The sequence below is a fragment of the Coccinella septempunctata genome, chromosome 3 (genome assembly GCF_907165205.1).
Source record: "Coccinella septempunctata chromosome 3, icCocSept1.1, whole genome shotgun sequence".
Lineage (NCBI taxonomy): Eukaryota > Metazoa > Arthropoda > Insecta > Coleoptera > Coccinellidae > Coccinella > Coccinella septempunctata.
Window position 1 is genome coordinate 28,845,745 of NC_058191.1, and position 288,358 is coordinate 29,134,102.

The window sequence follows — 288,358 nt, forward strand, 5'->3', positions numbered from 1 at the left end:
TAAATGACAGTTATTATTATTATTATTATGGAAAAAAGATGTAAGCTCTCTTTTGCGTTCTTCAATTTTCTCCTTTCTTCACTTCTGAGCTCTTGACTCCTGACAAATGCCTGTATTGGCTCATGATAAAAAACAAAACTTAAACGGTCACACAGGTGTATTACCAAGAGCTTAGAAGGTTTTTTTTCTTGGGGGGGATAATCTAAAAAAAATCGTTTGCTCATAAAGTCATATTTGTAAAGTGGGAAATCTTAATTCTCTCAATGTGAAGTTTGATAGACCAATGATTAATGGCTCATACGGCCCACAAAGTGGTGCAAATAAATAGAAGAAGATGTAGGTACCCATGGGTGACAAAAAAATATGTGAATATTTATTATATATTTATTGATTTCCATCAGCATGAATCATCCCTTGGACCTTCCCAAACACCCTCCTTCGTACATTTGAGCTCGTATTTTGCACCATTGCTGCAGACAATGGTAACAATATCTTCGTATAGATAAGATTCTCCTATTATTTTGGTTCGTTTTGATACTTCGGGCTGTCTGCAGGATATTCCTGAAAAAAAAATTGTTATTATTTTCTGATAACAAAAATGTTTTTCGAAAACCATTCACAATCTTTATGGAAATTTGTGTACTCATACATAAAGATCATCCAGAAATGTTTCGAAAAATTATAGAAGGCCAGATTTACATAAATATCCAGAAATAAAACTTTACAGTAAAGATACGGTTATATTTGAAATTTTGATAGTGGTAAGGGGTGTTAACTGTTAACATGAAGAATATAGATGTTAAGTCCTTTTATTCATAAACCAATGTTTCGGCTGCTCATAGAACCCTTCTTCAGGGTTCTATAATGTAAAGTAAATTAAAAATAAATATATTAGTTGATAATGTAATGTTGGTAAGTCATTGTAATATCACCGAATATTGGACTTGTGACTTTTGTGAGATTCTTGATACATCCAGCTTATGGGTCATTATAGTCAACAGGCAGTAAAATGTAAAAAGACTTATTTTCAGACATATAAATTAATAAATGTCGTGCTATCGTGCACTGGACAACACAATTTCTACATGAAACAATATGCTACAAATTATAATATCTTCTTGAAATCAACCGTCTAATAAATCGCAAAATGTAGGTCTAATGACCATGCCATAAATTTTAACCAGGTTGATATCGTTCGTGTTTAGTGTTTAGCTCATATCACTATGAATCGCACACGAACATCTGTTTTTTTCGGCTTATACCAACTTGGTTCTTACCGCAGTACATATTTCTATTCATGAAATGAATGGTGGGCTTATGCAGAATTCCTATAAGAACTAACTATCACCAGAGCGCCATCCACCAATGAGAAGGTTTCTCTGCCCAAATCCACCAGAACTGTCGCATCTTAGGTCTTAAAAATCTTAGTAAACTTGTGGCTCTCTAATTCTTATGGGTTTATGAAGATTTCCTAAGAACTTATTGGAAGATGGAGATCACGTACCAGTTGTGTGAATCTACATATTAAGGTGCCTACATGCAGATTACTCTGACGTGACATGGGACCACGTCATAAAGCGCATGATTCAAAATCTAACATACGATTCTGCGCGGAAGCGTTCAAATTGTTCTGACGTGACGTGGGACATGCATTTCTACGTCTTGTCAGAACAATGTAAACGCTTCCGCGAAAAACCTTATGCTAGATTTTTCCATCATGCGCAATATGACGTGGTCCCATGTCACGTTAGAGTAATCTGTAGGAACCTTTAATTTTAGTTCTTAGGAAGCCTGCATAAACCCACCATTAGTTTTTAGTCTTCAGAAGGCTGCAAGAACGCACACATTCCAATTTTGTATGCTAATTATCACCAATTGGTGATCGAATCTCATCGAGTTCAATGAAAGCTTCCACCCGAATATCCAGCAATAAAGAAGAAAAGGTACTCACTTCTACATTTTCCTTGCAATCGCGTCCATCTTCCAGATCTTGTGCACCGAATTATGTTATTCCCTAACATTTTATATCCTTCTACACAACCGAAACTAACAGACATTCCAGGGGAATAACTGGAGATGACGTGATTTCCTGTTTTCACCATGTTGACAGGAATTTTTGGGTCTCTACATGTTATTACTGATGATTTCGGTGTGGTTGTGGCTTTAGTTGTAGTCGATATAGCTGTTGAAAATTGAAAAGTTCACCTTATATAGTCAAACCTCAATGAATCCAGACTCGATCATGAGGAATAAATGTTATTCAGCAAACTGTGAATGGTAATATCACATGTGCTTAAAAGCACCGTTATGCAAAAATGTTTTGTGCATGCTGCACACCGTTTATTTTACGGAATAAAAAAGAACATTCATTGAGAGATTGAAGTGTAAGTTTTAATTCCTCCGGAATCAAATGTCAATACTCATGTTATATTTTTTTAAATTGGAACTGCCCTATACGGCCTCTTCCGACTAAATCGATAAAAACAATAAAATGGGAGTTTTTAACTCAGTTTGTCACTTCATATAACATTTTTTTTTCTTAAACGCCTGCAAGGCACACAACTTTTCTATATCCTCAACCCTTCAGTCATTCTACAACGGTTTGGTCTCGGGATTAAAATTGCCAGTTTAATCCCCGAGTTCGCCCTATACTATGGCAATCGCATAAAATATGGAAATTTCATTGTTAACTGCTTATCGTAACATTTAAATTAGAAAACCGTAGATCCTCAACTTTGTATATTCCCTGTTTGCGAAAAGTTATTTCTTATATGTCTCATTAGCTTGCTGCTTAGCCCCCATGAATTTTGAAACCTCCTTTAGCTCTAGTAGAAAAGAAAACTAAAAGAATAAGCTTAAAAATCAAAGAGACTTTTTCAGCTGATAATGAAACGTGCTTTATTAATTTATCTATTTATCCATACCAGCATACCTATTTATTTATGAATCCCACATCAAGTCGTTCGGAATTTGACAGGTATTCATAATTCTCCCAACAATGCATCTTGAAGTTTTTTCCAAGAAAAAACAAAATGGTGGCCACAAAATGGCGGTCGAGATTTGTGATTCTAGTCCGATTCGGTTTTCGGCATCAAATTACCTAAGTGGGTATTTTCGGGGTAGCAGAGAATGAATAGACAATACACCTCAAGGTCGTTTTACATTGCCAATTCTTTGAAACCAAATATTATAATCTTTGTTTACCCAAAAGTAAAAAAATCCTGGATGTTCGACATAATTATTCCGAATGGGCAATATGAGATAATGAAAGCAATACAAAAATATTAATATTTACCAATACAGCTTGGCTTGGAGGGTATCCAAGATGAATTACTTGCACAAGATGAGTAAGTTGAACCGACTAAATCGAAACCTTGGTTACATTCGTAGACGACTTTGTCTTCGAAATAATAGCTGTTGCCATAAACTAAACCATTCTGCAGGATTCCTGGTGATCCACAGGATATTCCTGCAATATGAAATTCATAAAAATATAAAGATAACATTTGGGTAAAAAAAAAATTCAAAAAGCTTCTACTGCAAAACACTTGAAAGCTGAATTGTTGATGTGCACATTATTGAAGAATATTCTACTCTTTCAAATGAAAATAGTTATACTGGCAGTACAATGTTTGAAATGATTGTGTGATTCTATAGAATTATATATGAATAATATTTCAAAAATCTATTTTTGGATTATAGATTTCATTCACAAGTATGAAATTGGTCGAAGTGGCAGAATAATTCTCAAATAATTCAGACACTGGGGCTAAAAATGCATCTTTCATTATTGAAAAAAAAAGATCCATAAGCATGGCTAATATGAGATACATTGTAAGACACGTGAAGATATACTAAATCGACAGTTTCATTACTCACTGACGCATTCTCCTTGTAAATTACTCCAAGTGCCATCTTCAAGGCACAGCATCATGTTTTCTCCCACCATTTTGTACCCCGAAGTGCAATCAAAATGCACTGAAGTGCCTGCTACAAATTTGTCATTGCTATCCTGCTCTTCAATTACCACCATATTGCTTGGTTTGATTGGATTTCCGCAAATTTTTACCTCTGTTGTCGTCGTAGTAGCAGCCGTTGTTGGAATAACTGCAAGGTAATTTTTTCGATTATTGGAAGCACCCAACATGAAAATGTAGTATGCAGGTCTGTTTGAATGTAATAGGAAAAGAGCTTATAATATATACTTCAGAACATTTTTCACATATCACCACTAAAAATATTCTCCATTATAGAAGAGAGAAATTGCAAATTAATACTATATTTTTTTGATATAATTTTTTCAGTTTTTTCAAGAAAAACTTTCACTAGATAAATATAACTTCTATGGTTTCTGTTCCAGTTGTATGAAAAGTATCGAAAAAAATTTAAAATTCGATTGAACATATGCTCGACTTGTGTACCTATATGTATATAGATGCGGAGGGTCGTTTGCTTGATATACCTACTATTATTTGAGAGTTCAGTTTTCTTTATATTTATTGCATGTAGGTAGTCTTTTGTAGGTAGTTGTTCACTTACCTGAGCATGTTGGAATTGACGTCCATTCCCCAAATTTATTGCAAATACTTTCATTGTGACCTTGCATAATATATCCATCTTCGCATTTGAAATATATAACATCGCCATATTTATAACTCTCCCTTTGATCAATCAGAATTCCATTATCTATTGTTATGACATTTTTACATGGTATACCTGAAAAATAAAACTATAAGACAGGTTTCAAGTAACCATTGATAATTCAATCTAATGTCAACATAATTTTTTTTTCGATTTACAATATTAGTTAGCATACCAGTGCATTTCGGTTTGGACGGTTCCCATATTCCATTTTTGTTACAAACTATTTGTTCGCTTCCATCCATACTATAGCCTTCCAAGCATTGAAACCTTATTCGATCTTCGTAATAGAAATTTTTTCCAATCGCAATACCGTTATCGATTTCTCCAGGATCTCCACAATATATCCCTAGAAGTAAAAAGAAAGAGATTTATGATAGAGCTAAAGAAGGAATTGGAACTATACCCTAGACAGGCTGTTCCTGAATTGATACGAAAATTTCTGAAAGGGGATTTTTAGCCTAAAATAAGGGATAGAGCTACAGCCCTTTGAAGAAAAAAATAATCGATTTTATTTAATATCTCCGCGAAAAGAATATGCAGGATAAAAAATAAATTAGATACTCTAGCAAACTTACAGTTTTATATGGATTTTTATCAAGAAATGTCATTACAAAAGAGCATAAGCAACCCTTATATTATTTTGCATCAGAACTTTTTAATGTGCCCGCATTTTTATATTTAAAAAATTTATTTGACAAGTTGTTTCTTCGATCATCAAAAAAATAAATGATATTTAGAGCCTGCCCTCATATCGTAGAATTTCAATTTGTTAGTTGAAATTCGTTGAAAAGTCAAGCAGGCTATTTTATACTGATTATATTTATCCAGTGTCATGAATATCGCAATAAGAAATTGAAAACTGATTATTATATATTACAATGAACAAACTACATGAATGATAGAAAATAAAGTCGATTATTTTTCCCTAGCTTCAAAGGGAATTTCAAACTTGGAGGGGAAGGGGTTTTGAACAAAAAGTGATATAAAAAACCCCCTTAATTTTGGCTTGAAAATCACTCTTCCTAAATTTTTCGCATCATTTCAGAAACACCCTTTATATAATAGAAATTCAAAATAGACACCCGCAGCGATGTTAAAATCATTTAAGAGACTATCCCCCCAGTTGTAGCAACGTCCATTAAAATTTAATGCTCCATAAAAATTTTAATCCTCCATCATTACCTTCAAAACTGACAGATTTAAATTTTAATGGGGCATTAAATCTTAATGCAATTCCTGCAACTGAGCCTATATCTATATCGAGTAATTTGAAGATTGGAAAAATCAATTTGTTTACTCATAACATCATCAATAATCAGCAAGCCTACGGATAATATGTATCGATCCATTTCAACAGGTCTTATATTTGAAATTTTAACCTAGTATTAAGCGATTTTTAAGGTGTCTTACTTTCACACTTTGGCTTGGATGGAGACCAGATTCCCTTGTCATCACATCTGATGGTACTGCTACCTTCTAGATTATAACCTGGGTTGCATTCAAAAGTAACGAAATCCTCATATTTGTAACTTCTGCCAAAACTCAAGCCATTTTCTATATTTCCTGGGGATCCACATGAAATTCCTAAAAAAAATTTCATTATATACTGGAATTTACATTTTGGTACATGTCCATACTTTCACATTTGGAGGAATTAGAACTCCAAAGACCTTCGTTCCCGCATTTCACAGTTTGAGAGCCAACGAGTACGAATCCTTTGTCACAGGTGATGTTCAATTCATCCCCGAAGAAATAGCTTTTCTCCTGGACGTAACCGTGTTCAATAAGGGAAGGTGGTTGGCAACTGATCCCTGAAAGAGAAAGTTTGTGGTTAATTATTTCTCAATAGTAGCATTGAGAATTAAGCCCCAGGGGGTAAATATACTCAATGAGAATAAAAAAAGTTTATTTTGAACTTACTGATACAGACAGGAAGTAGTCCATTCCATTTTCCGTCTTCTTCACATGATATGGACCCAGGTCCCTTCAAGGAGTACCCTGAGTTACATTCAAAACCTATATCATCACCGAATTTATAGCTCTCTCCCACTAGGTAGCCATTTACTAAATCACCGGGATATCCACAAGAAATTCCTGTGAATAATTATATTGATTTTATTTTTCACAAATAATACACTCTAACAATTTCAAGTCACTAAATGGCTACTTACTGGTACATGTTATGTTAACATCAGACCAGATACCATCAGTGCAGATAGAATTATTGAGGCCATCAGATTCATATCCAATATTACAGTTATATTCAACAAAATTGGACTGCTCCTCCTGATAGGCTTCTATAGACTCCTGAACTATATGCCCGTTTTCAGGTGCTGATTGCAACTGATCCACGGTGCATCTTTGTGGTTTAGGGGTTGTGGTAAAAGGACTTTCGCAGATTGGTGGATCATTATCCCAAACACCTAGAATTAGTAGTAAGTGATGCGGCAATATCGAATTGCAGGTTTGGTACGTATATATCAGCATATAAGATCTACCGTTACTTGCGGATATACCTTGGCGCACTGTTTAGAGATATGATTGATTTTGATTTAATGCATTTTCAAAAGAATATTTAATCACAATTCGTTATTGAGATAATAATCGGAAGCCTTTTAAATTTTCGAAACTTACCACTCTCTTGACATGTTATTACGGATTCTCCAATCAATGTTGTACCTTCTCTACAGATCACTTCGATTTGTGTACCAACGTCGAATAAAGTTTTCTCCTCTTCGTATACATCATGGAACATTTCGGCGAAAACTGTGATATTTCCATTGGCTGGAACTTTGAAAGCCCTACATTGAGGCCCTATAATGAAATCTTGGAAATTATACCTGTTAGACGGGCTTCAGGAGAATGAGTTCTCCTAGTACTTACTCCTAATTTAAGAATATCAAATGAGCCATGAAGACCAGAAATTTCCATTCAACTCTGAAATTTTTCGTTTTCCATTTCAAAAATAATATTTAGCATGAGTATTCTAAAGGATGTTCCCGTTGTCTGCCTCAATTATAGACTTTTTCAAAAATGAAAAATATCAAGTCAAATTCATATACATTTTCCATTTATATTATACTTCTGAACTTTTGTAATATATACAATTTTTAGTGGAAGTGCTAGGTTCACTCAAGAGAGTGGATGAGCAAGAGCTACACCTCTCTCACAAGATCGGCTAATACTGTTAACTAGTAGGACGAAATGCCTTCTTCACAGCATACTGAACTAATTATAATATGTAGATAATAGCTCATTCTTGCAAGCTACTGGTTTGATAGTTTTTCGTCAAAAAATCCGGAATAGGATAATAAATGAAGGCAAGAAGATAGAAGATCCGCTTTTCGACAGTGATTGATAAAGGGAGAAGTGGCGTTTGAAAGATCGGTGTGCTCTCGAACATGAGAACTTGAACATGCAGAGATGGAGATCCTGCCTACTCACGGATGAGTACAGATTTCTTCTGTTTGAGTTTGATGACTCTGATGGGTGGGTGAATGTTAGTATGGTCATTGTATAAAGACCACTGTGGTCTTCTTAGACCACGATATCTTTATCGTGATCTCATATACAAAATCGTTTTTTAATTTCACTTATTTTATGTTGTTTCTATAGTAGCAGAATTTCTTTATATTTATGCCAATAATCTTTTCGTGATTTCTACCTTACAACTTTGGTGTTTGGAATAATTTTTTTTTATTGGAATTGTTGAAAAATTCACGAAAGACTGAATTGAGATGTATGGTCCTTCGATGGAATATATTCTTGAAGGTTTTGAAGGTTTTTCCTTCGAATGCAGAAAGTTTTCGAGAATTGTTAAACGTTGTCAAATTTAACGGAAAAACAATGATTGTGTAAAAAAAATGCTTCACTAACCGACACAGTTGGGCTTCGAGGGTTCCCACCTTCCGTTCTTACTGCAATTCAATTTTTTTGCACCAACTAGATTGTAGCCATCCACACAAACAGAAGTCACCTGATCTTCGAAATAATAACTTGTGCCGAGAATGTAACCATTTCTGAGAAAACCTGGAGGGCCACAATAAACCCCTGAAATGTGGAAAAATTGAGATTTAAGTTTTGCATAAATTTATGGTTTACTTCGGCAGTAAGGTTCTCGTTGCCCTTCCCATTTGGAAGATTTGAGGCACTTTCTTCCTCCTTTATAGTCGTTTCCTATCTTGTATCCTTCCTGACAATCGTAATAAGCCACTCTTTCTTTCACTTCTACAAGACCATTGATTACTTTCTTAGGTTTCGGACACTCGTTGCAGAATGAAGATGGTTCTTTCTGGAAAAAGAGAATGTGTTTTTCTAATCAAATATGTATGGCTGGTTATTTTAATTTGTATTTTAATTTTTTTTATCTTATTGAAAAATTTAGTGAATTTTTATTTTTTGTGTTTGATAGAATGGGTTTCCTTACATGTGTCGAATCATTCAAAATACATATATGAGGGGTTCATAGCCGCAGTGAACCAAGTCCATGCAGCCAAGTTTTGAGATAAATGACTTAGAAGTTGTTTATCACCAATTAATTCAAAAGTGAAATCTTTAGATTTGTGTAATGTAAATGCAAGCACATGCTTACAATCTAGTCTTTTAAAATCTAAAGAAGTCACTTTTGAATTAATTATTGATAAACAACTTCTAAGCCATTCATCTCAACACTAGGCTGCATGGACTTGGTTCACTTCAGCTATGAAACCCCCATATATCTCATTCACTAAGCTAACAGCACGTGTTAGGATTTGCAAAATGTTTCTAAGTTAGCAGGTTCTACACTGCACTCTGGATATTTCGTCCAAAAATACACAGTTTTCGAGAAGATATGACTAACAGAAAATTTAGTTAGTCGAGCAGAGTTGATATATCAAAACTACGACTAACGTCCAGTTTCATAATCAAATTTAAAGTCACTTTAAGGCTTTAAGCTTAAAGCTTCCTATACTGTCATTTTTAGTAGGGTTAAAGGAAGCTTTAAAGTTAAAGCGGCTTTAGGTAATTTAGGTTTGATTATGAAACCGGCCGTTAGATACCTATTCATTTATAATTTTGACCGATAATATTTTGTCATTTTTCATACCTTGAAACATGTATATCTATTGAATAAATACAAGATACAACTGTTTATGAAATCATACCAAAGTACCTTGAGCCTTCCCTGTATGTGAAACTGGAATTCTGGCCAACTATAAAGGTCACCATACATGGAAATTTTACAGTCATGAAAATGTTTCAAAATATCGTTCTTCTTCAATACTTTCGACCAAATATCGATAAGGGTCATTCTTCCGACAAACGTTTCTGACTGACTAAATTTTCCTCCAAGAGCATCCTGCTCTTGTCCAATTATCATTGAACCATAAGCTATAAAATAAAGACTATTCAGTTCTGCCTTTGCCGTAAATAACAATTGATGGAATCAGGCGGTAAACATAAAACAATTGTTTTCAGAAATTACCTTTTATATCTTTGTTTTTGGATAATCCACTACCAAATTGCCTCAATTTTCCGTCGATGAACACCTGGTATATTCCTTCTGAGCTGGCCCAGGTTGCACAAACGTGATGCCAAATCCCATCATTCAAAAAAACATCAGTGGCTATATACTGGCCATTGACGTACATAATTAACCTTTAATGTTAGATTGTAGGAGGACTGGTGAAAAAGTATGAATGACCTTACCCCGTATAGTCTGTTAAAGTGAAGGCATTATCATTCTCTTTGGTCGCATATGAAATCAGGGTGCCATAGTTGAAGGTATCTGTCACTTTTACCCACATACAAACGGTGATCTATATTGAAAATCTGTCAGTATTATGAAAACTGAAGAAGGGATAAATGTATATACAACATCCGAAAATGCTACAAACCTCTTTCAAGTCATTCTTGAATGTTGGAAGTCTTATGAAGTCGGTTGTTCTATATCTCTCAAACACTAAAACGTAATTATGGTCATACTGTTTTTCACAAGTGTTTCCATGGGTGAGTTTAGGGCATTCACATTTAAATCCAGAGGGTATCTTGATGCATTTTCCGTTATTTTGACATGGATTTGATGAGCAAGGGTTGATTTCTATATCACATGACCTACCAGTCCAGCCATCTAAGCATACACACCTGTAAAGTGACAAAAGCTCTTTTCCAGGTTCTTTCTTTATACATCTACATACTAGGATTTTATGTTTTATCCAATAAGATTTGGGATTTTTTTATCCAGAGAAAATATAAGGTACAATAAAAACACAATATTTTCAAAATATTCATAGAACTGAAGATACCTATAGTGATCGCTTTTCATAATGGAGGTTCAAATAAACTGTGAAACTCAGTTAGCGCTCCATCACCTGTTAAAAATTCAGTCCTTACTTGGAAGTTCCATTGGTACTTCGCAATATTAGGAGTTTTCTGAGCCAAAACAGCCCTTTTTGATGCTTAAGTGATGTCGTGAGAGATACGGCGTCTGCTTTTTATAGAATATCTGCAGAGCCAGGCAAAGAAGCGGTTTTTATGTCGTCCCAAAATCTAAGAAACGGGTCATGTGAGGAAACCATCGGAAGCTTTGCGGTCAAATGAGCGTAAAAAATAGAAGTTGTTGAAAATCGGAAAATGTTGAAAAAGTTCTTCATATTTGTTGTATGAAATTTCGCCAGTGCAAAGTGGAGTTTTATTTTAGCATATCTATATGTCGAAAGCCAATGAATGTCTTTATCTACTAAAGTTAAATTCAGAAAAATGGGCAGTATTCGAAATTTCACAAGTCAGATAGTGACCCAAAAGTTATAGGGTATGGTCCGTACATAGCCGAGAATTTCACAGCGGTTAAAACAGTTATTCATGTGATAGATATTGCACCCAAAGATTATAGATTTGGGTTGACTGACTAGCTAACTTTGGTTGCACCGAAGTTTCAGGAATTTTACATGTACGATCCGGCCACTTACTGGCCAAAGTAACCAAAGAGCATATACGGACTAAACGCTTAGTAGGTACCTTAACATTCTATTTCCTTGAAGAAGGTAATAATCTTGGAGAGTGAAAGCTCTTCTAGTAAGTCTAGATTGAATTGACCAACGCTCTCTCAAACCCTCACTGTTATCTCATGAAATTCTTCAATAGAACATGGATTTTAATTACCTGAAACTATTTTTATTTGCATTTATTTCTTCCACATTTTCACATATGGCATTCTTCGGGCAGGGATTATAATCACACGGTAGAATGTTACACCTTTTACCAATAAATCCTTTGGGACAACTACATTCATACGTAGTTGGTTTTTCCAAGCAAGTACCGTTATTTTCGCACAGGCCATCTTGGCAGTATAAAGTTCCTATTTCGCAAGTTTCGCCCTCAAAACCTATCAAAATTATAAAAAAATATAGAAGTATTACTCAGCCAATTTCAAAGTGGAACTTTATTATTTTTTTTTTTTTTGTAGCCTTGATAAAGGTCCGATTTGAGACCGAAACGTCGGTGTTTTTGATGTAAAAGAGGAATATCGAAATATACATATCCAAATACCTGAAAAGTTTTCACATTATTACATAACATGGATGATAATATGCAACATAATTTATTATTTTCTTTCTCACCTTCTGGACATAAGCAAACGTATTCATTTCCATCATACTCGATGCATTTTCCACCATTCAGGCATTTGAGTTTGCACGTGTTTATTTCCTGTTCACAAAACGATCCGAAATGATTCTCGAGACATGAGCATTTATATTGAGGTTGATTGAGACTATTGAAGGAAACGCTGCAGGATCCTCCATTTTTACAAGGATTATTTTGACAGACATCTATACGTTTCTCACAATGAGAACCTGAGGGTTGAAAAAATGAGATTCATTCAACACTGAATTATCGTTAGGATAATCCTCCATGCACATACAATTTGATTGACTTAATTGATTCTCCCCAAACATATTTTCTAATCGTTTGAACACTGCGTATATGATAATGATAATAATGAACAAAAACATTATTCTTTTTATAATTCAAATGTTCGGAGCTAGGGTTTCTGTTATGAATCTGAATTAATTCAGATCACACTGGAGAATTTTCGAAACACTGAAGTCGTACGATCAAAGTCACAATAAGTTAATTCGATGGTCAATAAAAAAATATGATAATATGTTGAGCTGGCCATTTCGAAAAATTTGAATTCTCTCTGTATAACGGGAAGTAAAAAAACAGAACAAAAAAAAAGATTTTGTCAGCATCATGGATATCACATGAAAATGAATTTCATGAAAATATCTTGAGTAGGTACCTATACCTAATGCTAGTCATAATTTTCGGGGACGTTAAGAAAGTATGACAGTATATACAATTTATTTTAAGCGATTCAAATAACTATTTTTCACTCACCTATGTATCCTTTGAAACAGTCGCATTCATAATGTATCCTATCTCTCGCAACACAAGTTCCATGGTTGCAAATGTTCCTCGACTTCATACAAATTTCTTCGGCAGTTTCTATACACTGCCCTACGTCTACTGACCCATACCCTAGTGTAGTGTATCCTTTAGGACAAGGTACACATTGCAGTTGGCCATAGCCGTCTTGGTAAGTTCCAATGGGACAAGATTTACAAAAAGGCTGTAGTGTTGGTCGTTCGATAAGTTTTTTGTAGAGTTTACGGGAATTTCTTATTGCTTTTTTCCTGGCATGAGTTCCTGGAGGGCACTGTTCTGCAAAAAATTGTAGTTGTGTCTACAGCGACTTACAGAGATTTATCGTTTGGTCGAATAACTTAGTGATAATTTCAGATCGAAGAGGTTTCGCTCTAGTATTATAGTTTAATTATACAGGGTGGACTTTTTAAAACGAAACAGACGAAACAACCACCTTAATTGTTGAGGCTAGAGGAAAGTAATTACCAATAATAATTATTTCGTTGTCTAATGTTGACAATTAACGGTTACCATCACCATCGTAACCACAGAATGAATTAGTCAAATAATTGATGATTTCACATAGCATGGTTAGCGGAATGACTGGTACTGTACGAAATTCAAAATTGGATATCTCGAAAACAAATGTATTAAATGAGAAAAAAATTAATATGCTGAATTCAGGATAAAAAGGCCTTTCAAATAAGGTATCACTCACCCTACCTTTCTATTAAAAATTCAGGGGTTGGTGTTCTAACACCTCGTCTGTTTCGTTTTAAAAAGCCCACCCTGTATAGAGAACTACTATTAATGAGTTATAGTCTTCGGTAGAAACAGTAACGTCGAAAAGCTGAAAATGTTTAGGATTGATAGAACAGCACCAAACTACTTTGCAATTTTTCACTTTGCACTTTTCTCTTTGCAAATGGAATTACTCGAATAATATCCAGAATTGAAGAAAGCAGAGTGAAAATTCAAGTGAACACTGAAAAGCATTACGCAAAAATAATGGAACGAATTGGACAAAATGCAAAGTATTTTGGTGCAATAGGCCGCAGGTCTAACTGTTTATGTAACAAAATTCTCAGAAGCATCGTTAGTTGAGTTTTTCCAAAACATCTAATTGGCCATCCAGCGTGGGATTTCCTGTTTATTTCGCACCCCCTGGATAGCTAAGCAGATGTGATATGCAGGCTCTGCTAAATGTAAAAAAGCATTTGTTCTCTATATGCGAGTGTCCAAAACTGGCCGACTCACACTGCTGTTCGAACAAATGAATATTTGTTTTCCTATAGTCCAGATCTACCGAATAAGAATAGGATAATTAAATAGCCTCTACTCACTTCTGCATTCTGTGATGCTCTTCGATCGCATTTTTCTTGTAGACAAATGCAAAGGGCACTGCAGACAAGAAGTGCGACCAAAGTCGGCATTATAAAATCCGAATCCACAATTCCTACATTTATTTTCAAGCTGATAAGTTCCCCTTGGACACTGCACTGAAATGTAAAAATTTCATCAGATTCCATCAGATTTGATGGTACCTACTCTATAGTCTATATCTCACCACATCTATTTTTTCTAGGAATGTAACCAAGTGGACATAGGAACTGTGGCTTCTTGAAATGAATTGTGTTATTCCTTATATTCAGGTCAGTAAATATCACTGTGTTATTGTTGTCATATTGACTTTTTATTTGTATATTTATCCTCAATTTCTTTTTTCTAGTTCTCTCCTTGTTGTTCGAGCGATTTCTATGATGACCCTTTGATTGAATTTCCCTTTTTATTATGTTAGTTTCTTCTTCTTCCGACTCACTAAAGACTGTTTCATTCAAACACTGTGAATTTGTTGTGATAGAACAGTTGTCCTTACATATTTCGTTCGTCAAAATTGCTTTCAAGTCATGCTCTATCTAAAAATTTAGGGAATGTTCAAAGTGAAGAATAAACCGTTTTTCCTGAAATTTAAAGAAATATACCTTGATATTTTCATCTGATTCCTTATTACAGTCAAAATCTGGCTCGATTTCTGTACTTCCATTTTGAACAATTTCTTTAGGATGGATGTCAACTGAAAATTTTTCGTTAAAATTTTAATTTTTTCCTTCTATTCCACACTCATCATTTACACTTTTCCTACACCTACCAGCGCATTCTGGAAGAGGTAAACCTTCTTCGTTATACCAAACGTTCTCGTTTATGTTGCATTTGAAAGTGATGGAGTCTATTGTTGAGTTGCCCAACTTCTCCGATGATAGGGGTAGCAAAAATCCTTCATTACACGATGCGATACAAATAATTGTATTATTCTTCTTCAAACACTCACTTCTGCCATTTTCAGGTGCTTCGAATTCATCACACTTCGCCTCTGGAGAAACAATACAAAAAACACTGTCGATATGATATTTTTATTACTACCACCCTATCTTAAAGTCACCTATATGATTTTCGTTGTTTTTGATAATAGAAAAGTGCCCCAACTATTTCATCATAATGATGACATCTTCAGATAGATGAAAGTCGGAATAATATACAGGATGTTTACTTAAGATGCGGCAAAAATTTATGAGATGATTCCTTGCTCGTAAATAATGATATTTCGTGACGAAGAGTGGTGTCAAATATGCACCCTTTCTGAGATTTGTGGTGTCAAAAAGCTAAGAGAATTGAAATGGCAAGAGATACTTCGTAAGCATATTCGATATCACAATAGGCATTATTCTGGGGAAAAATATGGGTCATCCTCTTATGGGAGGATGACAACAAACAGTATACTGTTTGTTTTAGTGGTCATTTTAGGGGTTATCAGACGTTAGATCCATCCAAAATCCTCTTAATTTGCAGCTTTGAATCGCATTCAATAAATAAATGCAATCTTCATCATACAAAAACACACCGAACTAATTTATATTCTACCAATAATTCCTTCGAAAAATCATTAAACACTCACCCCTAACAGTGATATTCATTTGACATATATTCCTATTTCCAAAATCATCTTCAGTTGCGTAGGTTATTGTTGTAGTACCCAATTCGAAGTATCCGAAATTATGCGATCTTGTCACCTGGAAGGTAGAGATTATCACAAATTCAAGTTAATATAATTTCTAGACCCTTACGATTGCATGGTGAGAGTTGTCGTGAATGTAAGGTTCATCCCATGTTACATTTGCACCTTTACCATTTTCGCTTATGAATGGGGGAGGGTTGATACAGTTTTCGATTGTGGGTCTCTCTTCATCTGAAAAGTTCGAGGAGGAAATTGTTCATATAAGTTTCACTCTTCGAATTCAAGAATAATTGCTGATTTGCTGATTACCATCTTCAGTAAGTACTTGAAACAATAATGAAAAAATCAATATCCTACCTTTAACCGTGACAATTGTAGTACATTCTGCTCTATTTTTCGATAAGTCTTCAGCGAAGTAGGTTATATTAGTCTGTCCTATCAAAAATTGAAAACTAGACAAGTTAGCAATTGGTGGTTTTGTCCAAATCACAAGTTCGTCGTTTGAGTTATCTAAAAAAACCGTGAATAATCTCTTTTTCTAATAACACCCAACAGATAATAAAATCTTACCTGTGATGATAGGAGCCTCCCAGAGAGCGTAGCCATAATTCAATCCAAAATTAGAAGTTGTGGTAATATTCTTTGGACAATTTATCACTGGTGGAGTTACATCTGAAGAAATTGTAAATAACACCCATGAAAAACGACAGTCAAATCGAATAAACTCCAAGCAAATAGAAAAAGAGTTTTCGCCCAAGGCTAACGCGAAATGATTCAAATATAAAGAAACAGAGTGACAGACTGACAAAAATATCCAATACAATGCATTTTTGGTTCAGCTATCATCCAAGCTAATGAACAACTTTTCGTTGTACCCACATAATCTGCGGACTTCCCTATATTAGATTTAAATTATTTGAGGACTACACTGCACTGCGACTTGCCACCCTAAGGTCAAACCCCATATGAGCTGATCTCGGCACTTTGCCACCCAAAGCTTGCCTTTATGTTTCAGAGTACTAATGACCTCCAGTATCTGGGATACCTTCAAGGAGTTCAAGGCTACCTCCTCAACCTAACAAGTTGCTCGTTCGAAGTGTTTTTTGAGTTGGTCAATCATTGGCGAGCGATTAGTTAAGCTGATCAGGAGTTTCTTCTTCTTCCAATAGAATCTGCTGAATTTCTGCTAGACCTATTCAAATGAGGAGCTTCCGGAGGCGGCATCATCTTAAAAGGAATGCCGTGATCCGGTGTATTATATTCTTACTAAAGTCCAGATACTTTTCTTCCAAGATCTGTAACATTTTGGAATGGTCCATTCCTAGATTCTGCCTGATCGTTTCTCTTTGGGTGTTTATTTCCTTTGAAACTCTTTCCTTTATCTCCGAAAGGTTTCAGAGCAGATAAAAGTAATTCATGTTCAATGTTTTGAAAGCAGAGTATGAATGGCAGAATGCGGAGTGTCACATCTCTAAAAGTTCATTTGTGGAATTCTGGCTTCGACTTTTGAGTCATGTATTATATGAATAGTAATTTATTTTTATGGTGATTTAAGGTTTATTATTAGGTGGACGGAGAGTCCAATGGCTGAGCTGAGGCTCATCAGAATTTGCTTTTATTTCTGATATTGCACAGACAACTAGTCAGTGGGTATGATTCTTAATGCAGATTCAACTAAAAACCTGTCGTAGGGTTTCTCATGCTATTTTCTTGGTACCTATACTATACCTAATGGTACAGGCTCTTTGTAAATTGTTGTAACATCGCAGTAGGTTTTGATATTATTTGCTACTCCCTACTAAAATACGTAATTGATAGTCATTAGAATTTTTACATTTTCGATTCTTAGTATAATTTCGGGAATTTTCTGTTTCCAAAACAGTATATTATTTTATTGAAACCTGCAACAATATTTTTATGCCCTTTGCGATGTTACAATTATTCATAGAGACCTTGTATATTGTAACACGAATAATCGAAAATATACTTTTTAATGCAAGATATACCCTGATAACAACTATACATTACCTTACCTTTGCATGAAGTTTCCTCCTTAGTGTCCCAAGAACCCAAATCTCCTGTACAAGAGCGCTCTTTTGGACCAATTGTCTCATACCCTTCGTTGCAAATGATGCTACATTTCTTACCATTAGCTTGTTTCCCGTACGTGCAGGATCGAGGCTCGATCCTAGCATTCGCAATGGCAGGAATTTTATGGCATTTAACCTCTGCGCAAAATACAATCTGCACTTAGGTACTTCTATCACGACAATATGTAACAAAACTTACGCCTGCACATAGCTCTCAATCCGTTCCATTTAGCAAGTGGCAAGCAGGTACGATGTCTTGAACCAACGAAAATCTTCCCCTTCTCACACTTGAAAGAACAAACTGTGTCAACAGGAAATATCGTTTGGTTGTCGTTGTATGTTATGCCCAAGTCACTGTGAACACAGGTCATTGATCCAAACTGAGGGACGCTCAACTTCTCACAAGTTCTAACTAAAAAAAGGTGTGGTAAGCCAGAGTGGTCTCAAAGCATGCTCTTGAAATTACAATTCTGAGTTCCTGAGCACAGTGCTAACAAGTGGCTTTTAGTACTTAGTTATGCCGAAAAATGGTCACGAGCACTGCCTGCTCTGCAATGCTTAGGAATTCACCAAATAAATGACTAAATAATGATACTGATATACAAGTGTTGGCGTCATGATTAGGGACCAGATAAAATACAGGGTACGGCAGAGCCGATTAACTAGTTTCCAAGGATCATTGCTCGGGCCTTGGTATTGAAAGGTAAGAACGAAAGGGCTCTTTGTGTTCCTTAGGGTCTGTAATTTTACTCGGTGTCCGATCGTGAATTGGGTTGCCTGACTCGGGCTCATCAGGTGTTTTTTGTCCCAGTTACTAGCGACACCTTGCGGACAGGAAACGAAACTCTTCGTCTGTCAATCACGACAATAACAATTTCATGGTGGGACGCGCCGAAAGTTTTGCTCGTAAAACTAAAGTAAGCCAATATCGACGCATTTATCGCAGCATTTGCGTCTTTAGTGAAATCATCTATTAATCAAACCAGAGTGATATTGAGCACTTTGAGTGGAGTGCCTTGTTTCTTCCATATCAGCGAGGTGATAACCACGAAGCTTGAATGGAAGGAAGGTTAGTTCCTTGTTTCCTTCCCTTTGAAACCCCTTTTCTGCCTCTAGACCAGCGAAGGTTCGCCAGGTTTCTTTTTGAGCCCGTTGGGGTAAGCAATTGCATTTTTACCTCTTCAGTTGCTCAATATCCGAAATAATAATCATCTTAAATCTTTGCGACCGGGGTTTTGTGTTACTAACATTTTATGCAAATAACTGTTGCTCTGCGGAACAGTGAATGATAAAAATTTCCGGTTGGGTTCCAGTTAATCCTCGTCAATTCCATGAAAGACTACTCCACTTAGTCACCTCCAGTCACAGTGCCTCATTTCGGTGTGATTGTCCCTTACTTTTTCGAGGAGGAAAATCATCTTCCTTTAGCCTGAATTGGAAAAACCGGAGAACAAAATCTGGATGATATCTGGTTCCAGCCGGATTGGGCTACAGACCACGCAGCTCGAATGCCATTTGATGTTTCGCCCACACACCCTGATGCCACAACTCAAGCAGCGAATAATCGAAGAAATCCCTGCCACACCACTGCCTAAATGCTGAACATCGGTCGAAAATTTTCAAAATCGACTGCATCAGTGTATCGCTGCTGACGGCCGCCATTCTAACGATATCGTTACAAAATCTGTATTTCCTACCGATTCGAATGATAAAAACGTTTTCCCCAACTTTTACTCGCCCTTTGACTTTTACAGCCCTTTGAAACCCGCCAATGGGCTCTGCCGCACCCTGTATATCTGTGAAACCTTGTTCTCTTCGAATACTTTACCTTGACAAGAGGGAGTTATTCCTGTCCATGAACCATCGTTTTGGCACAACCTTATGCTTGTTCCTGCCAGATTGTAACCTACCTCACATCTTACACCACAAGCAGAATTGATGACAATGTCACACGATTTTTTAACGAAGTAACCGTGTTTTGGTTCCGTTAATTTTTTGCATTTTATGGCTAGAAGAAGAAAAAATATATACAGAGATTTACTCATTCACTTTTGATGATCTCATACACAACACAACAAAACAAACAAACATTTAAAGGCTTGAAACTCTAGTTGTTGAGTCAAACTCGACCTGAGCAGAGTCTGAAAGTTGTTCAATTCATATACCTACTTACATCTCATTAATACATTTGCAAAAAAAACTTATTCAAATTGTCAAAAATTAAAACTACCCCAAATATTATTGTTCTTCATATGTAATGGAAGACGAGAGATCTTTACCTCGTTTTTATATGAACAAAATCTGTATTTGCTATCAATGATAACCTCTGAACATAAATATTGCTCAGAATCGTACCTTCACAGCTGTCGGTTTCGTTTGATGGCTTGTATCCCGTTTTGCATTGACAGCTGCTCTTCCCATACGCTGGAGGAATAGTTGTATGAAACATATCTGGACAAGGAGTACAAAGATTTGGTCCATCTGAGTAGAAGCCCACAGGACATACTGAAACAGGAGTAATTGCAGAAGGAAATTTTACCGATTAGGTTGGTGTTCCTTACAGGAACATCCTTCTTCCTTCAACCCTGATCCATAATAGCCTGAAGGACATACACAAGAGTAGTGACCAGTTGAGGTTCCACAAGTGCAGACAGCATCCTTGTGGCAGCAGTCGCCCTCTTTGCACAAATTATCGCAGGGGCTGTTTATACCCAGCGGTATGTAATCCCCAACTTTCAAATCTAAAAATGGATAGGTATTCCAGGAAGGAAATGTATAGAATAAAATGGAATCAACAGCATGGAGTATTATTTATTACTAGCGTCCGCGTTTATTTTTCTTGATTTTCCCAGTTTCCATCTAACTTTTTTAAATTTTTCTTCTGAACTGTCTACGAAGTATATGAGGAAATTTTCAAGAAAGAAAATGAATAAAATCGATGTAGCCATGAAAATGCAATAAGGCCTCCTTTTTATTAATACGTGTACAATGATTATTTCATAGCATCAATAACAGCCGGTTTTATAATCAATTTTAAATTCAATTCAAACCTTCAAAATCATAGGGAATTTGAAATTGATTATTATTATGATTCTAATTTTTTTGAAATATGATTTTTACCAACAGTTTTGAGTGAATTATCAGACTAATAATACTAACTCCGGGTTTCGTAAAGCTTGATCGGGGAATCAACGCTTGATTGACGAATAGACGTCAATTTGTTTTCAATCGATAATTCAGGCATGATCATTCTCGCATCAAATTATGATATTCATACGTCCATTCAATTATTGTCAATTGCTACTTCTTCAATATATTCAGAAATGAAAAGGTTTCAGTGATTTCGTTTGTCAAATCGTTGATCGGACAGTCAAAGTTTTATGAAACCCGCTGTAAAATAAGAAAATCCACCATTATAAGATCGCCACTTTGTTCTTTCAGTGAAAAATATTTGTTGGGACAAATGAAAACAGAAGAGTGTAATTAAGCTTCGGACAGAAGAAAATCAAAATATGGGGTATTTATATACTTAATTGATTGTAACATTGAAGAAGGGGCAGTGGCGTAGCGAGCTTAACTCGCGCCCGGGGCACAATACCTTTTTAGCGCCCCCCCCCCTTACTCATTCGAAAACAATATAGGCATATAATATTATATTTTAAATATACTGGCAAATTAATGAATGAATAAAGTAAGATAAATATGATAATAGGCTCAAGCAAATGTATATGATCATACGTAACAAAAGTTACGTATCATTCAATTTATATATTTATAAAGAAATATTAAAAGAAGCGCATTTTTAAAACAATGAAATATGTAGTTAATATTCATTATTTTCAAGGGGATACAAATTTAATTTTAATATGAATATAGTACAGTTACTTTCTAGAAAACGACTAAACATTGTATTTGTTGGGTATCTGAGAAGTATCTGTATAGAAAAATAGACGATTCCTTAGTTTTTATTATCCGGAAATTTTTTTGACTGTACATTTGAGCACATTAGAGTGTTATAATTATTACCGTTTTAAATAATAACATTATTATTATCGTTTTAAAATAACAAGCGTTAGCTACGTAGAGTCAACAAAATAATAAAAATATTTTAAAATAGTGTTGTGAAAGAAGGAATGTTTCTACACTGCAAATATTTATCATAACAATTATAAATTATAACATAGTAGTAAGCCCATAAAACTACATTGTAGGTAGATACTACCTACAGGCTGATTCGCCTTTCGTCCGATTCAGTGGTGATGCTTATATTCTTATATTGATTATTATCTTATTATAGTTGGGGAGCCGACGATGTTAAGTCGGGATTTACTCGAGCGTCCTGGAGGCCTAGTGGATTTTGAAGAATAAATGGTAGAAAGAAGAAAGGGTCTATGAGGCATGCACTTTTAGCGGTAGAAAAAGCGTCTGCAGGTTTTCAACTGTTTCAATGTTGACCCATTAATCTGACACTAATCAAGGGGGGTTTTCTTAATCTGTCAGTTTGAAGATGATAACAAGGCATTTTTTCATATCTCCCTTCCTGTACCTCTGATCGTTTCTGAATTCATTATGAAATTTGTAGATAATAAAATGCTATACAACTGTTTTTGAATCAATTTTACATACTCTTAAGTTTTTTCGAGTTAGAGGGCGCTAAGGGAGAGGAGCTGAGAGCTGAGCCACACATGAGAAAAGCCAAGGTCATTGTATAGCAACCCAGTCTAATGTACATTTATCGCCATATATCTCAAAAATTTTCAGATGTAGAAAAAATTGCTTCAGACAAATTTTATAAGGAATGCGAAAAAAATTTGCCAGGAGAGGAGATAATTAAAACAAATACTGATTTTTGTGAACATTATGGCCAATTTTTATTGCTTCGGCATGCTGAAACTGTCAGATTATATTTTTTCCAATATTGTTGAATCATTAGCTTCAAAATAAGTAAAAAAGGCTCCGCGCTCGAGAATGTAGATGTGAATTTTTTGTTGCAAATTTGGCGCCCTCCCATACATTTTCGTCACGCTTAAATGGTAAGACTAAGAGAATATATACTTTTCAACATGTAATTAACCATACTTATATCAATCTGACACGCTCAAGTATGTACAATCACCATTTTTTTTACTATTCTGGCTGGCTGTCCTAGACAATTTCCCTTATATATATAGGTCTAAGTTTTGGTAGAGATACTCTACAGGGTACAAGGTATCTTCCCTCTTCCCTTATACTGATCTGACACGCTCGAGTAAATCCCGAATTTCCCTCTTGGGCTCCTCAACTATTGTTCGTCGTCAGAACTGGTCAAATAAAAATGAGGTCCTCTGGTCGTCAGAATATATATTATTAACTTTTAAGAGATAAAAATGACATTAACAGAAAACAATTATTATTTTTCCGACTGTCGCTGTCATCCAGGGCTAGATTTATATTTTTTCCTCAACATTCTCCACCCCGATGACAGCAATTTTAACTGCTGGTCTTCTTAAAACTCCTCGATTGGTCTTGATTTCCGCTGATCGGATTTGCCCATCTTTTCCCGGAAATACCTGAATGATTCTACCCATTGGCCAAGAATTTCTAGGTAAGTCATCGTCACATATTATAACGAGGTCGTCGATTTTGAGAGGTCTCGCTTTCAAGAACCATTTTGAGCGCTTAGTCAAGGTAGGTAAATATTCTTTCAACCAACGTCGCCAAAAGTGATCTGCCATGAGTCCAACTTTTCTCCATTGTTTTCTGGAAAATATATCGTCTTCCTGAAATTTTGTAGATAGGAACAAATAAAAATTGCCTCCCAATAAAAAATGGTTGGGGGTTAATGGTGCTTCATCAGTTGCGTCCAAAGAAATGGGAGTAAGCGGTCTAGAATTGACGATATTTTCTACATAAGAAAGGAGTGTCTGTAGTGTTTCATCTTTAGGATATTGTGAAGTAAGTATACTGCGCTCAAGCCTTTCTTGACAGATCTAATCAACCTCTCCCAGCAACCTCCCATGTGTGGTGTTCGTGCTGGATTGAAATTCCACTTGATACCTTCTTCCATATGAATAAGGGTCTTCTGAATTTTTTGATGATCCAAATGTTTCACTTGTTGCTGTAACTCTCTATTAGTACCTATAAAGTTTGTACCACAATCAGAGAAGATTTCTCGTGGACAAGGTCTGCGGCTGGTGAATCTTTGTATGGCCATTATACAACTGTCTGTTGTTAGCGAATGAGCGACTTCAATGTGAATAGCTCTGACAGACATGCAAGTGAATAATAAACACCAACGTTTTTCATGTCTTCGTCCTACAGCAACTTCGATGGGTCCGAAGAAATCCATTCCTGTGTAAAAGAAAGGATGTGGAGGTTTCGTCACTCTACACTGGGGTAATGGTCCCATTTCTGGTACTTCAGGTTTGGAATCTCGTCTCTTACACCAAAGACAAGTATTTTTTACTTTCTTGACAATTGTTTTAATCTTAAAAATCCAAAATTTTTTTCTTAGTTCCATTATAACAGATTCTGTTCCTTGATGTAAAAATCGTTTATGCACATGTTGTACCAACAATCTTACTGCTTTACAATCATCTAGGATTACAGGAAATTTCGTCATTCGGTCAATTTCAGAAGATGCTTCCAAACGACTCCTCATCTTAATTATTCCATCTTCATCAAGGAAAGGTGACAATGGAAACAGTTTGCTTGATTTTTTCAAGGCTTTTTTACTCTGCAGGTGCTTCACTTCTTCTGGAAATAGGGAAAACTGTATTGCAATTAGAGTCATTTTTTCTGCCTCTTCAATTTCTTCTAAGGTGAGTTCAGGCACATCCAATGATCTATTCAGTGTATTTCGAATTTTTTTATGACTTTTCAAGTTCCTTGTGAAACGAATAATCCAAGCAGTGCATCTAAGATATTTCAACCAGGATGAGAATCTGTTAATATATGAATTCGGAATAATCCAGATGCAATTCTCCATATGAACATTCACATACTCCTTCTTCAGTTCTAAATCAGACTTATGATTCAAAAATATAGGAGGTTGGTCTGGCCATTCGGATTTACAGTTTTTCAAGAATGGTGGACCTTCTAACCATAATGAATTCAATGTTAGAAATTTTTTCTTGCAGAAACGAGTCGCTAGGTCGGCAGGATTCAAGTCAGTGGATATCCATTTCCACTCTTCGGGTCTTGTGAGATCATGGATTTCTGTGATTCTGTTCGCTACAAATTGTTTATATTTTTTGGAGTCGGATTTTATCCAATGAAGAACAGACTGGGAATCAGACCAAAACATTCTTCCTTTTATTTCTACTTCCAGGGAATTTTGAACTGCTTCAGCAAGCCGAGATCCAAGCACAGCTGCCTGAAGTTCCAGACGTGGTATTGAAATTCCTTTCAGGGGGGCAACGCGATTTTTCGATATAATTAGGGAAACAGAGATTATTGGACCATTTTCGTTTCTCAAATAGACTGCTGCTGAATAGGCTTCTTCACTGGCATCAACGAATATGTGGAGTTCCGTAGATCCATAACTGCTTGAGAGTGGTAAATAACACCTTGAAATTTTGAACGTCTTCACATTATTTAGTAAATTGAGCCAGATTTCCCATTTTGCTTGAAGATCTCTTGGAAGACGTTCATCCCAGGTAATATTTGAACGCCAAATATTCTGTAATAAAATTCTGCCAGCCACTAATATTGGTGATACAAGTCCTAGTCTGTCGAAGATACTCATCACAACTCTCAATATCTCTCTCTTCGTTGGACTTTTTAAATGGATATTTTCAAATTTTGATTCATTAATTCGAAAAATAAACGTATCTGCTTTCGCGTCCCACCACATTCCTAAAATCCTCTCTGTAGCGAGGCCATCATCTGAATTCAACTGTTTGTCACTGTGGGCTTTGAGATCTTCAGGGATATTGTCTAAAACTTCTTTCGAATTACTGATCCAATTACTTATAACAAATCCACCTGCTTTATGAATTTCAATTACTTGCTGAATTCTGTTAATAGCACTATCAATTGTTTCACAGCAGTCTAAATGATCGTCCATGTATTCCTTGGTACAAATTGCTTTACTAGCTTCAGGATACTGATCTTCAAATCTTCTGGAATTCAATTTCACCACATAAAGGGCAGTCGATGGTGAACAAGTTGCTCCAAAAGTCATTGCTTTCATGATGTAGGTGTCTGGTTTTCTATGCCTCTCCATTCCACGCCAAAGAAATCTTTGAGAATCGACATCTTCTGTTTTTATGTTAATTTGATGAAACATTTCTTTTATGTCTCCAACAAAGGCGATGGCATGCTGTCTAAATTTCATGAGGACCGCTGGTAGTGAATTCAAGAGATCGGGTCCAGTTAGTAAAGCATCGTTCAAGGATACTCCATGACTTTTTGCTGCAGCATCGAACACTAAACGCAATTTACCAGGTTTATTTGGATTGCGCACTCCAAAGTGTGGCAAATAATAAGTTCTATTGTGTGTTTGGGCTGCCTCTTCTACACTTAATTTCTTGACGTAATTTTTGTTTAAATATTCATCTATTTTTGGACAGTATTCTTCCGCTAATATTGGGTCTCGATCTAATTTACGTTCTATTCCATAAAGTCGACTTAGAGCGTTGTTATAACTGGGAGGAAATCTGAAGTTTTCTGTGGCCCATAACAGTCCAGATTCATAACGTTCTCCTGTATAGGCAGTTGTTTCTTCTAAAATTTTTAGTGCCTTTTCCTCCTTCGGTGATAATGAAGTTTCGTAATTCGGCTTTGTATGGAATTACAAAGTTATCAAGCTTAAATGAATCTTTGACCAACCGATGTAAATCATCTTCAGATTCTTGATAACAAAAGAAATTGAAATTTGAATTGTCGAGAATATCCTTTTTGCATCTAAATTTTCCGTGAACAATCCATCCAAGTTTAGTCCAGCTTAAAAGTGGTGAATTTGGTGGACCTTCATAAATCTTTCTAGGCATTATGAGATGGTAGTTATCTTGTCCCAATAAAATAGTTGGCCTAACGTCGTTCTTGAAAAATAAGTTTTGCGGACAAATAGACAGATGAGACCATTCATTTTTCATCTTCGAGTAATCGAAATTCTGGCTTGGCAGACTGAAACCAGTCATAGTTCGAACGTCATCGATTTCATATTCTTCGTTTTCGTAAAGTCCCCTTATTTTCAGTTTCACTCGACGAGAATTTTGATCTTTATGACTTGTTGAATTTGTCCAGCAAATGTTCAATGGATCTTCCTTTCCATTTAATCCCAGATATTCTGCAAGGTTGTCTTCGATTAGAGAAACAGTAGATCCGTCGTCAAGCAAGGCATATGTTTCGATTGAATTTTTCTCTCCGGATAAAACAACTGGACAAATCCGAAGCAAAACTTTTTCATTATAACTAGGAGTCGTTGAACAAAATGATGGTTGGCTATTCGGACCCTCGATTTGTGCTTCTGAATCTTGTTTATGTAGGACATGATGATGGAATTTTGTGCAATTGTTAATTCCACATTTTGTCCTCCTCTTACAAGATTTAATTTGGTGTCGTCCAAAACAAGAGAAACACAACTTCTTCTTTGTAATCAATTCCCATCGACTGTCGATACTGCTTTCTAAAATCTCTTTACATTTTGAAGTTTGATGATTTTGACTACAAATTTGGCATTTTGGTGTTACTTGCGTTAGAACATGTCTATTGTTGAAGTTTCTTAGTTCTTTGGGGCTGAAGTTTTCTTGTCGTCTCCTGTCATCTGCTTTGGGTTGTAAAAATATACTCAGAATTTTAGCTTGATGTTGGATCCACGAAGAAAATGTATCCAAAGTAGGTATTCCAATATTATTCATTCCAGACAGATGGACTGCCCAATTGTACTTCAAATGAGTGGGTAATTTATTGAGAAGCTCCCTCAATACTTGTGGATTACTCAGATAGATCTCCATGTTGAGATTTTTTGCTGTAGCGCTGAAATTTTGAATTTCAGTGGCGAATTTGATGAAACTGGCTTGGTCATCTTCTTTCAAATTTGGCAGGAAACGAATTTTTCTGAGAATTGTCTCTATTATGAATTCTGGTCGCCCAAATCTCATCGCTAAAGTTTCCATAATAGAATGTGTACTTTCGAACGATATCAACAGCGGTCGAACAGCCTCGAGAGCTTCCCCTTTGAGACATTTTTGAAGTCTGGATAGATTTTCTTCCTCACTATAATTATTCTTTGTTCTCTCGAATACGGTTTTGAAAATAGGCCATTCTTCTGCTATGGTCTGCGTTAGTAGTGCTATGTTTTCGGTAGAGTTATTAGTTTGATGAACAGGATTTTCTTCATACAACCATTCCTTTACTTTTTGTACTGGACATATTTTTTCTGATGTTACAACAGATTTTTTACTTGAACATGATGTGTCTGATGCTTCTGATAATTTAGCTTTTTCCAATTCAATGGTTTTTCTGACTATTTCTTCCATTGAATGTATTTCTTTCTCTTTCATTTGTAGAAGTAATTCTGCCTTTTGTTTTTCTAAAACCATTAAATCCTTCTGGGTCTGTAGCTCAACTTCTAAAATCCGTATTCTTGATTTGGAAGAATTACCTGTCTTGGTATTGTGTGATTTGTCATCGGATTTGTCTCTAGTATCACAATTTTCTTCCTGAGTTTCAGAGTGTCGGGGGTAATGTCTGTCGGACTGCATTCTACTTGAAGCTTTATCGTCGTCTTCTCTATACGTTATCTCCTCAGTAGAAATGCGGGTTACCTTTTTACTCTGACTTGGAAATCGTATCGGAGGTTGCCCTTTATTATTTCGTTCGCTCCTCCTCAGATTATTCATACACGAGTTTCGGCACCAAATGTTCGTCGTCAGAACTGGTCAAATAAAAATGAGGTCCTCTGGTCGTCAGAATATATATTATTAACTTTTAAGAGATAAAAATGACATTAACAGAAAACAATTATTATTTTTCCGACTGTCGCTGTCATCCAGGGCTAGGTTTATATTTTTTCCTCAACAACTATATCAAACAAATCAATGAAGGACAAAATTTATGTAACCGCAAAGAGAAGTTGCCATAAGGAAGTGCTGACAGATAAAGGTCTAGTCAGCCCTACCAGTTTTTATTGTGAATATATTATTATACTTTGATTTAGATTTAGACCATAATGTTCCTTGAATATATTTTCCAAAAATCAATTTAAAAATTATCCAGCAATTTTTTTGTTTTGTGAACCGTTTGGCGCCCCTTTCTGAGTAGCGCCCGGGGCATGATGCCCCCCCCCCCCCTCACTACGCCACTGAGAAGGGGTCGAAATATTCTCGTTTTGCGAACTTCAACATAATTTATAAAGTTTTGGAAACAGTAGGATTAAGAATAGGTACAATGTTCATTTGGAAACTATGATTGTATGGAGTATGGTAAAGCATAATTTAAAGCTAACTGCGATGTTAAAAGATCCTTTATGAAGACCCTATATTACAAAACACTATCAATTTTTTTCAAAACTTGTAATAACTATAAGTTACATTTTTGTGCAATTAGATTGTCGAGAACTTACCAACATGAAGAGCCCTCCTGGCTAAGCTTTCGAATTCTTCGAAGCTATCCAGAAGATAACTATGTATTTCGCCAGGTTCTGAAGATAGTTTATATAATTCTTCATAATTTCCATTCCGTATACCAATCGTAAAAATTGTTATTCCTTGTTTCTTGAGCTCTTCGGCAACAGGAACGGGATCGCCCCCATTCGAAAATCCATCAGTGATTAGGAAAATAACTTTTTTCGAAGAATTTCTGCTATTATCAAATATTTCCTGAAATATCGATTAATCATCTGTGATCAAAAAAATGATACATAAAAGATACATATAGATCTTTTATAGTCCTAAGCTGAAGCTGTGTCCCTTCATCAACACGATAGGCAATTTACTCGAATTCAATACATGGCATTTCAAATGCAAACTGAAAAGAAATTATACTTTTTGTTTAGACTATTTGATCACTGAAAGTTTCATTGTGAATCTTTTTGTGAATGACGTGTACCTAATACCTCCTAGAATCTGTCTGGTTAATTCAAAAACAATTTCTTTATTCATACATATAACCAATAAATTCTGTTATATGTTCACTTGAAAAGCGAATTCTTAAAAATTAATGTACCTAAGCTTGTGAGTACTTTCGCAGTACCTAAATCAATTTCATTTGGCTGAAGTTTGCAATTTGGAATTTTCGTTCCATGACTCTATTGTATAGCCTAGAAATATTTTAAGTAGAAAAAACCTCAGGATGATTAATCAGCTCTCGTTTCAAGTTTTCTAAAGTACGCTCAAGTAATTTAGTTCTTATTTGAGGAGTCCAATGGTGGGTTTATGCAGATGTACTAAGAACTAAGACCTTATATATGGTGAGTTTATGCAGAGTAACTAAGAACTTATTATACTTATACTACTTCAATGGCAGATGGCAACCTCATATTGTACCTCGTTTGAGAAATGGTAAATTTTCATGTAAAGAATAAGAACAGAGGCTATAAATGAGGAAATTTTGATCGTAATTGCTGATGAGAAGAATTTACTGATAGTTTTTTTCGATTTTTCGGTGCTCTTCCAATACATACCACGACACTTCGATTTTTAAGTGCGGCTTTAAATCAAAAACAGCCTTTATCAGAAATTGAATCAACACAAATTAGCATATGGTGGATGCGATCATTTTCATCAAATTATGATTTCTCGTCTTATTATAAATGCTACCATTGAGTGCTACTACTATTTCACTAGAATATCGATAAAGAAATTTGAATTTGCTTATTATCAAAGTTCTCAATCCCGTTATTACCTACATTCATCAATCATATTCTAGACTCTTGATTAGTCATAGTTCATAGTCACAAAGGAATGATTTTCTCATTTCTATCTAGTGATGAGTGAATACCTATTTTGAGAATAGTAATGCTTAACAATTAGCTACAAAATATCTCGATATATTCCACTACTCAATTTTATTAATTTTTTTAGTACTTTAGCGATAAATAATTAGCAGAATTAGATCCAAGGGGGCACAGGATGCACGTGGCCTCGGCTTACACTTTTCGTTCGGTTATTGACATCCATACATTTTTCTAGAAGTACCTGCTGAAATAATGTTTCCACTGCTTCCACCAATTGATTAATAATGGTCCCCTGGAGTGACCATGCCACTCGAATTCTGAATCTACCTCTATTAATTAGTATTATTTTGAAATAGGTTATTGTTTCAAAAATGATTAATGAAATCGAATTTATTCCAAGGCCATTTCGAAAGGGATGAAATCTCTCTGTTCGTGGTTCCCAACATAGCAAACTAACATAAGTTTCAATCCAAAGATAATACAAGTTGAAATATTTCAAAATCGTAATCATCCTGTGTCAATACACCAAATCATTTCACGAAATCTATGCTATTTTCGCCTACTTTGACAGTTCGACACTATATTTCTGCGATGAATAATAATTTTGGTATTGTTCAATTGGTCCTTAGCTGCTGTAACTAAGAATTGTTCTATTCGAGGGTGACAAATTTGTGTGAGATATTTATAATGTTGCTAGTTGGACGTGTTAAATCTAAATACACAAATTCCCAATCCCAAGCATACCTACACACAAGCTATAAGAACAAAAGGAAAGAATATTAAAAGCGTAGTTTTTTTTTCATTCTAGAAGGATTTATTAACAGCAAAACAGCTTGTGCGGGCGTATAATACCATTGACTAAAAAAGTGCTTATTTCAAACTGTTACCTTTGATCTCTGAAAAGCTCCCAAGGTAAAAGTTTCTCCTCCTATGAAATTAACTGCAGTTAATTGTTTGTTCAGTAGCAGACATTTATTGTTTTCGCCACGAGGAATACTAATTTCATCGACGTTCTTCAACTAGAACATATATTGATTTCAAATCAAACGTTCATTGCCATGTTTCTGCTTACTTACCACATATTCAGGAGAACTGAAGGAGATCACGCCAACCCTCGTATGATTCAAATCCACCGTAACGTCACTCAATAACTTCTTCACAAACTTCAACTCACTCCTGAAATTGTCCTTTCCCACGCTGGATGAACCATCTATCAAGAAAATTATATCGAGTTCGTTGGTTTTCTTCAGAGATTCCACGTTTTTCTTGAAAATTTCACCGAGGATGTCCACCTTCGTCAACACCACTTCATTTTCCAGAACTGAAGTCTTGAAATAAGACGATTTTTTGTCGCCATGGTTCAGGAATGCGCTGTAATTTCTTAAATTTTCGAATTTTGATTTCTGTGCATAAACCGACGACGTTATAAGAGTTATTAAAATTATCGAAAGTTGTCCATATCTCTTGAGCATGGTGGAATCAAAAGATCAAAGTGGCCAACGCGATAACTAGGTGCATTCTATTTTAACTATTCGAACATCACTAGTGATAAGTTCAGTTCATGCTCATATGTTAAACATATGGTTATGTGCTCTGGAACTATTTGATAATTACCAATTTTATTGTTGTTTATCTCAAACAAAGTTTCGTTCACATTGACCTAAGATCAACGTTTTTTGAGTTCCTTGAACGATGGGGATTTGTCATCGTTTTCTTCATACGAGGATGAGCAATAAAATTGAAACTATATATATCCCAATCGAAGTTGATTTAATGAGTCCGGATGTTTGTTTGTCCTCTATAATTAAGAACAAAGCAATTGATCTTTATGATATTCGAAACCGCAGCAAATATCACACAATGGTTACACTTATTTGAGAATATAGAAAAAAAGCTTCTACTAGTCAACTCAAAACCTGAAAAATTATTACCCGAGTATGCCTTAATTGAACACAAGATTCACGACACTATGCCTAAACGCCACTTTTTGGTTCAAAGCGCGAATACTCTGCGATATAGTTAATGTAATCCGAAAGTTGAAGAAATGCAACAAAAAATAGATAGGTATCATCAGTAGCGTACCGTAGGGGGGGGCGGTGGGGCGGTCCGCCCCAGGCCCCGCACCAGCATAGGCCCCCAAATGATGGGCAAAAAAAAACCAAACATATTTTTAAGAAAAATTTAAATAACTTATCAGGCCCCATGACGGCAAAGACCTCCACATTATACAAATGGTTAGTTAGTTATTGTTCCGTCAACATTCAAAATACATGTCAATTTTGACGAATTAATCCAACAATTTTCAGAAGTCAAGTCTCGCAAAAAAACATTTTAATATGTTCTTTGTTTTTACTATTCATTGAAATTTGTATGTCTTGTTTTCACTCGTTACTGTACAACATATAACTATGTAATTTCAGAGTAAAATATATTATGTAATTTTAAAATTAAAAATCATTATAAACATACCTATTTATGTCTGTTGTCTGCTACCTTCATTGTGCTTGATAGTAATTTATATTTGTTATCGAAACTGTTTGAGTGACAGTGAAAAGACTTATTAGTGTTACTATGTGGGGTGTTCATCACGATGCATTAAAACTAACCTTCAAAAAATTTTGAGGAAAAGTTTCATCTTTAAATATATTCTATAGGGCCCCCTCATCAAAAGCCGCCCCAGGCCCCGAACTATGTCGGTACGCCACTGGGTATCATATCAATTAATATTTTGAGAACTCATATATCGATTCCTATTAGGTAATTCAGCTTCAATACTTTCGAAATATGCGGAATACGACATGTCACTAAGCTGATGTCGCTGATTCCATAACTTTGAATCCAGGAGACGAAATTTTATAATTTTTTTCTGTTGAGCTTTTTGGACGTACTAAGATTAATTTTTATTATTCCTTTCTCTCCAGAATATTTTTCTCAACGCCAGCAAAATTTGTGAATAGCTACAAAAGAAGGTATGTAATTCTAAAATATTTTTGCCAAGAACATGGCACACAATGGCTTTCAGCCAATATGCCATTTCTTTCAAATTGTAGCACTCTCAATTTTTAATTCGTTGTGATGAAGAAACATCTCTATTCATTTACCTATTCATTAACGGTATATAATTCAATAAATACCTTTTTATAATCAACAAAATACCTACTTAATCTTCAAATACTCAAACTGCGCAGTTTTGAACCCCTGATTTCCACAAGCTTAAGCTTACACTCTGATGTCAGTGATATCCTCAAGTCAAATCTGAACTCTCTGTCTCTCTGATTTTCTCAAATGTCTACGAAAGGACAAACATGAAGAAAATCTATACTACCTATGTTGTCATCATGCAAGTGTCTCTGAACGGAGGATGATATGATACTAGGTAGGTACTTGTTAATCCAACATGTTTTTGGGAAATCATGGATCGTATTTTATTCTGATTAAACTTCATTCCATTCAATCCATTTATCTTTTTATAATGTGAGATAATACTCAAGAATGGATAATTACTATCGAATGATGTTTTTGGAGAACAAGTGTCCTTGTTTTGTAACAAAAAACAGTTATTTTCTCAATTATAATGAGACAACGATGATGTCGATGGACCTGCAATTTTTCTACCATATTTCCTAAAAGAAACCAGTTTTTTCTGAGAGAAATATTCAATTGATGTGATCGAATCTGGATGAAAATCCATAATCAGATTAGAAAAAAGATTTTCACTACTCACTTACACAAAAGAATCTTCATTTGAGGTGGTTTTAGGTTAGCATATGATCACGGTTGACAATAGTTCGATTTCCAGAATGTATCAATATATTTATAATCACTGGAAACTTTTCCAGTTGATTATAAAATATGGCAATTGAAATTAAAAAGTAAATTTTCAATTGAAAATGAATCAGTATAGTTCAATAAATCAAGTGCTTGATTCCTCGATCGCGTTTTGTGATAGCATAATAAAAAAAAAAAGAATAAAGTTAGTTAATTTCTGTTTCTCGAGATAGGTATATTCACCTTTCGTACTCGTCCTTTTAGAGACTCAGAATCGAAATTTATACCTGCGCCTCAGGCCTTTTGCACGAAACTACTCTGCAACTTTTCACTTATCTCTTTGAATTTTATCATTGAATATTAATACTCAATGATTTTATCACATTTTTCCTAACCGTAATTTGATTTGGTTCAAAAAAATTCTATGATTTATGCGAATTGCTTATCAGTCTTCTCTTGAATTTTCAATTTGCTATTTTTCAATTCTGAATCTTTTTTCAGCAATTCATTTGAAAAGTGCAAAGTGAAAAATTACAAAGTAGTTTGGTACTCCTGGCCTCTTATCACAAAATAAAAGGCTCAACAGAGTTTATTGTAGAAGTTTTCAAGAAATCACTCAAATTAATTTTTATGATACTGTATGACAATAATTAGATGATTCAGATACATTGTAACACCTAGTAGGTAGCACAGTGAGGAATAATCATTACCTCCATATACCTACAAGAAAAAGGCTAATCAGCTAATAGAACAAGCATTTTTTTCTTCGGGTTTTTCCATTTCGGCATAGGACATACTGGCACAGCGTTTCTGAATCCTACACAAGAGCTGGAAAAATAGTTCTTGAGTAGAAATATACAGAGTGGGCATTTGAAAATAAAACAGCGGCTCTGTAGTTCGGCAGAAATAAATTATATAAAAACGCTCGAATACGTCTATTTTCGATTCCAGGCAAACAATTTCTAAGATCAAATTCAAGACCGTATCGCTCAAACACTAGATGTTGCAACCCCAACTCTATATTTTGAATAGGGAAGAGGGGGAAAGTGATATCTCAATTGAAAGGCTTTTTTATTCTAAGATCAGTCTATCTAATAGTTTCGCATTCAATTCGTTCTAGAAATATTTACATTTAAATTTTAAAACAACGATGGTTTTCCCTTCAAGCATGCTGTGTAAATCAATCGAATTTACACTAATTAATTCTGCAATTTCGATGATAAATCTGCTTTACACGGTTCCGGCACCAGCTTTTTTTGAGGAATAGAGAAGTTATTTCAATTCTTTCTGAAAATGAATAAACTAATTTTACCTTTATTGTTGAAAAAAAAAACAACTGTTATATTTTGAGTTCCAGTGTGTGGCAGTCAACAATTATCGTCGAAACCATAGAATAAATTAGTGAAAATTTGTTTAATTCACACCTCATGTTTAACGAAATGACCAATTCTCAAACAAAATCTGTACAAAATCTCAAAAACGATCAGATTGAATGAAAAAAACTTCGACATATTTGCTGAAGTCACAATAGAAAAGCATTTCAAATGAGGTATCACTTACCCCATCTTCATTATTCAAAATATAGGGCTTGTGACACTAAGGGTTGAAGCGATACTTGTTTTGAATTTGATCTTAGCAGAAGTAGTCTCCTGGAATCAAAAATCGACATGTATGTTCGTTTCAATAATTCCGTTCTGCCAATCTACGGAGCCTCTATTTCGTTTTCCATGGCCCACTCTGTAGTGATATCGTTCACTGATATTCAAACACGAACCAATCAAACCGGACTTTATTCTCAAAGGTTTTGAATGGTCACGTTTATTCTATTTTCAATTATTGATTCAAAATTCTAGATAAGAATCTTTGCTGAAATTTCTGATTGTGTTTGTAGATAATGTCTTCACTAAATAGAGATAATGCACATCTGAAATATTCCATAATGCCATTCAAAGATTATCAAATACTATAAAAATTATTTCACATGGTTCATTCCATAGTTGATTATAAGATAGGTTAATGATGAATGAAGAGAATTATGAAATACTTAAGTATAATTCAGTTCCAGTTACTACAGGAGACTTCTGCTACAAATAAATTTTTGATGCTTACGCTGACATTGAAATCAAGCAGAATTCATTAGGGATAAAGAGGTAATGGGGAGCATTTAAATGAGAGAGCCCTAAAATAATAAAAGGAAGTATTAATATCATAAACTTTTATTGAAACATCAACGTCACTAATCTACCTAAAAAAAAGGCAGAGGCAGGTTTTTCAGAACAATATTAAAGAAATTAACGTTTTTCGAAAGCTCTTTCTTCAGATGATGAACCAAATCTGCCAAATTATAGTTTATAATATACATATAGGTAACTTCTCACGTAGAATCACTCTCAACCATTTTTATTTTTATAATTCAGATGTTGAATGAAAATGCTCATAATAATTTTCAGGGAAAATGCAATTACTTTGGTTGCCCAAATCACCGACGTAAGATATGGTTCTAACTAGTGATTGTTCAGATGTACAGGGTGTCCCAAATTCGATGTCCAGTAAAGAGGATCTCATCGGAAACTAGATTAATTATAGAGCAAAACAGATAGCACCTTTATGAGTTCTTTTTCAGAGAAACAAAGAATGGTGAAAATAGTAGCCTCCTACGATCCTGCGATTTTGACGATTTCGAGAAGTTCTCATAACTTCTTTATCTTTGAAATTATATAATAGATTTGAAATTTGAACCTTCCAAAGCCACACTTTTTGCGTAAAATCCACTGACAATCCCAAAAAATTTTCCTCTCTTATATTTTGAATTTTGAGACAAACTTCGTGTTTTTAAATGCAAAATTTGTCATCTATGAATAGGAAAAAATCTCAGATTTCAAAAATATATAAAATCATTACTGTCTTCTCTTCAACGTCGGCGTCTCAAAAAAAATGTTAATTATTGAGTTGACTGATCAAATTGGTATACTATTTATCATCAAAATCGCTTTGATTTAATCTTAGGCGAACATAGATATGATGCATTCAAATGATAGTACTTAGAATAGAATAGAACTCGAGGCAAAGATAGAGATATTCCCAATATTGGTCAAAGTGTAGAATTGGTTCAGCTCATTATTATTTTGTAACTGAAAAAATGCAGAATGCTTATGAAAACTTGATTTTGCTACTTCACTTCTTAAATAAGTTTCTAACCTTAAGGTGTGTGTCTGTATAGGAAAAGCAGTATTTTTTTTGGAAATGATGAAAAAAAAAATGAGGAGACGTCGATATTACCTATTATTAACTAAAACCTCAAATGCATTGCATCAGGAAGTTCACAGTTTACTAGAAATCACCAATAAAAGTATTCTCAATGACGAAATATCTTATTCTCAATAATTACAAAATGATCCAAATAGTTCCGAAACTTATTATTCCAATTCTCAAAAACTTCATATATTGGACTCGGTACATTCTTTCTTGTCTTGTTTCGGAATCAACAGCATGAATAAAGATGTAGGTTATTGTCATAATTATTCTCACACTATGGTAAAGGGTGTCCGAGTTAAAGTGTCCCTATAACTTATTGTGGAAACTAAAAGAGCTAGAAGAAAAAGTTGAATACAAGACTTGTCTGTAATCGATTGAACTTTTATTTTTTTCTACCCACCTTATAAGACACCCTGTACTTCAAAGAAATCTGTTGATCTTTCATTTTTAAGTCGACGCTTTTGAGATCATCTCATATACAGGGTTAGAACTATTTAGAGGGGGACTACAGGGATATCGAAAACCGTTAGAAATACAAGGTAGGTTAAATTACGAAAAAGTTGCGTTATTCAAGGATGAGTGGGTGGGTGTAAACAGTTCCCAAATATCTCTGATGGTTCCTGAGATATCTCGAAAAAACTGAAAATCAAGATTAACATTTTTTATCATAACTCATTTCTTTTTGGAGATAACTACACGAAATTCGGTGTGTACTCATAATCCTATTTAGCGATTGAACTGTTGTACAATTTTTTTGTAATTTAAGCCACCCTTTATTTTTAACGGTTTTCGATATTCCTATAGTCAGCCTCTAAATAGTTCTAACCCTGTAGAGCCTGTAGGTATATACGCTTCTATTTCTTTCTCTTGGCTTATGCTCAGGAAAAATGAAGCAAAAATATCGCACAAGTAGGTACTTAGTACTGATAAGACGGGAATTTCCATCAATGATATCTTGAATCAAAATACTTAATTCCGTTGTGCAATCATCTTCCTTCCGCCAAAAAAAACTAAGCATCTTGGTAAGATTTCGTATCCCTTTCTCCATTTCAATATTACCTAATCCTTCTGGTAACCTGTTATACGTCTCAGTATGTAATAACATCTTCGACTCTCACTTTCATCCGAATTGAAGTACGCAAAACTTTCTACGGATTAATTGTTGAGACCGATGATCAGTTCCAAACTCCGTGCTTCTTATGACTAAAACTACGTTTACGTAGTTTGAAAATAATAACAAATCGTTATCGCCTTTAACAGGCAAAAATCAACAATCAAACATCGTTTTGGGTCAATTGGGTCAACACGAATCCTGCTGCCTTCTACTTCTCTTCTGTAGATAAGTCAGTAGAGAAGAACTCAGCATTCGTGAATGTGTATGTGAGGTGAATACCGTGAAAATGTTTTTCTTCAATAATAACAACAGGTGAGTTTTTGTCGTTTCATTGAGAACCAAATTCTTCATAAAAATCAGCGAAAATTCAACTAGCACATGAATAATAAATGCCTTTGTTGGATATATAGTGCGGAGAAAACGAGTTATGGATTACGTATTCGAGATTGGAAATACATATTATATTCTTTCAGCCATTCGGATTGATACTTGCACAACAAATTCAAAACTTTGAACTCGTTGTTATGTTTCTTTGTGTTAATTTCTTCGAATTCTGTCCCCAATATCAAACTTTTATTGAATCTCTGTAAAGTATACGATTCACCAGAGTCTCTGGATTTACCAAAAAAAAAATAAAAGAAAAAAGTCATTATGTATTTACTTCACAAGACAAGGACAAAATATGAGAAAATACCAGATAAAAATACTCCAAATTTTCAACTCATACTACTTTCCTGAGGGTCGTAGGATACCTTCAGGAAATCAAAAGCATAAAGAAACTTCTCCAAGAAGTTTAAACAATTCGTTTAAGTTTTTTTATGTGCCTATACACTTCGGTACACACTTCATGCACATGAAATTATATGCATAAAAAAAATGCAATTTTTTCTTGACTTCAATTAGGGATTCACTACCTGCATTTCACCCCCTTAGCGCCCAAAGCAACCCTCACAAAGATTTTCATGATTTCCAGTATCACAGAGTTATTAGTTATTCAAAGTTATGTTGAAGCTGAAACATTAAAAAAAATTATATCAATGAACTTCAAGATTCGAAATTGATGGGTATGTTCTTTAGGGCTAAATGGAAATCACTATTAGCATCAGAGAGCAAACTGACTGGCTGAAAATCAATCGCCCACCCCTGTTATAGACCCCAAAACGAAAAATTTTAATCAATAGAAGATCATCGATAAATGATGTCAGCATTAAAGCTTGGTTTTTCCATAATAAATAGGAATTCTCAAAATTATCGGAAATTCTGAGTCGAAAGCTCCATTTTTCATCTTTGACAACCTGCACCTCGAAACTAGTCATACGATTTCTTTGTTATATTGTTCCATAGACCGGAGATGTCAAAATACAAAACATACCAGAATTTTATTAAATTAAACAAAAAGCCATTTTCTATTCAAGATGTGGATGGTCCTTTGGTAGTTTCAAAGGACCATGGAATTTGTCAGGGAAAAGAAAATTCACGAGTTTTGTGATTATGATCGGATTCGATTGAGATATGCTACCAGTTTTAGGATTCGGAGTAGGTATATGTCACAATTCATGAATTCAAGATGGTGGACGATTTTTGCGATTATGGTGAGATTCTGTTCAAACCACCTAGTTATATGGGGATTTTTGTTTCTTTGGGTTCTGTGATTATGTTAATTCATGCAATGCCCAGGATTTTTGTTGAAAAGTCAGATACATATTTCTCAATTTCATTGGAATTGCAAAATTATATGGCTGTTTCACCAGAATTGACCAAAGAGAACTAAGGATGAATAAATTAATCGTTTTTGAAAGATATTTTTAGGAAAAAATTTCATTGAAATGTTCTAAAAAAATGAGATGAACTGTCAAATGAATCAAACCAATCGGCATCCCTAATTATATAATGGCTATTATCATCAAAATACACATACACACATGTACCAAATATAAAATTTTAATTCCTTGTCGTTAAAAATAATTTCAACAAACATCAAATCAACTGATTCGAAAATTAAGGAAGCTGTTTAAACTTTAAACTCAATGAAATGATTCAGGCAGTTATAAAATGAAATGAATTTAATGAAAGATATTTGTTTATCATTTTTTGACAAAAAAAGTTAAATAAAAACAAGTAAGGAGAGTAGCATCGTATCATTCGTATCGAGCGAAAATGAGCAATGACATATTGATTAGTTTGTCGTTTTGTGAAGAACAAGGTTTGTTGGAAGATCTGACAAAATGCCTCTCAACATTCAATTTTTATGCCGCCTGAATTATTTCATTTTCCAATTAGGTGATGTGGGAATAAGAAAGGATATTTGGTACGCATGAATAACTTGATATAGATACGCTTTGAGAATACATAGAAGTAAAAAAATTAGGATTACCAAAACTTGTAATTGGCTTTTTTCCTGAGGGGGGGTTAATCACCTCAGATAAACTAAATATAGTTCACGTGAGCACAGATTATATTGATTTTGATACAATCGATAATCATGTGGGGGGGTTATAATACCTAACTGTACTAGTACATATTACCTTCATATACCTATACATACCTGTATCATGCACCTACATCTTCACCACCTGAAGAAGCTATATATTCAAATAGCGAAACATGTGGGTAAAATATTGAATTGATGTGACATGTGGCCGATACTTTGAAAATCGATAATTGAAAACAGAATATACGATTTTCACAAAATGAGTTTTCAAACCGTATTTCGCTATCACAATATAGCATCTTCAGGTGGTTGGAGGTTATATCTTACAATCTGTTTCACGTGGGTAAAAATTCATTTAAGAGAAGATCATGTAATTCAGTTTCTTCAGTTTAAGTATCAATTTTCATCCACATCAATTCAATATTAGAATGAGCTTGTGTTGAAAGTACTAACAAAATAGAATCGAAGTACCTATCCATCGTACTGTAGAATACCATGTTGCAATAGTCATCAAAATGAATTCGGCAATGACCTCAATTCCAATTATCTCAATCTATCCTCATAGATATGCGTAAACACAACCACATTTACGAAGGAAATTTTTTTCTGGGATAAAAAATAGTTTTGAATGTAAGATTAGGCATTCAGAATTCGTCCTCACTTCAGCCATGGTACTTATCAAGAAATTTTTCATTGAACAGAATGTGCTTGTAGTGTTTGGACTGTGTATAATTAATTTTAAGTATTAGACATGATTGCTTGGTGACATTAGATCTCAGTCGCTGGTGATAATTTAGTCTAGTAATTTGTCAAAATGAAAAACGGCAATTTTTTTCATGCTATATGCTACCTATATATGCATATGCTGAAATCAAAGGCCTTCCAAATGAGGTATTACATACCCTTTCTTTCCTATTCAAAATTTAGGGGTTTGAGTTGCAACAATAAGGGCTGAAGCGATACGGTTTTGAATTTGATCTTAGAAGTTGTCGACCTGGAATCAAAAATGGACGAGCCCGAACGTTTTTATATGTAATAATTGCTCACTCAGGTTGACTAGGAGATGCTCTTATCGTCAATTTTAATCAACGTATGATGCATGATCAAACTAAACTAATGAACAAACCTATCACGAACTTTGTCAAGGCCACAAACATGACTAATACCTAACGTTTTAAAAACTAACACAATTGTATTCCCGTGGCTTTTCCTCATTCAAGGAAGGATTTCAAGTTCGCATTCGCATATAATAAAGTACACGACAGAGAAAAGAATATTTTCAACAGATAAGATTCAGCAATCACGATGGGTATAAATAGGTGTTGTAGAAGTCAACAGTTGTTGATTGTTGTGGCTCACCTATTGTATTTTGACTTAGACTAAACAGTCTCTTGCATATTGAGTTAACGAGTTAGATTTCCGTAGTTAGGTTACCGCTTTATCTTAATTTGGTGGAAATAGATACATATTTGTTATGGTCTTTATTTTATCGAGTATTTTCAATCACATGTTATGTATCGGAATAATGTTTTGTGAAAGAATACCTGTATGAAGTTTCAAGAAAAAAGGTCCGAACAAGTTGGGATAATTCAAATACACATTTTGATTGTACGCTGATATAATTTATAGATATATTATATGGATATTTTATTTTTCGTTCTTTTCTCATACAAATCACTCCACTTGTGTCTGTGGTTCAGGATTTTTTAGTGGCCTTTAGCTATTTCTCCCCAGAGCCCCATTAAAAGCTGCTTGACTCGAATTCTCGTAGGATATTTGAGGGTAGTTGAAGCAAATCCAACACTCGTTGTAGCAGGCTCCAATACTCCCAAACTTATTTTCCATCACTAGAGGGAGAAATCTAAATTGCCATACTTGGTTTTCCGCTAGGACTGGACTCTGGATGACAGGAAAAACAGTATTCCCAAAGCTACAGCGGCTATGTGAGCCTGCAAAAGTCTTTGCCAAGACAGTGGTCACACACAGCTACCAGCTACACTTCGTTCCATTGTTATAATATATGCGTCCCCAAAGCACGTTGTACAAAAATCTAAGCAGCAACGGCTGCCCTGTATCTATAGAGCTAGTTCTCGACTTGAGGTCACACTAGATTAGCCTCTTAGTATCCCTCAGCCTCAGCTGAAAAACTGGAAGCTGGGTGCTAGGTTGGACTTATGAGGATATTGAATCAACTCAATTCAAACCCCTTGGCAAAACTTCAGGATGTATATTGTATACTGTCATTACTGCCAACGATATTTCGAAAATATTTTTAAACCGTCATCATCAATTTGGGCGACGGACTTCGTGAAACGATTGGAAAAATCTCATCCGTATGGTATACCGATATGTATCCAAAGATATTAAAATATGTAGATGTATCAAAATCAGAATGAGCTACAGAGGGTAAAGCTATGCGGACCGAAATCAAGGGTCCTATTTTGTTTTGATAGTAGGTATGTAATAAACGCTATTTGTAAATAAACCGACAATATCTTTAGGGGGTTGGTATTGAAATCTCGTATGATTGGTAGCCATTTGTAGAAATCCAATAAATCATAAAAAATAATACCGGTTAACTCTCTTCTATATCTGGCCGACTACAGGAAAAAACAATAAATGAATTCTCTGGTCGAAGATTACACGTTTTCTCCAACATGAATATAACTTAAACAAAAAAATTTCCCCCCTCAATTCCTTCATTAGTATTTTACAGCACATCGAAATATCCAATGGTGTATTTGGAATAAGGACTTTTCCAGCTTGACGATATATAGGGGACAATGAAAAAACCTGCATTTGTGAACAATAGAAACGATGCGCTATCCGAACGGAATCATTAGCATGTTCGTAAATATTCGGCACACGATCTTTGCCTGTCCGAGGTCCGAGAGCACTCAAGCTCAAGCAACAAGCAAGAGAGAAACGACACAATCGGAACGCACTCTCTGTACGTCGGCACAGCAGACAGCTGTAGTTGTTGTCAACCTCCTCGCAGTTGACGTTTGTTTAGAGGAGAATATTCCTAAAACTGTTGTTGTCGGATTGTGATAGTTGAAATACTCGATGAATTTTCGTTGATTCTTAGAAGAAAAGTGTTTTATTGAAATATTGAAATGGTGTCGAACAATACCGAGGAAATGGCTAATACGCTTTTGTTAAAAAACAGGAACTCTGATGTCAAAGTTCAGATTGTGCCTATGCAGGCCAAAACCCTCACACATCTACCAAAAAGGCCCAAAGTTGATTTGGCATTCTCTGACCTCTCCTACACCGTGATCCAGGGATCAAGTAAGTACACTTTTTATGGGTTTAGTCGTATTATTAAATTGCACCAAAAAGAAGTAAACAATATTAATTTCCAAAGGATTGAAGTGTACCTAGTTAATAATGGGCCTTTTATACCATTCTAATTATATTATTAGGTCTGTGCTATATACCCGATTGGAGAAATGACTTCGAGATACTATTATTTCATTAGATTTAGATTGATGAGGAATTCATCTGTATACTGCACAGCTTCCTTCTTCCTAGGAAACATTTTATAGGATGGACTCTGAATGTTGGAGATCCTAGTAATATTTTTCATTTCACCTCACTAAATTCTGATTCATTCAGACTTATTCGTCATTGACTATACCAGTTGTCTGAATATCAAGAATACATCCTTAGTTCATTTCCTGTTTTTCAAGTATATTCATGCCTACTCTTTTATCATCAAAGTGTCACCCCATGGTTCCAGTATCCATTGTTTCAGTGTTCATTTGTGGCCTATTTGAATTCCTTGTACTGATTATTATGTTATGAATAACTAAACAAAGAATCTAACTTAATGACTTCATTAGTCTTAGAACTTCATTGATGGTAATAGTTGAAAAAGATGAAACAAATACTGCTGATGAATTTTAATCAGAATAATTTGATTCATAATGACCTATTCCAAAGGTATTTATTTGCCAAGTATAATTTTGTTAGAAGAACCAGATGAGTACTAAAAATCTACATTACACCAGATACAAAATCTATTATGCTACTCTTATATGCTTGGTAATCTCATTGGTAATAGTATTACTTTGATTATGATCAAATGTTTTGCTCAGGAATCATTTGCTGGAAAACCACTATAGTACAAGTATTCACAATTAATGTTGCTCATTTAATTTATGTTAATGCGAAATGATAAATATAAAGTAGGAGAAACTTTTTAAGTGGATTTGTAGTTTGTTGAATCTTTCATTATTAAGCTTCATGTTTGTAATTTACAATCTCCATTTCTAGGAATTGGTTGACGTATACATAGGTGAACAATTTATTGTTGGAATTTTTTTTTGTCAGAGGATTTTCAGCAATGAAATGGTTTGATGTCTTCGTGAAGATCTATATTATTACGTTTGGTAACACAATATAATAAGTGATTGATTTTTCAAGTGCTATTTTCTCAGTAGTTCTGAGGATGAGTTCCAATAGTTTCAGACCAATCTATACCTATTTCTGACAAAAGTAGAGCTTGCACTGAAAAAGGAATTTGTGTTGTAACCGCTACTTTATTATTATTTTAGTCGAGATTATCTCGATCAGATTCTTGATTTTGAATCCTGTGCAAACTAGGATATCCAGTAATTTAGTCATTTTACAAAAATTTACATTTATATTTTTAAAACCTTGGTATGACATGATAATTATACTTAATTCATATTACTTGTATAGAAATAGAAAACCTTGATTGCATTTTCAATTTTCATATCAAAAAATTCTTGATATAACCATCTTTATCAGTTTGCAAAAAGGAATTTGAACTTTGTACTCTCAATCCGTCTCAATCATTGATGATCTTATCTATAAAACATACTCCAAACAGTTGCAATGCTATTGTTAGAAAGTTTTGACCTTTGCTTTATATGTGTCCTTTTGTAATGAATAATTTTTTAATTGATGGATTCAAATTCCCCTATTATATTGATTTTATTGAATGCAGAATTGATCATCCTTCTCAGATAACACCAACTATAATCTGTTTTGGGAAATTTTTGTTTCTTGGTTGAATATTTCATCGAATTAAGTTATAGTTATGTATATGTTTCCAAATTGTTTTCTGCGCATTATGAATTAGCTGCTATTCATCCCCAACAACAGATTTTTTGGATTTCCCTCAGAATTTGACTGAAAAATTTGTTTACATGGAAATCTTCGTCTTATTCTCTTCCGTTTTGATGATGTTATTTAAATTTTATGGAATTTCCTTGTAACAAACGTGTACATAAAGACCATTGTCAAATTCGCGCTTCTTGATATTCAGTGCACAATAATTAGAGATATGTACAAGAGATTATTCGAGTCTCAGGAAACAATTAACACCCTTTGAAAATTTTAAAAAATTAACCCAATGATTTAATGCTTTCATCACCATGACATTGAAGAAGTCATCAAAATATCGAAAAAACGATTACAGGATGGTCCACCAATAGTTGTTCAGTTTTATAGTGAATAGATAGTAGCTACTTAGCGCAGCCAAAAAACGACAATTAAATATAGAAAATAGGCTTCGTTTCTGAGATAAAGGCCGATTTTTTATTTGGTTAGTCCGGCAAATTCTCTAAATATTCGAAAGTTTGGTCATCTCTGGATACTCCGGTCATAAAACTGTTCATTTAAATTAGTGAGGACAGATCAGGATTCAGAAATTTTGATTTGTGTAGAATCAGATGATATGTTTCATTAGACCCGAAAGCGAAAATCTAAATTTTTGAACTCTGGTCTGTCTTTTTTTTGTCATATGAAGTATCTTATGGCCTGATAACAATAACTGCCAAATTGGAAGAGAATTGTTCGACAGGTTTGGGAGTTGTAGCTAACCAAAAGTTCTGCAAAATCAATAAACCTGATAAACGAAGACTACGAAGAGCTTTAGCCCTTTTATCATTGAGCTCAATCCACATAATGAATTGTTGTTTTCTGACTTTGCTAAGTACCATCTGTTCGTCATAAAACTATATAGTTATTCGTGGATCATTCTGTACATATGGATAATTAACAGCAGCTATTATATTCCTTACATACCAGTTGAGGTCGTCCTTTTTTATTTTTTCACATCATTCTGGCTCAGTTTGAAACGCATGGTTGCAAACTTACTTATTAATGGATTTGTTTCGACTTCCACATATTCTCATGGCACATCGAAGACAACATTGGTTTCTCAATTTTCTCATCTAGTTGCTTGAAATTATATTCCCGACGAGAACTGGTCTGCTGAATATTATTGGCCCAAGTATTTTTTTTTTCTCATATTCATGGAGGCCAACTTCTTCGCGAACATTTCGTTGAACCTCCTCATTATCCCGAATTGTGAATTTTAGGAATTTTAAACATTCATTAATCGCGGAGTTTCCTTAACCTTCGAGCGTTCGAATCGACAGACTATCTTCAAGAAAAAATGTTAACCGTCATTGAGGAGTCATTTCCTTGTAACATTGTATTGGTAACTGGTGTAGTTTTCATTGATGATAGTGTGGTACTCACGCATAGTTCATTAGCGTAAACAATATTAATTTGTCAAAATGTTCGTTATGTTTATCAAGGTTGAAACATTTTTCTAGGTTGAACAATACTGTACTGTATCAGCCGCGAACTATTTCGTAAAGCTAGCAGGACCTATGATTTCTCTATTGGAGAACAAAAATTTTTCATCAGAATTATGAATTAGAATAAAATTAGCCTGAATTTATATTAGCTCAACGTTTAGCTGGCCGAATTGATGATTTATGCAATAATTGGAGAGCAACAAATTTTGGAGTAGAGCAATAAATTGGCCTCAAATTAGTCTGACATTATGGTGTGATCACATACTTGATAAATATTCGATTAGCGGATTGGTTCTGATGGCTTAACGGTGAAGCTATCAGAGCCCTCTTTTATGAAACGTTTATAAAGTTAATCGTTTTGAGGTAGGCCATTTCTTCCGACAAATTTCATGGTTATGATGATTCTAACTAGAGATCGAGCTAGAGGTCATATCTTGAAAACAGTTAGATATTTTTTATTGAATTCCCGAAGAGGCAACTTTCCAGCTATAATACCCTCCATTCAATGATTCTGCCAATTCAAATTCAAAGGAAAGGACACCCATTAAAGAAATGTACACAAATATTTACGAGATATAGAAGTAGAAAATGAAAACAGTCAAACTTCAAATTCTATACCATAATAGGGATCCATTAGAAAAATTACCCTAGGATTCCGTGGCTAAAAAACTTGGGAACCCCTGCCCAAGTGGGTGTTCTTCATTTTTAGGGAAACATTTCAGGCGCAAAATAAATAGTTTTTGAAATTCATGTTTCCAAACCAAATGAAGACTACCCAATAGGGTATACAAAGGACAAAAAATGTTTAAGGTATGCCATTTGAAAAAATGGAGCTATTGGCAGTTTTTGAAGATTTTCGAAGAACTGCAGTGTATTTCGGACCGACTATAGACCCGAAAAACTGCCTCACTCCATGAATCATATGCCCAATTCCGAGGCCATTTCAGTCTGATATTTTCAATAATATTGATCAGTTATTGAGTGAAAAAAAGAGTATTGACTGTCGATGTTGATGATCGATGAACAATATTATGTTCATTATTATGCCAAGTTCAATATACATATCATACACAAAAGTTTCCTTTCGTGGTGCCATATACATAAAAATATGTCTAGTGATTGCATTCCCAAAATTGACTAAGACTTTTTTTCAAGAACACTTTATTTTCCCCTTGTAGTTAGTAATATACATTAAGTTACTATAGGTTGAATTCAGTTGAAATTTTTTTCATTCAGTTTTGAAATGGAATAGTAAAACTTTCGACGGTTTTTCGACATAATTCTGTCATGTAGAATTGGCGACGTTTTTTTGTTTCGAAGAATCAAGTATTTGTTGTTGCTGGTTGTAATCCAAACCAGTTCTGCAACTAAAGGAAAATTTAAATTGGCATATCGAGCTATTTTCCATTTCAGCAACTTCACTTTTTTATCGCCATAAGTAATAATCCATTTATCGTGGTATCAAAATAAATGTGAAAATTGTTATTCGAATAGAATTATGTGAGGAACTTAGTTGCGTTATTTTTCAACAAACTGGAATTATTTCTGACGGTATCTTCTTGTGGTAATTGTCTAAGAAATCGTTAGATTGGAATGATTATTTTAATCATTCCAGAAATTTTCCACGAATGTTCACATCTGCTCCGTTTCTATTCTTCTACTATTTTGCATAAGTTCGATAAAAGCCCATTATCGAGTTATCGGGAAAATTCAAATTCTTTAACGACGTTTATTTTGTCTGCATTGATGCATTCTTAACGATCATAATAATACGTGATGACGTGAACTCATTTGGAGAGTAATTTTCATTGTTTATTGGTCAATTTTCATTCGCTAACTGTTTGGATTGTTGATAGAAATCCCGATTGAGTGAATTTTTATGAAAATTTTCTATTATTCTTTCTGTAAAATTCGAAGTAAAATTTCACCTTTTTGATGGGAGATGAAATTGAGTTGAATTAGAGAAAGAAACAGGAAATGATTACGACATTCGTAATTACACATCTAGAGTTTCACTCTGGCACTCTAATTACCTAAAAAAGCCTTGAATTAGAACTTTCCTCGGCATAATACGAGAAATCAGTAAAACTAAGAGTTGGATATGACATGTCTTGGTTTGGCATGTTTTATTCGGGACCTCCTGTATATAACGCCCCAATATGAATTCTACTATGTACTTTCCTAGTAGAGAATATTGGAACTTGATATTGCGGTATTTATAGCTCATTTGGTCATGACTGTTTTGGTCGAAATAGAGAAGAGACGTTGGGCTCGAAAATTTTTGTTTGAAATTTGTAGGAATTTTTGTTGAGGCTTAGAAGAAGTGACGGGGGATGTTCTAAACTTCATGAAGCCATAAGTTTGACTCTAATCAACTCCCAGAACAAGTTGAATCATTCGAACAAAGCAGTTGATAGCAGTGGCAACCGGTAGATCCAAAATAAAACCAGTTTTTGCAATAAAAAGTTTTATATTATTAAACTAGAACAATTTTTGTTGAAGAAGAATATTAAATAACAAAAAAATACATTGATCATTTCTTTTACAATTGGAACAAAACACGACTATGTAAAATACTAAAATGAAAATTATGAATCGTAATATGAAGAATACATAGCATGAATAAGTTTACTGAAAACTCGATGACAAAATATTCAAATGGTACAATAATATGTATGTATATGTGAAACAAAGCCTACTATGCTAGAAAATTAAAGATACTGTTCAAAATAGCATACCTAGTTCAAAAATTGAAAAATCTTGAAATTGAATCATATTTTTCACGAATGCATTCAAAACATAAATTCACAAATCTCGAACAAATCTTTACTATCCAATTCATCGAGTAGCCTGTCTGGTCTTCAATTAGGGATTCACTACTGAAAAAATATCGATTAACTTTTTTTACCCCACAAGATAATTCTCAAATACGGACCTGGACAATTTCATTGTTTTGTTCACTCACATGAACCACCGGAAATTTTGACTGCTAAATCATGTAGGGAAATAGAAGTCCAGGTCTGCATCTGAAAAAGATTTATTCAGTACGAAAAGTCAGATTTCAAATTTAATAGTTTTCTTATAGGGCCGTCATAAATTTGTTGAAATGAGTTCAGAATAATATGATATTGTAGATCCTTCCGGATATCTTCTGAAATACAGATATTTATCAAGTTTCGAATAAGAATTTCGTTCCACGTCAAATTGTAAAATCCCATAATTTAACCCTACTGTATCTCCCAGCGTTTTCAAAATATGTGATAATCTGTGCTTCGAATTGCAGCCACGCTCATTCTCATAGCGGATAAATTTTTGGCAATCTGTATTAATCGCAGGTGGTTGTATAATCTAGAAATTGAACTTGAGCAACTGCGTTTCATTCCAGAAACTGCTCCGATCCTAATCGTAAAACGTTAATTTTTGATCTTGCATAATTCGCAAACGGAGTGTAACAGAAGCTATCTATAAAATTACTTCATCTGATTCTTACTTAATCTTTCCAAATAATGCCTCAAGTAACCATAAATGTAAAGGCAGAATGAATCGGAGATGGTTGAGGTTATTGTTAATCACTGAAAGACATTTTGATATAAAATTTCCTATGCTGCATCAACTACAAAGTGTATATTCTGGGTTTGAAAATAATGCCTTACAATTTTGCGGTTATCCTTCAGATTCACCAAAAACTTTCAAACTGAAAATTAGTATTGTTTCAGGGAAGTTCAGCGAAGTAATGAAATTATAATTTTTTTTTCCAAATATCGAGTTCTACTTCAGACATGAATGGAAAAATTGAGGCAATGAAGTTTGTAGGTTTATGAGCACCCTTTTGTTGTGCTGTAGTCTTTTTTGCGAATGGGGTAGACCGAGGGGTAGACAATAATGAGAATGGAAAAATAACATGATCCTCTGCCCTAGTATTATTCGAAATAGTGTTAGGCGATACTTTCAAAAGTATCCACACTCTGGATTGTAAAATATCGAATTTAGAAGTAAGGAAAATTCTAAATGATTCACATAAATATATGAAGGAGAAATTTTTGTCACAGTGACTGGCCATCAGTATGAATGGAACTATTATTCATGATTTTATTGAACCTCGAAGGTGAAAGTTGTTGGAAAATAGTGCTTTTATGATAACTCCAAACATGCGAAAGCAACAATTTGCTCTACACTACAATAAGTCATAACTTGCGTCGTCATCATGCCTTGTTACAGGTGTTCTTAGGAAATAAAGGGTGTTATTTTTATTGAATTATAAATTACCTAGGATAGGAAAGGATAGGATGTATTATCGGGCAAATAGCCTACTCGGCTTGGGTCGTATATGCGCACTTTTCTGTCAAAATTTTACATAGGTGTGGTTACGTACCAGTAGTTGTGGACTTGTTCATATAAACCTTTGACCCTATAAAAAGAAATCAAATGGTGTTAAATCACACTATCTAGGGGGCCAATTCTGATCACTGAAACGAAAAAGTACTTCAGTGGCATATGCTTCACTCAGTAATCGAAATATTTCTCGGGCTGATATGGTATTTATTGAATTTTATAAGCATGGAGACAGATTTCTACTGTCTTTAGAGATCTTCTTGAAATTTGTAAATTATTCAATTTGTGTTCCTGCATTTTCGCTGCTTCAATATTGCCTTCTAAACGCTTTGTTCTTGAAGAACCTTGCTTTAGATTTGGGACAGCTTTCAAGTTTATAATTTGGCGTGTCTATCAAAATTTCAATTCGCTCTAGAACCCTCGACGTCTCACCTGGTATGAAATGAAATAACCTTATGGAAATTATTCTCCCTGAGACCACACGTGACTTGTTGTTTCATTCGATCACAGTTTTTGTCGTTAGTGTGGGAACATGAAAATGAATCCCGAATAATTGATTGAAATAATTAACATTACCTCTATAAGGTTTGAATTAAGTTGTTTTGCAATCAAAACAACTTAAGATGTAGACATTTGTTTATATCGTTAGATATCGAGTAAAGGTCGGAATTTTGGTTTTTTGTTTTGTCGCCAACTATGTGTCCGCTATTATTCAGATTCCTGAATATGTCGGTGAAATTTTCACCGATAAGAAAATTATGAAAAATACCTTCCTCTGCCTTTTATAGTTGGGTAGCCCGAGAGGGAAATTCGGTATTTATTCGAGCGTGTCAGATTAATATAAAGGTAGATACCTTGGACCTATCCTATAGAGTATCTCTACAAAAATTAGACCTGTATATAGGGGGCATTGTCTAGCACAGCCTGTCAGAATAGTGAACAAAAAAAACGATCATTGTACATACTCGAGCGTGTCAGATTGAGATATATGTGGTTAATTGAATGTTGAAAAGTATATATTCTCTTTATCTGACAATTTAAGCGTGACGAAAATGTGTGGGGGGCAGCAACATTGCAAAAAAAACGTCACGAGTACATTCTCGAGCGCGGTGGCTTTTTTCTTAATTTGTATCTAATGATTCAAGAATAACGGAAAAAACATAATCTGACTTATTCAGCAAGCCGAAACCATAAAAATTTGCCATAAAGGTCACAAAAATCAGTTTTTTTGAATTATCTCCTCTCCTAGACTTCAAATTGTTTTCGCATTCATTTTAAAAGTTGTAGAGCATATCATTTTCTACCAATTTTGTACGAAGCAATTTTTTCTACGTTTTAACATTTTTGAGAATGTAAATTAGACTGGGTTTCTACATTGACCTTGGCCTTTCGCATGTGTGGCTAAGCTCCTCTGCTTTATCACCCTCTAGCACGAAAACGGTCAAGGGTATGAAAAATTGCCTCAGACAAGAGTTGTATAGAATTCTATCATCTACAACTTTTATAATATTCAAACTGTCAGATTGAGAAAATCCCCCCTGATTAGTGTCAGATTAATGGGTCAACATGACTGCAACACCTAGATTAACCATCTGTATGAAAATCTGACACACGTTCGAGTTTGTAGAAGTAACGATTTTTTTTCATTTCCAAAGGATCGCCGTGACCTTGCGTTACGTTCAAATTGTCAGTCCCTTGAAAAGTAGCTTCCTTTGGGTCCAATTAACATATCCTCTAAAAGTCTGACACGCAAAAAATGTTTTTTTATTTTATTATTGTTTTTTTTTGTACGAAAATAATTGTATGTCTGATTACTATCCTTTCAGTATAGGGTAAGTAAAAAAAGATCGAAAAATCGTAAGCTGAAATGCCGTGGCATTATAGCTTATAGGGAATGAATCCTCCCCACTCTCCTCTGATCATAGGGAAGAATCTTGAAGTGTCAAAAAAATATGTATTCCCCATTTCGGCAAAGACAAATATTTTATTCGAGTAATTCAGATTTAATCTTAATATTTTGTGCTTTTTTCCAGTTAATTAAGTGGACATAATGTAAGCTAAACACGTGTAGTACTGTGTAATGCTGGTATCTGTTTAATTTTCAATATAAATGTCAACTATTTGCGAGCCTATTTGTTCGATTACCACTTAGTCGAAGGCCGAACCTCTAACGCTATTTTTTTGCGATAGTTCATATACTTCTCTATTCATTTCGCGAATTCAGGAAGTGAGGTTTAATTTCAAATAATGCTGATGGCATATACCAAAGATCGAATTATACCTGTTCATTAAAACACCAAAGACCTTGACTCTTCATTCAATGAGCCTCGTAATGAGAATCTATAATTCAATTAAATTTTTTTTGAGATATCCTAGAATGACCTTATTCACTTCTGATCATGTCAAACTGTTTGAAAGAATAATTGTCATATATGTTGGAGCTATCGACTTCGAGGATTTTATGACCAGAGTAAAGCAATTCTAATGACAATATTTCCGGTGTTGATGCAACAATTTTTCCAATAATATGCATACAAAATTACGTGCAGTTTGAGTTCAACGATCTCGTCGTCAAGTTCGTCATGGTAGTAGCGACTACTCTAAAACGATTGTTTTGATTCCTTAGGTGTAAACGTAAATATTGTGATGCGATGTCAATGAGCTTATTCGAAAGTGTTACCTACACTCATACGCATTTAAGTACAGCAATTCGAATTTCAATGTCACATTAGTTTCGAAAGTATAAAAGTATAGAAAATATTCAGTCTTAACGTTTTAATTTTTGAAAAACTCAAGAGCTCCTCCAGATTCTTCACAAAACCAAATATGCAGCAATGCAGATGTATTGAAAATTTTTTATCCTATTACTAGGACTTTTCCACTTCGCAAGTAGGTGTACAAGTACGAATTGTAGGAAGTGTATGGGAAATATATCAGAAATCTTGAAAATATTTAAAAAAACGTTGGAGATATTTGAGAAATGTGGCGGCGTATATGTCAAAATATTGGAAATATTTCAGAAATATTCATGAAATATTGGAAATTTTCTGAAATCGGAGAAAATGGAAAAAAATTAAAAATGTTCTGTATAGTGACCACCAACCAACCTAAAAAATAGTGTTAATTTTCAAATCTTGAAATGATTCAAAGAAAAAGTCAGAATATTGAAAACTGAACACAGTCCCAACGTGGTTTTGAATACTCGTTTCTCTAGAATGAAAATATAAATGAAATGATTCTACAATATTTCCTCCCTTCCCGGTAAAAAAATTCTGATTCGAGAATCATTTTTGAAACATCAGAGAAGGCCTGAAGAATCCCACATCAAAGAAGCCGCAAGCCGTTTAATAAAACCATCATCTGGTTTGTTTAAAGGGAATGCCGACAAGCTTGGTGAACATAAAAAACTCTTGGGAGTGACATGCCAACTCGAATACCTTATATGTTTTGTTTATTATATTATCAAAAAATATCGCGGATCGGCAAGTACAAACGAATAAAATTATCGAAGGCCCATTTACGGTTTTGTAGTTTGGTTTGGGGGCTTCTTTATGGTTTGCGAGTGCCTTTGCTATGCCACTAGGTAGTGTTTTTGCGAAAATCAGATCCGCTTTGTCCATCATCGTTGAACTCAGAAATAATCTATTCCAAAAGAGGGGGGATTTTCGAATTCAAGTATCAACTGGATTAAACTGGATTATGTATATGTATTTTGCATAGATCAATAGAATGTAAGAACGACGAATTTGAATTTTTGTATTCTATTGAGCGCAGGCTAACCCAAATTCGACCGGGTCAACGAATCAAGTTGCTTGATTTGTTGTACAGGTTTCGGATGATGATAAAATTTAAAACAGTAACGCTGACGAATTCAGGGTTGGAATGAATAGTCATCTATTCCTTCAGGAGTATGTTATTTATCTAATATAAAAGGAAATTGAGCTTTATCGTGCTCTCTAGCTTTCTTGAAATAGTTTAATCGTTATATGGTATATACAGGGTGAGTCTTTGACTTGTACAAATATTTCAACAGTAGATTCTTGAGATCAAAGGAAACACTTTTTTCTTCTACCATTTTTTCCGAATCCGTTCGGGTTATAAGATATAGGCTGTTGGAAAACCATAAAAAATGTTATTTTTAGTTCTTCCTCACAAACGGTTTCATCGAATGAATTTCCGCATATAGTTTTACATTTATTTGATGTATTTTTTTAGAACACAAGATATCACCCACATGTTCCAGTTTTCAAAAAGTCTTTTCACTCTTTTCAGAAGATCCACAGATGTGTACTGTCACAGATTTAGCTTGGTTATTCTGAAGGTAATTTTGTTCTCCAGGGGTGGTACCACTTATTATGAAAATTTAAACTAGCTATATCTTTTTATCAGGGCCTAATCGGAAAAATTGGTTTAGGAAAAAAATGTTTCTTTTGAGCTAAAGAATCTACTGTTAAAGTATTTGCACAAGTGAAAGACGCACCCTGTATATACACCCACCGGCAAAAAACTCGGTCAACTAAAAGTTCGTGATTTTTCATCAATATCAATTGTTTCTACGACAAATTGTAGATAAATTCCTCGATAAATTCTTTGGTTGAACCTCAATACGGGAGTAGCGTAGATCAATTTCGTAAAATTCAAATGAAATGATCTCCTCAAGTCATCATACTCACTCAATTATTACAGTGAATTATTAAAAGGTGAAGGTTAGTAGAACTGACCTGATATTATCAGGACTGAATGTAAAATTTTTCTAGTAATTTACGTTCTTAATATTTGTTTTTTACCTCATTCGAAAAGTTGAATATTTGTATGAGAAACAAAAAACAAGAATTCCATTGCAGGAATTTATGAAAAAAACAATCTACCTCTAATATATACCTGAATGTTTTCAAGATGTGGAAAGTGTTTTGACCGAGGTTTTGACACAATCAAACTTGATCTCCATAAATATTCATTAATGGAGTTGATTAGAAATACATTTCAATTTATTCATGAAATTGCTCAAATATGTATTTCGAATAGAGCATTTTACTATTTCAGACATCACATATAGGACCCCATTATCATAAAAAAATCGAATATTAAACTGCTAGGTGGAGCTTATCCTCAATTTACTTGGGAGTTTCTCGAAACAAATATTGTTTTTTAATTCAACGGATTATACTTGAGATGAAATACATACAAACAATAGGATTGAATTGCTTTACTATTCTTACGCTAAGGACTATAAACTATTGAATTAATTTTTTCTCACTATCAAGTAGAATTGAAGTTGTTAACAAGGAGAGGCAGTCGTATTAACGAAAATTTGTTATTTGAATATTTGTCATATTCTCAATAATTCTCTGGGGGTTTAATGAGAATGACATTGATTTTCGATGAATAATTAATAATTTGATTCATATCTAAGGAGTTGCTCAACTTCCCGTGCCTTGAATATCAATAAGCTAATTAACATTATCGATTGGTGATCTTCGGAAGTGAATTTATTGGAATTATTCATTATACTCTTCGTAGGATTTTCTTGCACGTAGCCACCAATAATTGTGTGCTTGTACAACTCACGTCATTGAATTGTGAGAAACACCGACTTAAACTTCGGGGAAATTCCTTGGAAACTTCAAACGAGTCACATTTTACGAAAGGCGAATAGAAGAGTCGATAAATTGCACTGGTGTCGAAGGACGAAGAAAATATTAGATTACCAGACAAATTCAACCAGCTCAACTTAAAAGAATTCTTGATTATTGGTTTTTCCAACTGATGCGCTCGGTTCCGTGAATTGAGTAGAAAGTGGCTTTCTATAAAATTCTGTTCTTGCTCCTGGGAACTAGAGCGTTATCGTTTTGCCCAAATTTCTGAAATTTTTGAAATTCGTGCCGAAGATGACCTTAGCCAAGACTATCAAGTTGGACTCATCGACATTTGTGATAAAAATCAATTCCGTTTTGAACTTCATAGCTTCGCAACATTGAAACTTTTGCATTCACAATTTTTTTTGGAAAAATTCGAATAACTCGAGAACCGTTTTTCCGATCACCACCAAAATCAATAGGCTTCCTGCAAAATTTAGCTCGATACCTTCAAAGTTGCAACTTGTAGTGTGTTCATATTAGATTACACACAAACATAGAAAATTGTCCTCTAAACCGTTTTTCGTGAAATTTTTCCGAAAAATATTTTTTCCAAAATGTGACAATCCGCCAAGGGAGCCACATAACAAGCTGCTGACTTCAAGTCAGTGCTGTCCTCTCCGTATTTTTACTCTCATTTAGAACTAACTAATCTACTGACTCGAGGTTCCTTGAAAATGCCCTAAATAAAAACCCTTTTTTTCAGAACCAAAAACAATTCTGAAAGATGTGGGCGGCCACTTCCGATCCGGAGAACTGACAGCAATCATGGGACCATCAGGGGCGGGAAAATCGACGCTACTGAATATTTTGACAGGTTACAAGTGAGTACAAATTTGGAAATAATGGGATACTCAATTCATAAAAATTTCTGTTCATGCACCAGTATTTGAAGAGGTATGATATTTTAGAAATGGTCCTTGTAGGCATTTTCTTTATTTTTTTTGTCTGCTTGATGAATTGAATTAGCAGGTGAAGTATTTAGCAACTATCATTAAATTGGTAGTGGAGTTCTTTGAAATGACAACCCCTACTTTATGAGTGAGAAATGAATGGACCTTTTATTACTTAGGTATCTTAGGATGATTTGATAACTGTTAATGCTTTATATAAACCCTTTATTATAAAGATGAAATGGTTAAGCTCATTGAAAATTATAAAATACACTGCGCAAAAAATTAACGCACATTATGGAAATCTCAAATTTATTCTACAACTGTGTTCTCAATGATAATTATTTTTATCAGAATTATGCATGCATATGTTATCCACTTTCAACGGTTTTCTTCAATACAGATTTTGCCCAGCAGGAATAAAAAAGAAGATATTATCAGATTTTGAATGTATTGGCTCCATTCTAAAATCAGTTGTTCTCGATCAATTCTAGTGATCAATAGTTTTTCTTTCGTTTGATTTTCTACACTCGATCGCTATGCAACGCGAAACACACAATTTGACCCAAGATGAATGTGCCCAAGCGGTAGTTTTGCGAGAAGAAGGGTGGACATACACAAGAATTGCAGAAAGGTTTGGAGTTTCCCATACAAGTGTGTCCAGAATGTTGCAGCGATTCAGGGAGACAGGTATGAATGTCTGAAGTCCAGGACAGGGTAGACCACGGGTAACAACTGACATTCAAGAACGTTACTTGAGAGTTTCTTCGTTGAGACAACGGTTTGCAACCGCTCGCCTCCTTCAAATTCAGCTTGAGCAAACTCATGAGGTGCAAATTAGCACTCAGACAATAAGAAATCGCCTCAGAGAATATGATTCAAGGCCTCGTGTCGCGGCAAGGGGCCCAGCTCTTACCCCAGCCCATCGAAGGGCGCGTTTGGATTTCGCGAGAAAGCATATCCATTGGGAAGAGGCCGATTGGGAAAGAGTTCTCTTCACAGATGAGTCTAGATTCTGCCTCTACCATTGTGATCGACGTTCCCTTGTATACAGACGTCCACATGAAAGATATGCTCAGTGCAATTTCCTGAATACTACTGGTTTCGGGGGAGGATCGATTATGGTATGGGGTGGAATATCTTTGACTGCTCGCACAGACCTAGTGGTCGTTGATAATGGAGCTATGAATGCTGATAAGTATATAAGGAACATTATTGAAGAGCGTGTAGTGCCATTTGCCCCATACATTAATGAAAATTTCATTTTTATGGATGATAATGCCAGACCCCATCGTGCGCGCATCGTTCAAGAGTACCTTTAAGAGGTTGAAGTCCAGATCTCAATGCGATTGAGCAGGTTTGGGACAACCTCAATAGAAGGCTGAGAAGTTCAGAAAATCATCCAGCTACTCTTAATGACTTAGGAATCCAACTCGGAGAAATCTGGGAACGATTAGATCAGAACATTTTTAGATCACTCATTTTGAGTATGAACCGTCGTTGCCGAGCTGTAATTAACGCAGAGGGTGGAAATACCAAGTATTAAATCACTTATCAGCATTTCAGTATTTTGAAAATTGTTCATTTCTCTTCTGTAACATAAGATTCGGTGAAATTTAATGTGTCTTGTTTCGTTCAAAACCTTCCCGAGAGAACATAAAAAATAAGTTATAAAGTCAATGTAGAGTTAACTTTCATTAAAATTGAGATTTTCAGAATGTGCGTTAATTTTTTTGCGCAGTGTATTTTGAAGTCGACGACTAAAACTTCAGGAGTGATTGATGTTATCGAAAACATGCCTTTTTCGTAGGGTGAAAAATTTATTCATTTTAATAAGGGATTGTGATTTTTATTCCAGATGATTTATAAACTATAACCCTACTAAAAATGATCGATAACATTTTAAGAACATCAAACCTTAAATGTATGTCATTGACCACATAAAAAAACGAAAACTCCCAATTTGATTCAACAATTTCATTCCTATAATAAAAAAAAGTTTGGATTTAAAACCATCAATGACAATATCTATAGTATCTACAGTATCAATAAACGCTTCATTTCTGGCACAAAAAGATAGAGCTGTCATTACATAAAACTTTACTACCCTCCACTCTTTTTACAAAGAAAGCATATCAAACTCCATCTTATCATTTTTTCACAACATGATTTACCGCTGCTGCAGCAAAATCTAGAAATAGATAGATGGAAAAATATGTGATAGATCTTTTAAATAGTGATGCAGGATAAAAAGAGCAAACCAAAACTAAAGAAGGACATATGAAATGGACTAGTGGAAATCTAAATTGAGAAGAGAACTGAAGGGAACGTGCCGTCATCAATCGAAAGAGTAGCAGGCTGACCCGTTTCTGGCTTATTTGCCGTCATCAAGCATAAATAATTTCAAAGAAAAAAGGTTCTTCGGACTTTTCGAAATCGTCAAAATCCCAATTTTTGCTAATATCTTAAAAACGAAGTCGTAAGAGGTTTTCACTATTCTTCCCCGCAAAAGAGCTACAAAACGTGTCATCTGTTTCGCTCTAGCTCTCTTAGTTTCCGAGATCTCTTCACTTGACATCTAATTTGATACACCCTGTACTTGTCATGAATCGCGATCCAGTATTCGCGATAGATAAAAAGTCTGCCTGACGACAGGAACATGCACGAGAGTCGGAACTAGTTCATAAAAAATTGGATCCGTCATTAGTTTCAAGGAGATTTAAAAGATCGACTATAATATCGCGGAACAAAAAAAAAACGACACGTTGATAGAATAATTATTTGGATGACCTCCGTTCGGGAACCGATGGTAGAGGATGTTATGGCGGCCTACTTTTCTCTAGATTAATGTAAAGGTTCCTCTTTCCGAATGTTCCAATTTGGACTCGGATTTGAAGCGATAACTAATGTTTTAACGAGTGTGGGCTTCTGTTGTACATCAAAATAGTCCTTCTAATATCTGGTTGATTGATGCATGTAGCTGACTGTTTTTTTCTCATTATGTGACACCCGAGGAAATACTGAATTCGAACACAAAACGGTATACAGGTGTGATCCGAAATTGATCCAACAAAATTCGGTAACAGATTTTCGGGACAAAAGTAGGAGACATTTATTTTTGATTCTGCCAGGATGAGATACAGTCCCCCTAAAAATAATCTTCTTTTCTTTTCATCTCAGAATCACTCAGTGATACGAAAATCCCGGAATTTGGTACATAGGAGTTTTATGATATTTGAAATCTCATAATGCTACCTATTTTGGCTATGGATCCCCTTAAGGGCCTTTTTACTGAGCCACAATATATCTGGAACCACTCTAAACGTGAACTCCTTGAAGATTATTAAGCCCTCATAAAGCCCATTCCATGGAAATTTTTTCTCACTTTTGCTATTTTTTGTTTGTCTTGTTTTGAATGAAAAAAATTGTGAAACGTTAGAAAACATAACTTTACAACGGAAAAAAAAATGGAATAGATTCAATATCCTATACCACAAGTTTGTTCTGGTTCGATTGAGGAGTTTATGCTGAACAAAATGAACATTTTCATTGGAAATGGGAAATATTTTTATAAAGTTTGTATCTTTTTCTCTCATTCTCTCGGTGCTTTTGCTGGAAAACTCTGTATTCACCTTATTTGTCGCATGCATATTGTTTTTTTGCTGTTTATAAGCTTATCATGAAATAACCTCTATCTTTATCACATAATGCTTCCAGGAGAAGGATTGTAAGTCGCTTCAGAATTTCATCGGAATTTCTGCGCATAATTTATAATCAAGGAGATAAGAAATTACCTTCTCACTCAATGCTATCACCTTCGAGAAATTATCTACTGTTCCGTCCTGTACCGTTTTCGGCACTTAATTTTCAATTCACCAACGTTATCCTATCGTAATTATCCTAAATAACAATCAAGGTTATTGATAGCGAAGTGTCGAGTTGGAGCAGACCTCCTCATTGGAAATACTATGATATTTTTACCCAAATAGCAATATGCATCATGCTGCCAATGCATGTTCTAGTTCATAATATGCACGAGAAAAGTTATTGGAGCATATAACTGTCCGAAAATGTTGAAATTTTTTAATTTTTACAGTATTCAAGAAAAGATCCAGTCTATTTAGCTCGCATTTCTCCAGAAGTAAAATAGCCATAGCACATAGATTTTTTCAAGAACTCGTCTGAAAGCCATTTATATTAACACTGGGAATCTAGGAAGCTGACTGTGGCAGTTTGGATCTAAAATATCGGGCGCCTTTTCTGTAACTGCCTGTAGATGATGAAGAAAAATGAGATTTTTAAATGATTTTTTCAAATGCTGAATCGTTCAAAATAAAACTGAGGAAAGTATTTCATTCTAAACTTCTAAAGAGTGACTCATTTATATCGTGATAAACTTGGAGTCCAAATGAAACAACAATTTAGATTGCAGCATGCATGATGAACATATCGAAAAAAACCGAACGGACAGAAACCCCATTATTTTTAATTGCCATAGCGGCGTTGCAGTCACTTTAACATGAATAACATTAGTTGATTTTTCGCCTAGTAAACGGGCATATGACTAGATAGTTATATAACAACCATGGCAAATGCCACGAACAATTCGTTTCAGAATAGCGCAATATTCACATTTAGTAAGCGTTAGACCAATCTTTGTATTTGTAAACATTGGGGAATGAATACGTTCATAGTTTAAGTGATTTTACCATACCATTTTACCATTGTTTCCGAATCGGCTCGGTTTAAAATATACAGGCTGTTGAAAAACCATAAAAAAATATTTTTAGTTCTATCTCACAAACGGTTTTATCGAATGAAAGAAATTTCGGAATATAGAAGATATCACCCACGTCTTGCAGTGTTCTCATTATGACCATTACGTACTATAAAAATACCAAAAATTCAAAGAACCCAACTCTTGAAACTAAGTTGGAAGCTATCTAATGAATATTTGAAAGTTTTGTAAAATTAGAGTATTCTTCATATTTTCTCGTATAATGCGCCGTTTTTGAGTAATTTGATGTTGAAAAATTAAAAAGTATCTGTGAAATTAGAAAAATAGTCTACTTTGGCTAATTACAACTCTGTTCAAAAGATCCACAGATGTGCGGTGTCGCAGATTTGGATGGTTTTTCTGAAGGTAATTTTGTTTTTCCAATGGTGGCAAAGCTCATTAAAAATGGTATAGGAAAAAAGTGTTTCTTTTGACGTCAAGAATCTACTATTGAAATATTTGTTCGACTCAAAGACTCAACCTGTATATGCAAACTCCCTGAATTATTTCATCGAGTTGAATCATTCCCCTATTTTCGAATCAGTTGATGTACAGGGTGGGCAAAATTGGTGATACCCGAATTACAACTTTTTCAACCCAACGAGATAGAGGAAAATGAAATGTACATTACGGTCGTCTTTTTTCGAGAAACTAATAATGCCATCAACTGCATTACTCTATCTTTTTTTGTTTTCGAGTTATAGGCCAAAATTAAAATTTCAACCTTGGTCATTATCATTATCTCCGTTTCTGTTTGAGATAGGATGTTGAAATGAAAACATTATACAGACACTTTTTTACAGCAATCCAATGGCTTACTATGATTTTGTCCAATAGGTTTATTTGCTGAGCTATAAGATAAAGATGTATTTTTTATAAGGAAAACAGTAGTTTGAAATGAAATCTGAAATTTTGGCTTATAACTCGAAAACAAAAGAAGAAAGAGGAATGCAGTTGATGGCATTATTAGTTTCTCAAAAAAACACGACATGAATGGTACATTCATTTTCCTCTATCTCGTTGGGTTAAAAAGTTGTAGTTCAGGTATCACCAATTTTGCCCACCCTGTACAGTGTCACTGGATTTTGTGACTTATTGATTGATCCATCAATATGTTTTATGCATATGAGTGTTTTTCTGGGTTTTTCCGAATGTACTCCCAGAAAATCTGTCGAGCATCGAAAACGAAAGTTATTGAGGAAAAACCGCTTTTCGAAAATTTTGAATATATAATAAGATGGGGGTTCAGAGCATTCATAATAATTAATCATCCTGTACAGATACCATTCCGTGTTTTTGATTCCCGAAAATGTGTCTCATAATTATGAAGAGAATGGACCGACATATTCTATTCTCATTCAGGAATATCAATAAATATTCCGGAACGAATCTCGAGAAAATGAGAAAAATGAATCGAAATCATTCAAAACAATGACGTTCTCACATTAGATGTTCTCTTATCAATTCGCACGCGGATTACCGACAGCACAAGGCAATGTTCCATCCGATAAACGTCCTTGTCACAAGTTTAAAATTCAATTATCCATCCAATTTGATCTTTGACCGAAGTTCCATCACCACAACACATTGGGAGTAGTTTCGCTCGACCAACGCCACCGCGTTTGTTGTAAAATATTTGTCGCCATATTGAAATTTCGATAACGAGGAACAATGAGCTCGTGAGTCACTCGTAATGAGAATACCGATAACGGATTAAAGTTTTCTGATAACGTTTATGCGATCAAGTAGCTCGTCATTTGAATGAACACAAAGGTTTTTCGTTAATAAGCTTCGTTTCGATAGTCGGAGATTGGCAGAAAGACGCCAATTGGGAGACTAATCACTTCGTCATAACAATAATTGATATAATTGTTGCTGCAGCCTACTACAAACAGGCTAGGAGATCCACTTTTTAGGGCCGATTTGCCTTAAAAAAAACTTATTATTTCATGAACACTAAGGCCAAAAACACCACTCTTCGCTTTCGATGAGTTAAATCGGTGTTACCCTATTACCGACCTCTGTGATCGTTGCTAACCTCACTTTTGTGAAACTGACAACTGACGTAGATTTGTTTACATTCGCGTTTGATAAACGTCAAAAATCTAGAATTTCTGAAGCTTTTTTTCTCAGCTCAACTCTGACTTATCAGTTTAATTTTGACAGCTTGAACTAGCTTCAATGTTGAGCTCGGCCCAAATTTGAACTGTACAACCGAGGCTTAATGGCAACAAAAGCCATACTTGAATCGGTAAAAGCTAATTTATCCTAAGACTGATTTCATCAACAAATTGTGATAAGGTTAACACAATTTTCTAGGAAAAGAAGGCTATCCGATAGAAAGATTTCACCTTCAATACTATCAGAAGTATTTCTTTTCAACTTCAATCAAAAAATACTCTAGGTAACAACTCACGCCTTCCAACCAGTAATCGGCAATTGTTGTTTTTTGGATTTTCAATTCCAAGTTCAACATTTTCCATGAAATAAAGGGTATTAAAAACAATAATTCTTACTTCTTCTTAAATGATACTTTTCAAAATTATAGAGTCCTATGTCACGAAGAAGTTGATTTGAAATCTGCTTGAATCTTTCTATTGAGCAATATGATTACTGTCGATAGAGTAGATGAATGATTACTGTCGTTCAAAAACTGTGGGATTTTGAGTATCATTATGTTGTTGAAATCTAGTATTTAGTGAATTAGTGACATCAGTTAATCGAATTAAAATAACCCATATTGTGTGTAATTCATGGTCCTTCATACGAAGATCTCATTATTCAAATGTATAATTATTTCTCCTGAGTTAATTAACCCAGCTACTTCCTGTGAGAATCTAATTGATTATTTTAAGGTTCGCAAAGTGCAGAACATGATTAAAGAATACATCATGAAATGTTTTCACTTGAAAAAAATGAAACACGATAACACAAAAGTTTATTATCTTTTGTTTTTAATTAGAATGATCCACACAGGTTTGAATGTAATACAGGAACACCGTGTATCAATCGATGAAGTATTAAAACGCATAGAATAGACACTCCGCGAACTGAGTGATCCTAGAATGAGATATGTAGATTTCTTATTACGTCACTTGAACATGCAGTTCTCCGAGAAAGCTTTCGCGGACAGAGTCTGCTTGCTCTAACTATAAATGTGTGGTCGTATCGAGCCGTTCTAGATGCCCGAAAGCATTTTGGTGGGTTTGAGCTGTTCGGTGAGTTCTTTCGACAGGTTTCTCAAGCCGTGGCATGATAGAGCCAACCCAAAGAACTTTAGCCATGAAAGTATCTACGGAACACCGAAAGATCGGCCAATATTGGGGATTACCTTTCAGCAGTGCGCAGGAAGTTGGTGCTGCAGTGTTCTAATCCCGGTCGTATGAAGAGGGTTTCATAGAACTAGATGCCTAAAATCGTTGATTAAAGGGGAGTTTCATTGCACTGCGACCTTAAGGTCTATTCTAGATACCTAGTGAAGGCATAGTGAAAATCCAAGAATAGACTTTGGTTGTATTATGATACATATGATACTTCCCATAATTGACCTCAGCAGTGTAGTAAAAAATAAAAATGAATGTTATTGACTCTCTGAAATATGCTTTCTGTATGATTATCGTTGCTGCGAGGTCACTGATGTGGACAAATAGTTCTTTACAGCTTTTGTCACATAGAAACAAATCGAATTGTGACCTGCTATGACCATCACTATATCATTTAATCCATTTAGCATGTAGACGAGAATTATTAGTCCGATGGAAGTCTTTGTTTCGAAATCACAAATGTATACAGCCACCCAGGTAGAAAATTTTGGAGTTACCGAATGTGCCCATACAGTTGACTGCTCTTGATAGCCTTGAATTAACTTTTCAAGACATGGCACAGATTTTCGCATGGATTCCCGATGTCCATCGGCTAATGACAACAATTTCTATAAGTACACTAGCATTCACTCGAGAGTTTTCACACTTGAAGCGTTACTGTGACGTCATTGTCTTCAAACATGTCGAGTAAAGGTCGTCAGCTATTCGTTTTTTGCCCATCCGTACGTTAATATGAGTTTCGAAATCACAGAGTAGGGACATTTAATTGATAGGTGAAACGGGTTTGCAAGAAGTTCATTCGGTTTTTTTGTGATTCTAAGTATACGGTTCGAATCTTTGAGTTGCACATAAATTCTAATAGCAATTCCTGTTAATTAAACGGAATGGTCCTCTTGTCCTTTGCCATATTTTCAGATCGGGCTACGTTGAGAAGATACAAGCAGTAGTTATTATATGATACAACTGTATAATGCAGTTATTATGGTATTTTTTTCAGTAAAGTCAGTTAAAGGTGTTGGAAGTATTAATTTTGAATATTTGGTTGGGCAAAAGTGACATTTTCTTTGAATGTGGAGCAGCTGGCTAAAAATTTGAAGACAGAGTATGAAGAAGCATTATTCAGAATCTAATATCAAAACAAAACAAAAATAGAAAAAAGTACCAAGAGAAGTGAAAAGACCATCACAAGGTGCAGATTTTCTCGGTTTATTCAAATGTCCGGTTTGATGAAGACATCTGGGACACCCTGAAGGTATACAGAAATATGAGTACCATGGATTTTCACTAAAATAAAAACTAAAGATTTATAAAAAGACCGATTAATTATAGAAATATTCGTGTTCAACTGACAATTCCTTCCGGTTCGTCGTTTCGTGATAAAAATGATCATATTCATTTTAATGAAACACAAATATTTGTTAGAAAATGAACAACACAGTATTCTTTACTATAGAATTCAGTTTGTTAACTGAAAATATTGAATTATAATTAAATAGTTTTATCAACAAAATATTAAATTTAAATTGGATAAACAACTATTCAAAAGATTAACAGGGATACAAGATACATTACGCTTAGGAACACATCAAGGTGTTTAACAGACTCATAAATAGTAGGTATTAAACATATAATAAAGAACATTGTACAATAATAAAATGAACATATAAACTATAATTCTTCTAAGCACATGTCGTACTTAGTAGGCGAACAATAAATCACAAAAAGGTCAACGAAAACAAGCTATTGTTCAAACGATAACTGCGCGAATAACAATGAAAACAAGCAAAATAGGTAGACTGTTGCTCCAGTCATCTAAGGATACGTCTAATTTGACAGTAATTTTATTGCACCGAATATGCGCGGCAAAAAATTTTTCATTATTGTTGAGATTTTCATACACAATGCCACTCGTTCAGATTTTATCTTTAATATTTCTCTCACTTTGCTGTATCTTTCAACGGACTGTATGTATTCTTCGACTCGTACTGAATAATTATCCACTCAATCAAGGTGGTGAATATTTCGTGAGCAAAAGGAAAACGCTGCCGAATTTACAGCATATTTGTATTTTATTATTTTGGACCCTTAAGTCGCAGCACATCATCCTCAATTCTTGTTTTTCGTTTTCAGAACCGAAGGAATGAAGGGACAAATTCTCATGAATGATTCTCCGAGGGACATCAGCCGTTTCAGGAAACTGTCGGCCTACATTATGCAGGATAACCAACTGCACGGAAATTTGACAGTTGATGAAGCGATGAGAGTGGCCGCCAAGTTGAAGATCGGCAGCAAAACCAACACAGAGAAAGAGAAAATCGTGAGTTGAAGGTTTCGAAACGTATTATGAAATTCTACCAATGGTTTCACCTCAATTATGATTATATTACATCGCTTCTACATCAGTGTCTTGTTTTCGTTAGGTCTTTAAACGTTCGGTATTTGATGAAAATCAATTAAGAATTTGTTGAGAATGATGAAATTACGATATGCTCGAGCAATTCTTCTTGATTAAACCCAATATGAAATGTTCACACTAAACATGCTTTTTTTGCTGAATTCTGAAAATGTTCATAGTCCTATTAAGAGAAAGTTGACCAAAAGATATGTCTTGAAAACGGTACCTATATTATTGTACTAGGGTCACTACTGCCGTTTTCAGTTATTTCTATGATAAATTCAGAAATCAGCCTTAAATAAGTTAGTTCAAACAGGCATACTATACCTATTGTTGTATTGTATTGTTTTTCAATCATTGATAATTCGAAGACTAGCCTATGAATTTATTGACATACAATCCTTGACTAGCAGGCCAAAAGATCCACCTTTTCGGCCGATACTTCATTTTATTATGTTAATGAGGCCAAAAATACAATTCTTCGATATCGCTGAGTTGAATCGGTACTACCAACCACCGTCTGTGATCGGTGCTAACGTCACTTTTGTCAAACTAACGACTGACTAGCTATTTTCCAACCCTCTGAATCTAATTTTTCCTCATACCTCTCCCACTCGGCGCTTACGAAATCAGTATACTGGGTGAGTCTTTAACTCGTACAAATATTTAACATTAGTTTCTTGAGGTCAAAAGAAAAACTTTCTTCCCTTACCATTTTTCCCGAATCGGCTTGGTTTAAAAGATACAGGCTGTTGATAAACCATAAAAAAATGTTATCTTTAGTTCTATCTCACAAACGGTTTTATCGAATGAAATTAATTTCGGAATATAGTTTTTCATTCATTTGATGAATCTTTTTCGAACACAAGATATCACCCACGTCTTCCAGTTTTCTCATTCTGACAATTACGTACCATAAAAATACCAAAAATTCAAAGAACCCAACTCTTGAAACTAAGTTGGATGCTATCTAATGAATATTTGAACGTTTCATGAAATAAAATTATTCCTTTTATTTTTTCGTATAATGCGCCGTTTTCGTGAAATTTGATGTTCAAAAATCAAAAAGTATCTTGGAAATTTGAAAAATTGTGTATTTGGGCTGAATACAACTATGTTTAAAAGATCCACAGATGTGTATTGTCACAGATTTATCTTGTTATTCTGAAGGCAATTTTGTTTTTCCAGGGGTGGCAACGCTCATTATGAAAACTAAAAATGGCAATATCTTTTTATCAGGGCCGAATCGGAAAAAATGGTATAGGAAAAAAGTGTTTCTTTTGGCCTCAAGAATCTACTGTTGGAATATTTGTACGAGTCATATCGGCGAACATGAAAAATTCATTTTTTGCAGATTAACGAAATCTTGGACACGCTCGGGCTCATCGATCACAGGAGGACAATGACCAGCGGTCTTTCTGGGGGTCAGAAGAAGAGGATGTCGATCGCGCTTGAGTTGGTCAGCAACCCCCCTGTCATGTTTTTCGACGAACCAACTAGCGGGCTGGACAGTTCTTCTTGCTTCCAATGTATTTCCCTACTGAAAACCCTGGCCGCCGGCGGCAGGACCATAATATGTACCATCCATCAGCCTTCCGCTCGATTGTTCGAAATGTTCGATCAACTTTATACCTTGGCCGACGGTTACTGTGTGTACCAAGGTTCCACCAGGCAGTTGGTTCCGTTCTTGGGAACCCTAGGACTTCAGTGTCCGTCTTATCACAATCCCGCCTCGTATATCATCGAAGTTGCGTGCGGGGAATACGGAAATCACATCAGAAAGCTCGAAAACGCTATTGGTAATGGAAAACATGATATTAGAGATGGCATGCCTCTTCCCGATATGAAGGCAATCGAAGGACTCAATAACATGAACGAATGGACCAATGGAAACGGAAACATCAATAAGAACTCAAGTCAACCTGCCTATGGTTTTAACGAAAATGTCCTTCTTGAAAAGAAAGTCGATAAGAGCGGTAAGTTTTTCAATTCCTCATATAGCTATAAAAAAATACGAAAAAAGAATTATTTGGATTGAGATAAATTCGTCTTCATCAATTTCTGAAAATTTTTATCTTCAATTTTCAGTCGCACCTATTGCCAACGAAAAAGAAAACGCAACTGTTGAAACGACTCTGCTGGACGAAGTCGTTCCTAAAAACCAACCCAGATATGGAAACTCCGAATTACAACAGTTCTTCATCATCCTAAACCGCGCTCTACTTTTTAGCAGAAGAGATTGGGTAAATTTCAATTTCATTATTTTCGGCGCAAATCCGAATGTTTATGTATTTATTTTTTTCAGACTCTCATGTACCTCAGGTTGTTTGCCCACATCCTTGTTGGTATCCTGATTGGAGCTCTTTACTTTAAAATAGGAAATGACGGTGGCAAAGTATTAAGTAACCTTGGTTTCTTATTCTTCAATATGTTGTTTCTTATGTACACATCCATGACCATCACAATCCTCTCCTTTCCTCTTGAGATGCCTGTGTTGTTGAAAGAGCATTTTAATCGATGGTATTCTCTGAAGTCCTACTACCTCGCAATAACAATATCGGATATACCTTTCCAGGTGAGAAAACTCGTTTCCAGAATGTAATTCATATTCCTTTGATTTTAATAACAACATATTATTATAAACATACCATTCCTTTTCCAGACTGTATGCTGTATTCTATATGTCTCCATTGTCTACTTTATGACATCACAACCTATGGATTCGGCAAGATATGGCATGTTTTTGTTAGCTTGCCTTTTAGTTTCCTTTGTAGCTCAGAGTGTGGGTCTGGTCGTTGGCGCTGCTATGAATGTACAGGTAGGCAGATTTCGATTAAAATCATAGTTTTGGGTTGACTGTAGAAATTCACCTTGTGGTCAGTGAAAAAATATTATTGTTGAAGGCCAGTCAATGCTGTGTTATTATGTATAAACGTCAACGACAGCTGGCCTAATTCCTGGCCCCTGATTAGTCAGTCGTGATTTGCGATGAGGGACATTATTGGCTTGAGTGAACGGAACAGAGTGATATCATAACTTCGAAATCTGAAAACTTAACTCGATATCTGAAGCCCAAAGGTGGGTTGCAGATTTTATTACAGGATATGGAGAATGATTTTCTTGACATTGGGGGCGTTTCCAGATTCACTTCATGTAGAAAACGACGCAATTTCCCTAGAAACTCCTAAATTTATGATCACAGATCTGTGATTGTGAATTTGTTTACATTCACATTTGGTTAACGTCAAATAACTTTTTTTCCGGTATTAACTGGTTCTAAGACTTTCATTAGCCTGGTCTCAACAATTTGACGGCGACACTGGTGAAAGCGATTCCCATAGAATGCTCTTATGGAAGTTATCGATAATCTTTTCAAAGTTGTAGAAATCTTATCGTGATATTTGACGAATGATATCAAAGATTCGAGAAAATTTTACACCATTTACCTAATTATCAGCTCAAATAGGCCAATAATTAATTACTTAAATTATGAAAATTTCTAATGGCATGCAGACATAATATTATAATTCAGACATTAAACTATCGTCACAATTATTTAAATTGTCAGTTAAAACTGAAAGTTTAAACTGGATGTTCGCTCAGTGGTTTCGTTCGTTTTTCACCGTTTTTCCCATTTTTTTTCAAATTCACTCCATTTCTGCCCGTTAATATATTAGGTGATTCTCACGAATCTTCAGTATATATATCTACAATGACTATTTCAATTGAAATTCAGGCCACCTGACCAGTTTTTCAAAAATCAGAAGTGGCCATCAACACATAACTTCACATTGCCATCAACTCAAATATACGAGAAAATAATATAATAAATAAAAAATAACAGACTTAAACAAGGGAACATCTGCGGAGGAAACAATAAAGTCAGTTATTTGTTCAAGTTCAAAATTTGTGGAATTTTCTGAAGGCCTTCATAATATGCATTAGAGTGGTCCGATTTATGAGGACAAGTTTTCCATTATTAAAGAAAAACTTGAGAATTTGGTATAAATCTGACGTGTAGATCGGACTACTCTTCAACAAATCTACTGTAATTAAAAAAATGGTTATGATTCGGATATATCATATTATTACTTTTTACATTTTTTTTTTGTTCCTATGCCAATATTTCTTCTTTTCAGAACGGCGTTTTCTTAGCCCCCGTTATGTCTGTACCATTCCTGCTGTTCTCTGGATTCTTTGTGTCATTTGATGCAATTCCAATTTATTTGAGATGGATAACCTACCTTTCATATATCAGATATGGTTTTGAGGGTACAGCCCTTGCTACTTACGGTTTCAACAGGACGAAACTTGAATGTCACCAACCTTACTGTCACTTCAAAGATCCTTCAACAACTCTTGAAGAACTGGACATGCAATACTCTGAATATTCTCTTGACATAATAGCTCTCCTTGTTATATTCCTCATTTTGAGGATAGCCGCTTTCTTGTTTTTAAGATGGAAATTGCGATCAAACCATTAATTTTATGACTGAGAATTACTATTATTATATAGGTTTTCTTGAAGGTGACAAAAGGTTTATGTATATTTGGTAAAATTAGTGAAATTAATTTATAGGCCCTTTTGATGATAACCTAAGTTAACATATACTTCAGAAATATTGTTAATAACTTGTTTTATTATTGAGATGTTGCAAATTATCTATTCATTTATTATGACATAGAAACAGAATTGCTAAGTGATAAGGAATTGGATATTCATTATATTTTCTACATAGGTTTAGTTCTTAAGATTTGTTTGTGTGATAGAATGTGTTAGGTAGGGCTGTGATTGAAAAGAAAATGTTATTTATACACAATTCTGAACTTGCCTGATTAATATTTTGCCAATTTTCCTTGAGATTCTTGTGAATCAAATCACATATTTGTATTTTTATATAAGAAAGCAACACATTTGTATAATTTGCGTGAATTTAATATATGATCATGTTGAAACTTAGAACCAGTACAAGTAAAACATTTTAAATATGTGCTTCTATTTTTTCACCCTATATTGGCCTATATCAACCAACGGCAATATACCATGGGTTTTAACTTGTGCAGAATCAATTCTGTTATCAAAGTATCGTTTTTCATGAATATAATGGTATCAGCACATTTTCAATTAATGCAAATATTAAAACTGTGGCAGCAATGGGAGATGCTGTGTAGCAAAACAAGTTCTATATACAGCATAGAAAATAGACAATTTTTTCAAGTATGCTTCCGAAAATCCAAATGATAATGAATTTTTTTTATGAAATTTGCAAATTATAGATCAGGAAATAAAACAATAGTTTCAATCGAAAACTATATTTATAACAGAAGAGGATTAAGGCAAATATTTACATAGAAGTTCACTGAGTAACTTTTTATCAGATGGTTGATTATTTTCTAAAACACATCCAAGAAGTTTATGAATGTTCAATATATTTCCGCTTATAATTTTTGGATATACCTGTTCTTTTTTATTCAGACAACAAAACAATAATCTTTCACATATGTAACTTCCAAAATATGATACATAACCTACTTCAATGTATTTTTGAGAATGAGTGGAATACATCTGAATCGACAACCTCAAACTTTCACTTTTGTTCAACTTATCAGGCTGCAAATAAACCAAACGATAATGCCAACCTAATGCATCATACAGCTTGATAATTTGCTGAGTGAGAGTTTGAAAGTTCTGCCAAGCATCGTCAAAAGTGGCAATGAAAACATTCAAAACAGATTCTTGATTGAGATTGAAAAGGTTGTCATTAGTTCTCACATCTCCATTATATGATCGGCCATAACAAAAATATCTGAGTGGAAATTGTCCACTAGGGACCAAGTGTTTAGTGAAATATGCCATAAAAGCATAGATAGATGCTGAACCAGTTAGATGAAGCCGGCTTAATTCTTCTAAAACTTCATTCTTTTTACTGGATTCATGTAATGTTAATACCTCTTCATTACCGACAACTTTTGTTCCACAACCTTCTACAACAACACTACGTGTAAAATCAGCATTCTGGAACGGTATGAACTTCGACTCAACAAGTTTTTCTATAAAATAGTTAGAAACCGCTATTTCGAAAAGGGAAGCATCAGACATCAAAAAACAACCCCAACTATCGACTAATTTCAACAAATTCAATTCAACACCAATGTCCATATGATGTTGAGACTGATGCTTTGGTCTCTCCAAGTACTGATGATAAACTTCATCTATTTCTGGTGTTGATTGATGTAAGTTATTAGGTAAATTTAAAATTGTTATCATGACGTTTTCCTGTAAATCAGTGAGAAATTCTTTCAAACTCTTGAGTTCTTCATTGACCACATGCTTATGAAGCTTTAACTGATTGATTTTATCTAAATTTTCTTCAGGATTTTTCACATCACTGTATAAAGCATTCAATTCATCTCTAGTATGTTCAAGTATTATTTTCTTCTCTTCAACAGTTTTAAAAAAGTAGAAACGTTTTTGAAGTTTTTCAAGATCAATATTGATACCCCTTTTTTTTACATTATGAAGCAATTCATCCTCCTTAAATATTATATCTGTGTCAATATTGGGATGAACAGCAACAAACATGCGCTGTGCTTTTTCCCCAGTTATATATAGAGCTGATTTAATATTTCTACTAAAGTTATTAAGAGTTCGACTTGGAAATAAAAGTTTGGAAATTGAATACATTTTCATTGAATTAATCAATATCTATTCTTGCTCTTTTCTCTGTAGGCTCAACAGTATCTTCAGGTTTCAAAGGTTTCTGAGTTTCGATTTTTCTTTTAACTGGTTGCACCCAACTACCGATACCTGCAGCTCTTTCAGATTCTTCAATTGTGTACGGTTCTGTTTCTAAAGCCTTCAACCTTCTTTTATGAGTCTTTGTTCTGAAATGGTCTTGTAGAGCATTCTGACTAATGAAATATCTGGCACAATGAACACAGTAATGTTGGGCAGATCCTGGCTTATCATAATCTACCTCTTGATTCAGTAATTTCTCACAATTCTCAGGTTTGATGTCTTCATTGATCTAAAAGAAACATAACTGATTAATGAGTGATTAATTTCCTGTCGTTCGTTGTGACCTCCTAAGACCTCCGAAATGTTAAATGGACGACAGTTTAATAGGTTATGTGAGAAAAAGCACGTGAAAGAGAATGACATACCTCATCCAAATCTTTTGTTCTCCTTTTGGTTCGCCATTTCTTCTTGAGATGAGTATCTCCAAAATGCATCTTCTTCCTCCTTTGTCTCGTCATTTTAACTTATTATATCGAATAATCGAATGAACAAAAAATCTTATAAAATTAAAAAATAAACTGTTTATCGGTTTGAATCAGTCATAGACCTAATAATACATATTTTATTAGGTCTATGGAATCAGTAGAAAAGAGGTTAGAATTAGAAATTGACATTGTTGTTGACCCATAAATATTATGTGTTTTTCTTCCACTGAATTTTTAGAGAAGCAAAACTCAATAAATACTTTTAAATTATGGAAATTTACAAACCTTATGATCAAATAGAACCTTGATTTAATTTATTAATCATTGAATACATGTTATAATTAGGTCCATTTGTCTGTAAATACTCTGTTTTTCACTTTTTCAATAGAAACCAGAGACTCTATTATAAAACTAACTTTCTATGGTTCACTGTAGAAGAGTGACAGATGACAGATTTGTCAAAATATTTGAAAATAAAATCAATTTTAAATCCTTCGTGTTTGTTGTTGTTTGACGAAGCTTAAGCGGATTGCTAGTTACAATATTTGTTGATTATATTTAGCATGAATGTGATATATCTCAAAGTCGTTTTTATTACCAAATGACTTATTCTTTTCAGCTCATATTTTTATAGTTATAAATGGGGAAGTAGGTATCCTTTTTGAAAAAGTTAATTTTTTAAAACCTCTTGTATGTACTTTTCATTCAGTGGATTTCTCGGTGTTATATTTTCTTAATGATGTTGTTTAGACATGCGGAATGGAGAAGGATAGCAAAAAAGTTGAGAAGAAAACGAATACGTCAAAAGAATGCTCAGGAGAGAGATCAGCTTGAGGAAAAGGGTAAGGGTAGTTATTCTGATGGAGATTGATGAAATGTATAAATAAGATAAAAGGGATCCAATGAGTAGATTTCCTTTTTACTCATTGGGACTCGCTTTGTGAATATTTGCATTGATGATTATTTCAGAATGATATGAAAATCTTTTTGCAATTTCAGTTTTCTGCGAATATTTTCAGATAAAACATATGCTCTACGGAGTAATAAATAGTTGATAAGGGCATAATTCATCTTCTCTGTAAAGTATTCATTAACTTTCATTTGTTCAATTTAATGACCCACTGTGACTATTCTTGGTATACCCAACCATTCATCATAATAATTGCTGAAGAGATACCATAGCCTTAACTGTAGGTGAGTAAACCAGCTCTAAGATTTAAATTCATTCTTTTAGTTCGCTTAGAAGTCGAAAGTTCACCAAGTTATCGTGTGAGGTTAGAAAATGAAGAAAAAGCTGAATTACTGCAATTGCAAGAAGAGAAGAGAATTCATGATGAACAGGAAGCAAATTGGTTGGAAAGAGAAAAGATTGCTCAAAAAGAGTGGAGAGAGCTGCAAAACAAATTAGAATTACTAAAAAAAGAGAGGGCTATACAAAATGCTAGGATAAGGGAGGAATGGGAACAAGAAAAGAAAAAGCTGAAGGAAGCTGAGGATGCTAAAAAGAGAGAAATTGAAGAAGAACTGAAGCGGCAAGAAAAATTACAGGAAGAAATTAATCATTTCATTGAGTTTGGGGGCAGCATTCCAGAGCACTTGAAAATTGATCTCCAAACAAATCCCGGGAAGATAGTTTGCCCATTTTTCAATAAAACATCGACATGCAGATTTGGAGATGTTTGCTCAAGAAATCATATTCGTCCTGGTATCAGTAAAATATTATTGATTCCTAATTTTTATTCACACTACAGCTTAGTACAAACTGAAAACGAACATGGAAACAGTGCATTGGAGTATGAAAATAGTGAGCTCTTTGCCCATTTCAAGGAATTCTTTTTGGATATTGTACCAGAGATGGAAAAATTTGGAGAAATCAAACAAATTGTGGTTTGTTGCAATGCAGAAGTCCACCTGAGGGGAAACGTTTATGTAGAGTATTGCTCTGAGAGAGAAGCACTTCTAGGTTATAGGTCACTGAATGGAAGATGGTATGCAGGAAAGCAGCTAAATGTTGAGTTTTCATGTATATCCTCATGGAAGGCAGCTATTTGTGGTGAGTTTATTTTTATATAAAAAAAATTAATCAAAATAAATATAATAAATGGGGATCAGAAATCTTTTGAAAATGCAAAAATATCGATCATCAAATTCAATGTGGAATTTATTTGTCGCTAATAAGTTCCTCACATGCAGTAGAGTAATTAATATCGCAGAGAGACAAATAATGAGTATAACTGGCTCCAGCATGTCCACTTTCGTACTATAATGGCAAAAACAATACATATACAAAATGAATAAACAGAACTAGAGGTCTGTATTCTAAAGTTAGGCGCAAATTCAGACGTATTTTTATAAGATCCAGATCCACGACTTTCAGACATTCTCAAAGTATTGAATTATTCTTTGGAATCTTCTATTGTTGATTGTTTCAGTAGATAATTGGTAGTTCTTAGTTGATTCCTTCTATTTCTCCATTTTCTTACACATAGCCGATAATAATTGATCACGCAAATTTCCAAGTAAGCTTCTTCTAAAACAGTCTTCATAATGAGATTAATTTTCTCATTAACTTTATTGCACGGCAGGCTGTTCATTTCGCAGAGTACTTCTCACTTCACACTTGTGAAGCTACTAAATTACTTGCTACTCGACTAAACTAGCAGCCTAGTCTGAACAAGGCTTTAGCGTAATGCCGTCGTGTGATGTTGAGGGAAAAGCTTCTATCTTGTTACTCATTTTTGTATTCAGTAATATTCAACCTTGTCTAGAAATGACTGCTGTGAAACCTTCACATAAAACTTTCAACTTGTATTTAGCGTTTTTTAACTAATTGTTCAAAAATAATTCTGAAAAATTGAAAATTCTTTGTTGACTTTTTCAAAAGTACCACTGATTGCAATTCAATTCAAAACCGATAGCAAGGGTGATGACCTAGTTAGTGAGCTAACTAGGTCCGTTAGTAGCGGCGTAGCTTACAGTGGGAAAACATGATTTGAAATACCTTCAACCTTTGTGCGAAATCGTTGTTTATCTAATGAATAAGTCATAAAAAGTGCTGCAGTTATTTTCATGAGTTAGTGGATAGGAATGAAGTATTATTTATTGCACCGCACCGTCTAATTTTTATGTGAGTTACGCCAATTCGCGTTAATGTGACGTGGCATGGGGCGATTCTTAAGTGACCAGAGTATTTCCGAACTCCTATTTCACCTCCTTTGCTATATTTTCTTGGCCAACTGTAGATTCTAAACTTTCCTCTTTCAGGATTGTTCCATAGAAGAAAATGTCCTAAAGGAGCAAGCTGTAATTTTATCCATAGATTCTTGAATCCAAGACAATTATACTCTGGCTTAGATGAAAGGTATCATAAATCTCCCTCCAAGAGCGAATCTCGCACCAAGAAAAGGTATGTGGGCTCATAATTTTTTCAAACATATCTTAATATTATTTTTTTTTAGCCCAAGAAGAGATTGGAGGTGGTCAGAATCTCCAGAACATGTAAATTGTCAATCAGACTGGGAAGATGGGTCATCCTGTTGTGATGAATCAGTTTCCAAAGTAAATAGTACAAAATTAGATGGAAGAAAGGATTCTGGGTCAGATAGAAATTCTCACAAATCCAGAAGAAATTCTTCAAGCACGAGGAAACGTCGTAAAAGATCGAGGTCTCGATCAGAAAGGCACAAAAAAAGTAAAAGAACATACAGAGAGAACAATAACGAAACAAAACATGGTGATTCGGCAGAAAGAAGAGATTCACATGATTCAAGAAGACATTCTTCGAGATGACTAGCCCCATAGTGCTCAAGAGTAATGTTTCACTAGAAAAAAATCAATGTTGTATCTGGATAATACAACTCATATCGTTTGTGATCAACACATCTCAGGCATTGGAGATAATTTACTTGAGCAAAACAAACAGCTTATAGACAACAAAGATGTTTGAGTTATTAGTGAAAAACTAATTGTACATATGTGTAAGATGAAAAAAAGTATGAATAAACCGGAAAACGAGCGTGCTTGTGTATTTATTGCCCCTGTGTTTTTGTTGTTTGGACCAGGTGTTCATCGTCTTTAGTGCCGTCACAGGCTTTCTGCATCATCTGCTTTATGAGAGTTTCAGTTTCATCCCAATCCTCTTTGTTTTCAATAAATTCATAAATTATCACGAAATCTGTTTCAGAGGATGTATGCTCAGAATCTGTAAAAAATCTTCTTCTCGAAAATAAATCAATATGCAGCCCAGGAGATCCACCTTTTCTGGCCGATTCTTCCTTAAAAAGCCGTAATAAAATGAATTTTATGAATACTTAGGCAGTTTAAACTGAATAATTATGAGTTACATTCATGATTTTTTCAAATGCACCGCGGAAACTATTCAAAATCATTCTTCAAATATGGGGTTTTAAAATTTAAATCGCTTGGTTTCAAGTTTACGGTTTGGCAACAGCGCCTACTAGAAAATAAAAAGAACAATGTCCGATCAGCTGGTTTATAAAATAACAGCTGTTGATTTACAGGCGCGTACTTACTGGCGAGCCTCAACTGCAACCGGCCATAAAAATCCCATAAAATTTTACGACCTTCCTCGTTTGTCGCAGACTTCATAGACAGCCATCTTTGTCTGTCTCATCAAGATAATGTATTTGTTGTTCTTTATTATCAAGGCATGTTTCAGTCGATGTTGCCAACTTGTACAATTGAAACACTTTAAATTTTAAATACCCATTTTTATTTTTCATTTTTAAGTGCTTAAAATAATTTTTTTGGGAAACGGTTGAAACGGTTATTTCAAAATGTGACGTTTCAAAGATATTTCATAAAAAATACATCATTTTCGTCAGAAGGAATATTCCCTATTGAGATCTCACACATAGGAATAGCTCTCCACATGTTGATTTGGAGAGCAGCTGAAAAGGCAAGGTATAGCATCGTAAAAACCTGAATAACAAAAGACAACATCTATTCAATATTTATAATATTTTATACAACAGATCTTTCAACAGAAAAGTGACTATACTCTTAGCAATAATGCATTATTTGTGTTTTGAAATCATACATAGACTGGAGAAACACTTTTTCAATAGAAATCATCAACATAAAAATCTTCAACAAAGAATTAGGAAATGCATTATGAAAATAGTTCCAGTATAAATAATAATGTAACACAATTTACACCACTATATAAAAGGACCTATACAGTATACAATAAATATATCACAATTGAAATGAACAGAGTAAAGATTTTTCAAGTGAAGGAAGTCCAATGATTCTTTATACAAATTTTACATGGATAGGATTTCTATTTACAAATCCTCTTACAAGGATGCAGTGAAAGAAAGTGAAAAAATGATTTTTAGTAGAAAGTTTAACATATTTTGTACAATATCATCCCCAAAAAAGTGAACCATTTCCCTAGTAGTGTTTCTTTTCATTCGCATTTAAAGAAGGATTCAATTCACTCCCCTATTCTTGTTTCGTATAAGAGATAGCTAGGAATTTGAACTTCATCATCATCTGATGATTAATAACAATGTTTGTTATTTGTTTTCAGTTTTCAAATAAGTTCAAATGATACCTTGGTTCTTCAATAATATACTGAATGTAGATACAATATTTTATCCGATTCTGTAAAAAAAATGGATAAAATATTCGAAAGAACAGGGTATCTTCTCAAAGAAGTTCGGTTATGGAGCTTGTAGATACACAAATATATTTTTCTGATGGTGTAGCATTTCTTCAACAACCACATTTATATCACTGACAAATTTGGATCAAAAACACAATTGGATAGAAAATATACCTACAATATAGGTAAAGTAACGTATCGAATTCTTAATTCTTCAATTCGTTGTTCAAAAGATACAATAACAATAGAGTGACACGAAAAATGTTATGAACTTATGAATTTTGTTGCGATTGATATAATGAATCCTTGTATTGAATTTCACAATATTTCAATAGATTTTTAAATATTCTCTCTTGTTCTGTTTAACTAAATTATTTTCTCTAAAACTTCCAGTTTCAACAGGAACGTAGTGTGTAGCTCAAGATTTCAAGTCCAAATGGAATATTATAGTCGCTCGAAATTCGAGCTAGTCAAGAAAAATATATTTAGGATTTAGCAGAAGGTATTTCTTGGTATTTTGTTTTTACTTCAAAGTGAAGTTTCTTGCCAAAAGTTGTGGAATACCTACTAGGAAATGCCTTGAATAATAACTCACATTGAATTTTATTGTAGATCCCGATTTGCGTATATAACCAGAAGCCGCAGGCCGCGGACCATCAAATATAATATAGCTGAAAAATATTTTTCCAAAAACTACTTCCAGTAGTTTTCAATAACTGTACAAATCAAGGTTTTGCTGAGATTCAATTTTTATTACATGAAAATCTGTTTTCGAATGATCATATAACGATATAATTTAAGAAAATTTTACTGACAAACTATAAATTAGTCCCGACACTGTACTATGTGAACATTATTAAAAGAATTTCCAGCTTTCTAGCTGTGTGGTTTAGTTTTATGTCACCTGAAGTTTTCCTAAATTTCGAATTTGCGGTACCTGGCTCATATAACAGATATAAAAAAATTCACTGCTTTTTGCTGGAAATAGGAACATAATTAATTGATAAAACGAAAGAGTTGGTTCAGAAACTGCATGAATAATGTGACGGAGAATATTCACAAGTGCTAAAAAGTCAAAAAATTTCTAATATTCACATGGTACACAGTCGTGAGTCTTCATTAACATGATTCTTCACTAGTTTGAAGAGATCAGATCAGATCATGAGTTATGGAACCTTTTGATTTCGGATATATCACTGATGAAACTGTAATATAAATCGTCATAACCATAACATTCCTTTTATATTTACATCGGGTTGAGATCACATAAAAATTGAAACAAGATCTTCATAACAGTGATAATTACAAATTGTTATCAAGTAACGGTCAAACTCTCTCAATCAGGGAGTCGAAATATAATAATGAGCAGCTTCAATTCAATTTAGAAAGAATCGTTTTCCTCACTTCTTTGATGCGATGGAAGTCTTGCAAACTAGGAAATTGATGAATAGTTCTGATTGGCCGAATGAACGGCTTAGCTTTTCTATATCCATCGACTAGTGCTGAGATATGTGATGAAGAACTGGGAGACATCCTGGTCAATTTTCATAAATAAATAAGAAACTCAATGATGTTCCGAATGTTAACAGTTCGAATTAATGGAGTTCATTTGGCAACGTATAAGACTAGCACGTATGAGATCTTGCGGCACTACACTGTCTAACGATAAGAAAGCACTTTTAGTCTGTCTTCTTCTTCGTCTAGTGTTAGTCCTTTGTCATGGCGGCTGGGATGCCGTGACATCAAAAGTACCAGAATCGGGGCTTCCATATCCGCTGCTCACGTCGTCACGGTGGATGGGGGTCACCACCGGGGGGATGTTAATGGGCTGCTGCGGTTGGCCTACTAGATCCAAGTTCTTCTCGCTGTAACAGGACGGGCTGGTCAGATGTCTAGCTTGAGCTATATTCTTTAGGTTGTCTCCGGTCGACTGAAAGAGATCAACCATTTTGAGCAATTCTCAGAGCTTAGAACGGATTTGTTTTGTTTGAGATGTATAAGACGTAACTTGGGGTACTTATATTATATTACAGAGGTACGGAGTATGTAACATAAAGAGGATGTTTACTAAAGATGCCGCAAAAATGCAGAAGGCGATTCCTTGTCCGAAAACTTCATCATATCGTGCAGAATCATTGATGCAAATATGAACCCTTGCTGAGATATGGGGTATCAAATATGGAGAGTTGTTCTAACTTTCTTTTGTTGTTGATGAAATCAAAATGGTAATAGGTGAATCAACTTTTATGTGATCAACATCAGGCGCTCAGAGAGTCACTGATCGATAATACATATAAATTTATATAAAAGTAATGAGTTTTACTTGTATTCCGTTATGTTCCTATTGATCCTATTATCTAACATTTTATCACAAAATATTTTATTTTATTTATTATCTCCCCGTTTTTTAATGGTTGTCCGAAAGACCAAAAGTTGGCTTTCAATAGTAGGACAGATTGTCCCTGATCAACGGTGCAGCATAAAACTTTGTATCATATAACATGCAACTTTGTATGCATCAAACAGTTTATGAATCTCTTGTGTTTTAATTTTGTCTCTTCAATTATCTACGCCGTGTAGGTCCACCGGACAATCATGAATTAGTAGAACGCTTTTATAAGTACTGGTCCTGAGAAAAAAAAGGAATGTTGACTGATGAGGAAAACAGTGTCCAGGAATTGTGCGTATTTGATCTTATATACCTACTCTCAGTGAAAATATGTACCAAACAATAAGTAGGTACATACACAAATGCGGTAGTGCGAGACTTTTGTATTGAGTTGAACCTATTTTCAGACCAAACTGAAAGAATGCTAGGTACATCAGATTCAGAAGTTCTCACCTGTACCTTCCACTTGACCAGATACAAAATTAAAATCGAACGTATTAATTTAAACTTCGTATTCAATTCCGCAACCAGTACAACTTTAGGAGAACTTCCAATTTCTGAATAACGCGTAGGAAAATGCATATTTCTGAATTCTCAACTCATTTCAATCACGCTAAGTGTTACACAAGCTTGTAGGAGAAATAAAATCCACGAATGAATGGGGGAAATATTTTGCTCACTGCGAAAGCATTTTCATATTAAAGCAAGAACATTCGTTGCGCTGCAAAAACGTTCATTCACTGTATTTTAGCGAGAATTCCGCAAACAGGGACACTTATCCACCTGGTTCATTTTGCTTAGGTAGCCATCAAACCGCAAGTTGATTCGTTTCAAGAATATTGAGCTTTCCAACTAATCTTTCATGAAGTTTTCACCTATTTTTTTATATATATTTGGAAACTTTCTGGGAGTTTAATTGCTAAATTACTGTCGTAACAAGCCATGTATATATTTCGGAGTTGAAATTAAAATCACTAAATATTGATCTCACATAAAAATTATTGATTTCGAATAAAAATGAAAGGAACAATTTCATGATTGGTGAAAAATATTATCAATAAACATAATTGTATTTTTTTTTTGTTATTTATGACTTGGTGAAATTTTCACCAAGGGGTTTATTTGTGTATTTTATGATTATCGTTTTTTTTAAATTCATGGTGATGATAAAAACATGACGTAATCAATACCTATTAAAACTTGTGAGATAGAAGTGATTTGATAGTTTTTATGGGAAAGTGTGCGATGTGGGAGAATAATCATACCTGTAGGTTACTGACTTGCCTTCTGATATGCGCCAAACTACTGGGGTTGTAGGCCATATTTGCGAACACTAGTCTTTCTTCGTAGTCGTATTCACATAGAATTTTATTGTCACATAAGTAGAATCTGTCACCTACGCAAAACCTGCAAAAGTTAAATGATTGTGAATGATCGCCTTCTTATATTTGAAGCAATCCAGTCAAAGGTTATTAAGGGTGAAAATAAATTTTTATTAGGTTGACATGAAATTGTTTCTTATTTAAAAAAGCGAGTAGAAAATTCAACGAACTAGTGAAAAAACAAAACAGATTGAATAAACAAAGGTTAAAACAGAGTAAATGAAAATGGAATCAAATAAATAATAATTTTTGTAGACTAGAAGTAAGAAACCATTTAGGCCAAATCGATCAGAATATTTCGCATTCTTGTGTAAATATATGAAGCATTGTTTGTTGACAATTCGAAATTTTTACTGTGAACTATTTGAGCTAGCAAATAAAAAGGGTAATAAAAAAATGGAATGATATATATCGTTTATATCGTTTTATGACGCTTTTGAACTAATAAACTTTTGAACTCTTCTGTATTTATACAACTTTATTAAATTCTGAATCGAAAGACTCAAGTCGTTAGAAATACATTGTTCACATTCAGTCATATTCCAGAGATTCTAATTCAATCTAAACGTTAAATGTGAATGCCTATTACATCCAATACAGGATCGAATACAGGATTTTCATCTAGATTGACAAGAATCCTGTTACCATCAATATTAATTTCAATGTTGCCAAATCGTGAACATGATAAAATAATCTTGTGAAGTTGAGAGGGGTCTACACCGTTTAATCGATCAGTTCAAAAAAAAAAATGAATATCTTACGTCAGAAACCAGTGAAACCACTAATGTATATGGGGTTTTCATTATTATTCAATTCATCATCAGTTCGTCATCTCGGAAAGTCAGAAATTTTTGTATTCTTCAAACGTTCAAACGGAAAAAAAATAAAAAAATTTTTCATTGAAGAACAAATATTCATTCATGTTATTGACTTTCCGAGGTGAAATAATTTCTTCTATGGATTTCCACATACAAAAATTTCTCGAAAAGTCTCGACATTGGCTACAATTCGTATCCTGATGAAATTGAAAAAGGTCGTTCGTTAAGTGCTGCCATCTTTTTTACGATATTGGAAACTATTGTAATATTCGTAACTTCTACTTATCGTTCAAGTGTTCTGGCAACACCCCACATTCTGGTAGTCTTTTCCTCTTTACCCTTTAAGGTAAGCGCACATACATCGGCATCGGACGGACGGCATGGAAGGAACGGCACGGCAGCGGCGGAATTTTTATGAAGGTATCGCACATATAACATCGGAATCGCCGGACTCCGGAGGAATAGATTAGTTGCGAATATGTCTTCAAGCGGTGAGGAACTAGCGTTTGTTCTGGAGGAAGAAGAGTTTCAAAAGCGAAGGAATCGTAGACGAATGTGGATACATGACATATGTAAAAAAGGAAGGATTTTGGAGAATATGTTCATTTATTTCCGCACTTGATGAAGGACGAAAAAAAAAATGGTTGCTATAATTTCTGTCACTTAAATTGTACAGGGTGGGCAAATTTCGATGTTTTAGCACTACAGCTTTTAAACCAGTGGAGATAGACAAAATCTGATTCCTCATTCTCGGTCTCTTTTTTTGAGAAACTAATAAGTGTTATAGTCCTTTTTGGCCACCTTCTTTTGTTTTCGAGTTATAAGCGAAAATTGAAAAAATGGCGATTTCGAAATAAATTTATATCTCCGCTAATACTGATGATAGAGCTCTGAAATTGAAACATTATACAGGCACTTCTCTAAGTAGAATCCAGTGGCGTGCTTGCTCTTTCAGCAGGATGTTTAATTACGGAGCTATGACCCAAAGTTATGTTTTTTTAAATGGAAACACTAGATTTCTGTGCAATTTTTTGAATGCTCAATTTTTACTGATTTCAAAAATATATAACGTCATATGGTTTGTATCAATAAAAATAATAAAAAATGGTCAAAAACCTTCTTTCTCAATATTTCTATGGTTTCAAGTTTCGATGAGAATAGAAAAATGTAGCATCTTATCATTACCACAGTCTCCTTCTATTAGTCCTTTCATTTCTATGCTTCTTACTCAATTTCTCCAAAATTAAAATTTTGTGAAAATTGGTAAAAGCATAGAAAGAATGACATTGCCGGAAGGAGACTGATCTTGTTTTAGGAAGCTCTATTTTTCTGTTCTCGTCAAAAGTTGAAACCATAGAAATATTGGGAAAACAAAGGTTTTTGACCATTTTCTATTTTTTATATTGATACAAATTATATGATGTTATATATTTTTGAAATCAGTAAGAATTAAGCTTTCAGAAAATTGCACAGAAATCTGATGTTCCCATTTAAAAAAACAAAACTTTGGGTAATAGCTTCATAATTAAAAATCCTGCTAAAAAGGCAAGCACGCCACTGGATTCTACTTGAAAAAGTGCCTGTATAATGTTTCAATTCCAGAGCTTTATCATCAGTTTTAGCGGAGATATAAATTAATTTCGAAATCGCCATTTTTCCAATTTTCGCTTATAACTCGAAAACAAAAGAAGGTGGAAAAAAATGACTACTACTCTTGTTAGTTTCTCAGAAAAAGAGACCGAGAATGGGGTATCAGATTTTGTCTATCTCCACTGGTTTAAAAGCTGTAGTGCTAAAACATCGAAATTTGCCCACCCTGTACAATTCATTATAATTTTGTACGCGCAGTATTATTTTCTCCTGAAAACTCATGCTTCTTCCGTGAATTCGTATTTCTTATGACTACCCGTACAAGCCGCTGCATGTAGTGACTTGTAAAATGACGCAGATGCCGCGGCAATCTCCGATTGGTATCGCACATATGTCGGGATCGGCCGGCACATCACGCATCGGTCGGAATTTAATTCTCGTTCCTCAATTCCGTCGGATGCGATGCGATGCGATGCCTGCCGTCCGCACATATGTGCGTTGCTCCATTCAGTTCCATTGAAAGTAATTTATTCCGATCCATACCGTCCGTCCGATGCCGTTGTATGTGCGCTTACCTTTATACGGATGGCGAGAAAGTTCCGTGATATAAACTCCAGGAAAATATCTAGGAAATCGAAATTTCGAAGCGGACTAAAGGCAAAAACCTATGATAAAAATCCAGAATTAAAAGATAAAATGGACTTCAATGTGATAAATTCAGAAACTCGATCCTGAAAAAATGGACACGCAAAAAACCAGCTTCATACATAAATAACTCATATTTTCATCCATAATTCTGAAGTTTGTTTTATAAAAGCTTACCGAGCAAGTTGAAATAATCCGGGCAAAAGTATATTTTCAAATCCGGAAAGCTCGCACACCTTTCAGTATTAAAAACTTCAAGGTACTCACAAATGACGACAAAATAATATTATTATCATCATCTCATAACTTATGTTTGTACAAGTGCTCAAATAATTCTGATCCATCGTGCCAAAAGGGTTTTACTGGCTGGATGATGATTCAAGAAATGTTTTCTCGATATAATTCAATAATAATTAATTATCTTCTCACCTATGATTGCATTGCTGACAGGCAAAACATTCCAAGTGATAAACGAAACTCTTAGCTCTCATAACCATCTCGAAAGCTGGAATTATCTTATTGCAAGCACCGCAATATCCTGTTGTACCGAATAATCTGTAAGAAAGAAGAAACTACTTTTATAAGATATCATTGGATAGATAAAAAACATTCATTTCATAAGTGATGTGATATATGTGATAGCTCTAAAATGCTGCGCATAGCAAATAAGAATGTATCGTATTATTAATATTATTATTATTATTATTAATATTTTTGAGTATTTTGAATATTTGGTTGTCCCCATGTGGGGTTTCTGGTATTCTATATAATAATTGGCTCAACCCTTGCGGTCTTTTTACTATGATGGTGGAAAAGTTTCAGCGTTTAAACCAATTGTTTTAGTCAAAGTTGGCGTGGTGCAGCGAGTAATAGAAATGACTAACACTACTTTAATTCCAAAAACTCCGTCCGTACCCTTTCTCAGTGTTGCGATAGATACATAACGTAAAAACTGCATTTGGTACTTTGATACAATTTGTTTTGTTTGAAAGCCTATAATGGCATATATGACAATTGGTGAGGTACTCAGATTACCTTGGATGAATTTTTTGAAGACAGAATTTCAAGTCATATTTTATGAGTTGCAAATTGGCGAATGCGAAGGTTACAAAGATTCTAACAAAATAGAAACTTTGAGAGGCGTGATTACATTCACAATTATACCATATGATCAGGCACTCATAGACTAGTTCCAAAAAAACAAAATCAGAGTTATAACTGTGGAATAACCGTGGAACAACATGAAAAGTAGATCTAATGCACCGACTCTTTTCAGGAGTCTAAACATTTTAGAAATACTCGGATTTCCCATTATTACTTACTTTGACAACGACATTAGTGAATACTTAAATACTCTGGAAGCGCAGAGGGCCTGTACTTAAAACTTTGCGAATTAATACAGGAATATTAAGTCAACCAATATCAGGGTAATTTTATTTGCTTAGAATGGAAAACTTTTAGCTATGAAAATTCCCTCTCATCTGAAGTTCAATATCTCTCAAACCCTTGACAACAAATTTCTCTGTATTAAGCTTGAGGAGATCACAGGTAGTAAAGCAAAATAGATGACAATATGAACAGAAAATAAGCATCTCAAAACTATCACTACGATGCTGACTAAGAAGGTATCTTTGAGGTAAAAGAAACACTTTTTTCCTAAAGCATTTTTTCGGATTCGACCCTTATAAAAAGATATAGCCATTTTGAGTTTTCATAATGAACTGTGCCACCCCTGGAAAAACAAAATTACCTTCAGAATAACTAGCTGAATCTGTGACACTACACATCTGTGGATCTTTGTATTCAGCCAATTTGAGCGCAGTGGGTAAGTGTGCGCAGTGCGTATAGCTCGACTATGCAATGTATGAAAGAGGGTTGCATTTGGGTGAAACAGGGGCGCAGAATCGCCAAATAGTTTTTCATAGGAGTGCGCCTTGCGACCTTTCGTTAACATTTTATTTGCAATCAATCAAATAAATAATCTGAATATATAATGAAAAATTTTAGGTTCTCTTAGCTGCTCAACTCTATAAGAACGTCAATTCAAATTTTGGCTTACTTGGGAAAGTGTGCGCGCCGCGCGGGTAAGTGTGCGCATAGATTCATTATTTATATGGGCATTTGTTCAGTGAGGAATAAATTATGACATTGTTGCTTTTCTTGGTTAAGACTCGATCAATATTGCCCTATTTGTTCAGAAAAATATGAAGAGCCGCCAACAATGGAATGTATCAAGTGTTGTGTTCACCAGGAATGGTGGCACGAACAATAATGCAGTGCTTGTAAAAGGCTCTTCTGTATTGACAATAAACAGCATTTCTCTAATATTGTAACATTTTGATGACATTATTTTGTAATTTGTTTTGAATGCGTGGTTCACAAAGCACTGTTTTCACTTACCCCTTGAGGGTGCGCACACTTACCCGCAATACGGGGCATGTAAACGCACTCCGACTTTCACTATAAATTTTTTTTTGCGGAAAGAAAACGTTTTTGTTTGTTTTCTTTTTGATGTTTTTTTTATAGATTAGAAAATTCTCTTTCTTATGAATATGTTTTAATTTTCCTAGCTTCAACATTTGAAACAGGGTATGGCTTGAAAGGCAAAAGTGCTCACAGTTGCCCCGAATGACTCTATGGTTTTTCAACAGGCTGTATCTTTTGAATCGAAATGATTCGGAAAAAATGATAAAGGAAAAAAGTGTTTCTTTTGATCTCGAGAATCTACTGTTGAAATATTTGTACGAATCAAAGATTCACCCTGTATTTGCAAGTCAAAGACTCACCCGTTATAGGGGCTCGTGATCTGATGCATACTACTTCTAGTTAAAAATCCGTACTCCTATCTTTAGAGTTTGTCGGGATTTGGGGCCACTTTTCGTCGATCCTCCCTCACCTGTCCGACGAATCGGGCGAAAACAAACGTCCCGAACGGAAGATTCCAATTAAGATAATACCGTAATTGACTAATGAAATAAAAAACTCGTCTCGCGCGGCGCGTTCCGGATCGCCGATTGTTAATTAAAGGGGGACAGGGGGTGTCGAAAAGTGAACGGGCCGGGGTGATAAAATGCGAAAAATGTAATATACGAAATTAATAAACAAACGATTTTGCGAGGGACGTGATCGCCCGGCCCGGAATCTTATTCGAAGTCAATTTGCCGTAATGTAATTTTTATGGCATGGCGTAGCCATAAATTTTACGGCAATCTACGCGATGAAATTGGTGTACCGCAGTGGCGTATTCTGGAAGGACATCGTAGGTAGGCGAAGTCTGGACGTTGGATTTTAGGGATATGTTCATCGGTTCATCCACGAAGATCAGGCCACATGTAAGACCGTATAATCCATTCACATTTATGAAAGCACTCGGTTGGCCATGAAATGACTTTTGTTAAGTTTTTGTAACAAGAACTAGAAAGGTTGGCAAAAAGTGAATGAAAAAGAGAGAAGATAGAGAATATCAGTGCTATTTAGCATTGGGGGCTGCTTGTTCAAATAGTAACCCTGATATTCTAAATACTCAAATATATCAGACAATATCGTACATTGAATATAAATTCAATGTAAGTAAATTTATATTATGTTTCATCTCAATCCAACCGAATTATGTTTCAGCTGAATGTTTCCACAATAAGATCGTGAATGCAGAGGATGACGAAGAATTTCCTCCTATTGAGATACCCAAAAATCGGAAAAATGAACACCTCAGTATTGACACAGTACATACTTAATTATGCTAATGAATGTGGAATAATACCTATGCACAGGAAACCATTCCTTACCACTATATGAGATGTACTTCTTCTTTGAGACTTTTAACCAACATGTTCTCAACAAACTGCGTATTATGTGTCAATAATTTTATTTTTTCCATAGCGACAATGAATATATTTAAAAACTGACATCTTGTCCTTTCTATGCAGATAACTAGATTAGGAACCCTTTCAATCAGTTTGTATAAACATTGATTATCCCCATCACAGATTTTCGATTTCATTTACTATCTGACGTAAATTCATATTGTGAGAAACACGAAATTACTGTGACTTTTACTTATAACACACAACCGAGCACACAACATAGTGCTGATATTTAACATGCATTGAACTCTAAAAGAACTGGAACTGGAATGGCATCTCGATGCAGGCAAACTGGGGAAGACTGAAAGGGAAGATGTAGAGCAATCTATCTCTCTCTGAGCTTTGTTAATTGGTTTATAACGATGTAAACAAATACAACCCGGCGCGTTCAAGTGAGACGACTGCAGCGTCCGACGTCTGATGCGGTTATTCGATTGGTTGCCGAACCATTAGAAAGAGATGGGTTGCTCTACATCTTCCGTCTCAGTTGGACACACTTTTCGTCGTATTTCGGTACTTACGAGGCCCTTCCAGTTCTTTTAGAGTTCAATGTTAATATTATAAATATTTTGACAAGCAGCATAACCTCAAACTTTCGTACTATACAGAGTGTATTATATCGAATTTCCATATCCAACCGAGTGCTTTAATAAAAGTGAATGGAGTGTACAGATATCTCAAACTGCCCGTCTCTCTGTCAGTAACAGTAGCCAATGAAAGTGCATTATAGACTTCATGACATATGCGATAATTTTTCACTTTTTAAAGATCAAGGTTTTCAGTCACAAATGAACTACTTGTAACTATTAAAATTGATTTACACAGCATCGTGACCATTATTTAGTTAAGAAATTTGTTAGGGATAGCTAGTGGATGAAACGTACTAAAAACCTCCACCCCTAGGAGACAGGAGAAGTTGGGTGTGAAATGTGAAATACATTTTCAGTTTTTCGCTTAAACCTCTGAAATTACCTCTGATAGTTTTCAAGATGAGTGTGAGTTATTTTTTTCCAGTGCCTCACGAAATCATCCATAGATATTATTTATAATACAATTTTATGAATTCAAAATTTTTTTTATATGTAGGTATATCAAAATTATGCTTTACATATTAAAATAATTGAAAAAGGCAAGAATCGCTTCGATATAATGATTCCAAGTATAAACTACTTACTCAGTACTGCCATACTTAGTTGGTTTCTTATTCAAAGAAGGAATGAGTATATAGAATCTATCATTTCCTCATTCTAGTTTCATAAAAATTTCTCCAAAATATTTTTAATTATCATGAATAAAACCTGATATTATTTAAAAAAATATAAAGATCATTGATTTTAATTATCTTTGTTCACCAGAATAAAATATTTTTAGACGCTTCTTTTGCACCATATAAAAAAGCGTCGGCAATTTTAACCGTGGCTCGTCGGTGTATAATTTTTTTATGGATTTCCCAATTTTATCAATTTCAATTCATTCCATTTGAATATCTTCAAGAAGATTTGATTGAATTTTTTCTAGGGAAGGAAACAGCTTGATAATGGAAGATGGTTATGCTGGTATATTTTCATACAGATTTCGATGAAATTTCGTCCTTTCTTGTGTGATTTGGCTATACTCATTGTAGATATAAATAAAATTGGCTATACTTAATTCAAGTGTTTAATTTCCATTCGATAAAGTGCATGCGCCGAAAAGGGGTATCTACATATATTGATAAGGTTTGTCTATTCCTACAAAGTAAAGAGGAAATATTCTATGATTGGTATAAGGGCTACCTAGAATGTTTTTCAAGGTGTTTTTCGTGAAAGAACTCCGAGGCCAATGAAAAACGTTGAAAATTCTAGAGCCGCACTAACCTATTTGATCTCAAAGTTAAGGAGCCTCAGTTTTAACAAGCACCTATCTAATAAGATTATGGGGGAAGACTTTAATGTGATTGCTATCAAATCGAACCGTTACCAAAAATTTTGAGAGATTGCATGATGAAGATAAAGCATGGTTTCAACCTTTCCCTAAATGCATGCATAGTTTCACTTGAAAATTTTCTCGGGACACTCCTTCCTTCAAAAGTTGGAGTTTGTTAAGCTAATTGTTGGACCAATTATTTTTTTTTTATGGCAACGTCGATGATACAGAAGAAATTCTCGAAATTTTGAGACCTGAACTGAATATGAATTGTCCAATCGTTAACTATATTCATTACAAGATGTGACACACACCTTAGTTTTTCTGAAGAATGAAAAAGAATTGGACTGGCAGAAAACTACACTCAGAGTAAACCTTAGCAAACGTGCCGCTATAGAAGAAGATTAGCGATAGACCGGTTTCACCCATATCTGAGGTCATCAGTACCGCATAACTGCCAGTTCAATTCGTTTTCATTATCGTTCATAGCCATATCGGCATTAAACCCAGCACCTCATCCTAAGGAATGGTTTTGAGTTTCATCTTATCAGTATGGCTGCCGAACATAATTATTGTTGATGTGAAATAATCAATGATGATAATTTTATTGTAGGATCTCCTCAATAAATGGATTGAATATTTGAATCTTTCAGTAGATTTTCTTGAGGGGTTGCAGTTATTGAACATCACGTTAGAGCAGGGGTTCCCAACATTTTCTTGGCCAAGGTCTTTTTTATACTATTCTTGTTAGCAGGGACCACCTGTAATAAATCTGAAAATTTTATGGAGCTCGATGCAGCCGCTCGGTCTTAACGATTATTCAATTGATTCCATCTTTTTGGAAATTTTTCGATAGTCAGATAGTTTGTATTGACTGTACTACTGATTCTATTCACTAACGCCATCTATTAAACAGTTTGACCAGCGGTTAAATCTTAAATAAAACACTGTCAATCATTCGCGGACTTCGAATTAAGTTCCATGTTCTAAGTTCGCGGACCATATTTTGGCTTCTGCGGAACACTGGTGGTCCACGGACTACTAGTTGGGAACCACTGCGTTAGAGGTTGATATCATTAACTTTTGGTAGAATTTTTTTCTCAATAATTCTATGAAATGAAACGCACGAATGCTTGAGGTGCATATGGATTACTCCGAAGTGACGTGGGCCCACGTCATAATGAGCATGATTCAAAAATCTATCATAGGATTTTGCGCGGAAGTGTTCAAATTGATCTAACGTAACGTGGGAGGTGCATTCCCTACTAATTTGCGGACCAATTTAAACGCTTCCGCGCAAAATTCTATTAGATCCTGCTAGATTTTTGAATCATTATGACGTAGGCCCACGTCACGTCGGAGTAATCTGTATGCACGTTGAGCTTGTCTTTGTGGGACTTCTTTTTTTGTGTGGTAGTGTGAATGTAGATGTGTAGATGTCAATATATTAACATCTACTACTATCATCAATTATTATTGTATGTAATGAAAAATGATATCAATACTCGATTCAAACGTGAAAATGCTATAAAACTCTGAAAAGGTAAAAAAAAATTAATTTTTTTACCACAACACGACACCACACAACACTTCAACAAATGGTAAAGCCTAAATAAACTGAAGAAGCTATTGTGATATTCAACCACGTGTTTAATAATTGTTAAAGAGCCCCATTTTCAATGAAAATTATCCAATTCAGTTGATCACTTTGATAATGTATTTATCGACTACATCATTTGAACTGACCTTAAATAATCTCGTTTACATAATATCAGGTTGGCCTTCGTATACAAAGTTGATCCAACTTCTCCTAACCTACAGTCGCAGCAACCGCATTTCAGACAGTCCTCGTGCCAGAAGAGATCAAGGGCCTTGAGCAGAAACCTATCGGCTATTCTTTTTCCACACCCAGCGCATTCCTTGCTGGAAATGCCGGTGGTAGAAGTGTTATTGGGTGTCGTGGAAACTGGAACAGGTGTCGGACCCGACAACGCCATCGAAGCTCTTCCGTTAGTCGGTTGCTCGCTGCCAGAATCTGGAAAGAATCAATTGAAATTTAATAGTTGAAGACAACAATGATCCTCAATCACATAGTGTACTTATAGTGTTGAAATATGATGTTATTCGGAATGCGCTAAAATTCGAACTACTAATGAATGGCGCATGCACGTAGTGCTCGAAGCTTCATCTTGCAATTTACGTTCCGTGCATGCGTACTGTGGTTAGTTCTCGTGCATATCGTTACCCAATGTTACGTTTTTGTCTGTGATGAAGTTTTCGAGTTTTTTTAAATCATTCCAGGTTGGTTTCTCCCAAACAATTTAGTATTTCCAGACGTAGTAATGGTAAAAAATACACCTATAAGTTTTTTCATCAGATATGTATACGGGTTACTTACTCAACTTATTCAATTCAATTAACTGGTAACCAAAATGCTGAACTTTTAGAACGTTAAATTAATATGGAGATATTGTTGTTCATTATAGTCCGAGAGCTGGCAACGAAAATCGAGTTTTGTAATGGCTCATAATTAAATATGATTTAGTATTGAGGATGTACATTAGTCAGCACCCACTCTCAAGGTCAGGTATTGGAACACCTAGCGGCAACGCGCTTTGATGTTGGTATATAAAATTATAACATACTCTACAAGTACTGTGTAATGATTGAACATAGTTACTCAACTAGTTTATAGAACAGAAAACTTAGGAAAGTGGTCGGACCTCATTTAAGTGAAACGCGGTGGGTGAGTACACTAAAGAAATTGCTGCCTTAACGATGTCGTTTCAAGAGATTTGTAGTGGCTTAAAATGCAATTATTGCTCCAATTTCATATACTATTTGAGAATAAAATGGTCAGACCACATATCAATAGAACAGAGGCAGTCAGCAGTCACCCAAAGTACGGATGTTGTAATTTCACATAAATCAAAGAGCGTTGCCGCCAGATGTTCCACTACCTGACCTTGAGAGTGAATGCTGACTCATGTGCACCACCAAAACTAACTGATTTTTGAATATGAGCTATTACAAAACTCTTGCCGATTTTTGTCGCCAGCTCTCGGACTATTAAGTTCATTTGTTAATTAATTGTCCGTGGAGAGAAGATTACCCAACGTACACTTGCTCGCGGAATTTGAATTTCATTTAGTTTTCTTGAGTTTTTAAGGTTCCCCAGGCAATTTGCCAAATTATTCTTTCCATTTAAACCTTCTGCAAAGTATGAGGAAGATTTCAAATAAAAAATGAATCGAATCGGTTTAGCCGTTTTTGCGATGACAACGCAAAACAGAGCTACATTTTTATTTATAAAGATTTTTGTATTTATTCTTGTTATCACCTTCAATATCCTGGTAAGTCCGCCAAAAAGCTTTCAAACAGATATCAGCCTAGAGAATGAAACTCTAGAACAGGTCGAGCAGTTATACTTGGGAAGCTGCATAAATACTAGGGCTAACCTAGACACGGAAATACACAACCGTATCAAGTCGGCACCAGGGGTATTCTGGAAGCTAAAGGACAGAGTGTTTCAAGATCACGACCTCAATCTAAAGACCAAGACAGCTGTTTACAAAGCAGTGGTCCTCTCAAAGCTTCTCTACGGAAGCTAAAGCTGGACGCCATACGGGCGACATATTGAACAGCTTGGTTGAATAATGCACATCAGATGGTTTCACAAAATTTCGAATACAGTCTTGCAGCGCGCGAGTTGTATAACAATTGAGACTCAAGTACCTAACGAAGGTCCGACTCAGATGGAGCGGCCACATTCTGAGGATGCAAGACACAAGAGTACAAGACTCCCAAAATAGCTCCTGTATGGCGAATTTACAGAGGGAGCTCGGAAACTCTACAAGGCCCCATGTGAGTCTTCCATAGCTGGGAACACTGTTCGAAGTCATTTTCTTCCCTCAGGACGTTCGCTGTTTCGTCATGGACAGCTTCGTTTGACTCAAAGCTCTTTTTGATGTAGATTTCACTTTGGGACACAGGTAAAATAAAATCCGTTGATTGAGGAGCATGATGTAACACTGGGATGCTGAATTTAGCCAGAAATCTCTTGACAGACCAATTTGGAATGATGGAACACATGAGTGTTCTTTCCACAATTCTGGTGGTTTTTTCCTTATTTTTTCACGGATTCCGTCAGGAACTTCAGGGTAGTAATATTGTTCAATCGTTTCACCTTCATGAACCCTGTAGTAATAGGTGCAAAGTTCCATGAAAATCGGAGAAGGCAATCATTTATTTGAATTTTTACTTCTTTATTCGATCTTTTTTGGCCCTCGCAAAATTGGGGCTCTTCCAGTTCATGGATTGGCGCTTCGTAGAGGGATCGAAAAACTATGATTCGTCACATGTTTGAGTTTGGGGCATTTTCAACGGCATTCAAAGTGTCAGTACGAATGGCGACCAGGGCGTGAATTAGTTAGAATGTCTTTTCGTCTACGCATGAACTACTAAAACACACGCTAACGGGATAAACATTCATCGCCATATAAAATAAATTATGAGTTTCATTTCAGGCTTTCTCAAGTTTCATGTGACATTTCACAACGATGAATTGCTCGACAAGAACACTCAACACTTTTCAGTCAAAACGAAAAAACAACTCTTATGCCAATAGCTATATTGTGTTTTTTCCTGCATTTGAAAGAGAAGACTTAACAGCGACCGTTTTCGGTTGCTAAGGATTGGTTCATGAATTTCACAGGGAACCATGCCTTTTTGATAATTGAGAGGCAATTTTTTGACATTTGAGCCAGGCTGTGATCCAAAAGTTCAATAAATTCTCACTTCATAAGAATTGATTGAAATGCTCGATATTAATACAGGAAGATGCAAGCAGGCCGCACTGCCTTTTCTCTTAATCGAGAATCTGTCATATCGGAATAGAGGGGCCTGTCCCGGAGGGATTATGCATATGGCCGGTACAACGGCCTACACTCACCGTCATACCATCCATCTCGATTTCTTTCATGCTAACCAGACGGAAAAGTCGCGATGTTTGATTTAACGCACTGGAATATGTATTATTGTTTATGGCTCCATTGATACAACGGCAGAATTTGCTTCGCTTTGAAGCCGCCAGCAAAGAGACTTTTACGTTTCTCTTGTTAGGTACGGTACTCCCAGAGGAGAACGGTGCAATGATTTTGCGTACGAAATATGCATTAGGAAAATGAGAACGTTGAAGTTATGACATCTCATAAAGCTGGAACGCTGTGCATCGACACACTTTTTCCGGATTTGAAGCCCTCGGCATCTGTGCACTTCGAGACAATACTAGAGTTGCTATTTATGTATTGAGAATACAGAGAACAGATTACCATCGAATTTTACCAAAAATACACTGCCCAACAATTGATCTCTTGATTCGTGGCTTTTGTTAAGTCAGCTGGAACATTTGCTATACATGTGCTCTTTTAGGAAAAGATATTTTGAGTTTCTTTAAGTTCTTCATATTTTTTTTCCTCTATCAAGCTCTTGCACACTGAAATCGATTACTTGTTTGTTTCTCGTTTGAACGATTCAAATTTATGATAATTAAAGAAATGAAAGCTATATGGGTGCATCAATTATGCCGAAAAGTTTAGCTTCCGTGCAATTTGAACAAATCATACGGTGAATATAGGAATGGTTTTTCCTGCGAAAAGTGTCGCAGCTTTGAATGTTTTGTATGTAAGTCGGTCTTGGAATAGATTCATCTGAAACAACTCAGTAGTTAATGTTCATGGGGGACGTCGGCAGAGCAGTTCAACATCTGATCAAGATCGCCGTTTGATCATCAATGCTAAGAGGAATCCCACAACAGCAGAATTAATTAGAATTTCAGAAATTTCTGATCAGATTGTAAGACGCCGACTGCATGGTTTAAGGGCATATGTAGGTGAGTATAGCATCCTAATTTGAGTAAGCCGACAACTGTCAATAGAACATCACTGCAATTGGACAATTAACACTTTTTGATTGTCAAATTAGGGTCAAATCTGATGTTTGGGAAAAAAGAGGCCGAACAGTTCATTGTTGGCTCGAATATCGAACTTCAAAACGGTTTAATATCGAGCGTGGGCTGTCAGGAACCATCCTCGCTTATGAAACTATAAAGCAAACTTATAACCTATCGTTCACACGGAAATAATTCCTCGAACGTTCGAGCACTCAAGCGTGCCACTACTCCTGAGAATGCGGCTTTAGATAGACAACATGGATATACTATATGGATGCAAGGATAGACATTATACATTTCCTCAGAAATAAAGAAAAACAATATTAAAAATTGAGCGATGCGATCTTCGACCTTGCTCTTGTCTACGCTACTGATTATTTCCCAAATGTCAATAGTACCAAAATTCTATTATTATTAATTGACAGTCGTAGAAGCCCCACTCTAGAGCTGTCGGAACTTTCCGTTCTCGCCGAAGCGAATCACTTGCTTTGTTAATGTTGTTGAATTAACTTCTCATTCATTGTGTTAACCTGAATTATTGTAATTCTTCTCTATCAGTTCACCTCATTTAAAGTCTGTTCTGGTGCTTACTAGTTTACGCAAAACGTAATGTACCCTCAGTCTTCTTAATTTATGATTATTGTTAATAACTACATTTTCATGTTCTTTTTATGCTTTCATTCTGTATGAAATTAGTCCAAGTCAAGATTATTAAGAATCTTCAAACAGATTTATAATCCTTACTAGTACTGCTCAATTGATATGTTCACTCGAGTCAACTCATTTATGTTCCTCCTCAGGAATATATATTTCATTATTTTTCACAACTCAAATAGACTTCTTTCGGTTTCTCACATGGAAATGGGTATGTTGCACCAGAATTGAACTTTCTCATGTCTTTCTCTTTGATAATGAATGCTGATTTATTGTCGTTTCATGTTTATCTCACTGATTTCAATCAGTTAATTCAATTCTCAGCTCAACTCTGTTATTAACCTCTCACTTACATATGTCTAATTACTGTTATCGAGTTCCAGATGAATGAATCCTCATGTTCTCCAGGATGGACTCTGGATATAGTTGATTTACTTCAGTACACAATGTGAACTTCTCTTCCATGGTTCAACGGTCAGTGGTAAGCCATGATATTGGTTGACAGTCTCTCGTCCTGGTTCGCTGGTTCCACTCTGGACAGTCTGCTCTGGTAATCGTGTACTGTCTCAATTGGTATGATCTTCTCATTATAATTCGTATTCTCATAGATATATTTCCATATTCATTCATCTTGCTCGATATACAGATCACAAGATTAGATCTCTAACCTTCTGCTCTTCTCGGAACCAACGATTAGTGGTTTCCTTCATAAGTGTTCTCTGTTTGTAACTTATAATTTATCATTTGTATCTCCTATTTTTCTGATGGACTGATGTGCTTACTTGTAAGCAGTCCGTCACTGTAAATGTTGTATTCATTCATGAATCTTGCACTCTTCAAGACCAACGTTGTTTATATCAATTATAATATTATTGCCTTACTTATATTCGTTCTGATTTCATTGATGACCAAACTTCATGTGACTACTCATATGAACTACTCTAGATTACCTCTGTTTTTAGTTGAATAATGTCACTCTAAGTTTATAGATGTTAGTATTTGTATTTATTACTGTATTAGTTTCATGCTTATTCATTTTATGATTGTGGACGATATACAAAAATGTTTTTACACTACTATCTTCAACTCAATTATCTGGTTACAGTCCACTGCATTAATTCCACAAAATCTGAACACTTCCGATCTTGAACATACAATTATTATACACTAGAATTGAGAATTGAATGTGCATCCAGAAATTGAAACATTTCGAAGTATACAATGCAAACATAATTTTGTCGTTTAAGGGAGAATGGGATGTTGAAGTGAAATCAAAAATGTCCAGAAGTTATGCCTGAACTATTCAATTTTGAAACCTATTGGTATTGTCAGGTCAGAAGGCCTTATTTCTTTGAAACACGGTTTTTCACAACTTTCCATAGCAATGTATGATAGTTTTCTCGATATTTGGACAACCTGTGAAAAAGGCAGCCATATTTATAGTTCACTTCCCAATTTTAACCAATGAATGAGTCACAAAATCAAGTGAAACGCTAACGTAAATCACATATTTGTACGAGTAGCTGACGCTGATAAGTAACTGGCTCATCTAAGTATGTATAGAAGGCTCATGTAGTTACCTAGAGCATGTAAGCTCCCCTTGCAGGGATTCGAAAGTGTTTCCATATAACCTAAGAAAAAATTACTCTCTCAGAAGCGCCAATAACATCGCCGATACAGTAAGTTTTAAGAGCCTCCTGCTGCCAAAAGAAGTAACCTTCTCAATAGTTTCATACCTCTGATCGTAAATTGAGTAGTCTCATACTAAATTTTCACGGGCGCTAATCACGAAAGAAACAATAGCAGCGATCCCGCTAGATGGTCTGGTTTAAAAACAAAAGGGAGACGAAGCCCGGAGCATTATAATGCGAACGGGACTGCTCATAAGAATACCCCTTTTCATTCCTCCGAAACGGCTGGCGAGAAGATTTGTCTAGTTAAATTAGACGTCGCTTTAATTGAAATAGTTCGGGCGGAGCCGTCAGGCGGTTCTGCCGTGAGAAGAAAACTGTTGAAGTGATATTATTGCGAGCGATGAAAACAAACACGGCCGAACAAAATGGCTTTATGCTACTCAAAATGAAGCACTATCTACTTAATTTCCGCCCGCCGAAATTATTTTCTCGAATTACCATATTAAGCTGAAGGCGCAACTACGTCGCGTGTACGGCATCGTGAAAGACGGCGGCAGTGGTGTAGGAAGAGAAATGTTGGTATGCAGGATGAAAAAGAAGCCACTTTCAGTTGGAACATATTGGGTTCTCAAACAAACGTGAGAAAACCTTCGAATTCCGCCTACAAATTTTCACACTACCTTCAAATTCAGATAGTTACTTTTCTAAAAACTGTAGAAAGTGATACTTTTCTGCATCTAACTGCCATTGACCAGAACGGCGCAAAGTGGAGTTCGGGCAAGGCGTCCAAAACATAAATGTACTTCCTGCTCCTTGGATTCCAGACTCCTGGTGAGCTTCAATTAATCGAAAACGAAGATCTGCGTTTAAGATGCCAACATTAATGAATAATGAAAGAGCAGACACTGCAGCATAAAGACCCCTTGCTATTTTTTGGAGACGGTATTTCGTGAGACCTTTCCTGGCACAACCACGTGGTGGACTTGGCAATTGCTGCTGGAAAGAAGCTGAGAATTAAGTGCTTTGCAAGGCTCAAATACGAGGGGGATTAGAATACTGGTCAAATATTTTGTTGCTGCAGCACCTACTTCGCTCTCACTGTTTGACTAGTCCCAGGGGTATTCGCTCGACAGGTGACCCCAATACCACCAAACGTTTGGTCCTTCTGTCGCATGTTTCACTGTTTTATAGCTCATCGCCAATGTTTTTCAGAGCTGACTTCCAGTGTGCCACGGTTGGAGAAACCTCTCAGAAGAATAGTCGAGATTCGGACATCTAGATCAGCTCAATAAGACCTCACTTCCATCCAGACTTTGGAACTCTCTGCTACCGGACCATTTCTTGAAGAGCTTTGACCGGCCGACATTTAAGTGTCGTATTAATAAATTTTTTCTACACTCCATTGATACATGGTAGCCCAGAGGTAACCTGCGCTATCAGGAATTTATTCTAAAATGACCCCTAAATGATTATCTTGTCATCTTAATCCCATCATTACTCCAAGGGCCAATTTTGCAGAATGAATAATTAATTTATAGTGGTGCCTCCACCCCATACAAGTCTATACCTCAGAAGCGACACCTTTGTTTGTTGTTTTTTTCGTGACCAATAAGAGGTGTTCAAAGATTGTTAGAGGTTCAGGCCTCTGTCCAGCAGTGGACACCATGATGATCATGATGACCTCTGAAGTGAAAAAAAAAATGTTTTTAAGCGTTCAATGCCCACCCTCCCAGATAATATCCTAATCATGCATAAACTTTTATTATGTTTTTTGTTGATGTGGTTCACATGATCATCGTCCCATTCATATAGAGACGATATAACGAACTCCTAGAAACTTTTCAGATGATGAAAATCTGATCTGGGTATTATCCTGATATTGTGGATATAGAGGGTTTGAATGAATAGTATCGAAAACATCAAAGGGTTGATTTCTTCCCAAAAAATATTAAGGGTTTTCAAATAATTTTTTTTTGTTCAGCTACGTAAAGTAGGTACCCAAAAGCAATTTTTAATATCTTTCTTAGAAACCCGAAAATTGGCAAAAATAGAATTGGGCAAATTTTCGACGAGATCGAGAATGAAATCGAAAAAATGTTGGTGGTGCTTCCCTAAAATGTCTGCTGATATCCGACTACTACGCAAATTCAAATTGGAAGATAATTCCAGATCATACATCATTATTATCAATATCATTATCATAAATACCAATGTCAATATCAATTATGAGTTGATACAAATAATTAATAGGAATATCAATCTATACCATATTTTAAATCAATACCTCTGTTTAAATATCAATATTGACATCTATATCGTAATCGACACCGTTATAATTATAACGATAGAGTCATCGAAATTCCACTGAAATTGTATGAGATACAAGCTTAAACCCGCGGCTTCACTCGCGGAATAGTGAAACGCTAGATATCAATGGGCAAAAAAATAAAAAATCTTCATTAAGAAAAATTAAATCGAAAAGAGATGATAATTAATAACCATCGTCAAAAATGAATAAGCAAGTAACGATAACTGAAAACACATTCCAATAACCTAACCTTCCTAAAAAAACCACTACAATATACTACTGCGTACAAAGATGTCACTTATTACAATACTAGTCCCAAACGATCGTGTCCTTCTATAACCTGCAGCCGTCACGTTTCTTGCCTAAATTCGTTGTGTAACTTACGCATATCCGTTAGTATCTCGCAAAATATCCGTTAGAAAACTATGCTGGAAAGAGTATTTTTCATCAAGAATAAATACCGCAGATAAAGGCCGGATTCATCTTCATATTGATTCATTCCGTGCCAGTCAAAAACTCTCTTTAAATAGAACATTATTTATGATTTATCATAAAATGTTAAAATTGATTATTGGTGGGTTATCCCCGAGGATACATTTAACTACCGAAAGTGTGACGTATGCCGTATGAGTTTTATCGAATGAAATTAACTTAGGAATATAGTTTTTCATTTATTTGAAGAAATCTTTTTCGAATACAAGATATCACCCACGTCTTCCAGTTTTCTTATCATGACCATTAAGTACCATAAAAAAATACCAAAAACCAGGTTAGGGGATGAAACAAGACAGCAAAGATTCACGACAGCTCACCCCTAGGTGCGTTCTTGACCCCCTGAGTATCCACGCCAGCGGGGTTCTTCGATAACAGCAGCGGTGAGCGTCGGACAAACGAGGGAGGAAAGAGGGTTAGCCACTCCAAAGTGCGTTCTGCACCCCCTGAGTATCCACGGCAGCGGGGTGCTCGAGCAGTAGGAGTGGAACTTAAACCGGGGTAGTAAGGGATAGAGAAAGTTTTTCGTCACTCCAAAGTGCGTTCTGCACCCCCTGAGTATCCACGCCAGCGGCGTGCTTTGGCAGTAGGAGTGGAACTTAAACTGGGGAGTAGGGGATGAAGGAAGGCTGAAGTTCCAATAATATAAAAAAAAGGCGGAGTGCCGTCTTACCTATGGTTTCGGTTTGGCCACTTGCAATCGTAAATTTACAGTCACCAAATAAACGTGGAGTGAAAAAAAAGTTCTATTCTGAATTGTGCAAAAAAAAACTCAACGAAAAAAATCTTCTAAGGACACTAATTCGACACGGTTCACACGGGTTCGTAAGTAAGTCAACAGATAGTGAATTAATCGTAAGTAAGTGACCTGCGGGGGAACATCTGATTTTATACCCACAGGGAGAGTGCGAAAATCAGATGTGCTCCGACTGTCGAAATTCGGTAAAATCTGCGTCGATGAAGACGTCTTAATTTCGACTTATCTTTGCTAGCGAACCAAAAACACGGTTATCTTTCAATTCAGGATGTTTTATACGGTGCGACATCGTTTTTCAGAACTGAAAACGGAATAAAAACGGTGCGGAATGTTCACAATACCGAACGATGCCGGAATCCTGAATTGGAAACTGAAAATATTTCTCTCCAAAACTAATTCAAAATGAGATTACTTTAAATGAAACTAAAAGATTTTTCTAAAATGAGGGTGCATTTTTGTCAGAAAAATATTATACACGTTCATTACAATTTAAAATGGCTATATATTTTTAACAGGGCGGGATGGAAAAAATGGCGAAGAAAAAATATTTGTACGAGTCGAAGACTCACCCTGTATAGGGATGAATTTCACACGAAAACCTGTTTGAATAAATTCTCTACACTATAGTGAAATTCCTTTCAAAATCGGACATCTGTTTCCGGAGTTATGGAAAGACAAACAAACTAAGAAACACACATACTTTCACATTTATCATACAAGTAAAGATAGGTAAGGTCGGAGCCAGTTATTCAGTCTCCTAAAATTTCAACTTCTTCACAGTTACAAATGGACATTAATAAATCATTGAATAATCCTCGCACTCTTTTTCAGCTCCATTGAAGTTCCACCGCTGATCGCAATGAGCCGGGCAATTAGGCAGAAAGCGGCGCGAATTTAATGTGCGTGGTTCGCGCGGTAATTAAATTTATCCACGCTCCGTTCGAATTAAAAGCGCCACAAAGTGGGACCGTTTTCGTTGATTTGATATTGTCACCATCTTCTGTGTCGTACGTTCTCAGAATAGAATAATTATGTATGCAAACGTATAAGCGCGACAAAGTGCGTGGAGAATATTTGAATAAATCGGATTTTGGGCCCCTTTCGCGGAGAACGGGTTGAGCTTTGTGATTTCGTTCATCCCTTATGCTGTACGTATAATGATTCAATGAGCCTTGATGGAAAATGAATTAATTTAATGAGGGGATGGAAATTTTGTATCTTGAGGCGGTGAGTAGATTCTGCCATAGTTCGAACCGTGATCGCTGTCAATCTGTCATCATATCGTGATGTCAAAAGCTTTTGAAACTAGTCACATCGGCAAAGATTGAATTAGTGACCTCACACAGAAAATATTTTTCAACACAGTTCAACGCCAAAATACAGCTTATAATTCAAAATTAATTACTTCAAAATGGTGAATTTTAGTATAAGTTTGAGTCTGAAAAAAAAAACTGATTTCGAATACTGATGCTGATTTTTTTTTATACAGGGTGAGTCTTTGACTCTTATTCAAACAGTGGATTCTTGAGGTCAAAAGAAACACTGAGACTGAATAGTCTCTTCCTTACTAATATGATGAATGTGAAAGTCCCTGTGTTTGTTAGTTAGTTTGTTTGTATGTTTGTCTTTCTATAACTCTGGAACCAGATGTCCGATTTGAGAGGAATTTCACAATAGTGTAGATAATTTATTCAAACAGGTTCTTGTGTGGAATTCATCCCTATACAGGTTGAGTCTTTGACTCGTACAAATATTTTAACAGTAGATTTTTGAGATCAAAAGAAACACTTTTTTCTTTCACCATTTTTCTCGATTCAGCCCTGATAAAAAGATATAGCCATTTTAAGTTTTCATAATGAGCTGTGCCACCTCCTGGAAAAACAAAATTACCTTCAGAATATCTAAATCTGTGACACTACACATCTGTGGATCTTTTAAACAGAGTTGAATTCAGTCAAGTACCCACATTTTCAAATTTCTCAGATACTTTTTAATTTTTGAACATCAAATAACTCGAAAACTGCGCATTAATACGAGAAAATGTGAAGAATACTTTCATTTTACAAAACGTTCAAATATTCATTAGATAGCGTCTAATGTAGTTTTAAGATTTGGGTTCTTTGAATTTTTGGTATTTCAATGGCAATAATGAGAAAACGGGAAAACGTGCGTGATATCTTGAGCTCGAAAAAGATTCATACAATTAATGGAAAACTATATCTCGAAATTCTCATTCAATAAAATCGTTTATGAGATTTTTTTATGGTTTTGAAGAGTCTGTATCTTTTAAACCGAGCCGATTCTGAAAAAAAAAATGGTAAAAAAGTGTTTCTTTTGACCTTAAGAATTTTCTGTTGAAATATTTGTACGAGTAAAAGACTCATCCTGTATATGTATATTATTATATATTTATCTGAACGAATATTGCCTTCCATTCCTAGTTCAATTTTTTCGATTGATGATTCAAAATTGTTTTTGGTTCTAAGGTTTCAGGACAAATCAGTTTATGATAAGTGCGTCAGGCTGAATAAGTATGGCCTAAAATCGAATTTGACTGGTAATATGTACGAGGATATATTGAAAAATTCTTACCCTACTATAGAACGAAACAAAATTTCAATGTCAATCTATTTTATAATATTACTCAACATATTCTCCTCTTGGATACATTTATTACAGCGAGCCTGCAACGTCTCTAGACCTTTAAAAAAAATGTTTCTTCTTGTTCTTCAAACCAGACTTCCACAGCTTTCATTACCTCCTAGTTGGAAGAAAAGTTACGACCTTTTAAACTTTTTTTCAGTTGAGGAAAGAGATTATAGTCGGATGGAGCCAAATCTGGTGAATAAGGGGGGTGTTCTAGTAATTCAAACCCTAAATCACGAATTTTTTGCATGGCAACATGAGATCTGTGTGAAGGGGCGTTGTCCTGCAAAAACAAAACCCCTTTGGATAGCTTTCCGCGTCTTTTTTCTTTAATTTTTTCCCGTAGAGTGGTCAGTAATGTCGAATAGTAATCTCCAGTTATTGTTCTACCCTTATCCAAAAAATCAATCATGATTACTCCATGGCAATCCCAAAAAACTGAAGCAAGAACTTTTCCAGAAGATTTTTGGACACGAAACAGGACCAGAGTGTCGCCATTCCATCGATTGTTGCTTTGTTTCTGGATCTTAAAAATGTACCCAAATCTCGTCCATAGTAACAATTCGGTTTAAGAAGTCTACATCGTTTTCAAATCGGGTTACTTTTTTGATCTCAAACTGATACTTCTAATGAGTTATTGTTCGTTGCTACGGTAAGGCAATATTTTTTTATGCATGGAACTGGTCTAGGCTAACTATAGATATCAATACATCCTCGTATAAAACAGTCTTACTCTCATTGGTGAGTACAACAATTTCTTTATAACAACCATTTCCTTAGCTCATTTTTATGTCAATTTTTTCTTTATGTGCAGATTTTAATTCTATTTTGAATATATACAGGGTGTCCCAGCACTACGTGACTCTTCCTCATGGCTGTATTTTCCGAATATCGATTTTGAATCTCCTCAGGCTAATTTTGAATGAAATTGCTGAATTAATATAAAACTACCATAACATTTATATAGGTATGTTAAGTGAGAATTGATTGAGTATTTCCTTCACCATTTTTTCAGAATCGGCTCGGTTAAAATAATACAGGCTGTTGAAAAACCATGAAAAAATGTTATTTTCAGTTCTATATATGACTAACGGTTTTCTCAATTAAATGAATAACGTAATATTGTTTTTCATTTATTTGATAAATTTTTTTCGAACACAAGATATCCACTTTACTAATTATGACCATGATATACCATAAAAATACCAAAAAAATCAAATTATCCGTCTCTTGAAACTAAGTTGGACGCTATCTAAAATGAATATTTGAACGTTTTCGAGTAATGTTATGTTCAAAAATCAAAAACTATCATTGAAAAATTGAGTACTTTGGCTGAATACAACTTTGTTTGAAAGTTCCACAGATGTGTAGTGTCAGTTAGCTAGTCATTCTGAAGATAATTTTGTTTTTCCAGGAGTGGTACAGCTCATTATAAAAACTTGAAATGGCTATATCTTTTCATCAAGGCTGAATCGGAAAAATTGGTATGGGAAAAAAGTCTTTTGACCTCAAGTATCCACTGTTAAAATATTTGTACGAGTCGCCCTGTATGCTGGAGATCCCAGGATAAAGCAAGGAAGAATCAGACGTCAAGCAAAATAAAGCAGAAGACATTTATGTTTTTAACCTTTATTTGTCTAATTCATTATAATTTATCATTGCGTATACTCATAAGCTTTGAAGTTTCGTCCGCTTCTAAAAGTGTTATCCTACCGAAAACCGAACTACTGACCTCTTCAGTGAAACTCTTTTCTAAACAGAAAACAGAGTTTCACGTGATGTAAGGTTTATCATCTTTCCATTCAAATTCCAATTGACATAGGCCGGTTTGTTTTAACGTAACCAATTATAATTGAGAACTCAGCATTGCAGCAACTTGAGACTTGAGTGCAATCATTTAACGATCATCGCTACTCTATTCGTATGTAAGAGTCTTAAAAATGTAGAATATTTTTCAATAGCTATTGACTGGAAGCAGAGACTCACTGAGAAAAGAAGCGTATTATTGATGTTATTCATTAATCCAAACTTATGTTAATGAACAGAAATTTATACTTGAACTGAGGATATAATGAACCCAGTCTCGCCGGGATATCTCCAAAATTCGTTCAGTTCATTCAAAATTACACTGTTCTATTTACCTTGCTACACACCCAAACAAAATGCATTAAATTCTGATTCAGAAAATGGAGCTTCAGTATTCTGAATCAGTTTAAATTCAGATTGATGTAATGAGATGGAAATTGGATCAGCAAAGGCGATACATCACGATATAAAGCCTACTTTAATTAAAGTGATAATTAAAAAAGATCGGTATCTCCTTGGAACAACGCGGAGGCTAAGCGACGCGTAGTCACGGCCCTTTATACATTCGGATTAATTTAAACGCGTAATGAGGTTCGTGATGAAATTTTTTTAATTATTTTAGCGAATTGCGTTCATATTATTTCATATATTGCAGACGCTCCATCGGGGCCGGCTCCAGTATTATACCAGATGGGACTTCCATTCTAGAAGAGAAGCGCTGACTTCTTTCTGGATATTTTACAGAAATACACATCAGATTCTACGTAAAGGTTTTTCATTTCTGATGACACTGAAGTACGGAAGTTTTTCTTGAAATTGAAAGAAAATAGTTATTTGTGCAACCAGCAGGTAAAAAATCATTTCCGCGATGCGCAAAAGAATTCGAGTTGAGAAAAATAGTGTGTCCCAACGTATTTCATACAATTTCTTTTCTAATTTCGAATATTATATGAATATTTAATATTCGAATTCAAATTAAATGCACCAAAAAAATCCATACAAGCGTACCTCCGTAGATTCCTTTCAAATTTATGATTGTTAATTGATTGCTGTTCATTATTTGTCTTGGTTCCCCTTTACATCAATCATATTGTTCTTTTGTTTTATTATTGGTTCTTATAGTTTATTGATACGGGATGGGCTGTTATTTGAATAGGAAACTTCATTTGATTTACACATCTGTTGATGTGTTTATTCATACTATGATGGAGCACATACAGGTAATTCAATAACCAAAAAAATGTGTTCGTTGAGAAATAAAAAAAATTGGATGTGTAAATTTGAGTTTTTTATTATTCAGTGAACACATTTTTCTGGGTATTGAATAACCTGTATGTGCTCCATGGAGTGAATAAATAAATAAAATTTTCTAATTCATTTGGAGATACATATTTATTTTTTACTTTGTTGCTATGGAATCATCATCATTTGCGAAATATTTTACTTTTCTTAAGAAATTACGAAAAACGTGAAACATCAAATCATTCCTCCATCTAGTAGTTGCAGGCACATAGCAAATTTTAGTCAGTGAGAGAAGTTTCCAGGTTTAAAGCCATGATAATTCACCTAATCTATCGTCCATATATTAAGTATCTTCAGAGGAGTCTAGGTTTAAGATTATAACATAATATACATATATTTTTCCCTTACTATTTTTTCGATTTGGCCTAGATGAAGAGATATAGGCATATTTAGTTTTCATAATGAGCTATGCCACCCCTGGAAAAACAAAATTCCCTTCAGAATATCGAGGTAAATCTATGAAACTACACATCTGTGGATCTTTTAAACAGAGTTGCATTCAGCCAAAGTCCTCAGTTCTTCGAATTCCACAGATAATTTTTTTTTGAATAACAAATAACTCGAAAACGGCGCACTATAGGAGAAAATGTGAAAAAAATACTTTCATTTTCCAAAGTGATTACATATTCATTAGTGAGCATTCAACTCACTTTTAGGAGTTGGGTTCTTTGAATTTCCCGTATTTTTATGGTATGTAATGGTCATAATGTGGAAACTGGAAGAAGTGGGTGAAATTTTGTGTTCGGATATGACTTTTACTTTTCACATTAATGAAAAACTTCACCTAGAGAATCTTTCCATTCGATGAAATCGTTTGTGATATACTTGAATGAAAATGACTTTTTAAGGATTGAACATCCTGTATCTTTTCGACCGAGCCGAATTGGAAATACTTGTAGAGAGAAAAAGTGTTTCTTTTGTCAGGAATCCTGTGCATGATAAAAAAATAGGTACAACTCAAAGACCCAACCTGTATATTACCGGTTATGTTGGATTTTCAGATTTCACGCCAAAAATTTCTGTTGACATGGGCAGATCCAAGAAGATATAGCAGAGGAAGCCCAATAGTTGATCATAAATTCTCAGGCACTCGGGTTTTGCCTCCATCTACGTCACAGTAGCGCGCACAATGACATCGCGCATTGGAGCACCTCACATAAAATTCTTCTCCACTACCTCTACTAACTTGAAAGTAGTATCTGCAGCACTTCCTGTGACTTATTCATCAGATAACCATCTTCTTTCAAACTTTAACAATTGTCTATTCTACGCCACTACTTACGATACCAGTTTTTCAATTTAGCTTGACATAAGCCACCATCTATGACATAACCTTTCCGACGAATTGCTGAATTGCACCTCCTCCGCCGTATGTTCTTTGGTAGTATTTTGAAGTCTGGTATATGACATCGTAACCACAGAATAAATAATTAAAACTTTGATTGATTTATACGGCCGTATATAGCGATTCGAACAAAAACCAAAATTTAAAACAATTTTTTTAATCGAATTTCTATGAAATAAACGTATTTTAAGAACTTAAAACAGTGCATACGGTCATTAAATAGGCAGCATGACTGAGGGAAAGACCATGCAGTATTATTCCAAATTCAAATTTGATTTGAAACGAATGTATTAAATGAAAAAGAATTGAAAATTACTATGCTGCATTCACAAAAACTGAGAGATTGAGGTTGCAACATAAAATATTGGTTCAAATCCTGCCCGGAGGTGTACTTTTTCAGAATTCAATAATTGTCTGCATGCCGTTAACTTATTTATTGATATAAAATATTGCGTTTCTTGTCTTTTGCCTTCAAATGCCCTTTCTGTCTATGAAGTATGTATTTTTGTTTATATGTAGATATAGAGGTACTTTCAGAAAGAGTTTTTTATGTATACAGTAGGAACTGCTAACTGCTTAATTGCATCATAGAATCTGTATGTTGTTTTAATTACAATATTAAATGGAATGTAGATGGCTCAATACTCCATGCGATGATATTCGAAATTCTCCTTTGTATATTTTCAAACGACAATTGAGATGTTTCCTATCTGAGATATCGTATTATATATTCACGATTATTTATGGTTTCATTTTTCTAGCTATTATTTTCATGTTACTATTATTGATTTTATCAACAATGGCAAAACGATTGCTTGTTTTGATCATCATTCAATAAGAATATTTATTTCTAATGGAATTGTGTTGGGGTTTTGAGTTTTCTTCATTTTATTTGTTTAATCGAAAGTAATGAATATTTTTCTGAAGTTACCCATGTAAAGTATTAATAAACTCAGTTGGTATATTTGTGATGTATGTTTCGTGAACCTGAGAACCATTTTTTCATAAAAAAGTTCCTTGTCTCTTTTATTTCTCCATTGGAAGACATATCAGTATCTTCCCTGATATTAGTTTCAGATTTGATTTTTAATTGAGGGGTTGAACAATGTGGAATATCTCTGCGTCATAATCCCAGGTTTTCGTACGCTCTTGGTCAGACCCCTTCATCTGCCTTCGGTCCCCCAAATGTTGCATGCACAAAGTTTTCCCCGGCTTCTGAATATCACTAAGATCGACGTCGAAATAATGAATCGTAAACGTGAAATTTGCATGTAGAAACATACACGCCTGGATTGAATTATATGCGCGTTTAGCTCACGAGTTAGGCATTATTCCAGTACCGACTCGTACATTGGATAACATAAAATTGGGTTTCATTACATCCCTGTCGAGTTCGAAACATCGCAAAGTTTTCCTCATAAGTATATGAATGATTCTTGAATTCCCCTTGCTGAGGTTGTAGCATGAAATGCAATTTGTTAAGTTCGCAATCTATCCTTCACATACGCGCGCCTACAGCCTGCCCTGTGGGTAGCGAAGGATCGTTATTGCAAATGGAAACTAATTTGAATAATTAAAATATGCCCGTGCTGTTTTTTCCTCCTTTTAGGCGATGTGTATATGTGCACGTTCCATTTATCTGAATATTTAATATTATTAATCAAGCGACTCTTGCCATTATGGCTTCTAAATGCGAGTTTATATGGACGACGAAATTGATTAAACATAAATGGGTCTACGAATTCAACGCTTGTTTGTTTTACGTGTTTGAAATGCGTCATTATTTCGCAATGTGATGTTTTCGTTGGCCCTTAATTCTGTATAAAAGTTGAACGCCCTGAGCGTATGTTAATAGTAGGAAAGCTTTTTCACCACAAAACTTTTTTTATTTCATCTCACTTTCCGATAAAATTTGTTGCGACATTCTCTGCAGATTTTTCAGGAGAAACGATGTTGGTGGGGATTGATAAGGCTGACCGTTGTGTATGTTTTCGAATTTGGAAAACTATTTTATGAGTTTTATGAGTGCATAAATTCAAAAGAAGCAAAAAATCTAACCTAATCGAGAATAATTTCATGAAAATATTTCATATCTTTAGAACTGACCTCGAATAGAAGGGACAAACAAATAATTTCTGTAACTTTTCTAAATCTATAATGCAGGGTGAGTCTTTGACTTGTTCATATATTTTAATAGTAGTTTCTTGAGGTGAGGGAAAAAACTTTTTTCCTCTACCATTTTTTTCGATTCAGCCTAAATAAAAAGATACAGTCATTTTTAGTTTTCATGATGAGCTATACATCCCTGTACACCCGACACTGAAGTTTCTCCTTGCATGACATTTAAACATTCAAAGTAAGTTACTTTTATAGAAACAAAGCATTAATTCACTTTTTCCATTTCATTTGGTTAACTAAGAAGTATTTATAATACAACGAATGAATTACTGCAATTTCGTTGGTGATAAATACCGAATAATCTTTTTTTGATATGTTTTTCATTTTAAAATTCAGCTTGGAACCTATATTCTCTGATATATAATACTTTTCTCCAAAATGTCGTTCTTGATTATTATTCTTTATTTTATTTCGTAGAAGAAATGCCAGATTCAAACATAACCCATCTAACCACAGGAGATAAAATATATACAAGAAGTGATACGTACCAACCCGCTGGAACCTCCGACACATTCAACTATAATTACGAATGGTGCTTTGAATTGGGGACTAAAATTTTATATACGAAATTTTGTTAATTGTTTGTTGATATAAAATAGGTATACTCCATTCACATTTATTTTGGCAGTCGGTTGGCCATGAAATAATTTTCTCAAGTTTTTGTAACTAGAACGGACTAAGGTTGGCACTCATGAAATGCCGTTAATGTCATAACGCCGTTGCCACAACTAATATCAATTTTTATTATGAAAATGCCGAAAGTGATTGAAAAAAGAGACAGAGTTTCAGGAAGTGCTATTTAGAATTCAGGTCCGCTCATTCAAATAGTTATACACGGATATTCTAAAATCCACAATACGTCAGACGGTAGCGAACATATTCAATGTAAGAGAATTTATATAATGTTTCATTTGAATCTGAACGACTTATATTTCAGCTGAATACTTCCACAATCAGAAAGATTGTGAATGAAGAGGATTACAAAGAATTTCCTTCTATTGGGAGACCCAAAAAAGTGGTGGGGCATTTGAGAATTTTATGTTCGAGTGTATTAATGCGAAAAGTTTATTACAGGATTTTCGACGAATGTCATCGTAGAATAAGTTCCCGAAAATTGATTTTTCTATTTTTCATTCGACTTGTCCTATACATCGTAAATGTCTTAAGGTACCAATAAATACCTAATTATTATTATTATATCAATGTATTAAGATGAACAGCCACAAATACGCGCCAGTTGTCCTGTTTATTCATATGATATTTTTGTTCAAAGGTGGAGTTCATCTTGACTTGAAACTTCCTTTAATTCCTTTTACTTATATTAATGCAAGATGATTTTTGTTGAAGAATTTAACATTCCTGTAATTATCGGTTAATTCCTTCGGGAGATACCCATTCCCAACCATTGCATCATATGTATTTAATCTTCGGGTTAACATTTTTGAAATCTACAACTGATGTAACGTATTCAAACTTTAGCCAAAGAAGATAACGAACATTAACTCTCCTCAAGCTAGTGCATATTATGATATTATACTGATCTCTTGTATTTTCCATGCAAATAACTGGATTTGGTATGCCTTCAATCAGTTTGTATAAACTTCAATTATGTTCGTCACATATTTTCTGAAGAGATTCGACATTGTGATAAAATACGTAATAACAGAAACTTTCACGTAGAACGGGCAACATAGCGTTGATTTAAAACCCAAAAATGTTTTGACAACCGTCATAACCCCACATTGGCGTACTATACAGAGTGAAATGTGTCAAATTTCCATGGCCAACGGACTGCTAAAATAAATGTGAATGGAGTATATATATACATATATATGTTTATACTTGATGGCAATGGAACCTCACAAAGGTGAGATATCTGAACTATGTTGAACTAGAGCCAAAAGACACAATTAATAATATTCAAAAATGTAAATATATATATTTTATAAAGATTTGTTATAAATATATCCAAATTGCTATAGGTTAGTGTTATCTGAGGATTCCTATTGGTATCTCTTCTGAATAATCTGCCTAGACTTCGGGAGATGACAAGCAGAAACGTTATGAATTCTTTCCAATCCGTCTGGAAGTTCCAACCTAGCCGCCAACTTCACTTCAGTTTGTTCCTTGGTCAATATACGTTGAAGAACATCAATAACATCACTGACCTGTTCATGTTCTACACACAAAGGACAAGGATTAGCAGGAACAATTTGTTCGATGGAATACAGAGGCCGTAAGGCACCCTCCGATCTGATGAGCTTATGCTTAGGCCTGATCTTCCTCTTAGCTGTGAGAATTTTCTCAGCGTTGTAAACTTCGCAAATGTAGTCTTGGACATGTCGCTCCAAAATTTGAAGGAAAAGTAAAACATTGAAATGGTTCACTTTCTGGTTCTCCCCGAGTAATGGTAACAAGGGATCTCTGTCGCATTTACAGAGCTTGAACAGATCTTCGACCCCACTGCATAATTGGACGATTTTTTTATCACAGTCTACCAAAGCAAAGTCTGCCGCATCAGCTTGTTGAGTAGCTTCATCCAGATCTTCTCTGAGTCGTTGTAGAGTTTCTTGTTGCTTATCAGCTCTGACCTGCATTAAAACCCTTTGTTCATCGATGTCCAGGTGAAGGTATCCCAGAGTATCATTCAATTCTTCCATTTCTCTGTTCAATTCGTTGATGTACTTGAATAGGGCGAAGTTTTCAGTTTCTCTCTCTTTGAAAGACTCCATTATCTCATCTATTTCATTTTGGTTGGTGAAATCATACACGTCTGCTAGTATATTTGTATAATGCCTCAGTTTCTCCTCCATTCTTTTACGTTTATCCTTCCTTTTTGCACGTTCTTTCTCTTCCATAGCAGCCATTACGCGTTTTTGTCCCTTAGTGCTGAAGAATTCGGCCAACTTTTTGTCATTGTCCTCTTTTCTTTGGAGTTCTCTCATTTCATTGATGTGGGAAATTAGATCACTGTGAGCTTTGGTCCTGAGGGCCTGAAGTTTTGAACACCATTCCTCCCTTTGATCATATGCGATTGTGGCTTGTTCGATGAGATCAAGCATGAACTTTTTACCAATGCAGAGGTTTTTGATCAGTTTGTCCCATTTCAAATTGAAATCAGCCCTTTCCTTCAATAAGTGGTCTATTTCTTCTCGTAGTTTGTTGTTCTGGGCGCAAATTGTGCAGAATTTTTTGATCTGTACGTCTAGTTTATTCTCTAATGCTTCCAGAGTTTTTTGACCAGCCAAAGTGCGATCTTGCCACATTTTGTCAGTAAGCTGTATTGATCGCATATAGGCTACATCCTTGTCGACCTTAGTTATCTGGTAATCAATCTCACTAAGATGTGCTTTCTTGAATCTTATAGATTCCGAAAACTTATCATATTCGTTCAATAGTTCTACGAGTTGATGGGCATCTTGTTTGTCGATTTTTTTCTTACCGTCAGAAATTGCAACATTTAGATCGTTCGTTAAGTTGGCTAATTCTCTCTGATATATATCTATAACTTTGCGTTGTTTGGCTAATTTGGATCCTCCAGACTCTTCGATAGTTTCTCGGTCCTTGCATAGTAGAGTGTAGTCTCTTTGTTGATGTTGTAAGTCTGCTTCCTGTTGAAGCTCTAGCTCGAACTTTTCTTCGTCCGTGAGAGGTTTTTTGCTTTTTTTGGCCATGGTTGGTTGGAATCACTGGGACGAGGACGAAATTACTACGTTCTATATTCAAAATGTCAAAATGACTTATACATACTTACAAATTAATCTGAATCTTCTCTGAATTTTATAATTATAAAAATGTGCCAGCAAAAAAGGTTAATCTCTAAAAAACGCGCTATAAAATTCCCCTTGTACGTTGAGCATTGAAAGTCGTATAAAAAACAATGTGCATTGAAAGAGAAGCAAACTGAGATAAACTTATCCAAATCATTCAAATACAAATACCTACTTCATTACTTCGGTGATCAAACTTGATGTTCTCATACAATTTTCACATTAGGTACACTTGTTTTTCATGGTAGCATGAGTACTCTCTGGATTTGTTGTTGTTCTCGAATACAGATCTACCCTCTTTTTAGATTGAGAGAGGTCAGAAGGAGCAACACATTAGTAGTTGGGGAGCCCAAGAGGGATTTACTCGAGCGTGTCAGATTAATATAAAGGAAGATACCTTGGACCCTGTAGAGTACCTCTCCCAAAAATTAGATCTGTATATAGGGGAAATTGTCTAGGATAGCCTGTCAGAATAGTAAAAGAAAAACGATCATTGTACATACTCGAGCGTGTCAGATTAAGATATATGTGGTCAGTTACATGATTAAAAGTATAGATTCTCTTAATTTAACAATTTAAGCGTGATGAAAATGTGTGGGAGGGCGCCAAACTTGCAAAAAAAAAAATCACGTGTACATTCTCGAGCACGGAGGTTTTTTTTCTTAATTTGAAGCTAATGATTGAAGAATAAAGGAAAAAATATAATGTGACCGTTTCAGCAAGCCGTAACAATAAAAATTTGCCAAAAAGGTCACAACAATGAGTTTTTATGAATTATATCCTCTCCTCGGCTTTAAATTGTTTTCGCATTCATCATAAAAGTTGTAAAGCATACCATTTTCTAAAAATTTTGTCCAAAGCGATTTTTTTTACGTATCAACGTTTTTGAGATATGGGGCGATGAATGTACTGGGTTTTTACATTGACCTTAGCCGCTTGTGTGGCTTAGCTCCTCGCCCTTATCGTCCTCTAATTCGAAAACGGTTGAGAGTATATAAAATTGCTTCGGACAAAAGTTGTATAGAATTTTATTATCTACTTTTATACTTTTATACTGCATACAGAAACGATTAGAGGTACAGGAAGGGAGATATTTTTAAAGAATGCCTTGTTATCATCTTCAAACTTACAGATTAGTGTCAGATTCATGGGCCAACACGTCTGCAACACCGAGATTAACCATCTTTATGAAAATCTGACACGCTGGAGTATGTAAAAGTAACAATTTTTTTCTACATTTCCAAAGGACCTTGGATCACGTCCGAATTGTCAGTCTCTGGAAAAGTAGCTTCCTTTGGGTCAAACTAACATATTCTCTAAAAATCTGACACGCTCGAAATATTTTTTTTTACCATTTTCAACTCTTCTGTACAGCCAGCCCCACCACGCAAACTGTCAGATTGACATGAGTTTATTATCAGAGATACGTAGAGCATATACAGTATCTTAATCTGGCTCATTCGAGTATAACACCTGACGATTTTTTTTACATCTTTGAAAACCTGTAGACGCTTTCCCCACCGCTGAAAGTGCATGTATCATGCTTAGAACCTTTTTTTCTTTCTACCATCTTATCTTCAAAATCCACTAGGTTCCACGACGCTCGAGTAAATCCCGATTTAGTATAGTGTACCTTGACAATTTACCTTCAGAAAGTCAACAACTATCGGATGCTCTGCCCTAGAATAGCGCCACCAGTTATCGCAACTTCCAACTTCTTCCAACTATGGTGGTGGTCAAACTGACTTTTGGTTGGTTGCTCAAAAAAAAGCAAGGAACATATTCTTTTTTTTTACGGAAATGAGTAACATCATTTTTACGACTATGAAAACTCAGAAAATAATAAAGATTTGAAATTTTTCTTTCAAAGTATGATTTTCAATGATAATATTTGAAGCCTGTGAAAAATTATGGTAGAAAATCAAAAGGGTTGTCGGTTTCACCCCTGTAAATTTTCGTTTTATTTTGAGGTTCTGATCCTATATCCCAATTTATTCACATAAATTCTGGGACACCCTGCATATTTGGCATTTATAGCTGTTGAAAAATGTCCTCCATAGTAAATGATTTAACGGTTATTTAGCGTAAGATTAAGTGCAAAAGGCCAAGAATTAGAGCCAGTCTGGGACGCAGACTTCCGCTTCAATGTAAGTTTATAAAAGGAGCGGAATATGCATAATGAAGTGGACACTAGCGTTTTACAACAATATTACGCAAGCGAAGCCGCGGGTTTGAGGCAATAATTCGACTTGATATCTTTCTATGTGATCAGTGTAACTGGAAGATCGTTTCTCACGCAGGAAATAAGCTCTCTACACTAATTAACCATCATAGATTCGCATCGTAATGGCCGAAGGATCACTCTCTCTGCATATGGTGCTCGATCCTAGTTAGCCAAAAAGGCTGCATGCAGATGGGGGAATCACCATTGGCGTTCGGCAATTACCCCGCCACCTCGTTAGGTAAACACCGGTTTAATTAAATCGGTGATTATAATTCGTTGGACGGACTAATCTGATATTATGATCAGCTCTTTATACACAGCGTACTGTTTGTGGCAATTTATCAGGACTGACTTGACGTCGCAAATAACAGAATCAAAATTTGCGCGTTAACTGATCTGGGATCAGCCTCGGGGGCTAATCCAATTAACGTCAAATGGGTTCTAGCCCACCTGAAAAATTGTGATTGGATAAAATCGAAGGTAGGTATATCGATTAGATCACTGAATTTACGTAGACATATCAAGCAAGTCTGTTTCGTTATGCTTCAGGTAACAGCTTCATATCTGCTGATGTCCGTATAAAAATCACACCTTCGTTTTAAGCGGAATTTAATTGAAAAAAGTTTTATGCTGTGGATCGTCATATGCACCTCATTCTCGTTGGACAGTAGAACCCTTCGATAAACTCGCACTTTTGAAGTATAAGGAAGAATTACGGATATTGGCCATTTTTCCAAAAATTAAAAACGCTGTTTCAAGGAGAACCAACTAATTTAACTTGATAAAATTTTTAGAGCACATATTCACGATATGTATGGTGAATTGTTTTTCATATCCTATTCATTATAGGTCCAAAAATTTCATGATACTTAGCACAACTTTATAATTGGAAATTGTAAAAAAAAACTCATAGTAAATATCTCAAAAACAGTCATTTTTGAAGAAATGAGATTTTCAAAGCATCTTCTATTTTTCATGTTGAAATCGAAATATTGGTAATAGGTACTCAAAATATAATATAAGAGCGTTTGAAAAATTATGCATTTCAGCCAATTCATACATGGAAAGTACATTTTTCAATCAGAAATTCGAAAGCCGGAGATCTTCTCTGGTCTGACTAAAGATTTCACCAAAAATAATGTCCTGAGCAATTGTAAGGAGTTGTTAGCTTTGAATAGATATGTACATATGATAGATATTGTCATTGACTATGAAAATAGTTATTTATGTACCTACCAAGGACGAAAAACTGTCTTTTACAGTCGAGCCCGCAAATTGATAGCCGAAGCGCAGCCGAGGATAGCAAGCAGGCGAGAAAATAGAGACAATTTTTTGGAGAGGTGCATATTACATTTTTTCATTTTCGTTTACCTCACATACCTTTATGAAAGTAAGAAGTTATGACCTCATCTAGGTGTCCGTAATGGGGAATTCTCCTCAATTTTGGTTATCACAGCATATGCAGGTTTAAACTGAATAATCATGAGTTTCATACATGAATTTTTCAAATGCACCGCGGAAACTATTCAAAATCATTCTTCAAATATGAGGTTTTAAAATTTAAATCGCTTCGTTTCTAGTTTACGATTTGGAAACAGCGCCTACTAGAAAATAAAGAGGACCTTGGCTTATTTATAATAATAACAGCTGTTAATCTACAGCCATCATAAGGCGCGTAGTCACTGGCGAGCCTCAACAGCAACCAGCCATAAAAATCCCATAGAATTTTACGACCTTCCTCGGTCGTCGCAAACTTCATAGACAGCCTTCTTTGTCTATCTCATCTAGTTAGTATATTTGTTGTCCTTCATTATCAACGCATATTTCAGTCGATGTTGCCAACTTGTGCAATAGAAACTAAACGCATTAAATTTTAAATACCCATTTTTATTTTTCATTTTTAAGAACAAAATAATTTTTTTTTGGAAATGGTTGAAATGGTTATTTTAAAATGTGAGGTTTCAAAGATATTTCATAAAAACTACATCATTTTCGTGACAAGGAGTATTCCCTATTGCCGATTCCCTGAGCTCTGGTGAAGTGGTACTGTTATCCATATCGCTATCACCATCCATTTTTGATTATACTGAACATTCAGACCACGTACCTAATTCACTGGTAAAATCTGGCCGATTTCGTAAAGAATTGATTTGGCAATGACAGTTATTGTCACAGGCACTTATGTTTTCATCAAATTCTTGATTCACAAAATTGATTCAATCGCCCCGTGATCCAATATATTGCTTGGTGACGAAAGCCGGACTAAAAGTGAATCAGTACGAAAAGTACTTGCCTTCAAAAATAGTGGATTTTTCGTTTGGAAATTAGTACGTAAAATGTAATTTTTTGTTTAGGTCGACGAAGAAATAATATGCTTCATTATAATTATATTTGGGTCCCAAGTTCAATTATTTTTTGTGTAGATACCCTATTGATTCCATCTTTCAACTCTTATGATTAGTATAGTAATCATCAAAATTCCCTGAAATGTTTTACATTATTCACCTTCAATGACCTTCCGTCCTGAAAAAATACACTGAATAACTTGGAAGTTGTCAATATTTTCTTAACAGCTATGAAAATGTCAACAGAAATTACGTAGGTAGGTTTATAAACGAAGTCACATTGATATTCCAGGTATTTTTCTTATTGCACCTCTAAACGGGGTATATTATTCATAATCAAGTAGAATAACATCTCCGATTCCATCAACAGAGCATGATAGTGTTGAGTTGTCAGATGCAAATGAGTTACTCCATTGGCGTTTATATTTGAATTAAATTGGCTCGTTAGATTATTCCTTCAACAGGAAAACTATTAAATTCGATACTGCATTGCAATTATAGCGAAATGTTAATCACATAATAAATTGCATATTTTCCGTTCATTTAATCGCATCCAGCATTACAAAACCTATCTGCAAATTAGCTTAATATTCCCTCTAAATACACGAGCACCTAATATAATCAGCAGTACCGTATTGGGGAGATTTCATGCAGAAACAAAGGGAGATATTCGATGGATTTCAAACACGGAATTTTTTATAATAAGTCTCTAAGTGGGAGCGCCCACCAAAGTAGCGTAGCACTGATTTGGCACATGACAAAAGCGATTCATAATTTTCAGATATCGCACATCTGAGTGAAGATTCCGTTATTATTTTGTGGGGTGCCTCCCTTACGTATGAAAATTGTGTACTTCGGTCAAAATTTTTACCAATATTTTTTGGACTCTTATGATTTGACTCAATGAAAGCAATTCTCACGTTTGGAAAAATCTTCTATCTTCTAGTGCCTTTCCAGTTTCCAAACAAAATAACGATATTGAGGTTAATGTCAGCAATGTTTACATTTTGAAGAAATGAACTAATTCGACGAAGAATTTTTTTGCACGAAAGTTATATTTCACATTTTTCAGTGCTCAAAAAGCTTAGTGCTCAATTTTCGAAGTTGACCATTTCATATCAATCGAAAATAGAAAATCAATTACTTCCTACTGTTTTTTTCCCAAATGGAGAGTTAACGAAGTGTGTTTTTTTATTTCTCAAGAGTTCCGATGGTAACCAATATTTATTGAACATTTAAACTGAGAGAGCTTGATTGTCGGTTTCTCAAGACTCACTACGCAATTAATAATTATTGCACGCACTTAATTACGTGTCAAATTATTTCTCCGGGTCTTTACAGTCACGTTATATTTTATTTTGATGAATAAGCTCGGTATAATTTTCCTCATTATAAGGGGCATTCCTTACATTAATTACGTCTTTAACTTTGTAATAGAGATATGGATTTGCCACGTATAAAAAGGGGGTTTCTAGACAGAAACAAAGGCCATTAATTATAAAGATTGTAAATCTCTTCTTCGTGACTAGCTGCGAAAAATTTATTGGGAATATGACTGGAAAAACCTTTTTCAGAGAGAAGTACCTACCTATATTTTTTCCAGTTTTGTTGGAAATGAAGTACTATTGATATTTTTTTTGCAGGAAATTGATCAATTCTGATGGGAATGATGTTCGTCCAACCTAGAAATGCATTTATGGAATACTGTAGGAAGGCGGAAGAATATTTTTTGGAGAAAAAAAAATTAGTACTACGAAGAGACACAGACCCAAGCGTCTAGCATTATTGAAATGTCTACGGAAATGAAATGGATGAAGCTTTCGAACGATAATTTAGTAATTGGACAATGACAATATAAACGGCCTTAGGTGGCGTAAGGATAAGACAGACAGTAACAATGCCTACACAGAACACAACTGATTATCCACACTCGTACAAGACACAGATCTTCTGAGGGGTACTTCGGTACCTATGGAGAATCAGGATAATATGAATAATAATAATAATAATATTCGGTATCATCTCTTGGACCACCACCGATTTAGCAGCCTTACAGAGAAAAATAAGGACGATGCTGACTAAACACAATAAACATCACCCCAAAAGTTCAATAGAACGGACAGAGCTAACACGATATCTTGGGGGTAGGGGAATTGTTGATTTGTCCAACCGTACGACCCAGGAAATTGAAGGACTTCGAAAATATTTTCTGAGCAAGGCTACTTCATCAGAACTCCATCAAGTAGCTTGTGTTGTTGATACTTCTACACCGTTAAAGCTACAGCAGGACCACTTGGAGACCGTCGAACACTCTGCAGAAATTAAAATGCAGAAACTGATTGGCAAACCTTTGCATGGGAGGCACCAGAACGAGGTCAACCATGATTACGTCGACATATCTGCGTCGAACTACTGGTTGACTTCCGGAAGGTTGTTTCCTGAGACAGAGGGCTTCATGCTCGCCATCCAGGATCAGGTGATTCCAACAAGGAACTACATGAAATATATCGCCAAGGATGCCTTAGTGGCGACTGGCGGATGATAGCTGTCGTTATGGCTGTGCGACACATGAAACTATCCAGCACATCACCGGGGGATATCAGAAGTTCGCGGGCACGGAGTACAAAAATAGACATGATGCCGTTGCCAAGATTCTTCACCAAGAATTGGCACTAAAACACCAACTCCTAAGTTCGAAAAAGGTTCCTTATTACAATTACCATCCGGATGCTGTATTGGAAAATGAACATCACAAGCTATACTGGGATCGCACGGTTCACACAGACCGGAAAATAACCCACAATAGACCAGACCTCATCTTGCTCAATAAGGATGAGGACAGAGCACTATTCATCGATGTGGCGATTCCAAATAATAACAATCTTCTAGATAGGCACACTGAAAAAATTTCAAAGTACAGAGATCTCGAGGAGCAAACCAGGAGACAGTGGAAGCTGAAAGATGTCAAGACCATCCCTATTGTCATATCATCTACAGGCCTGATACCGAAGAAGCTACTAGAGAACTTGAGGAAACTTCAGCTGGACAAAAATATCTATAGAGTCATGCAGAAGGCGGTACTGCTAGGAACGGCGAGAACTGTACGCAAGTACATGGGAAATTCAGAGGAACACCGTCTGCTCCTACAGGAAGTGCGGGTGGAGCAGGAATCCAACCTACAGCAGGGAGCCGAGGAGCGACCCGAACCCGACCACCACCACGAGCCCGAAAACCTGGAAAGGGCTCCAACAGAGCTTAATCCTTTTGATATCTGAGATATCTGGGATAAATGAATTTTCCTCTGGAGAGAAGTGTGAAAGCTGCAAGGCTAAAGTCATATAAATAAGACCAAAAGGTCGCAGCGTGCATAATCACGACTTCGAATCCCATTAGAGCACCATACACGTTGAATTCATCTTATCTAAGGATCCAGTTATGGAAACACATTCGTAAAAAATGAACTTGCCTGTCAAGTTTGAAAAAACGACTTGATTATGGATTTATTCAACTTATTTCAAAGCAGGACAGAGATGAACAAACGAAATTTTGAGTGGTATTTTTCCAATGCAGATGCACCGAGAACTAAATTTTTTACTCGTCCGTCATAGCTGCAGATGCGTGAAGTCTCGAACCCTTTTTTATTGACCACCATAACCTTTCATTCAGGATTTCAATATCATAATTGAAAATTATGCCTTGAAAAGACGATTTTTATTGAAAATGTTGGAAGGAGTTCATTTCTGTCCGTTTATTATGGACTATGTTGAAAAAAATTTAAAAATAGAGATAGAGAAAATGACCAACTAGAATTTAATAGAGCTCAGGAAGTTCAAAGAAAAAGCAATATATCCAACTTTCAAGGATAACCCACAATGAAATAATCAGTTTTAACACTGCGAATTTGATTCGACAGTATGCTCCATTTGAAGAGTCCTTTTATTGTCTTGCAATAAATCACTATAAAAGAGAATGTGACCCTCATCTTTGGCATTTATTCCTGATAGAAAATGCTCTTTGCACCATCTTCTTTCAACTAATAGTTCGCAAGATATTTCAGGTTGGAAACTTACATATATTTTGATAAGACATTTATTCAAGCGTGAGTCTCACTGCAACCACAGAACAGACCCACTTTGACTTACTTTATGACTGCAACATCCAGTCCCCACCACTCGGCAATATAAAGCCGCTCATACACGTAGCTTCTCATATTGAGAACTTGGAGCCCACACACCTTAGGAGTCTCATCGGATGTAGTGGCACATACGCTGAGGTTTACCTCTTGAGGCGGACAAGAAAGTTAAACCTTTGCTGTACACCTATAAGTGTATGGCGATCCTAAGGCGAGCGATAGTGCGTGTGTCTTTGTATTTAAATCAAGAGTCGGAGCGAATGTTAATGAATTTGCTGTTTATGTAATTATATGTATTTTTTGGGGTTATTGGTGGAAAGTTGCGATCGCGATTTTTTCAGGTTGATAGGTCCTTTTTATTCGGGTTCAATTCACTTTTTCGAGTAGGTCTGTCGTCTGCGAAAGATTCCGTTCAAGTCGAATCAAGAAAAATGACAAAGGGGGTTGTCCGTTTATCCTTAGCCTCAAACTGTGAAAATCATATTTTTCAAGGAGTACGAGACTCAAATCAACTGTTATCTATGAAGAGAGTCGTTTGTGGATTGCACAGTTCGTTATTCATTGCACGTCGAGAGGCATATTTCTCAATAAAAACGTCGGAATGATCTGCTTCTTTTCTGAGTGAACTATAAGAACTAGAGAAAAATGATCAACCACAATTTTGTAAAGCTCGAAAAATCTATGAACAAGTCTGGGATGAATTGTGAATTTGATTCAAATTATGGTTTCATTTGAAAAGGTTTTTTGAGTGTGTTTGATTAAATGAAAGATTATTAATCTTTTTTCTGAATTACAAAGGGTAGTTCTCAACAAAGCAACTCTTTTCTATTTTGTTCTCAGTTTTTTTTTTAGATAATACGAATCAAAATAATATACAGCTAGTCCATGATAAAGGTATACTGAATGGTTACAGGTTACAGGGGGAAGACCAAGTGAATTAAGAAAATAACGGTGATACATTCTGATTTCGCAAGATCTGAAAAAAACGAACTTAATTTTCGTTCTATAAAGATTCTGCTCAGATGAAAGAATAGCTATTCGAAAGACAAATATTTCCCAGGAAGTGCATGCGAATGACTGATGAAATTAATTTAATATTTCAGGACAAAAAGTAGCACGGGGATTAATCCGTCAATTCAATGCAGTCATTGTCGACGTGCTCCTGACAGAAACCTCATTTAATTAAAATTTTCTTATGAATCTGGTCGGTACGTCGCGTCGCCACAATGAATACAAAACCCCTTCCTTTCTTTTCATTCCAAGTTTTTCTATTACAACAGAGATGGATAAGCCCGAAATGGGAATTAATCGAAAACAAGATTGAAGAAACAGGAATGTTCTTCAGGAATGTCTGATAATTTCGAAGGATAGCACCGAAAATTTTGAAACATTGTTGATTTCTCGTAGATGTATGCAGAATTTCGGACCTTCAATGACGTATACAAAGAAACATTGAAAAATTCGTCAGTTTTGTCAACGTTTTAATTTTTTGGTTCTGTGGAAAGAAGAATGAAACTCCTGAGCACCTGGTGACAGAATGCCTGGCCATTGCTAGCCAATGGCTTTGGACGAGAAACTTGCAGAAGTGAGGAAGTAACTTCATTAGAACATTAGATCTTGAGGTCGCAGTGCAACACAACCCCCTTTAAAATTTTTAATCTTCATGTCCTGAGGTTGAATTTTTGAAGCAAAAGTTGCTGAGAACCCAGTCCTATAAGAAGTCATCGACCGTCCCATTTTGTCGATCTCTAGAAGTGTACAGGAGTGTACTTAGCTACTGGCTCAGAAAATCCACAAAGTTCAAGTTGCTGAGAAGCAAGTGCCATAAGCAGTTATCGATCGTCTCTTTTCGTCCAAGTCTAGACGTGAACAGGATTGTACTAGCTATAGGAATACTCACCAAACATTTAATATTTTCTTCAGTAAAAAATTACTTTTGGTTCCATCCTTGATAAGATAACCACATTGTGAAAAATTATTATAATTTATAGAAATTCTTTTTGTAGGTATCACTGAGGAGGTATTCATATATTCGCTGACTTTCATAATCCTAGATGTCTTGAAGTGAGTGCGTGACTTCTCAGATATAAAGTTCTTGAAGTTGCCTATCGTATGATTTCATTCATTGAGTATTTTCAAAATTTCGATTTCAATCTTTAATCATTAGCCCAGGCACATTAGGGTTTTAAATAACGGAGGGCATCTCAATTTTGAGTAAAATGTTTTTTCTGCAAGGGCTTAACATAAGGGGACCAAGAAACAACGAAACTTTTGCAGGGGTGATTTTGACGGAATATAACAATCATCAAAATAATTACTCCACCAAAGTTCGCCCATATACGAGGATGTATTGATATCTAGTTAGCCTAGACCAGTTCCATGCACAAAAAAATATTGTGTTAGCATAGCAACGAACAATAATTCATTAGAAGTTTCAGTGTGAAGTTTGAGGTGAAAAAAGTAAACCAGAGTTACGCAATAAATTAAAAGAAAGAAGATGTCCACCGAAATTAAGAAAATCGAAAAATTGGAGTATCGGGCCATCATCAAGTACCTATATTTAAAAAGGTTAAGAGGTAAGTAGATTTACAAAGATATTCTTAATTCCCTTGGTCATCAATGTCCTTCGTATGTGACCGTGAAGAATTAGACTGCAAGCTTCAAAAGAGGTAAATTTTCCATTAAAGATTTTATCAGATCGTCGAATTCGGCAAAAACGTATATCTGAAGCACTGAATATTTCATACGAACGCGTTCATCATATAGTGCACGTCAATTTGGACATGAACATGAGAAAAATTGCTCCAAAATGGATCTCCAAATGTTTGAATGTTGACCAAAAGCGTGCAAGGGTAGAAGCATCGTGTTCGATCTGTGCTCGATTTAAAAACGATGTAGACTTCTTAAACCGAATTGTTACTATGCATGTGACTTGGGTACATTTCCACGATCTAGAAACAAAGCAACAATCGATGGAATGGTGACATTCTAGTTCTCCAAGACCTAAGAAGTTTCGTGTCCAAAAAACTGCTGGAAAAGTTCTTGCTTCAGTTTTTTGGGATTGCCATGAAGTAATCACGATTAATTTTTTGGATAAGGGTAGAACAATAACTGGAAATTACTATTCGACATAACTGACCACTCTACGGGAAAAAATTGAACAGAAAAGACGCGGAAAGCTGTCTGTGTTTTGTTTTTGCAGGACAACGCCCCTGCGCACAAATCTCATGTTGCCATGCAAAAAATTCGTGATTTAGGGTTTGAATTACTAGAACACCCCCCTTATTCACCAGATTTGGCTCCATCCGACTATCATCTCTTTCCTCAACTGAAAAAATGTTTAAAAAGTCGTGAATTTTCTTCCAACGAGGATGTAATAAAAGCTGTGGAGATCTGGTTTGCAGAGCAAGAAGAAAGATTTTTTTTGAAAGGTCTAGAGACGTTGCAGGTTCGCTGTAATAAATGTATTCAATTAAGAGGAGAATATGCTGAGTAATAAAATTTTTTCACATTGAAATTTTATTTGGTTCTATAGTAGGCTAAGAATTTCTTAATATATCCTCGTAAAACATTGCAGATGCGATTCCCTGACAGAAACCTCATTTAATTAAAACCTGACCAGTATGGGTCAGCATGAGATCGCATTACCTAATCATAACACTAATGTATATTCTGAATTGATTTTCCGAACCTTTATAACGTGGGGTGAGATTGATTGCCTGATCAATATCACCCCACTCAACATTTGCGACCATCTTTAAAAAACTTTCATATGTATACTGGATGTCCGAAATAAAATACACACAAGGGTTCTGTTTTTTCGAAGGCCAACCCTCCATTTTTGTCACATTTTTGGATTTTCTACTAAATGGTCAAGTCAGTGCAGCCAGATTTCATAGACTTATCTGCCTTAGTTTTTGAGTTATGCCAATTTATGTTTCAAAATAGAGTCTGCATGGACTCACAGAAAAATTCATAACATGAGAACCAGTCAAAATAATTCAACTATCTTTTTTTCAGGCGATGACTTTTTCATATTACATATTGCAAATTGGAATAACTCGATAGTATCAAATATAACACCCAGTATTTTATTGAATCATTGCATAAAATTTTTGAAGAGCTTTTCGGGGTCTTCTTTGTGAGTTTTGTGAAATATGTTGGAAAATAAGAAATACTGAAGGTTCCTGAGGCATTTTTAAGGCCTCAAACATTAATAAGCAAAATTAAAAAATTATCACTCTCGAAAATTTAGTCGAAAATCCAAAAATGTAACAATAATGGAGGGATGCTACAAAAAAACAAAATCTATATGTGGATTTTATTTTCGGACACCCTGTATACATATGAAAATATTTTTGAGATATGCTCATTGCCGGCCTATTATTATAAAAAATTTTTTTTGAGAATAGCTTGGACAGAAACAAAGGCATCATCTTTTTTCTTCATTCTCGTTAAAATATTAAAATTCTCTTGTTTTAGTGCTCAGAGCCTTTAGCTATACCATCCTTCAAGTTCCTGAGAAAACGTGTGGAGGAAGTATGGACAAATTTTGTTTTACTTCCTTCTTTTCTCAAAGCGTAAACTTCCTAATGAAATATGCTATTGGAAATACAGAGACGAAAATGTTGTATTTTCAGTCGTAAAATCTGTTGCTCTTTTCCGAAGATTCTTCATTATAAATAATAAATATGAGTGAATACTGCGTTCATTTATTTTTTGAACTTTATCAAAGTCACGATTATGTTTGAATGATCTCGAGGCGAAAACCACAAGCCTTCGGAATGCACCCTCAACATCAGAAGCTGAGTTCCTCAGCACCCTCGTATAGAGAGAGCATGAGTAATAACAAAACCAATTTCCGACCATTAATTAAAAAAGTAGAAATTTTCCGTTTCAAAAACCTTAATTAAAATCAGCTCGCCCAGCAGAAGAAAATTATGTAGTAAACTAAGACGGGCGTTCGTTGCGCGCGCTGACTGACGGAAAAACAACCTTAATCGCGCTCTGGAAATTCAATTTGATTATTAAAAATTTAACGTCTCAAATGTTAATTAAATTGCGTACGGAAAGAAGGGCTAATGAAATGTCAAGACTCAGGAGAATGTGATTAATTACTGAATCCAATACTATGGTTTCCCCGAGCTCTGCTCAACTGCAGAGATGGCTTAGCCCCTTCGGTTCGTTGTTTCCAATGGGCCACGAAGATTTTCAGGTTGAAAATTGACATGAACACAGCGTGAGTGAGCCGAGTGAGGTCTAGCTACTACTCATTTTTCGGTCATGGTGAACTGTACAAGTTTCCATGTCCAGTGAAAGCTCTCGTGAGAAGTTTTATATTTTAGATCTCTACCTACAAAGACAACAAAGTTATAAGAAGTTCTCGAAATCGTTTAAATCTCGATTTTTGCTTCTATTACTCAAAAACGAAGAATCGTAGGAGGGTACGGTTTTCATCATTTTCTGCCTCTCAGAAAAAACATGAAAACGTGCCATCTATCTTGCTCCAGCTCTTCTAGTTTCCGATATTGACATTGAAGTTGGGGATGCCCTGTGCTGCAGGAGACGCTTTTCACATTTTCGGTCTTGCAGTGTCTTTTGGCATTTTGACTGGCCCACAATTCTTTCGCAGTGTTCACCTTCATTTCCCGACACACCAAGACAATAACTTATAATAATAATAATAATAATAACGTTTATTTTACCCAACAGGAAATTTCCCAATAACAGGGTAACATATTGACAATGAACAATATGACAATTATTCAAACAAAATTACACATTCAATAATACAACCGTAAACATTAATCGCCCCGAACTAAAAAAACAAATTGAACTTAAGTTCATCAGCAGCCCTGCACAATCGATAGACCGGAGCTTGCTCAAGTATGTTAGTACGAGGTTTAGGGAGTCGAAAAGTTGATGTGGTCCTCGCTTCAATTCTTGGTACACGAATGTCAACCCTGGACAGTAGATGAGGCGAATCAATTCCTCCAGTGACAAGCTTTTGCGCAAATTTAGCGCACTGTCGCTTCTGTCTCTCCTGCAACGTTGAAATTCGCATTTCCCGCATGATCTCAGACAAATCCGCACCACGTTCAGGATACCTGCCGGTCTTTCTGTATTCAGCACACTTCAAGAATTTTCTATGAATGCGTTCAAGTGATGTTAGGTGGGAACTGTATATCGGAAACCAAACCAAGTTGGCGTACTCTAATTTGCTGACGACAAGAGAAAAATAGAGAATTCTGAGGACTGAAACATCAGGGAACTCCTTGGAACACCGAAACACAAAGCCTAAAGATCGACTAGCCGAAGAACAGAGCTCCTCGATGTGAGGAACAAAGCTGAACGTCGAATCAAATAACACCCCCAAATCGCGAAACCGATCTCCACTAGCGATAAGACAATTACCAATAGAATAATTGAAGGTGAGAGGACGTAAGCTTCTCGTGAAAGTCACCTTAAAACACTTTTGTATATTTAAAATGAGTCCATTGCGCGAGCACCAAACATTAACCAACTCCAAGCTGGACTGGAGCAGCTCTAAGTCTGCAATGATTCAATAAAATACTGGGTGTTATATTTGATACTATCGAGTTATTCCAATTTGCAATATGTAATATGAAAAAGTCATCGCCTGAAAAAAAGATAGTTGAATTATTTTGACTGGTTCTCATGTTATGAATTTTTCTGTGAGTCCATGCAGACTCTATTTTGAAACATAAATTGGCATAACTCAAAAACTAAGGCAGATAAGTCTATGAAATCTGGCTGCACTGACTTGACCATTTAGTAGAAAATCCAAAAATGTGACAAAAATGGAGGGTTGGCCTTCGAAAAAACAGAACCCTTGTGTGTATTTTATTTCGGACATCCAGTATACATATGAAAGTTTTTTAAAGATGGTCGCAAATGTTGAGTGGGGTGATATTGATCAGGCAATCAATCTCACCCCACGTTATAAAGGTTCGGAAAATCAATTCAGAATATACATTAGTGTTCTAAAAATATCAATCAGAATGGAAAGAACGTATAAAAAAATTTGTTCTGTTCAAATAATGTTTTTTTTTTATTAAATGAACGATAATTTAATGAGAACAGTGTGATCAATCTTATCCTGTGTAATCAATCTCCCCCTTTTTGAAAAAAAATTGAAGAAATGGAAAAAAATACCTTATTATATTCTAGTTGAAGCAACACTTTTTGATGCCATAAAATTAATGTGATTAATCTCACCCCATAACTAAACTTGATCACTCATTTTTCATGAGGTTAATGGATTTTTCTTTACTTACACATATCCTTAGGTTGCAGCTAAAGTGCTTAGAAATGATAAATATCAAAAACTAAAGTACAAAAATAACCTCGGTTTATGGTAATAATTAATTGTGAAGAAACAATTTAAAGTATGAACGGAAGTGCACTTTGAATTAATTTCATGAAAATATTTTTAGGAATTCTGCATATGGATTTGGTCGACGTTAAAAAAGAATGACCATGCGTACTGTCACAAAAAGTTTTTTTCAGAGAATGAAAATTATCACTTATGCCTTTTCCGCAATAGCTTTTCCGATTTCATTTAGTCGACCTTATAAAACTCCAATCGGAGCATGAATAAACGGGTTAGCACCAGCATAGTTTTTCTGCTGAACGCCAGACGTCCGAACTTGGTAGGGCAGAAAATTAAACAAGTAAATCTCGAAGAAGGTTGCGTGTGACTTAGAAATGGTCGACTTAATATAATTGATTCTATGACTCGCAAGCCCGGCTAGAACAACCCCTAAGTTTCCGTATAACCGGAGTAATTTTCGCGAGTGATATTATGACCGGGGCTCCATATTGATACAAGTTTTTCAATTAATTATTTTTCATTGCTAGCCCTAGAGCGATAAATCGTACGGGGATGGGTCTTTCTCCTCTCGGAATGAACGAGTGTAGCCATTACAGATTACTACTTGACCTAATTAAGAAAGTAATGAGAAATTTCGGAGATTATTGAGTGGATTATCTGAGGAGTTAGGCATAAATTTCTTCCTGAATGAATGGGTTGAAAGGCTGAAGTGATGTATTACTTATTTTGTTAATCCACCTATAGAAGATTTCTCCCATTGTTATTATGCTAGTATTCTCCATGGCAGTACAATTTGTCCTGCCAGCAGGAGAGCTTTCAGAATGTTTGATTTCACATATAGAAACCTGGCCTGCTAGGAGAACTAATAACCATTCGAAAGAATTTGAAAAGTTTCCTAATGAATGTGTTTCGACTCGATAGCTCCAGTACATACCTAATTATGACAACAAGAAGAATTGTTCGGTTTACATTCAGTCGTACAGAAAAAAATGAATAACAAAATAAGACGAAATGACAGAGTTTTCCCAAAAGCTACTCATATCGATGACAGAATAAATAAAAGCAGCGTGTTTGGTGAGGAATGTACAAGTGCTGTTGTTCTTTATTATTGATGAAGGAAATGCCTATGAATTTGAGATTATTGAAAAAATGCCAGTGTAAATTATTCTGCTGTTTCTTTTTTTTATGTTTTAGTGTCTTATAAGATAAATTTCACAGCGGGTTTTAAATTATAAGTTTCTAGTATTCTTTCTTTTTGGGTATAGTGAATAAATCAAAAGTGAACAAGTAAAATGAATAGTTATTTTTATTTTAATGATTAAAAATAAATCATATACATTTCATTTGAAAAAATAAATCGATTTGAAATCCGTCATGTTAAAAGTTTTTTGTGGACACTTCATATGCTAGAGATGCTTTATTATAGCTGGCTATGAGCAATGATTCTTTGTCTCTCAATCCATGTAGAGCTGCTATTAGTATGTGCAAGGGTTCGTGAATTATAATTAAGTAACAAAGCCTCTACAGATATCATTTTTTTGTCAAAATGACAAATATTTCGAAAACTATTAAAGAAAAATATGTGAATAGTAAACGAAAGCATGTAGGAAATTCCAGAGAATTATAAACACTATACTGAATATAAAGTGTCCCATTTGAAAAATTCAAGTCAACCTCCATTCCTCTATAGTGGGACAACCCATATATTCTAAAAAATTTTCGGTTGTGCTATTCTTGGAGTAATTCAAGTTTGCATCAAAACTTTTTGGCAAACTCTGACCGCCACAGTTATATCGTTCGCTGCGGCACTAGTGAGACACTCTGTATGTAGGTCGTTCCCAAGAAAAATTAAAAAAATTTAGGAAAACGAATACAGGAAACATGAAGCATAATTTATTTATCAAATTTTGTTCAGTAAAACTCAGTAGGTACCGAGCGTTTATATTGATGGATATGTATATCGTGTATACATCCTGTACATCCTGTATAACTGACAACTATAATTCAAAAGCAGTGACTTAGATCAGATCAATATCTAATGACTTGCTAAATTTCTGACTTAAATCTCAAATATTGAGCGAACTAAAGTCATTTTCGTAACACACCAATTTGATCTAAAATTTCAAAAATAATTAATAACTCAAAAACCGTTAAAGATAGCTATGAAAAAGTAGGAGTGAATAGATTTAATATTTTATGGAGTATCATAAAAAAATGGAAATACCGGATACCCGTTTGAAATAACAAAGTTGTTGCCAAATTGTCGTACATCCGGCAACACTGAAAATGTGGAATTATTTTAAAAATGTATCTTACATGGCCAAATATCGATCCACAGAATTTAAAATCCTTACCATCAATAGTTTCCATAATAAATCTAATAGGGCATTCACCTTGGGACACCCGATATATTCTACGCCTAAGGAAAATTTCAGCTTACTGCTGGTAATCAAAAAATCTTACCGGACCAGAAAAATTTAAAATCTTTGTACTACCAGCAGGACTGGGTCTCGTGTACAGTTGTCCATCCGGAAGGACCATTTTGACTCTTGGACGTTCGATTATCAATGGAAGAAGAAGAATAAAATGTGTTTTGACATCGCATATTTCCGAAGGGGTACACATTTCATCTCGCGAAATAAATGTTTTTGAGGGAAGAATCGCCTTCTACATATCTGACGCGGTATTAGTAAACACCAAATACCTGTATAAAAATATTTTCAGAACGAGTTGAAATATTTATAGCATGGGAGATCTTTTTCGAGAAACAACTTTTTTTCGCTTCGAAAAATGCAGTAGGTAGATAAATATGTGATTTATCAAATTGATACTTTTACTGGATGAGCTGAACCAACAAGGTTCACTCAATAAATTGAAGGCCTTACTCAGAGGACCCTCAGTTAACACTAACTCATTCATATTAAGTATCGTTTTCATATGATTATTATTCTCATTATTTATTCTGTTTTATTTCTCATTCGGTGATCGTGGTAACGTTGTGTCAGAGAGGTAATTGGTTTTTGATAGACCATAGTAATACCAGTTCTGCTTTATGAAAGAGATATTATGATGAATTATTTTAGGTGAAATGTGCAATCGGCAAAGCATCGTCAACCCCTGATAGATACTCGAAGATCTAGTTACGGATCCCATCAGCAGACTGTTCGTTCCATCAACGAAACCAAGAATCCCAAACAGCAGTCATTCCACATTTATGTCGATGAGAAAGGGTTCTGTTTCAGAAAGCGAATCATTAACCTCCGACCGAGAGAAAATAGAAGGCGGAATGATTCCCGAAGTGGCTTTCAATCTAATCTAATCTCTCTTCAACCAACGAGGCGAGCTGGGACATAAACAGAAGGCGGCCGATAGGGAGCCAATTTTCGGAGGGTAATTTGTCGGTTGTTTGCGGATTAAATTTTTTCACAAAAACCGAAACGGTTTAACGGGGCAATAAAGGACGAACCGAACGATATACAGTGCACCACACACGAGAGAAAAAGTTTGTACAGCGGCGTCGGTTTTTCTGTGCCATGAAATTTTATTCATTAAGAAATTAGCACAAAACGAACCATAGGAATTACTCCTCCCTATCTCCTACCTGGAAAGCAATCTTCAATAAATTTTCCTGCGCGTCTACAACACACGTGCCGAATAGCCAGAGGCGTCGATAGTTAGAGGCGTAGGCGAAATAGGGCACCTACTGTATGTGCGTCTTACATTGACTACTCCGTCTCAACAACGTTTCCTTAACCTTTGTGTTCAGGAGGAGACAACGAAATGATGAAAATATTAGATAGGTAAAATCAAAATTTTATATTTATAATGATAAACAGTTTAGGTGATAATGTTTTCGCCACTTAGAATTCTTTAAAAAACCACTTAACTTGTCCCGTTACACCTTCACATTGTTCTCTTAATTCTAAAACTCTTAACAGAGTTTGGAATTCAATTTTCAACACTGAGGATATGCACAAGGATCTTGTTGGTTTATCTAAGACTATGAAACCGTTGACGATTCTGGGATGGACTGAGCTACGATCGAGTTCAGTTATAGGCTTATTGCTACCTTGTCTCAGTGGGAGATTTCCGCGACTAAACTATGTGACTACCAGAAAGTAGCTTCCTTGACAGGATATGAACTAGAAGGTTAATAAAAATCCTTGCCATCAGTCTACTAGCAGCACAGCACTACTGCAGCACAGACCTTGATCTGTGTGTAGATCTACTCTTTCTTTTTGTAGGAGGAATAATTTAATTTCTAGGATCTACTCGTTCTCAAGTGGAAGAGAGTATACAAATTCTTTTTTTTTGTATCTGGAGACTTTGGATTCAGAGTCAACGAACTATCGGATGATAGCGCAGCTTATGTTGAACTTTTAACGAGTTATTGGAGTTAATGGACTTCTCTGGTAAATGAGTGCAATCAGAGATTGTGGCAAGTAGGAGTAAACATAAACGTATTACAAGTTTTTTATTGCGGGATACTGCAGCCAAAAGTAAACTTTTAATATTCTATTATCAAGTATATGGTCGTATGAGCCTCTAGACAGACTTTTCAAGAACGCGTCCAGCGTTGTGGAAAAGCCAAATGGAATAAATTCATTATCACGGTTACTGTATAAATATTCATGATATATCCTGATTTTGTTTTCCGAAAAAACAAAAGCTCCTTTCTATCTCAGACTGAGTGTATGGGTAACAATAAAATGCGAACCTTCAAAAGAATAAGAAATGGATCACGCCTTCATAGTAAAGCAGGTACTTCAAAAGAATCTAGCCCACAAACGCTCTTACCCTGTAGAATCGATTGATTGTAGTAGACTGTAGATGGTGGCATAAAAAATCATATGGTATTTGTTGCTGAATTAGTTTTTTCTCGTATGAACGCAAAAGTTCGGTTTGAATTGGCAACAGTCGAAGGAATGGAAGCAATATTGATGTATCAGTCATGCCGCGAAGACGTTTGGCTCGTATACAACTTGACCAAATCGTACGGTATATACTGGAAGCGTTTTCCCCAGCGAGAAGCTGGACGTTTGTATGACCAGAAAGAGGTATCGTGTGAAATATGATAATTGAAACAATAATCGTTAAACTTGTAGCAGAAGCTATTCGTGAAAATTTCATTTGAATTGACGATAATGTCCATCCTCACACTCACTTTATAGTCGCCCGTTTTATGAAACACTGGAAGCTCATGCTTTTTAAAGGATGAACAGGCTAGCTCCCTCTCCAGACGTGAATTGCATCGAGCCTCAGTGGTTAGATATGGCTAGAAAACTGTCATCCCTAAAAGAACCCATTAAAAACCAGGAGGAGCTTCCTAATCCTTGCTAGATATTTGGACCAATTTGTCCCAAAATTGCATAAATTGTCACATCGAAAATATACCTTCAAAGCAAGGAGTTAACGAACACTATATTTTTAAACCATCCTTGGGCCTACCATACTGTTGAAGGCGTTAACCATTTGTGATTGACTATTAATCTTGGAACCGAAACCATACCTTAAGACTACTGCTCGTAAAGTAAGAGCCAGTAGACAAACTAAGAGCATCACCGACCCCTCTGTCGTCTTCTGGTCGACAGGGATTCTCACAGTGGTACCCAATGACACAGGTAGAAATTTTTATCCTGAAATGTTAAGCATTTTTTGTTATCAGACTGCTCACAATTTTTTTAGAGAATTTTCTACCGTTGTTGAGATCGCTGGTGCACCAATCAGTGTTAAAATATCCAGTACTTAGGTAGAACTATTCAAAATAAGTAATTCAACCAAAAATTGTCTTAATAAAATATACCAGATGGCTGAGAGTACAAGCATAACCTAACAACTACTAAAGACAAGCTCAAAAGGACAGACATCAGGGATAAAAAAGACTGAGGGAATCCTCAAAACAGAAATCAGCCACGGTATGGTATGATTTCCGACATAGGGAAGAGACATTGTTTCATAATATACAGGATGTTTTCGAAGGTGTTGCTTTTTTTTTGACAGAAAGTAGAACTCATCAAAATAAGTCATTCAACCGAAAATTTTCTATATAAACTATCCTGGCTGAGATACAACCCCTAGAAGTTCGACAAAATTTCATTGAATTTCAAGTACGAGACTGTGGAAGGTGACTCCGGAATTGTAAACACGAAACAAAACACAAACATATGGCTGGAGAATGAATGGTTCAGTACCAAGTTCATCGGATTAGATGCATCAGGTCACTTTTGAGATAATCATAACTGTTGAATCGTGCAATTTAGGGTGAAAAAAAAAGTAGAAAATCTAGGCAGTTTCTTGAAAGCGCTTATGTTAGTTATGTTGAAAAAGTGCTATGATGTTTCCCAATTTCATCCCATTTTTACGATTGTTTGAATGTTCGAACAAGAAGATTGTGATGCCCATTGTGCAAAAATTCGTGAATAAGTTAGACGAATTTTATTGGTGAGATTTTGAAGTAGGTATTAAGGCGAAAACACATTATTAAAACGCAACGCGACCCGATAAAACGTGATGCTTGTTGAGTCGAATCAAATGTATTGTTTTCTATAGACCAGAATCATACTATGAACACCCGAAGCGACGCCACGCGCGTACAATTTACGCGTCAGCTCGCGTCGCGTGTTCATAATGTGTTTCCGCCTTTACTTTATTTTTTACACTTGTATCCTAAAGTCTCTTCTGTCAGTTAGTATCGAAATGAGACATTTCATAAAATCGTGTAAGTTACTAAAAAATAATGTGAACAATTCGGAAATCCCAAGTTTCCATTTTCATTACCACGTAAATATTGAACAAGTTAATATTCTAAACGAAATCACATGGTCGAATCAGAATATGAGTTTTTTCCCGCTGCTTTGCCATAATTCAGATAACAAACGGTCTAGGGTCATATTAGGATCTATTTCAGTAATCATTTTAAATTTTTTTCCAACTTTGTCATTTTGAAAGTTTTGTATAGGTGTTTTTTGGTGAAACGCTTCATTTTGACCAGTTCTACCTTCTGTTGAAAAAAAAGCCTCACTTTCAAATACACTCTGTATGTATGAGTTTTAGCAGTTAATTAAACGTATGCTTATCAAATTATATCGAGCTATCAACTAGATATCTAACAACTAAAAAGATGTGGGATGTGAATGAGCTCATCGAACGCTGTGCGCACGCGCTCTTTAAATCGTAAACGTCTTCTCTCTTCAATGCGATCTCACCTTGAACACATTGCCTGCTAGGCATTAGGTATTCTATAGAATGCCCAGTCATTCTATATGTATGAAAATTATATTTTATACAATGCCTGGCCTTTTCAGGCATTTTATACAATGCCGGATTATACGCATTGCCGGCAACACAACCAAAGAGCAGGAGCAGGCCACTTTTATGCCTAATCACTTGCATAATCTTTCAGTCGCATGTGCAACTGGCAAGTGGCAACCATTGAACTCAAGAACTGGAATGGCATCTCGATGCAGGCAAACTGAGGAAGACTGAAAGGGAAGATGTAGAGCAATCTATCTCTCTTTGCGCTGTGTCAATTGGTTTATAACGATGTAAACAAAAACGACCCGGAGCGTTGTATACGTTGAAGTGAGACTACTGCTGCGTCTGATGCGGTTATTCGATTGGTTGTCGAACCACTAGAAAGAGATGGCTTGCTCTACATCTTCCGTCTCAGTTGAACACACTTTTCGTCGTATTTCGGTACATAAGAGGCCCTTCCAGTTCTTTTAGAGTTCAATGTAGATATCTTACAACTAAAAAGAAGTGGGATGTGAATGAGCTCATCGAATGCCGCGCGCACGCGCTCTTGAAATCGTCAACGTCTTCCCTCTTCATTGCGATTTTACCTTGAACACATTGCCTGCTAGGCGTTAGGTATTCTGTAGAATGCCCACGCAATATAGGAAAATGATATTTTATACAATGCCTGGCCTTTCCAGGCATTCAATACAATGCCTGGCCTTTCCAGGCATTCTATACAATGCCGGTAACACAACCAAAGAGCAGGCTTCTTTTAAGCATAATCACCTGCATGCCCTTTTAGTCGCATGTGCAACTGTCAAGTGGCAACTGTACCCGTGACTGCATCCTCAATGGTATGGACATGGAATAACCCCATTTCCAAAATGTTGGGCCCCTTCCATTCCGCCTGTTGACGTTGAATCGCTCCTTCTACCCCATTCCTCAACTGATTCGATATTGAATTTTCCGCGTCGCTAATATCGAATACCGCCATTGTCATTCCCTCGGACGTCCATGCGAGAACCAGGCAATGAAGACGGTATGTGTTGCCCATTCGCCATAAAAGTCAGCGTCGAATAAGGTAATATAAAATTCTAATATAAACGGGCCGCCCAGCCGGATACAATCTGAAAATACATCGTGTGGCGGCGTCGGTGGCAGCGGTAAACGGGAGGGCCGTCGGCGTAATCGATGCGGTGGCAGTTTATTCAAAGTGGGGAACGCAGGTTGACTTTGCGCCAAACCAATTTATAAAAGTTGATAACGTGAAACATTGTGAAACTTTTTCCAATCATGCTGAGTAATCCACCTTCCGTCTGCTTTTCGGTTTCTTCTACACGTGATGCTGGCAATGAAGATCGAATTCGGTCCGTGTTTTATTGTCAAGTTATTTCGAAGACAATTATTTTTTTTTATTTTGAGGGAAAGATTCGGCACGAACGAAGTCACAAGGTTTCTAAGTTGTTCCATTTTGAGGTAGATGGCATCTTTCCGGTTATTTTTCATGCTGTATGTTCTGACATATTTGGTTGTGTGAAATTCTTAAGAGTAGGTCATACCAAGAGACTTTCTCGCCATCCCTATAAGACGTAAAGGGGGAAGACTACCAGAATATGGGGTGTTACCAGAACACTTGCACGATCAGTAGAAGTTACGAATATTAAATAGTTTCCACTTTAGTCGAAAAGATGGCAGCACTTTATGAACGTCCTTTATTTCAATTTCAGTAGGATTCGAATTATAGCCAATGGCGAGACTTTTCGAAGAATTTTTTTATGTCGAAATTCACTGAAGAAATCATTCAACCTCGGAAAGTGAATAACATGAATGAACATTTGTTAATTTCTATCTTTTTTTCGTTTTCCGAGATGACGAACTGATTGAATTGAGTTATAATAAAACCCCATATAAGTTAGTCGTTTTTGACGTAAGATATAACGTTTGGCGTTTTAAACTGACCACTAAAATAGTGTAGACTCCTCTTAAGGGGAAGTAGTACATACGATTCGAGATCAAGTCGATCGACATTGGTTGCTTTACGGATGCTACCCCAAATACGAAAATATGTCACATCTTTGAGCAATAGCCTGAACTGAGTCAGTTGAAAAGTAGAAATGACCACGTGAGAGGTAATATTAGGAATATTGAACAATTTTAATTTAATTTTATTTTAATTTAATTTTGGCATATATCACTATGAAAATGTTTGCATTATATGAACAATTGAATCGCCGATGTCACCTCGTTGTTCTATTCATCGAAATATGTCGAAAAACCGTCGAAAAATGATTGTGAAAACAAGTTTTATTGACACTAAAGTTCAAGTTTTTTTTCCCCATAAAAAAAACAACTAAATTGGAAAAAAAGAGACGGGGTGACATCAAGACGTCCTTTAACTTCAATTAAAAAAAAAATCAAGACGTAAGAAATTGAAAGCGTAAATTAGGAACTAGTGAATGCCGTTTTTGAACGGAGATTCTTGAGGTATTACTTCCCCTTAAGAGTCAGTGATTGACACGCAATATGTGTAGGTCAGTTCACTTCATTATTTCCATCTGAGAACTATGGAACATGTTGATTTTGAAAACTGAAGATTTCACATTGAGATTATTCCGAAATATCCAGAGGCCGTTTGCTCTATGAGGCAGTTGAGGCCGTGTTTCAACTATAAATTAAAAAAATTATCCATATTGACGAAATACATATTTTTTAATTCACATCATTCACTTTCATCATTTGCATTCAGAAGTATTTGGAGCAACAGAGGGTGTTTCATGAGTAGTTGGTCATAGCCTAATAGTGAACGAGGGTCATCTAGGCCTTTCAGAAAAGTTGCTTCTTTTGTATCCAAAGGCCATTAGTTTCGGATATACAGGGATTTATGGATTTCGGCTGAAATTTTGGATATCCATAGCTTGAGAACCAGTAGTCCCATTTTGATTGTGGGCTCTTTTACTTTCGATGACCCTTCGAGATGAAACATAATTTGTAATTTATAGTTCGATAAGGGGGTAACATGACACTGCGACCTTGAAGTCTATTGTGACCCCAATCAGACATGTTCTGATACAAGAGTATCTGAGTCCTCATTCTTCCTATGTAAAAATGGCACATGCAATTCTCAGACTATCAGGACAGAACTCAAAATATTGAGATTTATTTTTCGAATATCAAAATCTATATTTTCTGCATCAGTTGTAACATTTTTGTGATTCCTTGCTCAAAAGTAACGGTTTTTGAGCAAAAAATGTATTTATCAACAGGTTGGTACCTATGTAGCTTGTATCGGAGTGATGAAACAAGTCAACACATAATGAAATAATATTATTGATTGACTTTGAATTTGCTTTGAATAACTAACTGAAAATTTTTGAAATACAAAAATATAAGTATTCTTTAGATACAGTTTTTTGGAAATAGGATCACTGTGCCGAGCCAATATTCAATCGAACAACGGTGAGTAGTCGAAGTGGAAGTGGTAGTCATGAAAGTTTCAGAATTCCAGACAACCTGTATATGGATCGCCCACATCAGGCAAGAAAGACGTAACCTACTCAATAATTTTTATCTTCTGAACAGAAGTTTACCTATCCTTTCTACCAACAGAAGGCCATAATTAAGGGGAGTTGAAAATTCTCCTTAGCAACAAAGTCAGCAGAAAGGGGGAGAAGAAATACGGTTTTATTTTCCATGTGGGGAGTTTTAATGTCTGAAAGATGGCAACAAATAATGGTCCAAGTGTCCGTCCGAGGACTCTCGAAGCTTTTGAAATCAATGCCAACGGTGAATGAACGTGTCATCATCTCGTATGGGACGTGTCACGTGCCTCAAACAATATCCTCAAACAGAAGATTTATTATCGTTTCTTATACAGGAATTTATACCGCTTTTATAGCGAGGCAGTGCTTTCAATCCTCCCTCCGTTTGTCCCTTTGTGAAAAGTATTCTTGTTATTATGTCGGGCGGAGTTTCACTTTTACAAGTGGAAACGGTAACGATGGATGATTTTTGAACTTTCAGGAAATGGTCCCACCTTCCGTGAAATTTTCTCATACTGAATTGATGTTACCAATAAATGTTTCTAGTTTAAAAAATTTACTATTCAATATTTCCAAGAAAAGTTCTGAAAATGGGGAGGCATTGGGCATACCAGAGTTTTGACATTTTTTACTGAGGTTGCCGAAGGAAAAGTACTAGATTTCAGTTCATTTGGAAAATAAGTATTATTATTTTTCTGCGTATCTCTCTGTTAACTCTCTAAAGATCTTTGTTGGCTAGGAGATACAGTTGTGTTTTGTGTAGTGTAGGCATTGTTTCATAATTCTACCCTCAAGAGATATGACCCTTTCTTAGGAATCAAGATATCGCTTTCTAGATTACAGTGAGGAATGCTTACGACAGTTTTCAGTTGTCCTCAGCACCGAGTTCCTTATCTTCAACAAAAACTTTCGCAATTCGGAGTATTTTTTGATTAGACACGAATCTGTTTGATTAGACACGAATCTGTTTGATTCGTTTGTGGGAAGAGCGAACAAGACTAGCTGACCACTCTGTGCCGGAGGTTTTATAGGCTGCATAGTTCCAATGGTCGCTCAGAATTATTCCATATTGAGGAGACCATGACTGGTGATAGATAACCTAGGGAGAGTCTACATCCTCATTCGTTTTTATGGACGATAATGTCTGACCTCATCGTACCATAAATATACAGAGTGTTCCTGAATTGGAGGTGCAAACGAAAAGAGGTGTTACAGTTAGAATTGAGTATCTACACTTCACAAGATATTCAATTAAAATTTGATTTGGCATATAAATATTATAATTGATAGTTCACACCATGTTACATGCCAATTTCGATAGCAAATCAACAGGGTGATATTTTTTCTCGAACACTGTACCCTGTTTTCATCCGGAACTTTTATTTGGTGAGCTACTGTTAATTTGAAAAAATGTAAGAAGAAGCTTTGTTGTTATACTAAGCTTTATGGCCTCCTGGAGGAGAGAGAGAGAGAGAGAGAGAGAGAGAGAGAGAGAGAGAGAGATTAAATTTATTGATTTGACAATCAAACGGCTATCGACCGCAGTCTTCCAGCCAGTTAAATACAGTATTGTTTCACAAGAATGAGGAATTCTCCTCGATTTGGGTTATCACTGCATATGCAAGTTTGAACTGAATAATTATGAGTTTCATTCATGATATTTTCGAATGCACCGCGGAAACTATTCAAAATCAATCTTCAAATATGGGGTTTTAAAATTTAAATCGCTTGGTTTCAAGTTTACGATTTGGCAACAGCGCCTACTAGACAATAAAAAGAACAATGTCCGATCAGCTTGTTTATAAAATAACAGCTGTTGTTACAGGTGCGTACCTACTGGCAAGCCTCAACTGCAACCGGACATAAAAATCCCATAAAATTTTACGACCTTCCTCGTTCGTCGCGGACTTCATAGACAGCCTTCTTTGTCTATCTCATCAAGATAATGTATTTGTTGTCCTTTATTATCAAGCCATATTTCAGTCGATGTTGCCAACTTGTGCAATCGAAATGAAACGCTTCAAATTTTAAATACCCATTTCTATTTTTCATTTCTAAGTGCTTAAAATATTTTTTTTTTGGGAAACGGTAGAAATGGTTATTTCAGAATGTGACGTTTCAAAGATATTTCATAAAAAATACATCATTTTCGTCAGGAGGAGTATTCCCTATTGAACATGAAGCTTATTGAAAACTATTGGGAGGTAATAATTACATATTGTTATGGTAATGATTTCAGAACTTTTGAACGATTCACTCGAAATCCTCAGAAAAATACCATTTGTCATACAAATTCAGTAAGTAAGCTGTGATGAATGAATTCATTGTTAGTTTTGACACATAAAATTAAATTCGGTATTTCTAATAATGAATGTGTTTTCACGACTTGTTTTGATACCAATCCAAAAATTCAAACTTAAACACCCTGTGGCCCAGTTGTAGGAGAATCCATAAGGATTTGATACCCCATCAAAATTTAAAACTGTAATTTTTGAAGGGAATAATGGAGAATTGACATTTTGATGGAGTATTAAATTTAAACGGACTTTCCTGCAACTGGGCGTCAATGGGACTTTTTTCTAAGAAATCTCCCCTCTTCGTTGATGCCTCCAATTTAGAAACACCCTGTATATCAGTGTACTTAAACTGAGGGCATCAATTGTTAAGAGTTTGGACTATCCCTTAGCTAATCTGATGACTAGTGGTGACCAGTATAGCTAGGCTTATCCGAGTCTGCATAGATGCTACAGGGAGGAACACTCGTTATTAGGATACATTTATGGAAATATATAAAACATTTATCTGAAAAAAAAAAACTAGTAGTTACTAGTATATTTCGATCCAAAATATTGCAGAGCGTGCTGATAGGAATACTACGGATGGAAATTTATAGTGGTGAATTCAGAGTTAACGGAACCAATAGATGTAACAACTGGTATCCGACAGGGAGACTCATTGAGTCCCTTGTTATTTAACATCATATTAGACGAAATAATTAAGCAAGTTAAAACAAAGAGGGGTTATAGAATGGGTAACAGAGAGATACAGATATTGTGCTACGCCGATGATACTGTGCTAATAGCTGAGGATGAAGACGACCTGCAGAGACTACTGCACCAGTTTAATATAACCGCGAAAAAATTCAATATGAAAATATCAGCAGAAAAAACAAAATCAGTAGTAATCTCTAAAGAATCAATAACATGCAAATTAGAAATCGATGGCCAGATGATAGAACAAGTGATGGCGGTTAAATATTTGGGAATTAAGTTAACATACAACAACGATATAGAAGAGGAAGTGAGAGAACAGACAATGAAAGCCAACAGAATAGCAGGTTGTTTGAATGATACGATATGGAGGAATAAGCACATAAGAACAGAAACAAAATCTAGAATATACAAATCTGTTGTTAGACCAGTTATGACCTACACCGCCGAGACGAGACCACAAACAAGTAGAACTAAAAGATGCCTGGAAACGAGCGAGATGAAAACACCGAGAAAAATTGCAGGAAAAACATTGTGGGATAGAGAAACAAATGAAAGCATAAGACGCATATGCGAGGTTGACAATGTTAACACTTGGGTAAAGAAGAGAAAACGGGAATGGAACCAACACATAAACAGGATGGCGGAACAGCAATAAGTAAAGATAGCTCGAGATAAGTCGCCGGTAGGTCGAAGAAGTGTAGGACGCCCGCGAAAACGATGGAACGACGACTTATGACGACATTGCATTAAAGAAAAACAGACAGAAATGCTTATATATAAAGAAGAAGAAAAAGAAGTAATTTATAGTTATAAGTTATAGAAGGGTTCAAACAGGAGAAGCCATAATGCATCTCCTGATGTGTTTCATCCCTTATGCAGCATGATTACGATTTTTATCGGATACCTACCCTTATTGAAGATTTCACATATGCCTTGGGTAATTCTCCCTAGAGTTTGAAATTTTTCATTGAGAAAAAAAAATTCGTGACAGCACTGCAATCCACCCCCTCTCCTTATTTGCCCGATTTGGGTGTGTTGATGTGGATTCGGCAATACCATATTCCCGCTTTTAGTCGGTCCGATAGATTTAGCAGTCAGCCGAAAACGAAATCATAAATATCGTGGAATATCAAATAACCAACAGATATACGTGCATCAGGCGAGCCGCAGTCCAGATGGGGGCACATGATGCCGGAAGACGATATTGAAATTGGTTTTCATGCCGTATCTCACGGAATTCGTAATAAGATAAAATCGCTAGATCGCCTAGATAGATCACTATTCGGTCACCGCTGGTGGAGCCCATGCTCAATTTTGGATTGAAATTGATATCTGTAGGTGATGGTCCAGATGAGTTGGAAGGATTCGTTCCAAGGGGTGAGGGGTTGATTTTTCACCTACTAATGTTAAAATGATCTCATTTGGTGATGAGGGTGCGGCAGACGCGATTGATGGTGAAAGTTGGAGAAAAACGGTTTATTTATTCCAAGGAATGTATTCAAAGTACAGAACATCCTTACTCTTCCTGGTCTGTTTATACAGGGTGTTTCATTGGTAAATGAACATACAGTAACTTGAGCTAGAGCTACCCCTAGGTCCAAAAAACCCATATATGATAGGTCTAATCTATTCCATAACCGAGATAACTAAAATTCCAATTATTGCCTAATATTTGGAAAGTAGGCACTATAATAACCATACCGAAATATAACACGGATCATCAAAAGGTACAAAACTATAGGCCAATAACACTGCTCCCTGTGCTGGGTAAACTGCTGGAGAAGATCATAAAAAGTAGACTTGAGGAACAACTGGAAAATGTCATACCTAAACACCAATTTGGATTTCGGACCAAAAAATCAACTACTCTGCCAATTACCATATTTATATCTAACACACAAAATGCTCAACTAAATCGAAAGAAAACAGCTGCGATTTGCCTAGACATCAGCAAAGCATTTGACAGCAATTGGCACAGAGGACTACTGTTTAAATTACACCAACTCGACACTCCTCACTATCTCATAAAAATAATCAAGGAATTCTTGGAAGAAAGAAAACTGACAGTGAAGATAAATGAGACGACCTCTTCCTGGTTCTCCCCAGAGCAGGGCACACCACAGGGTTCACCACTGTCCCCGTTCCTCTATAACATATACTGCAGCGATATATATAATGCACCCAGCCAATCACAATACCTTCTACAGTATGCTGACGACACAATAGTTATTTCACACGAAAAAATAGAACAAAAATGCCTGAAAGGCCTACAACTCTACACAAACAGTCTAGTTTCCTGGTTTCACAAATGGCGACTTCAACCTAATCCAAGCAAATCAAAACTGATAATATTCAATCATAAGATACGTCCAAATTCACCAACAATCCAGATTGAAAACAACATCATATCACCATCTCTATCGATAAAATACCTAGGCATACAAGTAGACAACAAGGCCAATATGAAATTGAATTCCAACATAGCCAAAAAAAACACAATAGCAAGAGCTAAACATTTCAGATGCCTCACATATAACGACCAAGGAATAAGTTTGGAAAATTCCATCAAAATCTACAAAACCATCTGTAGACCAATTTTAGAATATGGACATCCACTATATACAAACGTTGCGGACTCGGTAATGAGAAATATAGAAGTAGGAGAAAGATCAGCACTAAGAATTATAACTCGACTGAGACACCCACTTAATAAACTCCACAACCCATCAAATGAACTATTATAAGAAAAAGCCAACATACAGCCAATCAAAGAGAGACTAGAGAAACTGAATAGAAGATTTGCACAAAGATTGAAAGAAATAGAGGATTTTGAAATCATGTTCCACAAGGACCCCCCGGTAACTAACCCACACAGAAAATTTCCTACTCGAAGTGTGATGGAAAGACTATCTGAGCTGCAGTGAAGAAACTGAAATAGAATGAATTTTTTTTTTTTTTTTGTATTTTTGTAATTCACTAGGCTCAAGGACTTCGGTCGATGGCCAATAAAAAACAGTTATTATTATTATTATTAAAATTCCAATTTCTCATAACTTTTGAACCAACCAGTATAGTCGGTTGATCTTCGAAATATATGATTCACACGCACAGGCCGATAGATTCACATTTAAATTCCCAAAAAATTCCAGGTGCGTAATCGAAAAATATGGGACATCTTCCAAGCTGGGATTCAACACCCTGTATATAAAAATTTTTGGATTTAATAGAGATTTTTGAAAAGAGCAGAAAATTTTCAGTGATTCAGTAGATTTCATTATCCCGCACGTCATTTTGCTGAAAGGAAACTCCAAAGAAAGCGAAGTGAGAAATGTTTTCTTTTTTATTTTGGTTACAAATCGTTGTGAGACCTGTTTAAGTGAATCATATATTCCAAATATCAACCGACTATACTAATTGGTTCAAAAGTTATGAGAAATTGAAATTTTACATGAAGAACCCTGTATCTCGGTTACGGAATTGATTAGACTTATCTAATAGGGTAGCTCTAGCTCAGGTTCATTTACCAATGAAACACCCTGTATAGAGAACTTTGCTTTTTCTTCGCAAAGGGAGACACTATTTTCAAAAATATAGATATATGTATATTCTTTTGAGAGTAAGCAATACACATCACAGGAAAAAATTCATACTTCTTTCTCACTCCAAAGTTATATCACTTACTGAACACAATACTAGGTACACTGTCACTCATCATGCTCAAATCAGGTGAGCGCGCTGGTCATCTCACGTCTCCCCTCAGTGAAAACGGACGCTTTAGGAACATCTACCTCAAAAAGCTTATAAAATTCGAGTTATGTGGGCTGTAGCCCCATCCTGTTGGAACCATATGTCACCCAGATAGTGTTCCTCAGCAAGTTTGTTCAATTCAGGCTATAGGTTATCACAGAACGGTTATTTCGTAAAAATTTTCGTGTATAGTGCATTTTTTTTCGGAGTTGGAGAAAAATTGCCTTCCAGAACAAATTTGTTCAGAAGAAATATATGCACGAACAAAGAAAAAACACACTTCACAGATATCACTTCACTACTGCCTATTCTATATAATATAAGGATCAATTGAATTGCCCCTCCATCTGTGTATTCTATTCAATTTAAGGGCAGTCTGAAGACCTCTTCAAATGCAATATAATTTTAAATCATATTAACTGCAGATAAAACTGATTATTGTGATTCATCCTCGTGAGTTACTAACATATATGATATCGCTGATTTCTTTATATCTTTATATTTCTTTATTTATTTTTATAGTTCACTCAGCGTTAGCGTTGAGAATAAATTCGGAACTTCCTGACTCTATTAAATGATGACAGTATCGCAAAATTCTAGCGCCACTTAGCATTTCATATAGTCAGGAAGTAGATCAAATATGATCGCAATGATGGTCTCTTCCCCGAGAAGTAATGATGGTCAGTTATTTCCAGTCAGAATAGAAGAGAATAGATTAGAACAGATTAAGATCGTAATATTCGCGGACATTTTTTTGGCGGCGGTTATATGTGTCTGAATATCATAACTTTATCTTATCTTATTTGAATTAATAGGAATTCACCCTTAATAATGAATAATTATTGAGGATTATTTAGGGCTATAATCTTCTAATCTTCTTGCAGGCTGACAATGGTCAAAAGCCCAGTCAAAAAACTCCCTGTAATGCTTCTTGGAGTGAAGAAACACGTGCAGATTCCTCCCAATCGGTGTGTGGCAAAATAAGGGGAACAGAAAGAGAGTTCGCTCGACTTTGGAGTCAGTAACCCTTCGGTAAGCGCGAACATCTCCCGTCGGAACGCCAAATCCTGTAACATATCCACGGCATAAACCAGTCAGCGGATGACAAGCGATCATATCTCAAAATGCCAGATATCATGTAGTTGTCTGCCCATAACTCACCGAGTACACTTTTATTGTCGTCATAACACGGTAATGGTGATCCAACATCCTTTGGATGTAGCTATCTTAATTAAGGGGCCCCATTAAGCACCGCCTACATGACATATCCGAAGTTGGGCGATACGTACAGACGACGGATTGATTGTAATTGAATTCGGTTCGTAAAGTCGAAGTGTATGTTATGATAAATGACAATTTGCGCCATCGAAACGATGAATTATCGGTTCTACGTAACTTGTATTATGTATCCGTGTGTAAATGGGCGATGTATATGCGCGTATGTTTGAGCAGAGAGGACCCATTATCCGATTAATTGACGTTTCATCTCGATCCGCATGGTGCTGGAGGTTTAATGCGCCAAACATAGAGCAGTTTGTTCGATAAAATAACTATTGGATTTTTACAGTCCTTTATGTACATTATCCCATATATCATATTAAAAGGTCCCATACATTTAAAAGGTCTATAGAAAAGGATGGGTTTTTGAAAAATAGGGTCTGCGGTGGGAGCTTCAGAGCGACGAAGACCTGAGTAGATTATGACCCTCCTAGACAGGGCAAGATTGTTGAAACGCCTTCTCCTCCCAATTACATTTGACACGCTACGACGCGATAAAAATAATCGAAAATGTGAAATTGCACTGGAATTTCTCCGAAGGCAGGTGTCATTTCTCACATCATTAAGTATTAATATACTCAATGCTCATACGAAGACATCAGAATGATCTGCAAGAAAGCGAATATCTTCTCTCGAATTCTTAAGCCCAAAAACGAGGGACTATTATTCGGAAAAAATAAACGTTGAATAAAATGATGAATTTTCATAACAATCTCAGAGATTTGTGATAACTATGGGAGCCCAAAATGGCTGATGTGACAGTGGGCGTCGGTTGACATAGATATATCAGATCGCAAGATATAGATCAACTACACAGAGAAGAGATCTTGCTGATGCTCAATGGTAACTCCGAATCTTGCTTTCCCAGTTCCTCCATAGTTTGCCATGAATTGGTCGAAGATCATATCTTCATGTTCCACTTCCTGGGTCCTTCTTATAATAGTTCCTTCACGATCTTCATAGTCCTCCTCGTATTTCGCTAAACTATTTATATGGACCACTCGTCTCGTTCTCCTGGGTAGATACTCTCCAGAGTCTTCATTCGGTCTCTAGCTAGTTGGAGGTTCTGTCGGACTTTTTCATGGTGTTTTGATTTAGCCGGCTCCTACAGTTCTGCTGGTTATGACCTCTCTCGCCGCAATTCCAACATCTAGGTCCTGTATTTCGTTGCTCCTGACTTGACGTAATACATCTTTTATGCTCTCATCACTGGCTGATGCTTCATCAACGGTGTGTGTCATGTAGCTCTGTCCCCTGTGCGAAGCTTGTTTGGCAGCTGCAAATTCTAGTGCATGATCCAGGGCATCATCCAAAGTCCTAGGTCGGGCCAATCGCAGCGTTTGTTGGGTCTCTATATCTCTCAGCCCATCGACGAAAAGCAAGTTGTTCCAAGAAGCCAGTGCTGTAGGATAGAACAGTCTAACCAGTCTTGCTATGTCTGCGAATTTCTGCAAGGTTTCTGTACTCTTCTGATGACGACTCTTGATCTGGGCGTGATACACTTATTGGAGTTGTGCATCACCATATATCATCTACAGTTTGCTTATCAAAGCTTGGTTATTACCTTCTTGACTTGGAGTCAAGGATATTTACCTCCTAAGTGCAACAATCAACGCCGTCGCTTCCTACTACTCGTTCCAACCATTGGCATTGGCTGCTGCTTCAAACGGCTTTTGGTATGTGCACCAAGTTGATTTGTCATTAAAAGTTGAAGGTTGAATCTTTGTTCGCCTTTATGTTCCAGCTTAACAGAACAATATTTGCTGAATAAATGTCCTGCTCAATCACTCTTCCTTGGTTTTTACATGTTCAAATTTTTCCTGCATTTCTTCTTCTATATCCTATATCACTAAATTTTTTTTCCGTGTTTCCAAGTCTGTCTTCGAAGTTTCCAATCTTTTCTTCCACGTTTCTAATCATGTTGTCCAACTTAGAGTAATTGGTCCTCAAGTCAATTTATCTCTCAAATTATTCTCCATTCTCTTCGTGTTTACCCTTACTTTATTATTGTTTTTCTCCATTTTATTTTTCATTTCTTTAGTATTTTTCTACATTTTCTTGGTGTTTTCTTTCAGTTTCCTTATGTTTTCCTTCAATTTCAAGCTCATTCGTTCAAAGGCTTGCTTGAAAAATTCCATACTCGCCTGGTCCCATTTCTCCGCTTGCGATCTCGTTATCGGCATTCAGAATATTAAACAATTTAATCAACACAAACTCAACACCCGACACCAATGTAACGTTCACCGGGTTAATCAAATTGTCTTCTTTTAAGAACTTATACACTTATTTATGTACATAGACTTAATATGATTTATTTACACCTCACTAGGTTCATATCATTACGTTGGACTTTATGATTCTTTGGGAATTCACTGTTCTCTAGGCGTATTCAGAACACCAACTTCTCTGGGGTCCAACGTGCGTATCTTTTATATTGATACGTCCCGGCTCGAGAGCTTTTCGGCACAAGCGAGAACTGTTGCGATGTTCCTGACGTTTTCGAGCGGCGGCAGGGGCCTATTAAGGGGATTCGGACGATACACTATTAAGAATAATCGAGTTTTCTATGCTAACCTTGGGTGTACACACCATGAAACATAAAAGAGATCGTAACATTCGGAAATCCTTGTCGGTTGATCCAGACGTTGCCAGGACGTATAAGAGTAAAATCGGAAGAGTGAACAAGAAGTTGTCAGCTCAACAAGGGCTTTGGCTAACTTCACCTATCCTAACCATGGGCATGCACACCCTGTTTGATCCATTTCGGAGAACCCAAAACTTAATCTTGAATTGAACGTATTTCGACCTACCTACTTTTGCTCTTCATAATTAGAGGAGAGTTCTGAAATCTGCACATGATGATCAAATGTTCTTGGTCTTCTGGAAATAGAAATTTTGGAAGAGCTGTGTAGAGTTGGATTTTGTCAGTAATCAATTGATTTGTTGTTGAACGCTTCGTATCGTATCGTAATATAGTTTATTTTTGTGAATGTGGATGGCCCAGTAAGTCCAGTTTATATGCTCTATTAATTCGTCATAAATAAATGAATAAATTATTTCCAGAAATGGTCTTTCAATCGGTGCACTTAACAAAATAACAAGGAATAGCTCCATACTGATTACAGCATTCAGTTAATCATAATTGTGCATACTATGAACATCCATGGAAACCATAACAGGCAGTGATTCATTCATTAGGATATACGCAGCGTCATTAATAACGTGGCTCCTAAATTGATCCATAATCATTAGCGAAGTCGAGCGTCGCGATGTCCATCTTTTCGATTACTTGCCGCCTGACTCGGAGCCCTAAAAGCTCCATTTATGCTGTGATGGGCTCAGGGCCTTATTGTGTCTTATTGTTTTATGAGAAAGCTAAAAGCATCTCTGCTTCCATGTTACATTGTGGGATCAACAGAATCCAGATAATTTCCGGGAAAATATATCCTCTATGAATGGTTTGTAATACCTTAGATGGCTTTGTGGTTCATTATTGTCAATAATGGAGCAGAAAGAAACAACTATGTACTTTGAAACGCAGAGAAACATTTTTCGAAATTAATGATGCAACTAAAATTTTGTGACATCCATCGATTATTCTTTTAATGTGAGTCACCTTACTATAAAGGCTGAAAAAAACATTTAAGACCATTGGGCAAATATCAGTTCAGTATGTAGGTATACTAACTGACAAAGAAACTGCAACACCCAGAAGAAGCTGCTTAAATTTTAAATGTTTTTTTGGTAAAACATAGATAGTATAGCAAGGAGAAAATGATTAAAATTTGCAGAAAAGGAACAAAGGGTTTACAATTTTATTTATCAAATTTGTTAATAGTGTGTTTGTCCACCGCGTTTATCTTTACACTCCCCAACACGTCTTGGCATTGATGCAGGAGATGTTCTATTTCATCTTGAGGGAAACTATCCCAAGCTACCTGCACTTCATGTCTCAGAGCCGCCAAAGTTCGTGGGGGGTTGGGATAAATTTCTAAGCCTTCTACCCATGATGTCCCATATATGCTCTATGGGCGAAAGATCGTGGGATCTGGGTGGTCATGGCAAAAGATTGACCTGGGTAGCTGCAAAAAAATTTAAACTAACTCTGGCAACATGCGGTCGAACATTATCTTGCTGAAATATTGGATTCTCGAGCCTGTTAAGGTGAGGGAGAACATATGGCTCCACTATTTCTTGAAGGTGACGCAGCGCTGTCATGTTACCTCGAATAAAGACCTACTTGCATGTGCAATAGCACCCCATACCATAACGCCTACTGTCCGGTGTACATGACGCTCAACATCGAAATGAGGTTCACGTCTTTCTCCTCGACGTCGTCTAACCCTTCTTCGGCCATCATGTGCACCCAAGGAGAATCAAGATTCATCAGAAAAGAGGACCTGATGCCATTCCACATTCCAATGTTTTCGTTCTCTGCACCACTGTAATCGTTGCTGGCGATGCTCAACCGTAAGAGGTAACACAAGATGGGGTCGATAGTGCTGCAGTCCAAAAGACCTCATGCGGCGGTAAACTGTTCGGACATCCGGTGCCTACTCTTCTTCGATATTGGGCATATAGTATTATACCTTCAATGATTGATTCGCAAGCCATTTGAGTATTTATTTGAATGTTTATAGTAGCAGAAGTTATTGAATACAGTGAGAGTCTCTCGCATGGAAGAAGTTCAGTAATCAAAGACTTAAATGGAAAAACTTACTGAAGAACACGATGTAGGTGATATCTGATTCCAGCAACAGCTGTATGGGCTACAGCCTACACAGCCAATATTCGAAACAAATTATATAAGTATGTATATGAGCAATAATACTCGTCAAATTTTTCCCTAACGAAGCAAATGGAAAGGGGTTGAATTTTTTTAATGGTAAAAATTATTTATTTGAAAAAAGAGCCCAAGAATAGTTTTTTCTAATGATAGACCTTCCGTTGCAACACTTAACTGCAATAATTATGTATTTCACAATTTTGCTGGTTTTTGTAATGTATGCCCCTCTTATCCGCTACTGTGAAGGGAATGAAATGAAATAAATAGTTTTTTCTAAGGGTCCGTTATAATAAAAAGAGTACACATTATATCGCTAGAATTGTGTGAACTTTTAACCAACATTGAAAATAAATCCGAAGATAAGTGTAACGTCCCCGTAGGGAATCATGTACGTATTTCTATTTAGTGCACGAATTCAGTTTCTACTCAACATTATCTTCATTCGGCTTCGAAATTAAATGAATTGGAAAAGATTGTTTCATTTGCATGCAACTGGGAGGGCAATATTCATTATCGATGGCACTCTCTTCCTAATGGCTGTTATTAAAATGGCTCCAATATTCAACAATGCAAAAGATATTTCGATGTAAATTCTCCAGTGAAAACAGAGATCTAGCGATTGCAGAGTCTAAAAATACGTCAGAGTTTTCATTAAGGAAATGGAAATAATCTGAAATATTAATACACCTCCTGATCATGACGAGTCATTTTGAATATTGCGAAGAGCGATAAAAACGAGAAGCTGCTGTGATTTCTGGATTTGGTTAATGAAAACGAGGATGAAACGCTGAAAATAACGTCATTTTTCTAGATCATTTTCGCTCATCTATTAGATAACGTCCTAACAGAACTTCCGAAAAGTAGAAGGAACGAATTTTCAGCACATGCTTATTGATATCCATTTTATAAATAACATTCAATTCCAATCAATGTATGAAAGATTTTTCTCACAATAATATTCAGTAACGGTTGAACAACACGTTTCATTTCTTCTCTGGCTTTAGTCAATTGATGTTGGTTGTAAAATTTCCTTTGATTAAAATTATTAATGGATATATATTGTAATGATAAACAAAATTCACCGAAGAAATTACCAGTGTTATAGAACGTGAACCAAATGGGGACTATATTCGGTCGTTCATGTGTTCTATTCAAAATTTCATTCATAAGTTGTTGTATTTTCAATAGAATCATTGCAAATTGTTAGTTTGTTTTCAGGAAGTTCATTCATTCATTGCTGTATACCGTTACCGAGAATAGCCCTACAGAAAGATTGAAAAAAAAAAGAAAGAACAAAAAATCGGTGCTATCAAACCCTAATTTCTTAGGGCTAGTTGCGACTGTGTGCCCTCCTTTGACTGAAGAGACCCAGCCGTGAATGATCCTTCCACACTCCGGGCATGGATAGTCACCAACCAGATCTGGCCGCCGCTGAATTCTTCTCGAGTCTCCATTATAACTGTGGACCAAAGACCTCCACTGTGATCTATCTAACGCTAGTTGTTACCAGTTAGCATTAACTGATTTTAGGGATAGATATCCTTAAACAGTTTATACTGGCCTCCTGGTTTGCGAGCTCCCTCTATGAATTCGCTATAGAGAGCTATTTTGGGAAGTCTTGTGTCTTGCATCCTCAGAATGTGGCCGCTCCATCTGAATCGGGCTCTCGTTACATGAGTCTCAATTGTTGTACAACTTGCGCGCTGAAAGACTTCTATATTTGAAACTTTGTGGAACCATCTTATGTGCATTATTTGTCTTAGATGACGTTGTTGCGTTTTTTCAAGCTGTTTAATATGTCTCTTATAGGGTGTCCAGCTTTCGCTTCCATAAAGGAGCGTTGGGAGGACCACTGCTTTGTAAACAGCTGTCTTGGTCTTCAGATTGAGGTCGTGATTTTGAAATACTCCGTCCTTTAGCTTCCAGAATGCCCGTGATGCTGAATTAATACGGTTGTGTCTAAAGCCGCGCTGGGATTCTGGAAATAGCTTTTCTAAGAGTGGAATCAGACGATTAGCCATAATCTTCGAGAGAATTTTACCGACCACACTAAGCAACGATATGCCCCTGTAATTATTGAAATTTGAGGTATCGCCTTTGTTCTTATAGAGGTTGATAACTAAAGCGTCTCTGAAGTGTTGTGGCACTTCTCCTTGTTCCCAGATCTTGCGGAATAGTGTTAGGAGACTATGACTGTATCTTCATCCAGGGCATTGAATATCTCCGCTGGAAGGCCGTCTAGATTAGGTGACTTATTATTTTTCATATCTTTTATCGCCCTCATTATTTCCGATATTGAAATTTCAGGAAGTATATCTCTTAGTGAGGTACTCAGAGTAGTTGATATCAATCAAAACCATCACCCTGAGATCTCATCATCTACCAACTGAGATAGTCGGGCCCCACGTTGGGCGCCAGATGAACAGACGAAGGTGTTCTATAAATCCTTTGGAATTTCAAAATTGTAAGATTCAAGAAGTATTTGGATTTCAGTAAGAACAAGGTAGGTACACCTTCTCACAGGTTTTCTTACAGGACTCTGTTGCCTCAGAAAGCATATTTATGTGTTGATTCTTAGGGAAAAAGGAGGAAACTTCTGTTCACCTGATCACAGAGTTCCTGGCCATTGTAAGTCAATGCAAAGGATGCCTTGGACGAGAAAATATAAGGTCGAAGTACTTGGCTTCCTTGAAGCTCTCCCATCAGATTTCATTGGAGCTCTGGAGCTGAAGGGAGAGCTATAGATGGCGCAGTGAACTGTAACCTCTTTTTGAATCTACAAACTAGAAAAAAACCTAGTGTGAAATGCTCGTGATGTTTTAGGTCGCCAATTGTGATTGGAAAAAGATAATATCGTATTGCAAAATGAGACATGAGGCCTTACATGCTGACATATTATAAATTGTTAGTTGCTGAGTGCTTCAACGACAGCATAGTTTCCTGCAGGTTATTTTATATAATTCATATCTGCAGAGTATAATATGTATAAATTTTGAAGAAGTTTTCAACGGAACCGAAACGTCGACCATATAAATGAGAGAGAGAGGGAGAGAACCCCGTATCAATAGTTGTTTTAAACCAAGAAATATCCGGCGATCTGATTAACCCGCCCATTCAAAATCATCATTTCATCTTACAGATGAAATCAATCAGGAACAAAGTCTCCTGATTTCGGGCAGGGTTGTTCGGGGATAGACGTTCAGTTCCTCAACGATTGTTGCCCCGCTCAATCCAGTTTTTGGTGCCATTATCCCCACATAATTGACTGCCTTCATCGGAGAAATCGGGCTAATGACATGGAATCCAGACGTGGGGCTGGAGGATGAAGGAAGTTAACGAACGCAGTGCCGCCCGCCTGTGTAGTTTGATTGTTGTAATTATTTCGGGATCTCGACGGGAATAACCAATCACGGTGCAGGCAGTAGGCAATCTCCTGCTCGTCCCGGCGCAATTAGCAGAGTTCCTTATTAATTAATGCGAGCCGCTTACACAGACAGTTTACTCAAGATTTTGCCGGCCCGGATATGAGTACAAGAGGTCCAGAACCGTATTTGAGCTATTGCCTTGAAAGTCTTCCAATATTCGTTGAGTGAAAAAAGCACGGAGGATGAAAGTCTGTTCCACGTCGGTAAAAAGGATCGAATTTTATGAACCATTTAACTATGTAAGATTCACAGATATGTTGAAAATAAGACGAAGAAGAACAGTCAAAAACTACCCAATTTAGTAAAAATCGACGCTTCACATCTCCACTAATTTCCAAAAAAATGCTTAAACAGAACAAATTATATCTCAAATAACGTAACTTTTTATGTCTAATCGAGGAGTTTGCTTTCTTTTTGAGACAGAACAACGACAGGCTTTCTATTGTTGGGAACTCTTTATTTGAGGGATAAAATGGTTGAACTTATTGGATTCGAACTTTTACTTTTTTATGTCAATGTTGTTGATGTTTTTAATGTGTTATTGACAGTTTTCCTTTTTCGTGGGGTAGTAATTGATGAAATATGAAACAATGTATCAATTGCATTTATTTTTGTGATTTCATTTCAGGTGAGTCATCAATTACCATCCTATGAAATAGGCGTGCAAATAACACTTTAACGACATTAATCACTCCTAAAATGGCATTGACCTCAAAATACGTAGAAATAAGTAATTGAGCTTAATAAGAAGAAGGTTGAGAAAACTCCGTCAATGACCAAATATTCCTCAGCTACAGTGGAAACATCTCTCTCTGACATGAAAAGTAAAGGATTCCATTTTGAAAACTCCCTGCACCCCTCGTAGAGATTGCATTGCTTGACAAAATCCCCTTTACCGTAGATTCGGGTGACTTGGGACGATTGTTGAATTCAACTTGCCATATTTTCAAAACGGTGCCCTATTTTTATCTGAAAAAGAGGTTCGAATATGCTTAATGACTCAGACTATTGATTAGGATATATACCATGCTTCAGAATTCGGATATAAATTTTGAAAAAAAAAATATATACCACCCACTGATTTGGGAGGCTTGGAACACAAGTTAAAATCTATTGATTTCTCAACTCTCAAATGAAATAGGTGACTTGGAATGGTGTATAGTTTTGAAAAATTAGAATTTGTGATTATAAAGTTGAAACTCGGTAGGGAAATTAAATGATAAACCCCTGTTACAGCGAAAGTAAATATATTGCAACTCAAATGTAAAAAACTGAATAAAACAAGGGAACTTTGATTTCTTTCATTCTTTTGTGATTTCTTTGTGGAAATAACGTAAATAATAATATCCTGCGAAAAATCGGCATATTTCCTGCTGCCAATGCGCCGCTTGTATTCCTATTCGGCATTGTCCCAAGTCACCCTATGAAACAACGAATTAAATGAATGAGATCCGTGTTGCCGTTTGATTTGTAAACAACCTTGTTTCATGACATACCTAATATCCCACGTATCCAGAAAAAAAACTTACACATGCACAAAGCGAGACACATGTACAGGACACTAGAAAATATAAGGGCCATAAAAAACGCACTTTTACTCTCCTGAATTCGTTAATTTTTCCTGACAATTCAAACGCTCTGGTCACGGAAAACTCAACAGGAATTAATTGTTTAACTAACCGAAAAGACGCTTCAAAGTTTGTCCCTTCACTCATAAATGGTAAGTAACAAAGAAATCTGCAAGGGGGTAATTGTTCCAAGTTACAGGACTGTCCCAAGTCACCCGAATCTACCGGTATACATGAAGAGCATAATTTTTATAATTAAGGATATGGATTTTAACTCTCTTTCACAAAAGATGCTGGAAAGGCCTTCCTCCTTCTGGAATGCAACCCTCCACTCTAAAAAAATTAAAAATTCAATACTCTGTGGTGTATATGTTTGGGGACTTATATTTATATGAACTCTTCGCCTTAAGGGAATATATCCCTGTATTTATTGTATTGAATTTCTCCCTGTATATCTGTTGGATAAAGGAAAAAGGTGGCTATACGATTTTTCCCGAAAAGTTCAGAGTATGGCATGTGCTTGGGAATAACCGAGGGAATAACGTTAATAATATAATTAATAAAATTAAAACAAAACTAATAAGATTGAAGATCAAAGAATATTGTTGACTAGTGCTGAATATAGTTTACTCTTTTGTTGTGTTGTCTCCTTGGGAGCTTTCATCTAGCTGAGTGAGTTTTTTATTCTTTATATTGGGTCGTTTTTATTTTCGGAAATACTTTTCATAGAATTTCTTTCATATACTAATGATTTGTTGAACGTGCTTCGTTCTTGTGTTATGTTCCTCTAATGAGATTTTTATATATTTTTTGTAGCCCTTATGACAAATCAATAAAGATTCGAAACGTGCGCAATTTTAACAAGGGTTTTTGTTCCTTTTTACTGTTTCACCGGTCCTCAAGCTGAGATTACACATTGTTGAATAACGTTGATAGTTATTTACGTACCAAGGACGAAAAACTGTCTATTATGGTCGAGCCTAGTAGTCAAGCAGGAGAGACAGTTTATTTGCCGAAGTGCATATTACATTCTTTCGTCTACCTCTCACATAGCTTTATGGAAGTAATCCGTTTGATGACCTCATCAGTTGTGATTGCAAATTCTCTCAGTTCTGCAGTAGTGGTACTGATATCCGTATCACTATCCATTCTTGATTATAATGAACACTAACATTCAAACCAGGTACCTAATTCACTGGTAAAATCTAGCCGATTTCGTGAAGAATATTTTGAAACTTAACAGCAAATGACAGTTACTGTCATTTGCCCTTATGTTTCAATCAAATTCTTTATTCGCAAAATTGACTCAATCGCCTCTCTATCTAGAATTGGTATCTTAGTGACGAACAGCCGGACGAAAAGAGTTTGCGGACGAAAAGTGTATGCAGACGAAAAGTACTTGCTTTCAAGAATAGTCGAATTTTAGATCGGAAATAAGTACATGAAATGTTATGTTTTTGTTCAGATCGTCCAAAAAGGAATTTTCGACTTTTATTACACACATCGGCTCCAGGAATTCGATGGGCTCTATATCATTGATCTGGCTGAGACGGCGGCGGTAGCTACCCAACTAGCAAAATAGTCCTATATCTTTTTTCTTATACGACAATTTGGCCTTGTAGTTGTTGTAATATTGTCCCACGAATACTTTTTTGTCATGTAAATATTCTGATAGGGACTGTTTTGTTGTGTTGTACTAAAAAGTTCTATAAATTATCGTGTAAATATGCTCACAACAATATTATAGGACATTTATACAATTATTTCGTAGGATGTTGTATAAACGTTTACAGGACAATTTTTATACTACATTTTCATCCATGAGATGTAGTTGTCGATTAATTGTCGTAATGATGTATGTTGAAACAGTTATATGTCTCCTATAGGAATGTCCTGTATGTGTATGTTGGGAATCCTTTTCACGACTTATTCTGAATATGAAATATAACTATCGTAAAATGCCTGCATGGTAGGTCAACTAAAGGACCCTTACAAAATCATAATAAAACAAAAGATTCATATTCAACAAAGCTATACAACCAACTTGGATGTAGAGGTAATTTTCGTCAATATAGGTCTGATCTAATGCGTTCTTGGAAAAAAGTAAAACATAGTGGAGCTTTCAGGCGAGTGTTATGAGAAAATACTGCGTGCAGTAGAAGAAACTCATTTCGAAAGTGAAGCACATAATTTACTCAGGTATAAACACATAGAATTAAGTGAGGTTATATGATTTGTCCCCTAAGAGTTCTCTTCGCGACTAAATGTGATCAACTTGTCGCAAAGAGGTTACAATAAACTGTCGATGCGACCATGCCGGTTCTATATTGTGTTGCGAATGTTGCATAATAAAACAAATTTGTTGCATTAATGTGGAATGAAGGTAACTAAGTATCATGTAAAAAACAAACAGATAAGTTGTTACAGTAATGTATTCAAAAAATTTTGGTGAAATATAGGTATACGTAATACTATATTTTTTAAATTATTATGAAATATGTATTATGAAGGTACCATAAGTTCTCAAAATATTGAGCCAATGTCTGCTCAATATTCTGATCACAAGATTGGAAGTTGTGAGAACAGATCCTGAGAATTTTTTTCAGTTTTTGGCAATTTCTGGCTACGTTTCAACTATGAACGTGAAATTCAACGCACATACCTAATTATTGTAGGTACCTATATTCAAAATTATGAATCATGTGAAAGTGCATATTATTGCAATTGAAAAAAATGAGTATATGCCCTCTCTCACGAACGATCATTAAACTAGATGTGATAGCCTATTGACTCATTGGTTTCATGCTGCTTTATTTTGCGAAAGATATTCATTTATTTTCACTACACATCTTTTTGATAAATAACAGAATTATATCCTCGAATACGGGCCTGTTATTCTATGCAGCAATAAATAACAAAGGTTGGATAAGTATTCGATTGATGTACCTTACAGAATCAATATGTTCTATAAAAGTTCCATTTGTCATAAGAAAATTATATTGAAAAGACGCCATCTTCAAAACTAGAAGGACACGTATCATCAATCGCCATATTGTAAAAAACAAATCAAATGTATGAAAAATTATAATTTTGTGTCTCCTATGTGGATGGAATTATTTTTCTTTATAGCATAGATGAAAAATTGACTAATAGGGCACACTGAATGGAGCAAGAACAGAAATCAACAGAATTTTTTTTTTCGAATGAATTTTTTTTTTCTTAATATTATTTATTTCTGAAGCGCATGAAAATTTAGTATCATATATGCCATCTATTTCACAGTAAAATTAATTTGCCATGTTAAATACCCTCTGAATTTCGCGACATTACATTTTATCATCAATATATTCGCTGTAACAAAGATTCATCACTTGAAAATGGAAATATATTTATCGATGTGGAAGAATGATTAGTTTGTCTACTAGTGGGGCACATTTATACGATCGTATAGTTTTATAAATATTCTCAGAATCACAAAATAGTCTTATACCTGAACGAAATATAGTTAGGAATGAAAGGTCGTATAGGGGAACATTAACATTCTGAAAGTTCTATTAACCCTCTAATGCCCAAGTTTTTTTTCCTTTTTTATAATTATTTCCGTATAGTTTCAAATTAGCTTAAGTAATCTACATCTTTTTTTCGCAAATAGTTAACTGATTTACATTAACACCTGTTCTCACAAAATGAACCTATACTGAAGGCGGACATGGGCAGAATAATTTTGTATCCACTTATATGCAACCAGTCTCAAGGCGGACTTGGGTATTAGAGGGTTAAATGTCGTATTACAGTTCGCTAAATGTTTATTCGTCAATCCTGTAACAGTTCTAAAGTGCTCTACCAAACTAATCAAAATAACTAAATTGTCGTATAAATCTTGCCCATTTTGGTTGAATATGTGTTGTATATACGAAATGAAAAAGTTTATAGGACTTTGTCTTGTCGTGTAAAAAAGGACTGAGAACGTTTACAGAATTTTTACAAGACATGAAATTGCTAGCTGGGTAGCTAATAACTCTCTCTCTCTCTCTCTTTCTTTTTGTGCAAGAGTATTATGAATCTGAAAATCTGAATCAGATGGAGATATTTAAAAGGGTCTTCACCTTACCTCTAGATGGAGATGATCAAATAACTCATCCCTGTCTCAGAAAACAAACCGAAAATTGCGAACGTATTAGTTTCCCCACGTAGTAGAAAATTATTTCGATAAATTTAATATGATGCCTGAGCAATGAGCACATACGTAAGTGGTTACCTTAATTGTTATTGTTAATTTCCTGACGGAACGGGGGAGCGCCTAGGGACGGCGCACGAGCCGAAGAAGGGGGCCGAGGGGGGCCGAAGTAATGCACGCCATCGTAGGTTGCTTGATTAGTTTCTCTTAATAATTGATTCGCCCAAGTTTCTGGATTCCCTCGCGTATTTTAGACCGCCGCAGCCGAGAAATTGAACGGAAATTAGAAATGCCACACACTGAAAATCCACTTAGCTAGGTTGTGGCGGATAATGGAATGATAAGATGAAAATCGTTCTGCAGATGGTGTGCGGTCATCAGTGGTATCGAATATTCGCGAAAAAAGAATCGATAAAGACTGTCTCCATCAAGTTTGAAAATTCATTTCAATCATAAAAATAAAAATAAATGTTCAATTTATATTCTCCTTCGAAAATTTCGTCAATACCTGATGCTAAATAACATCATGATACCTTTTTGAAAATACATCACATTTCGCATTATTTCATACTAACGCTATTTTCAGAAGGAATTAGGAGGAGTTTATACCACGGGACTTTCTCGCCATCCGTATAAGGCGTAAAGGGAGGAAGACTACCAGTCTTCCTACCTACCAGTTACGGATATTAAAATAGTTTCCACTTTCGTAGAAAAGATGGCAACACTTAACGAACGTCTTTTTTCAATATTACCAGGATACGAATTGTAGCCAATGGCGAGACTTTTCGAGAAATTTATTCATGTGGAAATTCGTAGAAGCAATAATTGCACCTCGGAAAGTTAATAACATGAGTGAATATTTGTTCTTCAAGGAAAAACTTTTTAATTTTTTTTTTCCGTTTGACATTCAAAAAAATTTCTGAGGTGACGAACTGATTGAATTGAATTATAATGAAAACCTCCTATAAATAAGTGGTTTCTGACGTAAGATATTCGTTCTCTTTTTTTGAACTGACCACTGTAACGGTGTAGATCCCTCTTAATATGTTAAAACATCGCTAGCCATAATATTTTATTTACTGACAATATGTGAGATGTAGATGCAACTATTTTTTATTTATGTTCGATTGTTTTCTACAGAAATAATTGGTAATACGTTGGGTTCACAGAAGTCTGATTATGTGGTCAACCAATAAATAGTTTTTCAGATGCTATAATGAAATACCTTCAATCTTTTCGGCTTGAGTAGGTGCAAATTTGTGAAAGAAAATTAAATAAGAAACAAAAAACAAAAAGAATTGTATCATATATATAACCAACATAAAATGGGAAGCAATAATGAAGTAATAGAATGAATTTTTTCAATACCTGTATACCTACCTACAGAGCAAGAGGACAACTTTTTATGTTTGTTTGAGAAATTTGTTGTTAGCACCCACTAGTAGATGTGGACGGCCATTCGGTTTTTTTAAATGCCCAATTCTGCAGAGGATAATTCGGTTATCGATGGGGGTTTGAACAAAAACTTTTCCATTATAGAGATCAAATTGTTAAACTCATCGAATATATGGTTATTTTTTATATATTTCTAATTCAATGATATAAGCTTTAGAAGTGATTGATGCTTCTGAAGTGTTATCATCATGCCCCTCTCATGTAGGGTGATATATTGATTGAGTAAAAATCAATCCCTTAAATAAATTATATGATAATATGTTGTTTTACGTTCTTCAATCAGTGAAATAAATGGGAAAAATATGGAACTTATTTTCATATCATAGTTCTAAAGAATGAAAAGAGAAAGCAAAGAAAGAAATAGAAAGAAATCAAATTAAGGGAGTTCAACCATTTCATTCCATGAAGAAAAAAGCTGTAGATGAAAAAATACCACAAATGGTCAAATCATCCCCAGCAACAAGAGCTCTATCCATTTCTGGCACAAAAAGTTAGAGTTGCGACATTGGAAAACTAGTTGCGTGAGTTAAAATGAAAATGATCTTGCCATAAGCAACCCAAAATTTACAATATTTTCAGGAAAAAAGGATTGACATCGTCGAGGACAAATTTGGACAAGCGTATCATCAATTTTCGAACAAAATGAAATAAGACGGGTGGAAGTTGTGCTGATTTTATAGAACGGATGAAATAAAATAAGACATAACAAAAAACGAGAAATAATGAATAACATAAAGAACAGAGCATGAACTCAGACAAACTCGCTTTATTTTCTAAATAAAATATTATAAAATAAGGTTGAAGTATTAAAGCTGTTCATCTTTTTTTTTATTCTTTTCTTATCTTCTTTTTTGTTGAACGCTCTCACAATGATGTGCATGTTTATCTGTCTTATTTATCTTTTGTTCATCATTTCATATCATTTGCTAAATAACCTCATATTATAAATTTAAAATGAATGTCAGTTGTAAATCAACCAATGGTAGTTTGTTGATCATATGCCATAGTAAAATTATAGATTTTTACAAAAATATGCCAAATATCTTGTAAATCCATCTCGTGCTCACAAATTACATTGATGAAAATGGAAAATGAATCCACTGATCCAAAACTCCGTAGAAACAACAGTGCTGTACAAAATTCGCAAACGGGGAATGTACATAATCTTGATGAAGTATCCGTACGATGTCTATATATTTTAATCGGTCAATAGCAAAGTGAAGATCGTTGTAACTACGTCCCCGTAATCTCCCGGTCCCACCCTATCCCGACTGATGAGTGCATTCCCTGATACCCTGTTTACCATATATATCATTCTTTGAAAATAATAGCGAATCCGTGTACCGTGTCTATTAAAGAGAAGAATTTATTTTCATTTCGGTCTGCAAGTAGAAGTTTCTATAAGAAATAACTTGAAAAGAGTGGCTCTTTCTTAGCACAGGTAAGGGACTGGGTTTCACGCTTCTTCTTCTTGGGAAATGAAAACGGTGTTCGCGAGCCTGAAAGGAAAAGTATAAATCCCAAATATTTATTCTTAAAAACATGTCCTTTAAAAAAATGTATTCTAAACAATATAGAGTGAGTCTTTGAGTGGGGCAAATATTTTAACATTAGATTCTTGAGGTGGAAAAAACACTTTTTGCCTATACCATTTTTTCCGAATTGGCGCGGTTTGAAAAATACAGGCTGTTGAAAAACCATAAAAAAATTATATTCAGTTCTATCTCAGAAACGGTTTTATCGAATGAAATGAATTTCGGAATATGGTTTTTATTTATTTGATGGATCTTTTTCGAAGACCAGATATCACCAACGTTGTACAGTTTTCTGATTATGACCATTACGTACCATAAAAATACCAAAAATACAGAGAACCCAACTCTTGAAACTAATTTGGACGCTATGCTATGGATATTGGAACGTTTAATAACGTAAATAAAAGTTATCTTTATATTTTCTCGCATAATGCACTGTTTTCGAGTAATTTGATGTTCAAAAATTCAGTAGTATCTGTGAGGTTTGAAAAATACAACTCTGTTCAAAAGATCCACAGATGTGTAGTGTCACAGATTAAGCTAGTTTAGTTATTCTGGAAGTAATTTTGTTTTTCCAGGGGTAGCATAGCTCATTATAAAAACTTAAAATGGCTATATATTTTTATCAGGGCCGAATCGGAAGAAATGGTATAGGAAAAAAGTGTTTCCTCTGACATAAAGAATCTAGTACCTGTATTTAAAAGGGTTAAGAGGTGAGCAGATTTACGAAGATATGCTTAATACCCTTTGTGATCAATGTCCTTCGTATGCGACCGTGAAAATTTGGACTGCAAGCTTCAAAAGAGGTAAATTTTCCATTGAAGATTATGACCGATCGGGAAGGCCAGTTTCTGTGTCAGTCCCCGAAAGTATCGATGCAGTTCATGGCATGATTTTATCAAACTCTCAAATTGGGCTAAAATGGATGATCTGAAGCACTGAATATTTCATACAAACGCGTTCATCATATAGTTCAAGTCAATTTGGACATGAGAAAAATTGCTGCGAAATGGATCCCCAAATGTTTGAATGTTGACCAAAAGCGTGCAAGGGTAGAAGTATCGCCTTTGATCTGTGCTGGATTTGAAAATGATGTTGACTTCTTAAACCGAATTTTTACTATGGATGAGACTTGGGTACATTTCTACGATCCAGAAACAAAGCAACAATCGATGGAATGGCGACACTTCGGTTCTCCAAGAAGTTTCGTGTCCAAAAATCTGCTGGAAAAGTTCTTGCTTCAGTTTTTTGGGATTGTTATGCAGTAATCATAATTGATCTTTTGGATGAGGTTAGAACAATAACCGGAGATTACTATTCGACATTACTGACCAGTCTACGGAATAAAATTATAGAGAAAAGACGCGGAAAGCTATACAAAGGTGTTTTGTTTCTGCAGAACAACGCCCCTGCACACAAATCCCATGTTGCCAGGCAAAAAATTCGTGATTTAGGGTTTGAATTACTAGAACACCCCCCTTATTCACCAGATTTGGCTCCATCCGACTATTACTTCTTTCCTCAACTGAAAAAAAGTTTAAAAGGTCGTAAATTTTCTTTCAACGAGGAGGTTATGAATGATGTGGAGGTCCGGTTTGCAGAGCAAGAAGAAACATTTTTTTTGAATGGTCTAGAGACGTTGCAGGTTTGCTGTAATAAATGTATCCCATTAAGAGGAAAATATGATGAGTAATAAAACATTTAGACATTGAAATTTTGTTTGGTTCTATAGTAGGCTAAAAATTTTCCAATATATCTTCGTACAGTCCAACTTTTTCGAGCAGTTGTCAATAAAACAATTGTTGTCAACATGATAGCGAACATGATGACCAACGATCGTTAAACAGTCATGGTACCAGAAGAAGAAGAAGCACCTGAACTTGCGGATCAATCGTTATATCTAAATATTCAATGTTTCCTGTTCAAGTCAATCTCGAGGTTTTCCAGATTTCTAAGACTTATAGTCTATCTTGTCATTATTTTGGGTAAGTTTATTGGTTCTGAACCATTGTAGCTTTTCAGCATTGAGTATTAACTGAATTATTATTGAAATATGAAAATATAAAATTATTGAATACTCAAACTTTCCCTTGAATAAGTTAGGATGAAAAAAAGGGTATTTTTAAAAGACGTATTTTCCAACAGCATGAAGCATTCAAGGCACCCACCCACCTCTGATTGAAGAATTTGGGGAATTCAACATGGGATAGCCAGATGAACCTATATCCTAGATAACCTGTGCTAACATTCGGTTAGGTTAGAAGGGTTCAAACTACTACTATGGGATGGATTACTCCCCAAATCTAAGGTTACTGAAAATTCCCATTACCTGGTACACAGGTATTAGTCTGATTCTTCCCCGTTCGGATAGCCCTTTATCTGCAACCACGTTATTACATTTCTAGAAGTCCATCAAGAGTAAACTGAATTACTCCAAACCGTTGGCTCGCCTTTGTCCGGAGGAGATTACATATAATTGAAATGGTTTAGCCGTCTAGCAATTTCGAAATTAAATTCAACAATTGGCAACAACAGAATTAATGACAGCGGCTCGATCTACGCTTTGTTAGGAGTTTCAGATTCACTGCTGGACTATTTGTTATCGAATTAAATGCATTGTTGGGTCGAATTGAGAGAGAGGAATCTGAAGAAGCGATGGAGGATAGTTCGGATCGCCAGGATAGGTTTGAGATCAGGCGATCGTTCCAAATGGAAATGTATTACCTAATTTGAGCCAAATCGATTTATAGAATTGTGTATTCATCAAATCTCCAATCCCATAATATTTTTTTGGAAATATGTTTGGAATAATTAGTTTTTGAAGATGAAATTATGATTCTTGTTTGATTCATAACAATCAATCAACCAAAATTATTGTACTTAGATAACAAATTTATCAAATTTGTGTTCTCCATGATACATTCGATTCAGTTGTAAATCGTGGAAATTAGGGCAAAATAATTATAAACTAAAGTTACATGGCTTTCATGTTTATATTCAGCAAACATTTCATACAATTTTTCATTTGCTTCTTCAAGGCTGAAAGGGTTGAGTACTATTCTTAAAGTTTGGAGACAAACATAGTGAAATATAACAATTTTACAATTACAATATTACATTTTGAATATATTTCTTCTTTTCACCTACTTTCAAAGAGGTATGAAATATGAATATGAATGAAATATATAAGACAGAAAGTTCTATACAGGGTGACAATTTAAAAACTTGTCTGGCCAATTATGTCGCGACAAAGATATTTTCAGAGCAAATGCCGAAACAAGTCAATTTTTATTCGGAGGGGGACATATTTTGAGCAGAATTGTAAGCCGAAATCTCCTCAACCCTAGGTGTGGGGGCTATCATCGCTAAATTCTCAAAAGGGAATAGGGGGTGAGATTGACCTCAATTGAAACTCTCTACATGAATACTATGGTTTGCAAATTTTTATTGATTTCTTGAAGTAGTTACAGGAGGTGACAATTTGAAAACTTGCCAGGCCAATTATGTCACGACAAGGATGTTTTCCAAGAAAAAGCCGAAACAGGTCAATTTTTAAAGGGAGGGGGACATATTTTGAGCAAAATTGTAAGCCGAAATCTCATCAAACCTAGGTGTAGGGGCCATCACCCCTAAATTCTTCATAGGGAATAAAGGGTGAGCTGAACCTCAATTGGAAGACAATATTTCCTCTACATAATACTATTGTCTTCCAATTGAGGTATAGCTCGTCCTCTATTCCTATTAAGAATTTAGGGGTGATGGCCCCTACACCTATGTTTGATGAGATTTTGGCTTACAATTCTTCTAAAAACATGTCCCACTCCGAATAAAAATTGACCTGTTCCGGGATTTTCTCTGAAAACATCCTTGTCCAGACATAATTGACCTGGCAAGTTTTCAAATTGTCAGCCCCTGTAACTACTTCAAGGACTCAATAAAAGTTTGCAAACCATAGTATTCATGTAGAGGGTCAACTGATCTTTCAATTGAGCTAAAGCTCACCCCCTATTCCCTATTGAGAATTTAGGGGTGGCTCCTACACATAGGGTTGAGGAGATTTCGGCTTACAATTTTGCTCAAAATATGTCCCCCTACGAATAGAAATTGACCTGTACCGGCATTTTCTCTGAAATCATCCTTGTCGTGACATAATATTGCACTGACAAGTTTTCAAATTGTCACCCTGTATTTTTCTTAACGTAGCTTTTGCATTAATTACCACTTGAGCCTCGAGGACTTTTATTATCTGGCAATAATAGAATAACAGTTACTTATACAACAAGAAAATGAAATGAATGTTTATACATGAGAAGGAAGCTTAACCCACGTGCCCCAAGCTTCTTTTCTTCGAATGAATAGACATTTATAACGCAAGTGTTGTATAGAAAATTTCATTCCATTTTGATAAGGATTCAAATGATGACAAAAATTTGACTTTCCAGAGAATTATCTAATTTATGAAATGACATGAAAGGTATAATTTCGATTGATTGTTTCTAGGGCATTATTCAATCCATAGCATCGCAAGAGCTATAGATACAGTCATTTTCATCTTATTTTATTTCACATAGCTTGTTGCTATGTCGTCTTTAAACAGCAAAAAGAAATGAAAATAATTTAAATTATTTTGAATTCATTTACGGCCTATTATTGTCATATATTCTGACAATGTGGTGAATCAATATTGAATCATGAACATTTTTGATGTACTGTTAGTGTCTTAAAAGCAATGAAATACAAAAATGTGAAAAAAATATTTTATTTTCTCAAACCCGTTATCGAATATGTGTATCCATGTGGCATTTCAAGCTTTTTTGATTTTCTGAAAAGAATATTATTCAATAAATTCAATTGGACTTACCCGATCCATTATCCGTACTGTGCATACTCAGTATTGAATTTTTCTACTCCTCATAGCACATTTTCACACTGCTCTCCATGTTGAGTATTTACCAAAATGGGGTTATATCTGAAAAAAATTATCAATTTTGAAAATTTTTATCGTTTCAAAAATCGAAGGTTACGAAAACTCCAATTTGTATACAAGTTGGACCAGAAATAACGAGCAATAATTATAGAAATGCTAGAACACTAGAAAATAAGTGGTCTTTGTCGAATGAACTTATTTTCGAAACTACTCATCTTCAACCCTCGAAAAAGGTATATCGATAATAGTTTTTGCCTATAAAAAGTATGTACCATAAAATAACCTCATTAAAATATTGGGTTTTATCATTGAGTATAAATACTTGAAAGTTTTATTGAGGATACCATTATGGGTAGTTTTTAGGTAAACCTTTTCTGGTAGGTACAACTTTTTTTTTGGACAGAGGTTTTATTTATGATACGTATCAAAATAGTTTTCTTTGAAGCTATTTTTGATGATATATCCTCTGGATATATCATCCAAAATTTTTTTTAATTCATGTATTATGGTAAATAAAAGTTATCCTCATCTTTCAAGAGAATTACCTTGGCCTAGAAAGTGGTAGAAGTGTAGTGATACAACCAACAAATATGTAGCGTCTGAAAAATGATCTACATACCCAAGAAAGTGTCTTTTTTATTGTTTGTTTTTCTCAATAAATTAATCATTTTACGCCTCAAGCCACTAAGTGTTAATCTGATTTCTGATTCAATGCGAACAGCAGAAGTTCGTTCAGAGACAACAAACAATATAAAGAGTATCTCCTTGATTCGAATTCAAACAGTTTTTATTTATACATTTCTAAATTGAGTATTGTATCGAAAAATCGAAATTTATGGACAAAATGGTGTTATACGACATATTTTCATATAACTACGTACTCAACTGAATATATTTAGTGTGTAAATGATGACAAAATGTACTGGGACAATTAAAGTGTTTTTTCAACATAAGAGATCTAAGGGCCGGTTTATTCACCTATCATTAAGGCTATTGGGCAGATTAACTAAATGTCAATAAATCGGCCCAATAGTTCAGAATTCAGAAACATAAACTCCTTTGTATCCTTTCAGTAACTAGCAAAACGATTAATGGTTATGAATATGTCCAAAATAGTCACACGTGTTCATTAAATTCAACAAACATTAGTTGAAAACTCAATAATAGTTATAATGCCCAAAACGATCATTCCTTTTCCCAATCACTCACCTTCTGTAGGAAAAATAATCAACTACAGATGAATTAATTTCCAGAGCCAATGTAACACCCAACAATCAACGTATTCACAAACAACACAAATTAATTACAACTGATCAGACTGAAGAAAAACTGAAACCTCATTCGGATCAAAAATAGAAATGTAATGAACACGAACTTAACTCACATTGCGTTCAAATTTCAGCCATAATCATTGTTTTCTAAGAACTTGTGAAATTCTCTTGTGGCATGCAACTGAAACGGGTCTGAATGCGGGTTCATTACCCATATAGCTTATCTGTCTCTTCAGTAATATCTAGTGTAATTCTCGACCCACATGATGGTGGTCCCAAACGTTTTCCTGCATTCGTGAAGTATGGATTGCATTGTCGATTAATTTGCGGGTTATCTGTATTCAATTGTTGGCAACTTCGATGTACAGTGAAGAGGCAGTTGAGAGCCCATAAAAGGACGAAAGTTCAACATCCTGCCTGAATGAAAATGAAATGTGCATCAAGTAAAGAAACTCAAGAGGCGAACTATCAATGGAACTATTTGTCCTATTATCTGGTTATTGGAAACTACAAAATTGTAACGGGTTAAGTTCGCAAAAGGGTTTAATCTCGAGCGCCAGCTATTCTTTCAATAGGGAGGAATAGCAAACCCAGTCAGGTACCTACTAGTCGGAGACTGAGTTCGGGGTTATCTAAGGTGGTAGCGATAACAAATACTTTAAAACCGAATTTATTACAAGATCTAAATTACAGTGAAACATACAGTGATTTCCAAGTCAAGAAATAATACAGCTGATGACCCAGTTCGAAATGAGGAAAACAGAAATGCAATAATTAATTTATCACGGTAATCAGAAATTCAAACTCAACACAGTGAAATCAATGAATTAAACAATATTCAAATTAATTATAATCAGTCAAAATATCAGGTATTAAAGAAAGAAAGATAGAAATCAATAGCGGTCACTTTGATTCCTTCTGAGACAATGAGGGATGTACGGGGTTTACACAAAATTTACAGTAACCGGTTTTCTCAGAAAGATCCAAGTCCCTGTAATCGGTTAATTTAGAGATGGGTTTGATCCCGAGCACTTTCAGTGATTTTCAGTGAAGAGGCCAATCAGAATTGAAACTATTCAATAAACGGGACAGGGTTGATGCAGGTGAAACACAATGGAACAATTACAGGATAACGGGGTAGTTTATCGTGGTCTCTCCGTGGCAATCTTGGGTGTACACGCCAAGCATTACCAGCAGAAAAACTTCGAGACCTCTGCCGATTGGTTTCCGTCACCAGAGAGCCAGGCGACAGAAGTCTGCGGTAAATGGGCAATCTAAACGGAACACAACAGGGGTAGGACGGGATAGGTTACTGTGGTCGTTCCGTGGCAACCTTGGGTGTACACGCCAAGCATTACCAGTGGAACGACTTCGAGACTTCTGTCGATTGGGCGACGGAAGTCTGCGTTAAACAGGTGAATTAACAATAAGGATTAACACAATTAAACAAATAAAAGAATGCAACTATGAATCACGAAGTATCATCATCATTGCTGTATCCCGTTACCGGGAATAAATCTACAAAAAAAAGAAAAAAAATAAAAAATTGCGAACAGACTTGTAATTTCTTAGGACTAGTTGCGACTGTGTGCCCTCCTGTGACTAAAGAGACCCAACCGTGACCTGCAGATCCTTCCACACTCAGGGCATGGATAGTCACCAACCAGATCTGGCCGCCGCTGTATCCTTCTCGATTCTCCACTATAACTGTGTACCAAAGACCTCCACTGTGACCTGTCTAACGCTAGTTGTTCCCAGTTATGATTGGCATTGACTAATTTTAGGGATTGATGTAGTGTATCCTTAAACCGCTTATACTGGCCTCCTGGTTTCCGGGCTCCCTCAGTGAATTCGCCATATAGAGCTATTTTGGGGAGTCTTGTGTCAAGCATTCTCAGAATGTGGCCGCTCCATCTGAGTCGGGCCCTCGTTACTTGAGTCTCAATTGTTGTACAACTCGCGCGTTGCAAGACTTCTGCATTCGAAACTTTGTGGAACCATCTGATGTACATTATCTGTCTTAGATGACGTTGTTGCGTTTGTTCAAGCTGTTTAATATGTCGCCTGTAGGGCGTCCAGCTTTCGCTTCCATAAAGAAGCGTTGGGAGGACCACTGCTTCACGAAGTATGCGGTATCAAGAAAAGACTTGTTCCGGTACGGTCACACCACCACTTAGAGAAATGAAAAAGAAAAGAAAAAAACTCTAATAGAAAGAATATCAAATTAAATTAATCAGAAATGAATCGAATCAAATAAGAATCAATCAATGCGGAATAAGGAATCTATCAACTACTGCCGAAGAATAATGAATAAATCGCCGAACAGTGAATAAAATGAATGACGTTCGTCTGGTGGTGCAGTCCTATTTATCAACTTTCCAACATGTGGACGGTCATGTGATCAAAATTGCATCCAAAAATTCGGTATTCTCGAATATTCTCCCCAGAAGAAATATTCTCGGTGGCGGTTATCGCTTTATCGGTAAAATAAACTGTCGTTATCTGCAATCCACGTTGTTTTTATGCTGAATTCGGTGAGTTTTTGTGACGGAAAAACAACGCCGAAAGCAGAAAGACACTTTTTCTTTGTTTTGTATTATCACGGCGGATTACTGATGGAAATTTCAATTTTACGGAATTTGAATTTTCAGGATCTGAAAAATATTTCCAAAATGAAACGGAATAACTATATTGAAACTGAAATCTCCATCAGACGGTGTTGCATTGCTTCAACTGGAAAATTCAGGGAAACGGACATTTAAAACGAAGCTTATTTAAAACAATCAAGTATCGTTACATCCCCCTCCCTTGGGAAAAATTGAAGATGCTTTGAAGACACAAGTTCAATTTGATAAGGGGGTAACCGGAGAAGAAGCTATGTTGCTCTGATGAGGTCAAATGAGACCGAAACCATGGTCAGCATCTGCTTTTCTTCGGTGAAGCATACTCCATTTAGGGCCCTGACGATGGAAAATTGGCTAGTTCAATTCAGATTATTATACTTCATGATATTTATATCAGCGGGGGGTATGCATCTGAATCAAATCAGTTTATTATTATTGATGAATGTGTTTAACCATGGTTTAATTTTTCCACTTATGCCGGTTTATATCACTGTGTGACTGAGGAAAATGTTTCAAGAGTCGCCCCAGCCAGCGTGATCCCAGTCGATCAATCGACTTATTACGCCTCATAAAGCTCCAACTGGGTGTATTGACTTCATTGCCGAAAACCACGCAAATATTCCAGAAGGGCCCGCGGATAACCGATAACAACGCATCCTAACTCGACGCAAACGAACCCATTACGAACGCAAGATATCCCGCTCTCAAATTGGGGAAACGAAAGGGCGCGCGCTGGAAAAAGAGATCCCGCCAAATTGGCGAAGAAGTGTTGTTCGGGTATCCGCATTGAGAGAATCAATCCAGGTCGTTAATATAACGAGGTGCCGGCATCTCCTAGAGCTTAACTCCCCCCAGCTACAAGGTGTCAATTTGTTCTAATAGATGGTACGATCGTGGTAACGGCGGGCTGTGGCTAAAAACGCCAACACTTCTACTATGTTATCTCTCTGCTCTTTGCCGCCTTTTTAACGATCTCTCATTAGAAACACCCGGGCCATTATATTTTAAAAAACGTCATTTTTCTGAAAAAGGGTCGTTATGATGGAAGACAACCCCGCTCTGGGCAGGATGCGGGGTTGGTGATATTGAGACCGATTAGTCAAATTAGAAGAATGTTTCGTTCGATAATTTCTCACCTTTCGTTGTCGAATGCGATTGAGTTTTAATTGAAGGGGGTTGTGGTGTTGATGAAACTTGGAAGGGCGTCAAACCGATCTTCTGATTGTAGTCTTACGTTTTTTGTTGCTGTGGAAACATTGAAGAAATCATCAATCAGTATGAAGAAGCACGTATTGGTAGTCGAAAAATGGCTTTGGATTTCGATAAGGTTTCACAAAGACAGATGATTTGGGCGGTTTCAGATAGGTCAGACATCTTTCAGTTCATATCGTACTGAGTTTCACAAGAACCGTTCTAGAACTGCCAGGAGTAGGAGTTTGTGTATTAGAATGGTCTTGTTCGGGGTTTTTGGCACTTTTCTAGTACTAACTTCTTCGTTCTTCATCCTGGGATAATCCTAAAACTATCTAAATTCAGTACCTGAGAATTGATCTGGGATATATTCGACGCATGTCCATAAATTTGAATTTGTTGATAACAACCTAACCTAACCTAAATTTTTCAACAGGTAATCGGTAGATGAACCAAGTTTTGTTTGTGAAAGTTCTATTTATTTTTGCCCTTCTGATGGAGTTCTTACATTTATTTGACAATAATAGTTCTTCATCTTCCTCTCCGAACAGTGATGAAGAGTTCCTTGCCGAATTTGCTGAAAATATCGTACCAAACTTGTAGATTCCTGATACCTAATAGTAATCTAAAAATAAAGGTTACGTTGAGGAGACAGTACCATTAAATTTAAATAAACAAGAATTCGATAAGATAATTTCAACAAGAGTTTTAACAAAAGAATTTCAACAAGATATTTTCAACAAAATAGTTTTAACTAAAGAATTCCAACAAGATAATTTGGGCAAAAGAATTTTTACTATGGAGGGTTTTCACAAAAGATTTCGAACAATGGATGGCAAAAGACCCTTGATAATTTCCAAAATAACCATATATAACAGATATCGAGATTCACTTCAGATGTGTGTGGTCTGGTGTTGTCCTGATAGAAAACAACACTTCTCTTGATGGTCAATTCTGGTCAATCGCTAGCTACAACGCCATATTATGGAATACCACTGTAACTTTGAATGTCATTTACGAAGGAAATGATAGAGGATTAAAATTTTAAAGAAGCAATGAATTTTAACGCAACTGGGCGTTACTCCCATTCGTGTTTTCCGAAAGACGCTCACTTGTATCCTATTCTCATACGTGTGAATGTAATCAAGAGATGAACAGAAAAATTGACTTCACATTGAGGGATTTGCTGATTGACCTAGGCTATGAAAAGATCAACAAGAAGGATTTTGAATTTTATATAATTAAGATTTTGTATATTGTTATGATTAATTGCATTGCATATATTAAAAACGTCAGATATCGGGAGATAATTAATTTCACACATAAGGTTGAGAATAGATTACGTTTTTGTTTTCAGGACTAAAATCAAAATTCGATGAAAAAGCATGGGTTTCCAGTTGAAATAAGGAAGTATGTTTGCGTGAATACCCTATGGAGATTTTTCATCTAAATGAGTGGAAAACTGAGAGCACGGCTCTAGTAATCTTCCCTGAAAATTTCATTCTTTTAACTTCAAAAGAAAAGTTGCTGTCACCATATTTCTGATCCTTCCCAATAGAGACCAAGCTCAAACAACTCTGGTTGGATCTTGTTTACTATCAGGTGGCGCTAGTGTTTATTCAGATATCAAAGCATCGAATGAAGGGTCGATCAATTCATTCCATTTTCATACAGGTGGAGTTGTGTTGCTTTGACGAGTTTCAATGAGACCGAAACCATGGTCAGCAGCATCTACTCATCCTCGATGAAATGGACCTTATGTTAACATTCAGAGTGGTGGAGCTAGCTCGTCAGCTAGCCTGTTAACAACTAAGTGGCAGAAACGTGGAAATTTATTTTTATGAAATGAAAGAATATTGGGATTCTAACTAAATGGACGATAACCTAAGAACAATTTATTTTTATATTTTTCCAGTATTCCGGTTGAGATCTACTTCTAGGATAAAAATAATATTGTGCGGCAAAAAAAAACGAATTTCATTTTCATTTTTAATTCATTCAAGGTATCTCAATCCTGAAGTTTTTACTGAAAAAGGGTGTTTACTTACTCAGGTATCAAAAAAAAATACATATTTAAAAGAATTTTCAGCAAACTTTTTCAAGTAGAGTTAACACAACAGACAAAATGAACCTGCATGAAGCTGAAATATATTGGCTGTCTACTGTACATCCGACTCTGGGACGGATAACACCGAGAAAGTGCGAAAAGCTCTTCTCGCAGCTATATGCGACTTCAACTCCACCTAAGTGTGTTTTAAAAGCTTTCTTGACATCTTGACCGGGACGGACACTTTCCTTTCAGACATGGAATGGCTTTCATTTGGGGCCGTCCTGTCTGCATCAACTTAACGTACATGACATGTCAGCTCTAATGTCTTTTTTGAATTTTTTCACCCTCAACTCCTACGCTTCACATTTTAACTTTAATGCTTTCGTTCGGTGAGTTTCCCAATTATGAAGGTCTGTTGTGAAGTTATGTAACATGATGGAGAATGTAGCCAACACAGGTGACAATTTCATTAACCATAATTATGGTCTTGTTTTCTTTCTCAAACTCACATTAATTCATTTTCGCAGGGAAAAGTGTCACTTTTCCGCACACAAAAATGTTAGATGAACGACACATTATATTATAATCATCTAACCATTATTTCTATTATTACTGAGCAATAATAAGTAAGAAACATCACATCAGTGAAAAATATGAAATTATTCAAAAACTTGTTAATCTAACAACCAATAAGAAACGTGTCCTTATTGTGCTTTTACAACGTATATTCCATAAGAAATAATGTCAACGTTGAATGCGAAACTATTCAACAACCTGTGACTTCAGGCACCAACGTTGAATTGCGTGTTTACTCATCACTAATGTTATTATTGAATTCCCAATAGATGAAGGAAGTTCCCGAATTTTTTTTCTGAAGTATACTTCATCTAATTGTTAGATATATACAAACACTTCTTCATTCCAGTTCAAATAACATTGTGCAGCTGAAATGGAATTTGAAGCGTTTCGTTTCTATTGCACAAGTTGGCAACATCGACTGACATATGCGTTGATAATAAAGGACAACAAATACATTATCTTGATGAGATAGGCAAAGATGGCTGTCTATGAAGTCTGCGCCGAACGAGGAAGGTCATAAAATTTTATGGGATTTTTACGGCCGGTTGCTGTTGAAGCTCGCCAGTGAGTACGCGCCTTATCATGGCTGTAAATCAACAGCTGGTATTTTAGAAACAAGCTATTGTTCTTCTTATTTTCTAGTAGGCGCTGTTGCCAAATCGTAGACTAGAAACGAAGCGATTCAAATTTTAAAACCTCATTTGAAGTCTGATTTTGAATAGTTTCCGCGGTGCATTCGAAAAATTCATGAATGAAACTCATAATTATTCAGTTTAAACTTGCATATGCTGTGATAACCCAAAATGAGGAGAATTCCATTGGTAAAAAAAGTAGACCAGAGAATGTAACGACAACCTGTCGGAAAACATCGAGTGTTAGAAGTTCAGAGGTAGAGAAATAGATAGGGTTTTGACTGATTTGCCTGTATATATCCTGTTATGACTTAAGTCCAGAATATTTTGGCCTGACGGCATCTGATCTCTGAAGTAGGAGACCTAATTATTGCAATAGCCAACTAATCTCTTCAGGAACAGTGACATTGCTGTTAGTTATTGCCATCAGGATCAATGAATCGATAGTGATAATGAATTTTACATTCCTTATGCATGTGTTGTGTGCATTCAACACTTGCTTGGCTCTGCTCTCTCGCTGCCTCTCTCTCAACACTACTACTCATAAAGGTGTAAAGCAACTTATTGCCTAATGCAGGTATAGGTACATTGATAACATATAACTAGCGATCCCGCAGTACTTTGAATGGTCCTTAAAAAACCCCTCTTCATAAATTAAGATACGAATCTTCGAAAAACATCGAACAGGGGTAATAGCAGAAGCTCATGTCGGAAGGACGAAAACAATATCGAAAAGAGAAGCTTGGACATTAATTTCCTTGTCACATAATTCCCATACAACACCACCTAAGGCCCCGAAAACAATTTACCTAACCCCTCATTCAACCATGAATGAGTGTAACGAAGTAATCGACCCTGAAAACTGTTGTGGGGATATTAAATGGTGTTTAGAGTAAGAGAAAACGACCACATAAATTGGGGGAATCGGGGGGTAAGATGGCCTCCGTGCAGCCCCGTAGCTTCGGTTAGTGAAGTTGTTTTTCGTTCAGTGGGTGAAGGTTACGTCGTGAATGGTGGAACGGAGGGAGGATTCGCGTGCGGTGGGAGCGGGGGGGCCTGAATCAGCTGGCAACGGACGCGTACTCCGCTCTATATTTCCATGCTTCTTGCGTTCTTGCTCCGCGATTTCACAGGATTGTATCCAGACGTCTGCCTACGCGAACATAATAACAGAAAGGCATGCAGAATACTTCTCTTTTTTCGAAAACTCATTATGAAGAAATATCTTCATCATATTGACTATTAAAAGTTTTGATGACTTTTTTCTGGTAACATGGACTTTCATCATCTTCGTGTATCGTATTTATACAGTTTTTGTGCAGAATTATATCAATCTATGTAGAGAAAGCCCATATTATTATTATAAATAATATACATTATTTGAAGTCGTTACCATAGATTCGGGTGACGATTTTGAAATTCAACTTGTCATATTTCAAAAACGGTGACCTATTTTCATGTCAGAAAGAGGTTCAAATATGCTGAATGACTCAGACTATTGATTAGCATATATACCATGCTTCAGAATTCGGATATAAATTAAAAAAAAATTAAAATATACTGGTCCCAAGTCACCCACCGAGTTGGGAAGCTTGGGACACAAGTTAAAATCCATTGATTTCTCAACTCTCAAAAGAAATAGGTGACTTGGACGGTGAATTAGAATTTGTGATTATATAGTTGAAATTCAGTAAGGAAATTAAATGATGACCCCTATTACAACGAAAGCAAATATATTGCAACTCAATAGTAAAAAACTAAACAAAACAAGGGAACTTTGATTTCTTTCATTCTGTGGTGATTTCTTTGTGGAAATAACGTAAATAATATTATCCTGCGAAAAATCGGCATATATCCTGCTGCCAATGCGCCGCAGGTATCTATTCGGCATTGTCCCAAGTCACAACAAAATAAATGAATGAGATCCATGTTGCCGTTTGATTTGTAAACAACCTTGTTTCATGACATATCTCATATCCCAATATCTCACGTATCCAAAAAAAATATTACACATGCACAAAGTGAAACACATGTGCAGGACACTAGAAAGTATAGGAGCCATAAAAAACGCGCTTTTACTCTCCTGAATTTGCAAATTTTTCCTGTCAATTCAAACGCTCTGGTCACGGCGAACTCAAGAGGAGTTTATTGTTAAACTAACCGAAAAGACGCTATTTAATCTTATAAGTTTGTCCCTTCACTCATAAATGGTAAGAAACAAAGAAATCTGCAAGGCGGGTAATTGTCCCAAGTTACAGGACTGTTCCAAGTCACCCGAATCAACCGGTAGTTAATCAGCGTCAGTATTTTACTATACCTACATAAGAATTCTAAACAAGCGATACGCACCCTGGTCTCAATTTTTGTAAATAAAAGGTTAATACACTTTTGTTTGCTTACACCGAGAAACGTAAAATATCTTGGTATTTCAATAAGAGTTTTCATAAAAAATATGTCTTAATCTGTTGAAAATATCTTTATCTATCTCGTGACAATGGGGAAAGCCTAGTGAAGTTTACATAATTCGCATCCTTTGAGCAAATCTTCGATTACAACTTTCTTGTGAAGATGTCAGTTTTTACTATGATGAAACGAACTTTTAGTCAATGTTTAAGGACATATGTATCTCGTCCTTATATAGCATGGTAAAGTTTCTGTACATTTCAAATGAGTTATGAAGAATAATAAGTGAATTAACTACCTAACCTGAATATATAACCTCAAAATGAAAACAAATCTGTTTCCCCCAGAGAGGACTTCGATAAGGACTTCGATAACATTCACACAAAATTCATTTAGAAAATAATTTCTGATTTCCAGTTCAAAATTTCTTAGCATCGATGTTGAAATGTTAGCCATTGTATATAATGGAGACGCCAAGATATCATAGTTGTGGCCCTCATATAATCAATTTCCTTCTATTATGATCGGGAAGTGCCAAGTTCGGATTCAAAAAATATTACTCTCTTTTATCAGCAGATTCAGAACGTAGTCGGAATATTGTTCATAAATACTAATACATTAATTGACCTAAAATTGATAATAATTAACACATTTGAATCCAGTTTCGACAATCAATCTTCAAAATTGGGAAAAAACAACTTTAAACTGAAAAAAAGGATTCAATTGACGAAAATCTCAAGATCCCCTTGAATGACAATGACTGCATTAACTTTTCAGTTCGAACAGTCATCACCATGCCATGCCGCTGCAATCTTCATTTGAATTCCCAATACATTAGTAACGTTTGCTTGAAATCATCTTGAAATGACCTCTAAAACAGAAACAGTAAATATAAAAATTATAACTAAAAACTGAATAATAACATCATTTTCATTAACACGAGTGATTCAACCACTGTGTTTCGCTAACACAGTGTAGAATATATCTTCAGGTGGGAAATACTACACTGAATCATTCGGTACAGAACAAAAAGATATTGAAAAAAACTGGGTTTTCATGCCCAATGAAAATTATGTTCTTCAATGACCTTTACAGCTAGAGATTTTGACAGATATACGTTTTTTTCTTTAATTTTAATTACTATTTTTTTCTTTATTTCACGTAGAATTTTTATTCGATGCAATTGTTTTTATTTTATAGCGAAACACGTGTCGTGGTTAACAACTCATGTCAGTGAAAATTATACTTATAATTCTTCTTTTAGTTCGGCAATATTTGAATACAATAAGAACACCTTCACTTCTATATATAATATTGGCAATAAGAATCCTACAAATATCGCACTGAGCTCATATAAATCAGGATGGACTAAGTATGTAAAAAATATTCAAGTTTTCCCATTTCAAGACAGCTTATATAGATCTACCGCTGAGGAAAACTAAAGATGCAACCTGAGAAGGAAACAATAAGGTCTTCAATGTATCGATTCAAAAATCTCATACAACTCCATGTATAAAACCCATCCATGCTTTGGACAGTCTATTGATATGAAACACCCAACATATTGTTTTAGTATTTAGTGATTATTTCCATCAAACATAAAAGGAGCCCAAGTTGAAAAACAATTATTGTCTGAAAATTCGGCTTAATAGTTGAAGAATAGTACAAATTTACATGTGAAATGATAATCGTTCCTGAATCCGGTTCTGATATTTATGCAGTTGCTGCAGATTCATTCAGTAATTCGAGCTACACTCTAAACAGGGCTACACCGTTGAAGTAGCTTTGGCCTTCTGGGTTGACTCGATGCCCCTGATAAGCTGGAATCCTTCCGTTATAGAATCAAGTTCAAGGTCGGATGGAGCTTTACGCAGAAGATTTTATGGAAATTCACTTTCTATTCCTAGATTTCATCAAATTCATTCGTCCTTTTAGCACGCAGAGGCGGCAAAATGAGAAATTTCATTTCGATACAATTGTACTCGAACGAAGTAATGTGCGGAACTGATCAAGTATAAACAAGGGATTTGAAAACTTAAACTGTTCAACAACCATTCTTCCATCAATAATTTCAGGAATATTCAAGATGTTTATTATGTTCAAATACCAGAGTGATCAATTGATAGTTTTGATTTTCAGAAAATTATGAAGAGTTTCAGAAAATATTTTAAATTGAAAATATGAAAATTGTGGGTTTGAATAACAGGAAAAATTGAAACTCTCGGTGAAGCTAATATTTGGTAGAGTAGGTACTCTTCGAGACATACTTATTTCGAGGGGCAATTCATGGAATATCCAGCAGAGCGTTAGAAGGCTGCTCCAGATGGTTAATCGGTTGTTCTAGAGAAGACATTTGTCTAGACATCTCTGCCCAGATATGCTCGATCATATCTGTAGAGCTGGACAGTTCATCTTTTTGATAACATGAAATATAGGAGGAGCATTATCGTCAGTTGAAATCAAATTTTCACTAATGGCTGCAGCCAGCGGAATATTATTGGTCAATTCTGTGCAACGATTTTAACGAATGCCACCACATATATATGGAACTTTCTCAAAAAGCAGTTGTGGGAACCATAAACTGTTTTGCATATCTTCGATCTCTTTCCCTTCAAATAAGAGTGCATCCATCGGATTTGACCAAAGTAAATATAGACTCATCCGTAAATAAACATCGTCTTCAATCTTCAACTGTCCAACTGCGTGATCCTCGGCCCACTGCTGTCGGCGTACTCTGTGCAACCTATTCAAACAGGAATACTGTATTTGTCTACGTGTTCTTGAACCACCAATTAGACTGATTAGAAATTAGAAGCAAACACTCAGTGATCTAATGAGCCGGAATGCCGGATATGTGGGATTCCTCTTAGCCTTGAAGTAAGGCATATGGAACACCAGTTATACTGCGCTGCCCACCTCATGAACGTGGGGGCTGCTTCGGATGAACCTTATCCACCACTCGAAGCCTCGCAAAATATTAAACTGCTGGGACCGAGGCTGGGACACTTCTCTAGGAAAAACACTTTCTGTATCCATTGTTCCACTGTTGGACTATTGATTTGTTCAAGTTGCACAAGAGCCAAACCTCTTCCCAGCATGACGCTTCCATTTGTTCAATTTCAAATTGAGCTCAAAAGAAAACTATGTACAGAAGCACAGAGAAGGGTCTTTAAAAACTACTCTATATGAATCCGGAAGTCAAAGAAAAATAGGAAAAACCATTCGAATTTTTTCATATTTAAATGTAATATGGTACCTATTTTATAAACTATTTCGTCGATTTTTGAGTATACTCGATCAATCTTCAGCAAACCTTTCGACCCCGTTGGGTTATTCAACTCGAAATGAATTTCGACGTCAATAATTACAGACCATGTAGCACTCCTTCCATTCAGAAAACCTCTGAAAGAAATTCAGGCGTAACAGAGTTTCAATTCGGAAGCAAACAATACATGGGACTTGGTTTACAACGCTCTGCACTTAAGGGATACGTTTGAAAACCATCTAATACGCGACCCTATTTCAACCTATAGCCAAGCTCATACCCATAGCGAGATCACAAGATACGAAAGATAGTGAGGAAGGAACTGGTACAAGTCATTTCTTCCAAATATACGAAGACAAAAAAGTGAAATCAGAGAATCAGAGAAGTCGGAAGGTTTAGGTATAGGGTGTCCGAGTTAAAGTGTCCCTATACCTTGTTATGGAAACTAAAGGAGCTAGAAGACAAAGTTGAATACGAAGCTTGTCTGTAATCTATTGAACTTTTATTTTTTATAACCCACCTTAATACAGGGTGCTCCGTTTTTTTCCTGTTGGTATAAACTTTCTTATTTTAAATGAAATACCCTGTATATTTTCGCGTTTTTGAATTCCTTGTCAAATTTTAAGGTAACTTTGGCTTGACAACCATGGTTCTATATAGCACCGATTCTGAGATATTTGACTTTTTCCTAAAATTTTGACAGCTGTTGGTGCTCACTCCGTTTACTCCGTGATTCAAAGTTGCATTCTTTTATTTGTTTAATTGTGTTAATCCTTATTGTTAATCCCCCTGTTTAACGCGGACTTCTGTCGCCTGGTTCTCTGGTGAACCAAGACCAATCGACAGAAGTCTCGAAGTCGTTCCGCTGGTAATGCTTGGCGTGTACACCCAAGGTTGCCACGGAAAGACCACAGTAGCCTATCCCATCCTACCCCTATCGTGTTCTGTTTTCGTTTTCCCGTTTACCGCAGACTTATGTCGCCTGGCTTACTGGTGAACCAAGACCAACCGACGGAAGTCTCGAAGTCGTTCCGCTGGTAATGCTTGGCGGGTACACCCAAGGTTGCCACGGAGAGACCACAGTAACCTATCCTACCCATGTTGTGTTCCGTTTATATTTCCCGTTTTCCGCAGACTTCTGTCGCCTGGCTATCTGGTGACGGAAACCAATCGTCAGAGGTCTCGGAGTCTTTCTGCTGGTAATGCTTGGCGTGTACACCGAAGGTTGCCACGGAGAGACCACGATAAACTACCCCGTTATCCTGTAAATTGTTACATTTTGTTTCACCTGCATCAACCCCGTCCCGTTTATTGAGTAGTTTCAATTCTGATTGGCCTGCACACTGAAAATCACTGAAAGTGCTCGGGATCAAACCCATAGCTAAATTAACCGATTACAGGGTGTACAGGGACTTGGATCTTTCTAAGACAACCGGTTACTGTAAATTTTGTGTAAACCCCGTACATCCCTCATTGTCTCAGAAGGAATTAACCGCTATTGATTTCTTTCTTTCTTTAATACCTGATATTTTGACTGAATATAATCAATTTGAATATTGTTTAATTCATTAATTTCACTGTGTTGAGTTTGAATTTCTAATCAGTGGGACAGATTAATTATTGCATTTCTGTTTTCCTCATTTTGAACTGGGTCATCAGTCATATATATTTCTTGACTTGGAAATCATTGTATGGTTCACTGTAATTCAGATTATTGTAATAAATTCGGTTTTAAAGTACTTGTTATCGCTACCACCTTAGATAACCCCGAACTCTGTCTCCGACTAGTAGGTACCTGGGTGGGTTTGCTATTCCTCCCTATTGAAAGAATAGCAGGCGCTCGAGATTGAAACCTTTTGCAAACTAAACCCGTTACAAGTCACTAACGCTGAATTTTTTATAAATGTTTCGGCATCCCAATAGTTGAATTTTACCTACATTCACCTACCTGAAGAAGCTATCATGATACCGAAATATGTATAGTTGTGAAAACACCATGGCTATTTATGTAGATCATCTTCTATCGGGTGGAGACCCAAAAAAGTGGCATTTGAGAATTTTATTTTAGGGTGAACGAATGCGAAAAGTTACTGCAGGATTTTTGATGAATGTCATCGTAGAACGAGTTCCAGAAAATAATTTTTTTTTTTCGCGCCCACCAAAGTATCGTAGCACTAACAAGGCACATACATGACATGTAGTTGTCTTGTTAATTGTTAATTTATGTGAAATTTTTGTTTAAAGGTGAAAATCCGTTTGCCTTGAAACTTCCATTAATTATTTTGACTTCCATTGATGCAAGTTTATTTTTTGTTGAAGAATTTTACATTCTCGTAATTATCCGTTAATTCCCTTGAGAGATACCCATTTCCTACCACTGCATCAGATGGATTTCATCTTCCGGTTGATTTTTTTGAAATCTACAACTGATGTAACGTCTTCAACCTTTGGCCAAAGAAGATAACCAACATTATCTCTCCTCAAGCTACTGCATATTATCAATAATTCAATTTTCTTCCATAGCAAAAAAAAATCAATTTAAAAACTGATCTCTTGTATTTTCCATGCAAATAACTAGATTTGGTGTGCCTTCAATCAGTTCGTATAAACGTCAACTATGTTCGTCAAATATTTTCGACTTCATATTTTCCGAAGTGATTCGGCATTCTGCAAAAAATACGTAATTACTGAGACAAAACCAAAAGATGTTTTGAGATGCGTCATAACCCCACATTTTCGTACTGTACAGAGTGAAATGTGTCAAATTTCCATGGCCAACCGAGTGCTGAAATAAAAGTGAATGGAGTATCGATATGTAAATAAATGACGTGACATCAGTGATGCTGCGTTCGAATGGCATTCCTTTGTTTTACTTGGATGGTTGGAAGATCTTCATAGTTTTCAAAAATCCATATGAATTGAGCCTCAAAACTAGACCTTCTAGTTCCTCAACGTATTCCAATACCCGGATCCTTGGCAGTGAAAGCCCAACCCAGTTCATTTCAATTCTCATCAATCTATTCGATATTTACCAATTTTCTGCGAACAATCGACCATCACCCTGTCCCTCTTTCTCGACTCCATACTCGCATGCTTAACGTGCCTTCGACAACGAATTACCCAGTTCCGCTAATCAAATTAAAGCCAGCTGGAGTATACAGATGAAAGCTTTTACCGGCCTGACTCATGAATAAGGCATGCCATCAGCTAGCCGTCGATATTGTTTAGGTTTAGTGGATCCTGTCAGAAGCTTTGCAATATATATATGGGTTCCTGATCGACGAATAATCCTCAAGGCACTAATGAAATCCGGGATAAAGGTTTTTTTCGTAATTCGATATATCGATCTGGCTTGCACAGGCGTTTCGAGGGAGTGCAGATATCGAATAACCCTGGACTAATCCATAACTAAATGTCCTGGTCGATCGTTGTAACTTACCATTTTTTGTAGTTGTGAGAACACCTCTCATGGGGGGCACAATACACATTAGGTAAGATCGCAGTGGAATGTAGCCTCCTTACCAAACTCTAAACTATAACTTTCCAGCTATAACCATTTCCGAAAATTATTCTCTACACTACAAGGTAGCAAAATTCAAAATCTAAGGCCATGTACCAGATGCATTGTTCCATGTCATTCCTGAACTTGTAGTTCACAACCCTATAAATTTATATTGACAAATATTCCATCTGATATCATAAAATGAATCTTAACGATATTATTAATATCTATTGATTATTTCATTCTTTTGACAATGAGAATTACAAAGAAATGAGAAAAATTGTAATTTTGTTTCAATTATTCACTGAATTCAAAAAGGGGGCGAATTGTAATTGATGAGATGTTTCTCCAAGAGTCCTCTGGCGTTCCTTCACAACCTTAAGAGCGGAAAAATCACCACTTTAATTACCTGATCTGGTCGAAAGACCAAGCTCAGGAGAACAAACATTTTAAATTTCAGTATTCTATGATTCATTGTTATTTATTGTTTTCTTTTCTTTTTTCAAATATTTTTCGGGGAAGAGAAATGAAAAAGAAATTTTATTTCAATGAATTAGATGCCCTTGAATATAAACAGTTAGCCTATTAAGTACACGAATTCAATATCACTTAACTACTCACGGGGAGACAGGGTTGTTTTTTATTTTTTCCCTAAGCTCTTTTGTACTGACGTCTGCTAAAACTCGTATCTCTTATTCTTAAATAGACAGAGTATTCTCGAAGGTGAGGCTTCATTTGAGAGGAGTTACAACTCATCAAAATGAACAATTCAAGATGGCGGAGCTATCACCCCCTGATTGCGAAAGGATTTCAGTGAAATACGGGAATACAGCAGGGTCATACGACTTGCCGATTTTTTTTGGTTTTTCTTTTTCGTGAACATCTACAACGGCAGATATGCGAGGAAGAAATTCTGAAAATGATCGTGGCCATAGTAAAGTATGAAAGACACTTAGTCAAGACCATCTTTACCCCTACCATTATCAGAGGGTACAAGCATTGTAATTGAAAGATTTTTCTCTAAGGATAAACCCATGTTCGGTCAACAGAAAACTCCAACTCTGTGAGAACAAATTTCCAGCAAAAGTTCTCCTTGAATCTTTGGATTGGTATGTCTGTGGTATGCTTATTGCGCCATTCTTTACCATCAAGCTGAGTGAGGATTTCCTACATTTTTTTCAATCTCAATGACTACAAAATGTCCCTCTCAATGTCAGATAGGGAATATGGTTAGTATTCGATGGAGCTTTTCCTTATTATCAACTAAATCATCGAGACTATTTGAACAATGTGTTCCCAAATAGGTGCATAAAGCGTGGTGGGAAAATTTTCAGGCCTACATGCTTCCCTTTTCTAAATACCCGCGATTTCTCTCTTTGAGTGTGTGGGAAGTCCGGAAGAGTTGAACCCCTTTACACTCTGAAGCCACTTAAGTTGTATCTGTGAATGGTAGCAACACATTTTTTTTGCGTGAAGATATCTCTCTATCCCAAATAGGTACCAGTAGATGATAGTAGAGTGATGGTGAGATGAAAATTTTCAGTACAGCAATTCTGTTTTTATGAACCGAAAATTTGCTCAAGTCTCTCTAACCTATGGGAGAGTTGAACAATGGGCGAGAGAGACCTGACCATAAGTTTGTTCATCAGAAAAATTATTGAAATTAATCAATTTCCAATGACCAACGATTGTCTATGCCAAGGTTTTCATCATCGGATGTATCAGCGTATGAAATACATATTTTCAATTTCAGAGTCACACTCTCTTATTTCCGAGATGTTTTTTACTTTTAGAACCTTCGAATATTTTTTATATTTCTTTCTGTTATTCAATTTTCTTTTTTTGAAGCAAATTATTATCGAACCTCACTGGGTGAAACTTGGACCACTGATTATGTCTCCCGAACATAGCACCATGTCTATTCAACAGATGTTTTCTTGAAACTTTTACAACTATTATTAAGAATAATCGTTCGTGAAACAATATAATCAATGAAAGCAATAAAACTGAATAACACCACGCACCTATTAAACTTTTCAGGACAGTGTAACAAACGAAAATTATTCAATTTCTTATTTCCTAACAACAAAATCACGTACAACGGAAAAAACACTGTTTGTAATAACAGAATGAAGATACAGAACAGTTGCTGGTATCAATGAACTTACCTTGTCCTGTTTGAATTGCTCATACTTTTAATTTAGATCATCATTCTCGTTGCAGAGAAGCTGATTCGACCATAGTATTGGACTTATTTGGCCTTTTATCAGTTGAAAAACTCTTATGAGTTTTCAAATCGTGCGGAATTGTTGGACTAAATGCGATTAAACATTGAAATGTACTATGCATCTTTCAGAATCATGAATCAGAAAGCTAGAACTAAAAATTTTTGTGTAGCTATAAAATCAACAAAACCTGGGCATTCAGTTGGCAATCTCTGTTTCATGTTCAGAGATGAACTGTAGTTGTCCCTTTCCGTATGGAGGAATTGAGGGCCATGATATCATTGATATCCTGTTTTCATACTTGGAGGTACATTGTATACTCGTGGCAGAAGATAGCAGTTTTCATTTTGAGGGTGCTTGAATTTTCTCTTGGTTTGAAAGAAATCAAATTTCTGATAGTAGAAACTGAAATAGCGGCATAAATGATTTTCCTCGTCTGACATAAAGTTCCCTTTGTTGAGTCTCGCAAATCGATCGACAATTCCTGATAGTTCTTTGTCTATTATATTCCAGAGTATCCATTCTAGTACGAACTGGAGGAAAACATTTTCTCAATACATATTACGATACAAATTGACTACTCATGTTCTGGAATGCTACTTTGTTATTTCCGCAATAAGCGGGGAGAATGAATCCCATATAGAGTTCCCGGACTGAAAGAAGTGTGAGGGAGAGAAGACAAGGACGCCGAAAATGGCTGGTAGTCAGCGACCGAACTAATGCAATAAGTGAAGCCATTTAGGTAAGAGCAAACCGAGATCTGGGCCGAATCGAAACAATGAGAGAAAGAAGCCTTTTATGCGACGCAACGTCGGAGCATTTCCCTCTCGTTCAATTTTCTTATAAAACCCCTATTTTCCATTAGGGCCATCATCGAAATGGAATACTGAAACACATCCACTAAATGGAGAATAATATCGACGATATTTTCGCTGTTTTATGGCGCGGACTTCTTCCGAGTTCTTTTCAATTTGAACGGGCATAATCGAAGTGTGTTTGCTAGGCCAGATTGCTAACATATATTATGGAAAATTGAAAACAAATCCTTTAATGCCGCGCTCTAGAAACAGTGCCTGAAGAGAATGAGAACTTGGAGAAAAAGGCGCTTTTTCTCGATCTCGAGCTACTGCAAAGGTCACTGGAAATCATTATTGACCTGCGTTATTGTCTTGATTGTCGGTTTATCATTAAAAATTCAAGAACGAATATCAGAAATGCATTCTTAACTTTACGACGGAAGTATTAAAACTTGACCTGGAACAAGCGGTACGACTTGCGGAAATTTAAACATTAAAAGCTAGTCCAAAGGCCAACCTCCGCAGGCTTGATTATGTACACGACTTCAAATAATTTAGTCCGAAGGACATTTCAGACATTATTGGTTATTCTGATGATAATTTTTGTTGTCTTCCAGTGCCACTAAAGGCAGTGAAAAAGTAATGAACTATTTCCATGATTTATGTTTTCATTTCGAACGCAACAATAAATGATAATATATTCATTTTATTTATCGATTCAACATTCCGACATCGCACCTATTAGACTTTTATAAAGAACTGATAACAATTTTGTGCTGAAATTTTTCATGCTGAGGTTTTCGACTATGAGGCTACTCCCTAAAAAATATTTTCAGACCTCTGGACCTTCCAGTTCAAATGGCAGACCCAGTATATCTTCGAGTCCTTATATAGCTGATTTCATGGCAAATATCCAATCTATGCCATACCTCGAGTAGAAAGTCAACGGTTCATGAGTTATAGGGATTCTCAAAAATTAAAACGGGAGGTCACCCTTTTTTTAATAATTCTGATGGGGGCGGTTTTTTCGTAAAAATCTTTACCATTTAATTTCTGCCATTTTATGTAGTATTGAGAGGATGTATTGAAAAATTCTAAGCCTACTATGAAACCAAACAAAATTTCAATTTCAAAATATCTTATTACTCTACATATTCTCCTCTTAATTGGATACAATTATTACAGCCAACCTGCAACGTCTCTAGACCTTTCAAAAAAACTTTTTTTTCTTGCTCTGCAAACCAGAGCTCCACAGCTTTTATTACCTACCCGTTGGAAGAAAATTTACGACCTTTTAAACTTTTATTCTCAGTTGAGGAAAGAGATCATAGTCGAATGGAGCCAAATCTGGTGAATAAGGGGGGGTGTTCTAGTAATTCAAACCCAAAATCACGAATTTTTTGCATGGCAACATGAGATTTGTGTTCAGGGGCGTTGTCCTGCAAAAAAACCTTTGTATAGCTTTCCGCGTCTTTTCTCTTTAATTTTTTCCCGTAGAGTGGTCAGTTATGTTGAATAGTAATCTCCGGTTATTGTTCTACCCTTACCAAAAAAAATCAGTCATGATTACTCCATGGCAATCCCAAAAAACTGAAGCAAGAACTTTTCCAGCAGATTTTTGGACACACAACTTCTTAGGTATTGGAGAACCAGAGTGTCGCCATTCCATCGATTGTTGTTTTGTTTCTGGATCGTAGAAATGTACCCAAGTCTCATCCATAGTAACAATTCGGTTCAAGAAGTCTACATATTTTTCAAATCGAGCACAGATCGAACGCGATTTTTCTACCCTTACACGCTGTTGGTCAACATTCAAACATTTGGGGATCCATTTTACAGCAATTTTTCTCATGTCCAAATTGACGTGAACCATATGATGAACGCGTTCGTATGAAATATTCAGTGCTTCAAATATCCGTTTTAGCCCAATTCGACGGTCTGATAAAATCATGGCTTGAACTGCATGGATATTTTCGGGGACTGATACAGAAACTGACCTTTCCAATCGATCATCATCTTCAATAGAAAATTTACCTCTTTTGAAGCTTGCAGTCCAATTTTTCACGGTCGCATATGAAGGACATTGATCATCAAGGGTATTAAGAATATCTTCGTGAATCTGCTTACCTCTTACCCCCTAAATACAGGTACTTGATAATGGCTCGATACTCCTATTTTTAGATTTTCACAATTTCTTTTAATTGATTGCGTAACTTTGGTTTACTTTTTTTTACCTCAAACTTCACACTGACCCTTCTAATGAATTATTTTTTTTATGCATTGAACTGGTCTAGGCTAACTAGATATCAATACATCCTCGTATAACAATATTTGTACGTAAAACGTACATTGCCTCAGAAATTTTCGAACAAATCAGCTCTATACATATTAGATTTATGGAAAGGAGCGTAGTCTATTATGCAATATTGTGCCATGATTTATTTTTCATCAACTCACCTTTTTATGAATAATATTGGAAGAGTAAGGAAATCACTATCGCGAATACAAGCATTCTCGAGATTTTTTGTATACCTACTTATATTTCCAAATATCGAATAAGAGTAGTATCCACTTGGCATTAAATTAACTTTTTATGAGTTTGTACAAAATTTGCCGGTCATTATGGTAGTTTATGAGATTTCACTTTTTTTTCATATATTTTATTTTATAATTTACTTTTTCTACGAATTTTGCAGGAGTTCACAGCTCATCTAGCGGAACCCTCAAGATTAATTACCTGCATTGCATTTATTTCAAATGATTCAAATAAAAATAGAATGAAATGGGACGAAGGAGATCAGATGAAAATTCATTTTTTCCTGAAAATACGTCTTTTCACACATTTCTCAATCGTTTGGCACTGAGACCTCTGTTAGCGGCATGGTTCATGAGAGAATCTCGATCTAATAACTTAGGAAGCCATCCGTACAAATATGTTCAAGTTCTTATTAAAGAATAGAAAAAGTAATTCGAACTTGTAATTGAAATGGTGAAGTGTAATAATTGTGTGGGGCATCAAGGCTAGCGACGTGAGGGGTAGCCCAAAACGGAAAAGATGGAAACTGAAATAGGAGAGGGTAGAGTGAAAGAGGGAGAAAGATAGACGCCGTAATAAGGAGGGCGAGACTCAGTTCCATTTCTCTGCCTCTTTACACTATACACTCATACAAGGATTTAATTAGAAAATTAAATTGACTTTTATTGAAACTGCACTGCAGCTAGCGGTAATAGCTTCAGTACGCTTAGATAACAGTTTCATTAATTACTTCTAGACCGAGAGTAATTTATATCTATCTCTAGTGGCGTTTCCATTTTGGGTGTATGAATGAACCGAACCGATTAATGGGGATGGCGAATTCGAAAATACATCGATGGATCGACATTGGCATCGCAAATATCGATCGACTTGAAGAAGTACGAGTGACACCGGCGGATCCAAGGGGACACCAGGAGGAGGGAAGGGAATTTTATAGTTTATATCAATTAATAACAACTACATATACGTCTTAAGGAGGCGTTTATAAAAAGCATCCACTGAAAATCTAGAATCAGGTTTGCTCCGAGCCTAATGTATAGAACAATGGAAGGATTTCGTGAAAATTGGTTATCTACACTCCAGTCACTTTTATTTTAGCACTCGGTTGGCCATGAAATAATTTTCTCAAGTTTTTGTAACTAGAACATATTCAACTTATATTTTAGCTGAATGTTTTCACAATCAGAAAGATTGTGAATGAAGGGGGTGACAAAGAATTTCCTTCTATTGGGAGACCCAAAAAAGTGGTGGCATTTGAGAATTTCATTTAAGGGTGAACGAATGCGAAAAGTTACTATAGGATTTTCGATGAATATCATAGTACAATAAGTTCCAGAAAATTAATTTTTCTATTTTTCATTCGACTTGTCCTATACAATGTAGGTAAATATCTTGAGGGATCAATAAATATATAATTATTATTATTATATCAAAGCATTAAAGATTGACAGCTATAAAAACGAGCCAGTTGTCCTGTTTATCGTTAGTTCACGTGAAATTTTTGTTTAAAGCTGAAGTTCTTTCTTTAATTATTCTGACTTTCCTTGATGATTTTTTGTTGAAGGATTCAACATTCTTGTAATCACCGTTATTTCCTTCGAGAGATACCCATTTCCAACCAATGCATATGAATGCATTTCATCTTCGGGTTGATTTTTTTGAAATCTACACCTGATGTAACGTATTCAACGTTTAGCCAGAGAAGATAACCAATTGTAATTCTCCTCAAGCTATTGCATATTAGTTATCAATAATTCAATTTTCTTCCATAGCAAAAATAAATATATTTAAAAACTTATCTCTTGTATTTTCCATGAATTAACTAGATTTGGTATGCCTTCAATCAGTTTGTATAAACGTCATTTATGTTCGTCATATATTTTCGACTTCATATTTTCCGAAGTGATTCGAAATTGTGATAAAATACGTAATTACTGAGACTTTTACGTAAAACGAGCAACATAGCGCTGATTTAAAACCCAAAAATGTTTTGACAAGCGTCATAACCCCACATGTTCAAATTTCCATGTCAAACCGAGGTCTAAAGTAAAAGTGAATGGAGTATGTGCTTCAATTCACAATTGCCCGAGAAACAGACCGGGAAAAATTAAAACCTGGCCAACTATCTCGTTGCTGGGCATCTTTCCGAACACTAATTTAAACGAACATCCCTGCAGACCCGATGACGTCATCAAATTTGTCCACTTTACCGAGATAGGGTAGTTATGCAGCAATTTTTAATAAACTTCCTTTCTCAGAAAACAACTACCTATTTTTGACAAAAACTGCATTGAAATTCAACCACACCTTCTGATTTTGTACAAAAATCGTCAAATGAAAAATTGACCAAATTTCTTCATATACATAATACGAAAAAAGTGAGGTTTTTTGGCAGAGACAATAAAAATTCAATATCCTCAACTTTCGATAAACCATTTATATGTTATGATTTCTATAGTTTTTCACAGTATAATATAAAGACTAGAACAATGGTTGTAGAGTGAACGAAGAGTTGTTCGAAGTTTCGTGAAAATCATATCTTCAGAAAAAAGGAAAGTATCTGCCAGATAATCCTCAAAATATAAATTCGGCAAGAACCTTCAAAACGTCAATGTTGAGTCGCGTACTAGTTTTGAGGTCGAACAGATCTAAAATTTTGGAAATATTGGGAAATGATGTTTTAAGTGGAGACAAGCAGCGACAGGCGTATTCATTACCTGGATGGGTGACCACTCTGAAAAATAAGGATATTTCTTTGATACGCTGATTATTGCTACCCTCGCTTGTGACGTGACAAATCCACACAGTCGTTTCAAGGATCAGAAAAAAAGTAAGCATGATGGAAAATTAATTCGCATAGTTCACGCTCAGGCTCTCCGTAATAAATTTAATTAAACTCAAGATGTAAGGACAGGATGATATTCTTGGGGTAGAATCTGGATATTGTAGCGAAGGAATGGGGAATATTAATGTACCATTTCAACCCCTCGAGTTAATTTTGAGTGATGAATCATTCAAATACGAAATAAAGGCCTTAAATTGGAATTTCCATAATTCCTTCAGTATTATGCTACAACCAATGAACGTTTATCTAAGGATTCGACACACACTACAATATATTCAAATCCATCTCGTTTTAGTTTTGTTGAAAAGAAAAATTTCATCACATCAAACATGTAGAAAATCGTAGTGGAATAAAATAACATGAGCATGATTGGATAAATGTCATCTTGCTCTTGTTGCTGTGGATTGAATAATGCCCTAGCAACAATCAACAGAAGAAATACATTTTATGTCATTTCATAATTACATGAATCCTAATCAAAAATTTTTATACAACACGTGAGTTATAAATGTTTATTCATTCGAAGAAATGAACCTACTTGCCCTTCGGGCTCTAGGTTTGAATTTTCTTCTTATGAATACTAAACATTCATTTAACTCATTTGTTGTATAAATAACTACTAAATATGGTTCAAATTCAAAGGCTGTCAAAATATTGATTTATCCGACAGATAAGTCCATATACGGTCAATTATAGTCGAGTAAACTTCTGCTCACCACAGATATAAGGAAAAATTATAATGTAAAAAGATAATGGTGACATTGTAAAATCACTGAGGAGCTGTATTCCCAAAATACTGAGAAATTTTGTGAATTATTGAAATTGTGGAATATTCTTAGCTAAGAGTTTCACTTTTCATCTTCGATATCATGTATTTTGAAAAATAGTAATTCTTTTCTTTTTGTGCCAATTGACACTCGTGTCGGGAATCTACAATTGAACGAAAATTGAGGATTTCTTACCGAAAACCATTTTTTCAAATGTTAGGAGGTCCTTCGAACTTGTTGAGATCACTTTGGAACGTTGTTCAAAATCTAATATATTGATATGTGTAAATGGAAATCCAATTTACCCACAGAACCGTCAATTTTTCGAGTTGAATAACACTGAAACTAGACAATAATCACCATTGAACGATTTGGAGTAGGTATTCTATTAATTCACAAATAAACATCAGAACTATAATCAAGAATCGAAACATCAACCGTTTATGTATGTATATGAAATGTAAATATTATTCGTTGTTCAATAAACGATCACTCACCCTCGTTCAACTTGTATAAATCTATAAAGCATAGACGTACTTACTTGACCTGAACAGATCAACATGGATTATCATTTTAAATGAGAGACATAAGGTCTAAAAAAAAAAGGAAAAAGAACGGCCCTGTCTGAATTTCAGACTGGTCTTTTTGTGATGCCTGAGCTTAAAATTTAATTCCCCTGTTGGTTATTTACTCCCTCATCGAGCGAAAAAAACTACACCATAAGAAACATATATACACTAACAGAAATTAAAGTAAATAATTTGCATACATGTAATAATATTGAAGGAAAATAAAAAACAACAAAAAGCAAGAATACTTTAGAGCAAGAACATAGTAGAGAAATGAACAAAACAAAGCTTCTACCTGCAGACTTAAGAAAGCTTATTTTTGTTACAAATAGCATGAAATATTAAACATCGCGTGAGGGCTTTTTTGTGCTCCTCGTACTGCTCTTCCTCTACTCAGGATTGTTTCAATGAGGCTATGAATGAAGCATTGAGGAATGTTTTTCCAAATGTTCGTCAATGCATTGGAGAGTTGTTGTTATGTCTGCGGTGGCTCAAGTAAGCGGTGTAATTGCTTTGATATTACAGACCAGACATGTTCGATACTATTTGTTCAACTTGGAAGGCTTGTAGACGCATGTTAAACTCATGACAAATAATTCACATTTGATACTACACAATACTGTATGATTTGCAGTTGCAGTAGTCCATTATCGCCCATACGGACCACTAAAATATATTAAGCACCTCCAGAAATTAGTTATTTGTATTTTTTCCTAATTGAGCCATCAAGTGTCATGAGGACCATATTTTGTTAGCGTGTGTTATACACAAGTATACGCATCTTCCAAGTATACACTATAATTTTTGAGCAGTGGTTGATATTTTTGTGATCGATTCTGAAGGTTCATTATTAGAAATAATTATTCAAAAACAAATGTAGATATAGAAAATTCCTCTCTTTCATATCGCTCAATTAATGAAGGCATGGAAAAAACTGAAAATATTCCGAATTATCTAGAATCCCCCATGTCTACACCTATGCGATTAGAGTATTCGATAAATCGTTCAACGTTCTCAATGGTTTATTAGTGTGACTAAAAGATTTATTCATAGAATACAAAAAAAGGAAGATTAGACTTCGAAAGCAGGTAAATTTAAATAAACGAAACCAAAATAGATTCAGAATTGTTATATGGAATTGCTTGAGAATTGTAATAAGAGTGGGAACAGTTGATCGTTTAGAGAACTTCACCGTCAAGGTTTCGGTATATTGTTGAAATATATTAATTCCATATGATGAATTCGTGAAATGCATCATAACTCATAACCTTCAAATATTTTCGCGTTCTCTATTCGAAATGGTTTTAGAGGAACTAGAAACCTATAGTGCCTTGATGAAAATTGAGAGAGGCAAAGAAACATTTTCAATTCCACATCGACATTTCGACATAGGTATTCAATGTCTTTTTAGGGCACTGAGATATAAAGTTAGTAGATTAGTAGCAATAGTTGGTTGAACGGAGAAAATGCCCGTAACAAAATCTAATCGTCAACATTGGATCTACTGAAAATTTGTTAATTTTAGTCGAGGTGAGGGTTGTGTTTCTCTGACGAGGTCAAATGAGACCAGAACCAAGTTAAACATCTACTCTTTATCGACGATATGGTATTTTTTTTAATACTCTGAGCGATGGTGGTGACTAGTTCGATTAAGATCGTAACATTTGTTTATTTTCCTTTAGCGGGTGTTATGTTTTTGAATTAATTTTGATTATTATTCACCTTCCAAAATCGTTATTAATTTGAGATTTTGATGTTCAGTGCATCAGGTTATGAATTTGAGAGTTTTCGTGCTCTATCTCCGCTTGATTACATTATACATAAGGTTTGTACAATCTGAGAATTTGAGAAAATGAATACATGATGCTATATCCACTTTGAGAATTAAAAAAGTGAATTGAGTTTGATATCGTTTCCGGTTAAATGTTGGTAGGGTGTATTCCTTCAGCACATCGACTACTGATATCGAATAAAGGGGCCATGAATTCGTTCCATATTCGTCGAGGTGGATGTTGTGTTCTCTGACGAGATCAAATGAGACCAAAACCATGGTCAGCTTCTACTCTCTCTCGAAGAAATGGTATTTGGGTTGATACTTGAGTGGAGGTGGTTCGCAAGTTCGATTTATATCGTAAGGATTGTTTGCATATTTTTCGCATAAAAACCTGGCATGAAAATTCGCATTTTGGCACGATTGTTTCCTCATCATTTTGCACAAGTGCTTTTGATGTTGGACTGGTCAAATGGACCCTCTAGACAGTTCTGCAACCCATCGATTTATTTGGTTCTTCGATGTGCGTAGATACTGATTTCCAATAAAACATCCTCTGTTTCTTTGGTAGTCATCGTTTGTAGAGCTCTGTGGTTATGATGAGCTCAAATAATAATAATAACCAGTTAAATCTTTCTCTCTTTCGATGGCAGAAAAGTATTCTATGGTTGACTCCCATTTAACAATTCCTGGTTGTCAAAGGTAATCTCACTTCTGACTTTAGGAAGTAACATTGGATGTGGGTCAGAATTATGAGGACATTTTATCCGTCTTTAAGGAGACTTGAAAAGTTTAGATCTCCGTTGATGAAAATTAATAATTTCGAGGGTGTCAATAAAACGTGACAGATGGAGAAAAGTGAATCCAATACTCCATCGAACACAAAATCCCTCTCTTCCTTCCTGGCAGGGTTTCAGGAAATCAATTTTGCGAACAAATTGAAATTTTATGTTTACTGTCCGAGTCGGCACCGGTATCTCACCTTATACTTGAATCAAGCCATGCATAGCGCCTTGGGCAATAAAAAATAAATCTCGATATCCCTACCCCATTGACAAGCCGTCATTGTTACCAACGTCCCGTAACGTCATGCGAAGTCGGAATAAATTGACAATTTCACGTGCCGCTACACTTGCCTCTCAAGAAGGTTTGTTTTGATGGAAACTCCACTCGCTAAAGTACGATGAATCTTTTTGTTATCGGAGAAAGGATCATCAGTGTTCACGATGAAGGGCCCTTTCAGGACACAATGAAGCGCCCCCCAGCGTAATAAAATTCGGATTATGCAGTTGATTAACATTTTTAGTGATGATCTTCGGATTGGATAATTCGAGACATTGAGTTATCTTCCAGGCAAATTCGCAAACTGTTAAGGAATGACCGCAATCGCAAGTGCAGTTCAAATTTGAAATACAATAGGTATCACCATGGTGAGGTCATTCTGTCAACAACAAAAGTAATTCAAGTCTACCCAGAAATACAGCATAACCTTAAAAAATAACAAATAAATGTGAAATCAAGAACTTCACTGTCCGGGTACAAATTGCTTCATTTTGGCTGTTTCAGGTTTTTTAGAATAGATAGGTGAAAGCGTTGAAGGGGGTCTTGTGCTGGATTTTAGTCCATTGGTGGAAACCGCTTTATCATACCTATATTCATTTTTCTTGCAGATATGACAAAATTTTGATTGTGGATTTAGGAAATGTGCCATAATTTTTTCATTTTCGAAAAATATCTTAAAAGGATAGAACTTTTTCTCTGGAAATACAAACTCAGTTCATTTTTTTTGGTCTTTTGTACGAAGGGTGGACAAAAGACTCTTAGTTATTTCGAATACGAATGCATAATTTTTTGGATCTCATACCATACAAAAAAATTTAACTTTACCCTCCTAAAGATGCTGTTGTGATAGCAAAACAGGTGTCGTGGTTTTAAATCTCATTTTATGAAATTCTTGTACCTAATCTGTTTTGAGTTGAATCACCGCTTGGTGAAATTGGCTCTGAAAGTGATATTTTTCTCAGATTAGTTTCCGAAATTTATTTTATCGTCCAGCCAGCAAGGACCAAAGTGAAGCTGAGAGTCTATTTTTCCGAAGAATCTAACTGTCGGAAATGATTCCACAACATTCAGTGTACAATAGTTTCGCAATGTTTGATTTCCTCTTTTATATCCATCCAATTTTCGATGCAGTTTTAACCCCTGATAACAAAATAACGAAGTTTCCAAAATTCGAGTTCACAACGAGGCCGTTAAATTCAAATTGAATTTAACGCGAACTCCCAGTAAAAATCATGGTTCTCGAAGATCGAATGTAGTGGAAGTCGCCAAGAAAGAATTTACTGCGGCCGCTAAAAAAAACGAGAATAAGCTCGGCCTCCGTTACCCCATTGAAAGTCCAGAATATTCTTGATCATCTTACCCCATCGATATTTTCCTCAAAAAGTATACAGGGTGAGTCTTAGGCTCATACAAATATTTCAACAGTAGATTCTTAAGGTTCAAAGAAACACTTTTTTTCCTTTACCATTTTTTCCGAATCGGCTCAATTTGTATCTTTCAAATTGAGCCGATTCGGAAAAAATATATAGCTGTTGAAAAATCATAAATAAATGTTATTTTAGTTATATCTCACAAATGGTTTTATCGAATGAAATGAATTTTGGAATATAGTTTTTCATAGATTTCATTAATCTTTTTCGAATACAAGAAATCACCCACGTCCTCCAGTATTCTCCTTATGACCATTAAGTACCATAAAAATAGCAAAAATTCAATGAACCCGACTCTTGAACCTAAGTTGGAGGCTATCTAATGAATATTTGGACGTTTTGTTGAATAAAAGTATTCTTCATATTTCAATAATTAAAAAGCATGTGTGAAATTTGAAAATTTGGGTACTTTGGTGAAACTCTGTCTAAAAGATCCATAGACGTGTAGTGTCACAGATTTAGCTAGTTATTCTGGCTCCCGGTTTTACAAAGCTTGATCGGAGAATCAACGCTTGATTGACGAATAAACATCAACTAAATACCAATAGATAATTCAGTAATGAGCATTCAGAATATCTTGATCAAATTATGATCTACTCGTATATAAATCCATTCAATGATTTTCAATTTCTACTTCTTCAAATATTCAGAAATGAAAAGGTTACATTGCATTCGTTTTGGAAATCGAGTGACTGTCATATCGTTGATTGAATAATCAAAGTTTTGTAAAATCCGTTCATGAGGGAATTTTGTTTTTCTAGGGGAGGCATAGCTCATCATGAAAACTTGAAATAGCTTTATCATTTTATCTGAGCCGAATCGGAAAAAATGGTATAGGAAAAAAGTGTTCATTCTGACACTAAAGATCTACTGTTAAATTCAAAGATTTTGCTATATATCGAATGAAATCAAAGAATAACGAACGATTACTTCCAATAGAAAATGCTCAAAAATAATATAAATATTACTGACCTTGCACCTAATAACTCAGGAAAACAGAATAAAAATTATCTGCGAAGGAAAGTTTTCATCTCAATGCTAGTGAACAATAATAACTGTCAGACAAGCGGAAAATCCTGGAAATATCCGTATTCATTTTATAGGAAATCTGAATTAGGGAATTAGAGTTACCTATAATACTTTCCCGTTCGGGCAATATCAGCGCAGTGAAAACATGTCCCTGTGAAAACTGTAAAAGTGTAGGGTTGCGACCCCCTAGGTGGTCGAGAGAATCACCCCACCAAAAAAATCAATAAAATTAGGATTTATTTTTGTTACTGTGAGAATTAATTCGTTTTCCAAATTTAAGTGATTTCTTTTATTCGTGCAATTGATGAAAATGTGAATTATTACAATGAATACTAGGTGATTTAAAATATTTGGGGGTTGGGTCATAAAAAAGGTTGAAGTACACTGTCTTAACATGAAGTCAGGCTTTTTTACTCTCTTTCACCTCATAAAATGATTAAACGACTTCGCACCAATTTCAAACAGCTCTCAGATCGCACAGCCCCTTTGTACGCCACTGAACTCTGCCGATTGAACGCAACTTTAATCCTCTCCAAATGAAATCACTCACGTGGTACTCTTCCTGAATGCCCAATCCACGCTCGATTCAGGTGAAAACCCGCATCTCGATCGATTCGAATAATTAAAGAAGGACGACCTTAATGATCATGAAATCGGCATCGAAGAGGAAAAACAAGGTCCCGATAAGGGGTTTCGAACAAATTAAAACTGTATTGTGCCCGGGAAAGATCGGTCGGCTGCCGGTCGGTTCCTTATTTAAGATCGCCATTTCTATTGGGCCAAGAAATTGCTCCACAAATGAGGCGAAAAATAAGCTGTTTTCCAGACAGGGACAGAGGCGGCGATTTTGTCGGAAGCGGAGAGAGACGGGGATAGCACGGTTGCTCGGCTTGACGGCGGCACTTTTAATGCCTTTCAGCCAATTGCAATTTAATCCAAAACCTTTCAAAAGCAATCGCGAGAATCTTAAAAAGCAATTGAAGCCAAGTATCGAAGTTAATCGAATAGTGCAACTACCGCACCCCTGATTTCTATCCCACGCGCTCTTTCTTCTCCTCTTCCACCTTTTCGACGTTATCAATCGATTTTTACTCGGACGATGGAGGGTTTTTACTTTTTCAGTCGCTCTGAAGCGAATTCCGATCTCTCGGGAAGATTACTATCAATACGTTTGTTATTTTTTCGTTGAATAAATCGAGTTTGATTCACTCATTATTGAGCATGATTAATTGCGAAATTCTCACTCAAATTTTCTCAGGAGACAAATATTTTGAATTATATCTTCTTGACAATCTATGAACAAATGAAACAAGTACTTATTTCAAGTTTGAAGAATAGCTGAAAAGTAACGTTTCTATTTTCTGTATTCATCACTTCCACCAACCGGTGCTATATAACAGTATACGATTTTCACAAAATCAGTTTTTAAGCCATGGCACGTGTTTCGCTATCACAACAGCATCTTCAGGTCATGAAGGTAAAGTTCACCCACTGATTTCGCTTAAGGCCGCATCCTCTGGTTGAAATATCTAGCACTACACTGTACTAATGAGGGACAATGATCCCGAAGCCAGTCTACACTTGTAGTAGTAGTAGTAGTAGAAGTAGTAGTAGTAGTAGTAGAAGTAGTAGTAAGAATTCTATTAGCTCAAAGCAACAATATTCATAACATAAAATTTACAATCTGATTCAACAGTCATCCGCTCAATATCTATTCTTACTATTACTTTTTATCAGTCTCTTAAATTGGTTCATATTATTGGCAGATCTGTCTTCAGATGTTTTCAACTTCTCTGGGATTTTCCATTATATTTCTACAGATTACCCAAGCTTTGATGGGCATTTGGCAAAACATTCCTCAAAGACTCATTGATAACCTCATTGACGCAATGCCGATTAGAGTAAGACCACGACTAAGAGCTAGAGGAGACAACACCTGATATTGAAACTTGATTTTCAGGTTCTTTGCAAAAGGAGGAAACATTTTTAGGCCTGCAAATTCCACCAATAGAATCTTGATTTTGTTCATTTCACTACAACGTTGCAACATTGTAATGTCTCTCTAAAGCCTTGCATACTGCTGCTATTGGTAGTTAGGCTGGTTGGTCGTATATACAGGGTGATTCATAACTATTGGGACATAGGCTAGGGTCAGATTGTTTGGACCAAAATATGGCGATAGGACCAAATATACCTCGATAAAATATTGCTGTGGAAAAAGATAGAGGGCGTTAAAGTTGAATTTTTTATAAGGGAACAGAATAATATTTTCTTCGAAGTTCGAAAGTCCTTTATTAAAAGAATAAGATAAGGCATGGAAGTCGGAAAGAGGCACGTAGAACATTTAATTTATGTTTATTCTTTTTATGTTACATTGTTTTTAATTATGCTTTATCGTCGAAATAAATGAATAAAATAAATAAATCGTTACTTCAAATCACCTCCCGATGCTCTGAACAGTTCAATTGTGTTTTTCTTAAAAACGGATGAGAAAATAAACAGTGAAATTATTAGCAAGAAACGAAAAAAAAGTCAACTTTAACGCCCTATATCTTTTTCCACAGCAATATTTTATTGAGGCATATTTGGTCCTATCGTCATATTTTGATCCAAACAATCTGCGTTTAGCCTATGTCCCAATAGTTATGAATCACCCTGTACATATACAGTACATGGAAACTTAGGATTGCCGAATTGTTCTCATTATTTTTCAGTAACTTACACGATTTTATGAAATGGCTCATTTCGATGCCAACTGACAGAAGAAACTTAGGACACAAGTGTAAAAAATAGAATAATACTTCAAAATTTCACCAATGAAATTCGTCTAAATTATTCACGAATTTTATCACAATAGGCAAAACAATCTTCCTGTTCGAACATTCCAACAACTGTCGTAAAATGGGATGAAATGGGGAAAATCATAGCCCTTTTTCCACATAATTAACATAAGAACTTTCAAGAAACTGCCTCGATTTTGTACAATTTTTTTTACCATGCAACTATTATGATATGTGTATCAAAGTTTTCAATAAATTACCTAACCATATCAAATCCTGTAAAAGTCTCTCTAGATTTAAAAAGGATGTAAAAGGGATGTTGATCACGCTAGAACCTTATAGCTTAGGGGATTACTTAAATGGGGGAATTTAAATTGGTTTTTTGTTGACGTCATTTCATTTCTTATGTAGTTTATGTAAAATTTGAAATAAAGAAGATTATCTATCTATCTATCTATCTATCTATCTATCTATCTATCTATCTATCTATCTATCTATCTATCTATCTATCTATCTATCTATTATGATTCTCTCAAAAGTGACCTGATGCATCTAATCTAAAGTTGCACCATGCAACTATTATGATTCTCTCAAAAGTGGCCTGATGCATCTAATCTTGGTACTGAACCGTTCATTGTCCAGCCATATGTTTATGTTTTGTTTCGTTTTTGCGATGTCGCAGTCACCTTCCACAGTTCCGTACTTGAAATTCAAAGAAATTTGGTCGAACTTCTAGAGGTTGTATCACAGCCATCTTGTATATTTTATATAGACAATTTTTGATGAGTTCTACCTTCTGTCCAAAAAAAAGCCTCACCTTTGAAAACACCCCGTATTATTACATATGCGCTTCATTTTTTGAGCAGTGTAACCTGGAGGAAACGACGTTTCCTCGGTTGTCTCAAGCGCCAGCTATTCTTTGAAGGGAAAAATAGCAAACCTACCCTGCTAGCTCCGAGTCGAAGACATGGTTTCTTGTTATCTGGAGTGTTAGCGATACCTAATGAAAGTCATAATCCGAGTTAACAAAATGTATTCAAGGTTTCGCAATAAGGAACACAATAAGCACTATTACACGACTCTAAAAAAATCACCGAGTTACAGGGAGATGAACTAAATCGATCAAGTGAAACACACAATGCACTAGGTGGAATACAAACATGGTGTCATGACTCAGGAGTGAGTAATACAGCGCAGAAATAAGGCGGTTCACCTCTGAGGGCGTTCTGTTCCCCCCGGGGTTTTCACACCAGCAGAGAATCGTACTAACAGTAGGGGTAGAACACATACAAAAACTCGGTTATCACCCAATTCAGGATGTTTTTTACGGTGCGACATCGTTTTTCAGAATTGAAAAAGGAATACATGGGTCCATCATAATCAGATGTCATAAGAGAAGAACTGACGCGTAATTCAAATATCACATTCTTTTTGAAATGCCCTCCACAATTTTTTGAAGCAGAGAATTTAAGAACCCCTCAATTAAAAATTTCATCTATTTATTTTCACGATTCAATAACTCACTAGGTTATCCTACGAAAAACCCTCAAGTACAGGCGAATTTCCTCCGAACTCATTAAAAGACCAATTATATGCATCGCTATAATTATACCCTTTCTATGCCCATTAGCCAGCCCCCAACTTTCCATCCATTTCTGGAATGAACGTGATATTAATTGCAACATGCAATAACTTTCAGTTCTAAATTGGTTCCAGCCCCCTATTATTCTGCTGAAATGAAGAAGTTGGATTACGCTGTAAGACATTATGAATTAAAGTTGCTGTCCACCCTTCCGTTATAATGGACCTTGTTAGGCTTTAATTAATATGTGTCGTAGGTACAACTTGCCGCATGAAATATCATGTTTCTTCACAATATCAACATTGCAGTTGGGCCAAGATACTCATTGTTTACTATAATTAACGAATCAACTTATTCAGAAAACACGGGGATCCGTTAATTCTCTGGTGGAATTTTTCAGGGGTTATCTGAGAAACAACCACGAATGAATAATCTACTATATAATCTTAGATTATTTATTTATGTACTGTCTCTTATTATAGTCGAGACGGCAAATTGGAGCCGAGGCTAGCAATCAGGTCAGACAATAGACAATTTTTTACCAAAGTGCATATTACATTCTTCTGTCGACATCGCATACCTTGAAAGTAAATACTCACCTGTTTCGGCCGTACAGCCAATTCAACTCTGGAGAAGTGTTAGAGATATGTTTCCATATCGCAATCACTATCCATTTTTGATTATAATGAATAGTAGTATTCAAACCAAGGTCTTAATTTATCAATTATGATGGTATTATCCTAAATAGGGTGATTCACGAAGACCATTCGTTAGTCATTCATTCATTCATTGCTGCATCCCGTTACCGGTAATAAATCTACAAAAAGACAGAAAAAAACGGTGCGAACAGACTTTCTTAGGGCTAATTGCGACTGTGTGCCCTCCTGTGACTGAAGAGACCCAACCGTGACCTACAGATCCTTCCAAATTCCTCAGAATGTTTCAATTGTTGTACAACTCGCACGTTGCAAGACTTCTGCATTCAAAACTTTCTGGAACCATCTGATGTGCATTATTTGTCTTAGATGACGTTGTTGCGTTTGTTCAAGCTGTTTAATATGTCGCCTGTAGGGCGTCCAGCTTTCGCTTCCGTAAAGAAGCGTTGGGAGGACCACTGCTTTGTAAACAGCTGTCTTAGACTTCAGATTGAGGTCGTGATATTGAAACACTCTGTCCTTTAGCTTCGAGAATGCCCATGATGCCAAATTGATACGGTTGTGTATTTCCGTGTCTAGGTTAGCCCGAGTATTTATGAAGTTTCCGAAGTATTTGAGCTGCTCGACCTGTTCTAGAGTTTCATTCTCCAGGCTGATATCTGTTTGAAGGCTTTCTGGCGGACTTACCAGGATTTTGGTTTTGTCGATATTGAGTCTAAGGCCTAAAGCTTCGTATATATGTTCAAAGGTGTCCAACATTATCTGTAGATCCTCTGAGCAGCTAGCGATAAGTGCGCAGTCGTCTGCATATTTAAGTTCCGTGATAAACTTTGTACGGGTTTTTGCTCTGAGGCGCTTCAGGTTAAATAGGCCTCCATCAAATCTGAATCTTATTACAACAGCTCTCACAGGCATACTCATGTCAGCAATTATCGAGACAGCTATGGCGAAAATAAAGTAAAGGCGCCAACACGCAGCCTTGTTTTATTCCAGAGTTGGTAGCCATTATGCTGTATTCTAGCGATGTTGTTGGTATGGAGGCTCTCGCACACTGCTAAGAGTTTTTCGGGTACTCCAAGGCGTCCCATGATTCGTCTCCGATTCACTGAGTCGAAGGTCTTACTTAAATCGATCCTTGATTGTCGTTCACGGGCCTCCACTTGCAGCTGTCGCAGTGTAAAAATTAGCGTCTCCTTGTTCCCATATCTTGCGGAATAGTGTTACGAGACTATTGACAATGTTTTCATCCAGGGCTTTGAATATCTCCGCTGGAACGCCGTCTAGACCAGGTAAAATTTCAGATTCGTTCGATACCAACTTTCATTTTTTCAATGTAATACCCATTTTCGTTGATAATCAGATACCGATAGAATTTCACACTGTTTCAATCAGTCACTTACATATTTATATAGGTCTCATTCCAATATCAATAACTTGTAGATTTTTGCAAGCAAATTCCTATTCAAGCTTTTATCAGAGACATACCATCGCTTATTATTCCTTCGTTAAATTGCATTAAACATACAAGGTGTTTTTATTTCAATGTCAAATTCAGTCATGATAAATAGGTACCTCAAAACTAATTTTTTCAAGGAAGAACCATTTTTTCATGGTCAGCTAGAATCCACGTTAAAAATTTTTTGTAATAGTTATTTTTTCTACGTCTAGTGTAAAAATATTTGTTGGCTAACAAACTCAAATTTTTCAGCGAATTCTTCGTTTGGAAGTTCAAAATATTCACATTCGAATCTTATATCATCATGCCATTCGAATCGTCTAGTGAATTCATTATGTTCTATTTTCGAGGTATTCAAGTTTAGAAAATTAGAATGTATGTAGGTATAATGTTTTTTCAATACATTTGTAAATTTCCAAACTGAAAAGATTCAACTTTCATCATTTTATTCAGCGTTGTCCACAAACCTTTATTCTTTATCATCCCCCACAATTATTAACTCACCTATTGCTATCACTCGTCCTTCGAGATCACTCAGCATGTCCAATTAAACATTGTAATCGATTGGGTTCCCACAAAAGCTTTGCAAGTCTCTGAAAATAAAGTAGTATCAAGAATTTTATAGATCCTACTTCGTTATTGAAAAAGTATCACATCAATTATATCACTTTTTTCCACATGAGAAGTTCACCTAGTGTTATCAATTCTGATGAACGTCATCGTACAAAGTAAACATGAGAGTAACTAACCCTTCCTTTACTCAAATACGCTTTTTTCATATTGTGGCCATAAAATTCATGTTTTGCCAGCATTTTGATGGATGGAAATGCAGCAGAACGAGAAGAACAAAGCGAGAACTAAACCGAGCATGGCTAAATTCATACCAGTATACACATACAGAGATAGGATACGTATGAATAATTAGCTCAGGGCAGTATTCCTTGAAAACTCTGTCTGCCTTTGATCCTTCGAATTTTGCGAATGACATGACTGGTATCTTATATAGTGAACGACAGAATATTTATATTCGAGGAAAAAATGAATCAAGGGGAAACAATGGTGTTATTCTGTGAAAAAATGATCCTCAGACTATGGCAATACCTAGTGGGTATGATATCTTTCTAAAAAAGTCGATAGATCATTTATCGGTCTATTTAGTTGATTATTAAGTAACTCCTTCAGCATCATTCTAATGAAACTGAGTATTTTACGATTGTAAAATAATTTTTTTACAAAATAGTTAAAAATTTTAGCAAGACTGTGGAAACATAGCAATGAAAGGAAGATAAATTGAAAGCATTAGATGAGATGAATCTAAATTATTCGAAATATATTCTCTGATCAATTTAATCTCTTTCACCTGAACTTTCTTGCAGAATATTTGAAAATGTGAAAAAGCAATTTATTTCCTTTATATTTCTCCACAACAATATTACTTGTTAATAGTTTTATGAATAACATTGGCGTGTACGTTCAATAAGCAGTACTTAAGACTCTTTTGGCCCTTCGAATCTACGAACTCTGGGAAGAACCAAAGAGTAACGTTAGTACTTCATGTAGCTGAGCGGGCAGTAACTATGTATGACTTACTTTGGCCCCTCGAGTCTACGGAATCTGGGCAGACCCAAGGAGTAATGCTAGTGCTTCACGCAAAGCCGAAGCTGGGTGGGAAGAAACTATGATTCCTTTGGCCCCCTGACCCGGGTTAGACCCAGGAAGTAACATTAGTACTTCGCGCAAAGCTGAAGATGAGTAGGTAGTAACTATGACTTACTCGATGAGCCAAGACATTTCCATTCCACAGACTTTGAGCACACCCAAGGGGTAATGTTAATACTTCACATCACAATATCCCGAACACAAATTTCATCCAAATCCGAGGGCTTGTGTGCTCAGATTGTGACACCTAGGCTGAAATAACCTTAGAAGAAGTTGGAGACACAGCTAGCAAGAAAAGGCACGCCGAAATACAAAACACAATACATCCGCTTAATGTTAACTTCCAGGTCGAAAATAATTATAGTCTCTAATGCTCTAGGGCTTATTATCAGTTGATGAAATTTTTTTTTCTCGAAAACCTTGAATCTTGGCAAGAAATTACAAAAAATCTTATTTGTTAAGGATGGATCAAGATATCCAAGAAGTCAAAGAAGAACACCACCAAAAATTTTTTCGAATGCCTTCTCGCCTGCATAAAATACCTGCTTGATTTCATTCTTGTCCGCTTCTTAATTTTCGAGGAAAAATTTAAAACTGGTTTGCGGGCGCCATCTTCAGAGGGATATTACCAATCAAGGGAAACTCGAAAAAGAAAAGTTGGTATAAAACACCCACCCTATTCTTTCAAAAGGAATCACCCCCCATTTTCCGCAATTATTCATATACACCCTGTATAAATGACTCCCACCAGCTTTTGATCTGAACCTGTTCATTACAGAAGGCGCCTTAGAGTCATTCGGGGTAACTGAGTGCAGAGGGTAAGTGTGCGCAGTGCGTATATCTCGACTATGGAATGTATGAAAGAGGGGTTTATTTGGGAGAAGCAAGGGCGCAGAATCGCCAAATTAGTTTTTCATAGGAGTGCGTCGTGCGACGTTTCGTTAACTTTTTATTTGCAATCAATCAAATTCACGAGCTTTCTTGTTAATTTTTAGCATCTCTGCAAATTCTGCCAGGTCCAAGTTCCGAGTCCGACAGTGTTAAACAATATTTTATTCGATCATGCGCATATTAATCTAACTATATTATACAAAATTTTAGGTTCTCTTAGCTGCTCAACTCTATAAGAACATCAATTAAAATTTTGGCCCACTGGGGAGAGTGTGCGCGGGTAAGTGTGCGCACACATTCATTATATATGGGCATTTTCTCAGTGAGGAATAAATTATGACATTGTTGATTTTCTTGTTTAAAACTCGATCAATATTGTCCTATTGGTTCAGAAAAATATGAAAAGCTACCAACAGGGGAATTCATCAAGTTTTGTGTTCACCAGGAATGGTGGCACGAACAATACTGCTTGAAAAAAGCGCTTTTGTATTGATAATAAACAGCATTTCTTTAATATTGTAACATTTTGATGACATTATTTTGTAATTTGTTCTGATTGTGTAGTTCACTAAGCACTGCGTTCACTTACCCCGTGAGGGTGCGCACACTTACCCGCAATACGGGGCATGTGAACGCACTCCGACTTTCACTATTAATTTTTTTTTTTACGGAAAAAAAATACGTTTTTGTTAGTTTGCTTTTTGATGATTTTTCATAAATTAGAAAATTCTCTATCTTATGAATATAGAATATGTTTTAATTTTCCTAGCTTCAAAATTTGAAACAGGGTATGGCTTGAAAGGCAAAAGTGCGCACAGTTGCCCCGAATGACTCTCCTCGGGTTTATAGAGCTTGATCGGGGAATCAACGCTTGATTGATTTGGTTTCAATCGATAATTCAATCATGATCATTCAGATGTCATTCTCGCATCAAATTATAATGTTCATGCGTCCATTCAATTATTCTCAATTGCTACTTCTTCAATATATTCAGAAATGAAAAAGTTTCAGTGATTTCGTTTTAGAGATCGGGTGACTGTCAAACCGTTGATCAGACAATCAAAGTTTCATGAAACCCGCTGTCAGTTTAATAAAATCTGATCGTGAAACTATTCGGAATTATTGAACAATACTGCGAATTGCTGTACAGCTCAGGTCTCATCAGATTCCCATGGCATCCGCCAGGTACGCACAAGTCCGTCCAAAATTTCGCGAATAGCTGTCGATGGCGTAACGGAATTCTGCCTTGTTCCCGATTTTCTCATTAGCTGCCTCTCACCACTGAGGCCCTTCAAAAAGGGTCGGGATCAGATACCGCTGATCCTCCGATTATGCCGCCCATAACGAGATCGATATAGGCAAATTCCGAACACGATTCGGGAAGTAGTTGGAATTAGTTGACGCCGCCGCCAACTGGGGGGGCTCCGGGACACCCGGAGAGGCTTCGATAACTCGGAGTGAAACCTGAACCTGTATGAGAAGTTAACTAATTACGTTAATTTGCTAATTAAATTCCACACAGGATTACCGAGCCGTAGAATCGAACCATTTGGGGTGGGGACTGTCGCATACGCGGATTGGGGACAGAGGGACGGAGCGGGATAACGTCATTGGCGTAACTACATAATCGGATTCGTGTACTGGGTCCGTTGTTAGAGGAAATCGTTGCATAATAGTTGAGAACATTGAATTAGTTGTGTCACCTTTGTAAGCTATGTATCCAATCGAGCTTTTCAGGTCGCTTGGGGGTTATTTTAGCGGTTGACCGGAGTAAAACAGAATGGAGATTCTACTCTCAACTATTGGCAAACAAGATTGAAATATTTACAGCGAGACCTTGACCGAATACAGCAGGGGTAGGCAACCCATGGCACGCATGCCAGACTTGGCACGCCTGACAGTTTAAAATGGCACGCGTGACTGTGTAAAGTGTTTTATATGATATTTCAAAATATTTCAAAATATCTATAAATAAAGATTTAATTTTGAGAATACTCATCGCAAATTCAAAATTAATTATGAAACTGTACACATGCTGGCAACGTTGCTCGACCGAGCTGAGTACTGGGACCCCAGTATAGAACTTAGAACATAGACCATGGAAATTTAGTGCTACGAATGAATTTTCTGTAGTACACACATTCGATGTTTCTCTGTCTGGCACAACACTAGAGACAAGTGACGTTATATGGAAAAATTCAGATACTCAATTGTGATTGGCACTAAGCAACTATCTCACTCCAATCTTTGGAATTATTAATTTTCCATCCCATGTATCTATGTTCTAAGAGCTAGAACGACACGACAGTACAAACGATCGCAATGGGACGTTTCTAGAAAAGAGAAGACGCGGTGCTTTTCGAACTCCCAGTGAGCGGCATTGCCACTTATAACAGTGGCAATGCCGCTCACTGGAAAACTAATATGCGCATGATTAAAAAACCTAACATTGAATTTTGCGTGGAAGCGTGATCTGACGTGACATGGAACGTGCATTCCTTAAGGCCCGGCGCAAATAGAAACGCAGGTTAGTGAGGTGACGCAGAGTGAGTTTTTGTAAAACATAGAAAAGACCAATACTGCGCAAATAAAGCGTGACAGTGCCGGGCCTCAGGCCAGGCGCAAATAGAAACGCAGGTTGGTGAGGTGACGCAGGGTGACACAGCTTTTGCCTGCGCTGCACGTACTGCACGTATCTGACAAGTCACTGTCACGCTTTCTTTGCGCGGTGTTGTTCTTTTCTATGTTTTACAAAAACTCACGCTGCGTAATCTCCATAGACATAGAGAAATGGACTGAGCAATGTCATCATGAAATTGGCTTTTTTATAGAAAGATAGAAATGATCATCGGGCATTTACCTGTCTCTTTTTTGTTCACATAGAGGCGAGTACGGACCAATCAAAATTCTAGAAAACGACAACTCCATGCCCGATAGTCAGTTTCTCTCTGTCACTTTTTTGACCGTATTTCATGTATAGATAGAAAGGCAAGGCACAGTCCATGTCTATATGTCTAGGGTCACCTCACTAACCTGCGTTTCTATTTGCGCCTGGTCTTATAATTATTGTGATAATGCTGCATTCAATAAACTATATGTCTTCACTGAAAGAATAATTTCCTGAAAGAGACCAAGATTTTGATAAACATGGTCACATATTCTGCTCTTAATAAAAACAGACTTAATGGATTTTACTAGCAGTCCTTTTCTCATAGATCATAACTCCGAGTTATGGACAAGTGAGAAAAAATTTCTGGAACTAGGAGTTAAAGAAGGTGATCCTCTGGAGATATTGAATTGTTGGGAAAGTTTGTCAGATAAATTTATTTGCCTGAAAAAGTGGCATTTGCAATGCTATCAGCATTCGGATCACATATATATGTGAAAGCAAGTTTTTTCCCATATGAAAATCATTTCGAATATGTGTAATATTAAAAGTAGCTAGACATGAACCAGAAATGTATGCTTTCCTTTTTGGATTCAAATTTTTAGAAATATTGTTAATAATTTTTTTTTCATTACTTATCGTCCATATTACTTCTACAATAATTTTTTACATTATTAATTCGTATAGAGATACTACAGTTTTTAAGGTTGCAATTTTTCTTCATTCAGAATTGCACCTCTTTGTTAAAATGTTGTCGAGTGTACTGAAGCATTAAGAGACAAAGTGATTATGATTATAAATGGTCATTTACCCGAGGGTATAGCACCAATTGAATGAGATATACTGCCGATGTAAAAGATAATGTTGGCAACATAGTATTAATGCATAAGCAAGAGAGCGCTTGTCAGCCACGACAAGTCCAAAATATCAGAAAATAAGACGATGAATGATAAATAAATTTCAACCTTCCCCAGTCAGTCTCAAACTCCACAATGGAGTAATTGCAGAACACTGTGGTGATATCTATACTTTTGAGTAGTCATGAACGAGAGAGCTTAGGTCGTTGAACGCCAGATGACGCATCGATTCATTTACTACTTCGATGCCTCCACTGGCTTTCAAGAAAAGGTCCTCAACTTTATTCATTCGTCATCGTTTGGTTGAGTTATACGATACTGACCAGCGAAACCGGTCTGTTGTTTTTACCCACAATTGCGAAAAAAATTTTTCTAAAATACTTAATATCTAAACGGTGACTTCCGACATTCGAATATTGTTGAATAATGGCACATAAATTACAAGTTATTAATGAATAATTGATAGGCAACCAGTGAATAATATGGTTTATTGATTATAAGTGATTTACGAATAGATAGTTGATAAAAATTTTTATCATAGAGCTTCAATTTGATAGCCTAGCCAGCACAATTCTCAAAAGTAGAGCAACAGGGATGTTTACTCAATTTATATAAAAAAAGAGTAAAATTATTCAAAGGTACCGACATTCTAAGATTTTTTCAAAATCTTCAGGGATAAAACTCTTAGTTTCTGAAAAAAAATAAATTATAAAATTGAAATAATATTCGATTTGTTCCTGCGTGAATCCTTGACTAAATTCTGAAAATTTTCAAGAAATTGTCTGATGAAGGAGTCTGATATAGACTTCGAAACGTTCAACCATAAAGTTCCATTTTTCGTTCATTGTCAGGCAATAATTTTTTCCATCTGATTTGCTCCTGGCAAATTAGTGCAAGAATTTACGCAGGAGCAAATTCGGAAGAGAAAACCCTAAGAAATTTCAGAAGATCAGAGTCCAGATTGAATTTCAATCGATATCTTAATATAAGATTTGCTGATCGTTCTGAAATAAATACCATAATATTGCTTATCGCACAGCTTCATTGAAAATTTCTGTATGGAGGATATCTGAAAAAATCTTATACTGTTATTTTATCAGTTTTTGTTTCTGCATTCATGCATTTTTCGAACAAAATTATATTGTCTTCAACAAAAATGTAATTAAGTAGATCAAAAGAGAATATAAGGTATATTCTTCAAGTAATTATCCTTGATTCAATCTCAATCTTATCCTGTGAAACTTTATTCAATCAATTATCTATGTATCGTCAGAAAATTGCTAGTGAAACCTTCGAAGTTATAAATTCCAAGCAATTCTTAGATTAATATTTCAGCCCAATTGCAATTTCCGATGGTGACTAATGTTTTCCAGAGGATAGCTGGTTCAGAAAATGGCTTTGACATTCGCTAAATATTTCATGTGGACAGCCATCGCCATCAGCTACAGAAGTCGTCGTATCTCCTCCCTTTGAAGTGTCGATCATAGGCGTACGCACAAGAGTGGTGAAGGGAATTTTTGGCGCAGCAGAATTCTGCGATTTACAATATGCAGGAAATTATACCTTGGAAAATATAGTCGTAAACATTTTGCTTCATCTGAACCTGTTCACCTTTTTTCTTAAATTCTCTCATTCTATTTTCTGGTCGAAAGGAATTTGAGAAATTTAACCTTAAAAAATTAATAAAAAACATTACATTTAATACCGAATGAAATGTATATCGATTTTGAACAAATGTTCTTCAATTTTATTCATCTTTAATTAACATCAGAAAAATTGACGGCATCTTCATGTCTTATTATTCACAGACATTAAATCCACTTCTTTGTTTTCAAATGAAAAGTCTCTTATTCAGAATAACTTCAGTACATCGAAAACATTTTTTGTTGTTGTAAATGTGGTAGTTCAATTCGATTACTATTTCTAATTTAGCTCTTTTTGTTGTAAGTAAATGTTATACAACGTGTATCCTCTCAATTTGAAATACACGATGTCATCGATAATTTTTCTGAATGCCAAATCTAATTTTTTATGTCTATTTTTGAAGGGTACACTAAGGTCCGGTTGCTCAATTCGTGATTAAAGTTAATCCTGGATTAATTTTGACATTTCCGTTAAAATCTGTCACGTTAATCCAGGTTCAACTTAAATCTCGGCTTAAACCTGAATTGAACAACCAAGCCTTAAGGTGCCTACAGATTATTCTGACGTGACGTAGGACCACGTCATAATGCGCATGATTCAAAAATCTAACATGCGATTTTGCGCGAAGCGTTCGAATTGTTCTGACGCGACGTGACGTGGGAATGCATTGTAAGAACAATTTGAGCGCTTCCGCACAAAACCCTGTGTTAGATTTATGAATAATGCGCATTATGACGTGGTCCCACGTCACGTCAGAGTAATCTGTAGACACCTTTAGTTACACATGCTTACCAAATATCAGGTTCTCATTTCTTGTGAAGATATTAAACCAACACATAGTGGAAACTGATTTTGGTGGTTTCAGAGTCGTTAGTCTTCGGTTTATAATCAATTCATATGTCTTGAATTTCATAGAAAAATATTGTTAGCTACTGCTTTCAATATTTGATTTTGTGTTAAAAAGAAATGAATAATGAGTCGAATGATTGTGGTGACAATGCTTGAATGCAGAATCATGTGAACTGACCCAACAAGCTTTCCTTGTATACAATTTGAATCCATGAAATTAATTCAAAAGGAACGCAAATGGAGTGCCTCATGAGCTGAACAGTGAGACGTTATACGACTTATATCGCATAAGTCGTGAAAAATATTCATTTATTATGGAGACGACAACAATTGTCGTTCCAGCAAAGGTCTTCCCAGAGAGGCCGAAATATATATACACAAATTGTAGACCGGTTTGGTGATTATTGTCCCTCATCAGTACAATGAAGTGTAACACATCCCAACCGGATGATATTGTCTTTAAGCGGGAAAGGAGTCCCGCCATGAGAGGACTGAACCAAGCCTCACTTGCTCTTCAAAATAGAAAATATTTAGAAGCGCTTAAATAGATAGCTTTACTACACCTGCTGTAATTCAACAGATATTGACCTTTCTGATCATTGGTTGCTCCGACGGATGCTGCAGAAATAACAAAAAGTAGTTCCTACATTAAATTGCCTCAACAAATGAGACAATTTCAAGATGAAATTACAAATTGAGTGAGAGGTGGAATAAAGTAGTGGGCTACGATGGAGAATACTTTGAATTATCTGCTCATTCATTCTTTATGAAATAAAAGACCATAAAAAGACGGATCGAACTAACGTATACTCCCCGAAGTGAATAAACCATCGGACTCCGGTATAATTTCCAACCCCGCCGCTGGCTACGGGGACTACTGATCGATTCCATCAAATTAGATAGAGTCAAGTCCTCGCTGATCAGATACACCACATATAACCGTCGCCGTGCGGTGGCTGGCCCGGACTTTATTTAATTTTCCTCCCAAGAAAACGAATAACTCTTGGCCGGACCACCCTCCCTCCTTCGACCCCCGATGGAAACGAGTATGCTTTTTACTTTATTGCCACTCGGACCATTGTTTCGTGTAATTCTCTTATGCGTCCGTCCATTCCCCCAAAACCCACCCTCCCCGCAGTCCACCACCGTCTGCCGCCGAATGAATTCGAATTGATTGAGTTTAATGGATCCTTCAATATCCGGTCCAACTGTAATTAATTGGAAGTCTCAATCAGTCGCAATACTGAACTAATAAACGCGCTCAGGTCCAAAGATCGTCGGATTAGAGGGATGTTCGATTTCGTGTGTTGTCTTCGTGTTGAAACTAAGTTCGTTGAGGGGACACATGGGGCGGTGAAATCACGAACACAACAAAACTCTCAATGATCATAACAACTGATATGTCTTCCTTACTATAGATAAAACTTGCTGAAAAACCAGAAAAGTTCTTCAAACTTTTTTCGTGTACAAGTGTCCCAGGCAAATAAGGGTTTTGGTTCCTAAAAATTGCCAACCAACTGGAAATGGTTTCAAACGTCAAAGGGCATCTCAAATATCTATTAAGTGAAGTCTGCGAAAATTTTCTGCTAAGCCTTAACTTTTTTGTTTTTTTGCAACTTTCACTGAGAAGAAAGCATCTGACAAAAAAATTTTTTATCTACATAATTTCCAAAAATGTATTGAATTTCTATTCGAGGGTGCCTCAATATTTAACCCTCTAATATCCAATTCCGCCTTGAGACTGGTTGCATATAAGTGATACAAAATTATTCCCATGAGCAGTTTAGTTCAACTGCCCATGTCCGCCTTCAGTATAGGTTCATTTTGTGAGAACAGGTGTTAATGTAAATCAGTTAACTATTTGCGAAGAAAAGATGTAGATTATACATAAGCTAACTTGAAACTATAGGGAAATAATTTTAAAAAAGAAAAAACTTGGGCATTAGAGGGTTAATCTCCATATGCTACTTCGATTCTTCGAATTCATTAAGGGCTCTGTAATATTTTTTTAGAAAACTTATATCAGTCTTAGATTATTATTTATCTATTTGCTTGACATAAGTTTTTCTGCATATTTTATGGTAATAGTTATTTGTAATATTTTTTCTCTATCTTCCTATGTATCACTTCTGAATACATTCTTATTTCCTGTTATATTGTTTAAAACTTTATACGCTCAAATGCCACCGGTGCTCTTTGAAAAATTATTAATAATAAGTCTATCCATTTCATCTGACCAGAATTTGTTTCATCTACATAATTTCCAAAAATGCGTTGAATTTCTATTCAAGGGTGCCTAAATATTGAATCTCCATATGCTACTTCGATTCTTCGAATGCACCTAGGGCTTTGTTATATTTTTCCAGGAAACTTATAGCAGTCTGAGATTATTTTTTTTATCTATTTTGAGGTCAATGCCAGTATAAAATTGATTGACCTTTATATTAAAGAAAACATGTCTTTTCTCACAGAATGAATTACATAAAATAAAAATCATAATAATATAATCTTCCTATGTATCACACATGAATACATTTTTATTTCCTGTGTTGAATTGTTTGAAACTTTATAGGTTCAAATACCACCAGTGCTCTTTCATAATTAATAATAATAAGTAAAGGTCTATCCATTCTTGGAACAAAAAGTTGGTCATTGAATATACTCCTCTCCACCTCTCATAGAGGATTTACGATTTTCTAGTCAATGAAAGTACATGAAAATTGACCTGTTCGAACATTTTTTCACAAAAAACTTAGAAAAAAAAGGTATGAATTTTTTGCCTTTCTTTTTACTCACTGAGTATTCTTTCACAAAGTCGAAGTTTTTGGATATAAGCTATAAAGAGATTGCACGAAGACGTCATTCTGGAAGCTTTATCTTTCCACTTCGAATGACAGAGTGTGGACAACATCATAGAGATAATGTAAAAATAATAATCTTTAGCTGAATATCCCCAAAACTGAATATGGCATCATTCAATTCTTCAGATTTTATAGAGAAAACAATATTAGATTTAGAAAGAAAAATGTCTAACCAAAATCATAATGATGAAAGAAACCGTCAAGAACAATCAAATTGATTGAACGTTATTCCTTAAGTTAACGGCCTTCAAGAAAGAATGAGAATAATCGGTTCCAAATTCAACATAATAGAACTGTTTTTAAAACACAAAATGATTTAAGATCTATACTAACAAAAACTGAACCATTGAATGAAGAACAAAAATCAAAAAATTGTATTCACAACATTTTCCGTATTTGTGGTGAAACTTATACAGGTGAAACGTCTAGACCTCTAGAAATAAGAAAACGCGAACATAAAAATAACATTAAAAATAGAGAAATTAATATATCACAGATCGCAGATCCTGTGTGTTCTAATAAAGGAGACCACATGATGAATTGGAATAACACTAAAATTTTAATGACATAACCGGATCATTATGAACGAAAAATTAAAGAGTCCAGGTGTATTTTGTTGGATCAAAATAATAATTTAGCCAATTGTTCAATAGGAATAGATCGTATTTGGATTAATTTACGAGTAAAGAACTGACATCGGGTAATTTCAAAATTAAATGAATCGTCTCCGTGTATTGATTCTGTTATCTGTGAATGTCAATTGAAAAACTACAATTCAGAAGATGTTTTAGATGCAGAGTGCTCCCAGATTGAATTTCAATCGATATTATTAAATGTTCCAGATATTATACTACATATTTGAGTGTTTCATCAATAGTAGGTACATACGCGGAATACATTGAAGAGGAATTTTTTCAATCATTTTTGATTATGAAAACTGCCATCAATCTATCTTGTAATTTGAATTTTCAAAGTGAGAAACTATGTTCATTTGAAAAACTCCGAAAATGATAAATCACCTCCCTTTTACGAATAAAATTCCTACTTAACTCAGCAGTACAATTACTCTTCAATTAAAATATTCCACGCTTCAATAAAACGGACAATATTTGTATGAATCATCCGAATATTATCACTCTATTCAACGTAACGATTCCATTATGCTCGCGATCAAATGGCGTTCCAATTTTCCACGGAACAAACGTCCCGTATAATTTGAAAATTCTTAATCTCCCAATTCATCGCAGTGATTGATTGAATCCATTTATCTATAGTCGATAACGCCGCCGGATTGCTCTCAATGAAAGTAATTTAATTAAAAGTTGGGTAAACATAATTCGAAATTAAACAAAACACCACATACAACAGAGCCGCATCGCCGTGCCGCGCGGGGTTGTTGGCGAGGGGTGGTGAGCGGCAAGGGGCGGACGAAGTTATTAGCGTGCAGATTGTTGATTGAAGGTAATTACAATCAATCAATTAACCGTCCGGCTTTTGGGAAATTCATTCCCGATATTGAACGACACCGGAGCAGGCTGCGACGCAAAATATTGTCCGGAATTTTTTTTGCGATTGCGGAGTCGAATCAGGAACTTTTTCCTCCTATTTCTCTTTAGAAAAACGTATATTGCGAAAAAACACAATGGAAATCAGGTTATACAATGAAGCTGAACAAAACTCTGAAGAGGATCGTGAATTCCCAGAATTTTTGGCTATGTAAAAATCTGAAAGGTGAACTACTTCATGAAGCAACAATGAATAATCTAAATACTAAGAAAGTTCACGACTCCAAGTTCCGCCCAAACATACAGTGCGCAAGTAAAGTCTGACTTTCGACTTTTTTTTTCTTTTCAGTTCTGTATACAGGGTTATTCCAAATTAGACGTGAACCTTTAGGGAGGTATTAGTAATGACTCATTTGCTGTAGTTTGAGCCATATAAAAGGATGAGTCTTTGAATCGTACAAATATTTTAGCAGAAGATTTTGCGGTCAAAAGAAACACCTTTTTCCTTTACCATTTTTGCCGAATCGACTCGGTCTGAAAGATACAGGCTGTTGAAAAACCATAAAGAAAATTCATTTTTAATTCTATTTCTCAAACGGTTTTATCGAATGAAATGAATTTCGGAATATAGTTTTTTATTCATTCGACGAATATTTTTCGAACGCAAGATATCACCCACGTCTTGAACTACCATAAATATACCGAAATTTCAACCCAACTCTTGAAACTAAGTAGGACACATAAATATTTGAACGTTTTGTAAAATAAAAGTATTTTCCATATTTTTTCGTATAACGAGCCGTTTTCGAGTAATTTGATATTCAAAAATTAAGAAGTTTCTGTGAAATTTGAGAAATTGGGTACTTTGGCCGAATACAACTTTGTTTGAAAGGTGTGTTGTGCCACAGGTTCAGCTAGATATTCTGACGGTAATTTTGTTTTTTTAATAATTGCACAGCTCATCATGAAAACTTAAAACAAAAACAGCTATATCTTCTTATCAGGGCCGAATCGGAAAAAATTAAATTTAAAAATAATGTTATTGTTAGAACTCAAGAATCTACTAGTTAAATATTTGTACGATTCAAAGACTCACCCTGTATACTGGTTTTTATGCATTTTTGAATGATTTTTGTTGCAGCCTGTGCCATCCCTATCAAATCTCTGAATTTTTTGAATAAGGAAAGTGGGTCATGTGGTACTTTTTTGGCAAGGTCTTTGTATTTTCCTTTCAGGCGTGCGTTCTAGGAGGTTTTCATTATGTGCACTTTGTCATGGCTCATTTACTTCGAGACGATTGTACCTGATGAAATTTGTCACCGAATGAAAGTCGACCATTACAGTTTTGTTCATGCACAACTTTTAACCCCTTTCAACCCCTCACGTGAAAAATTGGAATGTGTGAAACACTCAGCTTCATTTATGATCTCAAGTAAGTATGTTTCTACTGAACATTTAATTTGACTTCTCTGGGTGCCGAAATAAATTTTCAAGTCACTCCATTTTTTTTCTTTCTCCATTAGGTTCGTAGGGGTTGAAAGTTGTGCATGAACAAAACTGTATTGGTCGACTTTCATTCGGTGACAAATTTCATCAGGTATCATCGTCTCAAAGTAAATAAGCCATGACAAAATGCACAAACTGAAAACCTCTTGGAACTAACTAATTTTTCCAAAAACAAATTATTTTCTTGAAAATTTCTGCACGCCTGTAAAGAAGATATGAAAATCTTGCCGAAAAAGTACCATATGACCCACTTTCCCTATTCAAAAAATTCAGAGGTTTGATAGTTATGGCACAGGGTGCAACAAAAATCCTTCAAAATTGCATAAAAATTTGGTAAAAGTGAAACAAAAATTGACCTGGTTCAGAATTTTGTTGCCAAATATTTTTCTTCTGAGAAAATTAATTTGTTCCATAATTTTGACGCGCACTGTATAATAGGTGCTGACAAAGGGGCAGATGAAACTATTTACATGGACTAAGGCCTAAGACGACCAAGAGATGTTACCCTAGACGTCATAGCAATAAATTGTTACATTATCATAATATGAATAATTGAATTAAATTATTGATATTTGCGTCCAGTAATAGACAAATCTGTTCAATACCATTAAGTTTCCACCATTTAGTCATAACAAACTTAATTTATGCAAATGTTTTCATTTTCCTAGCTTTCTCGAATATTATTGAAAAGCTTTCTGTCATCAACAATCATAACAATGAAATCAAGCGACTATCCTGTGATGATCCAATAATAACAATTAACAAGGCTTTGTTCTGTATGGAGTTCATTCATCCAAAAAAACTATAGATGATAGTTTGATGTAAGGAAGTGAATATGAGCATGCCTAAAATTTTTCTAATAAACCTCTATAAACTTAAATCCCTTACGTATCAGATGAAATTTACTCCAGATAATGTCTCAACTACATTGAAACCTGACAAAGAAGTATATTGATACAATTACCTCTCTTTTGAAAGCATTTCTCATGAGATCTAATAAAAACGCACCACTTGAACGGCAAGCTTGAAGACGACACTTCTGAAAGCCGCAGGAGCTCAACGTTACATGGTATAGATCGCGTTACCAACAAAAAAAAACTACTTGGCCATCTGAATTCTACCGCAATGTCGGCAGGATGAATCGTCCGTAAGACATAATTCGATTCTGATAGTTCTCTGCACGGACCATTAATGTTGGAGCCAATTGAACAGTGGGATCCAAAAAACAAATAATGAGTAGAATGTACGGGGGAGACCTCATGAATCGGTCGACATCACGATGGATTGAACCATGAAATATCGTGAGATAGCATATATATGTTTCAGGACAAGAGAGGATCAGCCACGAGAAGTGTAAATACAGCAGTGGGTTGTTGTCGGATATAGATTTGGGAAGACTTTTCATGATGAGATAGAGGTACAGAACTTGTATTGACAGAACAACCTGACTTATACTTTTGGCTGTATCGGACCGCTTCACATCCACGAGGTCAATTTCGGATCAATGGTTAGCAGAAAACTGCTGCACTGGGGCTGTGGACTGTAGGTATTCATCAGAGGCAACATGACAGCCGAGCGTGAAATCCAGAAGCTGAGGGAACCGGATGTTCTGCTTTATATTCGGTCGCTCTCCAATCCATTTTACCAACAAGATAATGCACTACCACATGAAGCCGAAATTACGTTGGCTCATTTGAAGACAATCAAGTCCATTTGTTTTATTGGCCATCCAGATTCCTCCATCTTTTAACCATAGAGCACATCTAGGATATTATTATAAGAAGAATACTCTATTTACCTCATCCTCCTCAGAATCTAGAGGGACATAAGGTAACTACAAGTTGCTGAGATGAGATATCCCAGGAGGATATTGACCATCTTATCAGGAGTAGGTATGCTACGACGTGTTTCTGAGTGCATAAAACATCAAGAAGGCCGAACACATTATTAATTCTTCCCTTTGTTTCCTTCTCAAATTTTGATTGATTACTTACCGAACCCTAAGACACTCTCTCTTTCTTCATCCATTAGACATCCAATGTTGGATAGAGGCCTCTTCTAGACTTTTTCATGTTTTTCTATCTCGCACGGTTTTCATCCATTTTTTAATGTCCATCTATTCGGATTCTGCCGTGCGACATGACTAGCTCTTTGCCACTTTAACTCTGTCATACATTCTGTGATACCGATTACACTAAAGGTGACTACAGATTACTCTGACGTGACGTGGGCCCACTTCATAATGCGCATGATTCAAAAATCTAACATAGGAGTTTGCGTGAAAGCCTTCAAATTCATCTGACGTGACGTTGGGCGTACATTACTACGTCCTACGCCACGTCCTACGTCAGAACAATTTGAACGCTTCCGCGCAAATTCCTATGGACTTTTGAATCATGTGCATTATGACGTAGGCCCACGTCACGTAAGAGTAATCTATAGGCTCCTAAAGGCACAGGTATACCAAAAATGTAATATTTTAATTTGTGAACCGTTATTAAATCTATAAGTGTTTATCTACAAAACTCTATTTATAGTTATCGATTGAAATTCAATCTGGGAGGACTCTGCTTCTTCTGAAACTCTTCAGGATTTTCACTCGCAGTCTCTGAAACAAAATTAATTAAAATTGAAATATTTGATTTGCTTCTGCGTAGGTAAATCCGTGCACTAATTTGTCAGGAGCAAATCAATCATTTCAATTTTTTTATTGATTTTGTTTCAGTGACTGGGAGTGAAAACCCTGAAGAGTTTCAGAAGATCTATTTATAGGGTCTAATTGATGAAGAATTTTCGAACACTTTTATTATGATCCTCTTCCTTTGTCCTCCATCCTCCGTAAGGATGTGCTGACTCTATGTTGTTTGATTCGCAGTATTCTTCTTCCTCCTTTGCTTGATGTGCTGCCTCTGAAAGAGTCCTGCTTTGTTTGATTCGACCATCGGCATCCGAATGCCGCTCTTCTACGTGTTTCGCCTTCGACTTTACCTACACCAACAACTATCCATACCTTCCCTTCTTCTTATTCTGCTTGTTACGAGTATGATGATGGATTAACTTTGGATTCCTATCTATTATCTGGTTCTCATGATGAAAATTAATCAGTTCTCATAGAATATTTCATGAATTTTATAACAAGTTATGGCTATAGAATTTTCGCAATAGTGGCACAATCTTTTTCCTTCTGAAGAAGATATTTTGATAGCGAAAACCGAGTAGAAGTCGAAAACTAAGTTTAGAAGAAATCTTGTTATTCAGTTTTTTATAATATGTCATTGTTGCCACATCAATAAATTCGGGTGATAATGATTTGCTAGATTGGTTGAGAGTTAATATCAAGGGTATGACGAAATTGTTGAAAAGTGTGTTGTCCTACCAACAATAAGTTTTTTCTTTTTTATCAGTGGAGGTGGAAACAGATTTGACGAAGGGAACAATAAATCAAAAGGAACCAGTCATTATCTTTATAACTATCAACTTCTTCTGATAATATTCTTGTTGTTTGTGTTTCGTTGTTAGAACTTTTATTTTTTTTTTCGTTTTGCTCCTGGATGGCAATGTAATTGTTACCACATTAATAAATTCGGGTGATAATGATTTGCTAGATTGGTTTTGAGTTAATATCAAGGGTATGACGAAATTGTTGAAAAGAGTGCTGTCCTACCAACAGTCAGTTTTTTCTTTTTAATTATCGGTGGAGGCGAAAACAGATCTGACGGAGGACACAATAAATCACGAGGCACCTGTCATTATCTTTATAAGTATCAACTTATTCTTGTTGTTTTTGTTTCGTTGTTAGAACTTTTATTTTTTTTTCGTTGCTCCTGGATGGCAATGATTGCTTTATTCTTCTGCCATTTTCATATTTGCAATTATGATGTCCTCATTCTGATCTAACCTGTGACTAGTCTGTTGTATTCCTATGTGGAAACCAATTAAGATGATTGAATAGATACTCAGATATGGAGGAGGGTTATTTTGGCTCCTTCAAACTAGAAGTTTTAATAACATCCTATTCACTTGGACAGTATTCGTTTCATATCGACTACCCATGTATCCTTATAATTTCAATTATTTTAAGGTAAGTTCGCTATTAATTAGCTATAAATAAGAGCATAATGGCAGGACATCGCATGGAATACAACCGTTATATAAATCAAAACAGCGGGTGTCTGAAAGCATACGGGAGCAGCGGGCCCCCGAATAGCTGGATATTATTCAGGTTATAGCCATAATGACGCGCACTTGAAAGAAGAGAGACCGCGAAGCAATTAGAGATATTGCTCTGCTGGAACTTGTAGCGCCCACGTGAGGATTGTCCGCGATAGACCAGAATAATTCCAGTCTTTTTTTTATACCGGGCGCTTTCAAAGATCGGTGTGCAGACATTACACAAAATGCTCTCAATTCTAAAGCGGATATAAACTTTTCATTTCAAATATCTCTAGCTCTAATGGGATCGTTTTTCTAGGAAACAATTTTCGTTGATTGAAACGTTCTGCTTTGAATTTGCATGATGCATATTTTGAAGCAAGAATAAACGATGGTAGATGCACTGAAACATCCTGTTTGAATGAACATTGAGAGCCAATTGACAAACTTGATACTGTATTTCTAAGCATTAAATTTACCATTTTAGCCTTGGAAATAAGCAACTATACTCCATTCACATTTATTTTAACAGTCGGTTGGCCATGAAATAATTTCCTCAAGTTTTTGTAACTATAACGTTAATGTCATAACGCCGTTGCCAAAACTAATGTCATTTTTTATTACGAAAATGCCGAAAGTGATTGAAAAAAAGAAACAGGGTTTCAGGAAGTGCTATTTAGAATTCAGGTCCGCTCATTCGAATAGTTATTCCCTGATATTCTAAAATCCACAATACGTCAGACGGTATCGAACATATTCAATGTAAGAGAATTTCTATGATGTTTCATCTGAATCTAAACGACTTTTAGCTGAATATTTCAGCTGAATATTTCCACAATCAGAAAGATTGTGAATGACGAGGATGACAAAGAATTTCCTTCTATTGGGAGACCCCAAAAAGTGGTGGCATTTGAGAATTTTATGTTTGAGTGAATTTACGCGAAAAGTTTACTACAGGATTTTCGTTGAGTGTCATCGTCTATTTTTCAGTTGTCCTGTTAATTGTTTATTCGTGTGAAATTTTTGTTCAAAGGTGAAGTTCATCTTGACTTGAAACTTCCTTTAATTCCTTTTACTTACATTGATGCAAGATGATTCTTGTTGAAGAATTTAAAATTCTTGTAATTATCTGTTAATTCCTTCGGGAGATACCCATTCCCAACCACTGCATCATATGCATTTCATCCTCGGGTTAATATTTTTGAAATCTACAATTGATGTAACGTATTCAAACTTTAGCCAAAGAAGATAACAAACATAAACTCCTCAAGCTATTGCATATTATGATATTATACTGATCTCTTGTATTTTCCATGCAAATAACTGAATTGGGTATGCCTTCAATCAGTTTGTATAAACTTCAATTATGTTCGTCAAATATTTTCCGAAGAGATTCGTAATAACAGAAACTTTTTCGTAGAAAGGCAACATAGCGTTGATTAAAAACCCAAAAATGTTTTGACAAGCGTCATAACCCCTCATTTTCGTACTATACAGGGTGAAATGTGTCAAATTTCCATGGCCAACCGAGTGCTAAAATAAAAGTGAATGGAGTATACCTATATTAGAAAAACAAGTATGAACTCACTCTATACAATTTTTGAACGAAATAGTAGTTATTTATAATTATGACAATTTCGTTGGCGGTAAATATTGAACATTCTTCTCTTGATTCATTTTTTTTTTCATAATAAAAACGAATTCAGCTTGCATCTCACCATATCATTTGTGATGTTCATCTCTAATATGTAATTGTTCATTGGATATCATCGTTGCTTATTTACAACAACGTACAAGAGTTACTAAATTCAATTATAACCCATTGTTGTTGTTATTGTGAAATTCTATAGCTATAGACGATTTAACCTCTGATTTTATTATAAATGATATCTTTTCTGAACATAAAAAGCTTGTCGAGTTAGCAAACACAAAAAAACTTTGATGACAACAAAATTTCCTTCAGAATAACAAGCTTAATCTATGACACTACACATCTGTAATGTGTTTTATTTTATTATTTAATTCTATAGATCTTTGAAACAGAGTTGTATTTAGCCAAGGTACCCAATTTTTCGAATTTCACAGATATTTATTATTACTTATGGGATATACTTTCAATTTCCAAATTGGTCAAATATTCATTAGTCATTCTAGCATTCAACTTACTTTCAATAGTTGGGTTCTTTGAATTTCCGGTATTTTATGGTATGTTATGATAATGAAGAAACTGGAAGATGAGGGTTTTATTTTATGTTCTTAGAATATTCATCACATCAAGTAGAAACTATATCCATATCCCATCAATCCATAAAATGGTTTGTGAGATATAACTGCGAATTACGTTTTTGTTTTATAAATTTCCAACAGCCTGTATCTGTTCGACCGAGCCGAATTGAAAAAATAGTAAAGAGAAAAAAGTGGCAGAAAAAATTATCTCATATTGAACAGACACAATGCAGGTACCATGCACACTCAAAGTTATACAAAATACAAAGGAGTACGTTTGCCTGAGCTTGATATTTCTTAATGATTCCACTTGCGTCTGATGAATAATTTATTTATAAGTATCTTCTAGGCTCGCAGGTTAACACATGTATCCTGCTGATCTGCGCTAACTCGAAATGCAAATTCGTCGGGCAATCCATGGTCCATTATTAATCATTCTCATACAGGAGGTGGATAAGAGGTATCATCGTAGATATTGTTGTTTATAATTTATATTTATGATATATTTCCTTCTGCGCTGTATACAGGGTGTTCATAACTACTGGGACATAGGCTAAGGGCATATTGTTTGGACCAAAATATGGCGATAGGACCAAATATAGCTCAATAAAATATTGTCGTGAAAAAAGATAGAGGGCGTTAAATTTGAATTTTTTATAAGGGGACAGAATAATATTTTCTTCGAAGTCCGGAAGTCCTTTATTGAAAGAATTAGAAAAGGCATAGAAGTCGGAGGAGGCCACGTAGAACATTTAATTTAAGTTTAATCTTTTAATGTTACATTGTTTTTAATTATGATTTATCATCGAAATAAATAAATAAAAAATATAAATCGTCACTTCAAATCCCCTTCCGATTCTCTGAACTGTTCAATTGTGTTTTTCTTAAAAACGGATGAAAAAATATACAGTGAAATTATTAACAGAAAACGAAAAAAAAATTCAACTTTAACGCCCTCTATCTTTTTCCACAGCAATATTTTATTGAGGTATATTTGGTCCTATCGACATATTTTGGTGCAAACAATCTGCTCTTAGCCTATGTTCCAATAGTTATGAATCACCCTGTATACATAGTGCATCCTAAAATAGGAAATCAGTAGAAGAGAAGTGAGTGAACTACTGAACGTCTATATTCGAAGTCATACCTTTTCGAAGGTAAGTACCATCATACCATCAAAAAGTGAAAATCTGTGTGTTTTTTAATTCGTAAAATCAAAAAGGTGTCCAAAAGTCAACGATAATCACTGAACAAAATTCATTGGACGCAAATCCGAAGAGGCACTCTAGACGTTATTGTGTCCGAGTGAAAAATGCTCAACCAGCCGACTATTACAGATTTCAATTTGGATTGTCGACTCTTATATGAGCGCTTATGCTGATGCCAAATGGGCTTCGGATTATTGCTGTTTAGTTCTTAGAATCCGGCAATATTGCGATTACGTACAGTCGTTTGCCGGCTCCTAATGGTCCAAAATCGAGACGGCAGATTTCAGAGCCATACCGCCGCTATTCATCCTGGCCGCGAAGAAAGGCGGACACGTCTAGAAAAATTCCGGATTACGGATTTATCGATCTGGTTCGGCCAATTCTCCCTACTTGGATTTTAATATTCATTTCATAAATATCGAATCCAATTTCGGATCAGTATTGGATGTGATACATGGGAAATTATGGATTTTTGGAAGGTAATAAAGTGTGGAATTGGTCTCGAAATTTCTCGTAATTTGTGAAGAAGAAATCGATATTAATATTCAGCGAATGTTATTCGAACTTTCAAATCTGTATCCCGATAAAGCTTTTTTCGTCGACCTCAACAAAAAATGACATTTTACATAGTAATTCCCTAACGAAAAGATTACTATTTTTGAAGGCAAAAATATACATACTTTTCGTCCGTAAACACTTTTCGTCCGCTGTTCGTCACTAAGATAGAAATACCAGAGTGGCGATTGAATCAATTTCGTAAATTCAGGATTCTATGAAGACATAAGTGCCTGTGACAATAACTTTGTCGAATAAATTTTTCACGGAATAATAGTGTTTATCATAACAAAAACGGATAGTGACAGTGATATGGATATAAATAACACTCCTCCAGAGCTGAGGGAATAGGCTCTTACTCCGACGTAGCCGAGGCCAGCTAACAGGTGAGTACTTACCTTCATAAAGGTATGTAAAGTTACCGGCAAAAATTGAATATTGTTCCTCTTGCAATTTAGATGCTCGACTATAATAGACAGTTTTTTGCTTGGTATATAAATATCTATATTCGCAACGTATACCTATCAGAAAAATGAAAAAGGCTATTTTATTTATTAAGTGTGAGATCACAAACTGGAAGAGCACTGACGTTGAGTCAAGAACATTGGCTCAATTTGTTCAAATTAACCATCCAGATACTTAACTTGCCAACGGTAGGTATATAGCAGTTCCCCAGTTTTTTCCGAAAGTTTTAATAAACACAGATTGTTGCAACTTTCGAACCTCTTCTGAAAAATAGAACTATTTCTAGTAATACTATATCCACGAAAAAACACTTTCTCTAGTTTTCACACAATGCTTTTTTTGAAACTTGAATTTACTGCTACTCGAAAAAGAATATATGTATTAAAACTAGACCTAACGTGTTTCGTTGAAATAACTCAGTTATAACTCAAAAGGCTACGACAGTTTATCTTGCAATAGCAAGTGGAGATGTTTTTTCCACTTGTTTCAATTTACAGGTTGTGTTTTGCTTAGAGTCCTCCATGTTTCTTTTTCTGATTATTTGAGTTAGTTTGAATTGATAATGCCGTAATGGCATAACTGTTGTATGTTCATGTTGCTTTATTGTAAGATTATTATTTCTGCTAACAATAACGATGTATCTTAATGTATCACCGAAATTTTTGAAGAAATATTGAAAAGAGAATACAGCATTTTTAAACACAAAAAAGTTTCTCTAACAATAGTTTGAAGTTAGAACTAGTTGTATCTAAAATTTAAATATATTGAGCAGTACGTATATTTTAGTTTTCATTAAGAAATTATAGTTATAACAAAGGACATTTAGTTACAAAACTAGTTTCGACTAGACCAAAGAAGTTTCAACTGAAAACGGGATTTTACTGCAACATCCAGTTAGTCAGCAAAAACTTGGTATGAGATTGGATATATTTCCGGTGTCGTGTTGATGAACACTAGGAGCTGATGTTTCTTTTTATCAAATATTAGGTTCTACACTGACCGTAATCCAGGCTCCTAACCTAAACGCTACTCTACAATCTTCTCTGTATTTGAAAACAGGCAGAATTCATATGGCACTTCTTTGTAAACGGAAGACATTGGATCCTTCACTTGAATTATCCCAGCCAAAGCAGTATGCCTGATGATAACACATTGTGACAGAGAGCGAAACAGGCGAGGGTATCACTCAATACGTAGTTGGACAAGTGCTTGAGAAAAACTGCAGTTCAAAGATGATAGACCTAATTCTATAATCTTTGTAGTAGGTATCACAGCTGATTAGACGAAAATCTGTTGAGGTAGGTCACATGAGTGCGCTCAGTCCACGCATCTTTCGATTGCAAGTTTTTCTACATGAAAAACGTTTGAGCAGGGGCCTTACTTACGATAATGTACATACTTTTTTAATCATAGCATCACTAGGTAGGTTCGCTGATTAGATGTACCTGTTTGAAGAAGACCAGGCTCTTTGAATTTTAATCATCTTATTACCTGTACTTTCTCTAGATAATACAAAAACAAAGAGAAAAAGAAGGATTACTGTGTGTACAGCACTCCAGTTTAAGCGCCAAACCGGGCGCATCGGAAGAATTTTTTTTCTCTAGATAACCTGAGGATGATCTTATGAGCTACCCTATCTATCACTATATGTGGAGGAGTGAGATCTGTGATGACCTCAAGTGTTCTAGTTGGGCATGTTCTAATAGCTCCAGTAATGCATATACTGGCAAGCCTTTCTAGCTTGTCGACTATTTTCCTCATGCTCGTCTGCTGTGCTTTAGCAAACCGGACTACGGCCCCATAGGTTATTATCGGTCTCACAATCATGACGTACATCCATCGTAGTATTTTAGGGTAGCAGCCCCAAGTCTCACCGGATAGATTTCTGCACGCCATGAAGGCTCTTATCGCACTACTAGAGGTATTTCTAATATGCTTATTCCACAGGAGTTGTAGTCTAGGGTTATTTATTCCCAGATATTTGACTTCAGACTTCCAATCTATGATATCTATACTCAACTAGATAGATTTCACAGCGAAGCTTGGTAAGGAGGATTAAAATGAAACCTTCAATGTATCTAATTCTCATCACGTCGAGTGATGACTTTTTACGGCTTGACTGAAAGTTAACTAGCTCTTCATTCATTGGAATTCTGCATTTTATATTAAGAGGGGTCTATGCCGTTTGAGTGGTCAAGTCAAAAGGATAAAATGAATATCTTACGTCAGAAACCACTAATTTATAAGGGGTTTTCATTACAATTCAATTCAATCTGTTGGTCAACTCGGAAAGTCAGAAATTTTTTTATTCGTCACTTTTTTTTTCATTGATGAACAAATATTCATTCATGTTATCAACTTTCCGAGGTGCAATTATCTCTTCTATGAATTTCCACATGAAAAAAATGTCTCGAAAAGTCTCGTCCTTGGCTACAATTCGTATCCTGGTGAAATTGAAAGAAGACGATCGTTAAGTGCTGCCATCTTTTCGACGAAAGTGGAAAAGTGTAATATTCGCAATTTCTACTTATCGTTCAAGTGTTCTGGCAACACCCCACATTCTGGTAGTCTTTTTGCCTTTACGCCTTTTACGGAGAAAGTCCCGTGGTATAAACTCCTCTTAAGCTAAGTGTATCAGTTTACGCGGTAATAATGTACAGCTGCTTTCTTGGCTTAGCAGGTTAGCTTACATGTTGCCAGATACTAGGCAGATTCTAGACCTGAAGAATAATATTTCCACTCCAATATTGATCTGGAAGAGGTCGAGTTGGAATGTTGTAGGGCATCAATTTTCGAATTATCTCTTTCAAATCAGAATGATGAGCACATATATGTAAGCGTCACGTCTATAACAAAAACGGCCTCTGGCTGCGTCCGTAAACAAGGGGATAATTATTGTCCATCGTGCCACCCGTCTTTCTGCGTAACAACGATTTCGTGTCCGGTTAAGTCGGCGGGGCCGACAAAGAACAGTCCAAACATGGTCATGTACTCTTCGGGAATGACGTTGGACCGTTTGGCACGCGCTGCAGAAAAACGCGGCAAGCCAAGCTAGAGCCGTCCCGCGGGTGACGTTGAAATTTTCACCGCGCTGTAAAAACTGACTTGGCCATGTCCGAGGACTTGGTAAATTGTATGTTTAACGGTCATTAGAAGGTACGAGAACGGTAATAACTGAATAGGATGGGAAGGTTTCTTTTCTATGGTGTGTTGTAGTGAAAAAATTATCAAGCTAAAGCTTATGCTTTCCAACCAAAGTTATTATACAGCTGAAAAATCATTCTGGTAAAATGGAATGAATATGAAAATATAAAAAATGGGCTGCTGTGAATGGATAAAATAAACCGAAAAAGTTCAGACACCTTTTCGAGTACTTTTTTCGGAGCCAAATAAGCTGGAATTTTTCAAACAACATATGTATTTACTTTTTCAATGTAGTATTTCTATTCCGATTTTTAACATATTTTTCTTGAACTTTTTATCGTAGTAATCTACTATCTACATCACTGCAGCCTTTGCGCTTTCAATTCGAAAACAGCTTCTTTATGATCTTTACGATCTTCTGAAACGATCCAATGGACTATACGATTTGTATGAGTCGAAGATGTTGAAGACCACAAGAAAAATTATTGTTAATTTGCAAACAATATGTGTCAGTGTGTCCCAGTAAAACAATGGAAAATATTGTTCCTATCGATTTTATCAAAAAGTGGGTGAGCCTTTAACACGTACAAGTATTTTAACACAAGATTCTTGAGGTCAAAAGAAACACTTTTTCCTTTACCATTTTCTCCGAATCGACTCAGTTTAAAAGTAACAAGCTGTTGAAGAACCATAAAAAATGTCAGTTCCATAAAACTAATTTTAACAGTGGATTCTTGAGATCAAGCGAAACACTTAATTTTTAGCATTCTTTCCGAATCGGCTCGGCTTGAAGGATACAGGCTGTTGAAAAACCATTAAAAAAATTTTGTTTCATCTAACAAACGACTATCGACTAAAATGAATTTCGGAATATAGTTTTTAATTTATTTGATTAATCTTTTTCGTACACAAGTTACGAGTTTTGTCATTATGACTATTAGGTACCATAAAGTACCAAAAATTCAAAGAACCCAACTCTTGAAACTAAGTTGTACGCTATCTAATATTTGACCGATTTGTAAAATAAAAGTATTCTTCATAATTTCTCGTATAATGCGCCGTTTTCGAGTAATTTGATGTAACTTTGTTTTTCTAGGGGTGGTACAGCTCATTATGAAATCTTAAAATAGCTATATCCTTTTATCAGGGCCGAATCGGAAAAATGGTAAAGAAAAGAAATGTTTTTTTGACCTCAAGAATCGACTGTTGAAATATTTGTACGAATCTTTATTCATAATCTTTATGACATGAATTTATGGATTATCATATTATGACTTGCATATCAGGTGAAGAACAAAATGCGAATTACCTACTGTGTTATGAAAAATTTTGTTCTGAAGGTTTATGAGATGCAGAATTTTTTAAACTTTTTTTTTTATTTTCTAGATACATCTTCACGAAATGCAGCACAAGTTTTATTGTCAATACGCTACAAATGCCTACAATTCAATTCAATGAATACGGAGAAGAATAAAGAAAATAGTTACCTATAACTCCAAAACCACTGTCTGCATTCTGCCGACCAGCAGCGCATTCGAATTTTAGACCAACACTAAAATCCCAGCCTATTTTTCGAAAATCAGATTCCAATCATTTGAGGCCGCTTCAGACTCAAAATTCATAAATTAAAGACATTGGGGTAAAACAGAAACGAACTTGATTCGAGAAAAAAGGGCGCAAAATCATTTGTAACATTTAAAATTTGATTGGTAATGAAAAGTATATGCAGGGTGGACAGGCAGCATTACAGGCGACATGAACTCATTTCGAAAAAATTTTTGGACACGTCGATTTTTGATTTGAAGGAGACAAATTTAAAAATCAAACTCAGAACCATACATCTCCAACCCTTAATTTTACAACCCCAACCCCTCAATTTTGAATGAGGAAGATGGTATAAGTAATATTTCATTGGAAAAGCCTTTTCGTCTTGATTTCATCATATCCAAGTTTATCTATTTTATCCATTTGTTTTCGAAATATAGTAAAAGAATAAGGAACATAGAATAGGTAATAAAAGGAGGTGTTAAAACGCTCTAAATGAGCCCGCAGGGCTCTGAGGGAACAAGGGCGAAGTCAGAGATCGAAGGCCAGCAAGCCGCCTAAAATAATTTCCGAAAAAGTTCAATTTTGGCCAATCGGCAAAAGGTGCGGAACTTTGTGGAATAGGGAGGTCGCATGAAGCCATTTATTGGGCCAGGGACGGGCTATATTTTGCCACGAAGGACTAAATGACTCCTTAAATATACTCTTGCCCACTTTTACAACCACAAAATACCCAAAAATTAAGTAAGAAAAAGGTGGAATTTTTGACAGAGAGGCCCTTTCAACGAGGTATAGCTTATCACATCTTTCCTTTTCAAAATTGTGGTACACTTAGGGTTGAAACGATATGGTTGCCAATTAGATCTTTTCCCACTCGAATCAAAAATTGATGTGTTCGAGCATTTTTTAGGAATAAGTTCATTTCGTCTCTTATCTCATATGTTTTCTAAACCCTTTCCTCTATATTTCAAGTAATGGACATTAATTGTATGGTTATTGGGGAATTGACTAAAAGAGCTATTTCCACCGAGATTTCCACTAAAATATTGATTTAGATTACTGATCAGTTCATAAACCTGTTTAATCAAACACTAGGTATACCGTCAGTTGTTATATTTAGTAGCCGGAAAATACTGACATTTTTTCTGTGGTAATGAAATGTGGAAATATAGTACGAAAAATTAGATATGATTTTGGTCAAGACTCTAGTTGAAAAATTATTCGAAGTAATAACAATTTTTTTCCTAATCATTCAAATACTTTCGAAAGGGAGCATGTGGTCGGAGAAGCCTTCCAAGACAGCTTTTTTCATTTCGATTGGATAAGTGCATATTATTTCAACTGGAAATTTACGCCAGTCGTACCAGTCTTACCAAAGGGTAAATTTCTTCCAACTACTTGTCAGTAGGTCAGTATATCTCATAATGAGAAATCACTAAGTCAAACGTCAGTGTCGTTAGCTTGCCATCTATTCAGTGACTGAATTATTGATACATTCCAACGTCAAAAGAAATTTGATTACTCTATCGATTGTCCAGAAACGGGAATCGATGCCTGTTGGAAAAAGCTACACGACACCGAAAAAAAAATCGTGCCCTCTCAGCTTATATTCTTTTTCGATAAAATTCTCCTGAGGTCAGTCAATTTCTGCCTGCGTATAGTCTTTGCATTTTTATGTGAAACCAATCGCATTAGGATGAGGGTGACATGGAAAATCAGTTATCCGAAATGCACCACCAAGACAACAGGTAAAAATCTAGGATGGTAAAAGACAACGATGGGCAATAAGATCAACCGACAAATGCGTTAGGAGGAAGCGAAAACATCGCGAACAAGGATAATGGGAGATTGAATGAGATCCCGCATCCTAAGAGAAGTTACGAGATCAGGATGGGTGGTGCAACTACGTTCCCCAGAAGGACGGGATGGGGATAACAAAGTCCCCTTGGGTATCGGTGTGACATCCAGTTTTCAATATAACTTCGGATCTCGTCGTCCTGTAAATCCTTGATGACGTCACTTATTCTGTCACTATTAGGCCCGCTACCGCAATACTGATGCAGTTCAGCGTGCAAAGATGGCAAATTGAATTTCTTATCAGCTATCCACGTCAATTCAGACGTATACTATATTGGCAGGAAGAAATTGAACTTGAATTGAAATAAATTGAGTGACATCAAAACAGGAAATTTCGTAATAATTGCAATATTATTCTTCGCATATATGTTTAAATCATTGGAAGTACAAATAACTTATGTCCATTCTGAAAATACGGCTTTGACTGTAGTTAATGTCTCACATAGTGGCAGAGGATTTTGGTGGTTTCATAGAGGTTAGATATCAGACCATGATATTCAGTTCATATCGATTTGAATTTCATCATCATCGTTTTCCACTGTCTTAAATATGTCAGATTTTGTGTTTACTAAACTGAATTCCAGGGAGGTTTCAGTATTCTGCATCGAATGCTCTAGGAACTTGTGACCTACAGATCCTTCCACACTCCGGGCATGGATATGGATAGTCACCAACCAGATCTGGCCGCCGCTGTATCCTTCTCGAGTCTCCATTATAACTATACCTGTGGACCAAAGACCTCCACTGTGACCAGTCTAACGCTAGTTGTTCGCAGTTATGATTGGCATTAACTGATTTTAGGAACTGATATAGTATATCCTGAAACCGCTTATACTGGCCTCCTGGTTTCCGGGCTCCCTCTGTGAATTCGCCATACAGAGCTATTTTGGGGAGTCTTGTGTCTTGCATCCTCAGAATGTGGCCGCTCCATCTGAGTCGGGCCTTCGTTACTTGAGCCTCAATTGTTGTACAACTCGCGCGTTGCGAGACTTCTGCATTCGAAACTTTGTGGAACCATCTGATGTGCATTATCTGTCTTAGATGACGTTGTTGCGTTTGTTCAAGCTGTTTAATATGTCGCCTGTAGGGCGTCCAGCTTTCGCTTCCGTAAAGAAGCGTTGGGAGGACCACTGCCTTGTAAACAGCTGTCTTGGTCTTCAGATTGGGGTGGTGATTTTGAAACACTCTGTCCTTTAGCTTCCAGACTGCCCGTGATGCCGAATTGATACCGTTGTGCCTTTCCGTGTCAAGGTTAGCTCTAGTATTTATAAAGCTTCCCAAGTATTCGAACCAGTGGCGCACCAAGAATGATATTATGGGGGGGGGCACGTGCCCCCGTGCAAGATATCGAAGAATTCGTGGTCAATTCCGATAATTTTCAATAACTTATACGGAGGTTTCGGTTTCGGTTTTATTCTCAGCGAAAACTGAGAAAGAAACTAAAAAACTAAAACAGTAAAAGAAGCCTATATCAATGAAGCTCAAAATCTCCAAATCCCAGAAGTACAAGTCGAAGGAGCTTCTGCACGAGAATGGTAGGACACCTCACTAACAAGTAAACTTTGAATATACTGTACAGAGCCACCCTACATAATCCCAATTCAATCAGAAGCGGGATACAGGAATCTTGAATTATCCCGTGCAACTGACTCAATATGAGATTGATATTGATTGAGTTCGCTTCAATCTCCACGAGAGAGCTGATATCCCATATTAAATTCGTATGTTTCGAAATGATCGTAGTGATCAATTTTCCCGAATCCGTATCTCATATCGGAGTTGAATTCGCGCCAAATTGAAAACTCATATTTATTCCCTGAATGTCTTTCGGTATAATAATCATCCAACCTAACCCAATCCAATTACACGCGTGAACCTCCTTCAGCAATTTCCAAACGCCTATAAATTTCCTCCATTTCATATATGAAATGTTTCTTTATGTATATACGTATGACGAGCGAGAGGGATAAAGGATTCTACCCTGAGGGTATGCTAGCCCCTTATAAGCGCGAGTGAACGCCGTATAGCTTTATTTCTGACTAAAATTCCGTCAGAAAAATTCGAAGAATTATTCATTTAACATCTGAACTCTTGGATAAAAAATCGGAGGGAAAATTCGGAAGTTTACTGAAGTGAAAGGCTTAAATGCAATCCTATAAAGGATCAACAAATTTCGCTCTACTAAGTCTGACGTTGAGTTAAAAATTCAAGTTAAGGGGAAGTAGTTCACACGATTCGAGATCAAGACGATCGACATTGGTTTCTTTATATTACGGATGATACCCCAAATACGAGAATGTGTCACATCTTTGAGCAATAGCCTGAATTATGTACTGAGTCAGTTGAAAAGTAGAAATTACCACGTGAGACGTAATAGTAGGAATATTTAATAATTTTCAGTTATTCCTGAATTTCTGCGTAATAATGGCATATATCGCTATGAAAATCATTGCAATATACAGGGTGATTCATAACTATTGGGACATAGGCTAAGGGCAGATTGTTTGGACCAAAATATGGCGATAGGACCAAATATACCTCAATAAAATATTGCTGTGGAAAAAGATAGATGGCGTTAAGGTTGAATTGTTTTTTTTTTTGTTTTTTGCTAATACTTTCACTGTATATTTTTTCATCCGTTTTTAAGAAAATCACAATTGAGCAGTTCAGAGCATCGGAAGGGGATTTCAAGTAACGATTTATTTATTTATTTCGACAATAAAGCATAATTAAAAACAATGTAACATAAAAAGAATAAACTTGAATCAAATGTTCTACGTGGCGTCGTCCGACTTCTATGCCTTTTTTAATTCTTTCAATAAAGGACTTTCGAACTTCGAAGAAAATATTATTCTGTGCCCTTATAAAAAATTCAACTTTAACGCCCGCTATCTTTTTCCATAGCAATATTTTATTGAGGTATATTTGGTCCTACCGCCATATTTTGGTCCAAACAATCTGCCCTTAGCCTATGTCCCAATAGTTATGAATCACCCTTTATAAAGAATTGAATCGACAATGTCACCCTGTCGTTATTTTTATCGAAATATGTCGAAAAACCGTCAAAAAACGATTGTGCAAACAAGTTTTATTGACACTAAAGTTTTATTCCCATAAACAACAACTAAATTGGAAAAAAGAAACGGGGTGACATCAAGAAGTCCTTTAACTTAAAATTTGAAAAAAAAATCAAGGCTTCACGTAAGAAATTGAAAGCGTAAATTAGGAACTGGTGAATGGCGTTTTTGAATGAAGATTCTTGAGGTATTACTTCCCCTTAATACTCAAGGGTTAAAACCTAGTTAGTTTGAAATACAGAAATCCCAACGTATTAATAAACAGAAGTAAAATGACGTGAAGTGATTGAAATAAGTCAAATTGAAAGTAAATTTTTCGAAAAAGTAGACAGACCATGTTTTTGATTTACCTTAGTCTATCGTGCATTTGTAAGAATGTGTGTCAAAGTGATTGTAAATTTGTAGTAGAATTAAAATGGTGTGTATTCCGTAGAAGAAAGATCGGAAATGATAATTTTTTTTAGAAATAACGACTTTGCGCAAACAACAGCGGCTTCATTTAACGAAGGACATTCTGGAAAAAATGTATCAGCTACTTACGTTGTGCAACTTGTTGCCAAATTTGACGCTACTGGTTCAGTCGGAAACAAAAAGAAGGTGCTTAAAAGAGACGAAGCGAGGGACGTAGTTGTCTTAGGTCATGTAGCAATGGATCCGACCTTTAGTACTAGGAAATTGTCTGATGTATCTGGTGTTTCACGAACAACAATTATGGGAAGCTTCAAACACCATAAATTACATCATTATAAGATACAATTGATTCAAGAACTGATGAGGATAACCCCGATCGCCGACTCCAGTTCTGTGAAGTGGTCAGGGAAATGATTAACGTTAATCGAAACTATCAGATGAAAATCCAAGATTACTTCGTGAGGTGCATTACTAAGCTTCCCCAAAAATTAAATTTTTGGGCGGGTACTTATGGAAATCTTATATTCGACCTTTTTTTAAACCCCGTAATCTCACTGGCCAAATTTATTTAGATCTATTCAAACCTCGAGCAAGTATTGGAGAGTGCAGAAGATCATCAAAGGATCATTTTTCAACAAGATGGCGCAGCACCTCATTTCTTTCAACCAGTGCGTTAGATGAAAATTTTCCTCACGCTTGGATTGGAAGGAGGACACATATTGAGTGGCTCCCAAATCACTTGATCTGGCTCTACTGGACTTTTTTCTAAGAGGGTCACCTGAAATCCAAGATTTACGCTACCAAGCCTGAGTCACTGGATGATTTGCGAACTCCAATCATTAAAAAAATCAGCAAAACTTATATTACTGCATGCAACACTCTTTTACCTGTCATTTCTTTTAGGGGGGGCCATTAGGGGCTTGCAGTTACGGAGATGTAAAGAGCCAAAAATCAAGGTTAAGTTTTCGAAGGCTTTTTTGACAGAAGATAGAACTCATCAAAATAAGTCGTTCAACCAAAAATTGTCTATATAAAATATCTAAGAGGGCTGAGATACAACCCCTAGAAGTTCGAAAAAATTCCATTGAATTACAAGTACTGGATAGGAAGGTGACTCCGGCATCGCAAAAACGAAACGAAACATAAATATATGGCCGAACAATGGATGGTTCAGTATCAATTTCATCGGATTAGATGCGTCAGGTCACTTTTGAGAGAATCATAATTGTTGTATCGGGCAATTAAAAGCGAAAAAAAATTTTTCTTGAAAGTGCGTATGTTAGTTATGTTGAAAAAGTGCTATGATGTTTCCCTATTTTATCCAATTTTTACGACGATTGTTAGAATGTTCGGACAAGAAGATTGTGATGCCCATTATGAAAAAATTCGTGAATAATTTAGACGAATTTTATTGGGGGAATTTTTACATTGCTTTGCGATAATGCAGCTAACAAAGGATTCCTATTAGGGACTTTTTCACTAATCATTTTCAATTTTATTTGCAACTTCGTCATTTTGAAAGTTTTGTATAGGTGATTTCATTTTGACCAGTTCTACCTTCTGTTGAAAAAAAAGCCTCACCTTAAAATACACCCCGTATATAAAAACTTAAGAATTATGAACTCAAATACATAAAAAAAAGAAAAAAAAGGGAAAAGCACTGAATTATTCAGTTAAAAAATTAAATATGAATTCAATAAACTATAACACAAAACTACATCGCATTGAATAATCTTGTAACACTTCCTATCAAAATATTCATATTGTGTGGGTTTTTATTGGTGGCTCATATTAACAACATTTCAAACATGGTAACATCATATTGGATCACCCTTTATGTATACATATGACGAACGAAGAGGGATAAAGGATTCTACCCCTGGGGTATACGAGCCCTTATAAGCGAGTGAACGGCAAATAGCTTTTTCTTTGACTATAATTTCAAGAAGGAAATTGGGAAAATCTCTTATATTTCCCTTTTTCATTCTCCTTAGGCCGATCATTTTTCATGTCCTTGTAGGAGCGCGCGGTCCGTCCAGGCCGTCGCAAATAAGGACGCTCTCCGTCGGTCCAGTTCAATTAAGATGGTGGTCGTCCCGCAGGACCACCGGGCTTTCCGACTGCGAAAATACGATGCCGGCAAGTCGACGCAGTACGTCCTTCCTGTTGCGGATAACCTTAAACCCTGCCCCAGTACAATATCGGCCGTGTATGTACATAAACAAGTGAATCCTATTGTATCTTTCGGATATTTCTTGAAATATATAGGTTGAACAGGTTGGCTTTGATAGGAAAATTGGAAAATGCAGAATCCCCTATGCTTAAGTCGAAGGAAAGACATATTTGAATAGAAAAGGTTTGATAAATTGTTAGGGGTAAAAAAAATCACCAACAATAAAAAGGAAAGGGCAGCTGCTGATACTTCGTTTTTAAATTATCGCAGAGGAGAGGCTTTGACTATCATGTAGGTATATTTGAGGAGTTAGTCATGCACCTTCCACGAAGGGGGGGATGGTAGTTGACAAAGATTATAGAGTTATATAATCTTTAGTAGTTGAGTTTTTTTAGTGGCAACCCTAACATTTTGACCGCTGTGAAGTTGGCAGACTGTTTCCAGCAGACTGTTTGACGGAAATAGCCGAACGCTTGGACCAGTGGCGCACGGTCGCAAATACATTTCTCATGCGAATGTAACGGAATTCTTAGTTTTTTTTTTCACAGAAATAAATGCGGCGGAGCTTTAACATATTAAATATGGTGAAACGAATATTCCATGAACAAATTGCGAACTTCGGAGGGACAGTGGGTGAAAAGTTGAACACTTAATATTAGGTTTTTTTTACCAGGAAAACGGCGACGGAGCACAAACAAAATTTGTACGATGGATCAATAGGGCTAAAGGAACATTCTGATCAAAAAATTTCGGACTTCAGATGGGACAGCGGGGTTGAAACTTTAACCCCTAAATTTCATAATTTTTTTCACAGGGAAAACGGCCGCGGAGCACAAACAAATTTTGTACGATGATTCAATAGGGCAAAAGGAACATTCTGGTAAAAAAATTTCGGACTTCGGATGGGACGGCGGGGTTGAAAGTCTCACCCCTAACATTCATAATTTTTTTTCACAAAGAAAACCGCGACGGAGCACAAACAGATTTTGTACGATGATTCAGTAGGGCTAAAGGAACATTCTGGTAAAAAAATTTCGGACTTCGGATGGGACGGCGGGGTTGAAAGTCTCACCACTAACATTCATAATTTTTTTTCACAAGGAAAACAGCGACGGAGCACAAACAGATTTTGTACGATGATTCAATAGGGCTAAAGGAACATTCTGGTAAAAAAATTTCGGACTTCGGATGGGACGGCGGGGTTGAAAGTCTAACCCCTAACATTCATAATTTTTTTTCACAAGGAAAACAGCGACGGAGCACAAACAGATTTTGTACGATGATTCAATAGGGCTAAAGGAACATTCTGGTAAAAAAATTTCGGACTTCGGATGGGACGGCGGGGTTGAAAGTCTCACCCCTAACATTCATAATTTTTTTTCACAAGGTAAACGGCGACGAAGCACAAACAGATTTTGTACGATAATTCAATAGGGCTAAAGGAACATTCTGGTAAAAAAATTTCGGACTTCGGATGGGACGGCGGGGTTGAAAGTCTCACCCCTAACATTCATAATTTTTTTTCACAAAGAAAACGGCGACGGAGCACAAACAGATTTTGTACGATGATTCAGTAGGGCTAAAGGAACATTCTGGTAAAAAAATTTCGGACTTCGGATGGGACGGCGGGGTTGAAAGTCTCACCCCTAACATTCATAATTTTTTTTCACAAAGAAAACGGCGACGGAGCACAAACAGATTTTGTACGATGATTCAGTAGGGCTAAAGGAACATTCTGGTAAAAAAATTTCGGACTTCGGATGGGACGGCGGGGTTGAAAGTCTCACCCCTAACATTCATAATTTTTTTTTCACAAGGAAAACAGCGACAGAGCACAAACAGATTTTGTACGATGATTCAATAGGGCTAGAGGAACATTCTGGTAAAAAAATTTCGGACTTCGGATGGGACGGCGAGGTTGAAAGTCTCACCCCTAACATTCATTATTTTTTTCCACAAGGAAAACGGCGACGGAGCACAAACAGATTTTGTACGATGATTCAGTAGGGCAAAAGGAACATTCTGGTAAAAAAATTTCGGACTTCGGATGGGACGGTGGGGTTGAAAGTCTCAACCCTAACATTCATTATTTTTTTTCACAAGGAAAACGGCGACGGAGCACAAACAGATTTTGAACGATGATTCAGTAAGGCGAAAGGAACATGCTGATCAAAAAATTTCGGACTTCAGATGGGACGGCGGGGTTGAAAGTCTCACCCCTAACATTCATAATTTTTTTTCACAAGGAAAACGGCGACGGAGCACAAACAAATTTTGTACGATGATTCAGTAGGGCTAAAGGAACATTCTGGTAAAAAAATTTCGGACTTCGGATGGGACGGCGGGGTTGAAATTCTAACCCCTAACATTCATAATTTTTTTTCACAAGGAAAACGGCAACAGAGCACAAACAAATTTGGTACGATGGTTCAATAGGGCTGAAGGAACATTCTGGTAAAAAATTTCGGACTTCGGATGGGACCCCTAACATTATGAATGCTAGGGGTGAGACTTTCAACCCCGCCGTCCCATCCGAAGTCCGAAATTTTTTTACCAGAATGTTCCTTTAGCCCTATTGAACCATCGTACAAAATTTGTTTGTGCTCCGTCGCCGTTTTCCTTGTGAAAAAAAAAATGAATGTTAGGGGTTAAAGTTTCAACCCCGCCGTCCCATCCGAAGTCCGAAATTTTTTACCAGAATGTTCCTTCAGCCCTATTGAACCATCGTACCAAATTTGTTTGTGCTCCGTCGCCGTTTTCCTTGTGAAAAAAAATTATGAATGTTAGGGGTTAGACTTTCAACCCCGCCGTCCCATCCGAAGTCCGAAATTTTTTTACCAGAATGTTCCTTTCGCCCTACTGAATCATCGTACAAAATCTGTTTGTGCTCCGTCGCCGTTTTTCTTTTGAAAAAAATTATGAATGTTAGGGGTTAGACTTTCAACCCCGCCGTCCCATCCGAAGTCCGAAATTTTTTTACCAGAATGTTCCTTTAGCCCTACTGAATCATCGTACAAAATCTGTTTGTGCTCCGTCGCTGTTTTCCTTGTGAAAAAAAATAATGAATGTTAGGGGTGAGACTTTCAACCCCACCGTCCCATCCGAAGTCCGAAATTTTTTTACCAGAATGTTCCTTTAGCCCTACTGAATCATCGTACAAAATTTGTTTGTGCTCCGCGGCCGTTTTCCCTGTGAAAAAAATTATGAAATTTAGGGGTTAAAGTTTCAACCCCGCTGTCCCATCCGAAGTCCGAAATTTTTTGATCAGAATGTTCCTTTAGCCCTATTGATCCATCGTACAAAATTTGTTTGTGCTCCGTCGCCGTTTTCCTCGTAAAAAAAACCTAATATTAAGTGTTCAACTTTTCACCCACTGTCCCTCCGAAGTTCGCAATTTGTTCATGGAATATTCGTTTCACCATATTTAATATGTTAAAGCACCGCCGCATTTATTTCTGTGAAAAAAAAAACTAAGAATTCCGTTACATTCGCATGAGAAATGTATTTGCGACCGTGCGCCACTGGTCCAAGCGTTCGGCTATTTCCGTCAAACAGTCTGCTGGAAACAGTCTGCCAACTTCACAGCGGTAACATTTTGTGCAAGAAATGAATAGCATTTCATTAACCCTTTTTTATTATGGCTAAACATATAATAATTGGAATTGGAATTATAGGACCAAGATTCTCATTCAATACCGTGGATCATTTTTACGACATGCTTCTCAGAAATATAAAGATTCAAAACACTTTGTCGAAAATAGGCAACGAACCGCCGACAGGGTTATGAATAACAATACAATACAAAAAATTGGAGATCTAGATTCAAAGTTAACCATAGGAAACGTGACGCCTCTGAAAAAGAGTAGCGATAGACCGGTTTTGCTTCGTTAGAGCTCGTCAGTACCGCATAATTCATCCTAAGAAACACAGATGAGTGGAAAAAACGGTGCATATTTCAAGTGACGGCAAAATGTCGTTAGGAACAACGTTTCATTCTAGTTTGACGTAACTAACTTTGCAACCAAAATTCTACGGAGAAATAACGATACAAATGCGTTTCCAAATTAATTCTAAACGCTACAACAATGTTTTTTAGTCTTGTCAGCAATTAGAATAAGTATATTTCACATGATATTACTGCCTATATTGGGAATACAAGAATAAGGTTATTTGGTGGGTAAATACGACATTCAACGTTGTAACGTTTCTCACATCCTATTGATTAAACGTTGAGGAGAAACGATAAGGACACGTTTCATTTTGGTGGCTGAAGTCGTAATTGTTGAACACTGTCGCATTCAACGTTGAAGTAATGTCTCTTACTTCTTATTTAAGGACAAGTTTTTTTTTGGTATAGTACGATTAAAGCGTTCTTGAAAAGTTTCATATACAACGCTGATATGATGTTTTTTACTCATTATTGCTCAGTAGTAATAGTAATAAGCGTATTGCTTTGATTCAGCACGATAAGGAATGGCTTTTTATTGGTGGCTTGAGTAGCGGGTTGTTAAATGGTTTCTTAGTCAACGTTTATGTAATGATTCTTACTGCTTATTGAATATACGCTGTAAAGCACGATAAGGACACGTTTCTCATTGGTGGCTACAGTCATATACGTTGATTAAAGGTAAAATAGAAGTGTGGTTGAATTTACGTTTCGGGAAACACGTTACGAAATCCAACGAGTAACCTCTATTCAACGCCCCCTACCTTATTTTGAAGTATAATACACGTGTATGTGTTTATTGGTAACGATAACTACCTCGGCTTGTCAAATTTCCTTTGCACCTTGTCGAAAGCTCCTTCAATAATTGTCCCATGTTTGAATATGACGAACGCAGAAGTAATTGGCCGCAAAGAGTTTGCGACCAATTTCAAATGATAATTATTGCGGATATTGAGCAACTGGTGAGAATGCAAACGGGCTTAAGAACAAACTTGGCGATTTTTTAGTGGTCTGGTAGCAGAAAGAGGGTTCCAAAGGGAAGGAAAACAGGGACTAACTTTTCTTCTGTACTGGCTTCGTGGTTCTCAACTCGCTAATATTTATAGGTGACACTCAAAGTTGCTCAATAACACTCTGGTTTAACTAATAGATGATTTCAAGAGATTACAAATGGTGCAAAAAATGGGGCGCTATTACAGAGGATTGCTTTAGTTTTTCTAAAACTATTGGAGCGCACGGCGACGATACAAATGTTATTGTCATGATTGACACACTAAGTTTTGTTTCTTGCCCGTAAAGCGACGCTGGCGACTGGGTCAAAAACGCCTGACGAACCGGAGTCAGGCAACGAAACAGAAGACTACAGCGGCCATTGTGGAAGACGCACCTCAAAACCCTTATTGTCTAATACAGGTGTTGAACATGGATGTTACATCGAAGATTGTTTATGCTTAAAGCTTGATGATGCAAGAAAAATCCAAGGTTAACCAAGTACTTATCGTGAAGCTTCGACAGGCACTATGCGCTCTAAAACCGAACTACAAGCTTGTTATTGATAGAAACGAAATGAAATAATGCAAAAAATGAAATGTCTATTTATATATATGTTGAGATGAATAATTAAAATGTGATACAAGATGGTATGTTTGAATATTCCACAGGTGAATACAGTGGTACTTATACTATCACGACTATTACTATTATACAATAAGGTTCATGAATGTGGATTCTTTTATTATAAGGTGATTATGAATAAATGTTGTTATTATTATTATGATGAAATTCTATTTTTGCAAAAAAGTACATCGACAACGTCATCATAATATGTTTGAAAAATCTTCATTATTTCGGCAAAAACCTCAAGTTGCAGAAAAAGTTTCTTCTGGTTGTACACTCCCAGTGACCCTAATCTTATTCTTATTATGCATCAAATTTGTTTTCCGCCAATACCATCAGATGAAATGCTGAAATTGCATACTACCTCCAATTTTAAGATTGGTGGAACCCCAACTTCAATACGAGGAACATTATTCAACTATACTGAGAACGGAATTGGCGGTGAGCTCACGAAAGTGGAGAAACTGTTCGATATTGAACAAATGACTTGAAACGCCCCAAAATTGGCTTTATTGATACTGCCAAGTCGACATATCTGACGAGTATATCTCCTTTTTCATTCAGATCCAATGTCCATTCGCCGCGACGAGACGCCCGGTGAGAATGCAATTCGAATGGTTTTGGTTCTTTCTGGACCAGTGGCGTACCGGGGAGAATTTTTTTTTGACAAGGAACAACTCGATCGAATCTGAGAATTCACTTTATATTCAACTGTGGATGCGGCAAAAATGCTGGTGGTGATTCCCTGTTCTAAAACATTAATATTTCGTAAAAAGTTATGGCGTCAAATATGCAGCTTTGCATATGTGCCATCGTCCACACCGGAGTTTGAAATCCGACGAAAGCACTTGTGGAGAAGTCTGATTCACATTGCATTGCCAAATACACCCGAACGCTTTCCAACGGTTCGATAGAGCTAGCCTGATGCGTTTTTGGTAGAGACGAGGTAAATCCAAGGGATGTTTGTTTTGGTGTAGTCGAGTTTGAATGTATACCAACCATTTTAGTTGGGAGCCGACGATGCTAAATCGGGATTTACTCGAGCGTCGTGGAGACCTAGTGGATTTTGACGATTAGATGGTAGAAAGAAGAAAAAGGTTCTATAATAATGTAAGCACTTTCAGCGCTGGGAAAAGCGTCTGCAGATTTTCAAAGATGTAAAAAAACGTCAGAGGTGTACATACGACCGTGTCAGATTAAGATACTGTATATGCCCTACGTGTCTCTGATAATAAATTCATGTTAATCTTGCAGTGTGCGTGGTGGGGCTGGTCGTACAGTAGAGTTGAAAATGGTGAAATGTTTCGAGCGTGTCAGATTTTTAGGGGATATGTTAATTGGATCCAAAGGAAGCTCTTTTCAAGAGACTGACAATTCGGTCGTGACGCTAAGTCACAGCGGTCCTTTGAAAATGCAATAAAGATATTTACTTGTACATACTCGAGCGTGTCAGATTTTCATAAAGATTGTTAATCTCGGTGATGCAGACGTGTTGACCCATTAATCTGACACTATGCAGGGGAGGGTTTTCTTAATCTGACAGTTTGAAGATTATAACAAGCCATTTTTTTGAAAATCTCATTTCCTGTACCTCCTCGTGTATCTCTAATCGTTTCTGTATTCATTATGAAAGTTGTAGATTGTAAAATTTTATACAACTTTTGTCTGATGCAATTTTTCATTCCCTTGACCGTTTTCCAGCTAGATGGTGATCAGTGCGAGGAGCTTAGCCACACATGCAAAAGCCAAGGTCATTGAAGAAACCCAGTCTAATGTACAGGGTGGGTAAAATTCGTTGTCTTCTGAGAGGATCTCAAGAACTATAGCAGCTAGAAGAAAACGGATGACACATTTCCGAGCTCATTGTCGAAGAAACAAAGAATGGTGAAAACCGCATCCTCCTACGATACTTCGTTTTTGTGTTAGGCAATTTCGTAAAGTTCTCATAACTTTTTTGTCTTTGAAGTTACAAATCTTAAACTTGAACCTTCTACAGGCACTCTTTTACGTAGAATCCACTGATGAGCTCCAAATATTTTTTCATTCCGAATCATTAGGTGAAATTTAAATTTGTTAAATGCAAACTTTTATTGAATTTGTTTTTTTTTTAATTGGAAAGGAATCTTTTGTCTGTAGATTCCACGTCTGAAATTTCCTAAAAAAGTTCAAGTTTCAGATCTGTAACTTCAAAGACAAAAAAGTTATGAGAACTTTTCAGAATCGTAAAAATCTCAATTTTTGTTTATAACTCGAAATCTAAAAATGATAGCCCGATTCTGTTTTCAGATTTGTATTAGTCATGAAAAAAGAGCCCGGAAATGTGTCATCAGTTTTCCTCTACCTGCTATAGTTCCCGAGATCCCCTCAGTACACAACGAATTTTGCCCACTCTGTACATTCATCGCCATATATCTCGAAAACGTTCGAACGTAGAAAAAATTGCTCCGGACGAAATTTGTAGGAAATGTTATGCTCTACAACTTTTATGAAGAATTCAAAAACAATTTGAAGCCCAGGGGAGTAGATAACTGAAAAAAACTAATTTTTGTGAGTTTGGCGCCCTCCCACATATTTTTGTCACGCTCAAATTGTTAGATTAAGAGAACATATACTTTTCAACATGTAATTAACCACATATATCTTAATATGACACGCTCGAGTTTGTACAATGATCTTTTTCTTACTATTCCTACAGGCTGTCCTAGACAATACCCCCTATATACAGGTCTAATTTTTGGTAGAGGTACTCTACAGGGTCCAAGGTATCTTCCCTTGTTTTTATATGACACGCTCGAGTAAATCCCGAATTTCCATCTTGGGCTTCCCAACTATCAGATATGCGATTGAGATTTGACAGAATATTCAGGACTTTCATCAGTCGTCGAGTTTCAACCAACGCTTGAAATGGTACGAATCTATTCATTGGATACCTAAATTTCAGACGATTTTCAGTCACTCTCGACTAATTTTTAATACCTAACACAACACCCATAAACACATGGTTTTTGTTGAGTGGATTCACTTTAAGCTTTCTATTATTATACAATTTCATTGCTGCAACTTCAGCCCACTTGGCGCCCAGAAAAATGTTTGAAATAAAGAAATACTCTCAATTTGCTCGATTAACCCTAGAACATACACAAGTCATTAACCAGCAACTTCCCCCAAATAAAAATTATAGCGTACGCCCTTGATTTTCTCACCTCCGCAAAAGGACGATCGGACAGCCGAAAGATTTCCAATAAACGTGCTACCCAATTTCCTCGCAGGCGATATCCTCTCCGACCCCCCTCCCACCCTCGCCAACGTCCTCCTTCCCTTAGCCCGTCGGTCCGGTCGGATTTAACTCCCTTCACTTTCAGATGACTTCCGTGATAAATACATTTCGTATTATTTAAATTGCATTTTTACGTTCGACACCCCGACCTCCCTATCGGATGTCAATATCTAGAAATCCGTTGCTTGAATTGGATTTTTTGATTGGATTCATGCAGTATCATCAAGTTGTGCCCGCTTTGCTCGGTAGCTGATGTTATATTTAATGTGATTATAAGGGAGTCAAGAAGAAGTACCAAATAACGCATACCCTGAATCACTTCATTTGAAGCTCATCAATAGATCAAGCTATTAACACATTGACGGACAACGACGTCTATAGACGTTCAGGTCACTGTACATGATGTGACGGCACAGTTTTTAGACGTTTATAGACGTCTTCCTATAAACTCGTCTAACATCGACATGACGTTCCTGGACGTTGGAAAAGCGTGATATTATGAAAAAGCGTCACATCGTTCACACATTTTGAGTTTTATGTACCCCAAAGATGACGATCTTGATCGAATCATTCGCTTTGCTATACCGAGTATTCAGCCGCGACACAGCCATTCAGTGTGTTCAGTATTTGTTCAAATGTGTGAGTGTTACTCTCGAAAACTACGTAGTTTCCATGTTAAACTTTCATTATAACTTTCGTACCAAATCTAATGAAGGGAAATTTTACTTTTTCTGTTGAAAAAATGAGAACGCCTTTGAACGTCCATGTCATAAAAAAATGAAGAAAAATGTTCATGTTATGACAATGACGTCTAAAGCCGTCTGTTGTTTATTTTCCATATTCACATCCTCCAAATCACTACTAATATTTTGATGTATATCACTCCAAGTTTGAACCATATTAAATCAGTATACATGCGCGTCATATCACAAGCAACTGCCAAATAGGTACTGTCCGTCAATGTGTTAAAAATGAACATTGTTGGATTATGGATACACAACAGAATTTTTCGTTCACGAAAAAAAATCCAGCTAAAATGATGTTTACCTCTTTGTATTCTTACTTTCGAAAATATATATCGCTTTTGAAAATGTACCCGTGTTTTAAAGTTGATGGAAAACAATACCTATGCATCGATTTTCACCATCTAGCGTGACTTACTGTTCTTACTAAAAAATGTCGACAATGCCTGATACATTCCATTGAAAAAAAAAACCGTACAAAGTTTATCACAAGACTTCAATATGCAAACGACTGCGCACTTATCGCTAGCAGCCCAGAGGATTTACAGATAATGTTGGACACCTATAAACATATATACGAAGCTTTAGGCCTTAGACTCAATATTGACAAAACCAAAATCCTGTTAAGTCTAGTAAACCTTCAAAACAGATATCAGCCTGGAGGATGAAACTCTAGAACAGGTCGAGCATTTCCAATACTTGGGAAACTTCATAAATACTAGTGCTAACACACACACACACAAATACACAACCGTATCAATTCAGCATCAGCATCATTCAAAATCACGACCTCAATCTGAAGACCAAGACAGATGTTTACAAAGCAGTGGTCCTCCCAACTCTTCTTTACGGAAGCGAAAGCTGGACTCCCTACAGGCGACACATTGAACAAACGCAACAACGTCATCTAAGACAAATAATGCACATCAGATGGTTCCACAAAGTTTCAAATGCACAAGTCTTGCAACGCGCGAGTTGTATAACAATTGAGACTCAAGTAACGAGGGCCCGACTCAGCTGGAGCGGCCACATTCTGAGGATGCAAGACACACGACTCAATAGGAAACCAGGAGGCCTGTATACGCGGTTTAAAGATACACTAAATCAATCCCTGAAATCAGTTAACCAATCATAACTGGGAACAACTAGCATTGGATAGATCATAGTGGAGGTCTTCGGTCCACAGCTATAATGGAGACTCGAGAAAAATACAGCGGCGGCCAGATCTGGTTGGTGACTATCCATGTGTGGAAGAATCTGTAGGTCACGGTTGGGTCTCTTCAGTTATAGGAGGTCACAGAGTCGCAAATAACCCCAAGACATCATAAATTTGATCGCATCGATAGTCTTTTTGTACATTTATTCTCGGTAACGAGATTCAGCAATGAATGAATGAATTACATTGAAACAAAATGTTGTAGTTAAAACTTGTCAATTTTATTGATCGATTCATTAAATATTTTATATTTTGTTTTGTTTGACGACAATTGTGACATTTTTTACTTCAACTAACAGTCAAAAACGCTCTGCATCTGTCAGTTGTAACAGTCAATGCAGCTCAAGGTGATCTCTATCAGAAATAATATTTAGGATTGATTCGATCATTAAGATTTCTGAGGAAATCTACAAAAATAGAAACTTCTCCCAGTGTCTTAACTCTCCTAATGCCAAGGTAAGTTGTGAAAAATACTGCGATGAGTTTTGACAATCATGTGTTTGGACTATTAGTTGAATAAAAATAGAAACCATTATACAGGGTGTCATACGAGGTTTTGGCCAGTATGGGGTGTTCCTGATTTGGAGTTACAAACGAAAGGAGGAATTTCTTAAGTAGTTTTAAGAATAAAAAGCCCCATAAACATGGGATCGCAAAATTTTCGTTTTCGAGATACGGGGTATTGAAGTTTAAATTTTTAGAATGATACCTAGATACCAAAACAAGTTGTGAAAACACATTGATTTTATTACCGAGTTTGATGTGTCAAAACTACCAATGAATTCATTCACCACAGCTTACTGACTGTATTTTTATAACAATTTGGATTTTTCTGAGGATTTCGAAAGAATTGTTCAAAATTTTTTTCTCGAAATCGGTAGCAGATACGACAAAACTACCATAAAGTTCAATATAACAACAAAAATTCCTTATCATTTTCTCAAATTAACAGTGGCTCACCAAAAAAATGTTCTGGAGGAAAACAAGGGACAGTATTACAGAAAAATACTCTGTAGATTTGCTACCGAAATTGTCATGTCACATGGAGTAAATTATATCAATTGCAATATTTTTCTCAAATTTCAGTTGAATATCTTGTGAAGTGTAGATACTATAAAAAAAACTTGAAAAAAATTATAACTTCAAAACCCTGTATCTCGAAAATGAATCGTTTGCGGTCACTTTTCTCTAAAAATTACTCAAGAAATCTACTCTTTCCGTTTGTAGCTCCAACTTAGGAACACCATGTATATCCCGGAAACGATCGGAATTACAATATTGATATTTGTTACTGTGTTATATCGTCACATTTCGGGTAACGTAATATCATTTTTAGATAAGTTAAGAGGACAGCCTGTATATTATTCCATTGGTGTGAAGGTCCCTATTGTAGTATATATTTTTTGTTATAGTTACTTAGAAACGACAAACGAACTTTTCTGGAGTTTTTTCATTGATGAAACAAAGAGAGCTGAGAAACAAAAAGAATTGAAATACGTTAACACTTTTTCCACAGTTGATACTTAAATGATCATCCTCATTAATGCAGCATTCAAATCTCCTTAGTAACAAGTAACAGTAACTTCGGGTTTAACAGATCGGCAAGCTGCTCTGATTCTGTTTTTGTTCAATAAACCACAAAAAATAGGCTTCACCGAATTATTAGTATAAGAAAAACCTTCAGAGCATTGAAACAGTATAGAGGGTCTTCCATTAACTTTTCCAAAAATTAGCTGCTTAAAATGTGAAATACTACCCACGGTTTGAATCTGCCAAATTTCAATGGCGTCGTTGCAGTTGTTTTCAAGTTATATAATGACCAAAACCTTGTGGGACACCCTGTATTACTGTTAAATAATGAACTCATTTCCTTCGAATTGAGTATTTGAAATCTTGTCATGACACTAAATAGGTTTTGAAGAATGTAACATAGAATCCATAAATGATAATTTGATCTGATGAATAATTATAACAGAAACGTATTTTTCTCAAAAATAATCATAAAATCAACAGGTTGAAAGATCGAAATGATGGAAAAAAATTATTCATAATAAATTATAAAGAAAGAACAAATTTATTTTCACCTTATTCAGCATATGATGAGAAAAATATGACCGAATAAGCGAATCTTCAAATTTTCTCACCCAGTTTTGAAGATTCTCGCTATCTATCAATAAGACATACCTGTAACAAAGACATGTCATTAAATTTCTGCAACCAAATAAAACATCGAATTATTCGAATCTTTATCAGCAATTTTGGAAATGCTCATATTTCAACACCGCGATTCATAAGACTCCCCTTCTTATATTCCTTCATTTCCCAAATTATTTCTATTGATGAAAATTCCCAATTTCTTCCTCTGATATTCCTTGCAGAAGGCGAAAGAATTGTGGTATAATTTGCCGCAGTGAACAATAAGTGCTATGCAGCAATCGTAAGCCCTTCTATTAAAGTTATGAAACGAACATAAGCATATTGAAAATACCGGAGGGTTTTGCTGGCTTCGAATTCCGATACAAAAGAAGGGATCACTTTATATGAGAGTATTAGGGAAAATCGTTGATATTAATGAGAAGAGTGGAATCAATTAATCGATCCCCTATAAGATGAGGGGAAAAGATACCCACTAGAAAGGGCAAAAATACCATGGTTCCATTGAAGATAATAAAATCATAATGATACAACCCATTTAATTTGATAATAAACGAAATTAACTCAGATTCATAACATCCACTGATCCACTGATATAAAAATCAAAAAATTATAAGATCTAAATCAACTAGCCAACCATCACCACTCAAAGTATCAACAGAAAGTCCACTCACTCGAGTATGAGTAGGTTGCGGTCTAATTTGACATCCTCAGAGCAACACAACTGACCTCTCGACGAAAATGGAACGAATTTATGACACGTTTATTCGATTCCAACAGTCTATAGAGGGTAGTCTCTTTAACCTCCCTGGAAAGGAATTCCAACTCAATAATTCACAGCCTCTATTGACTCTTAGCTTGGATGACCGCATATTGCGATCATCAAGCAGACAAGATATAACGCGGAAACGTTCAAATTCATGGCAGTAACTAATGCTCTGTTTGAAAATGATCTTGTTGTTTTACTGCATTTCCATTTCTAATCAGGGTATGAAGTTTTCGAAAGCCCATCCTGTGTATGTCTCAAGGTTCTCAAGAAACTACGAAAACTCAGAGAGCGTAAATATAGCGAGTTCTCATCACAGCAGCGTTCTTAGACAAACTCCGAGTTGTAATAAGGAACAATTCCACGAACGAATATCGAACATGAACCCCAGAATGTCTATATTGCATTGTCTGAAAAACATTTTTCACCGGCATCAAATATGTAAAACTTTTAATTTGACGTTGCCAAGTTATTAAATTCATCCCACGAAGGTGTGTGGGCGGAACGGGGGGAAAGGACAAACAACATCTGTGAAATTGCATCGGGATGCGAAGGAATTTTTCAATATTTTACGTCTTGTCCGAGCAATATTTCTCGTATTTGCCATGACGGGCCCTTCTTTCTCCTTCAGCTTATTTAATTTTCTCGGTTCCAATTCGAAAACTGAAGAACGAACGAGCCCTGGCCTTTTCGACGGCCATACCGGAAATTGTGGGATGGAAATTGCTTGCTGGCTCGACGTCTGACGATAAAACTAAATCTTATAACGCTGGATATCCGATATAAGCGAGTTTTCTATGCCCTGTACATGCTTGCTATCGATATATATTTCGGAAAATCGATCTCGGTTATCCCAGAATTGGGAAGAAACAATTTGGCTTTTCTTTGCAAGACTAGGATTTCATAAAGAGATATATACAGGGTGGGCTTTTTAAAACGAAACAGACGAGATAACGGGCGGAATAAATTTATTTCGAAAAAATGCTCGGACACGTCGATTTTTGTTTCGAGGGGGTCAACTTTTAAGGTCAAATTCACAACTATATCGCTTCAACCCTTGGTGTTAGAACACCAACCCCTAAATTTTGAATAGAAAAGATAGGGTGAGTGATACCTCATTTGAAAGGCCTTTTTATCCTGAATTCAGCATTTTAATTTTTTTCTCATTTAATGCATTCGTTTTCGAGATATTCAATTTTGAATTTCGTACTGTACCAGTCATTCTGCTATACATGCTATGTGAAATCATCAATTATTTGACTAATTTATTCTGTGGTTACGATGCTAACCGTTAATTGTCAACATTAGACAACGAAATAATTATTATTGGTAATTAATTTCTTCAAGAACTAAGGTGGTTGTCTCGTCTGTTTCGTTTTAAAAAGCCCAATTCTGGATCTATTTTTGGCACGTCAAGCGATAATTTCTGAAATATCTCATTTTATATTATGTCTCATCATTCGTTATATCAAAAATTCAAACTTAAGAGGCTTTATTTATACAACGTTCAAGATGGCGGAGCAATTACCCCCTGTACAGTATACAGGGTGGGTAAAATTCGTACTGAATGGATCTCGAGAACTATAGCAGCTAGAAGAAAACGGACGACACTTTCTCGAGCTCTTTTTGCCTGACTGTTCCAAATCTGAAAACAGATCCACCCTAACATTCATAGATTTTGAGTTATGAACGAAAATTGGGAAATTGTCATACTCGAATTCCTCATAAAAAAATGTAACAACGGATTTCGAATACGAGTTCAAATAAGCGAGTTATTCAGTTTCATTGAAAATGACAATTTCTCAATTTTCGTTCATAACTCAAAATCTATGAACGTTAGGCTGGATCTGTTTTCAGTTTTGGATTAGTCAAGCAAAAAGCGCTAGAGAATGTGTTATCAGTTTTCTTCTAACTCCTGATATTGAGTCTATATTCAAATTCAAACTCATGAAAAACACCATATATGTAGTTTTTCATCATAGGTGGTATGCCCTATCCGTGGATTATTTTTAATGAAAAATTAATTGTTTTGTGGTCAAACGCCTCTTGAACAAACAGAGCTGCATAAAAACGGATTTGGATGTTCAACTGACTTTTTTCGTTCTCAATATATAACTTGCATTTGTTTTTGATATTTTTAGCATATCTGGTTATTCAGAATTGTCATTTACAGTGATTATAATCTTCATTATTGAGGTGATTTTTGACAGGTCTTCATTATTGATGATGAACAAAGGTAGATATAAAAAACTAAGCTTTCATGAAAAAAATAATTATAACCGGATATCGTCAGAATGATAAATAGATAGATAGATAGATATATTCATTTTCACCTAATTCATGGGGGTAATAAAGGAACATTTGAATATGATAAATGTGTCTGACCACAAAACAATTATTTACAAAACATGATCTACAAGTGCGGCAACCCAATGATTCATTTATTTTTAGACAATCATACATGCAGATAACGCAAATGTTGAAATTATGATGAAAAACTACATACTGTGGTTTTCATGAGTTTGAAGTTAAGTAAAGCTTCACTGAGTCCGGTCCTGCTTTTTGTCGAATTTTAATGTTCTGTTTCATTGAAACTTTAACCAACTAAATATAATTTTCAGTCGAATCGATTGGGAATTTCAGGAGTTATAGCAGAGGGAAAATTTGAGAGATTTCAGAAAACGGAAATGGACTACCTAAGAGGTGTTTTTGAACTCAACTGAATGCCCTTTATTCACGGTTTTCAGTTGTCCGTCTTCTGGTGAAACACCCTGTATATTATGAATTTTCATCAAGCATCGGTCACATCTATTCAAAATTCCTCTCAATTGAGAAATTGATTGAAAAACTACCAAACATTATTCTACAGTGTCTCAACTTAATGAAACTATACCAAACTTCTGCTTCCTAATGAATTTGGAACCTGCTTCTCCCGGCATGGATCGGAATAAGTGAATGAATCAAGAAAAGAAGAAGGAAATGAAGTATGGAACAATTGAAGTACAGGACCAGTTCAATCTAATGATATCCACGGAAAGTTTTCGCATAATTTCTCTTGATTATACGAGGTCCAATTCTGAAATTGGATTTCTTTAGTTTTCCCGACTACTAAATGAGGAAAAGAAACTACTTCAAGGATTCGAACACGACCAATTCTGACAGCATACTATGTGACTCAGAAACAGTGATAATTTCATCCAATTTATTATTGCATTCGTCTTTCGAATGAAATATTCGTGGAAATTCGGTTAGAAATTATTCACATGTTGAATTCATGGATGGAAATCAATATTAAATTAATTATGTGACATTTTAACTAATATATTTCAGTCTTCTTTCGAAATTAGTCCTCTGCTTCAAGTTGTTTCATATTTAATTGAAGGCAATAACTGAATATGTGGTTTGAATTAAATAATCTAGCTATCAATAGCTAAGTGGAATGAATTCAGATGTTGGTATTTCCGTTTGACTAATTTCCCATTTTTATTTCCTACCCCAAGAGGTTAAGTGAAATTCATAAATATTTGTAGAGAGAAATGTTCAAGTGAAAACTGTTTTTCGTGTTTTTCATTAAATTTTGATATGAAATTTTCCTTACTCTTTATTGAAAATACGTTGTAAATGCACAATTAGGAGACGTTTCGTATTGATGACTAGTAACGATTCGAAAGTTGATAATTACAGTTGAAATCAATGTGTGGTTGAATTTAGGTTTCAAAAAATACGTTAAGAAATTGTAATCTGTTTTCAAAGTTTTCTTTCAGTTGAGAACTGAATTCATTATTATTATTCCCAATCATTCGTTGACGTGAATTTCAGCAAAAATAATTTCTATCTGTGCATTCGCCATTTTGTGTCAAGATTTTCTATCTGAGATAGAAAGGTGCTTTTATCTGTTCATAATGCAGAATGCATCATAAGAAAGTGATTCGTATAATATAAAATCCAAGAACTTGCATAAGATTTATTGATTTCTAAAATATTATAATAGTTTGAAAAAATAAAAATTGCTTTCTATCTATTGTATGGGTAACAATAAAACCCAAACATTCAAAACCATTGCTTTATTTATCATAATTTTGGAAATAGCTAAATGGAAATTGGCAACCGGCGGTTTTTTCGGGTGAAAAATTGTAATATATGACTCGTCTCATTGTAGCTCATAGAGTGTGCTAGCTGATGTAGTAGCCATTAGAAAGATACATAAACAAAACATGTATTTCTAAAACCTGTGGAATTGAGACAAATGTGAATAAAAAACCTGTAGAACAGACCTTTCTTGATAGAATCAGTCAGAATTACAATTTACGCATCTTGAAATGATGAGTTGACCGAGATCGCTCTTGTTTTTCTATAAAAAGTAGGTTTTTTTCGAATGATATTATTGGTCTGATTTTGAAACCACTATTGTTAACTCTACTGACATACCCTGTATATCAAGAACTTCAATATGCAGACGACTGCGCACTCATTGCTAGCAGCCTAGAGGATCTGCAGATAATGCTGAACACTTATAAAAATATTTACGAAGCTTTAGGCCTTAGTCTCAATATCGACAAAACCAAAATCCTGGTAAGTCCGTCAAAAAGCCTTCAAATACATATCAGCCTGGAGAATGAAACTCTAGAACAGGTCGAGCAGTTCAAATACTTGGGAAGCATAAATACTAGGGCTAACCTAGACATGGAAATACACAACCCTGACAATTCGGCATCACAGGCATTCTGGAAGCTAAAGGTCAGAGTGTTTCAAAATCACGACCTCAATCTGAAGACCAAGACAGCTGTTTACAAAGCAGTAGTCCTCCCAACGCTTCTTTACGGAAGCGACAGCGGGACGCCCGACAGGCGACATATTAAGCAGCTTGAACAAACGCAACAACATCATCTAAGATAGATAATGCACATCAGATGGTTCCACAAAGTTTCGAATGCAGAAGTCTTGCAACGCGCGAGTTGTACAACAATTGAGACTCAAGTAACGAGGGCCCGACTGAGATGGAGCGGCTATATTCTGAGAATGCAAGACACAAGACTCCCCAAAATAGCTATGTATGGCGAATTGACAGAGGGAGCCCGGAAATCAGGAGGCCAGTATAAGCGGCTTAAGGATATACTACATCAATCCCTAAAATCAGTTAATGCCAATCATAACTGGGAACAACTAGCGTTAGACAGGTCACAGTGGAGGTCTATGGTGCACAGTTATAATGGAGACTCGAGAAGAATACAGCGGCGGCCATATCTGGTTGGTGACTATCCATGCCCGGAGTGTGTAAGGATCTGTAGGTCACGGTTGGGTCTCTTCAGTCACAGAAGGGCACACAGTCGCAATAAGCCCTAAGAAATTATAAGTCTGTTCTTTTTTTCTTTATGTCTTTTTGTAGATTTATTCCCGGCAACAGTTTGTTAAAAAGCGAGAAAATAAAAATGAATATTTCGAGGAATACGAGAGAGTTCCAGGGCGAAACAATTTTATGATGCCAGTATTTTCTCGACGAAATTGGTAAAACGAATAGTCTGATCATCCACGGAAACTACCAGAGCATCGCCAGTAATCGACTCGAAATCCAGGAGTTGACTAAGGTCCTTCATTTCACCAGAGCGAGCGAGCTACAATTTTCAATTTGGTGATGTAAATTAGCTCAAATTAAATTGAAAATATGGATTCTTTTCATTCGTGCGCCGATCTAATTAAGATAAGTAAAAAGTCGCTATGTAGTAAAGGCATCGGGAGATCTCGTCCTCTGTCAGTCGTATTTCCATTTCCCTCCAACTTCCATCTTCCCTCCCTTTTCCTCTCACGGTCATGGCTTTCAGTAAATGATGTCGATATATAATATACGAACAGGCTGGGAAAACTTGTTACACGTCGGATGGAAAACTGAATTGGCCGTGCTTCCCATTTTCTTATCATATGTGACTTGGGTAATACGGGGAAATTGATTTTTTAGTGCGGGGTTATACTTGCAGAATTTCCGAGTAGCTGGGAATTTGGGGGGAAAATTCCATCGCGAGGTAACCTGAAGAGGATGAAATCAATTTTGTTCAATGAATACTGAATTTATGGCGGCCATGGATGAAACCAATTTTCTTCGGTACTGATTAGATCTCTATTGAGGATATGGTCGCACTAATCAAATATAGGGAATATAAGGAAGAACACAGGACATACAATTTACCGGAAATGATCTTGGTTTGGCAGAGGAATTCAGAGCGAACTGACCACATATTGTGATGGCTCACATATGGAACAAAATTTTTCTACGATTTTAATACATCTACTCACCACGATGTCCTAATAGACGTTTGTGAAAATCTAATCAGAATTTTATGCTTGAATTTTGTGTATATAATAATTTGTATATTTTCAGACCTCTGCTACTTTCGGTTATACCGAATGCAGGCAAAACGGCTTAATTTATGATTTCAAGAGCCACACCCAGTATATCTTTGCAGATAGTTGATTTGATGACAATTTCCACATTATGACACATTATGATACCTTTTGGTTTAAAACTCTATGAGTTAACGAGAAACGATTTTTCACATTTCATGAATTGTACCTCATAATTATATTGTTGTTCTTGTGCCCTTAGGTAGTTTCGGACATAGGTATGTTTGGTGTTTTATTATTTCTAGCTTGATATATCCGATTCACCTTATGTATCACAATCTTTTCATTCAGCTTATACACATCTAGACATTGAAGTTTGTTATTTTCATCGATTTCCATGAATCATTTCGAATTTTACTTCATTTATCAAGTTGTTCTTAGAATCTATGGATGGTACCCTACCTCTTTCGTGTTGACAATTAAATAGCCATCGACTTATCTAGGGTTAAGTTTTGGTTAGAATACATTCTCGTTATTGAGGTGTATGTACTAAAAACCCTTAAGAAAGATTTAATAATTTCCCATCATAAGATGTTTCACGTTAACTACTGCGAATTCGAAGATAGCGGCGTAACAAGAATGAAATGTTTCTACACAGAGTGTTCCGAAATTGGTGGTGCAAATAAAAAGGGAAAATTCCTTGGGTAATTTCAAGAAGAAATGTCCTATAAATATGAGTCCTCCAACGCTATTTAAGCTATTTAACCTCTGGTTTTCTCCATGGAAATTCAAATTGTAATAAAAATCCAGTTAGCAACCTGTGGAAAACAAATTCATTATTATTATTATTACACAACAAATGAAACTCGGTATTTTTAAGGATGAGAGTTTTCAAGACTTCTTTCGATACCGAAATTCTAGGGGCATTTGCGGCCCATGTTTATGGAATTTTTCTGCCTTAAAATTACCAACAGAATAACTTCTTTTCGCTTGTACCTCCAATTTGGCCACATCCTGTATATGGCAACTGATTATTTATCTATTTGACATCATGATATTGAGAATAATCTGTAGATCTGTGTTCTAACTTCATCGTTACTCCATTTATCCTGGAATAATAATAATATGAACCAGATGCAGCATGAAAATTACAATTGAAGGAGTAAAATCAGCTATTGGAGGACTACACAACTGGAAAACCCCTAGACCTGATGGTTTACAGAACTTCTGGATCAAGAAACTTTCGATCATGCATGAAAAATTTATCTCCGCAATAAATTATATCATTGAAAATACTGAAAGAATGCCAGTATTCCTAGCACATGGCACAACATACCTGTTACCTAAAGACCAAAGGAATACAGAAGACCCAACCAAGGACCGAGCAAGCACATGCCTTCCAACAATGAAGAAGGAATTAACGGAGAAGTTCACCCGAAGATTGAGAAGGATAACGAGAACTGGTCTCAACAGCAAGAATTTGACCAAAGCGATTAATACCTACGCTTGCTCAGCGCTGAGCTACTCATTCGGTATCATTTCTTGGACCACCACCAATTTAGCAGCCTTACAGAGAAAAATAGGGACAATGCCGACAGAGCATCATAAACATCATCCCAAAAGCTCAATAGAACGGGCAGAGCTGCCACAATTGTTGATTTGACCCACCGTATGTCTCAGGAAATTGAAGGACTTCGAAAATAATTCCTGAACAAAGCTGCTTCGTAAGAACTTCATCGAGTCTTTGTGATGCTGATAGTTCTACTCCATTAAAGCTACAATAGAACCACTTGGGAACCGCCGAGCATTCTGCAGAAAGCAAAATGCAGAAACTGATTGGGAAACCTTTGCATAGAAGGCACCAGAACGAGGTTAACCATGATTAGGTCGACATGTCTGCGTCGAACTGCTGGTTGACTTCCGAAAGGTTGTTTCTCGAGACAGAGGGCTTCATCCTCGCCATCCAGGATCAGGTGAGTCCAACAAGGAACTACATGAAATATATCGCCAAGGATGCCTCAGTGGCGGACGATAGCAGCCTGGACCCAACCATCACCATGAGCCCGAAAACCGAGAGAGGGCTCCAACAGAGCTTAATCCTTCTGATATTTGAGATATCTGAGATAAATTAATGTTCCTCTGCAGAGGAGTGTGAAAGCCGCAAGACTAAAGTTATAATAATAAGTTCATTATCTTCAACTGGCATAATATACCCAGTTGCAGAAAATAGTTAAATCTTGCATAAATAAAGAAAACAAGCTAAAGGAAAATGATATACTCTGATGGATCTAAAAAGTGGTAGTTGTGCATATGTGGGAGTGAGTCAACTATTTTTATACAGGGGCATTAAACATGGCCATACCTATTGGTATTACTAGATACTGAAAATATCAGCAAATTATTTTCTTATTGTTAAACCTATTTTATGTTGTTATATCAGTAAATTTTCGAAATCATATATTTATTTTAATGGGATAATACATAATCAAATTTTGATGAATAAAGAACATTAATAAATGAACACAATATTAGAAGAACATGTAGTAACAAATTCATTACTGTGGGTAATCTGTCTTTCAGGAGTAAATGAAAAATTCACTTTGAGTGCAACTTTCTCATACTCGGTTAATTGGAGGACAGACATGCGAGCGCAGTCCATTTGGAGACAGAAAAGTTTTCCTTTGTTGGAACGAGTAGTTGATGATGAAACAAACATGCAGTGCACGGAGAGGTTGCTACATGGCAGATCAATTAATTTTTGAAATAACTAACGTTGTTTGCTGCACAGTGGTGCGACCTGGTAAATAAACAAATCAACTCGTTGTTAATTTAATTAAAAACATAACTGCCACTCTTTTAATTGCATCCATTCTGACGGGATCGTGTTCACTCAGTTTGTTTTAGCGGGGTTATTCTACGTAGCACAGGCAGTTCAAATAAAATTTAATTATTGATGCTGTATTTTTGTGTCGAACTGATGGAAGAAGATGAATGAATGAATTTCCCCACTTTCAGTGATATTTTCAATTGCATACCGCGTGTTAATTAAAACGATCGTTTGTTTGAGATGCGGTAGATTTTTGTTGCTCCGACAACGAGTCAGAATTGACAATATTATATACAGAGTGACCCACGGTTGGTGGCCTATTGAACGTTCGCTGAGAACGGATCATAGGATTGTTCTGAAAATTTGGGTAGTAGGGTTTACGCTTCTGAGCTATGTCACTAAAACATTTTTAATGTTGCAACGTTGCCTCTTATACGAAAAAATACTAAAAATTGAGAAGATAGTTTAATGTCTGAAATTTAATATCATGAAAGTTTTGACGGCATGAAGACAGGAATTGAATTCTGAAAAAAGTACCACCCAGAGCAGGAGTCTGCATGCCGTCAAAACTTTTATAATACTAAAAATTTCGTTATTTTATTTGGGGCGCCCTATTTATTATAACTTTGTTCGCTTCTCTTTCCCCATCTGCGTATTTTCGTCTAATACTTCGCTATTCCTGTTCAATTTTCCACAAAAAATCCTAGAAAACATTATGAAAATTGAATGAAATGGGCATAGAAAGGACATTTCATATTTTGGGAATCTGATATTTCGGAAATAGCTCACTGAGATCCTGAAGATGAGTTTTGTGCAGAAAAAACTAATTGGTTTTTTTATACATAGTGTACCAACATTCGTCGTCTTGTCATTCGATAAAAAAAATGGCATTAAGTTGATTTTTTCAAGTGGAACTCCATAATTTTTCATCGGTACCTTATGAGAAAACGGAAATTCGAAAATACGAAACTCATAATCAAGATCTCAGTGACCTCAGCTTCCTAAAATATGCAATCTCTTGGCTGTGGATATTTCATCGGATCCATGATTTTGGTAATTTTTTGTGAACAACCTCTATTCCCCCCGGAATAGGGAAGTACTAGACAAAAATATTTAAATGGGGATAGAAAAGCGGAAAAAGTTAAAATAAATAAGATGTCCCCTTCGAAATAACCAAGTTAGAAATATTTTTCCGTATAAGCGACAACCTCGAAACATCCTTTTACCCAAATTGTCAGAACAATCCTATTCCGTTCTCCGTAAACGTCTCATAGGCCACCCACCGTGAGACACCCTGTATACTGATATGAACCGCTCAAATTCAAACAATATCCATGAAATAAATGCATTAGGTTAGTTTTCAACTTTTTTTTCGCTGATCTCGAGTTGATTCATTCTAAATGTAGGATATTCGGGAAAGAATGGTTAAACACATAGGACATTTCTGGAACCAGTTGAATTTCCTGAAAAAACCATCTTGGAATACAATATTTTATGATCTAGCTCGCTAACTCACGTATTGAATTCAGAGGTTCAACAAGTTCAGTATCTCCGTGAAAAAAACTCGTATCAATGATATAATGCACAATACTTCTTTTCTTTCAACATAAAAGGCGTAAATCAATAGTTAAGAAAGCTAAGGAATGTTAACTTGGAAAAAATGTGTGGATCTTTTATATTTTTTTCCGAGCAGAAGCCCTGCTTAGACATATGTTTCAATTTCAATTAGAAACCAGAAAACTGAGGGCTTTGAAATTTTGAGAACGAGAGTACAATCGAAAAAGAATTTGGTAGTATTCCCCTATAATTGCAAGGGTAGAAATAGCCACACATAGAAAGTCTGCTCAATTTCATTTCTGACAGTTTTCTGGTTTTCAGGGGCCATTCTTTGGAGGCTATATCAAAGCAAGAGTTGAATAAAAAAAATTTCATAAGGAATGACAACTTAAATTTTTCTCATCTTTTCATTTCAATGATCATCTCTCGAAAGAAAGCACAACTGACCTATGTAGAACGATATTTTTCCATTCAAAAGGATCTATGTTCTCGCTCCAATGTGAAACTGCATGGAATTCTCCCATAAAATCAAACAAATCACATCGGGCGAAACATCTGCTACAGTAAAGAACCTAGCAATTTTTCACCATATCATGGCCTCATTGAAAGAATCGGCAGATTAGTTCTGTATAATAGACCTTATAATGAAGTGGATGTAACAAAAGCTGCAGAGCTTGATAATTGCGTCCATAATTGGAGGACCTCCTCGACGAGGTTTGTTATAATGACTCCAAAGAGAACATAGTCGAATGAAGCTGGCGGCGACAGCAGCTTTTTAATTGGCAACCCCGAGTTACAAAAATGTCACAAAGGAAAACTCGATGGGAACAGGGATGGCTTATGAAGAAACCGCAGGCTATAACAATGAACGAATCAATCTACTGGAATCCTTCCATCGGCTTATTAATCATTAATTACTTTAAAATGATTAAATATCGATACATCCGATTAACAGACTGTGGTATCATAAGGAAGACGCGGTCACAAAGGAGTAAATGAATGAAAGAGGGGTGAAGAATAGTTGAGTTTTTTTAAATGGCAACCCTAATTTTTTGTCCAAGTAATGCATAGACCTTTCGTTGCTGTGGACGATTTCATCATTGATGGGTTTCTCATCAAAACTCTTATTGTTATACAAAATTAAATTGTTGAACTTATTGAATTCGATTTTTTACTTTTTTCTCTATATTTTGAGGTCAATGGCATACCTGCACATTAGAAGTGATTGATGTTCTCAAAGCGTTATCGAAAACATGCCTTTTCCGTAGAGTAGTAGGAGGAGTGTGCCTATAATGGCAGCCTGTCTATGATGGCACACTATGGAAAAATCTGTTATCATCAAGTGAATAAGCTTATATTATATACACAGGAGTACGTGCCTTTTAGTGTTTTTTATGGCAGTTTATTCTTTCAGGAAAGTGTTGATGTATGAAAGTTGTTTCATTTATATTCGAATTATTCAGATGCTTCTAAACTTCGTGTAAAAAATATTTATACTTTCCTTCAAAAATCCTGTAACAATGCTGTACGTATAAAGCTTTGAGGCCATGTCGTATTGCAAGTTCGGTTTGTTAAAAAATATGAGACATTTACACCTATGATGGCATACCTAGTCAAAATGTTCCTAAGATAGCATAGGTTGCCATCATATTCTTTGTTTTTGAATAAACAGGTATGGCAACAAGAAGTGAAAGACAACTTTGGAAAAAAGAAGATATGGAAGCAGTGCTAAATGCTGTGAAACAAAATGTGATGGGTTAAAACTTTTACGTGACATCGACAACTTCGAGAAGAAGGTTTGCACCAAAGAAAGGACCTGTAAAAGACGATCTAGGTGGACGAAGGCCTACTTTCACGAATCAGGTGGAAACCGAACTGGTTGAGGAACAATTTAATAATCAATTTTATTTAATTTTCAGTTAGGTATATGTCATCATTGGATACATATGCGCTTATGAAAAGTCAAGTATACAAAACGTCCTGCATATTCATTTTCATTTGGTATGCTTGACTTTTCCGCATGCCTCCTGTGGTTTTACTCCTGGACGAGTAATTACCAAAACTTTCCCATACTTGTTTTATAATAACCATAGTTACCCTCCCAAGGAAGCCTGATGATGACAAGTTGTCGAAAGCGCTCGGTTCTTACTGAAGATTGAATTCTACACTGAAGTAGTTTGTTTCAATTACCTACATATGTATAGTCGATTATCCAAAAAAATAGTTTTTACTGAGATATTTTGATGATTCGTTAAGGTGCCATCATAGGCACACTTTCCATAATTGAGGGGTTCAGAGCTGAAGTGAACCAAGTCCATTCGACTTGTTTTGAGATAAATGGCTTAGAAGAATGTAAGCATATGCTTATTCTAACCTTTTAAAATCTAAAGAAGTCACTTTTGAATTAATTGGTGATGAACAACTTTTAAGCCATTTATCTCAAAACTAGGTTGCATGGTCTTGGTTCACTTCAGCTCTGAACCCCTGAATTGATGAATTATCTGAAATACATATAACAGTTTCATAATTGATGAATTTTATCTGAAATACAAATAACAGTTTTAAAAATAAATTCAAAAATAAAAGAACATGTTATCGATACGTTCCTTCATCAGTTAGAAAGTTGTCCTATGACACTCAGTTTTTGTGAAATATTTAATCAATTTATCACCAATGATTTCTGGAGAAAAAATTTGGTATTATTGGACGAATTGTTATGTTATTCAGTTTTCTAAAACAAAATTTCCCAACAATACAAATGGCACATAATAAGGCATATAAGCTGCAGACAATTTTCTGAATAATGTCGGTATCCATTGAAAACCCCGACACTTTCAACGTGGCGGACAGTCGGTTCATTAAAGTTTCCATATTTCAGTATCCCTCTTGTATAACTGGGACATCGTCGAGAGTTTTTGAAGTATTCATGAATTATCGACGTTATAAGAGATTGCTCCTTTGTCTGCAGGAATAAAGATCAAAGGAGAAAAATCGACGGCCGGTAATCTCTAGACCGTCTATTAATATGAGAGGTCCTACGCACTCTACTCAAGAACTTCGAGAAATCAATTTGTGCCACCCAGCAAAATTTTCGATGGATTCAGAGCCATATTCGATCTATGAGGATAACTTTTATGCCCTCGTCTATATTTATACGGGGTATCTCCAACTATCTTATGAAAAATACTAAATTCGCTTGAAAATTTGTATTCTTTATTTCTCTAGTTATCTTGATATTCGAAAAAAATCGTGATTCAGTTGATTGTGAGAATTTTAAAGCACCTTCTTTCCTCCCTCTCCTTCATTTTCTTCTTTTTTTCTTTTGTTTTTCTTTTTTTTTCCTTTTCTTTTCTGTTCTTCTTTCTTTACTTTACTCATTACTTTGGGATTCATGTCGGATCGTTGAATTCTCTCAAATATATTCGTAGCATTGGTGGCAGAGCAGACCCTTGGTGTCTGAACCAAGTGCCAATTGTTCATCTGTTATTTTTTTAAATCTGTTCTGTATAATTCTGTATTATCTGTGTAATTGTATTCATGTTGAACAATAAACTGATTATCATTATTATTATTTGGAAAATTTGCATCTGAAATTGAAAACGAAGAATATGTTTCTGCATAAACTAGCTGGTACTTCATGGGGTGCTCAGATGCTGACGCAACACTTTTCTAACGGCAACTGGTTTTTCAGCTGCTGAATATTGTTGCTCCATTTTTCTATGGAAATTAGTACTGGAACTATCAAATCTTCTCCTATTCAATAGTTACCAGTTCTTCCAAATATTGTACTGTCCCCCCTCAAGATCAATTTTTTTTTATTTCGATTAACCCAAGTTTCCTTAGGCGTTTGAATTGTTTTTTCACTTGGGGACACTCTGTTTAATCGATATTTATGTATTTTTTGCTTTGAAGGGCCTTCTTTGAAGGTACTCATATTTTGAAAGGTAGACTAGAGATTACTTTGCTACATTTTTTCTCAAATATGTAGGTACTTAGATGACCCCATTTCGATAATTTCTACAGATAACTTTGAATTTCTCTTAGTATTTCACGACTTGTTGTAAAGTTTGGTATATTGGTATTTTTCAATCAGAATACCCTGTACAGTTACCTCCTAATACAGCAAATCTTGGCATGACAGTTTAATACCTTCCTAACAGATTATACGAAGACCATCAAATATCCGTCAGAACCTGCGATGTTAATTTGATAAAGTCTGAACGGAAGCATTCAAAGTTTACTTCAAACTCATTCTCAGATTCCCCTTTCCCGCCTGATCCTTTGTTATACCGCGTATAGTCCTTCTAATTTCAATTTAATGCCACATAAGTTTAATTAGCTAGCTTGTTGGCAGACAACGTGGGTTGCTGCATTCCACGCTTGCGGACGGGATGTCCAAACTCGAGAAAGATAATTAAGCAGCAAGAGATTCTGAAGCGGAAACGTTCTAGCAGCTAACTTCCTCTCTTTTACTCCCCCCTACTTTCTCATACCCCTTGAGTACCGAGTTTTACGGATTGACTGAAGGTGTTCAAATGAAGAATAATTCAGTGATTCACACTCTCCTAGACTACAAGGGTTTCTACCATAGTTCGGAAAATAATCAACGAAGTCTCATATGGAACTAAGACACAGAATCACTATCAACCAGACTACGAGTATAGGTATTGCACGTGAAAAATCACATAAACTTCTTCTCTCACAAGAGCATTATATTAGGTTTTTCGTAATTAAAGTGAAACAAGAAAAAAATTCTTTGAAGCTATCTTATATGACTTCTTGAAGTGATAGGGGAGAACAAGAATAAAAGTAGCCATTTCTAGTTTCATGCAACGTCGTTCTCGTCTGCAAATTTTCATGAATACATAGAACCTTTCGTTTCAGTGGTTCCATACTGTGTTACTGTAATAATTATTTATGTGAAATTTATGAAGCTTGTATTAAGGTTGGTTCTCACTATACGTTCCGTAACCTTTCCATATCCATACCAAATACCTTCCGTCAAATTGATGCGCCTTCTAACCTTGTAGTTGGGGAGCCTACGATGCTAAATCGGGATTTACTCGAGCTTTACTTGTACATACTCGAGCGTAACAGATTTTAATACAGATGGTTAATCTCGGTGTTACAGATGTATTAACCCATTAATCTGACACTAATCTTAACCTTAACAGTTTCAAGATGATAGCAAAGCATTTTTTCAAAATATCTCCCCTCCTGTACCCTCTAATCGTTTCTGAATGAATATAGAAATTTTCGTAATGAATTATGAAGCAATTTTTCATACCCTCAACCGTTTTAGAGCTGGAGGGTGATAAGGGCGATGAGCTTAGCCACAAATGGGAAAGGCCAAGGTCAAGGTAGAATCCCAGTCTAATGTATATTCATCGCCATATATCTCAAAAACGTACAAACGTAGAAATATTTGCTTCGGACAAAATTTGTAGAGAATGTTATGATCTACAACTTTTATAATGAATGCGAAAACAATTTGAAGCCCAGGAGAGGAGATAATTCAAAAAAACAGATTTTTGTACCTTTATGGCCAATTTTTTTTCTGTTTCGGCTTGCTGAAACTGTCAGATTATCATCAAATCTTCGTAGTGAGTTGAAGATTGTGCATAACTTCATAGGTTAGGAAAAATCACCAGAACTGTAGATTATTACAAAGTGTACACAAGTTATCAAAATTCCTCATATAAAAGATGTAGGGCAGTTAAAACTTTACATATCTGTGATACAGGGTGACCTATAAAGTTCTGGAAAATGGAAAAGTTATATATTTTTATACTTATTTTGATCGTCCACTCAGTTTTGAACATTTTTATTAACCATATCATTGGGAAATTCGGACATAGTCGTATTCACCTGAGCAACAAATGAGGCACAACCTTTGCTAGAAGGTAACAACCTTTCGAGTTTGACATCTGAAAGTCAAATTCTTATAAAAATAAGAAATATGCGAAAAATAGCATGACGTCATTACTGACTGAAACGGAAAAAATTGATATTTCAATTTTAAGAGGATACCTATGCGTGATATTTATTAAAAACTTGAGATACGTTGTGTCATGATTTGTTTAACGCCTTTGTTTCAAGTTGTTTCACCTTATCAAATCGTTTCTTGGAGTTTGTTCTGTATTCTTTAATGTCATGACATCTAGGAACATAATGGATTGAGGTATCAGGCCCGTTTGCGACAGCCGAGAATTCTCTAGAAAATTTACTCGAAAATTCATGCGCCGTGAATTCTTTACCGTTACATACGCACTTTCGGTAGAATTCTCTGTTCAGTTGCATACAAAATAATCTCTGCCGTTTTCTTACCAAAATTTGGTAGAGAATTCTACAGAGAATTCTCGGCTGTTACAAACGGGTTTTACATGTGCTTTTTCAAAAATGTTTCAAATTGGGTGGATATTATACCTGGTGTTTCATTCAAAAGAATATATTTATCATTCTCAGAACGTGGTCCGCCATGTATAATTCAATTCATCATAGATATGTAAACTTTAAAAAGCCCTACCACTTTTATATATGAAATTTTTTATAAGAAATAATCTACTGTTCTGGTATTTTTCCTAACCCTACATTTTTATGAAGATAATATGCATAATCTTCAAATCAATACGGGGACTATATATGGTAGCAAGACGAAAGACTATTCACACTATCTTTACCGTTTCCTTTCCGTCGAAAATACGTTGGCTAGAATATTGTGTAGATATAGAAAGGAGACGGAAGGTATAGTTTACATTTATAACAAACAATATTTTATGTAGACGCAATGAAGAGCTTACAGAAAGAATATGGAAGGTGTAGTGTAAATTGATGGTTGGAAAAAATATGGTACGGAGATGGAAGGTATATTTAACATATTTATCATCATATCATCATATTATCCTGATTCCCCGTAGGTACCGAAGTACCATTCAGAAGCTCTGTGAGCTTGTACGAGTTCGGAGTACCAGTTGTGTTCTGGCTTTTATACTGTGTCCTTACGCCATCTTAGGCATTCATTTGCATTGCACAATATTTAAGGTAGACGGAAAGGAGAATAGGATATGGAAGGTATAGTGAGAATTGACGGATGGGGAAAATATGGTATGGATATGGAAGGTATAGTGCGTAATTCCATTCATTTGTATTGTACAATATTTCAGGTAGAATTTAGGAGAGGATATGGAAGGTATAGTGAAAAATCAACCTATAATTTTCAATTCTCAGTTAGTTATAAAAAACAGCTGTTCATTATTGTGTTGTATCTATCTATAATGCGAAGGCGGACGATCAGAACTTGTAGTTTAATCTTTTTTGATGAAATTCAAATAAGACATCCTGTGTTTTCATTCCGTTGTCAAAATTCGAATTCCTTTGTTCAACTGAAATGAAATCTTATGTCCGGCTCTTCATTTATCCGCGTACAAAGCAAGTTATATTCAAACCGAAATATGCGAAGCACTAATGAACGGAGGGCCCTGGCAATTAAAAACGAAAGTCAGAATGTGCTGGGTGGTGAGCAAAATAATAAATCACAATCAGAATGGACCGAATACCTAGATGGGGAAGGACCAAAAAACGCAAATGTAAATATAAATTAGGACCCGATAGAATGTAATTAAAAAGGACAGACGGTCAGGAACGAGAGAATGGTCTCTTATTGAAACTCAGTTCAGTGGCGTTCTCGAATTGTAAGCGAAAACAATACTGTTTCACTAGGTGTATTCCTGATATAGTAAATATTTGCAAAAAATATATTTCAGATGATTTTTTTATGAATTCTTCGGATGCGTATTGCGAGACATCAAGGGTTGAAAAAAACATTCACAACTCAGGATTATTATTATTATTATTCAGGGCAGAATCGGGAAAAATGGTATAGGAAAAAGTAATTATTTTCACATCAAGTATCTACTGTAAAAATATTTGTACGAGATCATTTGTGCATTTATTTTTATATTTATTAGAATGTACGTACAAATATTTTTACAGTAGATTCTTGAGGTCAAAAGAAACACTTTTTCTCTTACCATTTTTGCCGATTCGGTCCTGATGAGAACATATAGACATTTTAAATTTTTATAATGAGCTATGCCACCCCTGGAGAAACAAAATTACCTTCAAAATAACTAGCTAAATCTGTGACACATATGCTAGTTTAAACTAAATAATTATGAGTTTCATTCATGCATTTTTCAAATGACCGCTATCCAAAAATCATTCTTCAAAAGGTTTTGAAATTTAAATCGCTTCGTTTCTAGTTTACGATTTGGCAACAGCGCCTACTAGAAAATAAAAAGGACAATGGTTTGTTTATAAAATAACAGCTGTTGATTTACAGCCATCATAAGGCGCGTTCTCACTGGTGAGCCTCAACAGCAACCGGCCATAAAAATCCCATAAAATTTCACGACCTTCCTCGTTCGTCGCAGACTTCATAGACAGCCATCTTTGTCTATTTCATCAAGATAGTGTATTTGTTGTCCTTTATTGTCAACGCATATTTCAGTCGATGTTGCCAACTTGTGCAATAGAAACGAAACGCTTTAAATTTTAAATACCCATTTTCATTTTTCATTTTTAAGTATTTTTTTTTTTTTGAAAACGGTTGAAATGGTTGTTTCAGAATGTGACGTGTCAAAGATATTTCAGGAAAAATACATCATTCTCGTCAAAAGGAGTATTCCCTATTCCAATTGGTCTCAACGACATCCAATTTGTTTTAGGGTTAAATTCATTTCTTCATTGAAATCACATCAATATTTTGAATTCAGCAGTGATGTCAGGAGCTTTCGCGATGTTGTTCAAATTTATAACCAGTGTGGTTACCCATCCATTGAGCTCGACCTACTTGTCCACTTAATAGAAAAAAGCCCCTACCAATTTTTTTTTCATAATTCGATTGTCCGTTTGGACGGCTGCATCATTTCGGAAAAGTCTCACCTTGAAATGGATACAATAATTGTTTATGCATGATGCATACTTTGTATTTCATTGACTGATTTTTGGTAGTTCTTTGGCGCCTTATTACTGTACATATATGTATTTGTGGATGTCGCTACTAAGTCATTACGCCAATTTGGCTTTTTAAATGCAGCATTTTTTGGAACAGCAAATGAAGGTTATTTTAATTTCGCACGCCATCAATTTACAAAGTCCACATACGTCGCGATAGGATTAATGAAAAGACCCCACACATTCCTCAAAGCTCCTCGGTCCTGACCTAAGAATGTTAACGACACCAATGTATGTACTGCATTAATTACTGCGTACTCGGAATACTTGGTGGTATTTGCTCGGTGCTACGTCCGCGAATTACATAATGAATGATGTAAGTAGGGGTTGTTTGCGGCAATAGGGGACGCACGGCGAGATATCACCCTCTGTTGTTGTTCTAATTATAATTGTACGTTCCTTCGGTCTCCTTTTCCACCGCTGTCCAATTTTGTAAGTTTGAAACTTCGAGAACCGCGAAGTTATTACGTATCAGCTATCAGCTACTGCAATTCCAATTCTGTGTGGCTTTATTAGTTGAGGATTATTTATTAGTTATATTACGCATACTGGGTCTTCGAATTGTAGATGCATATGAGTATGAAAATACCTCGTCTCAAATGAAACAACTATTTCATTTATAATTTATAATTTTTCTCTTATATCAACGACGTATCTGACTGCTGAAAGCTTTTTTTTGTTTCCCGAGCACGAACTTTATTTTAACTCTGTATTTCTTAGAGTAGATAAGTAGATTTGATAACCATCACATCAATTATATCGATATTTTCCATCTGTCATAGGCGTTTGTCGAGAGCAAGGTTACTTCCTATATATGTCATAATTATTGATGAATTTTTCGGTTTTTTTTTTGTATAATTATAATAATTATAGTAGGTATTGTTTCGAACCGTTGAATTATAATTTTATTTAAATTTTATCTTGTTGTTCCTACCAATAAAATCGCAACTTATGAAACCAACAATAAATTTTCGAAAACCAAGCATCTATGATACTACTCTAAATAATTCTAATAACTAACAACACAAAATCTTCTAATATTTCATACTGATCAAGTAACTAAATCATATTGGGGAAACTCGAAGCATAACAAAATCCCCAAAATTAAAATAAATTAAATTTTCAAACTAAATTCTCAAACTAAATTCCACACACAAAAAATGTTTTTCAACTATTAAGCTTCCTTCTTTAACCTCACATGTTTTCTCCTTTTCTTTCTCTCCATCTTCTTCACATATTTCTCTTCAATCTGTTTCGCTTTTCCTACTAATTTTTGGATGATACTCTCCCATTTTCTCTTCTTGGTGATGTTCTAATTTCTTCTATATTTTTCTTCTTCATCTATTATTTTTCAATAGTAATTCCATTTGTTGTTGTTTCCCAAATTGATTGTTTTCGACGTACAAAAATTTTCTTCGGTCAGCACTTCAGCAAATGCATTTTTGTTTTGAACATTCCTCTTTATTTCATTCAATTTAGCATGCAGCTGTTCTCGTACTTCTTTTTGATTATTATGTTCTGTAGAATCTGATTCTTCCTGATCTCGTTTCACTGCTGTTTTTTCCATTGCTCTTATAGTTGTTTCTCTTTCTCTTTTCGTTCTCTCTGCTCATTCTGTAATTTGTTTTTCAATTTTCAAAGTATTTTCTTTGAATTTCCTAGATCGGTCATCAATTTCTTTGTAATCCTTTCTCATCTTCAAAAAGGAATCCAATATATAAAAATCATTGTTTTCTTGTGCTCCAGCTAAAATCTTGCTTCTGGATTTCATATTTTGATTATTTCTATAGCTCAAATTGCCCTACGTTGGGCACCAATTAGTTACGAACCGTTGAATTCTAATATCATTTATATTGTTGTTATTTCTATCAACAGAAACGCTACTTATGAAACCAAAAACAATTAATTCAGTCCAAGAAGTGACTTCTCTAAAATTAATTCTTCTGACTAATTCTGATACCAGAGGCGTACTTTTCAAATAACCAAATACTCAGACGAGGTCAAACCTCCTTTTATGTTTTCTTCAATAAAAAAAGCGTTCAATCTGAAAGACCCTTTACTATCCTGAACATGAAGTATGATCCCATAAACCATACAAATTTCATCTCAACACACCTTACTTGAAAGGAATTATCTCCTCCATTATTGGAAGGATCTATTCTCCCATACGAAGAGTTGTTCCCAGATTGCTTTTTATTCATAAATAATTCATCCCCAGTTATTCGAGAACACATTCCGAGGCATAATCAAGAAACAATTTTGACAAATACGGACTATGCAACTCAACCGTATGAGTCCAGGGGTCTGTAAGGCAATTCAACATTTCTGCAGACATCCGCAAGAATGCAATTTAGTATCCCGATTCGAAGAAGTGGCAGCCGATACTTCATAGAGTCGAATCACACGCTGATCGATTTGCGACAAAAAAACATGAGCAGCAATTGCATTATTAAAGATCCAAATAGGAAATTTCATCGGAAAAAACTGGGATTTCTGTCTTGCAAGTCGAAGATATCGATTGAGGAATTAAATACTTCTATATTGGGACATTATCGGTTCAAGATAGTTCGATTAATTCGAGAAATCGATCATTTGATTTACTTGGAATAAGTGGAAATAGAGTACCTAGAGAATAAAATGATATTTTTTGTTATGCTTGGAGGATATGTTATTTGAAGTTGTACGACGGCAATTGGCTATAAGGAATGATAAAAATTATAAAAACGAAGAGGTGATCGAGAGCCTGGAACCGGAAGATTATATACAGGGTGCTAAGAGCCGATTGAAGGCATTTAAGGAGCTACACAAAAATGGTAAAAGATTGTATGAAACATTTTTTGCACAAAAATGCTCATTTTAGATTAATTAGTTTCAATTTCAATTCGGGATTCCGATATCGTTCAAAACTTAAAACATTCCGGCCCGTTTTTATTCCTTTTTCAATTCTGAAAAACGATGTAGCACCGTGAAAATGTCCCGAATTGGGATATAACCGAGTTTTTGTTCGATGGTACCGATAAGCAAAAGCTAAAACATCTTCATCGACGCGAATTTTACCGTTTTATGGCACATGAGGGTCATACCGTTTCCACTCCCCACCGTGGCGTGGGTACACCCTGCTGGTTCATTCATTCTGATTGATTCTGTCTTGAGTAGTCATGCGGTAGCTTGTATTCATTATGATTAGGTCTGTGCTGAATATTCGAGTCTTTAATTAGTAGTGATTCCGTATTTGATAGCTATTCGAATTCTGATATTCATTGTACTTAGTTCTGAATTCTGTATAGTGTCTAGGCCGTTAACAGCGATAGGTTTGCGATTTTCTGTTTCGCTTTTAGTCCGCGTGATTCTTGAAGTTCCTTCAACTCAAAGTACGTGTAGAGATTTGGCTTAAAGCCGTTTTTTTTCATGTTTTTTGGTTCTTAGCGTTTAAGTTAAGATACGCCCACTTAGACCGAGTCCAGAGATAAGACAGCACTTCGTACTTTTGCTATTGCAACCCCTTTTTGTACCTATTCCTACCACTTTTGGGAGTAAGAGATTCTAGTTGGAGTGCAAACCCGTTGGAAACAGAAACTAGTATCTTTTGCCCGATCCTAATCAATTCTATCACTTCTGGGAGTACGATTATCTGTTTGGCGTGCAAATCCTTTGGAAGCAGAAACCAGAGTTGTGAACCACTCTGCATTTTTCCCCTTATCATTTTTGGTTCCCCTCGCTGGAAGTACGATTTCTGGATGGCGTGCAAACCCGGTGGAAGCAGAAAACAGAGTAGAGAACCGTTTCCCAACGCCGTGCTTCGTTTCCTGCAACCTGAAATTGAGATCGGATTTCCCTTCTTCTTTTCGTCTGATACACTCCTTGAAT

General features: G+C 35.7%; 7 protein-coding genes across 10 annotated transcripts; 2 read left to right on the plus strand and 5 right to left on the minus strand.

The window, feature by feature from the left end:
* Nucleotides 1–385: 385 nt before the first annotated feature.
* On the minus strand, nt 386–32,604 carry LOC123309339 (sushi, von Willebrand factor type A, EGF and pentraxin domain-containing protein 1-like). Of its 2 annotated transcripts, XM_044892408.1 has the most exons (36): nt 32,110–32,604; nt 31,921–32,052; nt 29,702–29,957; nt 20,715–20,894; nt 20,509–20,658; nt 19,982–20,161; nt 18,353–18,565; nt 18,097–18,291; nt 16,634–16,735; nt 16,421–16,573; nt 16,173–16,294; nt 16,004–16,118; nt 15,200–15,421; nt 15,033–15,124; nt 14,618–14,966; nt 14,394–14,549; nt 13,024–13,347; nt 12,243–12,476; nt 11,785–12,007; nt 10,521–10,767; nt 10,333–10,442; nt 10,109–10,281; nt 9,797–10,014; nt 8,746–8,935; nt 8,521–8,694; nt 7,279–7,458; nt 6,816–7,067; nt 6,565–6,738; nt 6,282–6,455; nt 6,055–6,228; nt 4,817–4,990; nt 4,540–4,716; nt 3,880–4,107; nt 3,296–3,469; nt 1,952–2,182; nt 386–561 (listed from the first exon to the last, which is right to left on the minus strand). In XM_044892408.1, exons 1-36 carry the CDS (start codon nt 32,503–32,505, stop codon nt 398–400), a joined length of 7,008 nt encoding a protein of 2,335 aa, XP_044748343.1. In that variant the 5' UTR covers nt 32,506–32,604; the 3' UTR covers nt 386–397. The 2 variants fall into 2 exon arrangements, with proteins under 2 accessions (XP_044748343.1, XP_044748344.1); XM_044892409.1 differs by lacking the exons at nt 20,509–20,658; nt 20,715–20,894; nt 29,702–29,957; nt 31,921–32,052; nt 32,110–32,604 and having other exon boundaries at nt 18,353–18,561; nt 19,982–20,154.
* Nucleotides 32,605–39,305: 6,701 nt separating this feature from the next.
* LOC123309122 (ATP-binding cassette sub-family G member 4) lies at nt 39,306–74,524 on the plus strand. Of its 2 annotated transcripts, XM_044892031.1 has the most exons (9): nt 39,306–39,482; nt 44,771–44,892; nt 58,854–58,971; nt 69,271–69,457; nt 70,890–71,511; nt 71,624–71,778; nt 71,841–72,110; nt 72,198–72,353; nt 73,675–74,524. In XM_044892031.1, the coding sequence occupies exons 1-9, from the start codon at nt 39,457–39,459 to the stop codon at nt 74,017–74,019; spliced, it is 2,001 nt and encodes a 666-aa protein (XP_044747966.1). In that variant the 5' UTR covers nt 39,306–39,456; the 3' UTR covers nt 74,020–74,524. The 2 variants fall into 2 exon arrangements, with proteins under 2 accessions (XP_044747966.1, XP_044747965.1); XM_044892030.1 differs by lacking the exon at nt 39,306–39,482 and having other exon boundaries at nt 44,510–44,892.
* Nucleotides 74,525–74,832: 308 nt separating this feature from the next.
* LOC123309862 (serine--tRNA synthetase-like protein Slimp) lies at nt 74,833–76,226 on the minus strand. Its single transcript, XM_044893152.1, has one exon. It carries the CDS (start codon nt 76,224–76,226, stop codon nt 74,868–74,870), a length of 1,359 nt encoding a protein of 452 aa, XP_044749087.1. The 3' UTR covers nt 74,833–74,867.
* On the minus strand, nt 76,151–76,874 carry LOC123309863 (zinc finger protein 593 homolog). The gene is made up of 2 exons (XM_044893153.1): nt 76,700–76,874; nt 76,151–76,563 (listed from the first exon to the last, which is right to left on the minus strand). The coding sequence occupies exons 1-2, from the start codon at nt 76,790–76,792 to the stop codon at nt 76,231–76,233; spliced, it is 426 nt and encodes a 141-aa protein (XP_044749088.1). The 5' UTR covers nt 76,793–76,874; the 3' UTR covers nt 76,151–76,230.
* Nucleotides 76,875–77,219: 345 nt separating this feature from the next.
* LOC123309220 (U2 small nuclear ribonucleoprotein auxiliary factor 35 kDa subunit-related protein 1) lies at nt 77,220–80,774 on the plus strand. The gene is made up of 5 exons (XM_044892206.1): nt 77,220–77,407; nt 77,510–77,601; nt 77,994–78,812; nt 80,024–80,165; nt 80,218–80,774. The coding sequence occupies exons 1-5, from the start codon at nt 77,400–77,402 to the stop codon at nt 80,546–80,548; spliced, it is 1,392 nt and encodes a 463-aa protein (XP_044748141.1). The 5' UTR covers nt 77,220–77,399; the 3' UTR covers nt 80,549–80,774.
* Nucleotides 80,775–81,705: 931 nt separating this feature from the next.
* Nucleotides 81,706–176,587, minus strand: LOC123309992 (LIM domain only protein 3-like). 2 transcript variants are annotated; one of them, XM_044893330.1, is made up of 5 exons: nt 176,478–176,587; nt 96,727–97,015; nt 89,642–89,767; nt 86,043–86,184; nt 81,706–84,253 (listed from the first exon to the last, which is right to left on the minus strand). In XM_044893330.1, exons 1-5 carry the CDS (start codon nt 176,500–176,502, stop codon nt 84,209–84,211), a joined length of 627 nt encoding a protein of 208 aa, XP_044749265.1. In that variant the 5' UTR covers nt 176,503–176,587; the 3' UTR covers nt 81,706–84,208. The 2 variants fall into 2 exon arrangements, with proteins under 2 accessions (XP_044749265.1, XP_044749264.1); XM_044893329.1 differs by having other exon boundaries at nt 81,706–84,318.
* On the minus strand, nt 117,975–119,798 carry LOC123309991 (coiled-coil domain-containing protein 63-like). The gene has a single exon (XM_044893328.1). It carries the CDS (start codon nt 119,724–119,726, stop codon nt 118,056–118,058), a length of 1,671 nt encoding a protein of 556 aa, XP_044749263.1. The 5' UTR covers nt 119,727–119,798; the 3' UTR covers nt 117,975–118,055.
* Nucleotides 176,588–288,358: the final 111,771 nt, after the last annotated feature.

What these genes read in the sequence shown, in the direction of transcription:
- LOC123309863 (XM_044893153.1), bottom strand. Translation starts at nt 76,792, where the DNA reads ATGACGAGACAAAGGAGGAAGAAGATGCATTTTGGAGATACTCATCTC. An exon ending in GAACAAAAGATTTGGATGAG is followed by an intron (nt 76,564 to 76,699) that starts GTATGTCATTCT and finishes TGTTTCTTTTAG; the next exon opens with ATCAATGAAGACATCAAACC.
- LOC123309862 (XM_044893152.1), bottom strand. Translation starts at nt 76,226, where the DNA reads ATGAAAATGTATTCAATTTCCAAACTTTTATTTCCAAGTCGAACTCTT.
- LOC123309122 (XM_044892030.1), top strand. Translation starts at nt 44,718, where the DNA reads ATGGTGTCGAACAATACCGAGGAAATGGCTAATACGCTTTTGTTAAAA. An exon ending in CACCGTGATCCAGGGATCAA is followed by an intron (nt 44,893 to 58,853) that starts GTAAGTACACTT and finishes CCTTTTTTTCAG; the next exon opens with AACCAAAAACAATTCTGAAA. An exon ending in GCGCTGCTATGAATGTACAG is followed by an intron (nt 72,354 to 73,674) that starts GTAGGCAGATTT and finishes TCTTCTTTTCAG; the next exon opens with AACGGCGTTTTCTTAGCCCC.
- LOC123309339 (XM_044892408.1), bottom strand. Translation starts at nt 32,505, where the DNA reads ATGCTCAAGAGATATGGACAACTTTCGATAATTTTAATAACTCTTATA. An exon ending in GGAGGAAACTTCATGCAAAG is followed by an intron (nt 16,736 to 18,096) that starts GTAAGGTAATGT and finishes CAATTTCTTCAG; the next exon opens with ATGTAACTCCACCAGTGATA. An exon ending in ACATACAGGGAAGGCTCAAG is followed by an intron (nt 8,936 to 9,796) that starts GTACTTTGGTAT and finishes CTCTTTTTCCAG; the next exon opens with AAAGAACCATCTTCATTCTG.
- LOC123309220 (XM_044892206.1), top strand. An exon ending in AGATCAGCTTGAGGAAAAGG is followed by an intron (nt 77,602 to 77,993) that starts GTAAGGGTAGTT and finishes TCATTCTTTTAG; the next exon opens with TTCGCTTAGAAGTCGAAAGT. An exon ending in ATGGAAGGCAGCTATTTGTG is followed by an intron (nt 78,813 to 80,023) that starts GTGAGTTTATTT and finishes TTCCTCTTTCAG; the next exon opens with GATTGTTCCATAGAAGAAAA.
- LOC123309992 (XM_044893329.1), bottom strand. Translation starts at nt 176,502, where the DNA reads ATGCACAGTACGGATAATGGATCGG. An exon ending in TGTCAGCAATGCAATCATAG is followed by an intron (nt 86,185 to 89,641) that starts GTGAGAAGATAA and finishes TAACTTTTGCAG; the next exon opens with GTTTTGCGTAGGTGACAGAT. An exon ending in GGCAAGTCAGTAACCTACAG is followed by an intron (nt 84,319 to 86,042) that starts GTATGATTATTC and finishes GATCTCTTTCAG; the next exon opens with TCGACCGGAGACAACCTAAA.
- LOC123309991 (XM_044893328.1), bottom strand. Translation starts at nt 119,726, where the DNA reads ATGGCCAAAAAAAGCAAAAAACCTCTCACGGACGAAGAAAAGTTCGAG.